Consider the following 273314-nt stretch of genomic DNA (forward strand, 5'->3'; position numbering starts at 1 on the left):
GAGCCACGTGACAAAGTATAGATTTATAGAAATGGGCTAAATATAAGAGTAAGAGCTAGACAATGGTAGGCCTGAGCTAATGGCCAAGCAGTTTAAATAATATAAGTGTCTGTATGTTTATTTTACAAGTGGGTTGTTGGACTAATAGGGCTTGGCAGGGGCTGGAGAGAAGCTCTCCAACTACACAGGAGGCCTGAGTACAGTGGAATGCACCTGTAATCCCAGCACTCAGGAGGCTGGGGCAGGAGGATTCCATGAGTTCAAGGTTAACTTGGGCTATGAAGTGAGTTCTAGGACAACCTGGGCTCCATGAGGTGCTGGCTGAAACACAAAACAACGGACCAGTGAAACAGTCCAGCCTGACAACATGAGTTTAACTCTCGAAGCCACACGGAAGGGGAGATGAGAGTACAAGTTGTACTTTGTCTACCATATGTGAACACACACACACACACTCACTCACACTCACACACACTCACTCACACACATACACACTCACACACACTCACTCACACATACACACTCACACACACTCTCACACACACTCACACACACTCACATACACACTCACTCACACTCACACACTCACTCACACACTCACACTCACTCACACACATACACACTCACACTCACACATACACACTCACACACTCTCTCACTCTCACACACACTCACACTTACACACACACTCACTCACACACTAACCAACTAACTAAATAAGAGTCTAGCAGATAAAGGCTTACAGCCAAGCCTAAAAACATGAGTTTAGTCCCCAGGACCCGCATTGTGAAAAGCAAGATCAGACTCCCATACTTAGTCCTCTGAACTCCACATGTGCACTGTGGTATGCAGATGTTTACATACATACATACATACATACATACATACATACATACATTACACAATAAATCAATGGATATAAGTAATTTTTAAAATTAAATAATGTGAACTCACAGAGACTGTGGCAGCATGCACAGAGCCCTCACAGGCCTGCACCAGATGGGGTTCTAGAGCTGAAAGAAATGGATGCATGTCCCGAAACTAGCTCCAGTTGATAGCCACTTGCAAATAAAAAATTTAGTTTTCTCCAACGGAGTCACACAAAAACCCAACCTCATCTTTGGAGGTTCTTCATCTCTTTTGTTTGCTTGTTTGTTTGTTGGTTTGTTTGTTTGTTTGTTTGTTTGGTTGGTTTTTCTTTTTTTTTCCCCCCAGTATCAGAGCTTTATTAGGAGGGGGAGGGGCAAACAAAAGAACCAGGCCTGGGGAAAAGCTTGGGCAGAGAGCAGAGAGGGGAAGATGGTGGGGGGAAGAGAGAACACAACAGAGAGAGGAGGTTGGTTGGTTTTTTGAGACAGGGTTTCTCTCTGTAGCTTTGGAGCCTGTCCTGGACCTCACTCAGTAGACCAGGCTGGCCTCGAACTCACAGAGACCATCTGGCTCTGCCTCCCGAGTGCTGGGATTAAAGGCATGCGCCACCACCGCCTGGCAGGTTCTTCATCTCATAATGTAAAATTGGGGCTTTTTTCTTACCTTATAATTCCTTTGCATATACATTACGGCTTCCAGTTTTGTGTTTTTATGGGACTTCTGTGTGTGCAAATGCCTGTGTCTATGTGTTTCTTGTGCTTTTTCTTTGGTTTGTTGTTTTGCCTATTCTGATTTGTTTGTTTTTATCTTTTGGGGGAGTGCTTGTGTGGAGGGTGTGTTTTTGTTTTGTTTCTATTTCTCAAGACAGGGGTTTTTTGTGTGTGTATGTGCGTAGTCCTGGCTGTCCTGGAACTCACTCTACAGACCAGGCTGATCTCAAACTCACAGAGACCCACCTGTCTCTGCCTCCCGAGGGCTGGGATTAAAGGCGTGTGCATGGCTGAGAGAGCGTTTTCTAACAGAAAGGTTTGAGGGAAGTGGAGGAGGGAAGGGAAAGGGGGAGGGGAACCACAATCAGAATATATTGTATGAAAAAATATATTTTTAATTACAAAACTAGAATAAAATAAATACTTGACTTAAAAATAAATAAATAACAGAACCAGGGAGGTGCTCAGTGGGTAAAAGCATATGCTGGGAAGCCCGATGACCTAAGTTTGATCCTTGGAACTCACAGGGTAGAGAGAGAACCATCTCCCCCAAATCGTCTTCTGACCTCCACATCTTTGCTCATACACACAGTAAGCAGATACATAAATAAGAAAACAAGTAAACAGACATTTTTAAATAGAAATAAATAAATGTGAAGATAACAAAAGAACCTTAAGCATGAATAACACCGGCCCCAGTCACCATTGTCCCTAATCGGACACCTCAACTGGGAGGAGGCCTGAGGTCAGGGTACACAAACCACAGTGACAGCCAGCTCTGTCCCCTTCCACCACTGCTCTGCTTGAACAGCCACTCAGGCCTCTCATTAGCTACTAATTGCTGCCTGTGCGGGCTCCCCCGGGGCCGTTGCTGGGATCCCACCTGTTGACAAGATGTAGCAGCCCCAGAAGGACAAAACCATGTGCTGATTATGCCCTAATGATGTGCTCATTGCCACAGCAGTTCTCTTCAACAAATAAAACTCACGGTTCCGCCTCCATCACTGAGTCTTACTTCACACTGGGCTCTAATGAGGTAGGTAGGGTTTCAGTAGGATGAAATACAAGGGCAGTCCAGGCTCAGAGTCACCAGCACCACTGCCAAATCTTCCTACAAAAGGTTACTTTATCTCTATATTGAGAGAGATGCCACTGAGCCCACAATACACATTTGTGGTGGGGAGCCCAGCACCCCAGTGGGGCCTTTCCCATGGGGAAGTTCCTACACTCTAAGTCATAAGGGACAGGATGAAACACCTTGGCCTTCCATCCACCCACAGAAGAGTGGTAACCCCACAACCATCAGGGACCTAGGCTGATTCACCCACAACTTACTGAGTGGTGAGGAGATCTCAGCTGGCCACTGTGACAAAATCCTGAAATAATCTTGAAGAAGAGGAAGAGGAGGGAGGAGAAGAAGATGAAGAAAAAAAGGAAAAGCCGGACTGATGAGGTGGCTCAGTGGTTAAAGGAGCTTGCTGCTCTCTCAGAGGACCAGAGTTCAGTTCCCAGCACCCACATTGGGCTCTTCACAACTACCTGTACTCCATCCAATTCCAGGGAATCAGAGTTGGTCTTCTGGCCTCCAAAGATGGACACACACACACACACACACACACACACACACACTTACTAAGAGGTAGAGAAAAAGAAAGGCTGGGGAGCCAGGAGGTGGTGGCGCACGCCTTTGATCCCTGCACTTGGGAGGCAGAGGCAGGCCACACCCCCTGACCTGCCCCAGATGCAGGGACCCTCCAGTCCAGCATGAGGCATGGGTGGGATGTTTTGTCCTCCACCTCTCCCACCAGTTTATTTGCCTAGCAGCTCTGGGGACCTAAACTCATTAGCCGGATGCCGCTCCTGACAGATGGGAGTGAGAACCTGCTTGAGAGGCTCCATGGGCACAGGCACCCTCCCACCCCTGCAGAGCCTCAGAGTGGTATCCTTCGGGCCTTGGAGACCACAGGCAAGTGCAGCTGGGGCGGGGGGGGGGTGGGGAGACACCCCACTTCTCCTTTCTGGATTTTGTAGCACAGAATCTTCAAACACAGCACGGAGGGACTGGGGAAGAAGACGTGGCGGAAATCAGACACACATGCCCCCGCCCATTCTTCGTGTCTCCCTCCTGGCGCCTCAAGTCCTTCTTCTACTTACTTTCTTATCATGAGGTGCAGTTTCATGTATTATAGCCCTGCCTGGCCTCAACCTTGCTAAGGAGCTGAGCATGGCCTTGAAATTCTGATCTCCCTGCCTCCACCTCCCAAGTGCTAAGATGACAGGTATGTGCCACCATGTCTGCTTTGGCAGTACTAGGGATTGTACCCAGGTTTTGTACCAGGTAGGCAAGCACTGCCAACAGAGCTATTATCTAACCCATTTTTTTTTTAAGACTAAGTCTTGCTGTTGTAGTTCAAGATGACCTCACAATCCTTTTTCCTCAGCCCCCAGAGTGCTAAGATCATCTGTGGGTGTATCACCCAGCCCTGCTGCCACCCCCAAGGTCCTTTTATACCCACATTACGGAGCCAGTCACACTGACTCTGGGCCAGCTCTGGGCTGTCTCCTACTTACCCTTGGGACTAGCTTGCTTTTCTGTAGCTGTGATAAAACACCGTGACCCAAAGCAACTTGGGAGCAAAGGGTTTATTGCATCTTACAGGTTAGAATCCGTCACCCAGGGAGTCCGAGCAAGAGCTCAGGGCAGAGGCCTGGAGGCAGAAACTGAAGCGGGGTCCACGGAAGAACGCTGCTGACTGGCTCTCTTTCCAAGGCTTGCTCAGCCTGTTCTCTTACACAACCCAGGACCACCTGCCCAGGGGTGGCACTGCCCACAGTTGGCTGTGCCTTCCCACATCCATCATTAATAAAGAAAATAACCCCACAGATATACCCACAAGCCAGTCTGATGGCGGCAACCCTTCAATGGCAAGCTCTCTTCCCAGGTAACTCTGGTTTGTGTCAAGTTGAGAAAAACCAGTCCACCATCTGTTCCCACAAGGTATGATGACATCAAACGTCTGGAGGTGATCTTTGACTACGTTAGACCCTAAGTCTAGTGACAGGAGTTTGTCAGGAGAAGTTCAGAGACATGTAGAGGTGATCGTGTGAAAACAAAGGCTGGAACTATGTGTTCACGAACTCAGCCCCCCCCCCCAACCCCTGGAAGTAGGAGAGGCAGGAAAATCTCTACCCCGCAGTCTGGGGAGGGTGGGGGAGCGCTGCACAGACCCAGATGTCAGACTTTCCATGTCTGGAGCTGGGAAAATAAACTTCCATTCTTCTAAGCACCCAGTTGTAGCCATCTGTCACAGCAGCCTCGGGGTACTAGCATGTGGCAGGTCCTTACACATGGTGAAACTGGCATCATCAAGGGAAGAGACAGGGCAATGGGCAAGCCTCAGTGTGTACCACATGGGCAACAGTAAGTGGCTGCTTCCCCCAACTGGGTGGTATGTTGGTACCTGTGGGCAACAGAGGTTCATGAGTACCCAGGGCAGCCTGGGGTGTCCAAGGGAAGGAATGGCACACTGGGGCACAGTGTCCCAGCAGCTGAAGCCCAGTTAGTTTCTTTCGGTGTCCCTGGCTGCCCCTGTGTCCTCTCTTCCCCTCCCTGACGTCTGTAAGCCCTACAGTTCCCAGAGTCTAGCTTGGGGACCTGCAGAGGGGAAGCACATGGTAAATACTAGCTAATGATATGATGAAACAATTTGCAAAATAGGAGCTCAGGGACCCAGAGGCTTGACATCTGCACAGAGCTAGTGCCCACAGGGAAATGAGTTAATGAAAGATGTCTGAGGGGATGAAGAGCGCCCCCCCCTGCAGTGTGTGTGTGTGTGTGTGTGTGTGTGTGTGTGTGTGTGTAAGAGAGAGAGAGAGAGAGAGAGAGAGAGAGAGAGAGAGAGAGAATCAGAAACCCTGGTCCTATTTTATGAACCAGAAACTAGCCACAAAGCTGAAGAGATCACTTGCCCAACATGCAGGAAGCTGAGTTCTGGTCCTCAGGTATTGAAATAAGCAAAACTCAACTTACTCTGTTGGTCTCTTGTAGGTGACAGTCATGTCACCGTGAGACTGAATGTCCTGGACTCAAGGCTACTCCAGAAGCTGGGGTCACTGAGCCTTTCGTCTCCACCATTTGGTTGGTTGTTTGTTTAAAAGTCTTACAGTGTAGTCCTAGCTAGCCTGTGTTCACTGCATAACACAAGCTGGTCTCAAGCTTTTAGCAACTGAGTGGATAAGATGGCTCAGCAGGTTGCCAGCTTGTCAACTAGAGCACATCTCCTGGAAGGCACAGAGTGGGAAGCAGAGAACCAGTGCTACAAAGTTGCCCTCTGACACCCAAGTGCTCACACTCCTCATAATGGCCAACACTTGTCTTGACACACATTCATGCTTGCTTGCACACATTCATAATACGTTTCCTAAGATTCATTTATTTTTATTTTAGATACATGAATATTTTGCCTGTATCTATGTATGTGAACCATGTGTACACCTAGTGTCCACAGAGGTCAGAAGAAGCCATTGGCTCCCCCAAGAACTGGAATTTCAGACAGTTGTGAGCTGCCATGTGGATGATGGGAACCCAGCCCAGGTCCTCTGCAAGAGCAGCCTATATTCCTAATTTTATTTCATTTGTTTGTTTGTTTGAGACAGAGCTTCTCTGTGTAGCTCTGGCTGTCCTGGAACTCAATCTGTAGACTAGACTGGCTTCGGACTCAGAGATCCACCTGCCTCTACCTTCTGAGTGCTGGGATTAAAGGTGTATGCCACCACCTCTTGACTCATAAATATTTTTTTAATTGAAGCAATCCTCCTGTCTCAACTTCCTGAGTGACAGGATTATAGGCATAAGACACTATACCTGGCTATAGCTCCACCTTGTCTTTAATAGGTTTATTAAGACACTCACATGCTGTACAATTGCCCCATCTAAAGGGTGCAAATCACTATGAGTGGTGGCATTCTCCTGTAACCCCAGTGTTCAGAAAGCTAAATAGGAGGATTAAGAGTTTGAAGCCAGGCTGGGCTACTCGGTGACAGTCTCTGTTTGGAGGAAGAGAAAACAAAGAAAAAATGTAGGATTTAATGGGTTTTAGTACATTTTTTTCCTTTGCAAAATTGCACTTATTTGTGCATGTTCATTTATGTGTGTGGGTGCATTTCTGCTATGTTGTATCTATGTGGTCAGGGTTGGGTCCTGGGGATTGAACTCAGGTTATCAGGCTGGCTAGCAAGTGCCTTTACTTACTGTCTGGCCAGTAAGCCCCAGGAATCTGTCTCTACCTTCTCAGTGTTGGGATTTCAGGGACATGCCACTGTGGCCAGTTTTTTTCGTTAGTGCTAGGGGTCAAACTCAGTTCCTCTTTGTTTGCACAGCAAGAACTTTATCAACTGTCATCTCCTCAGCCTGATTGCAACCCTCCTAACAGACATTTTGATATCACAAACATGCCTTTAATCCCAGCACTTAAGAGGCAGGGGCAGGCGAATCTCTGTGAGTCTGAGGCCACTTTGGTCTACAGAGTGGGCTCCAGGACAGCCAAGACTATTGCATAGAGAAATCCTATCTCAAAAACAAACAAACAAAACAAAAAACAAAAAACAAAAACAAAACAAAAAGACAACACAGTATTTCTAAAGACTTTTACCACCCTGGTCAGAAACCTTCTCTCCAACACCTGAGGTCAGCTTTCAGTCTATGGGTTTGCCTGTTCTGGACATTTTGTTGAGATGATGTCACACACGTGGTCTTTTGTAACTGGCTTCATCCACATCCACTAATTGTAATGTCTTCAGGACTCGACTCTTTCTATTGTCCCAGGCTGTATATCTGCGGTGGGCCTTGGATAATCACATGTTGTCAGCCTTCCACTCTGTTCTTATAGGTTTTGGGGCAAGGGGAAATTGCATCATTCTCCTTCCGGCATTAGAATTCTCCCCACACAAACAGAAACTGTTTTTTGGTCCTGGACCTGCCCAAGAACCTGCTTCTGCAAATGTTTTCCCACACTCCTGTCTTAAAATCTCAACAGCACTTGTCGATCTCATTTTTGGTAAGCCCATTCCAAAGCATTCCCGTGAACCAAAGTTAATTTTGTGTTCTACTGCAAATAATATGTTCTCCTGATGCAGGCACTGTATCTGGGTCCTTGCTTGGGTCCTGCACCAAGATAATGAGTAAGACCCGGATTTCCACCCCAGTGTGATTCGGGAGAGATTCCGACTTTAGCGTTCCATTCTTTGCATTCTTTGTCTACACTACCCCCATACACCACCACTGCCCAAGGGAGGCACGGAAAACGGACTGCAGTGGAACTCGGTCCTTTGAGTCCGCGGGGCTGAGCGTCCAAGGCCTCCAGCAGAGGGCGCGCACCCTTTCCAAAGCTTGCCCACGGGGAGAAATGAGCATGCGCCGGAATTTGCGTTTTCCGGCAGAGTGGCGGAACAGTCCTATCGTTTAGTGTCATTTTGCGACAACCCCATGCGACGCTCAGCGGCAGTGAGGCTGTCATGGCGTCGCCCTTCAGTGGGGTACTACAGCTGACCGACCTGGATGACTTCATCGGGCCGTCTCAGGTGGGCCGGCCAAGGGCAAGTCGCTCCGGAGGAGGGGCCGGGCCTGGCCATGCGCAGCGGGAAACCCCTCCTACCTGTGTCTTTTCCTGAGCAAGAGACCCGACCCGGGGCCCAGGGTCTCAGTCAGTCTGCTTCCCTTCTTACCAACACAGACAACTGAGGCCAGGGAGAGCTGGGCAGCCAGCTACTGGACCCCAAGATGTCCAGGAGGGATTTCCAGAAGCTATGGGAGTATTTAGGGGCGACAGGAAGACTTAATGTTACAAGAAAAGTGAGGGTCCCCAGTGTCACCTAACTGGTGATGCAGAGACATGATTGAGGCTGGACAGCCTCCACACACTTGTGAGACATCCGTTCCCACCTCCTCTCAGAGCCAATTTGTTCATCTCAATGGAAGAACCATGTTGAAGGGACAGGTGAGAAGCCCACTTGGGCCACTCACTAATGTGTTCTTGACCTTACCCTGAGGAAGATACAGGGGACTCCAGACAGCCACACCTGAAAACAGGAGCTGGTGCCCTTTCCTGGTATTCCTTTGTCCCCAGAGCTAGTAGTTCTGTGGTCAAGTCCCATGACCTATGGAAGAGAGGCTGAGCTGCCACATAGGCAGGATGAACTGGGCATCTTGCCTGACACTGGACATCCGGAAGGCCATCTCCTAGAAGGCCACCAAGGTTCTGGAGGCAGTAACAGGAGATGTCACGGGGAGGGGAGAGACATGAAGTTTCATCTGTGGCAGTGGGTTGGAGGTGACCTCCAAGATATTCCCAAGGAAAGCATTCCTGTCTGGCCATGGCTTCTTGACACACTGGCCTCTGGTGGTGTGCTGCTATCTGCACTTAGGAAGGACGGGCTTGTCAGGGTTTCGGCAGACTTTTGCTTGCATATAGAGTTAGCCTCAGTCTTCATGCTGATCTGGACCTAGAGAGTGAGTGACCTTGATGATATCCTCACCTTGTGCAGAAAAGGGTGGACAGCCAGAGCTCAGCATGGCTTCAGTGGCAAGGAGGTGGTGGAACTGGCCTCTGGAACTCACTCAGTACAGCAGCCAACCATCCCTGAGGCCCAGCATCCTCCAGAGTTACCTTCCCCTAATAGAGCCTGGTTTGGGGTCTCTTCCTGGTGTAGAATTGCATCAAGCCTGTGAAGGTGGATAAGAAGCCGGGAAGTGGAATAGCCAAGATCCACATCGAAGATGATGGGAGTTACCTCCAAGTGAACCCAGTAAGGAGCCAGAGGTCTCACCGTGTCCCTACTGGGGGCTGGGGACTGGTGGGGGTGGATATGAAACATACCTCCTCTGCCTCATCCATTCACAGATGTGGCCACCCTGAAACCCCCTGCATCTCTCCCTGGTCACAGTCACTGACCATGGGGAGCTGGGAGGGTGAGTAGGGATGCCCAGGTTGAGTGGACAGCCTGTTCTGTTTGGCATGGGGCCCTTTTGTGGAGATGGCAGATCCTCCCCACCTTCCCCTGCCCCTACCTCCAGTAGCATAAGATTTTCTGGTTTGGCCCCTTAAGCCCCTCCTTTTTTTTTTCTTTAATTGAAAATTAACCCTGACTAGCTGTCCTTTGTACTCTAAAGAGTCCCTTCAAAATCCCATGCACCACCACATAGAGACTTGATGCCCAGCCGTGGAACACTGAGTAGGGGAGGAACCTTGGAGGAACCTTGAGAATGAGTGTGAAGATCCCTGAGAACAGTGAAAAGCAGGATAAAGCTATGACAGCTTTCTGTCCACAACAGTAGCCCTGTGACACCATAGCACCAGCTAGACCCCAGCGCACCAGGAGGCCCTGGTTCTCAACAAAGGGTCTGTCCCATGGCTGGAGGGACATCACTACTGGGCTGTACTTTAAGGGCAAGTGGCCTCATCTTTACGGTGCTGCTGCAGCCCGGGTGTGTAGGCCTTGGGTCTCTTGCATGGATTAACCTCAGGTTGGGACATTGGTGTAAAGCACAGGTTCAGAGAACAGTTTGAGGGACTTCTAACCCTCTAGCCTTACTCCTCTGGTCAGTTGGGACCCCTGTAGCTCACCTGGCCCTAGCTCAGACCATTCCTGCATCTGTAGGAGGGGTGAAGGGCTCAGGCTGAGTTTATTCTACTGTGATGAAAAAGGAAAAGTAAATAAAAATGAAGAGTGGCTGGCAAATAAACCCCAATCAGTTCTCATGCTGGTTGTTATTGGTGTGAGTGGAAGTCAAAAGGCTACTTAGAGCTAGGTGGTGGTGGTGCTTGCCTTTAATCCCAGCACTCAGAAGAGGCAGGTAAGCAGATCTCTCAATTGGAAGCCAGCCTGGTCTATAGAACAAGTTCCAGAACAGCCAGGGCTACACAGAAAATCCCTGTCTCTAAGAACCAAAAAAAAAAAAAAAAAACCTGCTTGGAATGAATGTCCTGCCCATCCCCCACAAGACTTTCTGCTCCAGATTCTGCTCACCTGCAGGATGGAAGAACCCAGAAGCTGGAGAAGGCCAAGGTCTCCCTGAATGACTGCCTGGCATGCAGTGGCTGTGTTACTTCAGCAGAGACCGTGCTCATCACCCAGCAGAGTCATGAGGAGCTGCAGAAGGTTCTGAATGCCAATAAGGTGAGCAGTGGGGACCAACCTCAGCAGCCTACAGCGTACTTCATCAGGGGAAACTCAGCTGGTCCACCTGCCTGGCTTCCAGTGACTCCTGCATCTTTAGGTTTCCTCTGACACTAAGTGTTAGGGCTGGGGCTTTGGGTTGGGTTCTAAATGTCAGCATGGCTGACTGTGGTGCAGCTGATGGCAGCTCACTGCAGAGGCTGGCCTCTGACAATCTGTACAAAGCCTGCACAGCCAGAGACTCTTGCATTCCAGGTGGCAGCACCCGGTCAGCAGCGGCTGGTGGTCGTTTCTATCTCACCCCAGTCCAGAGCATCGCTGGCTGTCAGGTTCCAGCTGGGTTCCTCAGACACTGCCAAGAAATTAACTTCATTCTTTAAAAACCTAGGTAGGTGCAGAACCTTGGGTGAATGAGGGCGGCTGGTATCGGGACTCCTCCTACCCCCAGGGAACTTGTCACTCACCCTGAACTGAACGGTAGGGACACTCTCCCTGGTTTGACTTCAGCTTGAAGTTTCACTTTGGTGGCTGAGGTCAGGACCTCAGGGGAGAAGCCACCTGAGTCCTGACTTTGTACTTTCATTGACTGTCACCCGTTACCTGGGTGTTTTTACAGTTACTTGATTCTTTTGGATCCTGTTGTTAGTGTTTGGTTTTTGGAAACTAGGTCTCAGATGGTCTGGAACTGATCCCCCTACCTTCACCTAGCAAGCACTGGAATTACATGCCATGCCCCCTTTGGTCTGGGGGCTTTGGTTTTGTTCTTTGGTGTTTGGTTTTTGAGACAGGCTCTCACTTTGTAGCCCTGGCTTGCCTTGACTTCATTATGTAGTCCAGGCTGGCCTCAGACATACACTCCTCCTGCCTCAGTTTCCCTATTACTTGGATTACAGATCTGTGTTACTGTACCCAGCTTCGGTTACTGTTTGTTTTTTGGTTGGTTTTGTTTGTTTGTTTTACTTTTTTACATGTTTACGTATTTATTTTGGGAGTGTATGTGTGGCCACAGGGCCGTTTTCAGGACTTGGTTCTCTCCTTCCACTACTTGGTTACAGGCATTAAACTCTGGTTGTCAGGTTGATAGCAGGGACCTCTCCTTGCTCAGCCATCTTACTGACTCCATTACTGTTTCTCAGGCATGGTGTCACGTCTGTTGTGTTCTGCCTTGGGTCAGCTTTGGCTGACCTCTGTGCCAGGAGCCAGGGTGGAGGACGACATGGGTGTTTTGAGAGCCCCCTGCTAAACTGGGGTCCCAATACCAAGTGACCAGCAAGCCCATCCGGGGAAAGTGGCATGGGCATTCATGGTGCCACCTCCACAGAATGCTGCTCCTATCTGTTAGATGACCTGGCAGTTTATTGTCCACCATGACCAGGAGTCTTGCAGGGAACACCTATTGATAGGCAAGCACCCCATGCTTTTGTGTGACACGTGTGTATCATGAGGTCTGACCCTTGCTGTGGTATTAGAAGACATCCTCAGTCCCCTAGGTCCTAAGAAAAACCGGCATGGGAGCAGGTGGTTCTGAGAAGAGCACCCAGTCCCACATCACCCTAGGACAGTTCCCAGTCCTAGGGAGGATCGAAGAGTCAGGAGCGTAGTCTTCCACTGGGGTCCTGCAGGAGCCTCAGCTTCTGGCTTAGGGAAGGCAGGCAGACATCTACAACATCTCCCTGTGGCTGAGAGGATGCTGAGACATGTCTGCACAGCCCATGCAGGGGTGCAGCAGCATGGCCAACAGTGTAGCCCTCAGGGATGTAGTCATAAGGAGGAGGCTGTTGGATAAGGCAGAGATCTCTGTTCACACCACAGGTTGGACGGGAGGAGACCAAAGCATCTAGTGCCAAACCCTACTGGTGTAAAAGACTTAAACACATTCAGGATGGTGCCAAGGAGAGTCCATTCTTTAGGAATTCACTAGAAGGGCAATGGCGGGGCCACTGGACAGCTCTGGGGTCATCTACACAGCAGGTGCTATACCTGGAGCCCCCATAGAAATGGCATGCTATGGTAACACTGGGGCAGAACCCTGCTCATGGCCTGTGGTCCACAGTATTGCCCGACTCAGGACAGAGGTGTTCAGCTGCTAGTTTTTGCCATGGTTAAGGCTAAGGCACATGTTCATCTTCCATTGCCTCCCAGGGGTACACTTTGTCTTCGATACTGCCTTTGCAAGGAACTTTAGCCTTTTGGAAAGCCAGAAAGAGTTTGTGCAGCGATTCCGAGGGCAAGCCAACTCCAGAGAGGCCTTGCCCATGCTGGCTTCTGCCTGCCCAGGTATGTCCATAGCTGTATGGCTGTTGAATTGAAGTTAGTGTACTGACAGCTAGACAAGGGAAATGGGAATGATGGGGAAGGGTATCTTAGAGAAGCGTAGAAATGTCAGTACCTAGGAAGTGCCTAAGGCCCAGGACATCACCTGTAGTCACCAGTTCCCATTAGTGATCACCTAGGTGCCAGCCTTCCTCGTGACAGTGATGGCAGGAGGAATGTCTTAATGCCACAGTAATTTCGTCTATGATTCGGTCCACCCCCAGAATGTCATGTCACTGCCAAGAGGAGAACAGCTGTTTGTGAACCACCCCCAGGCCTGCCCTATGCACATCTCAGACCTGTTTGTTCCTTTTGGCTCAGGCTGGATCTGCTATGCTGAGAAGACACATGGCAACTTTATCCTCCCCTACATCAGCACAGCACGGTCCCCACAGCAGGTTATGGGCTCCTTGGTCAAGGACTTCTTTGCCCAGCAACAGGTAAGAGGACTGGGCATCCCCAGGTAACATAATGAGGAATGGTCAGCTGTGACACAGGACTAAGAGATGGCCTGCTGGCTGGCTGGCTGGCCACTGATCCCTTGCCTGTGACCATGGCACCTTCTAGAGGTATCTCGGTGACTGAAACCTAATGGTAGCTGCCAGTGGAATAAGCTTGGCCTCAGTATCAGTCTTGCTCAGCTGGTCTGTTACTACCTGGGCTGTCTTTTGTCGGGCATCAGGGGGCCCAGTTCTGAGATAAAGGCACTTCTCACATCTAGAGCTGGCTAGACTCCACGTTTAGGGAGCAGGATACCATGGGCTAGAAGCACACCCCACAGGCTGCTGGGTGAACAAATCAAATATTACCTGAGGTCATTTCTAGTGATTCCCCGGACCCAGACTGAAGTCAGCCACTGACAGAGGATGAGGAAGGGAGCTGGCTTCCGTCGTACCTGAAGCCACCAGCACTGACAGCAACCCTGTGCATTCCCTTGGCATGTGCATGGCCACACTTCCCTCGAGTCTATGTTGTTTCCACTGTGACCTGTTCTTTCTTTCAAAGGCAGTGAGAGCCTCTCTCCTCTGCTGCCACTGGCTGTTAGGGACAGAAGCAGGAGAGGAAATGTGACCCTGGTCATGTGACGGCCAGTGGGTGTGAATAACTGCACAAGTCATGCCTGGCAGTCATCTCTGCCTCACACTTCAGCCGGGCCACTTCTGAGCTTGGCTTAGATGGGACTGAAGCTTTCTATACTCTCTTTGTAGCATCTGACTCCAGACAAGATCTACCATGTGACAGTGATGCCCTGCTATGACAAAAAGCTAGAAGCGTCCAGACCTGACTTCTTCAACCAGGAGTACCAGACCCATGATGTGGACTGTGTCCTTACAACAGGTGCGGTCATTATGCATAACTCTACCCCTACTGTCTACAGAGCTCCCCTAGAGCCAAGCACTAGAGTTCAGGAGACAGCAGGGACGTCCCTCGGTGCTTCCCAGGATCCTGTGACCAATGGAGACCCAGTATCGAATCCTTGCTGGTTCAAAAATGAATCACCGGGGTGGTGGTGGTGGTGGCGGCGGCGGCGGCGGCGGCGGCGGCAGCGGCGGCGGCGGCGGCGCGCGCCTTTAATCCCAGCACTCGGGAGGCAGAGGCAGGCAGATCTTTGTGAGTTCAAGGCCAGCCTGGGCTACCAAGTGAGTTCCAGGAAAGGTGCAAAGCTACACAGAGAAACCCTGTCTCAAAGAAACAAAAACAAAAACAAAAAAAGCAAGAAGGTCTTAAAAAAAAAAGTGAGTCTTGAGGGCAGGCAATACCTCAAGTCTACTTCCTGTGGCTCATGTCTTCACCCCACTTCTAAGTGGAGTAGCCTGTCTCCCACTTAAGAAATAAACTGTCTGGGAGGCTAAACAACATGCCATGGACTGGCAGAGTAGCCCTGGCTCCCTTACAATGCTGCAGACAGGAGTGCCTTCCACTGGGCCTCCCACCACAAGCAGGAGTGAGTGTCCCTCTGGGGACACAGACATCTCAGCATTCTGAGGCCAACTGAGCATGTGCTGTGGTCCTCTGCAGGAGAAGTCTTTAGGCTGCTGGATGAAGAAGGAGTCTCACTCTCAGAACTGGAGCCTGTGCCCCTGGATGGCTTGTGAGTTGTTGGTGGGGACTGAGAACGTTTATTTGGGATCAGATGCTGCCTGTGGGGTGGGGCAGTGTCTTGTCCCCTCCTTTCTACCCAGGCTGCCTCTGGCCGACTCCAGACCTCCCCACAGCCTGGCTGGGGCCCAAGAGTGGCTGAGTTACAGTGTCAAAGCAGAGCCTGCTCTAGAAGCCATCTGAGCTTCCCAGGGCCACCATAAGAACAGTTCTTAAGGTCTGGCTACAAGAGACCTCAGCTGTATTGAGCCCCAGCCTCCTGCACTGACCTGCCCCTCTCCCAGAACCAGTAGTGCGTCTGCTGAGGAGCCCACCAGCCATCGGGGTGGAGGCTCAGGAGGCTACCTGGAGCATGTGTTCCGGCACGCAGCCCGAGAGCTCTTTGGAATCCATGTGGCTGAAGTTACCTACCAACCCATGAGGTTAGCAGGCACTGAAGTGAACTTGGGGGGAAGACCCCTGGAGCCCTTCGCACATGTGTGTCTCCTCCTATGAGCATGAGGTGTTGTGAGCAAGCAGGCCAGAGCACTCGCTCCTCAGCAGAGACCCTGAGCCAGAATTAGCAGGTGCCTGGCTTGGGTACAGCACCTGGGGGTGAGGTTACGGGGTGGGCCCATGGATGCAAGCTGTACCCCTTCTCCGTCATCCCTCCCCTGCCTGCAAGCAGCAAAGCCAGAAGGCTTCTGCACCTGGGCAGGGACAGGTTTGCATGGCAATGTGCAGTTTCACAAGCCCTCTACACTTTCAGGAACAAGGACTTCCAGGAGGTGACGCTAGAGAGGGAAGGTCAGGTGCTGTTGCGCTTTGCTGTGGCCTATGGCTTCCGCAACATCCAGAACCTTGTACAGAAGCTGAAACGAGGCCGCTGTCCCTACCATTACGTGGAAGTCATGGCCTGCCCTTCAGGTAGCTCCTCCTAGCACAGCAGCTTGCCACCAGTGGAAGGTGGAAGGGGTTGGACAGGAGGGGGACATGTCCCCTCTCCACACCCGGGACTTGGGGCTAACCCTGAATCCCACCATGCCCTGTGCTCTGCCACAGGCTGCTTGAATGGAGGGGGCCAGCTCAAGGCTCCAGATATGCAAGGCCGGGAGCTCCTCCAGCAAGTGGAAAGACTGTACAGCATGGTGAGGAACGAGGCACCCGAAGATGCACCTGGGGTCCAGGAACTGTACGAGCACTGGCTGCAAGGTGAGGGATCCGAGCAGGCCAGCCGCTTGCTGCACACGCAATACCATGCTGTGGAGAAGACCAACTCAGGCCTCAGCATCAGGTGGTAGGAGGCCTGGAGAGTCTGAGAGCCCCAGGGGCTAGCACCAAGACACCAAGGAAGACCATGTGGGTATCAGCAACAGAGAACACACCAGAGACCTTCAAAGTTCAAGGAGAGCTACAAGGATGAGTTGGATTCTGTGCTAAAGTGGGTCACTAGCTGCACATGTCCTTGGCAGTACATGACCTGCGTGCCTCTGGTTGGTAATGTCTCCTATGGCCTATGCACCTCCAGATTTCATATTGAGCTCTGCAGGGTGTGAGTACAGGCAGGATTGGGGTAGCCAAGGAGGCTAAAGGTCCAGTGAGGTTCCAGAATCTCTCCTACTGGCCCAGAGCCATGGGCATACTCCCTGCCCTGCCCTCTGGCTGTAGTAGCCTAAGTATGAGCCGTTTTGTTTCTGTGGCTAACCCCTAAAGCTACAATGTATAGGGCAGGTATCAAGCTGAACCTAGTGGGGCACCTGGTCCTCTAAAAACTGGCTGTTGTCTGGGCAGTCAGACAGCACCAAGCCTGTATGGCTGTGAGAACTCCATAGGTTGTCTCTCACCCAGCCTCACCACTAATAAACAGGTCTGCACCTCTGGAAGCATCTCCTGTGTCTGGCACCACACTGTGCCTTTTAAAGTTTTATTCACCCTTCTCAGTCCCCAGACATGTATGTCTCAGGGCCCACAACAGCTCCTCCAGGGAGTCCGCTTGTGTGGCCCCTGAGCAGCAGAGACAAGGAAAGCACCATTTGCTGGTTCTTTAAAGTGGGGTGGCAGGGCCTCAGAGGAATGTTCTGGAGGCCAGAGTTCCAGTCAGCTTGAGATCAGGAGAAGGGGTGTGGAGACAAGCAGCCTCCCCACATGGCTCATTTTTCCTGGGGTGTACTCAGAAGCCCCCACTGCAAGGCCAGGAGTGCCCGAACCTGGGGCTGCGGTGGCTCCAAAGCAAGCTGGAAGCGTGCTCGCTCCCTGCAGAGTACCTCCAGGACCTGGGCTGGTGCCACCTGGCCTGTGAACTCACGAACTGGATCCTCTCTGCAGGGAAGAGTATGCTGGGGAATTGTGGGGCTGGCCAGCTGCCTATGGGGGTGGGGCCAAGCAGAGCACTGCATAGAAGGAAGAGGGCCCTTAACAAATGCCCTTCCCTGATGCCAGGGACAGTCAGCTCAATAAATAGTCCCCAGATAACCTCCTAACTACCCAAATGACTGCCAAAGAGGCCCCAAGGATGCCAGCTAGTCCTGAGACTGCTCCACGGGGACACTCGAGCTGGCAGTGCACATGGCCTCATGAGGCTGCCCCATGCACTGGAATGGCTCAGGCCCCACCACAGGAAGAAGGCCCAGGATACAGCCATACTTACGTTACCCTCAGGAAAGGGTTGTACAAGAGCTCCTCACCCAGTGTCGAAGGCACAGTAGGTATATCGTCGTCATCCCTCTTCTGCAAAGAGCACAGGCCCCTGATTACAGCTGGGGTCCAGCAGCCACAGGGAGATTTAAGGTGGGTGACAGAAGGTCTGCAGCAGGGCAGACTCCAGACTTCCCCCAAACTTCAGGAAGACTACTCCTGCCTCCGCCCCTGTGGTGGAGCCAGAAAAGGATGTACCTGGGCCCAGGACAGCTTAGCTCGCACGTGGTCATTGCAGGGCTCCACTTTCTGCGCAAATTCAAGATTGTTCAGTGTATGCTCATGACCACAGAACACCTTCTGCAAGAAGAGGGAGCTCAGTGAACACACATTGCCCCAAGTCCAGGAAGGGACAGGCACTCATCCCTAACCTAGCATCCAACCCACCCTGGTCCACACCAGCTTTACCAAAGCAGGATAGGTACAGAAGTACAGGCTGTACCAGGAAGAAGTTCAGTACCAAGCATGTGGACCCCACAGAGGCTCTCTCACCGTCTGGGGTGGCAGGGTACCCAGGATCTTGGTCAAGCTCTGGTACATCTGCTGTGCAGTGTCCTCCAGATGCCAGCCACAGCCTGCCACTGACAGAGCATCCCCTAGGGAGGAAAGAGGGTCAGAAGGGGGTAGGGAGGGCACAGTGAAATTGCATAAGTGGATGAGTCCAGGCTGCAAGGTACCAGAGAAGAGAGCTGGTGGGTCCGGGCATTCATCCTCCCACAGGAAGTAGCTCATGTGGCCAGAGGTGTGGCCTGGCGTCAAGAGGCATCGTACATGGATGGCCCCAAACTGTGATGGTGAGGCATTGGACCTGTGAGGGCTGGAAGGCAAGCCCGGGCCAGGACTCTCCCCACCCCTTCTGGGTGCATGCTCACCCGAAGCTCCTCCCCATGTGCCAGCCTGCGGGTTAGCGCACAGATGCGCTCATCTGCTCCCATCACCGCCAGTCCCGGCTGCAGGTGCACCAGCTCCGCATTTCCACGTGTGTGGTCCCTGTGGAAGAACAAGGGCTTGGTCAACTCAGGGTGCTAGTGGAGGAGTCTGACTTAGGCCTTGGCACACACCCTCCTTACTCACCAGTGGTGATGGGTGGTCAGCACTGTGGTCAGAGACACCCCCTCGCGGCCTGCAATTTCCAGCAGCTGGAAAGAATGGAGTTGTAGTGCCGTGCCGTGGGCTACCCATCCCGTACTGGGGCACTAGGTTCAGGGCTTAGTTCTCCAGGCAGGCCCAGGACTCAGGGCAGCACGGGTTAGGGGAGATATCGGGCAGACAAAAGTACTGGGGCACCACAAACACCAAAGGTAGCTATAACTTCAGGGGAACCCAAAGATAATGCACCAACTGTGAAGTAAAAATATAGGGGGTCGGGTCTGCTCCAGACAGAGAGGTAGAGTCCCTTGATGGCATCCTTTGTCGGTCCTCACCCTCTTGGGCACAGCCACGTCCACAGCCACTGCCTCCCGTGTATGCTCCTCAATGATCAGGTACATGTAGTTGTCCTCAAGTACCGGGATGACTTTGACCTTCATGGTCACAGACCTCAGCCAGTCCTCACCTTCTCCAAAAGAGGCACCCCAGCCTAGTGAATCCCTCCTCCCGAGATGCGCGAGGCAGGTCAGACACACACACACTGGGGGTACAAAAAAAAAAGAGCTGCTCTGCTGCCCAGGAGCTTCTCAGAAGACCCACTTTAGCGCCAAGACCCAAGACTCAGGTGCCGACGGCCCTGCCCACCTCAGACCCCGCCCCTTTGCCCCAGCTTCACCTTCCCCCAAAAGCTACACAGCATTGCGGCTTCCTTCTAGCTCCGCCCCCTAGTTCCGGTAGGCCCGCCTTCCTCCACAGACCCCGCCTCCCCCCACAGACCCCGCCTCTCTCAGCTACAGGGAGACCCCCAAGGCCTGGGTTGACCTCATTTCCTGCTGTCCTTCTCACCCACACATGAGCCGCCAATCTAGCGTCCCTGCCAGAGCGTGGCCGCTGCCAACCACGCTCCCCTACTTCCCCCCGACGCGACCCTAGGTGCAGCTGAGATCTGACGGGAAACGCAGGAATTGCGCGTGCGCAAAAGGGAATCCACGCACGGAGAGGGCGCAGTGTAGTGAGCATGCTCCATCCCAGTATCAGGCAGGACATCTATCTCCTCAAGTTATCCTTCCTGGTGCCCAGGCTGAGCTAGCTCGCGAAGTTCACTGTCCCTGATTATGCCCGTTTCTCTCAGACGGAGGGTGGTAGGGTGTATCCAGCTTGTTCACCTCCTGGAGTAAGTTCAGCTGACACAGGAAGATATGCAAGAGTCTAGAGTTATGAATCCCTACAGGAGGGCAGGACATCCCATATAAAGACAAATAGTGCCCACAACTGCAGGTACAGGTTTAGCATTATCATGCCCTGCTGGATCCAGCTGACCTGAAATAAACGGGGTAGCTGACTGTATTTCCCAGATGACATTGGGCCCATGAAGGAGTGGAATGTGAAAGGAGCTGAGCACTCTCCCCCTCTTCGTAAGCACTGAACGGCCTTGCCCTTCCTTGTAGGCAGGATGGGTAATCTCTAAGGTCAACAGAGGCCTTGGCAACACTGGCAACACTCACAGCAATAGCCGGGAAGCAGGCCACCACCAAACAGGTCTGGGGCCAGAGTTCCTTTCCCTTATGGAGGGTGTGGCAGCCCCAGGCCCCAGGCCAGGGGCCCCACTTCAAGTCACAGAGAATGTAAGTCTTCCCAGGACACTGACGTTGCCTTGGGGTCCTTCCTTTCCTTCACAGACCAGAAGGGATGAAGTCCCTGGATGCCGTGTCTGTTCCTGCCCAGGGAAAGAGCTGACCTTGTTCAGGAGAGCTGAAATATCTCTATAAGAGCAGGGTCCACAGCCCAGGCTGGAGACCCACCTAAATGTGTGTGTGGTGGTGGTGGGGTGCCTTCCCAGGTTGTTCCAGGAACTGAGGACTGGTTGCCAAGAGTTTCTGGACACCCAGCCTGGGCTACCAGCCTGGAGACAGAGTATCAGACAGATGCAGAGCTGAGTGAGAAGCAGCGGCTGCAGGTGGCTGTGGGGCTGTGGGGTTCTGGTAGGAGCAGAAAGCCCATGAAGCCACTGGCAGCATCTCTCACCCTGGTTACCCACAGATTTCCAAGGAGCTAGTCGATCTTCAGATTGCAACCCATCACCTTCGTGAACAGCATGAAGCTGAAGTCTTCGAGCTGAAGAAGGAAGTGAGTTGCCAAGCAAGCTATGCGGGTCAGCCTGAGTGCATTCAGGAACAGAGTGCACACCCAGGACAAGCACCATAAAGAGGTTCAGGTGCCTGGGAGTAGACACACACTTTGTGTTTGTGGGCTTTTGCCTGGTCCCTGTATATGTGCCCCTGCACATGCCCAGGTGAATACCTACTTGCTCTGGGTGGTCCAGCAGATAGATATTCCTGCTCACCCTTGATGTTCACAGGTTCTTCGACTGGAAAGCCGGGTGCTAGAGCTAGAGCTGCATGGTGACTGCAAGGGACATAGAGTCCAACCAGCAGCCAATCCAGGGCACCACCAGGTACCACCACAAGAGGTCAGTGGAGAAGCCCAGGCCTGAACGTGTCACCTACCACAGACTCCAGGTTACCATGAGAGCTGGGCAGGGTACCACCACAGGGGCAGTGAAACAGGTGTCTGCTGCTCCATCCCCTCCCCTGCCCTCCCCTTGCTCCCCCTCTAACCATGAAGGTGCCGCCCAAGCAAGACAGACTCTCTGAGCCTGAGAGCATGAACTACGTGAGTGCACAGCCACCTGGCATAAAGGTGGCCCGCCTTGTTGGGGGCGGGGGATTCCAGAGTTTGATGTCCCTTGCACAGCCATCGGGAGGACAGCAGAAGCTGCAGGAAGAATTGAAATGGGTCCTGGAGCATCACAGAGTCAGGCAGCAGGCGCTGGAGACACGAGTGTGAGTCTCATCTCACCTAGAACCAGCAGAGCCCAGTGGCCAGACAGGTCCTCCTTCAGGGTGAGGGAGTACCTCATCGTGGTCTAGCTGAGTGTGTACGTGTTTCCAGGGCAGTCCTAGGCCAGCAGTTGCAGGGAGCCCGAGAGGAAGCCAGGACAGCTGGTCAGCGCCTGGCTGCCCAAGCCATGGTGAGTGTTTACCCACCCTATGAGCCTCCAGATGTCGCTGGAGGGAGTCCTACACACAGAATAAGAGCCCCTTGTACACTCCCAGGTGCTGTCTACCTGTCAGGGTCAGCTCCGGCAGGCTGAAGCTGAAAATGCTCAGCTGCAGTTGCAGCTGAAGAAGTTGAATGAGGAGTATGCTGTCCGGCTGCAGCGCTATGCCAAAGAGACAGTGGTGAGCACTTAGGTTCTGTGGCGGTCGGAAGTGGCCTCTGAGTCTTGAGTGCAAGCCTGGCCTGGATGTGCTGTACAGTTATGGGGAAACGTTGTGGTCCCAGGTCCCTGCACAGCCAGCTGGGGTAGGAGGTGAGGTTAGATCCAATCAAGTGCCACCCTACCCAACTCAAGCCCAGCTCCTCCAGCTTGACTGCCTAACCTAGTCCAAAGCCAGCCCCAACCCTAGCTCTGTCCTACCCAACCTCCTCCAGGAGACTGCCAACAGCACAGGTCGGGCAGCCCTTCAGACGTTCCTGGAGGCCACTCTGCAGGACATTCGGGCCGCACACCGAAGCCGGGAGCAACAACTGGCCCAAGCTGCCCGGACCTACCGCAAGCGCCTGGCAGATCTGAGCCGGGGGCAGGAGTTGCTGCTAACCACCTGCAGGTGGGCTCCACCCTGACCCAGACACTGGGGGTGGGGTGGCCCCACATGATCTACATTGTGGCTTAGCATGCTACAGGAGCAGTCTCAGGCGCAAATAGATCCCAACAGGGCACATGGTATTCCCAGGGCTACCTTTGCAACAGCCACGGACCTGGAGCCATTACCCATGCACTGGGCCACTGAACTCAGCCACCAAAGGGAGAATGAGGTAATGCTGGGGCCCAGGTGCCCTGTCCCTGCTGCCTGAAACTGCCTTGAAGCCCAGAGGCCTAGCACTCCCCCTAGGCCTCATCCTAAGCTCAGAGCCTTTGAGCAGTTGGCCTTGTTCAGTCAATCAAGGGAACCCACCATGTGCTTCTCCAGTACGGCAGACACAGGACACTGCTGCAGCACCCTGAGAAAGGACCTGGGGAAAGTTCCAAGGACAGCAGCTCACAGCCACTGTGAGTGCCCTCCTGTTGGTGTAGGGGAGGTCTAGGAGTCAGGCAGAAAGCTGCCCAGCCTTCGTCCATTCTGCCAACCCTTGCTGCTAGCTAGGATTCTCCTATCCCTGCTCTGGGCTATCTCAGTTTGTATGGGGGACACTGGTAATCATAGAAAAAGATGGGTGGCAGCTGCATTGTTTAGAATCTAATAGGTAACACTTGGGTTTGGTGGGAGCCGACAGTTGTGGGTGGCATGGCCAGCCCTAGCTTTGGGCCTCTCCACCTGCTGTATAGCAGGCAGGCACTGGAGACAGCATCTCCCAGGGTCTGGAGAACCTAACAGACAAACTCTGGGGGAGAAGACACCTAGTAGAGGGTTCTCCAGGCACAGATGCTCCAGAGCCCCGGGCAGTGCCATGCTGTCCTAAAACCACACAGCAGGCATTATGCCTGCCTGGAGACTCCTGCCCTCCTCTCCTCACAGGGCCCTGGATACTGCATCCTGGGCCCAAATCCAGAAGAAGCTGCAGGACTTCTCCCAGGACACCCAGGTAGTGGGCAAGGAATGGTGGGGACCCCTCCCTACGCCCTGCCGTGGCTCATGGCTCATGCCTCCACCAGGCAAAGCTGGAACGAGAGCGGGCACAGCTGATGGTCCGAGCCACCATGGCAGAGCAGCAGCTCTCTGAGCTACAGGAGTACGTGGACCAGCACTTGGGCAGGTAGGCCGGGTGTGACCCCAGGGCCCTAATCTAGGTGGAAGTGAAAGAACCCATGGCCAGAGAGGTGATTTGTCTGGTCATCCCAAACAGGTACAAGCAGGAAATCCAGAGACTGAGGAAGTTGGTGAATACAGGAGACCGCCAGGGAGTAGAAGCTATGCCTTCCACGAGGACCCAGCGCCCAAGGACCCGGAGTCACTAGCTAGCTAGTCTCCCAGAGACTACAAATCAAACCTCTTCACAGCCAGGATGGAACCTGCTGCACACCCCACCCCACAGAGTGATTCCTGGAACAAACCAGAGTCGGGATTGAAGCCACAGAGTCTTTATTGTATCTAGTCGGCCAGCCTGTCAAACAAGGGTCCCAGGAATGGAGGTAGAACTGGACTCTGGGACAGCCTTGGTGGATACCCCACAAGAAGACACAGCTGGCCCAGTACCATGGACATCATAGGCCCAGACTCTGTCCAGGCCCTCACCCACCACAGCTACAGGCTGCCAGGTGGGAAGGGGGAAACGTCCAGATACCACATGGGCCCCTGCAGGTAGCTCTCCTTGCAGCTTGTCCTCCAGCAGTGGAAGCTGTAAGGAGAGAACAGGAGGAAGGAGGGCACAGGAGCAGGTAAGGAAAAGCTGCCCATCCAGCTGGGCCCAGGACCTATTCCAGCCCTCAGAGCAGCCAGGAGCCAAGAGTGTGGCCCTGACCTCCTAGCAGGACAGCAGACCCAAGACCTACCACACTGGGGGCCAGGAACACAGACACATTGTGACAGTCTCTGAGGCTCACCTGTGGGAAATAAAGATAAAGGCTGGAAGGCATGGGGTCACTGATTTCTGGCCTCCAGCCCACCCAGGTATCAGTGTGGTAGCATTCAGAGCATGAAACCCGGGAGATAAAGGTATCAGGAACTGGGTTTGATCTTCAGTTCTGCATAAACTTGGTCTGATGGTACAGGCCTGTAATCCTAGCACTCAGGAGGTAGAGGCAGGAGTTCAATGTTATCCTAGGCTATATAGTTTATTTGAGATAGTCCTGGCCTAGAGATCTCGTCTCAAAAAAAAAAAAAAAAAAAAAAGATAAAATGAAGTTTGATAAGTTACCTTCCAGAGATCCTTTCGATGGTAGCAGACACTCCCAGAGCAACCAGCCCTCCAGGCATGCAGCCGTGCAAGTCCCACAAGCCACGGGTTCAGCTCATAACCCACAGCTGGACGGAGACCACATTGGTGGGCCGCCAGCACCTATGAGAGCCGAGAGTGTGGGACCTGGATGTAGGGAAGGGGCCACCACGGGAGGGGCAACGAATAGACACACAGGCCTTACGATCCTGCCATCACCAGAGCCTAGATCCACCATTTTTCCAGAGCGGCCTCGCAACAGCGACAGTACGTGCTCAACCTGGCGGGCACTTGCGCCAACGTAGGGCACCTGAATAAGGAATTTGGTGGGCTGAGGCCTTAGATATCCGCCACACCCAGTGCAGCCCCGCCCACCCTCCAGGCACACCTGTAGCCGCCCCCACCCCACCCCCGCGCCCCAGTAATTCAATCCCAGCTTCATTTATATAGCCATGGTCATGACGCTGGCCCAGGCCCTGCAACATATTAGTTCCACCTCTCCGTACATCAGGTTAGGTCCGCATCATAATTGGTCCCGCCCATTTTTAAGAAGCACCTACTGTAACCTCGATCCCACCCACTGATCCATGCCTCGCATCAGTTTTGGTCCCGCTCCTTCTAAGGAAGGCCCCACATCGCACCTGCAGCCTCAGAGGCACGCGGCGGAAGCCGGGTTGCAGAAGCAGCGCCCACACGGTGTAGGCGGCCAACCCCGAGCCTGCCGCCGCTTGCAATAGCTCCAGCAAGCCCGGCCGCCTCTCGCGCAGTGCAGTCAACACCTCGGCCGGGTCGTCGTCGTGATCCATGGTTGAGAGACACGCAGTCCAGGGTCTTCCTTCCCAAGGCCCCCAGGCGGGAGCTGGAGGCGGGGCCTGGCGCCTACCCCAGCGGTTGCAGCGACCGCATAAGTCTATAGAGGCTGCGATCGGACGCCGGAAGTGGAAGGGGCCTGTGAGGCCAGTCCGTCACTCATTCTTCCCCCCCTAGCCGGGCGTGGTCCCTCCTGTAGGTTCCGGGTGATGGTATCGAGTCTCAATGACCCAGGAGATAGGCGAGCCTTACAGGGTATGCACCTCGTAGGTCTACGGTCCAAGTTCTACAGCGGCTAGCCTCTGGGTCCACCCTGCAGACAACTATACGGAATCTCAGCTCTGGAGCCCCCTGAGGCCATACTGCTCCTGGCACGCAGTCCCAGGTTAAAGCCAGGGCCACTATAATTGGAAGTGATTCTCCTCATGCGTATTCTGCTGACCAAGACTTCCTGAAAGCCTCCCAAACACCCAGAAGCAACCACGGAGGACGTCCTTCCAGTCCCTCCGACAGCGACGACAACTAGGCGGAAAATAGAGGGTGTTCTGGGGTCGAAGGAGAGGGGCGGGCAGATACAAACAGATGTTGGCTCTTTTTTGAGTGTGGAGGGAGGGGGCCGGATGTGAGAGGCTGGGTGCTGGCAGCTGGCCCAGCCTAGGGTGAAAGACAGCTCAGGAGCCCGGAAGCTCTCCTTCCTTCGAAAATAAAGGGTTGAGTGACTCCTAGTAAGGCCCTGCATGTAAACAGACAGAGCCTTGAGTCAATCTGCTGGACCCCGAGCACCTACATTAAAGCTAAATGGCCATGAATGTCAAGTCCTCCTTGTCTGTGTCCAGTCCTGACCTGCTGCTCCTCAGCTATCTCTCGTAGAGCTGGTGCTGACTTCTAAATTGAGCATGCCCAAGACCACCACCCTGTCCCCCGGGTGCAGAGTGTTTTCCTCCAAAACAGTCTGAAGGACGGGTGTCCCAAGGCAGCAGAGTTTGTGTATTCTGTGGAAAGAGGCTCTACTCCACCCAGCTCAGAATCGAATTGTCACCAGCAGAACTGTAATGGGGCCCTCCCACACACTAAATTCTAGACAGGGTTGCTTGGGCACAGCTATTCTTATCTGCTGCTCCTGGCAGCATTCGCACGCCTAGAGCACCCAGGAAGCCCTGGCAACTTCACCTGACTGGCACCCACACAAAGCACTCTGATCCTCAGTTGCCAGGGCTCTACTTGGAGGTGTCTCTGGTCCACACAGGCTTTCCCAGGCTAGGTCCTGTGATTTCAGTCCACCTGCTCACACACACCATTCCCTTTGCTGTGTCTGCTGCCACTTTTAGGGCCTCATCACTTGTTTCCTAGTGCAAACATGAGGCCACTGGCCCAGTCTTCCCCACACCCAGGTGGAAAGGTGCCGGTCTAAGCCCTTAGCACTTCCTGGAGTTTGGGGAAATGACAGCAAGTAGCAGGGAGCCAGTCCAGAGGCAGAGGGTGGAAGAAAATGGTGTGACCTGCTCTTCAGGAGTGATCTCTTACCCTCATCACCCATCCCATTCCATAAGCAGGCAGTCTAAGTAAAAGGAGCATGCTCTCTGCCCACCCCTAGCATATGCACAGGTGTTATTTAAGTATCTGCCTATAGACATTCCAAGGTAGCCATTCCAGGGCCTATGTAGGGTGTGGCACAAGAAGGTACCTTCACTGGCACAGTCGGCGCAAGGAACCATATGTCTGGTCCCTCGCCCAGCCTGTTCCTTACCAAAGAATGAATAGTCAGTCCTCTGGGACTGATGATGGATGAAAGCCTTAAAGGGAGGGCACGCGAGGATAGAAAGCCATTTCTGGAACTCCACTCCCACTCCACTCAGCACTGGAGCTGATGGTTTCTCAGAAGCCATGAAGCAGAGGTGGCAGGAATCTGCTTGGCTGGGGCCTGAGAAACCTAGTGCATACCTCACTTAAGGGCCTTCAGGCTGTAGGCTTTGTCTGTCCAGGGTCTCACTAGCCCTTTACAAAATAAAGAGGCCCAGGAGGAAGGCAGGGATGGCAACAATGGGGCCAGTGGCGGGAAACAGTCCTTAGAGACCCCATTGTGCACTTCTCCCGCCGGAAACGAACCAGCAGGATCCTGCCGTGGAGACCCCACACCCTGCAGGCTCTTTGCCATGTCTGGATGCTCAGCACGTCGCAGGGACCTCCGGACAGAGGGGCCCATTCTTCCCCAAGGGCGGGACCAGGCCAAGGATGACTGTATGGCTCACAACGACCACGGAAGGGAATGGCACACTGCCAGACTACAGCACCCCTCCCTAACAGACCCCGTTCAGAGCTGGAAGTGATGTCTGTCTGCTTGCTCCCCAGGCCACCTAAAGAACCCCAATCAGCCCAAGTCTTGAGAATTGCAGCACTTCCTCTCTCAGCCAAGAGCACCTCGGGGGTAGAGGGAAATGGGCTCACGGGTCAGCTGGGTCAAGAGGACAGGCAGGCCAGGGAGGGTTAGGAGGGCAGCAGAGGGAGAGTAGGTAAAGTGAGGCAGGAGCAGAGCTGGGTGTGTCACAGAAGACCAAGTCTACAGTGGCTGGTGTGACCCAGGTCATTTAGTAGTCTATCTCCTCACTGCGGGTACCAGGATGCCACTGGAGCCACACCTTCCCCCCGCCCTCCTACCACCCTCCCCTGTACCCCATTCCCAGAGGAAGGTCTCTTAGTCCAGTGCCACCTCACATGGGTTGAGGTGGGCTGTAAGGGCAGCGGTATAGACACGGCTGAACTCTTGGAAGCGGGGAGCACACCCCAACCAGGCTTCACCAAATCGGCTCCAGCCCATGAAAAGGAAGGAGCCTGGGCCAGGACGCACACCACAGCGCAACAGGGTACGAATGGAGGCCTGGCCCTGGCCCTCCAAGCCCTCTTCCTGGAACAGTGGCAGTGTCTGGCGGATGACACGGGTGGCCACCACAGTGATGACTGATTCTTGTAGCTCCATGTCGTGGGCGACCCCATGGATGGTCCCACGGACCACTGTGAAGAGACACGGTGGACAGTGGTGGGCATGTGGGAATGTGGGGCAGACACCAAGATCTCCCACAACAGGAATACTCACCAAAGTCACTGGTGCATGCAGCCAGAAGGAGCTCAGCATCACTGCAGGGCCTGCAGGCACCTAGCATGCAAGGCAGGTGATCAGCCAGGCCTGCATTCCCTGAGCACAGGCCCACGGCTCCTCCCAGCAGGAAAAGGCCCCAGAGCTGGTGGTTAAACCCTTCTCCCAGCAACTGTACAGCCTGAAGACACCAGAAGTCACGGTGCACCCTGCAGGCACATGTCTATTGATGGACACCTCAGTCCCTCATACACATTCCTGCACACCCAATCTCGTAAACTCATGCCAACACCGAAGAACATTCTGTGACCTCTCAGAGCTGCCTCCCAGGCCCAGCTAGGGCGGCAGGACAGTGTACTCTGGTTCTGGGGTCCCCAGCTAGGGCTGACCGGTCAGAGACCCATCCCCTGCAGGGTCAGGCTGCAAGTTCCAGAAGAGCAAAGCACTGGGCCCGGTGCCCTGCAGGGAGGCAGGGCAGGCGTCTCCATGGTGACCAAGAGGCACACTGGACTTTTGTTGGCTGGGCTGGGGGAGGGGAGGGAGGTCACCACCAGGCCAGGGAGCCCTGGACAGCTTTGGCCATAGGCTTTGATTCTGCCCCAGCCCACCCCTTCCCCCAACCCTCCAGACACCAGAGGCCCAAGGCTGGCCTCTTCTGTATTTGCTCCCTCCTGCTCTTTCCCGAAAACGAACCCTGAGGAGGAGGAGGAGGGAAAGAAGGGAGCACTCCCAACCCACCTCCCTGACCTGGAAGCCACTATGCTCTCCAACAGACGGACCCTTCTGTGCAGTGAGGTGTCAAAGCCCGGTTAGAGAGTCACTTCCCGACACCAACCTCTTCAGTCAGTTTAGTCACTCACCATCCACACCAAGACCTTGGGCCTGGGGAGGCATTTCTGCACGCTGGTCCTCGTGCAGCTCAAAACGGAAGGCTGCAACTCGGCGGCTGATGTCGCGGTGTGGTGTGGCCTGCAGGAAAAGGGCCCGGCGCTCGCGGGGACCCCATCGAATGCAGCGTCCCCCAGCCAGGTCTGGGCCCTCGGCCAGTAGCAACTCTAGGTTGCCGCCCATCCGTTCAGCGAAGACCTGGGCACCAGCGAAGGGCCGCGCTGGGCGCAAACAGACGATGCTGGGCCGCGTGCCGGGATCGGGGTTGCCCAGGGTCAGGCGCAGCGCTCCGGCTGGGTACAGCCACTCGATAGCGCCCTCGGTACAATCCAGGGTCAGCTGCCCCACGCTGCCGGGCTCCTGAGTCAAGCCGCTGGGGACAGGACGGTGGTTCTCAGGCGGGGTGGCCCTTGTTCCCCTAGTCGACTCACCCCCTTTCCCGCATCTACCAACACCTGCGTCCACTCTGTGGAACAGGTCACTGAGGTCTGTGCATCCTCAGTCCCCAGTGGGAAGGAGACACCTAACACAAGATGAAAAACCCCTCCCTGTAGTCCCTCCTGGGGACCGTACCTGCCCCTCCAGCTGCAGCGGTCCTCGGAATAGCCGGCACGAGCAGATGCGGCCAGGAGGCCGCAGCACAGCGCGCAGAGAAGCGCGGCGACGGGCATGGCTCGGGGACGCGCCGGGGCCTCGGGCTGCTGCCCCGGGAGGGTCGGGGCTGCAGCGTGAGCAGCCCGCGGCGCGGCCGCCCGGCCCGGCGCGTCCCCACCACCGGCGACCCCCTCGGCGCAGCCCGGTCTGAGCTCCGGACTATGGGGGCGGGGCTTTTGCTCTCGGACCAATCGCCACAAGCCCCAGAACTTTCCGCCAATTGCAGAGCCCTCTTGGGGGCGGGGCGGGCTGAAGGCGGGAGCGCGGTCCTGGGTAGGTTTGGAGTGCATAGCGTTCCTGTCTCCCCATTTGGCGATCCCCAGTATCCTGGAAACTTGGGTGGGTGGGTGGGTGGGTGAGGGTCGCTGTCGACTGGAATCTGGAGGGAAGCTCACTTCACTTGGCCTTCAGTGGACCTCAGTAGACAGTCGGAAGCCGACATCTTAACACCGGGACCCTGCTGCTGGTACTCCAGGGAAGGGAGATTAGAACCTCTGTGTCCCTGCGTCCCATAACGGAGGGTACAGACGGTCCTGATTAGAGTAGGGCCTGGGTCACGAAGCTAAGCCAAGCCTTGGGTTTGGGGAAGAGGAAGAGCACTGGCTAACTCTGGAAGGAGCTGTGTGGCCAGGGTGGGCCTCCTTCTGCATCATGCTTTTTCAGACCCACCTGCACATTAAATGAATACCATGAAAAAAGGAGGCACTCTGGAGACCTGCCTGGTCTGGCCTCCACAGATTAGAAAAAACAAAGCCTGGAAGTACTTGCTGATGCCACAGTGCAGGCCCTGCAAAGTCAAGATCAACTGGAACAGAATCTCAAAGATAGCCCAGGAGGCCTGGGGATGGGCTAGGTTACACAGTGCCTGCCACTCAGGCATCAAGCCCTGGGTTTTATCTTCTAACTAATGTTAAACTGATTGTAGTGTATCGTGCCTGTGATCCCAGCAGTCAGGAACTGGAGGAAGGAGAGCAGGTGTTCAAGTCATCCTTGGCTACATAGTGAGTTCAAGGCCAGTTTGGTCTACATGAGACCCTCTTAAAAGAAAAAAACAAACAAACAAAAAACAAAACATGCTAGAGTCAATCTGAAATCCCCCAAAAGAGAAGAGCTTCTTCAGGCCTGAAGGAAGGTTAGAGGAGGCTGAAGTCAAAAGGAAGCCTTGGGAAGTCCCTGAGCATCTCTGCTCCAACCCCAGGACTCTTCCCGGTTCCTTTTGAAACCCTCCAGTTGTCCTGGGCCTGGACTCAGGGACAGATGAGAGCCAGTGGTCTCACTGGTGGGAGTAGTTGGTTCTACTGTCAGCCTGTGGAAGAGCTTGGGAACACTGATTACCCTGTCCTTGACTCCAAGGCCCTCTCAGACCAGTAGGAGGCCCAGGTGGCTCCTTGCCACAGACAAGGGGGTCAAAACAAGGAATTATAATAGTCAAAGGTGAAAGTGAGTAGAGCCTTCCTGATGGGTGGTGTGTCTGTACTGTAAGAAACACTCAGTGTGAATCTTTTCTGTCAAATATTATAAAAGTATGGTTATGGCAAGGAATTCAGATTTTTTTTTTTTATTTTTATTTTTTATTTATTTATTTTTTGGTCAGAGCTGAGGACCGAACCCAGGGTCTTGCGCTTGCTAGGCAAGCGCTCTACCACTGAGCTAAATCCCCAGCCCCTAGTCTTTTTTTTTTTTTTCAGACAGGATTTCTCTGTGTAGCTTTGTGCCTTTCCTGGAACTAGCTTTGTAGACCACGCTGGCCTCAAACTCAGAGATCTGCCTGCCTCTGCCTCCTGAGTGCTGGGATCAAAGGCATGAAGCACCACTGCCCGGCCTTAGATTTATTTCTAACAGGTTGAAGCCCAGATGATTCCATCTTAAGCCCTGATGTTAGTATGAATGTGCAGGCTTTGGTGCTGGCTCTGTTAGTCTTGGTCTTAGCTTTGTACCTGCCATGTCCACTCCTCTCTTTGGGAATGAGACAGTTCATTCTGTGCTGTTGTATATTGGAAGTACGTAACTAATGTTTTACCCTATTGGAGTTCACAGTTAAGAGTTTGTCTTAAGGGGTTGGGGATTTAGCTGAGTGGTAGAGTGCTTGCCTAGCAAGGGCAAGGCCCTGGGTTCGATCCTCAGCTCAAATAAATAAATAAATAAATAAAAGTTTGTCTTAAGCCTGGCAGTGATGGCACACACCTTTAATCCCAGCACTCAGGAGGCAGAGGTAGGAGGATCTCCAAGTTCGAAGCCAGCCTAGTCTACATAGTGAGTTCTATGACAGCCAGGGCTATGTAGAGAAACCTGTCTCAAACCAACAAACAAAATAAGTAATAAATAGCCAGGTATGGTGGCGCATGCCTTTAATCTCAGCACTTAGGAGGCAGAGACAGGAGGATCTCTGTGAGTTCGAGGCCAGCCTGGTCTACAGAGTGAGATCCAGGATAAATAAATAAATAAATAAATAAATAAATAAATAAATAAATAAATAAATAGAATGGGCTGGAGAGATGGCTCAGCAGCTGAGAACATGTTACTTTACTTGCAGAGGACCTGAGCTTGCTTGCAGTGGGTGTTCCCAGCCCCCACATTGAGACGGTTACAGCAGCATGTAACTCCAGCTTCAGGGGATTAGATGACTCTTGTGTCCACAGGCACATGCACTCACATGCGTGCACACATGGGCACGCACACACACATACAAGTAAAAAATAAATGAAATATAAATCAGAATAATATCATTTCAATTAAAAGACATCACACAGCCTGAGGAAAGCATAGCAGATGCCAAAGCATTTACAGAAGGACACAGGACACCTGGGTCCACCACGGATGTCCAGGGGTCAACCACAGATGTCCAGGGGTCAGTCACGGATGTCCAGGCCTAAGAGATTACAAGGGCACTTTGCTCATTCATTGGCAGTCTCCTCAGCCCAGACCTCTGAGGCAGACAGTAGTGTGCAGGCGCCCTCTAATGGTGATGTGGGGCATGAGCTGGCAGTTTCAGGGAGTGGGCTCCCCACCATGGCTTCCTCTGGGAGAAATGACTATAGTCCTAGCAATAAGAGGGACTCCAAGGGGTAACCTGGTCTGAAAGAAACTCTCATCTGACCTGCATCTGTATATGAGATTTGTCCTTCCCCATCTTCATCTTTAAACCACATAACAATGATTCTGTCACCGTGGGAGAAGAGCAGGACAGATGCCACTTCTCACAACTGTCAGGGAAAGGGACATTTGAATATCATTAGCTTACAGAACTCTGATGCCCATGGGCATAGATCCCAGAAAGCCTCAGGATCCATCATACCTGGTATCGGTGCTTATAGATAGATACCCAGAGGAAAACGAGCAAATGGATAAATGAGGACTTCCCAAATCTCAGATAACTCTTAGCTATTTATGCTCAGCTTGGGGGTTTCCTTGAGTGTCTCAAAATTTAGTGCCCTTACCTTAAGAAATGAGTCACTAGTCCCACACAAGTCAGAACAAAAACCACAAAAGGAACTCAAATCAAACAAAGGTGTGCTTCAAGAAGTTGGGAAAGGGTACGTGGAAGCTTGTGGCCTCCTGTAGAAGACTATAGAGACCAGGATGATTGCTCCAAACTGCTTGTTTGCTCAGCTTTAGCCAACAGCACACAGCATATCAAAACCTTTGACCCAAAGAGGGTTTTCTAGTTACTTTCTGTTGCTATGGTAAAACACTGACCAAAACAAACTTGGGGAGTAAAAAGTTTATTTGGCTTATCCTTCCATGTCTCAGTCCATTATTGAAGGAAGCCAGGGCAGGAACTGAACACAGGAAGCTGGAGACAGGAACTGAAGTAGAACTCATCGAGGAACACTGCTTATTGGCCTGCTCTCTCTGGCTTGCCCACCTACCCAAGAATAGCACCTCCCCCAGTGTGCTGGGTTTGCCTGTACCGATTAACAATGAAGAAAATGCCAATTCAAGCAGATCTCTAAATTTGAGGCCAGCCTGGTCTACAGAGTGAGTTCCAGGACAGGCAGGGATACACAGAGAAATCCTATCCGGAAAAACAAAAAAGCCTCTTTTTCTTTTATTGTTATTGTTACGTGTGTGTGTGTGTGTGTGTGTGTGTGTGTGTGTGTGTGTGTGTGTGTGTGTTTAAAGAGAGGTGCTCAGAGATGGGTAAATGCCTCAAAGACATGTCCACAGGCCAATCAACAGAGGAAATTCCTCAATTGAGGTTCTCTCTTCCTAAGTTGACAACCAAGATTAGCCATCACAGGGGTTGTCCATGCTGGAAACCATCTTAAGACCTGTTTTCTACCCTGCCTTCCTCAGGGCCTCCTTGTACTGCGCCTCATAGGACGCAGTGGGGGCAGCAGAGTCCTTAGCTGCTATTTCAAGTGTCACCACCTCCAGCCATGGCTGTCCCCTGTAACACAGGCCTTTGCAGGTTGAGGACACTGATGGTATATCCACAATGTGCTGGTCCCTGAGCAGAGCAGAGGATAGGCAGCCCCAACATTCAGCAGGAGAGTTGATTGCAGACATGCAGCTGACTCACAATGAGCAGGCCATCTAATGGGGCGATTTGGGGAAGAGATGCAAGTAAGGAGAGTTGATGGGGGTTAGAGAGGCAATGGCCCCAGGACCACGGAACTTCGAACAAAGACAGCCACAAAATACAAATAAATGGGAAAGAAGGCAGGATCAGCTCCCTAGACCTGATGAAGGCAGTGGATGCATTTAGGTTTCTCCCCGATCTTGTGAGACAACCTTAAAAGGAGGACACGTCTCCCACCTGTCCAAAGACTGCCCTCTTCACAGATCTCAGATTTCACTTGAAGCCAGGTGGGGACTAGATGTAGCTAAGCCTGTGACACCAGGACCCTTACAGCCAGGACTGAGCATGGGTGGGGCTGCTGGATGTGAACCAGGGAGACACTTCCTACAACTGATGGGCAGTGAATATCAGGGGACCCAGTAAAGTGCACCAGTGGTAGCCATCACCGTACCCAGCTGGACCTTGGCAGCTTCAGGGTGACTCAGCCATCAGCCCCTTGAACACAGAGACCTCATCCAGGACACAGTCATAGCTGCCAGTTCCCAAGCAGTGTCGGGCGCCCACCCATTCCCATGGGATCCGGCTGCACCCACCTTCAGCCCAGCACTTCAAGGGGTCAGGCATTAAGGTTTCTATCTCTGTGTCTTTTCATTTGCTGAGAAGCCCACCCTGCAACACCTTGCATCTTCTGAGGAGCCCAAAATGCAGCTGCTGATTGATTTGAAGCTGAGCTAAAAATAGCCACTGGCTCCAGCCAGGGCCAGGGGAAAATATCCCATTGCTAGGAGACGACCGTTGCCGGGAGACCGCCATCACTAGGCGACGCGTGCTGCCTGGGTGACAGCTGGGCCCTGAGTCATCCTCAGCCTTGACAGGGGGCGGGCCAGACCAGAGCAGAGGCCTTGGTGCCCTCACCCTGTCATCTGGGCAGTCAGAAGACACCTGTCCCTCCTGCTTCTCTCCAGTGCTCTTGAGCCTCTGACTCTGGGCAGGGGTGGGCTGGAGGAAAAGGAGGGCCCAGGGCTACAGTGGGGAAAAGAAGAAAAATGGGAAGGGGTGCAGGGTAAGTAAAGGAGGGGGAGGAAGGGAAAGAGGGTAGAGAGGAGTAGGGCACCAAGTACCCATCCAGCTCCAGGATGACTCACTTTGTCCTTGATGGTGTTGCTCACCAATACTGTGCTAAAATATTCAGGGCTTCCCTCCTTAGAGCCCAGTCACATTTCCCAGAAGGGGTTCAGTGAAGGGAACGACCTGGGGAAGATTTGACCCAGCCATGTGTCTCCCCAGCACCCTCTCCACACTAGAGCCTCACAGGACTCGCCTGAAGAGCTCCTGTGGTCAGGTTTAGGGCAGACATAGAGTCATCATTCTAGGCCAGGCAGTGATCCCCTGATGCTCCCTCAGCCCTCTGTCTGTCTCTGAGCCAAATGTGCCAGCAGCCCTAGGCCTCCAGAGTCCCCCATCACTGTAGAGCTGGACCCTAGCAGCCTGGACAGGAGACTGTCCTCTGTGCTCGACATCAAGGTAAGGGTGATGATGGTGGGAGTAGTTTTCGATGAGGGATGTCTCCAGAGAGGGGTGCTCCAAGTGAAAAGTGTTCCAGGTAATGAGTGCTCCCCTGCCAGTGCTCCAGTGAGAGGTGCTCCAGTTAAGTGTTTTTTAGTGCAAAGGTGATCCAGTTGAGGGTTTTCCAAATGAGGGATCCTCCAGGTGAGGAGGATGCTCCAGATGTGAGGGCTCCACATGAGGGTTGCTCCAGGTAATTGTATTTCAATTAAAAGGTGATCCAGTTGAGAGTGTTCCAAGTGAGGGGTCCTCCACGTGAGGGTGCTCCAGGTGAGGGTGCTCCACTTGAGGGGTGCTCCACTGAGAGACACTCCATGTATCATTAGGAACCAAGTTCATAGATCCTCCCACATCAGTCCCTTGAATAGCACCCTGATTGAACTGGTACCACTACATGCTACCTCATATTCTTCAAAGAGATGAAAAGTCACATGTTCAGCCAGTTAGACCTTGTTAGACATACTTCTCTCAGGATGTAAATTGTTCTCCAAAAGCAAGCAGGAATCCTTGATGGAAGGTGCTTCAAAAGCCAGTTTCCTTAGCCTCACAACCGTGTGTGTGTGTGTGTGTGTGTGTGTGTGTGTGTGTGTGTGTGTGTACCTCCCCTGTGCTCTGTTGGATGCCCAGGGAACCCCACCTTGGCCCTCTAGGGGTTCTGTCAACCAACAGCCCACTGTAACTGTACTATCAGAGAGCCAGTAGGCCCAGGCTGAGAAGGGAGGTTTTTTTGGTGTCATGGGCGGACATGGGAATGAAAGCTCCTAGGAAGAACAGCCAAGTCTGAGAGTCAAGGAGATTCATTCAGGGGTAGGGGACAAGAGGCTGCCCCAGGTGCAGTGCTAGGTGAGAGAGGTGCTGTAGATGAAGGATGTGGTAGACTACTGGCTGGTACAGAGCCTGAGGAACTAGGGTCTTACAGACCACAGTAGAGAAAGTAGCAGCCTAGGACAGCCCCCTGGGAACTCTGGGGAAAACAGGGACGGGGGAGGGGGGAAAGACCTGTAAGGAGGAAGCTGTTCATGTCATGAAGGAGAAAAGTAGGTATTTGATCTGGGGAGGATGGCAGAGGTTGAGGGATGTGAGGAGGCAAGAGACCCCCCCCCCCAATCAGTGCTCAATAATCTCCTAAGTGTCTTCTTTGCTGTCTTCTCAAAAACAGGGCCACTTTGCAGGACCCATTCCAGGGCCACTGTGTGCCTAGGCCTCCCTCATACTTTTCACACTTGGGTGTGTTCATCATAAGGCCCAAGCCAAGGCACATATCCCAACACAGCACCCTCTGCCCAAGGTCCTCTCCTCCCACATTGGCTACCTGTCCAAGGACAATAACTAGATGGGCGGGAGGGACACCCCCTGATGGCTCAACGTCTACACACACACACACACACACACACACACACACACACACACACAGGAAAAAAAGGAGAAAGTCAGGGGGTGGTGATGGGCTAGGGAGAAGCTCTGTGAGTAAAGTGCCTGTTTGTAACCCCAGCACTGAAGGGCAGACAGGGATCCTGAGGATCTACCAGTCTAATATAAATGATGAATACCAAGTTCAGTGAGAGATTCTGTCTCAAAAAAAGGGTAAGGGGCTGGGGAGATGGCTCAGCAGTCAAGGACACTGGCTGCTCTTCCAGAGGTCCTGAGTTCAATTCCCAGAACTCACATGGTGGCTCACATCTATGATGGGATCTGATTTCCTCTTCTATTGTGCAGACATACATACAGACAAAAGCACCCATATACAATCGGGCGTCAGTGGCGCACGCCTTTGATCCCAGCACTCAGGAGGCGGAGGCAGGCGGATCTCTGTGAGTTCGAGGCCAGCCAGGTCTACAAAGTGAGTTCCAGGACAGCCTCCAAAGCTACAGAGAAACCCTGTCTCGAAAGACCAAAAGAAAGAAAGAAAGAAAGAAAGCACCCATATACATAAAATACACAAATAAATTTTTGAAAAAAGAGGGTAAAAACTGGGCCATGGTGGTGCATGCCTTTAACCCCAGCACTCAGGAGTCAGAGGCAGGTGGATCTCTGTGAGTTTGAGGCCAGTTTGGTCTACAGAACAAGTTCCAGGACAGCCAGGGCAACACAGAGAAACCCTGTCTCAAAAAACAAAAAAACAAAACCAAACAAAAAACAAAGGTAAAAGAGTAGTAGAGGAGTCTAATATCAACACTTCTCACCTCCATGTGCACACACACACACACACACACACACACACACACAGTACCTAAGGAACACCTGAGGTTGTCCCCTGACCTCTATAGGTACCTGCACACACATGATTATACACAACACACACACACACACACACACACACACACACACAGTACCTAAGGAACACCTGAGGTTGTCCCCTGACCTCTATAGGTACCTGCACACACATGATTATACACAACACACACACACACACACACACACACACACACACACACACACACACACACTCCAGGATCCCGCTCACTTCTTCTCACAGTCCCACGAGGCCATGTTTCCCAACACCAGTTAGTTTCATTGGAGAACACTTCACCCTGAAGCTCCTCCCTTCCAAGACACTGGGGTCCCATTAGCCTGCTGGGAGGCCCGGCTATCCCGCGGCCCTTACAGGGTCCTCCATACAAACCACCTGCCCTGGGCTGCTACCATCTGACCTCCACTTCATTCCAGAGGGAACCTGTGGAACTCCTCAACCTTTCCTGTCCCCTGCCTCTCACTCCCCGGGGAGGGGACGGCTGAGATCGTTTGTGACATTCTCACAAGTAAACCCCTCCTCACTACCACTACACGGTCTGGTGTTTTCATTGACACTCGCTGTAGTCATTTGCTTGCAGGTTTCTGCAGGTGTGTGACTATGTCACCACCAAGGGGGATTCTTCAGCAGCAGGAACAGAAGGGATATGAGATCCTAGAGGCTTGCCCTCCGCCGTGCAGAAGGGGTGTGTGTGGAGGTGCGACTGTGCTGCTGTCTCCACGGGGCCTCCCTCTCCTCGCCCTCGCAGGTGGCAATCCAAGCAAGAGCACGTAGGGCCGGCTGCATCTGCGGAGAATCCGGAACCCTACTGCCAACCGCTCGCGCCAAGTACACCAGTTCTCTTCAGCGGGCAGGATTCTGGGCTGCCACCGCTTGGCGCAGATGGGCCACTCGGAGCTGCCCTTCGGCCGCGCGCGCTGCTTTCCCCTCGAACGTCCTCCCGGACGCGCGGCCTGCGGGGTTTGTTATTGTGCGAGCCCCGGGCCGCTGAGCGGGCGCTGGTGCCTGGCGCGTGCCCGTCGGTACGGCACCGGGAGCGCGCTGCTCGGAGCGGGGCGGGGCTCGGGATCCTCGACACCTCAGCCGGCCTCGAGAGCCGGGATTGGTCCGGACGCCGGGAGCGCGCGAGGGCGCGGCTCTTAGGGCCGGGCGGGGGGCACGCGCGGCGCCGGCGGCGGCCGCGGAGGAGCGCGGGGAGGAGCGCGGAGGAGGAGCGCAGGGAGGAGGGCAAGGGGAGGGAGGAGGCGCCCGCCGGGCTCCCTGCAAAGCGGCCTTATTTATCTGGGCACAGCTTCAGCCTCCCCGGTGGGAGGCTCAGGGCGGCAGATCCTCTCCCACCGGGGAGCTCCGCTCTGGGCTCTGCCGAGAGGGCCCTGGCGCGGAGCGCCGGGCGCGGGGCGCAGTCGGGCCCTGCTAGCCAGTCCAGCACCTCGGCCGCCTCCGCGTTTGGCGGCTCTGGTGCTGGGCTCCCCCATGACGCGAGGTCGCCCGACGGACAGCGTGGCATGAGCCAGAAGCCCTGGCCGAGGTAAGGTGTGTGCGCGCGCGGCCAGGCTGCGGGGAGGGGAGGGTCCAGGTCGGGCCACTGCCTCCGCGGAGGCTACAATGAGGAGGGGGCGGGGTGGGGACTTGGGACTGCGCCGCGGCCGCCGCCGCCTGAGCAGGGCTTACGTAATCGCAGCCCCTTCCCCATCTCACCCTCGGGCCGCAGGGCCAGCGGGTCGCTCCACAGCCCTTAGCCCCAGCAGCCGGCCTGATCGCACCCCGCTCGCCACTGGCAAGGCGGTCAGGCTGTGGGTCGGTACCGCGGAACCGCTTGAGAGGAAGCACGGTAGCTGCGAGGACGCGGAATTGCAGGCAGTCAGCCCCCACTCCTTCTGGCTTGGCTCTGGGCTCTCTCCACTCCAGCTCTATGAGCCTCGGGCGGACTGGAGGACGTGACAGGTGTTGATACAATTAAACGGGAGGAGCCATGTGGATATGTGGCCTACGGGCCCTGGACACCTTCTGGACATGAGCTGGTATAGAACTGCCACCCACAGGGAGGCAGAGGGAGTGGGCTGGCATGTCTTTGGTTCTAGAGAAGGCAATGGGCTTTGGCCAAGGTTGGAAGGCTTCAAAATGGGGAATGGGCACCCTGAGATTGCTGAACAGGGCTTCCATGTCCTTCTGGGATGTTAGGTCGGTGGGGGATCCTCCCCAGCATCATCCCAGGAGAGAAGGCTGCACTGTTGAGGCCTGGATCTGGCCTAGCAGCCCTCCTACTAGCCCCTCCCAGCCTGAGCCAGCAGCTGACCTCCCAGGAGCAGATGGCAGATACCACTTCACCTGCTCCCTCCTTGAGGCCTGCCTTCCACTGCCATCTTGTACCATGGCCCACCGACCAGGGTCTGTTCGGGCGTTCCTGGCGCCCTTTTGGACACAGGACCCGCTCTTCCAGCCCATCACTTTGAAGAAATGCTGGACAGAGCAGAAGGTGGGGGTTGGGAAGGGAGCCTGTATGATTAGGGGCTGCCTAGATGAGGTCAGAAGCCTGCCGGAGCCTGGCTGTCCCGCCTAGAAGTGGCCTGAGGGATGGGCTGGGAGCCATTAGGAGGAGAGAGGGGGAGATTCAAGGTTGAAAACATGGGTGGTACTGAGATACCCCAGGATCCAGCTGTCCCATTTCCTGCAGCCCTCACTACTTGACTCCCCAGCCCCCCTTTCTCTTGAGTCTTGGATACATATGCACTCACCCCTTCTCCCAAATACTCACTTCCTGACACCCGAATGGGTCCTGTCTCCCATTGTTGAGGTTAAAGCAAGTGCTTCTGGGTATAAGGGATCTAGACCCAGGAAGCCCTGAGAGATTGAGACAGAAACAGGGGAAGGGGCCTCTGGCTGGTGTCGTTCAACTCTCCTCACCTGTGGGAGTCACTGATGTACCTTCCAGGATTGGCACAGAAAAGGGTGGGGTGGTAGCAAGGCAAGGTCTGGCCAGTGAATGGCCCTGAGCTTTCCCTGCTAGTGGTCCAACGGCCAAACGGGCCGCAGAGAGTGAGCTGGGCTGCATTTGGCAGGTGTCTGAAGGAGCCTCAGGCCTACCTCTTGGAGGCCCCATATTCTCCAGAACAGGAGAGACCTGATAAGCAAAAGCCCAGCATCTATTCCCCAGTGCCTTGTGGCCATTTGCCCTTAGCTGGGTTGCAGAGCCTCAGTCTGCTGGAGCATCAACGTGGGTTCTTCTCAAGGCCTATGAACCTCCTGGGCCAAGGGTCTCCCCATCCCGAAATCCCTGGTATGTCCCCAGAGGCTGCTGCAGCAGGGGGTGGAAAGAGAACGCTGCTGTTGACACGTGCAAAGTAGCAGGGATGTGAACGTGCCTGAGTCAGAGCACTGTCACTGTGCCCCCGATCCAGCTACCTTGCTTGTCACCCCAGTCCCCGGGGCGACCACGACAGACTGAGCTTGATAGGAGTATTTTGGTTATTTTTTTCCAAGCATGAGGAGCTGATCAGGGCAGGTTCCATATAGGCCAGGAACCAGCATCCAAGGTGGCCTCCATCCTGACCTGGTGCTCCCAGAGATGACTGTGTCAGAGACAGAGAAGAGTCCCTGGACTGACAGCCATGAGAAGTGGGACATTGGTGGGCATGTGGTTTGCGATCTTTAGGACTTCAGGGTTATAGAAGAGATCCTGCTGGATGAGAACTGTGTGCAGAGGCCACTAGCCAGATCGCAGGAAGACATAGGACCTAGTGAGGCACAAGAAAGAGAAGCAAAATGCAACAGATGTGTTCCTGGTCTGAGGGGTTGGGACTCAGAAAGCCCTGGGGTCTTGGGACAAGTTGCATGCTTATGCGGCTTCAGGAAGATCCCTTTCTGAGCCTTGTTTTCCCTAGTGGTGCTCCAGACAGAAATGAGGCAGGAGGTGCTGAGAGTGCAGGGCCTTCTCCTCCTCCTCCTCCTCCTCCTCCTCCTCCTCCTCCTCCTCCTTCCTCCCATCATCTCAGTGGTTCCTGTTTCTTCTGGGTTCAGTCCAGATTTAGGGGGACAGACAGCCATATTCTTCAGCCATGAAACTCCAGAGGGGGGCTTAGCCAAAAATAGAGCTGCAAGAGCCCCCCTCCCCAGTATCTGCACCTCAAGCTCACAGGGACTGGGGGGCAGTTACTGACCCCAATCTAGTTCCTTCTCTAGAAATCCTGACCACTGTTGTACTTGGATCAAGTTCTTGAACTGCTCCTACCCCACTGACCAGCCACGCTACCGGGCCGGGGAAGAGACAGATGGCAATGACAGCCCCTGTGACACTGAAGGCACTTTTTCCAGAGTATGAGGGATCCTAGCTATGGAGGCAGGCGACTGAGACAGCCTACGGAACAAGCAGGGCCCCCATTTGGCCAGGCGATAGGGACAGGAGAAGAGAACTAAAGGGGCAGAGGCCCGACTGGGCAAGGAGTCAGTGCTGGAAGTTAGGCTGTGAAGCTACTTGGGTCTCGGGGCCCAGTGACTGGAAACGCAGAAAAGGCAAGTCCTGTGGCTCAGCACCAGGCTCTGTGGACTGTTAACCTGGAAACCACCAAGTTCTGGAGCTTCCCCAGAAGCCCTGCTATACCCACCATATTCCTTATGTCCACAGTGAGTCCTAGGGAGATGGAAGACCACAGTCAGCTCTCCCGTGGGGTGCCTTGATGACACTTGAGCTGATGAAGGCATGGCAGCTGAGGACATTGCCACTGTCTCCTCCTAGACTCAGGGACCTCACGCTCCTCTGCAGCCTCAAGCTGACCCAGAATTCCACTCCAAACTGAGCACTAGACATACTGGGCCTGAGACTGAGTGTTGTGAGGTTCAGCCATCATTCCAGAAGGCCTCTCCCCAATATTAGCTCCCAAGGTGCTCGCCCATGAAGGGAGAGGCAGCCTGAATGACCTAGTCTGTGATCGATTCCCTTCCTAGCAGGCAACTCCAAACAGGCTACAGGAGCCACCCTGTGTGGAGAGAGGAGTTGCAGCATCAGGAAGGGGCTGGAGCTGGACATGGTAGTGCATATCTGTAATCCAGCACGTGAGGTAGTAGCAGGATTTGCAGCAAATGCAAGGCCAGCCTCAGCTACATAATGAGATCCTGTTTCTACAACACCTGGGAGCAGACCCTAGGTCACCAGCTGGCTAGATAGCAAGGTCAAGCAGAGGGATCCTTGCTAGAACCCCTCAATAACCTCTTGCTTACCTAGAAGGTTCCAGTCTTCCACTGTGTGCTCAGCTTTCTCTGAAAGCCTCAGCCCTTCCTTGGGTCCAGGTGTAACTGTTTCCATTTTTGAACCACAGTACAGGGGGTTCCTGGGCTTGGTTAATCATGCCATAAGTGAGAGAATCCGTGAGAATTTCCCTAAGCACAAAGCTGGGGACCAGCAGGATTGCCTCTATGGAGATGTGGCTTCCATCAAGGGCAAGGGCCTGGATGGGGGATTTAGACAGAGTCTGGCCTGGTTTCACCTCCTTGACCTAAGCCTGGAAGGTAGGAAGGGGATCGTGTGCTTCTGCAAATGTGAGTTCAGAGCTGCAGCAAGGGGCAGGAAGGAGCCCCACAGATGCCCGGGGCATCCACGTGCATCTCCCCCCCACACACCCCCAGCAACTCAGGCACTCCACGTGCACACCCTCGGCTGGGAGCATTTTCAGCCTAAATCGGTACAGCTCTTGGATTATTTCTCCCCTGGCACCGCCTCCGCAGCCTCCTCCGGATCCTAGCCAAGCGGGCGGCTTCTCCCCCTGCCTCTTCCTGTGGAGCTGGGTTTGTCGGAGCCACGGATCATCCATCCCTCCTCCGCTCCTCTCTGTCTGTGGTGCAGTAAGCCCAGCTGACCCCAATGAGTGCGGGAGCTGTCCATGGTGCTGTTCTCGAGGCTTCGAGAGCGCTGGGTCTGCGCCTAGTGGCTGGGGCTAGATGGGCGGTCTAGGTTTAGACCGCGCGTCAGGGATGCGGCCGGTATTGTGGCTGCAGCTGTCCGTCTCCCTCTTCAGCAGTTCCTAGGAATGTGGGTGGTGCTGGACAAGAACTGGAGCAGTCAAGGAAGAACCTTATCCTTTCTCGTCATGGACGCTGCTGTACTGCAACAGGCCCCCTTCCCTATATTGCTCTCAGGGAACTGGAGTAACCACACTTCAGACTTCCCTTGTCATGGCACGTAACTATAGCTCCTCAGAGGCTCAGGTTTGTTGTATAAAGTCTGGGGTAACAATAGTGGCTACCCCCACACCGGGATGTCTGCTGTGAAACTGAAATATGGGATTGTCCTAGTGTGCATTTGGAGTGTTAGCTACCGCACTCCTGGCTTTTGTGTACCCGCTGATGCCTGTTCTTGAACACAAAAGAGCGTCCAAAGGCTGAAAACCTCCCTCAGGGAAAACTGGCCTACTACCCAGGTCCCAGAGACATATTGAGGAGGGGAGTAACAGGGAGAGAGTACTGAGGACCTGGGGTGGGCTGCCAATGACCATCCTTAGTCACGGAGGTAGGTTATTGGTCAAGAGGACCATGTTCTGGGGGAGACTCCAGCCCAGAGTATTTCCTCTCCCCAGAGGTGGGACACTGACAGGATACCTGTGCAGTATAGAAAGCCAGCAAAACAGAGGGAGGTCTCCATCCTGGTAGTTCTCACCCACTTTCTTTTGTGTCAAGCCAGATTGTAAAAATGAGTGGCCAGCTTCCTTGGCCCTGCAGCTCCAGAAGGGGGTCTCAACCTAAAAGGTAACATGAGGCCTTCTCTTCTGAGGGTTTGCATATTCCAGTGCCCACCCCTAGAAAGCTTCCTCACACACCCCTTGATATTGTGCAAGACTCCCTGGTGAGGCTATGACCCACTGAAATCAGATATGAGGGTATAACAGAGAACCAGGTGTGAGGGTATTATAGAGGACCTGGAAGAAACTTTTGCTGACTCCCCTGAGATTGTAGAGCAGGAAGTTAACAACTCACCTGTGGATCCATCTCAGTTCTGGGATCACTTATACTTACAGGAAGGGAGATCATGTCTTGCCCTTGGGTCAGCTCTGGTACTCAGAAAAAAACATCCAAGCCCTACTCTACCACAAACTATAAATCCCTCCCACAGGAGAGATTCTGTGATGTCACCTCCCAGATTTCATGTTGAGGAAATGGAACTACCAATGGCTAACCAAGACCACAGAAAGTAGGGAATGGGTGGTGGTAACACACTCCTTTAATCCTAACACTCGAGAGGCAGAGGCAGGTGGATCTCTGTGAGTTCAAGGCCAGCCTGGTCTACAGAGTGAGTTCCAGGACAAGCACCAAAGCCACACAGAGAAACCCTGTCTCAAAAAAAATAAAAAATAAAAAAAACCACAGTAGGGGCCATTTGGACTCCAGAGTGTTGCATTTGAATCTGCAAGTGAAAAAAAAAAAAAAAAAAAAACTACCTCTTTTCTGAATATTGGGCAGTGGTGGACATGGTGTTTTATATCTGGAATGCAGAGCAGATGGCCATGACATTATGAGAATCTCACTGCCCTTTTCCTCCATGCTGTCCATTCACAATGCCCTCTGCTAGCCAGTTGCAGCTCTGGGAATCTGAGGGGAGCTGATATGAGTAGTGATCCAGACTTGCTTTATGGGCAGGTGACCCTGGCCTTCCACATGACCTTCCTTCTACAGCTCTGGTCCAAACTTTAGCTCTATTACTTAACTACTAGCCATGACCTCAAACAGGCAGTTCACTTGGCCTTGGCCTCCACTTCCTTGTTTGTACAACAGCTATCACAGCACCATCCTCATTGGGTTGGGGGGAGGATTAAACAGCATGTGTCCAGCAGGGCTGGAGAGGTGGCTCAGTGGCTAAGAGTACTGGCTGCTTTTACAGAGGACATGGGGGCTTGTAACTCCAGTTCCAGGAGATCTGATGCCCTCTTCTGACTTCCACAGATGTCAGGCAGCCATGTGATACACATACGTACATGCAAACAAAATACTTATACACAGAAAATTTTATTTATTTTTAAAAAGCATGTGTACAGTTATCACTCTACTGGTACTATAGTCAACTATGGGAAGATGCCTGAGTGCCACAGCTTACTAGAGATGCATAGATTCTTGGGAGCTGGCCTGTGACTCTGAGGGCTGCTGGCAGCCCATGAAGGAGGAGTCAAAGACTGCTATAGAACTTTTCTTCAGTTTTCCTGATCCTGCTCAGCAGGGTACGCCCCAGTAGTGGGCATCAAGAGAGCAGAGGTGGAGGGAGGAATTAAGGACTCCATCTCGCCCTAACCTTGAATGGGGATCAAAGCATCAGAAAGCAGCTATGAGCAGTGCAGCCTGAGCCAGTGAATACAACGGAGGATGTGGACGTTTGGGCTATCTGTGAATATTGACCAGCCTGCCTCTTGTGCAGTCAGAGAAAGGCATGTGCTAGGATTCTTTCTGTTGAGTGGTCCTGGAAATGCTGTGGGAGAGGATGCTCAAAGATGAGAAAAGGGCTAGCTCTCTAGCTCCTCCAGAGACCAGCAGACTCATTTGTTCCTCCTATCTCATCCACAGAACGTGCAAGGAAAATGTCGAGCCCAGGTATCGATGGTGACCCCAAGCCTCCATGCTTGCCTCGAAATGGCCTGGTGAAGCTGCCTGGCCAGCCCAACGGCCTAGGTGCAGCTAGCATCACCAAGGGCACACCTGCTGCCAAGAACCGCCCTTGCCAGCCACCACCCCCACCCACCCTTCCACCTCCCAGCCTGGCTACACCACTGTCTCGGGTCGCTCTGGCCGGGGGGCCATGCCCCCCAGCCAGTGGACCAGCCTCAGGCCCAGTTCCTGGACCCCCAGTGGAGCGGCCACCACTGGCCACAGATGAGAAGATTCTTAATGGGCTCTTCTGGTATTTCTCAGCATGTGAGAAGTGCATACTAGCCCAGGTGTGCAAGGCTTGGCGGCGCGTGCTCTACCAGCCCAAGTTCTGGGCAGGCCTCACGCCTGTACTGCATGCTAAGGAGCTGTACAACGTGCTGCCTGGAGGCGAGAAGGAGTTTGTGAACCTGCAGGGCTTCGCCGCTAGAGGCTTTGAGGGCTTCTGCCTAGTTGGTGTCTCTGACTTAGACATCTGTGAGTTCATCGACAACTATGCTCTCTCTAAGAAGGGAGTCAAGGCCATGAGCCTCAAGCGCTCCACCATCACTGACGCTGGCCTAGAGGTGTGTCCCAAAATTGGCTAGGAGTGAACAGGGCTGGAGGGGCAGGCACAGGCAGTAGCAACCCTATGGACATGGGAGGTTGAGGGGCCAAAAGGATGCTCAGGTATAAGTAGGACAAAACGTAGCAAGGATGGCATTGTCAGGGCCCAATGCAAAGTGACAATGTGGTCTTGTTAAAAAATGATTAAGATTTCAGCCGGGTGGTGGTGGCGCATGCCTTTGATCCTAGCACGCAGGAGGCAGAGCCAGCTGGATCTCTGTGAGTTTGAAGCCAGCCTGATCTACAGAGTGAGATCCAGGACAGGCACCAAAACTACAGAGAAACCCTGTCTCAAAAAAACAAACAAACAAAGATTAAGATTTCAAGGTTGGAGCAGGAAAGTAATCTATTACATGTGGGTTTGTGCTTGCTAGTGAAGCCGGCCTTGGTGAGTGGGATGCCAGAGGGAATGGGAGGGAGAGAGGGGACAGCTGAGAGTCTCCTAGGAGCAAGGGTTGAAGGAGCATCTGGGCACTCTGCCCTGTTTTCCCCCCAGGACCTGGATTGTAATTTTAATATTCCAATCATCTGTTCCAAACACCGGCACAGGCCAACCAAGCCCTGGCTCATGGGTCCCTGTGCCCTGCCTCTCTTTTGGAATATTGGCAAAGCATAACAAGCAGTTTAAGTGCACTCCTTGGAGTTCAGCTTGATGCCTGCTTGCACAAGTGCACACCTGAGAGACCACTGCTTCCAGATTCCCAGAAGCTTCTTCCTCTCTGCATAGGCAACTCTCATCACCCCTGGCCAGATGGGCACCAGGTGTGAGTGGGGGAGCTGACTTAGTCTGGCCTCTGGTCTGTACCTGCCTGTAGGTGATGCTGGAGCAGATGCAGGGGGTGGTACGCTTGGAGCTGTCGGGCTGTAACGACTTCACTGAGGCTGGCCTGTGGTCCAGCCTCAGTGCACGCATCACCTCACTGAGCGTCAGCGACTGCATCAACGTGGCGGACGATGCCATTGCTGCCATCTCACAACTTCTCCCCAACCTGGCAGAGCTAAGCCTTCAGGCCTACCACGTGACTGACACTGCACTGGCCTACTTCACAGCACGCCAGGGCCACAGCACCCACACGCTGCGCCTGCTCTCTTGCTGGGAGATAACCAACCATGGGGTGGTCAATGTGGTGCACAGTCTGCCCAACCTCACCTCACTCAGCCTCTCAGGCTGCTCTAAGGTCACTGATGATGGAGTGGAGCTTGTAGCTGAGAATCTGCGAAAGTTGCGCAGCCTTGACCTCTCCTGGTGTCCTCGGATCACTGACATGGCACTAGAGTATGTGGCCTGTGACTTGCACCGCCTGGAGGAGCTCGTGCTGGACAGGTGCACATACCCTATACTCCAGGCTGGTACTGGCGGGATCTCCAGGAACTGGAAGCCTAGAGTGGGTGGTACCATTCCACGGGCTCCTGGGATGGGGAAAGCCTCGGAGAATAGAGTGCCCAAAGTCAGAGTAACTTTAGCATAGCCTGGAGGAAAAGCCATATTCCGAAAGGGGAAGTCACAGGGAGGGCAGGTATAGGCGGGACCAGGATAAGGCAGTGATGGGTGGGGCAGGGGCTTGCTGAAGGAACACTTCTGGAAAGGAGGGAGGGGCCTAGGTGGGGACGGAGTGAAGTGATTTAAAGGTGGGCAGTCCCCCCTCTGGTGCAACCACAGGTGTGTACGCATCACGGACACCGGCCTCAGCTATTTATCCACCATGTCGTCCCTCCGCAGCCTCTACCTGCGATGGTGCTGCCAGGTACCTCCATGCCCCCAGGGATTTGGAAATTGAAACGCGGTGGGTGGCATAGGGTGGAGGCTAGCACCATCCAAACAGTTCTTGAATTGCACTGGGCCCCATTCAGATCCCTCTACGCCCACCAACCAAACGAAACGGAATCTTCGGATCCCCTAAAGCCCTCATAGGTGCTTCCAAGCTCCGCTTCCATCTTCATTTTGAACTCTCACTTCCTGCCTCTCTAGGGGCTCCCAGGCAAGTGGAAATAGTTAACACAACCTCTTCCCATTTCCGCCCAGGTGCAGGACTTCGGGTTGAAGCACCTCTTAGCCATGAGGAGTTTGCGACTCTTGTCTCTAGCAGGTGAGAACCCCTGCATGCCTCGTGGGCAGTGCCGCCCACTCAGTCTGACTCCCATGAGGTCCCTTATGCAGAGAGAGTCACTTCAGGCTTTGGCAAATCGCGTCCCAGGTACCAGGTGAGAGGAAAGGCGAACTCTAGCCAGTCCCCGCTCATCCTGTGGTCCACGCCCTGATGTGGGTCCCGCCCACCTTGTCAGATTCTCACCCCTCCACGCCCAGTACAGGTCCCACCTCATTAAGCCTATTGAAGGACCCACCCCCAGCAGGCCGCTGACCTCTGCAGCCTTGCCCTCCTGCCCAGCCCAGTCCACCCCTGCCGGGCGGAGCTGAGCTGCTGAGCGGCTGCCCCGATGCCTCGCGCTTGCAGGCTGCCCGCTTCTGACCACCACGGGGCTATCCGGCCTCGTGCAGCTTCAAGAGCTGGAGGAGCTGGAGCTGACCAACTGCCCTGGAGCCACACCTGAGCTCTTCAAGTACTTCTCGCAGCACCTGCCGCGCTGCCTCGTCATTGAATAGCGCGGGCTTCCCCACCGGCCGCGGGAACCGGCCACGCCCTGGGCAGTAGCCCCTCTTCCATCCCTGCCGGAGCACCACTTCTCGGCCCTGCGCTGGAGGCGGGGCAAGCAGAGGGAAACCCCGCCCCGTGCCTCCCTTGCCCCTCTGCTCCGCTGCTCCATCCCCGCCTGGGGCAAGAGACAGAGGGGCCAGCCCCACGCACGCACGCACACTCGGGGACTTTGTGCATGCCCCTCGTGCCCGCACTGCACGCCCGCCCTCCACCATGCCACAGCCGCCGCCATCTCTCGCCCGCCTTCTGGGGGGTCTAGGTCCTTTGGGGGATGCTTTGAGTGCAGACGCCCTCACTGCCTTCCCCACCTCATTCTGCTCTCTGCCTCTCCCCGCTGTCCCCCATCCCGGGCAGGGCCCAAGGGGATGGAGGGATTGGTACCCCAGGACTCAGGGGCCTGGAAGAGCCCCCAGGGCCTCCCACATCTTCCACTGCACCGCGCCTGGAGCCCTCCAAGGGATATAAGGCGTCACAGGCCACTGCCAAAGCCATGGCCCCCTGAGGAGCCCAACTCCCCCATGCCCACCTGACCCAGTGGCTTCCCTTCTTCCTTGTTGCCATATGGGTCAGTTCTTGTCCTCTGTGCCCCCCATCCCCTTCTTTCCCCCTGGCCTACAGATCCTTGGGCCCTGGCCAGGCTGGGACAGCTTTAGGAGGATGCAGACCTTGAAATAATCAACATTAGCCTAACTGGTGCCCATCCACTCAAGTGCAAGGGTGGATGGGCACCTGACAGACCCCAATCTGGAGCCACCCACAAGACTGTCAGGCCTTGGGAGCAGCCGGCCCACTCCAGCCTCTACCCCAGCTGAGCTCAGGCCTCTCAGCACTGTGCTTCACCCTGGATAGGTCTCCTCAGGTGGAATCTGCAGAGGGCCTGGCCAAAGGTCAGGGTCAGCACTGACCAGTGATTCTGATCTTCCGGTGGCCAGCACACTCTTCCCACCCCAAGGAAGGACGACTTGTTTCTAGTCCTCCTTTACCTCTCCCAGCTTCCAAAACCTTTGCCTGTCCAAATGGGCTGTAACCATATTTTGTCAGATCCCAAGACATTTGGAAGTCCTAGGGGATCCTGGCATATGTGTGGCAGTGCTGCAGTGCTGAGAAAGGGACCGGGAACCCCTTCCCCCCCCAACCTTGAGCCCCAGGAGACACAGCACCCACAACCAATCTTGGGAAATCCCTATCTGGTTGGAAGAGAGTAGCTAATTCCCAGAGAGCCAGAAGGAAAGAGAGAGAGAGAGAGAGAGAGAGAGAGAGAGAGAGAGAGAGAGAGAGATGCTGTTGACAAAAAGAGTTCAACAGCCCAAAGAGTTCCCTGCCCCTGAAGTGTTGGCCAGGGAGGCTCCAGGCTGAAGTGGTCAGGAGCCAGATTCTTCAGCCCTTCTTCCCATAGCCCCCAACAGGGAGGGGGAAGCTGTCCATTTGCCCAAAGTATTAATGCAACTGAAGCTGTGATATTTCCAATGACTGTAGGAGGAAAATTTAAGGGGAGAGAGGAACACAAACAAAACCAACCAACCCCTAAAATCATTTTCTTATTGTACATAACGACCTCATTCTCCTGTATATGCGGAAGATATAACCTTATATTTGGTAAGTGTTTCTTGTGCTATTTTATCACGTGACCTGTTTATAAAAATATATATTAAAAAAGTTGTAAAAACAGGAGTCTGGGGTGTTTTTTGGTCACTAGACCAAGTTGTAATGGTTAAACCTGCTCTGGATGGCCCAGGTCGCTGGGTTCTCCTGCCTCTCTCAACTCATTGAAGTCACTCATTCCTTCCATAAACATGTAGAGGCTGAAGGCCCAGGGCTGGACTGGAACCTTAGTAACTGACCAACAAAAGTTTTCTTCTGCCCTCAATGCACAAAAGGGAACAATGAGGCTGATGTCAGTATGTCTATTCCTTTCAAAGGATCTGGGGTCTAGCCTACCACCCTTCAAGAAGAGCAGCAATGAGCCTTGTCCATTACACAGGGTCACTAAATGAGGGATTGGGATGTTCTAAAAGATTGCAGTGGTGCTGGAGAGGTGGGTCAGTGGTTAAGAGCATTTACTGTTCTTGCAGAAGACTGGAGTTCAGATCCCAGCACCCACATCAGATGGCTTTAAGCTTCCTGTAACTCTAGCTCTGGGGGATCTGATGCCCTCTGGCCTCCTATGGATCCGGTGCACATAAAAACTCACACACAGTCAGTACTCAGGAGGCAGAGGCAGGCAGATCTTTGGGAGTACGAGGCCAGCCTGATCTACAAAATGTGGCAGCATTGTGTTCCCCAAAATATTGTACACTCTAACAAACTTATCTGGAGTCAGAGACAGAACAGCCACAATATTAAACATAGAGGTTAGGCAGTGGTAGCACACACCTTTAATCCTAGCATTCCAGAGGCAGAGTTCTACCTGGGTTTCTGTGAGTTCAAGGCCACACTGGAAACAGCCAGGCATGGTAACACTCACCTTTAATCCCAAGAAGTGAGCCTTTAATCCCAGGGAGTGATGGCAAAAACAGAAAGATATATAAGGCGTGAAGACCAGAAACTAGAAGCATTTATCTGGTTAAGCTTTCAGGCTTTCGAGGAGTTCAGCTGAGATTCATTCTGGATGAGGACTGAGAGGCTTCCAGTCTGAGGAAACAGGATCAGCTGAGGAATTGGTGAGGTGAGGAAGCTGTGGCTTGTTCTGCTTCTCTGATCTTCCAGCATTCACCCCAATATCTGACATCAGGTTTGATTTTATTAATAAGACATTTTAAGATTCATGCTACAACAAAGTGAGTTCCAGGACGGACAGGGCTGTTACACGGAGAAAACCTGTCTCGAGGAGAAAAAAAACAAAACCTCATATAGGCACACATACACACAAAAAAATTAAATAGAGGAAAAATTAAATAAATAAAAGATCATAGTGTGCCAGAAGACTAAGACTACTGTGCCCACCCCAAGAGAAAGGGCAACTAAGACTAAACCTAGCCACTGACAGACCTGGCTGTCAGGCCCTGAAAGTACCAAAACTGAGGTAACAACACAAAATAGACATAAAACCCGCAATAGGTCGAGCTGGGCGGTGGTGGCCCACACCTGTAATCCCAGCACTCAGGAGGCAGAGGCAGGCGGATCTCTGTGAGTTTTGGTCTGCAGATTGAGTTCCCAGATGTTACAAAGAAAAACCCTGTCTCGAAACAAAACAAAGCAAAACAAAAAATCTGCAATAGACAAAGGAGGCCATATTAGTTTGGGGTAGGAGAGATGGTCTAAGCAGGTAGGCATTTGAGCCAAGTGCTGAAGGTTGGAAAGGAGACACATTCTGCAGGGGTAGAAGGCATAGATAGAAGGCACAGTTCCATAGCTTGTGAAACTGTGGAAGAGGAAGGAAAGTGATCAGTGGGAAGGAAGCTGGGATAGAAGCAAACTAAGAAAAGGGGAGCCAAGAAACGCACAGCTATGGGTGCACCAGGATGGTCAGGGCCAGGTGTCTGGGATTAGTCACAGTGCAGTAAAGACCTTGAGTAGAAAAGATACCAGGCTGCTTGTGCGGGGTTCAGAGCAGGAGATGATGGACCCAGGACCGCTGCGGAAGCGGCATCTGAGTTCCGTGGGGAAAGGATGTGTAGGGAGTAGGATAGGCAGAGTGGAGGCACTTAAGATCACCGGTAAAATAGCCCAGTTGGTAGAGAACTTGTTTTGTACACACACACACACACACACACACACACACACACACATTTTTGTACACACACACATTTTTGTACACACACACACATTTTTGTACACACACACACACACACACGCCCAGTTGGTAGAGAACTTGTTTTGTACACACACACACCCCTAAACGAACAAACAATATATCACCAAGGCAGAACCAGGGAGCCTGATGAACCCAATTCTAGTCCGTTCGCTTGGCCAAAAGGTGCGCACACATGGAACCTTTATGGTATGGGATAAGAGTTTGTGCCCACTTCCGGAGAGACAAGAATAAGAAAGGACCACTTCCGGTAATGGGCGGGAAATAGGTGAGTCTCTTCCGGTACGGTAGCTGAGGAACGCTGCTTTCGGTAAATGTCTGGAGTGCGACCGAGGCCGAAGTTTTCCCAGCACCTAGTTCTGGTCCCGCAGTTTCCGCTGCCCGGTGCAACCAGATACCTGTACTTAGTGCTTGTGGCCTCTCTTCTGCCTCCTAAGGTCTTTAAACTCAGTCCTCCGGACCCCTCCAGCTCCTCTACCCTTTCCTCTCGTTTGTTCGTTCCTCTTGGAAGCCCCGCAATCCTCCGAGGCAGGAGCCACTTTTCTCCACACTGGGATCGACCTACCAAGGGTCTAGTAGCATCCAGGATCTCACTGATGGAGGATTGACCACATAGGATCTGGGGAAGTCAGATACGGTGCTGACGAGCCTCAGGTTAGCTATGGAGCCTTTTGGAGAACTCCAATGAATTTGAACCTTCCTGTGATGGTGATTGATTGGTGGACCATCTCAGGCCAAAGGTTCGAGAGGACAAACAGAACGGTTAGGACACTATGGCTGACCAGGCCAGCACATTTCACTGACCTCTTGCCCCCGATCCCTGTGCCGCCATGGAAAAGATGTCCCGAGTTACCACAGCCCTGAGTGGCAGTGCACTGACAGGCCGTACCATGCACTGCCACCTGGATGCACCAGCTAATGCCATCAGTGTGTGCCGTGATGCAGCCCAGGTTGTTGTGGCAGGCAGAAGTATCTTCAAGATTTATGCCATTGAGGAGGAGCAGTTTGTAGAGAAGCTGAATCTGCGTGTGGGCCGGAAGCCATCGCTCAATTTGAGCTGTGCTGATGTGGTCTGGCACCAGATGGACGAGAATCTGCTGGCCACAGCAGCCACCAATGGTGTGGTGGTTACGTGGAACCTAGGTCGGCCATCCCGAAACAAGCAGGACCAGCTGTTCACAGAACACAAGCGCACAGTGAATAAAGTCTGTTTCCACCCCACGGAGGCCCATGTGCTGCTCAGTGGCTCTCAGGATGGCTTCATGAAGTGCTTTGACCTCCGCAGAAAGGACTCTGTCAGCACCTTCTCTGGTGAGGCCCACAGGTTGGGGTAGATGTGTGTTCCTGTAGCTGTTAGTCTTGCAAGCAGACTGAAATGTGCACTCCCAGAGGCTGAACAGCACTGGAAGAGTGGGTGGAGAGGGGGAAGGTTGGTCCCAGTGAAGGATGAGCCCAAGCACTGCTGGTGGGGGAGAGACAAGAGGTCAGACCGGTGGGAATTGAGAGTGAGCGTTGGGTGTAGGTGATGGGAATAGCTGGGAGCTGGAGACACAGCACCGTGAGTGGCTGAGTCTCTTCCCTTTTCCTCACCTGGTCAGCTTGCCTCATTGCAGCGAATCTACTAGTCTATCAAGGACTCAGCCCAGGGATGCAGAGTGAGGTGGGAAGCACACAAAGCTCCTTTCACAGCAGGCCTGGCTGGCTGGCTGCAGCCCTGAACTTGCTCGCCCTGGGTCTTAATAAGACTAAGTGAAGCACAAGGAGCCTTGAGCCTTGGAGAATGTGTGGGTTAAGACGGATCTTGAGCTGTCTGTGGCGGGGGAGACTAGATGCTGCACCTGCAGACTCCTGATATTGTAGTCTGCTAAGGTAGATATGGTCTCTGAGCTCTTCGGTTCTTTGGGGCTAACTAGGCAGCTGGCAGAGGTATTGAGCAGAGAGTGAGGTAACCTCCTCTTCCATTCATATGGTCTCACGAGCCTTGGCCCTAGGGAAGTGTAGACAGCCAGCTGGGTTGGGCTCCTATACCCTCAGTGCTCACAGAATCCAAGGAATTGAGGTGTGGGAGTTTGTGTAGAAACTACCTGGCATGCTCTCTCTGACTAGGCTTCAGAGATCCACCCTAGGCAGATTCTGATGGTGTTTCCTCAGTCCTCTGTGCTTCCTAGCTTGGCCAAGGCTGGTGAATGACACCATTCCAGCCACTTCAAGGGCTCCCCAGTCCCCCGAGAGCCAGTCCTCTCTCTCACGTCTCTACTGATGCATGCCCACAGGCCAATCTGAGAGTGTACGGGATGTGCAGTTCAGTATCCGAGACTACTTTACCTTTGCCTCCACCTTTGAGAATGGCAACGTCCAGCTCTGGGACATCCGCCGACCTGATCGATGTGAAAGGATGTTCACAGCCCACAATGGGCCTGTCTTCTGCTGTGACTGGCATCCAGAGGACAGGTGTGGTGTAGGGGTGAGGGGGGCATTAAGGCTGGAGGAACAAGACACATTGGGGTGTGGCAGGGTCTCCTTTCCCCTAGGAGAGGTCACTGAGAGCTTAAGTGGAAACCTTCTCCACAGGGGCTGGCTGGCCACAGGTGGACGAGACAAGATGGTGAAGGTCTGGGACATGACAACACATCGTGCCAAGGAGATGCACTGTGTGCAGACCATCGCCTCGGTGGCCCGAGTTAAGTGGCGGCCTGAGTGCCGCCATCACCTGGCCACTTGTTCCATGATGGTAGACCACAACATTTATGTGTGGGATGTACGCCGGCCCTTTGTGCCAGCTGCTATGTTTGAAGAGCACCGTGATGTCACAACAGGCATTGCCTGGCGCCACCCACATGACCCCTCTTTCCTACTCTCTGGCTCCAAGGACAGCACCTTATGCCAGCACCTGTTTCGTGATGCCAGCCAGCCTGTTGAGCGTGCCAACCCGGAGGGCCTCTGTTATGGCCTCTTTGGGGACCTGGCCTTTGCTGCTAAGGAGAGCCTGGTGGCTGCTGAATCTGGGCGCAAACCCTATACTGGTGACCGGCGCCATCCCATCTTCTTCAAGCGCAAGTTAGATCCTGCTGAACCGTTTTCTGGCCTGGCTTCCAGTGCACTCAGTGTCTTTGAGACAGAGTCTGGTGGAGGCAGCATGAGCTGGTTTGTGGATACAGCTGAGCGTTATGCTCTGGCTGGTCGGCCACTAGCTGAGCTCTGTGATCACAATGCAAAAGTGGCTCGGGAGCTTGGCCGCAACCAGGTATGTGGGCTCGGGGTCCAGGGCCATGAGTTGGGTCAGAGACTGCTGCTGCAGTGGGGTACCATACCCACAACCACCCACTGCTCTGGGCAGTCGCTTTACCTTTGGCAAAGTATTTGACAGTGTAAAGATCATGTGGGCCAGAGTAGCCCAGACCCTGGCTCAACCTCAGGGGTGGAGGCCTAGGGAGTCAAATGCCCAAAGCCCCTTCTTCTGCTCACTTTTTTTTTTTTTTTTTTTTCCGTATGTGGAGTAGAGGATTGAACCCAGGGCCTTGCGCTTGCTAGGCAAGCGCTCTACCACTGAGCTAAATCCCCAACCCTTTGCTCACTCTTGGTGGTGGAGCTGCCTTCTGCATGCCATCTCTCTTCTCCCCTTGCTAACCCCAGCGCCAGGTGCTTCACAGTTGTGTTACTAGAGGGTGGAGACAGTGCTTTTTCTATGTGCCACAATTCCCTTAGTGGGGGTGGTTCAGGACATGGATTGGTACATGATTCTGCCCAGGAGATGGGGGCCAGCCTGGGTGCTAGGTGCCCAGGACCCATAAGTGGTTGATGCCTATCCCTAGGTGGCACAGACATGGACCATGCTACGGATTATCTACTGTAGCCCTGGCCTGGTGTCCTCTGCCAATCTCAACCACAGTGTCGGCAAAGGCAGCTCCTGTGGCCTACCACTCATGAACAGGTAGATCCTTGGCCACTTCCTGCCCTCCCCCAACACCCCCCCCGGTGTATTGCTGGGGCCCAGCCACCCACAAACCTTCCCTACCTCTAGCTTCAATCTGAAGGATATGGGCCCAGGGCTGGGCAGTGAGACACGACTAGATCGCAGCAAAGGGGACACACGGAGTGATACAGCTCTGCTTGATTCTTCAGCTACACTCCTCACCAACGAGGGTAGGCAGGGATGTTGATGGGAACAGGGCTGGGGATCCACGCCCTGAATGACCTCCCTTCCCTGCTGGGCAGATAACGAGGAAACTGAGGGGAGTGATGTGCCTGCTGACTACTTGCTGGGTGATGTAGAAGGAGAGGAGGATGAGTTGTACCCACTGGACACCGAACACGTGCACCGTGAGTGGGGCTGGGTGAGGTAGAGTTGGTACAGAGAGTCACCCCCAAAGCATGGCTCTGTGAGTGGGAGCTGAGTGCAGTGGGAAGCCTAGGCTCAGGTCCATCTTTCCTCACCCCTGCCTCTCAGCCGAGGAGCAGGAATACGTGCTGCCACAGGAGGCCTTCCCACTGCGTCATGAGATTGTGGATACACCATCCGGGCCTGAACATCTGCAGGACAAAGCTGACTCTCCACACGTAAGCGGCAATGAGGCAGACACAGCTTCGTTGGCACCAGTGGATTCCTCCTCTTCCCTCCTTTCTGTCTCTCATGCTCTCTATGATAGCCGCCTGCCCCCTGACTTCTTCAGTGTATTGGTACGGGACATGTTGCACTTCTACGCTGAGCAGGGCGATGTGCAGATGGCTGTATCTGTTCTCATTGTGCTGGGTGAGAGAGTGCGCAAGGACATCGACGAGCAGACCCAGGTGTGTGATGGGTCAGGGATGCTGTCCCTGGACTAGCTACTTGTCCCCTCATCTGAGCCGGTTCCTTCTCTGCTCAGTTTGCCTGGAAGCACTAACCTGAGCCTGTCTCCTTCCCCCAGGAGCACTGGTACACATCCTACATCGATCTGCTGCAGCGCTTCTGCCTCTGGAATGTGTCCAATGAGGTGGTGAAGCTCAGCACCAGCAGGGCAGTTAGCTGCCTCAACCAAGCCTCCACCACTCTACACGTCAACTGTAGTCACTGCAAGCGGCCCATGAGCAGCCGTGGCTGGGTCTGCGACAGGTGCAGTGACAGGACTGGGGGGCTTGGGAGGGAGGCAGCGCAGAACCCCCCAACTGAACAATCCCTCCCATTCCCAGGTGCCACCGCTGTGCCAGCATGTGTGCTGTCTGCCATCATGTGGTTAAAGGACTGTTCGTGTGGTGTCAGGGCTGCAGTCATGGTGGCCATCTTCAGCACATCATGAAATGGCTGGAAGGTAGCTCCCACTGCCCTGCAGGCTGCGGCCATCTCTGTGAATACTCCTGACCTGGCGGCCTTCCCTGAGGCTGAGGCAGCTTCCTCTGCTCGACCCTGAGGTCCACCTGACTAGGCTCACAGCCGCTTACCCATCCCATGTATCAGGATGGAAGGCGGCTGCAACCTGTTAACCCAATAAAAAGCAGGAGCTGCTGTTAAGCCAGTTGTCACTTTGATTGCGCCGCAGGCGGGAACTTCCGGTAGGAGCGCTGTAGCCATGGTAACCCGCAATAGCCAATGGCTGCTTAACACAATGCACACTCCGCCTTGAGGAAATGATTGAAGGGGGATGGTGTGTGTGTGTATGAAGGAGGCTTCCTGGGCCCGGCTGGCTGCTGCTTGCCGGCTGCTGCTTGCCGGCGGCTCCGGCGGTCGGGGCGGTAGGCCAATGGCTCGTGGTTACGCAAGTGTCGACGGAATTCCCAGCGTGCTGCGCGCCTACATCGGCATGTTCATGGCGGCGGCTAGATGGCCAGTGCCGCTTTTGGTCTTTGTACTATGGAAGATGGTGGCTGTGGTCCTGCCTGGCTCTGGCGAAGGGGGATGGTGAGCAGCAGAGAATGCACTGGATGGAGCCACAACTTAGAGCCCTGGCAGGTCGCGCTAACCTGTTGTCCCCGCAGGCAGCGAAGCTGGCTGGGGACTGTAGCAGCAGTGATGGAGGAAGAGCGCTGCAGTGTGGAACGCCGAGCACACCTCACATACAACGAATTCATGCAGCAGTATGTGTCCCTGCCCCCAGTTTCAGCATTAGTCTGGGCATACCCCTAAGCATGATCTTCTGGCTGCGGAGGTCATACCTTCACTGCCTGGTGTACAGGAAGGCCCCTGCAGGGTTCAACTCACTGCCCTTCCTCCCCTAGATATGCCTTCCTCAAGCCGGTCATATTACAGGGACTCACGGACAATTCGGTGAGTATCTGTACCCATGTGGGCAACTAATCCTGATTGACCAGTTGCTCAGTTCTTTTATCCTCCAATCCTAGAGGTTCAGGGCCCTGTGCTCTCGGGAAAACCTGCTGGCCTCGTTTGGGGACAATGTTGTTCGCCTAAGTACAGCCAACACCTACTCCTACCAGAAAGGTGAGCTATCACACCCTTCAAGGCCTGCCTGCTTGCCAGGATCCCAAAGGCAGGCCTGACCAGTCCCTGACTGCCCCTCCTCGTAGTGGACCTGCCCTTCCAGGAATATGTGGAGCAGCTGCTGCACCCCCAGGATCCCACATCACTAGGCAATGGTGAGCCAGACCTGGACAGCTCTGGGGATGGGACACCCAGCAGTGTACTGCTGCCAGTACTCTTGCCCCTCACCTTCTCTGCTGGCAGACACCCTGTACTTTTTTGGAGACAACAACTTTACTGAGTGGGCATCACTATTCCAGCATTATTCTCCACCTCCGTTTCGTCTACTGGGAACCACCCTTGCTTACAGCTTTGGAATTGCAGGTGGGTGCTTCTTCAAAACACATTCGGGGAAGCCCATACATACTTTGTTCATCATTCACAACTGACCCCACAGGAGCTGGATCGGGGGTACCCTTCCACTGGCATGGCCCTGGTTTCTCAGAGGTGATTTATGGTCGGAAGGTCAGTACAAAGCTACAAGGGTAGGAGCTGAAGTTTGGAGTTTGTAGTCCACAGCACACAAGAGTAACTTTACACTCCTTCCTCCAGCGCTGGTTCCTCTACCCTCCTGAGAAGACACCAGAGTTCCACCCGAACAAGACCACATTGGCCTGGCTACAGGAAATATACCCATCCCTAGCCCCTTCAGCTCGGCCCCTGGAATGTACCATCCAGGCTGGTGAAGTCAGTGGCTGGTAGGTGGGGGTTGGGCCGACCCAAAAAGCTCCAAGCAATCTCTCTGCTCTCTTCTCCCAGGTGCTGTATTTCCCTGACCGGTGGTGGCATGCCACATTCAATCTGGACACTAGTGTCTTCATCTCTACCTTTCTTGGCTAGCCAAACAGGCAACTGGCAAGCCCATTGCACCAGCACATGCCAATGTAGTGCTCACAGACTTTATTACAGGACAGTGGCGGCGGCAGCAGCAACCTCAGCCCACCCTTACCCGCTTTCCAACCCAGAAGGGGGACAGGGGAGGCTCATGGCCCAGCAAGGGGTATGCCGAGTAGGGGAGCAGTTCAGAACCCATCAGCAGGACTGATGGGGGCAGGCCCAGGGACACAAACTATATACAGGGACTGGAGCTTCTGTCTCCAGACCCTCCTGGGCCAGGGTGCCAGGCAGGACATAGGGCCTTAGTAGTCCTCTACCCAGCCGTTCTCCGAGATGAATGCATCAATGACTTCCTTCATGGCCAAGTTGGGTATGAGCTGTTCCTGGGTCAGAGGGCTCCGGGTCACAGGGTCAAAGTGGCCCACACGCTGCAACAACAGAGTCAGAGTGTTCAACCACCTAAGTATATCTCTGATCCTAGTCCTGAGGCCCATGGACCCTTACCTGCAGGTGCTCCTCAATGTCCTTACGGTCATAAGTGATACCACTGGGTGTGATGCAGGGCTCCCGCATCAGCTCAAAGCTGATCTTGCCACACAAGTAGTCTGGGATATCTCGCTTCTATAGCACAATGGGAAAAATGTCTGCAACTGAAAGGGTCACCTCAGCAGCACCTGCCCATGGGCTTCAAAGAATACTCACCTTTCTTTTCTCATCCACCTGAGAGAAGAGCTCATCCATGTCTGCCATGTATTTATCCTGTAGAGTTGAGTGCCATGTGTGGGCAACTCATATCCTCCTCCACACAGACACACACACCTTATGTCCACCAGGGCACTCATGTCATGCATGGGCCAACAGATCCACCATAGGCTGGGGCACTTTTCATGCCACACACAAAAACACACACACAACGACCCACATGTGGACTAGGGGCACCCTCACGTGCTTGGCCTCAATGCAGGCCTGCTGGGCCCGGACGTGGCCATCATCCTCATCACCCTCGTGGTTCCTCTGACACTCTTCCAGTTCCCTGAGAGTTAACCAGAAGCTAGTCAATGATGGTCCTGACCAGAAAATGCCAGAGCCTTCCCAAATTTCAGGCCTCTTGCCTCCTGGGCTTCCCGTGTTCCAGTGTTCTTTCAATAAACTCTTGTGCTGGTGACTCAGTGTCAACCCGAAGAAGTAGCATGGGGGGGGGGGGCGACTCACCTCTCTCGCTCAGCAGCAATGAGCCTAGTGAGATAAGAGTGCAGCTCACTCTCCTGGTGAATGCGCCGTTCCTCGATACTGTTCCAACGCTTCTTCTTAGCAATGCGAAGGGCACTAGGGATATCATCCCCAAAGTTGAGCCGCTGCTCCTTGGCCAAACTATAGGCTGGGGGAGTGGACACTTTAAGTTACACTTGTCAACAATGCTGGCCCCAAGGTGCCCACAACCTGGCATCTTGTTAGCCCACCTCGCTGCAGATTGGCAATGGCCTCATCGTAACTCTCCATCTCTAGCTGGCACTGCCCCAGGAAGAAGTGCGCCTTCACAGACTGCCCATCCAGCTCCAGGGCTCTCCGGCAATCAGCAAGTGCCTGTTCAGGCTGCTGCATCTTCAGATAGCACAGGGCCCGGTTGGTGTAGTACACTGCCACAAGTGGGTTCCGGGTCTAGGGACCAAAGCCAGACAACATAAAGACTGTGGGCTCATCTGGATCCTTCTATCCCGGGACGCTGACAGCCACCAACGATCCGGGTAATGTTCCAGTTCTGGAGCCCATGACTGAGATCGAGAAACTGGAGGTTTCCGGGTTGCCAGAGCTCTGGATTCTGGCTGTGTTCTTTTAACTATAACTGCTTTTGTGAACATTACCCAGAACCTCTCTCCCTGTTCTGGACTTGGGCCCCTCAAGGGGCAAGGGTTCCTGGTGTCATCCTAAGCCTGTCTCAAGCATCCCGCTCGCCAGTTCCTAAACAACCATGCCTGGGCTCGGGAACAGTAATCCTGGAGCCAGGGGAACAAGCTAGCTACCGAGTCCTGGCTGCCAGAAAATCGTCCCAGAATCACAGAACTGGGAGGCACATCGGGCCCCGCCCCCGCCCCCGCCCCCCGCACTCACGATGGCGCGGCCGTAGCAGGCCGCCGCCTCCTGGTACTTGCGGCCCACGAAGAGCCGGTTCCCCTGCTCCTTGAGCTCCTGCGCACTCGGGCTCTTATCGGGGCTGCCACCGCCAGTGCCCAGCCGCGCGCCGCCCTCCTTTTCCTCCTTGCCCTTCATGGCGCCGCGCGGCACGGCTTGGGCTCCACGCCCGGCCACCTAGCTCTCGCAGCCCGCGCAGCGATCAGCTCCGCCCGGTCGGCGATCCGCCACCGGAACTTCCGGCGTGGGGCGGGGCTGGCATGAGGACACGTGAGCAAAGGCGGAGCCTCGCGGCTGCTGAGCCACTTCACGATGCTACGGCCGCGCTCTCTACGGGCCCCGCCCCGCAGTAGCCAGGACCTATCCTCGCTATTCAGACCAAGGCTCCGCCCCCTCCGCGTTCAGGCCCCGCCCTCCGGCCCACTGCTGGGAAACGTGGCAGCGGCCCTTGAAAAGTGGTCCTCCGAGGAGCGGTCACTGGACCGCTGTCGTTGCGCGCCATGCGGGCGCACGCGGGAGCCTGGGAGCGTCTGGACCGCTGGTAGGACCGCGGAATTGAGGGAAGGAAAGGGAGGGAGGCCGGCGGGTCAGACCGTCCTCGCGGGGCTTCCCTGGGAATCGGGAGGAGCTGCCTGCGGCCATTAATGGCTGAGAAGCCAGCACGTGACACGTTGACACCAAAGGACCTGCAGTGGCTGCTGTAGAGGAAACTGCGGATGCGCGGCTGGACACTCCCTTTCTTGCTGTCATGGGGAGGAGCTTCTTCAAGGGCGGAGCCAGCAGGTTTCCCTGGAGAGCGCTTGCACCTAGGGCCCGTTGATCCCATGGTCTGTAGAAGAGCGGCTCCTAGCCCCTGCTGCTGCAGCCATTGTCCACTGGCTCCCCCACCCGACCCGACCCCACCCCCGCAGTTGGAGGAGCCGAACTTGGCTTTCTGCTGATCTGTGCGCTGCATGGTCTCTGTCACTGCCTCGGAGTGAGTAGGGAGCACCTTTGCCTAAGTTGGGCGGGGACTCTAGGAGGTTTAGCTCCAAGAAGCTATCCCCAGAACCTCCCTGTCACTCTTTGCAGTGGTCCTGGCGGCAGGAGCTTCGGAGGTGGCAGCTTTCATATACGAAGGGGCGGTGGCTACAGTGCCTCGCTAGCCCTGCCGTACACAGTTAAACACTACTTGCTGTTTCTGACCCAGTTGCAAGAGCGCACTGCATTCCTGAGCCAAGGTGCGCCAAATGCTGGGGCCCGGGAGGTCATGCAAGACCCCATCAGGATCAGGCGACTAGTAACTCTGGACCCCAGGACCCTTGCAGTCCTCACCAGCGACTGCCATAAAGGACTGTAGGCCTGCCAAGTGAGCTTGGCTCTGGTGAGGGCTTATCTTTGGAAGGGAGAGAACAGGAGACTGGAGACCCTCGGAGCACAATAAATGATCGCTGAACTTGGCCTGACCCAGAAGTCCAGTCTCTTATCACGGGCCCCACCTCCTATATGGATTCTGGCCCTGGCCTGGAGAAGTAAAGCCACCACCTCAAGCCAGGTGCAGAGCTTCCAGAGAAAAGGGAGGACAGACCATCCTGGAGGGGAGATGTCCCATACAGTGTAGGTGAGGGGGCAGACAAGTCTGCAGAGCCCCAGGACAGCTACCTAGTGCTGTGTAAAATATTTATTCATTCTCCAAAAAGGCTCAGACTGCAAGTCCTGGGGATCGGTGGGGAAGAAGGGGTTCTCCTCTAGGGCCACATTCAAGGACCTCCACCCAGCCCCAGCCTAGTAGTACCCCTCCCCCAGAAAGGCCTGGGAGGGGCAGCAAGGGCTTCGGTAAGACTTGGCCTCAACCTGGTGGACCACAGGGCCCGCCTGCCCCTGTGGGGAAAAGCAGGTCCATTCATAAGGGCAGACATGCAGGCCCACCTGGTGGTTGACCCACTGCAGGCCAGGCTCTAGCCATATGGCCCTAAGGAGCAGGTCAAGGTGGAGGGGGGATATCGGCACCCAGCAGGTCATAGGCAAAGACGTTCCAGAAGATGGCGAAAAGCAGGAAGGTGCCATAGGCAAGTAGCACCACCCACCAGCCGCACTGGTCCCTCAGGCGCTCCTCATAGCTTCGAAGGATGGTAAGGCCCATGCTTACACCTACCACTGCACCAGCCAGGTGTGCCATAAAGCTGGGCTGTGGGCCTGAGGCAGGCAGTGGTGGGGAGAAGCGCAGCCACACAGCCCGGCCCACTTCGGAACTCACTGCAGAGGGAGCAACAGGTGGGAGAGGCCCTGTCTGCAGGTAGAGGGCCTCCCAGCGCCCCGCCTGCCCCATTACTCACTGCACACCAGAGCCAGCACCATCCTCAGCAGCTTGTATGGACACCGCATCCCAGCCCAGTTCTGGTGGGGGCAGGCAGACAGGCTGTGAAGCACATCCAGTGGGCCCCTTCCCACCTCCCCAGAAGGGCAGTCCCATTACCATGACAACATTGGCCAGGTGTGCTGAGCACAGGGCATAGACCCCTCCAGAGCCCCCTACAAGAGGGGCACGCATGTCTGTGATAGAGACAGTCAGGGAGCCTGTGGGCAAAGAGAGGTGAAGGCACAGCTGGCCCTCAGCTCACCAGGTGAGGTAGGCAGGGGACCCACTCACCAATGTGCCTGTCTCACCTGCCAGCACACCTGCCAGGTACAGCAGGCTGATGCGAAGTACACCGTGTACCATCTCCAGAGGCACCCCAATCATGAGCTGCAAGAGGGCGTTGAACCCTAGCTGCTCCAGCCTGGACACAAAGGAGCATTGGGGGGAGTGATCAGAGGTGTGCCTTGCCAACCCCCAGAGCACATCAGGCAGCGCGAGCCCCCGTGGGAGTTAAGCCTTCAGAGTCAATGGGCAGGTGCTGGGAGGTGAGGGGACAGGACTCTGGAACCCCAAGGCTCACTTACCCAACATGCATGAACATGTAGGTGAGGAAGCGCCAGGCGCGAGCGCGGTGTCCTGGGTGGTACACTAGAGGGCTCTTCATGTATTCAGGGTGGTAGGTCTGGAGCACCCACTTGTTGAGACGTGCCCCGTAGCACAGGAACACGATGATCTGGGGACACTAGTGTTAGGGCTGGTCAAGACTAGGGACTCAGGAGGCCCCGGGGCAGCATGTGGGCAGGCCCACCTGGGCAAGGGTGACAGAGGCCATGAACACAGGGGGTGGGCAGCTGCGGTGCCGGTAGAAATACCAGCGACGATCCACCTCACAGGGCAGGATTTCGTAGGCCACATATCGCACAAACCGCTTGTAGACACCCAGGCCTGGCTCATCTAGCAGTCCATCCCGAGGCAGCGCCCGCTGTCCATTAGCAATGGCCCTCTTGAAGCTGCTGGAACGCTTGCTGCTGATCTGAAGGGAAGAGGTCTTACTGTGGGTGACAGTACTGTTCCTATGGAACCCTGCCCTCATTGGCTCCATAGCTGCTAATAGTTTAAAGCCCTATTCCACACTGCCCAGGTCCGTAAGCCCTACCCAGTAAGCTGCCTGCCCACCCAGCTTTGGCCAGAGTTCTGTGCTTGACCAGGCCTGAGGCCCTCCCCTGCTGCCCACACACCATGGCACTGACCAGGTCCACCAGCTCCTGGTAGCAGACCTGGCCCCGTTCGTTGCTCTGAGCCAGAGCCACCAACATGTCCAACTTGGTGGGGTCCAGGGGCAGCTCATGGCTGTGTACCAGGCCAGCGAAGGTGTCCGCACCGATGAAGCCTGTATTCTCAGGATCCAGCTGCTGTGGTGGGGGAGTAGAGGGTAGGCCAACCCCCAGCCACAGGGCTGAGCCAGGCTGGCCAGGAAGGCTGGACTTTGGTGGCAGTCAGTGCCTGTTTGCTAGAACCAGCTTGTTCCAGGCCATGGCAGGGTAAGGTGCCTGGCTTGGCTGCTCTATCACCTCATATTCACCTACCAGTTCTAGAAGGGGGAGGACTAGGGGTGGATCTAGGTCCAAGGACCACCACCCTCCCTCCCCAGCTTTCCGTGGAAACCCAGTGAAGCCAGACCTTTCCTGGGGTCGTGAGTCTCAGGCCAAGGTCGTGCAGAGAGGGGAGGCTTCGGAGGTGGCTGCCTGGTAGGGCCTTCTGTGAGCATGGTCCCTCCCCCCAGAGCCCCTCACCGGCTGGAAGGGCGCCAAGGCAGTGCCAGCTCCCACCCACCACGCACCTGCTCCTGGATGAGCTGCAGCAGCGAGCTCCTGTCCATAGAGCCGGGACGAGGGCTGGGGTCGGCCGAGGCCGGGAGGGGCTGCTCTGCGGACCGCTCCGCTCCGCCCCGGCCGGCCCGCTCCGCCTGCTCTGCTTTGCGAGCACCAAGCTCAGACGGCGTCACCGAGATGCCAGCCCTGCGCGCACACGGGCAGAGCACGCGCGTACCCCGCACGCGCACGCGCCGCCCCTACGCGACGCACATCCTGGGTAGAACCGTCCCCCACCAAACAGCTCGACCCAGAACCACCGCCTGCGCACAGCTCTTGCACTACGTGCTGCAGAAGCTTCTCCCAGGAGGCCGTAGCTGGGAACCTGCGGCACCTAATATCCCTCTTATGCAGCCTTTCTGGTTCCTGTATTTGGCATGTTTAGCACCTTCTCTAGGAAGCTTTCCCTGACTAAAAAATAGGTCTGTGACCCATCCCCGGAATGTTAAGGTCCATTTGCTCCCCATCACAGACTTTTTCCTGAGCTGGGAGCTGCTTGCAGTAGACAATCTCATGATTATTTGCGGTGTCCCAGCAAGGAAGCCCTAGGTCCTGCAAAGCAAGCCCAGACACCAGGTGGTAGGGTACTGCTCAGACCAAGACTCACACCCTTCCCCCTATTTGTGGCTAAGGCTTAAGCTCTAACCAAATACTCCTGCACTGGATTTGAGACAGCAGGGCTCCCAGTGCAAAGGCCCAAAGTCAGACACAGGTGTAACCAGGCAGACCCATAGCCTTCTGAAGGAAGGTAGGACCGCAGCTTAGATAGAGAGGGCATTTGTTCCTGAGGACAGAGAAGGTGACAGACCTGGGAGATGTGTAACCATGGCAACCCCTCCAAGTGTCACTCAAAAAAAAAAAAAAAAAAAAGGAAAGGAATCTGCTGCTGCAGAGATGCAATGGCAATTCCTCTATAGGGGATACAGCTGCTACAAAAAGCATCCTGGCTGCGGTGGTGGCGCATGCCTTTAATCCCAGCACTCGGGAGGCAAAGCCTGGTGGATCTCTGAGTTCGAGGCCAGCCTGGGCTACCAAGTGAGTTCCAGGAAAGGTGTAAAGCTACACAGAGAAACCGTCTGGGGGAAAAACAAAAACAAAAAAAACCCCATCCTGTCCATATGCTTAGTGGGACAGAAGGCCAGTAGGTTGGGACACTGGCAGACAGAAGAAGCCTCCTCTTTCAAGGATCCCCATTAGGCAGACATTTGGGGGCAGGGAGTACTTACCTGCCCCAACTCAAATGACACACCACTTATCTGGGTATGTGGATTCCTGTCTCAAGTGCTCTTGCTGGTAGGCTATTTTGAAGGATCAACTCTGAGCCCCACTGTCCTCAGCCCCCTCAGCTGGGATCTATGCTCTATCCCTTACTTGTAAGTCAGGCTACACATAAAGCCTAGGTTCTCATCATAGCCAGGCAGGCTAACTGGGCTGAAGTTTGCAGTATGCGGTACTAAGGAACCACCACCACAGAAGCTACATTCCCAGGGAAGAAATAGGCACCAGCATTGGACCTGTCACACATTCGCCAATCCACTGGTGGAGGCTGACTTTCCTAGACAGCAGGCCTCAACTGGATCTTCCACAGCCATTTGCCACTCTGACTGGTAGGAGACCTCAGAATAGGGACCCAGCTGCTGGGCGGCAGTGGCACACGCCTTTAATCCCAGCATTTAGGATTAAACTGTGAGTTCAAGGCCAGCCTGGTCTACAGAGCTAGTCCAGGACAGGCAACAAATTACACAGAGAAACCCTGTCTCAAAAAACCAAAAAAATAAAAAATAAAAAATAGGAACCCAGGAACAGAGGGAGACAGGAGGGTCAGGTGATATTTCTAATCTACACACAGAAGTTTAGACTGATTGAAGCTGGGCAGTGGTGGCGCCCGCCTTTAATCCCAGCACTCGGGAGGCAGAGGCAGGTGGATCTCTGTGAGTTCGAGGCCAGCCTGGTCTACAGAGCGAGATCCAGGAAAGTCGCAAAGCTACACAGAGAAACCCTGTCTCAAAAAACAAACAAAAACCTCTACTTGCTGGGGTTGGGGATTTAGCTCAGTGGTAGAGCACTTGCCTAGCAAGAGCAAGGCCTTGGGTTCGATCCTCAGCTCTGGGGAAAAAAAAAAAAAAAAGACCGACTGAAGAAAAGCCATCTTTATGGGGCTGGAGATGGCTTAGCGGTTAAGAGCACTTGCTGCTCCTGCAGAGGACCTGGATTTGTTCCCAACATCCACGTGGAGGTTTACAATCATCAGTTAACTCCAGTTTCAGGGAATCTGACACTCTCATCTGGCCTTCATGGGAGCCAGGCACACACACAGTGCACTTATATACATGCAAAACAAACATAAAAAATAAGCATTTTTTTTTAAAAGAAAGAAAAAGCCGTCTTGAGAGACCAATATCCAAGAGATGGAAAAGACAAATGAAGTTTAATCAGGGAACCCAATTCCACTTGCTTAGCAGCGGGTAAAGATAGGTGGGAACTCTGTGACTATCAGGTCCCTCTCCGATTTGACCACCACCTCTTGTCCCCCCACATGCCTACTGGCCATTCAGAACCAGGAAGCACCCTGAGAACTCCTGGTCCTGGTCCCTGGCTTCTGTACCCACAGCCCAGCCCCTAACACACAATACTCCACCCAAGGCTAAGGCCTTAAACCTGCCACCTGGACCCTCAGTCCCAGCAGGACAGGGCAAAACACAGCCCTGTTATGGAACAAGAGGTTTTTGAAGCCAAGGATTTAGACAAAGTCCCTGAGCAAAGTCCCACATCAATCCCGGGGACCCTGTAACCACACAGCCATTACTGAAAGCCCATATTCCTCTGCCGTGTGGGCATCCACAAGGCACCACAGTGTGCAGTGCCTTGGTCACGAGAGGCTCCTGGGTCCTTCATCATCGGCTCTTCACTAGGACCCTGTACAGTGAGAAGCTAAGGACAGCTGCCACCGCAGTCCCCACAGCCACCAGCATTCCTCGGAGCCAAAAGGAGGTGGGGTGCAGCTCTGTGTGCACCAAGTGTCTGTGGAGAGAGGAATGTGCAAAGCATGTGCTGAAAGCTCACTGCTGAAAACCCGTGTCACAAGCAGTAAGAGGCCAGGCCAAAGGAGGACACCACCACGGCTCTCTGAGCCACAGGCGCCACCCTGCAGCTCTGACACCTTTGTACCCAGATGACAGACTAAGCCCCGGGATAGCCACCCCACACTGAGGCTGTGTTAGGTATACCCACGGGAAGGTGGCCATGGTAGCAAGTTGGGTAAAGACAGCTGTGCTGGGCTGTGCTGGTCCCAAGCAGGAGAATGAGGTGGGGGCAGGCAGCCGGTGCCTACGGCAGAATTCAGCTGGTGACAGGCCTGGTGAGGCAACACCTTCAGGGAGATCAGCTTTGGAGGAGATAAAGAGGCAGGGGGTCTGCCCGTCCATGTAATGGCGCTGCCAGGAAAAACACATGTGAGAGCTAAAGCTTGCTGGCCTATCTAGCCAGCCTATGGCTGGGATCCCCTTACAGGATCCCAGGTCAGGACTTGCCTTGTATATGGTAGCACAGTGTACAAAGGTCTTGGGGTCACTGCTATCAAACATTAAGCAGGCGACATCACAGGTAGTGTCCAGAGAGGTGTCCAGCAGGCTATCAGCACTCACTTCACACAGCTGGGACAAACAATAGCCTTAGCGACCTCCCCAAGGCTCGGCTCCCCAAGGGCCACCCTGGGACAGCTCTATTAGGAGAAGAATGGGGAACATGGAGTGTTGCAGGTCTACCCTCCAAGACAGGTGGCACAGTCGCTCACTCACAATCAGGTACTTCTCCTGTCCGCTGACCCGCACTGTATTGATGGTGTGCATCGGGGGGTCCTCCAGGAGTTCCCTGTCTTCCTGTGTGGACAACAGGAAAGAAGCCTTGTTTTGCTGGCTCCAGAGTGGAACTCATGGCACCTCTTCTGCCCCTTGCGTTCCCAGGTAGAGGTTGGGGTTACCACAATTCTCACCCGTAGGCTGTGGCCAAGGAAGGCTTGTAAGAAGGCCGACTTGCCCACTCCTCGGGCTCCCAACACCTTACACATAAGAACATTGCGCTGTGTCTGCCCTTTCTCCTGGTCTAGCCTCTTCTCACGCGTAACTGTAAAAAGCTCATGTGAGGGGGTTGGCTATTGAGGAGGTGCCGGTCCCAGGGACCAAAAAAGTAGTTACCCACCTGTGATAGCCTGTGCTTGGGAGTCCTGCTCACAGAGGGTGGGGTAGCCCAGGTAGCCAAGGTGTGCAAGGCAGTGCTGGACATCTAGGTAGGTCACCAGGCTGGGGGTAAAGGGAGGTACAGTGCTAAAGAGAGTAAGGCAAGGGTGGGTAGAGACAGACAGACAGACAGACAGACAGACTGTACTTACGTCCACTGGCAAAGATACCCATGCAAGGGCAGCCGGCCAGCCTGAGTGGGGACTGTGTGTGAGAGTTCAGGGCCCCAGGGAGCCACTGAGAACACACTGAAGAGATTCTGGAGCTCCGTGGGTGAGAGGGCACCATCATGGTCCTACAGGCAGAGGGGCTATGGTGACATGTGTTTGCGGTGTGTCGAGGGGCAGGTGAGGTAGCGGTGCTCACCTGGTCATGCTTCTCAAATACCCGCTGCACAAACTGGTAGCCACGGTGGTTAAGCTCTGTACTGCAGCCCGGGGGTACATGGAGGCTGTGGGGATGCCAGAGGCAGTCTAGTACACTTCAACTGTCACAATGCAGGACCTGCCTGGGCAGTCAGGCACTCCCAACAGAACCCTCTGGTCACATGGGTGGGGCTAGGCAAGGGGAGTGGCTCTAAATGTGTGTTGAGAGACCAAGTGAGTCCCCAGGTCACAAGATCAAGGCAGATTCAGTAGGAAGCCAGTGTTGAGGGCCTCCCCCCAGTCCCAGACAGTGAGCAGGACCCACCCCAAGAGTATAAGTCCCACTGCCCACCCGCTTGCAACTCACGGTGGGCAGAGGTAGTCTGGCGTCAGCTCCAGTGAGTCACTGTAACCAAAGCGCCGTAGGATGGTCCACGTGGTTTCATGCCGGCCACGCTGGATGAAGAGTGTGTTCAGGAAGAGGAAACCTGTGAAAGGGTAGAGGGCTAGCTCTCAGCCCAGCCACTCCCCACACATAAGGGCATAAGATGATGTCTGCCTCACCTTCTAGGGTCAGCCGGTTGTCCTGTACACCACCTGCCACATTCTTGTATACTACCCTCTTCACATCATCTAGGGCCTGTGGGGCCAGGGGATGGCCAAAGCAGGACTTCTACCTCCAGTAAGAAAGTGCTTCAGATCAGTCAGCTGCCCCCCTCCCCCACCATGATTACTCTTGTATGAGGGCAGCTAGGGTCTTGGGGCAGGACCACACCTGGAAGGCATTGAGCTCCTCATCACTGAGCGCATGGTCTAGGTCCTGGTCTGAGAGTCTGAAGATGCGTGTGAGAGCCTGGGCGCACGCAGGTCTTAGCTGTGGGGATACAACACCAAGTGGCCCTTTCCCTGTTCACCCCGCCAGTGCCCCCATGCATTTGCTCTCCTTATTCAACACCCCACACAGACCCTGGGGTCAGTCTTGGGGAAGTAAGTGTGTGGCCCTCACCCACTGCTCACCTGTTTGGCCTCAGGGTCGTAAAGGGGGGCCGTGGGGTGTAGAACAGCCTTCTGGGCATAGTAGAACAGTTCTGAGATATTCCTCAAGTGCTTGGCTGAGCACTGGACAAGGGTGAGGACAGAATCAAGGAGGGATCCAAGTCGGATAGAGGGAGCTGCTGCAGGGTCTTCACAGCCCTCCTCAAACCCCGCCTACCTCTACACAGGTCTCTATCTCAGGAAACTGGCTCATGATGGGTAGCACAGCCTCCATGGTACTTCCTGGTCGCAGGTCTGACTTGTTGCCTACCAGGATGATGGGCAACCTGGGAGAGAGGCCATGATCACCAGGGATGGGGAGCAGGTGGGGTCTAATCCCCCTAGCTGAGGCCCTGCTGGTCACCTGGGCCCCGTTGCAGTCCTGCCATTCACCAAGGGGATCCACTTGGTTCGGATCTGAAAGACAAAGTCCAAGTGTGAGGAAAGAATGCACCCATGCTCACAGTCCACGCTCCCCTACCTGGGGCTAAACAAGCTTTAGGAGTGGAGGAGAGTTGGAAGCCAACTGTGGTCCTGTGGATGAAGCTGGTGGGAGACAGCGGATGACAGCTAGGGACTTGTCTGATCCTAACAGCTGCAATCTCCCCATGCAGGCTGGGGTCCCTTGCTCAGAGGTATGGGGCATCCTGAAAAGCTCAATAGAGAAGAGGCTGGGAATGAGGACTGAGGATCAAGAGCCACTATGTACTGCCCAGGTCAACTGCCAACTAAGCCAGGCACTAGCAGCAGGGGCCGAGAGTGGACAAGGAGACCCCCTCTTGCTCACCTTCTCAATGGTGGCTTCCTCAGACACATCGTACACCATACACACTACATTTGCCTAAGGGAAAGCAAGACACAGGGTGACTAGAGGCTGCCTGCTAACTATAAACTGCATGGGTCACTCTAGCATGGCCCAGGTGCTCACAGCAGGATGGGCTGGGGCTCTGAAGACTGGGAAGCCCACCTTTACCAAACAAACCTCTTCCTGCCAGCACTCCCTAAGAGACGTGAGACACAAGCACCATGGCTCAGTAAACACATCCTTGCCCTAAGTGCTTATGACAGACCCACCACAGGTACAGTCTTGACCACAATCTCATTTTCTAGCTCAGTACAAGCAGCAAGGATGCTGTGGACAAAAGCAAGGAGACACAAAGGCTGAAGGACTGCACTCGAGAACATGGTAACTCTGGCAATGGCTAACTCCTAATTAAGATGGCACCCACCACAGTCTGGGGAACCAGAGCAGTAAACTGGAGTACAGAGCCATGGTACTAGGGAAGGAGAATATAGTGTTTAAGGAGAAGTCGTGAAGGACACATGTATCTGCTCCCCTTAGACCCTGGGAAGGAGCAAAGGAGGGAGATCCCTTCCCTCCCTAAGCACTAACAGAGGCACTACATCAGTCCTGGTTTCCAGAATGCTGTGATCCGGGAATGCCAACAACGTTCAGTCCTGAAGGTCACAGCCGAATTATCAGAGTCAAGCACAGCCTGTCACCTTAATCCAGCTCCACAGAAGAGGAAGCCGATTAAGACTAGGTGGCAGCAAGTTGGGACCAATAAATCGGGCTCGGTACCCACGGGCCCTCAAGATGCACCGCACCTTGTGGATCTCCTCCTGAAGTTCCTCTTCTGTCTGCTCCGCTTCTAGAGGGAAAGAGAACCCGATGCAGAGAGGCTGTTGGGCTCAGTGCAGATCGGCTAAAAGCCCAATACACACCGGCTGGGGGGCAGCACTTGGAAATACCTGAGTAATCCACGATGTGGGTGGGCACCTTCTCCGGGGTGACATCGGCGGGGATGGTTATCTCCTCCGCGCGGGCAGGGACCTGCAACAGGTGGGTTGGAATTGACTGCGGAGTCCAGCCGCCCAGAGCCTCGCATCCGCCCCCAGTGTCCAATCCAGCTGGCGCACCTCCTCAGGAAACTCCTCGCCGACCAGCGACAGGATCAGAGAAGTCTTCCCGACCTGGGCTGCGCACGTAGAGGAACAGTAGTCAGGAGCACCGTCGAGGTCACGCCGACCCTCCCCGTCTGCCCGCGGCGCCAGCGCTTACCTTCGCCTAGCAGCAGGATACGCACGTCGCGCCGCATGGCTACCGCCCACAGCAGCACCCCAAGCCCACCCCCACCCCCCCAGCCCAAAAGGGACCAAACTAGACCCAACCCTAACCCCAACCCTCTCCTTCACCCCGCTCAAGGCCCCACACTTCCTGTCTTCAATCCCGCCCTCATCCAAACTTCCGGTCCCGCCCGCGCAACGCAGGCTGAGCTACGCGTCGGCGCCGCCACACGGGTGCTCCTAACACTGCAGATGGTGCAGCCAGTTTTCTTGGACCCTGTAAGTTTCTCCAGTAGACAGGCCAGTGGTGAGCAAGGCTGGACAAAGGGCACGCTTGGGGTAGGGGCAAAGGCTGAGCTCAGAACAGAAGTGATGCAAAGATGCAATTTATGAGGCAATAATAAAACAATGTATCGATATAACAAATGCCAGCTTTTATTTATTTAAACTGTACAAAATAAAAACAATAAAACAACCTTATGTGAAAAACCTTCCCAGTATATTAAGTCTTGTGTGTGTGTGTGTGTGTGTGTGGCGGGGAGTGATTCTGGGGATCGAATCCATGTCTTCACACATTCTAAGACATTGCCTTCTTAATCTGTTCAGGTCACCCACATTCAAGATATGTAGTTCTGGAGCCTGTCCCAGACATCCTGGCTCAGCATACAGCAATTCACAGCCTGGCTTTTCTGCTTATGTTCCTAGCAATAGTTCAGGGGCTGGTGACTTTCCACACCAGGATCTCATTATGAGCAGCTGTGAAGAGCAGTTTGCCAGACGGGGTGAACCTACACAGGTGTACTGAGTCATCATGGCCTTCAAAGTCCTGGGCAGTCCCTGACACGCAGTCTAGGAGCCTCAGCATGCATTCTGTGGGTAGATGACAAGGTGAGGGCCAGGCAGCATCCAGAGGGATGCCCAATCCTCTCGTGCCCCCGGCCTGACTCAATGCTGGCACCAGGGAATCTTGCTGAGTGGAGTCAAGGCCATGATCAATCTCCATATCCCCAAACCTGCTATGGCTGAAGCCATCAAATCTGCCCTATTTGCCCGAGTGCAGGTGCTGCACTTGCACCTTGCCTTTGAAATTAGGCCCTCTTTGGGTCTATGACTCCACACTCTTCATAGAGAGGGAGCCCCAAAGCACAGAGGTGAAGAGTGGGTGAGCCAGTTTGCCATCCCCCAAAACAGCACAAGTGTGTCTACCAGCACTCACCAGCAAAGCCAACCACCATGAGCTGGGCCCCTGGGGACAGGCTCAAGGACATGGCAAAGAAGGGCAGCGGCATCTTCTGCACTACCTGTAGGAAGACAGCAGGCAGCGTGACATTGGGCACTCGTGCTAGGGACGCCGCCCAGGCTCCATGACCTTATGACCCTGCGATGAACAGCCCTGGATGCCCACCTACGATGCAGCATCTCTCAGGAGTGCACAGACCTGCTTTTGGCGGAGGCTATAGAAGAGCACCTCTTCATGTGTACCAAGGCCCACGCACACCAGTATCGCCCTATCCCAAGGGCAGAAGGCAGCAAGAGATGGGGGCAGGAGGCCTAGAGCCTGTGAGAAATAGTGTGTTGTGTTGAGCGTGCAGGCCCCAATCCCCCCCCACATGCCCCTGGAATGCTTACCTCTGAGGTGGCAGGTGCAGGGAAGCTCAACCACTCCAGGAGCTCACAGCGGTCCCGGAGCCAGTCAGAGGCCCAGATGCTGACCCGCTGGTCCCCGCTTGCAGCGAGCCACAGTTCTCCACCCTCTACCCCTAGGTCTTCATACTGGGAGAAATGAGGGATGTGAGAACCTGCCCACAGCCCACAGCACCCCAGACCTCTTCCCAGCATTACCTCTTTGCCTGTGCTCTGGATAGCAGAGATTGGAGCACCCCGGTGGTCACTGAGTACTCGGAAGGTCATTCCTGTACAGGGGCGGCTTACAGCCACAAGCCCATCCTTGTCTCCAGATAGGATGGTCTGACCTGTGCCAGATGGAGACTATGTTGCCACGCTGTGAGCCTAGCCCATGCCCTGAAGTGTGATGTGGGCTAGATGCAGTTGGCACATCACTCTGGTGCCATCTCCTTACCATCAGTGGAGAAGGCAATGGCTGTCAGAGCAGTCCGGTGAGGGTGCATCTTGAGCTCCATGGCAGTACGAGAGATGCTGAAGACTCGAAGTGTGCCATCACTATAGCCTGCCACCACCTGCTGCTGCTCTGGGCGTTCACAGGATGGGGGTGTCCACGCAAGGCAGAGGCAGCTCTAGTGTCCCACGGTGGGGAAAATCAGCATTTCCCCAGGGAGGAGACAAAGGCACCCGCTTCACCCACGGGAGCATAGCACATGACCTGGGCTCTGCTTTGAGCACACACTAATCCCCCACAACTCCCCACCTACCTGGTTCAGCACTTGGAACTGGATTACCAGCTCCATGCTGGCCAAAGACCACACCCTCACGCTCCCATCCTCGCCACAAGTGGCACAGTGAGACTCGCTGGGACTGAAGACCACCTCGTTTACCTGTGGGACCAGTATGACTGAGGAGATGACCAGCTGGGTCTTTCCTACCCTGGTCTCCAGGACCAGGCTGCCCATATAGGAACATCTGTCTTCTGCCCAAGTCTACTTGGCCCAACGACCTCCACGTGAAGGTGTATGTTATTCCCCTAGACTTGGGGATGACCCCGTGAGTAGGTGGGACTTGGAAACCCACGGGAAACACTGAGAGAGCCTAAAACATATATGATGTGACCACGTGTCTCCAGCAGGCACGTCTCCAGTGCTCGCAACATGAGTGGCTTTATGGCTTTTTGTTTTCTTCAGGCTGTTGAATGTCTTGATAGAGAAAACAGATATGTATCTTGTGGGCACCACTGGGAATCAGGATCTTTGGAGGAAGGTGGCACAGATGCCAGGAAGCAATGAAATTCAGTGTAAACTGATATGTGACTTGTGGAGAAAATTCAGGGCTAGGGGTTGCTCAGGGTCCTGGGTCCCATCTCCAGCTCCATTCAGCTGACCCAGCAGTGGGCTCATGAGGTTCATCTCATGGCCTGGAACTCCTATCAACCCTTAGTGCTGGAAAGCAGTCAGGACTGCCAACACAGTTCAAGGGCTCAAGACCCAAACTCCTGTGGGAGGGAGAACATGCTGGGTATTGGAACAACAGGAGACTGGCATAGGAAAGACAGGAGCATGACACACAGCCTGGACGAACCTGGAGAGCGGATGGACAGTGGAGGGAGCCCGACACAGGCCACATGCAGGGTCTGTCACGTGACTGTCAGGCATGAAGAAATCCAGATACTCCCATCATCTGACTGGCCTGGCCCTAGATCTGACCACACCTGAAACACCCAGATCAGTTCCAACTGCATCTGAGCAGATCCAACCAGAATGTGCTGGAGCCTCCAGCCACCTGGAGTCCACAGTAGGACCCTGATGATGTCAACAGAGGAGCCTACAGCAAGTGCTCAGCAGGTGATGTGAGGTCTTTAACAAGTTACAAGAAAGGAAAGTAAAATAGAGAAACACTGCAGAGCCAGTCAGGCCCCTAACAATCGATCCAATGCCTGGACTCAAGAGGGCCCGCTTGAGTCTCCCTAAGTATTACTATGAGCTGAAGACAGGATGATTCAAGCAGAAAAGGAGGGTAGTAATGGGCTTGCTGCCCTAGCCTGCCCTGTCTGGGGGGAAAATCCTGTCTTCCTTAACAGCCCAGCAAGCTCACCTTGCTCCTGTGGCCACTGATGAGGCGGGTGCTAGTGCCCTCTGTCCAGCTGATGTACCAGAGTGTGCCAGCTGTGGTGCCCACTACACCCATGTCCATGCCACTGTCAAAGCTGGCACTCACAACAGCCCCATCCAGGGTCAGCTCACGCTCCATTAAAACAGAATTGGATCTAAAGAATAGAGGAAAGGAACCTTGAGGCTGGAGACACGAGCCAGCTGAGTACGCCAGGTGATTGGGAGAACTAGCAGCCAGTGGTGCTATGTTCTCATGGGTAAAGGAACCAAGACCCTACAGAGCCCAGGCGCTTCAAGCCCATCTCCTTGGTCTGCAGCCTGCAAGGCCCCTGCTAGGCCGGAGTGGATTCTCAGGGAGGGACCCAGCTGATGACAGATACTTAGGACAGCCTTCACTTGAGAGCTTTGCTACAGAGGAGTGCTGGCTTGCAGGATCCATCAAGAACTTGAGACTTTGCAGCCAAAACTCAAGAGAAGGTACAGGACAGAGGCCCATGGCAGCTCACCTGGCACTTGAGCCCTTGCGCCTCAGTTCTGGCACAACCCCCACAGCCCAAAGGCGCAGCCTTCTTGTGTTACTGCCACTGACCAGTCTCGAACCCGAGCACAGCAGCACTCCTAGAAGATGGGATGGGTATGAGATGCCTACCCCCCAGGTTGCACCAGCTCGTACAGCTGGAGGGCCAGAGAGGTTGTTGGGCACCCACCAATCTCGCCTTCATCAGCCTCCCAGGCCAGGAAGCAGCGGCCAGTGCCAGTGTCCCAGACACAGACCTGGCCAGAGCTGGAGCCACAGTAGAGCAGGGGGCTGGCCCCACAGCAGAGTGAGGTCAACTCGGATGTCCCCAGTTCCTCGGGGACTGGTTCTCGGTGTACCTGTCAGAGCACAAGCGTGTCCTGAGGCAACCAGACTCCATCCTGTAAAGTTGCCCATGAAACAACTCAGGGCTGGAGAGATGGCTCAGCAGTTTAGAGCACTGGCTGCTCTTCCAGAGGACCTGGGTTCAATTCCCAGCAAACACATGGCAGTTCACAACTGTCTGTAGTTCCAGTTCCAAGGGATCTGACACCCTCACACAGACATACATACAGGCAAAACACCAATGCACATAAAATAAAATTAAAAAAAAAAAGAAAGACCTCAGCCAACAGCCTGGTACCTGGAAGCTGGTGTCTGTCCCATGGTGCTGCAGGAGCCAGAAGGTAATGGCACTTGTGCCCACAGAGATGAGCTCATTGGCATCCCAGGGGTTGAAGGCCACACCATGCGCAGGCTCTGGGAGGCGAGTAGATGACAGGAGTTCATAGGTGGCCATGCTCCACAAGGCAAGGGTGAGGTCAGCATAGTCCCCTGAGGACACAAGACAGGGACGTCAGGCATGGTCCAGCCATTAGCTCCTCAGAAGCCTGCCTTTTCTCTGCCTACCCGAGCCCACCTACCCAGTGTCACAAGGAACTCATCATCTGGTGAGAAGGCCAGAGCTTGTACAGCTGTGTCATGGTGGGAAAGGATGTGCCGACACAGGCCCTTGGGGACATCCCAAATTCGGATCTGACAGCGGGCAGCTGTGTTGCCACAGCAGGAGGCAGAGGCCAAGACCTGAAGGCAGGAAGGTGAGTGGTCAGTGGAGGAAGGCAGCTGCGTATGCCTGCCCTTGCTGAATGGAGGAGAGGCTGGGACAGTGTCCTTCCTGCTGAGCTAGAACCAAGCTCTGTTGTACTGTGCCCATGGACATGGGCAGGGTATGCACCTGGCCATCCTGGTTGAGTGCCAGGGTAGAGATCTCCTGGGGATGGCCAAGCCAGTGCTGCTGGGTGCCAGAATGCAGGTCCTCGACCACCACCAGTCGGCCACACGTGTAGGCAAAGAAGCCTGCAGGCAAGGAAAACGCCCATGTCCCTGTCACTGCTGGCAGTCAGACCTCATGGAGCCTGAGCACAAACAACTAGGGCATGTGCCAGTGCCCTGCACTCCAGAAGCTTCAACTGACATCCAGCGTTCATTTGCTCTGGAGGACCGGCCCGAGAGGATGACTGGGTATGGTGGTAGCCTTACCTGTATTGGGCCTCCAGACCATGTTGGCCCGCCCGTTCCCATTGTAGCCCACAACGGCCTTCAGTCGCAGCTGCTCCCTGCCAACGGGAGGGAGGGAGACACTCTACAAGGAAGCAGACCCGGAAAGCTGGCCATCAGCACAGCTGGCCCCAAAACTACACGGGTAAGCTGACTGGAGATACACAGGTAAGGGATCCAGGGTATAACAGGGAGACAGGTGGGACACATGGAGCCACAGGAACCAGCAACTTGATGATCCTGGAGTGTGGAGGGGCCCGGGAGGGGAAGCACCGTGAGACAGAGGTGGGACCAGCAGAGCACCAGTAGGTTGAGGATATATGCTACAGGGTGGAGGATGTGTGGGTGCAGGATGGAGTGAAAGCTACCCCTCTGGGAATAAGACCCAAGAGACCCCAGGGAAGGCTGAGGGCCCACATTCACCAGAGAGGAGTACTCTCAGAAACCCTAGTGGCAGTATGGTGTGCTGCCAACCTTGACCCGTGTAGAGGCCTTATATCGAGCAGTGAAGTGCTTGTAGGAGTCCGGGCGGGTTGGGAGCCCAGCCTTTACTCTCCGAAGGCTCCATTCACCTGAGAGGAGAAGGAGGAGGCCATAGGAAGCTGAACAGCCCACTACCATCTGAGACCCCTCCCCAGACACAAAGCCTCCCAACCCTGCTAGTCTGAGAGCTGTGTTCCTGTGTATGCAGGATCCCCAGAGTCCTGGAGGTGACCTCAATTCATCTTTCAGGAAAGATTAGCACAAGCCCCAAACTGCCCTGACAGAGGCCTCTCCCTGCCTGGGGCCACCTGCTTACCTGTCTGGCTGCAGTGATAAGGAACTGCAGCTGGTGCCCAAGAGCCCTTGGCAGCCTCCCGAGGACCATCCCCAGCTCCACTGGCCTCCCTCTCTACGAGCACAGGTGGGGTCGGCCCCTGGCCTTGAAGGAATGCCTCAGAAACATGGTTTTCCTCACAGGGTCCTTCCTCATCCGATGTGGAGAAAGTGCCTAGGTTAGAGCCAACAAGAAGAGGGAAACACGGGGCTGGAGAGATGGCTCAGAGGTTAAGAGCACTAGCTGCTCTTCTAGAGGTCCTGAGTTCAATTCCCAGCAACCACATGGTGGCTCACAACCATCTGTAATGAGATCTGGCGCCCTCTTCTATAGATAATAAATAAATGGAAGGAGGAGGAAGAAGGAAGAAGAAGAAGGAAACAGAGCCAGATATGGTGGCACATGACAAGCAGATCTCAGTGAGTTCGAGGCCAGCCTGGTCTACAGAGCTATATAGTGAGACCATGTCTTGAAAGAAAAGAAGGAAACAGCTACCGGGCCTGACATCACTCCAGAATCAGCACCAAGGTGCACACTGAACCCATATACACCCAGCCCTGCCCAGGGCCCAACCATTACCAGCGCTGCCTTCAAAGGGCCTGTCATGGACACTCAATGGGGATGGGGATGCCGGAGATGGAATGGGCACTTGCTGCCGAGGGAGTCCACTGGCCCCAGAAGCCAGGTCCTCCAGCTGTCCTACGCTGGAGCCTAAAGATAGAAAGACCGTATCAGGGCTGGGCATATCGGATCTGTCTGTTAGGGAGGCAGTCTCTGTGGTGATGACAGATACATCAGGCATGGGAGAGGATGCCCAACCCAGTGTCAGCTCCACACCAACTAACACTGGGTCACTCACCGGCCTCATGGACTGGAGGGACCCCAGGTTCACTTGGGTCACTGAGAAGAAGAGAAGATGTCAGGGGCCAGCCAGCAGAAGGCCCACGCAGACATGGCGAAGGGTAGACACTTGCCTCTCAGGGGCAGCCAGGACATCCCAGAGGAAGATGGCATCCCCCACGCTGAGGACCTGCTGCTGATCAGGGGTGAAGGCTACAACATGTACAGGCTCAGAGTGGCCAATGTATACCTGGGGACAGCAAGAATCATATCCCTGTGGGCCCGGAGCATGCCTAGGATCCTGTGCTCCCAGGATCTAGGTATCCCCGTGTAGGATTTGGCCTCAGCAGACAGAGGGTTCTACACATCACCTCCCATCCTTCCAGTCCCTGCCTTCCCTCGCTTGGTCCTCCAGGGGGCTCCTCAGCCTCTTGCTGCTTACAGCACACATACCTGGCAGCCGGAGTTCCCCTGTGCTGGATAATCCCATACTGTAATGGTCCGGCCAGTGGCTGCCAGCAGCAAACTCGAATCCTCACTAAGAGCCAGAGAGGAGCAGGCTCTGGAGCGGACACTGGAAAACTAGAATAAAGTTCTCTCAAAGACGCCCCTTTGTGGTGGTGCAGTGGGCCCTGGGGGCCAGGCTTCAGGAAGAGAGAAGGATCAGCAGGCCGGCTGCCCGTAGTCCCATGACTCACCTTCCGGATAGTGTGTCCCGACACAGCATCCAGTACCACAATTTTGTTAGAGGATGTGGACACCAGCAGATGGCCTGAGTCCCCAGGGCTGAAGCACACAGCCACAGCCCAGTCCAGGTGGTTGCTGGCCAGGTTGAGGGTGCTGACATCAACGTGTAGTAGCTGGGGGGCAAGAGACCACTAGTCTCCAACTCCAGGTTTAGTTGGCACCACCCAACTTGGGAGGGAAGTGGCTTCAGGAGCACCTACCTGGGTACCCAGACATAGCCCCACATGGGAAGCTGACCTTTTGGAGCATGATGAGTCCAGGACCCCTTAGTATCATAGATAGGCCTGCAGCTACTTCTGAGCAACGGCAGCCTCTCACCTACTCCTGGACCACTTCATACTCCATCTAGCCAGGTAGAACCCCTGACCTAGGTGGTCCCACACTCACCTCGTCCAAGGAGGCTGACTCCATGACTGTCACCATGCACTTAGAGGGGCCCACAAAGGCCAGCCGGCAGCTGTCTCCACTGACTGCCAGAATATTGGGGTTGGGGCGGCCATCCTGATATACCATGTTGGCTGCAGCAGCACAGAGCAGTGGGTCAGCAGGTGTGATGGGAGACATTTAATCCCATCTCCCCTGCAGCATACACTGGCCCTCTACAGCTTCCACAAAACATGCACTTGAGTTCACCAGTCCTCACAAGCCATGATCAGGCAGGCATAAGTCAAGGAGGATCATCAAAGGCACAGATGCCCTTTTAACGGGTTTCTCCTAACCACTTTCCTGGTGCCCAAGCTACCCACCTTCTACAGCGGAGTAGGCACAGACCCTTACTGACCCTTGGCTTGTGAAGAGGGTTCAGAGACCCCTCCTTGGTGGGAGGCACATGGCATAACATAGGCCCTGAGTGTGGAAGCAATGCCCTGCTCTGGTTAGATATTTTTGTAAACTTGAAACAACAAAATCATCTGGGAAGAGGGAATGTCAACTGAGAACATTCCTCTGTCAGACTTGCCCATAAGCAAGTCTGTGGGGACATTTTCTGTTTTTCTTGTTCTCTCCCTCTTTGTTTTTTTGTTTTTTTGTTTTTTTTTTTGGTTTTTCAAGGCAGGGTTTCTCTGTGTAGCAGCCCCGGCTGTCTGTAGACCAGGCTGGCCTCGAACTCACAGAGATTTGCCTGCCTCTGCCTCCCGAGTGCTGGGATTAAAGGCATGTGCCTCCACTGCCCGGCAGAGCGTTTTCTTGATTAATGACTGACATAGGAGGGCCCAGCCCATCTTGACAGTGCCACTTTTGGGCAGGTGATCCTGGGTTGTGTGAGAAAGCAGGCTGAGCAAGCCACAGGCAGCAAGCTAGTGAGCAGTTCTCCTTCATGGCATTTGCTTCAGTTCCTGCCTTCCCTGGAGGCAGTATGAGCTCCAAGATGAGTAAACCCTCTTCCTCAAGTTGCTCATGGCCGTGGTCTTTACCACAGCAATGGGAAGCTACCTAAGGCAGGTTTCCGCAGTGCCTTGGAGCCAGTGTGAGTGGCTAGGAGCCTGACCTGCCACACGTAGGACGCAGCATCGGGAGACGGCACAGCTGTACTGGACCAGGGAGCCCTGAGAACAGGAGCTGAACAGGAATCTGCCGTCAGGGGTGATGACCAGGCTGGTGATGGCCCCTCGGTGACGCCTGCACCACACACGGGACACTCACTGACCTTGGTCCTGGGAGCTAAGGTGGGGCTCATGGGGCACTGGCTTTCCTGCAAAGGGTCTTCCCCACTTGGGTCCCACACTCACTGCTAGTGTGTAAGCCCGGGTCCCCTGGGGGCACTCACGTGTGTTCTACCAGTGCTCCAGAGTCCTCCAGGCTGAAGGAGCGTACAGCCCCACTGCTGAAGCCACAGAAGAAGTTTGGCAATGTGGGGTGGAAGGCGACAGCACAAGGGGTTTCACCAGAGGAGAAGTCATACAGCTGGAGGGGGCCACCAGGAAGGGTGGGAGGGGCCAAGAGACAAGAGTAGCCTATGTGATTTTAACACCAAGTTTCAGAGACTGGGCTGGAAGGACCAAGTTCCCTGTGGGTCCCCTGCCCATAGCCTTTCAGTGTGGCATCTGGATCCATCCCCTGACTGCCTTTTGCCACTCCCCACCTGTTGGAGGGTAGCTAGATCCCAGATGCGAACAGTGTGGTCAAGGGACACAGTGGCCATCTGTCCCCGGTTCTGTTCTGTAGAAAGCGCCAGCACTGGGGCCATGTGGGAGCGTGCCAGCACAGTATACTCCCGGGAGGGGACGTCCAGGAAGCCCAGATGGCCTGAAGTAGTGGTGGACAGCACACGCAGGCCATCGGGACTGAAGGAGACTGAACTCACAGGGCCATCGTGTTCTGTGGGAAGGATGGGTCAGCAGCCTCTGGGACCCAGCAAGTTCCAGAACTAGCTCCAAGAAAGCCACAAGATGTGAGCACTGAGGTCCCCAAGACACAGACCACATGTTCTGTTGCTGCCAAGGTCACCAGGGTTTTCTGCCCACTAGCCACTGCCCCCAAAGCCCCTGAGAAACCAGTCTGCAGCCAGCACTGTATCGACAGGCAGGCAGGCTCAGGACAGCCCCCGACCTCATAACTCACTGTTCAGACCAAGAATAGTGTTACCAAAACCAGAGCCAGAGGATCCCAATCTCCCCTGTGGCAGGGCCAGCCCTCCCCAAGCTAGGATAGACAGACATCTGCAGTCTCACCGGCCTCTAGGAGCACCGAGGAAAAGTCCAGGGGCCAGAGTCGCAGGTAGCCATCCTCAGAGCCCACAGCACATGTGGCAGTAGAGACGCTGAGGCTGCTGATGGCAATGCCGGACCCTGGGAAGGGCAGGCATCAGCACCTCAATGTGACGTCACTTCCCCCAGGGACAGGTGCCCACCTACCTGAGCTGAAGTTCTGCTTCTCAGTGAGCGGAACAGCAGGGGGCTGTGTGGGCAGCAAGCGGCGGATGTGCAGCACAGCCATGTGCTGGTGGTCAATCTCCAAAATGTGGCCGCTATGGCTACACACAAAGCTGCCCAAGGAAGGTAACAGGTGAGGTAGGGTACTCAAGGTACAGGGTGGGCTGTAACCCTGTGGGCAGGGACTCACAGTATGCTGGCCGAGGGTGCCCGGTGGCCATCCGGGGTCTGTGCAAAGGCAAGGTCAGTGAGTTCCAGAGCACAGTACTCTCCTAGGTCCACAGCACAGGAGCGCAGGGCACCACCCCGCAGTCGCCACAGCCGCACACTGCCCCTACCACATGACGCCATCCTATAGGCATGGAGGAGTAAGCAAAGTGGAGCAGAGGGGCTCAAGGCCCAATAAACCCTGTCCCAGTACCTTATAGCCTGGCCACATCACCTGGTTTCATCAAAAAAGGCAATCCGGAAGTTCTGAATATCAAAATCAGTATGCACTCTTGCAAGAACCACTACCTCGCCACCAAGGCCCACCTGGTCTGTGCCCCAGGCCACCACCACCTGCAACAAACCCACAATGAGCTCCAGGTGCAGACATCAAGCTCTGTGAGATCTTTGCCTGGCTCTGCCCTGAACTGAAAGGCCTAGTTGAGGCCCCAGGCCCTAAACAGCCAGAGGCTTTCCCCTGACACAGAAATTTGTCCCTGGATGTCAAGTCGGCAGAGTGCAGCTGAAGCTATCTAAAGATATACGCAAAACCTGACTGAGGCTGGGTATATTTCAGTGGCAAGGCAATTAATTGTCTAACGTGTGAAGCCCTGGATTGGATTCCCAGCATTCAGGGAAAAAAAGCCAGAGGCAGTCCATACTAAAACACTGGGTCACTTCAGAGCAGCTAAATGCCACAACTCTGACAACACTAAACATTTAAATACAGATTTGGAGTATGTAGCCCTAGCTGGCCTGGAGCTCACTATGTAGACCAGACTAGCCAAGACACATGCCCACCTGCCTCTGCCTCCCCAAGGCTAGGGCTTTAAACCCAGCACTCAGAGGCAGAGAGAAGTAAGAGGATCCCTGTGAGTTCGAGGCCAGCCAGGTCTACAGCACAAGTTCCAGGACAGCCAGGGCTGTTACAGAGAAACCCAGTCTCAAACAAAACAAAAGGAATGTGTCACCCCACCCAGACCATCTTGATTCTCTCTTTCTCTCTCTTTTTTTTTAAAAGATTTATTTATTACATATACAGTGTTCTGCCTGTGTGTATGCCTGCAGGCCAGAAGAGGGCGCCAGATCTCATTACAGATGGTTCTGAGCCACCATGTGGTTGCTGGAAATTGAACTCAGGACCTCTGGAAGAATAGTCAGTGCTCTTAACCTCTGAGCCATCTCTCCAGCCCGATTCTCTCTTTTTTAAAAAAGATTTTATTTTTATTTTATGTATATTAGTGTTTGTCTGTGCAGTGCCCATAGAGGCCAGAAGAAGGCATTGGATCCCCTGGGACTAGGGATCCAGACAATTGTGAGCCTCCATGTTGATATTTGGAAATAAACCCAGGGGGCTCTGGAAAAACAGCCAGTGTTCTTAACCAGAGTCATCGCTCCAGCCCCATACATACCACTTTAATAAACAGACACAAACATAAACAAAAGCTTTAGAAAGCAGAGGCTGGGTGGAGCTCACTATCCAAGCGGCAGGGCCCCACCTCCTGTACTAGTTTTGCTGACACATTACCGTCCTCCCGTGCTTGTCCTTGCCCACACCGCAGAGGAGCGCACCACTGCCAGAGAAGCTGTAGATGTGGAAGATGAAGTCAGCAGCCTCTGAGCACCTCCCACTCCCACTCCCACCGCCCTGTCCCAAGGCTGCCGCACCTGAGGGAGCAGATGGTGTGCAGTGGGCTTCGGAAGAGGGACAGGCATCCCCCAGTCTGGAAGTCCCAGAGACGCACCATGCTGGGAGGCTGCACTTGGGCTGAGGCAAGCAGTGTATCATTCCCATCAAGTGCCAGTGCAGAGACCTGGGGAAGCATAATGAAGCAGAAGGGTATATGGCCGGTAGGTTCACTCTCCCCACCCAGGCCCAAGAGTCATGTACCTTGTCTGTGTGGCCAAGGAAAAATCTCTGCTGTCTAGTATCAATGTGTAGGACGATGATGACTGCATGGCAAGGGTAAACAACAGACACGCCATCTTTGGTCCACAGGGCCTAGTACATGAGGGCCAGAACCAAATCACCCACAGAAACCCAGCCCAGTCACTCTTGGCTGCTTAGAAGGGGAAGCTGGCACATGAGCGCATGCAAATACACACACACACACACACACACACACACACACACACACACACACACACCAAATCTTTATGGGGCTGGAGACTCAGCCATATAAAGCACTTGTTGCTTTTACAGAGGGCCAGGTTCAGTTCCTAGCACCCACATCACAGCTCACAACTAACTGCATAACTCCAGTTCCTGGGTATCCAATGCCCTCTTCCCAGCACTCGTAGGAGATATATATATATGTATATGTATATATATATATATGTGCATATATATATATATACATACATACATACATATGCAGGCCAAACATTCATACACATAAAATAATCTTTAAAAAAAAATTTTTAAGATGTAACCCAGGCTGGAGAGATAGCTCAGCCGTTAAGAGCACTTGACTGCTTTTCCAGAGGTCCTGAGTTCAATTCCCACCAACCACATGGTGGCTCACAACCATCTGTAATGGGATCAGAACCTTCTTCTAGTGTGCATGAAGACAGAGCACTCACACACAAAATACATAAATAAATAAATCTTAAAAAAAAAAAAAAAAAAAAAGCCGGGCGGTGGTGGCGCACGCCTGTAATCCCAGCACTTGGGAGGCAGAGGCAGGTGGATCTCTGTGAGTTCAAGGCCAGCCTGGGCTACAGAGCTAGTCCAGGACAGGCTCCAAAGCTACAGAGAAACCGTCTCGAAAAAGCAAAATTTTTTTAAATAAATTAATTAATTTAAAAAAAAATGTAACCCAGAGCTATTGGGTCTTTGGGAGCCCTTTAATCCAGCCATGACCTGTCAGATCTTTCCAAATGAATGGGGGACACCATGACCTGACCCCCATTCGCCCACACATTAATGAGTAGATGTGGGCAGGGCAGGGCTTCTTAAGGACCATAGAGAATAAAAAGCCCAAGACAGGAGTAGCAATCTGTCCTTTCCAAAAACTCCTTCATGCCACCCAATGAGAACAGGCCTGGCAATGACCTCAGAACCTCACCCACTGGGTGCTGTGACCCCCAAAACCGATGACTCCTTTGAGCCTCAGGACTGGGTCTGGGAGGAAGAGCTGAAATAGAAAATGCAAAATAAGATTCGAGGAACTCACTCCATACCCTGCCAATGGCAGCACCTATCTCACTAAAGCCCAAATGCCTTCCGATGGGCACTCACCTTACAGGAGCCGAGGTCCTCAAGGGCCATGGGCACCCTAGACGATTTGTCAGCAAGTACATGTTTACCACTGACCACTGTGTGTGCATCAGTGGCCTCGTCCCAGGCTGAAGGACGTTGGCCAGGGATGCTGGAAGCACGTACACTGGAGACCTCTGGATGCTTGTAGGTCAGGCTGACCTCTGGAAGAAGTCTGGGTGCCGAGGGGACCTGGCAGGGCTGTAGCAGAACACGTGCCATCAGCACCCTAGGGCCACCACTCCCTAGCCCTTCCCAAGTGCACTCACCAATATGGGACTAGAGATCTGGGCCACAGGGGACCCACTGCTCAGCAAAGGTTTGCCAAAGACCACTGGATGAGGCGGGCGCCGTGACACATGCCCTAAGACAGAGCAAAGAGTCAGAGTGGTCTGCAAGAGGCCAGCAAAGGTGCAGGGTGGAAGGGGTGGCCCCCCTCAGCCCTTCTACAGACACTACACCACAAACAACACAGCATCATTCTACCCCAGACCCTGCAGCTCCCCTCCCAACTGGAAAGCTTGAGGATCAGCTGCCACTATGCACAGACCTTAAATGTGGTTCTGGAAGCTCAGATGACCATCAGCTAGGTACCTCCAGGCTGCCCCAGGCACACAACAGCTATAGTCTCCACACTACTGAAGCCGTCTCAGGATCCCCCGATCCTGTCCACACCAAGCCCTACTCACCATGTACCTACCTGCCTCTGGAGGGGGGCAGCTCCTCTCAACCTGCTCATGAGGTGCTTTTGAGCTATCACTTGGAAACCTCATGGGTGGCAAACAGAGGCAGAGCAAAATCAGTATGTGGGGGCTGAAGGTTCCCTGGCCACTCACCACCAGAGGTTCAGAAATGCTCACCGAACATGGATGTAAAGGTCATGCCAGCTCTCCCCTTTTGGCACTGGGAAGGCCATTTCTCGAGGCACGGGGTTGACAGGCAACTTTGCACGCCGGGCCTCAGTGACAGTGACAGCTGAAATGATCAGGGCTGTTCTAGATCAAGGGGAGTTTGTCCTATCCTTTCTCGTCCAGGCAAGATGCAATACCAGGCATCTGCCAGTGTAAGCTGGGCCACCAGCCCACCCCAACACTTCTTCTAGAACTGAGGCCATTGGTGCATGGCTCTCATCTGCTGGAAGAGGGTTCCAGCCTTCTAATTAGGATGGAGCATGAAGTGTGGGCCTTACCAGGGTCAAAGCACAGATCACTGGTGTAGAGGTTTCTGACTAATAGGCTGGCACACAGCCTGATGCTCTTGAGGTGGCCGTAGTGCCGGTTCAGATAGAACATCAAAATGTCATGCAGGTCCAGCTGCAGGCAGGTCCAGCGGACATCACGAGGAGCTACACCTGCCAGGTCTGCATGACAGGTGCAACGTTAGTACCTCTCTGTTTTGTGTCCCCATTCCCATAGTTGCAACCCTCTCAGCTCCAGACCCCAGCCGTCCTCAAGGCCACACACAAGCCCAGCTGGGCCTGTATCATCCCATTCTAGGCTTTCAACCTGCTGTCCCTGAACCAGGTGTCACCACCTCTTCTGGACGTCTTAGTCTCGAAGACAAAGGGGAACTGAAGCCATGTGGCAGAGGACTTGAACTCCTTAAAGAGGTTGGAGAAAGACACACGGATGACCTGGCCGTCCTGTGAGGCAGAGGGAGGCCATTAGATGGAGATTACGGGGGAATAAACAGCAGCAAAAACACACAGCCCTCCTTCCAATCTGAGCACCTCAGTGGACACGTCCAGGTGGATGACAAAGTGCTTGGTAGGCAGGGGCCGGAAAAGTACATACAGGTACCGCCCAGTCAGCCCCAGGGACTGGGTACTGGTTCTAGGAAGCTGAATGTAGTTGCTGGAGGAAACAGACCCACGGATGCGGTACACGGCGCTCTTCAGGACCTTGTCCTAGAAAGAGATGGGAGCTGCACACAGCGCAAAGCTGGAGGATACTCAGAGTGCCCACCCGAAAGATTTTTCAGGAGCAGGAAAGCCCCCAGCCAGTACCGTCACCACGGCCACATCTCCCTCTTTGCTGGACCGTTTCCACTCATCCACCCTGAAGTGTCGGAATACGTTGAGGAAGGGGTGCTGCCAAGCTGCAGGAGAAGGGACGCCTCCTGAGCTCCGGTCTTGGGCAGCGCGCCGCGACCTTTCGCCTCCGCCAGCGGGACGGGCTTCCGCGCGAGGGATAGGGAGTGACGCAGGGGGGACCTCCAACCCGGGGCTCCCAGAACGCGAGACCAGACCGCAGCGCGCCGGGCGCGCACCGCCACCTCCGGCCATGGCGCTACAGCTCGCGCTTCCCGCCTCAGCTGACGCTGCCCTACGCAAGACACGCATTACGACGCCTAGCAACAGCCGCCTGGCAACATTGCGTCACTTCCGCCAAGGCAACGCTCCGGGCTCCTGTAGCTGCGTGGCACCCGGTTGCCTAGCAGCCTCACCCCACCTTCCCCCCCACACACACCCGCCTCTTGAGTGTTCCCAGGCCTCTCTGGGCTCGCCCTGGCCACTCCCATCGCTTCCTCCTTGGGCCTCTGCGGCTGCGCCTAGCCCCCCACCCAGGCCACCTGTTTTATTGTTATTGTTGGTTTTGAGGTTTTGTTTTGGTTTTTTTTGTTGTTGTTGTTTTTCGAGACAGGGTTTCTCTGTGTAGCTTTGCGCCTTTCCTGGAACTCGCTTTGGAGACCAGACTGGCGTCGAACTCACAAAGATCCACCTGCCTCTACCTCCCGAGTGCTGCTGGGATTAAAGGCGTGTGTCACCACTGCCCGGCTTGTTGTTTTTAAGGGTTTATTTATTATGTATACAGCGTTCTCTCTGCATGTATCCCTGCCTACCAGAAGAGGGCACCAGATCTCATTATAGATGGTTGCGAGTCAAGTATTTGTCCGGAACTGAACTCAGGACCTCTCTTAACCTCTGAGCCATCTCTCCAGCCCGGTCAGCTGTTTTAAATTGAGGTGATCGCCAACCCTCTCTGAGGCCTACATGTTTGAGGGACTGAACCTTTTTTCTGTATATGAGCAGGAGAGGTTATGCTGAGGCCTGTCCGTATCCACAGTCCACCCAGGCTGGGTCTCATGGATGTTTTCTAACCCTGTGGAGGCACCTGATCAGCACCCAGTTACTCTGGGTCTCTCTGCTTCAGGAAAACAAGTTACCAATGCTCACTGGGGCTAGGATCCCAAATAACCACCTTCAGCACAAGGTCACCACATACCCAAAGACCCTTGAGACCTATTTCCCAATATCCCACAACCAGGCCTCCCGACGCACTTAAGGGTTGCTCCTATGTCAGGGACCTGGCTAGGGAGCCACTTCAAGTGGTTAGGGTTCATCTTACAATAAAGTGCTTTTTTTTTCTCTTCAGAATCCCTGTCCACCCAGTGATTTCCTACCAGCCTAGCCATTGTAAAGTTAGGCTGGGTCAGCCAGACTTCCTGAGGCCCCACTCAGGGGATGCTTTTTTTTCAGATGCTGGCCAGAGCCTAAATATGTTTTTACAACTCTTAACTAATACATTGGATTCCTTGATCTTTTTCAACCTTTTTGAGACAGAATCTATGTAGACCAGGCTGGTTTTGAACTCAGTGTCAGCCTCTGGAATTCAGGGATTAAAGGCCTGGGCCACCACTCCCTGCAGATGCCTACAGCCAGGTGGCTGACCTCCTTATCTGCCTTTTCCACAACAGCCAGGCCTTTGTTCTTCCTTCTCCTCCTTCCTTCCAGGCAATTCAGAGGTTTACAGCCTGCCTGCCCTGGGCTTTTCCTTAAGGCTAATAAATTCTCAAACCCCTATTTGAGTCTGTTCTCTGTCCTTGAGCTGCTGTTAGTGACCATTCTTTATTTTTATTTTTTAAAGACAGGGTCTATGTAGCCCTGCTTGTCTTAGAGCTCACTTTGTGGGACCAGGCTGGCTTCAAACTCACAGAGAGCCTCCTGCCTGGCCTCTTAAATTCTTTTTTTTCCCCCTAAAGATTTATTTATTATGTATACAGAAGAGGGTGCCAGATCTCATTACAGATGGTTGTGAGCCACCATGTTGGTGCTGGGAATTGAACTCAGGACTCAGGACCTCGGGAAGAGCAGTCAGTGCTCTTAACCTCTGAGCCATCTTTCCAGCCCCTTAATTATTTTTTTTTTAATTATTTTTTAATTTTATTTTTGTGGTTTTTCAAGACAGGGTTTCTCTATAGCTTTGGAGGCAGCCCTGGAACTCACTTTGTAGACCAGGCTGGCCTCGAACTCAGAGATCCACCTGCCTCTGCCTCCCGAGTGCTGGGATTACAGGCGTGAGCCACCACGGCCTGGCTCCCTTAAATTCTTATATTAATGAAACTAAGAATCCCAAGCGGGGGACCTTGGTTTCCCAAGAATCACCAAGATTTCTGGTAGCACTCCTTTCCTGCCTTTTAATTCTTTAATTGTCAGAGAAAATAAACTCATCCCTACACCTCTAGCCAGGAGCACCTGCCTCTTGGGGGTCTGACTTTGGTGTTTGTCAATTGCCAAGAAGAGGAACTAGGGACAGATGGGACAGCTTGGGTCTACATACTTCCAAAGTAGGCTGGTCAAGGGCCCCATCACCCTGGTTAAGCCCAACATGACCATGACGGGGCATGCCTTTAATCCCAGCACTCTGTGAGTTCCAGGCCAGTCAGTTATCTCAAAAACAAAAACAAAGAAGAGCTGGACAAAGCTGTAACTCCTGCTACTTACTCCCAAGAGTAAAGAGATGTGGTTAAAAAGGGATGTTGCAACCCAGCCTATAATCCCAGCTACTGCAGAGGCAGGAGGATCAAAAGGCTGGTAGCACATGTCTTTATTACCAGCATTAGGAGGCAGAGGAAGATGGGTCTTCGAGTGTTCACAGCCAAGTTCAGATCAGCCAGGATTACATACTGAGACCCCATTTCAAAAAAAGAAGAGGAAGAGGTAGTAATCGTAAACAGAAGGCTGGGGATGTAGGTCAGTAGTAGGACATACACCTCTCGTGCAGGAAGCCCTGAATTCAACTCTGAGTTTTATAAGGGGTGGGGAAGGCTGAGGCTGAGAACAAGAGAACTGGGCACATGGGCCCAACACATCCCCCTGGGCTCCCCAGTCATTGACACTCTAAAGGGCAGTTTCTCAACTTTATTATTAGCCTGGGCTCTTCCCTGTCAGCCCCAGGGGCTGGTCCCTGGGCACAATGAGCAGGACTGAGGTTAGACAGGCTTGGCCTCTGGCTCTGGCAGCTTGGGACAGCCAAGCCAATGGCACAACAGATGCAAAAGTCCAAACATTGGCACACTTCAGGTGTGGCCGGTACCCAGCCAGGCCACAAGGTGGACGGGCGCACCATGGTCCTCTTCGGGCAAAGGGTCCACTATGGCAGCATTCCTTCCTGGACAGGCGTTAGGAACAGTTGGTGATTCTAGCCAGGAACTGTTGTGCCCACCACTCATCCAGGTCAATGGGTACAAAGTCTGTGGGCAGAATAAATGTTAGGCAGTGACGCTGCTTTCCAAGCTGGCCAGTACCTCTGCCCTCCAGCTGACCACAGCTCCTAGAACCTGGACTCCAAGCACAGCACTCAATGGAAAATGTGCAAGTCTGACCCAAGACTTCCCTCCCCAACCCCCTAGGCTAAACCTGGTGGAGAGGTCAAGGTGAGAGAACTATCTGGGGGCACAGGGCATGGGGAAAGGCTCACTCTGCAGCCGGGGATCTGGAGAGCTCTCCACGTACTGCACAGGACGAGGGCCACTCTCATTGGCAGGGCCGCCATCCAGCTGTCGCTCTACCTGCTGCCAGGCTGTGGGGGAAGGACAGTTAGAATGGACCCAGCCCCTGGTATCCCTCCCACCCCAGAACCTGGTGGCCACCTTGGACTCCAGCCTAGCTCAAGGAATGGACATGACCAGGCAGAAAGCTAAAGAAAAGGCCAGCCCTTGGGCTGTTAGAGTCAGGCTGTAGTGGGGAAGAACAGGACAGAGCCAGGTCCACACTACTGGGATTCTTTTTTTTAAGATTTATTTATTACGTATACAGAAGAGGGCGCCAGATCTCATTACAGATGGTTGTGAGCCATCATGTGGGTGCTGGGAACTGAACTCAGGACCTCTGGAAGAGCAGTCGGTGCTCTTAACCTCTGAGCCATCTCTCCAGCCCCACTACTGGGATTCTATGGCCTGAGCCACAACCCCGGTCCCTTACTACCTTCGGACACAAATCGGACGTTCTCCTCGTGGGCCAATGTGTAGGTCTCTTGGGTTCCCTCGAGGGATGGGGATGTGGTGAGGGGCCGGCGGCCGTTCACTCGATTGAACACAAGCCTTGGCCCCGGACTGTGGGAGGGTAGGAAAGACATACAGTTAGCACAGCCAGGTCCAGGAGCTACTATGAAGGGTTCAAGAGCAGCCTCAGTACATACCCACTGCACCTGCACAGGCACAGACCCAAACTAGACCCTTCCTTAACCAGAGAGCAGCTACCCTTAGCTGCGTGAACAAGGCCTCTCTGCTGCAGATCCTGAGCCTTCTTCAGCTCAGCTCAGACCTGTAGCTTTAGGCCCAGGGAAGGTTGAGTGTAAATCAGAAAGAGCCCCAGCTCTCTTTGCAGACCTTTGGCAGGGTACCACGGAGTACTCCACTACACTCCTAACTCCCAGTCAGGCAGGCTTCCAGGAGCCTGGTTTCAACCTCTGCCATCCCCACCCACCAGACACAGACACCCTCTCCTTCTAGAGATGTACCCACAGACCCAGTCACCTCAATGACATCCCCACTGTTGGCAAACAAACCAAACAAGGTTTGAACCAACATTTGCCCTTCCATTCCTGGCTGTTCCAGGCCCAAGTGAGATGAGCACAGAATGCTGGGGAGGGAAGTCTCTGGGTGGGAAGAGTACGACCTTAAGCCCAGCCCACTCCTCAAGGCAAGAAAGGGGCAACTTGAGTGAGATGTCCCCCCATAGCCCTGTGCTGCATTCTATACTCAGGGTGAGGGGCTGCTGAGGCCCTCCCAGCCAAGCAGGCCCAGGGCAGGGCAGGAATGTGCCATCCCAGTTGGCTGGCTGGTGGCAACTGGCCAAGCCCTGTGCTCATGAAGCCTGGGGTGGGGCCATGGAGGGAATGGGGCCGCACCTACAGTAGGAGGTGGGAGCCGGAGTCCTGGGCTGCACCTGCCACTCGGCCAGGCACTCGTGGTCCCGGCAGGCCTGCTCGCCTTCCTGGGCTCAGGTGGCCCCCGCCGCTCTGGGTTCCTCCTCAGGTGAGAGGGGCACTAAAATAAAGAGGAGGGTCTTGAGGGGCACAGGGTCCTGCCAGCCCTGGGCTGGCAGGGTCTGCTGGCTACAGAAATCTTAGATGTGCAGATGGGGACCACAGGGAGGCAGGACTCCTCCCAGACCCATAGGGTACCTGAGGTTTTGGTGCAACCAGAGGGCATGAAGGCACTCTTAGTGGAAATCCCCCCTTGTCTGCAACCACCTACTTCCCCAAAGGGCTCCAACTCCACGAAAGCATGAGGGCTGGACTTGATTCTTTTTACACGGATGTTTTTGTTTTGTTGGAGCAGGGTCTAGACTCCCAGAAATCGCCCTAAGTACCAGGATGTAGATAGGTGTGCACTACCACGCCTACCTGTGGCTTAGCTTGATTCTTAAAGAAGGAAATCCCAGCCAGGGGCTGTGAATAGTAATAGATCAAGGTGGTGGCCCTGGAGCTTCAATGGGGCCCCAGAGGGCAAGGACTACAAACCCAAAGCTAAGCCCCGCCCCACCCTGCTCGGAGGCCATAGTTATGTAAGACAAGGCTCTGTAGGGGAAAGGGCACCAGTCCCAGAGTGCACCTGTAACCACTCCTGGGGACACTGACTGCAGTGGCAGGCCATAGTGCCCACAGACCTCTCACGTACTCTCCTACCTCCTCAAGGTGACTGGTCACACAATGAAAGGGATGGACTTAAGACCAGCACTGTTCTGACCCCAGTGCTCATAACTGTGACTCAGCCCCATTCTCTTCTGCCTAGTGGTCCCTGAATGTTCTTCCATCCGCTTCTGAGGGGGAGGGGAGGGATCACAGGATCTCATCTTGAGTCTCCCCCACCTGTCTCTAGCCAGGAGAAAGAGTATGTCTGAGGCGCCCCTGGCCATCATCACAGGCAACACCCATACTCAACCATTTAGTGGGTTGAAAGATTTGAGATTTTGCCACAAGCTAGCAGGAGGGTGGCTAGTGCCTCCCATGTTCCCTCCTCCTAGAGCTAGTCAGAGAGAGATGGTAACTGAGGAAAGGCTCCAAGAAAGACAAGGCAGGGAAGGCAGTGGATGGACATAGGCGATTCTGAAGGATGCCCTTGAGAAGACACAGGGTTAGATGTGGATTTATTTGTGAAAGTCCTATAGGAGCTGGAAATTACTAGTCCAGGGACCAGGGTGGGGCAACTAACTATCCAGTAACCCCAGAGGAAGTAGGGGGGACACCTTGCCCTACTCCTCAGTTCCCAGAAGTACTTAGAGTCAATGTCCCTCAGGCTTCAGGCGCTCTAACTGGCGGCTGATGGGTGACTTCAGGCCTCCACACCAGTTTGCTTCCTGTTCAGAGTAAACAGCCAGTGTTGGTGTCCCTTGCCACTTAAGAGTTGTGCAGAATGTCACTGCCTTGTCCTCCTCCTGGATACCACTCCCAATATTGCCACAAACCTGTCCTTGCTGTCTCCCCAACAATAAAGACTTAAAAGGTGGTTTCCCAGGTTCTCCAGCTCCATGCTCCTTGTCTGGGTGACTGCTCTGTGGTTACAGACCTGAACCACAGAGCCTTCCCAGAGACAGGGCAAGGAGGACATACACTGATATCATCGGGAAGCCCCCTAGGCCCTGCTCATCCCATCCCCAGGACAGACCTTTGCATGAGAACTTAACATCCAGAATGGAGCAGAGTTGCCAACATGCCTCTCTAGCAGGAAGCCCTCAACTCTGCCAGAACATCAAACAGTCCACACAGGTGTCTCCCACCTATGATGGCATCTGAAGCCCAGTAGCTGAGAGAGAAGAGGGGTGGACTCAGTCACACCGACTCTCCAGATGATGCTAGTCTTGGCCTCCAAAAGATTATCCTCAACTTGTGCTCCCTGTGAGAGCCTAGGGCCCTTAGCTGGTCACATGCCACCTATACCAGAGTCTTGAGCCCAAAAGCCTACATGCCTGCAAAGATCAGGAGCAAAGTCTACCGGCAAAGGAAACAGTAAATTGAACCAAAGAAATATAAGGTTCGGCCTTGAGGGAGTGGGATCACATCCAGGTCACAGTAGCTGAAATCCAAAGTAGCCTGGGATGAGCTTCCCTGCGGCCTTAGGCACCCTGCTGGTTAGGAAAATCAGGAAACTGTTGGGTCTGACAGGCTCTGGCACCTGCTGGGGAGGAGGGCTGCAGTGCCCCAGGGTGTCAGTGAAGGCCAGGGACCTGATAAGGCCAGAGGGGAACACGTGCGTTTTTTTTTCTGCAAGGACAGGGCCTAAAGACCTTGAGGGCCAGAGCCTTGGGCAACTTTCCCCAACTTTGACCTCAACCGCTTCCCAAGGGGTCCAAGTTGGCGGCCCAAGGTCGCCAGGTCCCTCGGTCTTAGGTACCTGCAGTCCTTGACATGCAGGAGCTGTCGGAAGCTCGCAAGGCCCCACGTGGCCACCAGGGTCCACGCAAGGCAGCTGGGCCCAGGAGTAGCCAGCCAGCGAAGCGCGCGAGCCGCCTGCACCCCGCCCCCTGCCCGCCAGGACGCGTGGTCCCCATCAACCTTCTCCAAGGTCACCCTCGTGCCGGGCGGCCCCGCTCACCTTGGCAGGGGCCAGGGTCCCTGAGGCTGCGCCGAGGACTGCTCGCGCGCGGGTAGCCCGGTCGGCGGCGCGGGCTGCCGGCATTTCAGGAGCTCGCCGAGCCTGCTCTCTACTTGCTGCTGTGTGGGACCTGCGGGCCGGGCGGAGGGCGCGTCAGCCGCCGCGGGCCAGCGGTCAGGACGTCCCGCCTGCCCGCCCGCCCTGCGCACCTGTGCGGCGCTGCGCAACCAGCTTGCTGGGCCCCTTGGTGATGGTGTACATGGTGCGCCGTACCGCCTGCCCCTGGCAGCGGCTGGATCACGCACCCTCCACCAGCTTCACTCTGCGGTCCTTGGGGCACGGCCCCTTTAAGGACGGAGGGCAAACGGGAGGGGCGGAGCGACCCACACACGCCCCCTGCCCTTAAAGGAACCGTGCCCACTAGGTAGCTTTTCCAACCCTTTAGAAAATTGGCCAAGACAGTAGACTTGAGCCAGGGTCGGGGTGCACTCACCAACGAGTAAGCCAGACTGTGAGCCATCTCGACTGGAGTGCTGGAGTGTGTGTGTGTGTGTGTGTGTGTGTGTGTCTGTCTGTCTGTCTGTCTGAGATTTCTGGAGAGGGAGGCTCTTCTAGTTGGGGAGGAGCTTCTATGTGCTGGGGTAGTTCTATGAGCTAGACACCCTGTGCAAACCTTGAAATCAGTATTCCAGCCATTTGAGGCCCCTCAGCCAAGTGCTTGGACAAGCCTGGATGGATGGGAATCACCACTGTCTTGGGTCTGCTTAGAATGAGTGGTCTAAAGAGAAAGAGGTGTGTTTAAGTAGATATGAAGTTCTGTGACTTTGCCCAGTGGACTTAACATCAAGGTTGCCCTGCGGGGAGCCTAAAGGCCCGGGAATGGAGGAAGACTAGGAGGGATAGAACTCGGGGCGTCCAACCCTCTCCTCAAGGTTATGTCCTGAGCCTTGCTGAAGGTGGCCCCCTTTTCCAGCTACTAGGGAAGCTGAAAACCAGGTCCCCATCAGGTCTGTGGGGAGAGCCATAGGGTTTCCCAGGATACCCCGATGGAAGGAAGAACCGCAGCATGGGTGGAAGCAGCCTGACCCCCTAATTGTCCTTAATGACCCACAAGAAAGGAACGCTGAGCTGACAGCTGTAGAGCGAGGCTTGAAATGTACCCCCAAGACAGTGCCACTGCCCTCTGGCCTGAAGATCCCTATTGCCACGTTTGAAAAGGGTCAGTCTGCTGGAACCAGGGACTGGGGGGGGGGGTGGGAGGGGAGGGCCCACTCAAGCAAGAAACACAGTGGGGAAGGGGTGAGGGTGGGTAACTGATCCATCTCAATCCCAGTGTACCCCAAAACACCTATGTAGTTTGAGAGTGGAACTCCTGGGGACTTCTAGCCAAGATGGCCAAGCTGCCATCCTTCTTCCAGCCCCAGGCGACTCTCACCTAAGCCAGAGCAGGGCTGGAGAACAAGGCCTCCTCCCCTGCTCCAGCTCTGCGAAGCTGCAGTTGAGTGTGTGACATGTACTAGGGAGGCTTGCAAAATGTCTACTCAGCTGAGATAGGACACCAACGACAGACCAAAGAAAGAATTCCAGCCAAGTCTAGTTGGTGAATCAGTGATTGAGGTCACTTATTGGAGCATGTATGAGCAGGACTCTCTCACAGCTGTATCTCCGAAAAGACTCTTGAAGTGTAGGTGATAGCTCATAAAAGCTGCGTCACCGACCTTGTTCCCCAAGCCTCCTCTCTCCCAGCAGTTGGCTCCAGCTTATATAGCCTTGGGGAGGGCACATATGCATGTGAGGCTTTCCTGAGCTTCACAAGATTCGAATTTCCTTCATTCAGGAGGGAATGTTTCAATCCCCAGGAAATAATTATATACCAGGCCTGTGGCTGCAAAGGCTGAGTGGGCATATGGGAAGAGGTTGCCAACTCCCTGTACCACCCTCACCCCCACCCCCACCAACCTCAAGCCCTGCCCAGGGAGTCAAGGCCTGGGCATGTATGGAAAGAAAGGGTCACTTCCTGGCTAAATATGTCCATTCCCACTTCCACAATGCCTGACCCGCCCCTGCTAGTAACCAAAGAGCCAGTCCCTCCAAGGCCAGTGGAGCCTGAATCTGGTGGCCTTGAGCATGCTGCTCTTAATCACTCACACTTGGTAGGGAGGCAGGATAGGACACTGGGGCCTCATGCTGGTTTTTGCAGGTTCCCCTGGAATGACAGCCATACTGAGGGCAGGAGCAAGAAGGATCAGTTAGACCAGAATGAAGCACAGTAAGGGAGGTACAAGGCCCTGGTGTGGGGAGTTTGCATACCGTACACTGACAGCAGCTCTCTGGAGACAGATTCTCTACCAAGAAATTCGCAACCCCTACTAGCTACTACGGAAAGCCTAAAGCCCAGCTTCAAATGATCTCATCAGTGGACAAACTCAGTCTTTGCTTAAATAATTGTTGGCCAGAACTAGAGGGCATGACATCTAGGCAATAGCTGCATCAGAAGTCCAAGGTTGGGTGCAGAAGCCTTAGAAGGGCTCTCAGGTGGATGGGTGTGTTCTGAGGCTAGGCCAAGGCAGGTGAGGCCGAGGTGAGGAAATCCAGTGGTTCCTATGGAGCAGGAAGCTGAGGAGGTGGAAAGACACGCTAGACGGGCAGATAGCCTGTTGGGGATTGGTCTCACCAGTAAAGTCTTTCTAGATGCACTAGACCACCCACTGCTGCCTGAGGACGGAGCCTTGGTGGGGTACCAGTTGTGAAAGTTGATGTCTGACAGTTATGGAAGATCACAGCTAGAGCCATAAGTGAGATGGAACTGGATGGATCCTCTATCCCCCGACTATGCCCTTTTCAGAGAAAGACATGGGGATCTGGACACAGAGGAGTAGGTATGAAATGAAGCAGAGACCCGAGTCACAGTCAAGTAGCCAAAACTGATGGTATTGATAATGATCCAAAACCTTTATTCTGGACGTCTGACCCCCAGAACTGTAACAAAATGAGTTTGTTTTCAACTCCCAGGCGTTGGGTTAATTTGTTACAGTAACCACAGAGGGCAACAGCCAGGCCTTGTGGAGAAGTCTCAAGGACAATGGACTCTCCATGGGATAGAAGAGTATAACTATAAACAGATGGGACTGGGCCAAGCAAAGAAGCTGAGTCCTGCTCTGGGCAGGGTGTGGTGAGACAAAAGGAGAATGTAGTGGAATTGGACACTCATGTATCAAGTGTTGCCCAAGCCCTGCCTCTAAGCCATACTCCAAGACAACAAGGAATAAGTAGAAGTGGGCCCAGAGAAGGGAGCCAGGACAAAGGCCAAGGCTAGGAGAATATGGAAGGACCAGCGTATTTTATGTTCCTAACACAACACAAAATCCAAGACCTGATGCTCTCAAGGGCCCTGATAATTTGATAATAAAGATAAACACATTTGGAAAAGCCAAAATTAGCTCCAGGAGCTGGCACTTCTGATCTTTGGTTTTGTTTTGTTTTGTTTTTTTTCCGAGACAGGGTTCCTCTGTGTAACTTTGGAGCATGTCCTGGATCTCACTCTGTAGCCCAAGCTTGCTCTGAACTCACAGAGATCCACCTGCCCCTGCCTCCTAAGTGGTGGGATTAAAGATGTGCGCCACCACTAACGGGCTTGACCTTCTGATCTTAACAGGAATCTCTTTTGATCTTAACAGGAATCCAGCCTCAACTATTCTGTTCCACATGGCTACCCAAGGAGAGTCCATCTTACAGGGTCCAGACTATGGTCAGTGCTGAGCACTCAGGCGTTCCAGGACATAGGTGCCCACACAGGCCAACAGCAAGCAAAGCCTCCTGGTCCCATCTGATGACGTCTGTGCCAAGTACTGACTTCAGTACTTAAGGAAAGTGTTGGCTCATCCAACATCCAGCCCAGAGCAGCGACTCCTGCAGGAGGTATTAACCAGAGGCCAAGAACCCTTAAACATTTTGATGGGCACCATTCTTTAAATCAGCTTCACTGGGGGATGAGAAGCAAGAAAATCAATCTTAAGCTTGTCCCTGTCCATTTCCCAACCCAGCCCTCCCCCTACCAGTGACTAGAGAATCCCATTTGAAGTTTAAATAGCTCCATAGCTATCAGGGGGCCCTCTTCCTGGGGTTCCCCTTGAGACAGGGAGTCCAGAACAATGTTGCCCTTTGAAGGAGAGAAAGAGCCATCCTCAACTTCTCCTGAATTTGGACATTTGGAAGACACTCACACCACACCACACCCCCGAATAATCCCATGAGGAATCTGTGGAAAGGTAGGCCAGGGAAGCAGAGGCTGGAGCAGTGAAAGGGAGAGCCTGCTGCAGATCCAGTCAGGGTCACCTCCATTGCCAGACATTTATTCACCTGAATTGTATTCACCTGCAAGGGGCTGCTCAGAGTGGGTGAGGGGCTGAGCTTCAGGACTTCTTTGGACTGCCAGCTCCCAAATAACGACATGGAGACTTTTTATTAATTATGAAAGCTTGGCCTTAGCTTAGGCATGTTCCCAACTAGCTCTTAAAACTTAAATTAACCTGTTTATTTTCATCTACATTCTGCCATGTGGCTTGTTACCTCTCCTGAGTACTGTACATCTGACTTCCTCCATGTCTGGCTAGTGAATCTCCAACCTCAAATTCTTTCCCAGAGTTCCTATCTCTGCCTGGAAGTCTATCCTCTCCTGCCTAGCTATTGGCCATTCAGCTCTTTTTTTTTTTTTTAAACCAATCAGAAGGTGTCTTAGGCAGATGAAATAAAACAGAGACAGTATACAAAAAAGTTATCCCAATTATTCCCCCATTTAGTTTAATACAAGGCTCTTTTTCTAACATCAATGAACTATATACAATAAGAACAATTATCTGCTGGGTGGTGGCGGCGGCCCCAAAACAAAACAAAAAAAACCAAACCAATTATCTGCCGGGCGGTGGTGGCATACACCTTTAATCCCAGCACTCAGGAGGCAGAAGAAGGTAGATCCCTGTGAGTTTGAGGCCAGCCTGGTCTGCAAAAGTGAATTCCAGGACAGCTAGAGCTGCTACACAGAGAAAACCTGTCTCAAAATACCAAAGAAAGAAAGGAAGGAAGGAAGGAAGGAAGGAAGGAAGGAAGGAAGAAAGGCGCATGCCTTTAAACCCAGCACTCGGGAGGCAGAAGCAGGTGATCTCTGTGAGTTTGAGGCCAGCCTGGTCTACAGAGCTAGTTCCAGGAAAGGCGCAAAACTACACAGAGAAACCCTGTCTCGAAAAACAAAACAACAACAAAAAACAAACAAACAAACAAACTTTGGATTGGGGATTTAGCTCAGTGGTAGAGCACTTGCCTAGCAAGCACAAGGCCTGGGGTTCGATCCTCAATCCTCAGCTAAAAAAAAAAAAAGAAAGAAAGAAAGAAAAATTATTAAGTAAAAATTATATTCACAATGTCCAGTCCATTTGTATTTGGCAACTTGGGAGAAAGTACTCTATTATTTATCCTATCTTGGTGAGTCCAAAGTTTTGTACCTAAATCATTTTCTATCATAACATAAACTAACCTAAAAGTATCTTTTTAGACCTTAAAATACTTTTTTTTTTTTTTTTTTTTTTGAGCTGAGGATAGAACCTAGGGCCTTACGCTTGCTAGGCAAGTGCTCTACCACCGAGCTAAATCCCCAACCCTTAAAATGCTTTTTAAATAAGCAACTCAAGTTTTTTTTTTTAAAGGTTTCTTTATTTATAATGTATGAGTGCTCTATCTTCATGTACACCTTTATACCAGAAGAGGCCAGATCTCATTACAGATGGTTGTGAGCCACCATGTGGTTGCTGGGAATTGAACTTAGGACCTTTAGAAGGGCAGCCAGTGCTCTTAACCTCTGAGCCATTTCTCCAGCCCCATGCAGTCACTTTCTTTTGTGTCCTGCTTGTCCAATTTGGACAGAACACTGTTTGCAAACAGAGGCAAGGGCAGTTTCTTGCCCATGACTAGCTTTGCCACACTAAAGCAAACTCCATACTTAGGTTCTTCAATGCCCATCATCGTCTTTGAAGCAGATTAGTGCTGCCAGGAGCAAACGTGTTTCACTGTCATGAAAAGGCTTATGTCATTAAAACATTTTAAATGTCATGTTCTGTAGATCTCGGAAGTGTTGGAAGACTACCTATCTAAAATACAACTCTGTTTAACCTTGAAAACATACCTAACATGACTACAAATTTGATTGTTATAGGTAACTAACTACTAACCTGCATTTCTTAATTATCCTAAATAGTTTATAATAGTAGCTTTCAAGGACTAGAACTTTACATTACATCTTACATGAATTGCATAGGTATACCTTAAACAAGAGTAGACGCATATATACAGTATGTTATAACAAAAATAATATTAAATTTGTACAAAAATCCACACCAATGTGTTGTGGAATATTAGTTTAAGATGTGTTGCACTCTTTTATATTACATTTGTTTAACTCTGTAAAGCTATGTTACTTTGCCTGCCTAAAACACCTGATTGGATGCCAGGCATGGTGACACATGCCTTTAATCCCAGCACTCGGGAGGCAGAGACAGGTGGATCTCTGTGAATGCAAGGTCTACAAAGGGAGTTCCAGGACAGCCTCCAAAGCTACAGAGAAACCCTGTCTCGAAAAAAAACCAATAAATAAATAAATAAAAAAAATAAAGTTAATAATAAGTTGCAGAATTGTGTAGTATGTCCATAATATGATGTTGTACTATGCAAAAATCTGTTCTATTTTACTACAGACATATGCTGGAGCATTGTCAGTCTTAATTTGTAAAGGTATTCCTAATATAAACGTAACTTTTTTTTTTCTCGAGACAGGGTTTCTCTGTGTAGCTTTAGAACCTGTCCTAGAACTCATTCTGCAGACAAGGCTGGCCTTGAACTCAGAGACTTGCCTGCCTCTGCCTTCTGAGTGCTGGGATTAAAGGCATGCTCCACCACCACCCAGCAACAGGACTTCTTATAAATGTGTAATTACAGATGCTGACCTGAAATGGTAGACTTGAATTTGATATCAGGGCTTGCAAGAGGCTCCCTTGAGTGTTTCCAGACAAGGGATTATCTTGTTTTTTCCTTGTTGATCTGCATTCATTAGTCCAATGCCTTTGCCACATTTTCTGCATATTCCAGAAGTCCTTCTTTTTGGATTATCTCTAGAAGAAACATTGTTTCTAGGAACCCCTTGCCTACAGTCCCTTTTGAAAGGGCCTTGCTTGCCACAGCCAAGACATTTGACAATTTGGCTTTTCTTAAAACGTTAGAGATTATTTCTCCTATTAAAGTTGCATGATAACTATGAGATCCAATATCAGCAATCTCTCTCTCTCTGTGTTTCTGTCTCTCTCTAGTACTTTTTTGTTTATTTGTTTGTTTTTGTTTTTTCAAGACAGGGTTTCTCTGTGTAGCTTTGCACCTTTCCTGGAACTCACTTGGTAGCCCAGGCTGGCCTTAAACTCACAGAGATCCACCTGCCTCTGCCTCCCAAGTGCTGGGATTACAGGCGTGAGCCACCACCGCCAAAGGTTCTTTCTTTCTTTCTTTCTTTCTTTCTTTCTTTCTTTCTTTCTTTCTTTCTTTCTTTCTCTTTCTTTCTAGTTCTTTTTTTTGTTTATTTTTTGTTTGTTTGTTTGTTTTTGTTTTTTCAAGACAGGGTTTCTCTGTGTAGCTTTGCGCCTCCGCCTGCCTCTGCCTCCCAAGTGCTGGGATTAAAGGCGTCACCACCACTACCCGGCTCTTTTTAGTTTTTTTGAGACAGGGTTTCACTGTGTAACTTTGGAGCCTGTCCTGGAACTCGCCCCCCCCACCGCCGGGGGCCTCAGCAATATTTCTAAGCCATTCTATTGGTGCTGATCCTGCCTTCAAAGGCCTAATTATCCCTTTGCATTCTGAATTAGCTTTTTTTGTTGTTTGTTTGTTTTTCGAGACAGGGTTTCTCTGTGTAGTTTTGTGCCTTTCCTGGAACTTACTTGGTAGCCCAGGCTGGCCTCGAACTCACAGAGATCCGACCTGGCTCTGCCTCTCGAGTGCTTGGATTACAGGCGTGAGCCACCACTGCCCAGCGTGAATTAGCATTTTCAAAAGCCAATGATTCAATTAATATTTGTCCGACTTCTGGATCTGATACTATTTTATTTAAAACTGAGGTCAACCTTGCAAAAAAAAAATCGGTGAAGGCTAATTTGGACCTTGTATAATTTTAGTAAATGACTTCAGACCTCTTACCCGATTGTTCAACCTTGTCTACACTCACACCCCTGGCCACTCCAGCTGACTGGACACACTTTTGGACAGACACCTCAACAGCAAACCCAAGCAGGAGCCATGCTCAACCCTAAGCAGTATGATGTAGTACAGGGCAAGAGTAGCCAATGTAAGCCTTGAGCTAGCCACTGACAACCTGCCGTGGACGCCTGGGGCGTTTTCTAAAATCCAGCCCTGAGACATGAATAACCCCACAACCCGGGCCAACGCCAGGTGACCACCAGCAAAGTACCCTGATCTGCACACTCGTCGCCTTGAATGTCATCTCACTGTCAGTGACTACCTCCTGCTATCTATCCGTGGACCCCGAGCTGGAGCCAGTCGTTTGAGCATCCCACAAAGCCACAGCTGTCCCAGATGTCCTGCGTCTAAGGCCCGGAAGCTCCACTCGCTTGCTACCCACTACGACCACGCCCTCAAGGCCTGGCCGGTCGGATGTCCGGACCTGATCGCTGCCCCATAGCTTCCAAGTGCTTGCGACTGCTATGGTTTCCACGGCGCAAAACTAAATCCGTGCTGTCTATAAAGCTCTCGTCCTCCACGTTTTCTCCTTTTCAATGGCCGCCAGCAACACTTTGGGATCCAGTGGATTATCTTGTCTTGCGAACTCTTGTCAACCAAGAACTGGAGCGCAAAAGACGCATGCGCATTGCTGTTGCATTGGCCAGTGTACGTACGTCACCATTCGTATATCCTGTGGACTCCCTGTTCGCTCAACAGCGCCGCTGGTGTAGTGGTATCATGCAAGATTCCCATTCTTGCGACCCGGGTTCGATTCCCGGGCGGCGCAGTTGCGTTTTGTTTTCCTGTTCATTTCTGATAGGCCTTGTAATCTGAACTCCCTTCATAAAAAGGCGTGGCGCAAACGCAACAAACAAACTTTCAATGTGACAAACACGCTGGAAACACTGGCCCTGAGCAGGTCCTGCAGTTTAGGGACTCCAGTAAACCACAGCCTCTACTGGAGATTTGATACCTTGATACCTACAGCCAAGCCCACCCGCCGGATGGTCTCCCGCCGGTGTGGACCCTTTAAGGAGTTGAGCGGCCTCCTAACAGTTTCCCTGCATCAGGCGGCCAAGTCGGTACGACCACAACTCCCGTAGTGCCCCGCGCAAGAGCTGGACTACACCTCCCGTCGTGCCCCGCGCGCATTGCTAGTTGGGCTGGCAGCACCGCTGCGATGATGGTGGCTGCAGCTGCTGAGCGAAACAAGGAGCCCATCCTGTGCGTGCTCCGCCAGTATGTGGATCCTGCCCAGCGCGGCGTTCGTGTGCTCGAGGTGGCCTCGGGCTCCGGCCAGCACGCCGCGCACTTTGCGCAGGCCTTCCCGCACGCCGAGTGGCAGCCGTCGGACGTGGACCAGCGATGCCTGGACAGGTGCGGCGGAGCGGTGCCTCCCACTTGCCGCGCCTTGGGACTAGGCGGCCGGCGGGGCTGGCGGACGGGAAGAGAGGGCGGGACCAGGTCTGGGTGCTAGACTGAGGAAGTGGACGCGACCGGCTGCAGGGTCAACAAAGCTACCTGCTGGCCGCTCCTTAGGATTTAGCCCCTGAGCCACTGAGGGGCATGGTTGACCCTAGCCCACGCGCTGCTCTCCACAGCATTGCCGCCACCACTCAAGCCCAAGGGTTGTCCAATGTGAAGGCCCCGCTGTACCTGGATGTGACCTGGGAGTGGGAGCAATGGGGCGGGATTCCGCAGCGATCGCTGGACCTGTTGCTCTGCATCAATATGATCCACATCAGCCCCCTGAACTGCACTGAGGTGAGGACCACTGTGGGGTCCAGCTTTCATGTTGCAGGGAGGGAGGCCTGAGTCTTGAGTGCCCAGCCCGGCTTACCCTGCCTCCTCTCTTCAGGGGCTTTTCAAAGCAGCCGGACAGTTGCTTAAAACCAAGGCTGTGCTGATCACCTATGGGGTGAGTGACCCTACCTTAAGAGGTCCCTAGCACCCTTAGGTGTTTCCCAGTCTCTAGTTGCCCTGAGGCTGGGCCCTTGCCCTTTTCCTCCTTGGGAGCAGAAAGGGGGTGTTCTTTGCATACTCTGGATCCCAGCAAATCAGTCCCATGGGAACGACTGACCTTGGGTCTATGGACTGTGTCTCCTTGTTCCGACAGCCCTTTGCAGTCAATGGGAAGATCTTTCCCCAGAGCAACGTGGACTTTGACCTGACCCTCAGATGCAGGTCAGACCTGGGTGGGAGGGGGCTTGGCTCAGAGGGTAGCTGGGCTGGATGATACCTTCAATTCTTCAAGTGACCTTTACCTCCCTCCCTGACTGCAGGAACCCAGAGTGGGGTCTTCGTGACACAGCCCTCCTGGAGGAACTAGGCCAGGCCAGTGGCTTGGTCCTGGAGAGGATGGTAGGCAGGGTAATGTGGGGGTGGGTAATCTCCCTGTGACTAAGGGCCACTCCAGCAAAGTATTTTTCCAGGTGGACATGCCAGCCAACAACAAGTGCCTGATTTTCCGGAAAGAATAACTTATTTCCTACCTCCCATGTGCCTGCATCTCTGTCAAAGGTTCTGTCATGGCACAAGCCCCTCCCTCACTGAGTCACTCCTTGGGATAAATCAACCCCTTCTTGTCCGGTGGCCACAGTGCTGCAGAGAACCTAGGTCCAGTGGGCCTTGAAATAAAGCAGTTCTAGCCCACTGTGGGACATCTATAACACACAGCTTGCTGGGAATACCTGGGGGAGGGCAAAAGGGGCTTGGTCTGAGGGAAGATTGGGGCTTGGAGGTGGCTGAAGCAGGATTGAGCTGGCTTCCTCCTATGTCCCTGGAGAGAAACTTGTAGGTCTGTAGGAGGCCCCCCCAAGAGTGACTTGGTGCTAGTTGATAACCCTCAAGCAGAAACTGGAGCTCCATTTCCTGACAGGCCTCCAACTAAACAGACAGACAGTGGTGATGGGGGGCTGCAGCTAGAAGAGACCCAGAGGCTGTGAATCCCACAGGTACAGACATTTATTCAGCAGGAAGGCAGGCAAGAATGGGGATTATGGATAAAGCTAGTCTTGGAAGCGGTTGAGGAGTTCACAAGCCTTCTTCTCAAGCAGCTCTGCAATCTTCTTGACTCGCTTCTCGCTGGCAGCACGGACATAGCTGTTGGCATCCAACATGGCCACACCTTCCCGAACCTCACCCATGATGACCAGAGGCCCATCGCCAGCTGTCACATTGGGGCACGGGCAGGCCCAGTCCATGCCACTCAAGGTCACCTCCAGGTATTTGGTGCCCAAGAACTTGAGGCCCATCTTGTCGTCTTTGAGCACATCATCTAAGGCCACACGAGCAATGCCACCTGCAGCCTCTGGCTCCTCCAGGACCTCTGTGAGTCGACCCACAATGGCAAAGTCACTCCGGCACAAGCTCAGAGCCAGCTTGCTCTTGAGGCGGCAGGCACGACATGGTGGTGTGCGTGGTACAGGGCAAGCGTCCTCACAGCTCTCCCGGCTCTCAAAGTTATTGCCATTGCCTTCACAGCCACTGTAGACAAAGGGGTAGCACTGCTGTAGCAGTGGGCTGTAGGCCCAGCGTGGCTCCCAGCCCTGGCAGGGCCCCTGGACTGCAGGGAGCGTACAGGCATCCCCAGGGCCACGGGTGCAGGCCTGTTGGCATGCCTCATAGGTCTCGAAGCCCCGGGCAGCTCCATCACATTTGAGGGCTGGGAAGGTCATGCAGCTGCCTCGCTGTGGGTCAAATCGCCAAAGGACATGATGAGGGGTGGGGGGCCCAACACAGGCCTGCGTGTCAGGCTGGCACTCAGCCAGGGCCAGGACACCTGGGTCCCTGTCCTGAGTATTTGCCCGCTGCAAAACAGAGAGGGGGAAGTCAGCCCGCAGCAGGCCAGCAGCATTACGTGCAGTGCAGGTATACAGGCCTGCATCCTCCAGCTGGGCATTGTAGAGCACTAGCTGCCCAATACTGGTGACAACCACGTTGCCATACATCTGGTCAGGGCGCATGATCAGGTTCTCCCGCTGATGGCTCTGCTTCTCCCAGGTCACAGCAGGTGGTGGACGGCCACTAACATCGCAGTGGAGGCTGGCTGTTCCCCCGACGTGTACTGCCTGTGGTGAGGGGCTGTTGTACAGGGCAGGTGGCATGGGGACAGCCCCAGGGGTTGGTCGAGCAGTAGTCTCAGGGGGTCCTGGGCTGCTGAGTGGCCAACTGAGAATGTGCTTGCAGGGTACAACATGCAGGTGGAGACCCCGCAGGCAGGCCTCTGCATCCATATAGCAGCGGTTGTAATAGGTGAGGCCATCAGAAGCACAAGTGAAGCTGGGTTCTTTCTCACAGCGGTCACGGCAGCGGCAAACTGGCTGTCCATCCCAGATGTCACAGTCAGAACCTTGTTGTGGGCATTGGAAGCCTTCACAGGAGGCTGCTGTCTCAGGGACAGCTGGGCCACCCCCCGGGAAGCGGGCCGCCACGCAGCTCTGCAGCCCACACACATTGGTGCAGCACTTCTCAGATGCCGCACAGTCCTGAGGGACAGAGACAGTTTAGTGGAGCCCTGACCCCTTCCCAGCCTTGCCCTACCCTGCTCTCTACCCAAGAAGTGGCCGCCTCTCCTAAAGCCTGCTTCTCTATGGAAAATGGTGGCGGTACTTTGTGAACAGTACGAGCCGCAAGGCCATGTGTCACCTTATTCAACCCCACTGAATCCTCAGCACCCCCAAGCAGGCCTCATTAGCACCCCCAGCTGTGCGGATGGAGCAGTGTGCTAGCAGCTGCTCTGCCATCAGAGGGCGCACCACTTAGGGAGTTCTTTGTCCCCTTCCCAGCCTGGGATATGAGGAAAGGACCACGGGCAGGGCAGGGCAGGGCAGGGCAGGGCAGGGCAGAGTGGTACTATTTGCAGGGGTAGGTCAGAGGCCTGGGTCCACATGACTCAAGAAAGCAAGTTGTGCTTAGGCAGGCTAGAGACAGTATTGGTGAGGATGAGTCAGTCTAGGAATTGGAGATCTTATTCTTCAGACAGGTGAGGGCAAAATGGTGGGGGTATCCTTTGAACCCTGTGTACGGGTCATGGCCCCAAATCCAGGGAAATGAGTATGGAGGGCCCTGGAGAAAGCAGACTGCTAGGGTTGGGGTCTACTCCACCCACTGAGGAAAGAGCTGGAGTGGGGCCCAGGACCCCATGAGATGCTAGTGCTCACCTGGTCCCTGGTGCACTCACGCTCACAGGTGCTCTGGGCGTCCACCCACAGGTGGGGGCTGAGCTGGTTGGGGCACATGCCAGGGTGGCTTCCAGGCTCTGGCAGCAGGTTGGTCTCCGAGGTCAGATGGATGAGCACGAAGACAAAGAGCAGAGGCAGGAAAGGCTGTGGGGCAGGCATGGGGACCACAGGGCCAGGGGGTGGGTGTGTGTGGCCACCAGCCACTTGTGGAGCCAGGACTCCCCACAGGCATCCACCTGATAGGGTCCTGGGCCTAGGATTGCTACCCCGGCCTCAACGGACCCTCTTCTGTGACTCTTTGGCCCAACCTCCCCCCCAAAGGCTAGAGCACACAGCTGATGATCCTTTCTGGCAATATGAATAGGTATTCTGGGGTCTCTCAGAACCTGTCCACAAAGTACTGGCTGGCCCTCTCCCAACCACTGTGGGTGGCTCACAGGCTCTGGTCAGCCTAGGACTGGGAATGGAAGAGGAGGAAGGGCTGGGGAGGGGCCAGAGGCCCTGAAGCTCAGAGCAACTGACCACTAGGGTCACCAAGGGGCGGAGAAGGGCTGGTTAAACCAGGGAGGGGATGCTGTAATCCGAGCCCCTCCCTCTAGGAGCTGAAGCCCAGCAGGGATCAAAGTCTCCTTAAAGACCCTCCCACCCTCTACCCAGGGAGGAGGGGCAGGGCTGGTAGATTTCAGCTTTTGCCCTCAGCCCTCCAGTCTCCAGCCCTAGCTGACTAGCCTGGGTTTTCTCCAAAGGCGGCCAAGGATGGCACCTGTCACAGGATATTAAGGCACATCTTCGGATGGCAAGTGGTAGAGGTTCTGTCCCCTTCCAGGACCCTTCAAGTGTCACACTTACCAGCAGGTCTTGGCGTAGAATAAGAAACCTGCTAGGGTGCCTGGCATGGTGGTGCATACCTGTAATCTCAGCAGTGAGGGGATGGTGGCAGGAGAGTTCAGACTGAGGCCAGCCCAGAGCTACACAGTAAATTCCAGGTCAGCCTGGCTACATAAGGAGACACTGTCTCAAAAAAAAACAAAAACAAGCCCTGTCAGGCTTTGGCCAGCTCACCAGTGGAGGGCACAGCTCAGCAGGATTTACCCTCCCAGACACACCTGTTTCTCTAAAACAGGATTCCTGGCTCCATAGCCAGGGTGCTATGCCACTCAGTGCCTTCAGATGGGCAAGGCAGGTATAAAATAAAATGACTATCTTGTCTGAGTGGAAACAGACAATCCGTGCACACGGGCCAAAGAGAGTCTCATGGCAGTGGTACATAGTATAAACAAGGGCACAGAGAAGCCACCAAACTGACTACACGTAAGACTGGATATGTGATTGTCTCAAGGGATGGCCAAGCGCATCCTTCAAAGAGAAAACATCCTAGATGTTGATTAGGGATCTAAGTACATTCAAACCTTGCCCCAACAACCCACCATGAGGGCCAGCATCCATTCTTTAACTGGACTAGCGGCTCCACCACTGTGGGGGAGGGCAGGGAGATCAAAGCTGGTGGCAAGACAAAGGGCCTGCCTGGAATCTGCCTTTCCAAACCCTTTCTGTGGCTCCAGAGGTCCCCAGGGAGTGGTTTTCTCAGAGACAGGAAGGAAAAAGTCTGTGTGACCCTTTGTCTGACCTCTTGACCCAGGAGGCAGGGTAATAAGAGTCTGGTCTAGCCAGGAGATCAAGAGATGGCTACAAGGCGCCACTGTCTGCTGTCTTACAAAAGAGCTGTGGGTGAGCCGATTCCTGGTAATGAGGGAGGGGGCAGGGATGCTCCTAAGGAAAAGTGCAGGTGGTACCTAAGCCAGAGGCCATGTTTAGAATGACCTTTACTGCCCCACTCAGCTCTGCCTTCCAGTGTATCAGACATAACCCTAGCTGAGCAGGGCCCTGCACAGCCCAGTAACCTGCTAGATGCTTTCCTTCGAAAGGCACCAACTCCAGGTCCCATTTACAGATGCTCTTGAAGCTGTGTTAACTATGTGAGATGGTCTGCTGTGGGCTATAAGCAAAGGCTCTGTGAATAGTCAGGCTGCCTGATGCTGGCCTGGCCAAGATTAGACCCCAGGAAACAGTGTGGCTTGTAACCAGGCCAGGCTACTCTGTCACTGGGAATGTGAACCCAGTGGATGGATGGCTGCAGGTCACCAAGGTCAGCTGCAGGGGACAGTTAACAAAGCCTGGGATCATTCTGGCAGGCACAAAGCAGTGCTGACTCCTGTGGCAGAGCACACTTCCAGACAGCCCTCACCACCCCCAACAAACCACAGCCCCATGAAGCCAGACTGATGTTCACAAAGAAAGACATGAGCTCACTGCTGAAGTCCATTTACTGTACAAAGAATAAGAACAAAGAACCCAGGAATGGTGGAACCCACAGCAGCAAGGGTAGTGTTGATGGTGTGCACGCAGGCCAATCCAGGTCCTCCTCAAAGTCTATACCATTCTATTCACGACTCCAGAGAAAAGGTCTCTATCAATAGCACAGGACTGGTGGGGAAAGGTGATGCTTGATTGTATCCAGCCTCTGGGTGAGGTCCCAGGAGCGGCTGCTTATCAGGCAGTTCCCACAACCATAGCCCTGGCCCTACAGGCATTAACCCAATCTCCCAGAACAGCAGGCTGGCGCTGTCTCTACCAATGCCCTAGTAACACCCGTGGCAAGATGGTCTTGGGAAATGTGCACTAAGAAGGTCCCCAGTAAGGGGTCATGGCTCCTGCTATGGCCAGGGCCCTGAGGGCAGGAGGTAGAGTGAAGCACCAGCGTGCCTGAGGGCTGTGTCACCAGGCAAGGACAGGGAAGCAGTCACACAGGACATCCACTGGGGACAACATCCCCACAGGGGAGAAGGCTGACTAGAGCAGACTGGGGTAGGAGGAACATTGTGGAGGAACAGTCCATGGCTTCAGAAGTTGCTCTAGCAGGTGGGTCCCTAAGGAGGGGCTTGATGTCCACCCCTATGGTTGAGGCAGCTGTTCCAGAGATGTCACTAAGAAACAGGCTAAAGATTCCAGTGACATGAACTTATAGGCAGAAGGGCCACAACAGGCAAGCAGCAAGCAACATAGTCAAAGCTGATGAGTACAAGCTGACACTGAGGTCCTAGGCCCTGTGCCCAAAGCCCAGATACCACTGGAGGCCATCAAGCACTTAAGTCTCTAGGGAGCTCTGCCTCAACCTGGAGATACTGAGTGTAAACATCACCCAAAGTGCCAGGGCACATTGAGGAGGGATACCAGGGGGCTCCCAGGTGCAACCAACTTCTCGTAGGAGCAGAAACCTTGCCCATGTCCAGCATACTGACCACCTTTGTCAGAAACGGAAGCTGGAGCCAAGACTGCTACCAGGAGCATCTGGAGTACACCTTGGCCCCATCTGTTTCCCACTGGCCTCTGAGCAATGTCAATACCCAGGAAGGATGCTTATAAATCCAATGATCATCTGGCTTCAACGCTGAACCCTCCATCACTGCTTCATCCCCCCTTCCCTGACATCCTGAGCTTCCCCAATGGCTGATGTGGCTATGAGGGGCATCCAGGCTTCCCTGACAGCCCTTTACAAATGTACAAAACAGGTAAAATGTTCTCCATATAAATAAAGGGGAGCCAGGCTCACTCCTAGCCTGGAGTCCAGGATCAGTTCAGACCTGGTCCCTGTAGCACCAGCAGCCCTGCTGCCTGGTCTGTGGAGCATGTTCTCTCCTGCACGCTCCTCCCCTCCACTAGCTCAGATGTGGAGGAAAGCCTGGAGAGAGGGTTGTGTAGCCAAGTCTTCCTGCATGCAGCAGGGCCCAGTGCCTGGCCAGGAGTGCTGCAGCGTAGGCCGAGTCTGAGCAAGCGGAGCCCATGGGTCCCGCTAGGAGATCTTGCAGTTACTCCGAGAGCAGTTCTGAGGCGGGCTCTGGGGGGGACGGGTGGACTTGGATCTCTTAAGGCTGTTGCCCTTGCTGCCACTGCCCCCGGCCCCACTTGCCAGGGAGTAGGAGCGGCCGTGCATCATGACAGCGTTCATGCCGTTGGCCATGGAAAAGGACTTGAGGTGGCTCTTGATGGTGACAGGTAGTGGGAGCTTGTCAATGAGGTGCACAGGGGTACAGGACACAATGGCGCGGCAGCAGAGGTCCTGCAGGCTGAAAACTGAGGGGAGGGGAAGACAGTGAGGGAACAGATAGGTAATGAGGTTTTGTGAGGAGAGGTGTTGAGGGGTTCATGATCCTCAGACTACCTGTAAAGCCTGGCTGAGTCTCAAAACTCCTGGTGCCCGCACCAGCTCAGGGCTCCTGGAATGCCCCACTATCTGTCCACTGGTTGGCTCCTGTCTCCTGCCTTCGTAAAGCAGAAAACACTACAAAGTGCTGCTGTCCAGCTGCTCTATGAGACTGGGGTGGGTGAGGAGGCAGACTAACTCTGGAACGCAGCCCTTGAGATAGCTCTGGTTGGAGGTTAACTCAGTCTTGCCTGGCTGTATTTGGCAGAAGTCTTTTTGCCCAAGAGAGGGATTTAATTACCCTGTTCTCCTCTGTGACTTCATCTTAGGGTGACATTGTAACCATCTTTGTACCTAGTAGTGAGCCCTACTAGAAAGCACCCTGAAAATAAGGCCGTCACTAGGACTTCTGGTCAAGTGCTTGGCATAAGCACTGCTGAGCTGCACAGACGACCAGCAGTGAAGGTGACTGTGCAGAGTTCTGCTCTCAGAGCATGGCAAGAGAAGAGGTCACTTGCTCTAGGTCTGGGCAGGCAGCCCATAAATCTCTTAGGAGACAACCCATAAATCTACTATGGATGCCTACAGCTCCACCATCAGCCTCCCATGACTCCACTAGCTAGCATCCTATCAGAACTAAGTCTCAGTCCTACCTCGATTGGGCCTCCAGATCTTCTCCATGCCATGCCGCATAAGCACGATACGAGAGAGCTCAGTGAAGGACTCAATGACGTTGAAGTTGCACAGGGGGCTGACTTCAAAGAAGGTCATGCAGTTCTTCTCTGCGTAGGCTCTGGCCTGCTCCGTTGGGACTTGCCGCTTGAAGGCCAGGTGTAGCCGGTTCCCAACCAGGATCCGGGGAACACCAGGTGCATGCTTAGGAGGGGTTCAGAACTTAGCAGAAGCACAATGACATGCCACCCCCACCCCTTGGCCATATGCAGGGCTCCTAGTGTCTGCATTCTGCAATGAAGCAAGTCCAGGAAGGTGTGGATGGAACCAAGTAGATGGCGGAGTCCAGTTGTTTATTGCTGAACAACACTCCCAGGCATGCCCCAATCACAGCTTGGTCCTACAGTCTCTCCTGGAGAGGTACAAACCCACACCTACCTCATCGATCTCCTTGATCCACCGGTCAATGCCATCAAAGGACCAACGGTTGGTGATGTCATACACCAGGAGGATTCCCTGTGAGATGGATGGATGGAGATTATCCACAGGTGTGTGTGTGTGTGTGTGTAGGTGTGTGTGTGTGTGTGTGTGTGTGTGTGTGTGTGTATGCCTAGAAATATGGCCCGGAAGACTTTACAGATCATTAGCATGGCCACAATCTACAGGTGGGAAATGTACTTGCCACCCAACAGGAGAGTAGCAGGAGGGGACCTTCTGTGAGTTAAATAGACCCAGCTCACATATGCCATCCTGTCCACCCCCTGAGAACATGGCTGGGGCAGAACTGACTATTTAACAATTTTTTAAATCCAGGCCAGTCACAGGCATTACTCTGAAATCACTCAAAAGCCACACAGGCTAAGCCCCCACACACAGATCTAAGGCTTTGGTTAGGGGAGGGGTGTAAAGAGCCACAGAACTCACTAGAGGGCCAAGCATTCTGGAAGTCAGTCCATCAGCGAACTCTGCTCTAGGGGCACCTGGGGCTGAATGGAGGCAGCTCTGAGTTTTTCAACTCCAAACTTGTACAGCAGAATGTCAGTCACTCAAGGAGCAGTAGTCAGTGAGAGCTGCCCTAGTCAGGCTAAGCAGGATTTGCTACAGGGCCTTTCCTGCCACATCCCTTAGAGACCAATTACTGGGAGCTCAGCTCTAGGCTGTCTCCATCTGCCTCAAATATCCCAGCGGGGCCACCATCATGGACTCTCCAGCAGGGGCGATATTGAGCACACTGCCCACCACAAAGGGTTAACACAGTGCCAATGTGCCTCTCATCCTATGAGTTGACTTTGAGAGTTCAGCAATCAGAGTCCACCCACTGAGTCACCCACTCCTCTCCCCACAGGTTCTCATACATGGAGGACAGAGAAGGGCAAAGATTGGAGGAGGGAATCAGAATTGCCATTTCTCAAACACTCAGGCTAGCCCCAAGTCCTATTGAGACAAAGGTACCCTTACCCAGAGGTAGGGAACAGGCCTAGCTCAAACAGGGAAGCAGCTGGGGAGGAACTTCTCTAGCCTGGAGGGGCCCCATCCCTACCTTGAGGTCAGGTACCACTGAGAGAAGCCAAACTGGAACTGTCAGACCTCAAGGAGCCAGGTCAGTGGGTGAAAAATATTAATATCTATAATAACTACACATGGCAGAGATTAAGGTCCACATTTATAATCCCATCACTCAGGAGACTGAGGCAGGGGCATTGCTGCAAACTGGAAGCCACTCTGTTAGTAGTCTAGATAGCTAGGTCTAGGCCAGCCAGAGCTACATACCAAGACCCTAACTCAAAAACTATGATGGTCTACAGTGGGCGGTGGTGGTGCACTTTAATCCCAGCACTCTCTGAGTTCAAGGCCACACTGGTCTGCAGCAGAGTTCCAGGACAGCCTGGTGCTTGTGTGTGTTCTCTCCTTTTCTCTCAAAAAAAAAAAAAAAAGTTTAAGAGCTATTCATTGTTTCTTTTTTAAAACAATGGGGGAGAGAGTGGTGGCTCGTGCATGTCACTCCAGCAGCTGAAAGGCTGGAGAAGGAGGGTCCCTGCAGAGTTTGAGGCCCACCTGGGCTATGTAGTATGAGATCCTGTCTCTAGGGCCGGGCGGTGGTGGCGCACGCCTGTAATCCCAGCACTTGGGAGGCAGAGCCAAGTGGATCTCTGTGAGTTCGAGGCCAGCCTGGGCTACCAAATTCCAGGAAAGGCTCAAAGCTACACAGAGAAACCCTGTCTCGAAAAACTAAAAAAGAAAAAAAAAAAAAGAGATCCTGTCTCAAAAATCAGGGAGAGGAGTTGTGGAGATGGCTCAGTGCCTAAGAGCACTGACTATTCTCCCAAAGGACCCCAATTTGATTCCCAGAACCTACACAGCTGTTCAGAACCATCTGTAACTCCACTCCCAGGGGACCTGAGGTCCTCTTCTAACCTCCATTGCTACCAGGCCTACAAGTGGTGCACAGTCATACATGCAAGCAAAACATCCATACACATAAAACACATTAAAAAAAGAGGGAAGTGGGCTGGAGAGATGGCTCAGAGGTTAAGAGCACTGACTGCTCTTCCAAAAGTCCTGAGTTCAATTCCCAGCAACCACATGGTGGCTCGCAACCATCTATAATGAGATCTGGTGCCCTCTTCTGTATACATATTAAATAAATAAATAAATAAATAAATAATTTTTTTGAGAGTGTGCCTCAACACCTGGCTTTAAAAAAAGGGGGGGGGGGGAAGAGAAGTGAAGAAGGGCCTGTTGAATTCATCTTCATCCTTGGCCTAATGTCCCTCACTTTCCTTTTCTCTGAAAGTATCTGGACTTCAGACTATGCTTCTTCCCTCAGGGTCTGGCCCTTTGTTCCCTGGCTGTCTAGAGGTAGGGTCTGAGCCTGGGGATTATCTGGATCTTCCAGAAGTTTGAGGTGCACATCCCAATGGGACTGAACTTCCATGCACTCCCCTCATATAGCAGTAAAGCAGTTCTGTTTACACAGGTCTCAACTACTTCCCCTCTGGTTTCAGAATGGTTAAAAAAAATCTGAAAGCATGTAGGGAACCCCAGAGAACAGGGAATAGTAGCCACAGCATCCATGGGACTGCACATGCATGGTGTTCTTCTGCAGCCAAGACAAGATCCCCACAGCTTATTTCCTGTCCAGAGAATTGGCTGCAGCCCATCTTTAACATTTCCAATCTGTGGAGTTCTAGCTTTGATATAGCCCAGGTCACCTCCACATCCACTCACACACTTTAGGGGCTATACAACTCTGTGAGGGAGGTATCAGGGGGACACCTTTGGTCCAGATGGCTAAGCTGCATCTCAACAGCTTGGAGAGGCCACTGTAGTGGCTGTGCTAAGCCCAGGGCACATCTTGAGGCACCATGAGAACATCAAGGGCTCAAACAAGGACACTAGACAGGTACAATAGAGACTCAGTTGCCTCCCACACAGGTAGTCTGGAAATGGAGGCTCCAAAGCTGAGCATCCTTCCTATACAGAGGGAAAGATGGGCTTTTGGGGACCTGATGTCTGGACATCAAAATACTTAGGAAAAATGGGCTGAGGATGCAGCTCAGTAGTGGAACCCCACCTATCATGCACAAGGCCCAGATCTCAATCCCTGGTGCTGGAGAAAACAAAACATGTCAAAGGGAGTAAAGAACTTAGTGAACTAGCAGAACAGTGATCCAGGCTCAGAGACAATCAGGAGAGGCACCTACCAGACAACACAGCGGTGAGGTCTTACCTGCGCACCCCTGGAGTAGGACCTGAAGATGGTGCAGAACCTGCCCTGGCCCGACGTATCCCTGAAACACACAGGGAGGGTAGCAGCATGCACAAGCAGTCCCAGTATGAGAGGCTCAATCCTGGCATCTTTTCTTACTTTTTTTCCTTTTTGTCTTTTGAGATAGAGTCTCACTGTGTAGTTTTGACTGGAATTTGCTACACAGAACAGGCTGGCCTTGAACGCACAAAGGTCTCTGCTTGCCTCTGCCTCCTGAGTACTGACTGGGACTAAAGGCAAGTGTACATCTAGTTCCTTCTTAATTCTTGTTTGTTTTGTTCTTCAAGACAGGATTTTTTCTGTGCAACAGCCCTAACTGTCCTGGAAATCCCTTTTTAGACCAGGCTGGCCTTGAACTCAGAGATCTGCCTGCCTCTGCCTCCTGAGTGCTGGGATTACAGGCGTGCACCACCACATGACCTTAATTTTTAATTTTATGTATATGAGTGACACATTCCCACAAGAGGCCTGAAGTGGGTGTCAGATCCACTAGAATTGAAATTACAGACAGTTGTGAGCTGCCACATGGGTGCTGGGACCCAAACCTGGGTCCTTAAAAAGAGCAGCAGCAAGTGCTTTTCTTAACCTCTGAGCATCTCTCCAGGCCCATGGAAACAAGTTTTTAATGGGTAAAATTAGAGGAGGCATAAAATTAGTGAGACAGTGGTGGCACACACCTTTAATCCCAGCACTCAGGAGGCAAAGCAGGTGGATCTCTGTGAGTTTGAGGCCAGCCTGGTCTACAGAGTGAGTTTCAGGACAGCCAGGACTGTTTCACAGAGAAACTCTGTCTCGAAAAACAAAACAAAACAAAACAAAAACCAGAAAAAATTTGGAGGAGGCTTTAAAATAAAACATCCTGGGCTTTTTGTTTTGTTCATCATGGAGTCAATTTAAATGGTTATTATAGATAAGGCACGTCTTCACTTGGCTTCCTCATTAGATCGCCAACTCACCAGAGTTCCAGCTTGACACGCCGTCCGTCCAGTAGGATGGTGGTAGTCTTATAGTCAATTCCTGTGAGGAAGCAGAGGGTTGAGAGTGTCCATCAGCAACTGGCTTCAACTGAGGTCCTCCTGCCCAAGTCTGTGTTGTGAAGCAGAAAAAAAATACTTCCTCAAACCCCATAATGACCTCTGGGGAAGCAGGAACAGGAGGAGGGTGCTCCCTGCTCCCAGCTACGGCTTTTTCAGGCCCTACCTAGCTCACTTTGTATGGCAGCCATGGGCAAGGCAGAGGGATTTCCTCCCAGAATGCCTGGAGGGAGTCCACTCCCACTGTGACACGTCCTTCCAATAGATTTCGGTTGAGCTCTCCAAGAATGATGGATGTCCTTCCTAATTCCTGGATTTATCACAGTTCTCAGGTACTGCTGTTATCACCAAGAGGAAGGTACTTACATATTTAGGTTGTGTTTGTTTGTTTTTTGAGACAGGGTAGCACTGGCCATCCTGAACTTGCTCTGTAGACCAGGCTGGCCTTGAACGCAAGAGATCCGCCTGCCTCTGCCTCTTGAGTGCTGGGATTAAAGGTGTGTGCCATCACCGCCTGACTACTTACTCAGGTTTTTAGAGACAGGGTCTTAAGATGTAGCCCAGGCTGGCCTTAAGCTCATGAAGTCTACTGCCTAAGCACCTGAGGAGTACAGATGAGTACCACCACACAGAACCAAAATAATTTTTAAAAAGCTGTTCCCCTACAGAGCTCTCCAGAGAACTTATGCTTACTTTATCTTTATGAGTTTGCTTTGTGTTTTCACATTTTTGTTTGGTTGGGTTTTTTGTTTGTTTGTTTTTTGTTTTGGTTTGGTTTGGTTTTTCGAGACAGGGTTTCTCTGTGTAGCTTTGCGCCTTTCCTTTCCTGGATCTCGTTCTGTAGACCAGGCTGGCCTCGAACTCACAGAGATCCACCTGCCTCTGTCTCCCAAGTGCTGGGATTAAAGGCATGCGCCACCACCATCTGGCTATGTTTTCACATTTTTATGAAGAAAAAAGTCAGCCCAACAGATGTTGGTGGCAACAGGCAGCAGTGGATACTTAATTTATATGAAATACTGGAGCCTTATCAGTTCTACCGGTGGTGATCAAGCCTTTTTTAGGGGGTTGGGAGTGGGGAATGGGCCTTACTATGTAGCATAGGTTGGCCCTGAACAATGACTCTGCTCTCTCATCTCGTTTAAATCTTTTTTTTTTAAAGAGTTTATTTATTTATTTATTAAGTATACAGTATTCTGCCTGCATATATGCCTGCATGCCAGAAGAGGGCACCAGATCTCATTACAGATGGTTGTGAGCCACCACCATGTGGTTGCTGGGAATTGAACTCAGGACCTCTGGAAGATCAGTCAGTACTCTTAACCTCTGAGCCATCTCTCCAGCCCTCCAGTTTAAATCTTAAAGACATCAGTTCCTTATTTTTCATATATAATACTTGCAAGCCATGTATGGTGATACACATCTGTAATTCTACCACTTGGGAGGTAGATGCAGGATCTAGAACTCAAAGTCACCTTTCTCTGCACAGTAAACTCAAGGCTGCCTAATCTACCGAAAACCCTGTCTAAAACCTAACAAATTAACTTTGTTCCAGGAGGAGTTGGAAATGGCATTTTAAAATGCATAGGTACCACTCTCACAGAATGTGGTGTACATGAACTATGCAGTTCTGCACATCCAGTCCACATCCTGGTGAGTGTACACTGATATCCATGTGCCTGTGCCCCTGTGTATCTCTATGTCTACCTTACAATACAGCATCCTCTTCAGGCATCAGTAGCTCCTTCTGAGCCATCTTCTGCCTGGCCAACTAGTAACTGCATCCAAACTTGGTTCTCATGCATTAAAGGACACTACAACAGAGTGAAGAATTGCAACATACAGAAGGAAATATTTGCAAGTTATAAATCTTATTAAGACAGAGTTCTATAATAAAACACAACTCAACTCAAAAATAGACGAAGCCTTATTTCCACAAAAGACAGACAGCAATGGTCAATAAGCACAAGAAATTGTGTGACATTATTGGCAGCCATCAGGAAATGAAATCAGAACCCTATGCTAACCACTGTATAGTGGATTAGACAGCTAACTCAAAACAGATAGTGAGGTATAGAGAAACGGGGACCTTTCTATTCTGCCAGGTGGGGGTGCTAATAAAATAATGATTGCACAAACGTACAAATATGTGGTGCTACTGAGCAGTGTACTTGATAAGCGTGGTTAAGACATGATTTTTTGAGACAGGTTTCTCTACGAAGTCTAGCTGGCTTGGAACTTGTTATGTAGCTGGTTTGAATTTGCAGCAATCCTCCTGCCTCTGACTCCTCTACTTCCATGATATAAAGGAGGGTATTGCATGCACACCGGCAGGACTGACAGCTGGACCAGGTCACAGTGTTCCTGTTCCCTTTCCCCACTTTCCCTGGGCTTCTCTGCTAGAAGGTCAATGCTGGGCAATGCTAGAAGCTCATGGGGACACTGTTGCAGTCATTTTTATTTACTTATTTATTTATTTAATTTTTTTTTTTCAAGACAGGGTTTCTCTGTGTAGCCCTGGCTGTCCTGGAACTCACCAGGCTAGCCTTGAACTCAAAGAGATCTGCCTGCCTCTGCCAAGGCGTGTGCTACCACTACCCATCATGATTTTTAATTTATTTAATTTAATTTATTTGTTTGTTTGTTTTGAGGCAGAGTCTCACTCACTCTACCTCTAGCTGGCCTAGAGCTCACAACGTGGACTAGTCTGTCCCTGAATTCAAGACATCTTTCATAAGATCTGTCTGCCTCTGCTTCCCAAGTGCTGGGATTAAAGGTGTGCACACTTTGTACTGATTTTTGGTTGGCCTCTTTGAGAGCCGTAAGCAGGGCCTGTAGCATAGCCTTGACTGATCTGGACTCCTCAATCCTATCCCAGGAAAGCAACTGCCTGACTACTAAAATACCCCTAGATGGCGCTGTGGCGCTAGGCCTACCAGGAGTGCAGCAGCTGCAACAAGAGTGGCTACCTGGGAAGAGCCTACAGAGAGACCATCTTCACCAACCAACAGACCTGTCATAAGGCAACATAAAGACTTATGCTGATGGGCCCGTCACTATTCTCAGCTGACTGTGTGACACTGAGAGGCTCCCCTAGGCAGCACACCTGCCTTTCAGAATGAAACACATTTGCATCATTCTAGCAGGAGACCTTGAGGAGCCCCAGCACCAGGAGGGCCTAGAATATTCTAACATGGAGATGGCTTGCAACTCTGGGAACCAAGTCAAGAATCTCAAGAGAGGAGCTGATCTGGGGGGTTGGGGAGGAGGGGGAGGGCACAGTCATCAGCTAGCCAGTGAACTAGCCTCTTCCCCATCAGGCTTTAGAAGTTCAGCAGCTTTTTAAATGATGGAGCCCAGGGTGGAACAGAGCAGTAAAACATGTGATTTGCATAGGTCCACAAAGCCCTGGGCTCAATTCCTAGCACCCAAAGTAAAAGACTGGGAATTTTAATCAATCAATGAGTTGGGCATGGTGGCAGACACCTTTCATCCCAGTATTTTGGAGGCAGAGGCAGGCAGATCTCCGAGTTCGTGGCCAGTCTGGTTTTTACAGTTCCAGAACAACCAGGACTACGTAGACAGATCCTGCACCAAAAGAACAAAATAAAAATAAATTAATAGCCAGGCTGTGGTGGTGCATGTCTTTAATGCCAGCACTCAGGAAGCAGAGGCAGGCGGATCTCTGTGAGTTTGAGGCCAGCCTGGTCTACAGAGCCAGTTCTAGGACAGCCGAGGCTACACAGAGAAACCCTGTCTCAAAATGAAAAGAAAAAAAAAAAGGAAGAAAGAAAAAGAAAAAGAAAAGGAGCAGTCTAGCTATGCGGTACTGCATAATACCAATGCACCCACGGAGCTAGACTTTCCAGTCTCCTGCCAGGAAGTGTGCCTGCTGCCTGGCAGACCTGTGGCTTGAGGAGGTCCCAGGGGTCAGTGGCAGGTGGTTTTGCATCAGTACCCTCTGGCAGTTCCTTTTTTTTTTTTTTTTTTTTTTGCAAAGTCAGGAAAGTGAAAGCTGCTCTCCTTACCCTGGAAAGCATCTTTCCCTAGACTTCTAGTCTTCTAGCCTGGCTGAGCTACAACCCAAGGCTACACAAGAAATCAGCATCCCCCGAGCTTCCTCCAGATTCTGGGCCATTCTCCCTAGCAAGAACTGGGAGGTTGTTTTGTTTGTTTGTTTTCTTTTTTTCTGGAGCAGAGGATCGAACTCAGGGCCAAACCTCTACCACTGAGCTAAATCCTCAACCCCAAGAACTGGGAGATTTTAATGTCTTAGTTCCCAGTTCAGTGAGGAGGACCTCCCGACTCCCAGTGCTCATTATACAGCTCTGAAGGGGCTCTACACTAAGCCACCATAGAGAGTATAGTCCATAGCAGTGGATGCTTGGGGGTCTAGTGACAGTTCACATTAAAGTGTTGTGCCAAGATTACCAGGGAAGGAGCCCTTGGCTTGGAAGGGTTCTAAAAGGAGCAATTATCCAAGGCTTGCGGGTAAGTAGGTCCTAAGAAGGAGGGGGTGCAGGGGTGGAGGAGTATGGTGGAAGAGGCAGAGCAGTGACCTGGAATGGGGCCTGAACCAGGCACAAGAGAGACAGGAGGCATGTGGGGCACAGAATGACAGAGCCACCAGCAAGCCAAAGTTTGAACATCACTGTAAGGGGATTGGTGGGTGTCAGGGACGCCTGTCTACGCTGACACTCTTTTAGCACCGTTCACTTCCCTCTTCTCTTTAAAAATAGTTGTTTTTTTTTAATCAGCTAAGACAACACAGCTTAATTCAAGACACACGAGCCCCCAGGAGGACCAGCTGCCCCCTCAGGCCCCAGAACTTCTATGCTAAGGCTTCTCTAAGCAAAGAGATCTGTTGACCCTGCCACTGCCCACTGAAAGCCTCATCTAACAGTTTGCCTCTATCCTCATAGTCCTCTTGCTCATCTGAACCCAGCAAAGTGCTGCCCCTTGGCAGACTTGAACACAATTTAAAAAAATATGGCATTGGTGTTTTGTCTGCATGTATATCTGTGTGAGGGTGACAGATCCCTTAGAACTGGAGTTACAGACAGGTGTGAGCTGCCATGTGGGTGCTGAGAATTGAACCTAGTCCCCTGGAAGAGCAGCCAGTACTCTTAACCATTAAGCCATCTTGCCAGCCCCTGAACATAATTTTAAATGAGATATACCAAACAGAGAAACTGAGGCAAGGAGGTTATAACACTTGTTCCACTCATGAGAATAAAACCACTGGCCAGGGTCCTGGCTCTGTCTACCATATAATCAGGGCCTTTGTTCAAATTTATATGAAGCTAAATATCACAAAGCTACCCTTGACCTGCAAACTCCTACCCTAGTGTCCTGCAACTCCAACCTTTCCCTTTCACTTCTCTCAGAGCGTCTTCTCTGCTTGGGGATTGCGTGGCCTCTATCCCTGGTGCTGCTGGGTGCTTCTATCTGTCTGCCTTGCTCCACATGCTCAGATCCTGTCCTTCCTGACCTGTGCTGGCCAGACTGCCTGCCAGGATAACTGTCCAGGTTTCTCATCTTCTCCCATCAGTCTCACCTTTATATTCTACTTTCTGGGAGATTACCTTAATTTTATTTTCCAGTCCTTTTTACGATATCCATTGATGTGTAATTTCTAGAAGCTCTTTGGGCTCTGGATATCCCACCCACCAGGCAGGAACCTGGTCTTTGTTCTCAGAGGTGTGGTAAATGTCTGGAGCCTTCTGGTGTTCCCAGGGTCCTTTTCTCTATACTTGACGAGCTTGTTTGTCCCTCTGCTCCCTACAAAAGCCTCTGAGAAGCTGCAGAAGTGGCAGAAGACTCTAGGACTCTGGCTTGAGAACTCAAGGGCCTGTGGAGCTGCTGCTGTACTATGGGTGTCTCTGAAACTCCTCTGGAACTGACAGTTGTGCAGTGAAGATCAGACGCTTGCATTGGGATCCTGTCTGCCAGTGCTGGAGCCAGGGGGTGCCAAGTTCCCCCCTTTAGAACAGACTTGGGCTAAGAGGACTCTGTTATTAGCTCCTTGCTTCTCTCCACCCTCATGCACCCAGTGGTGTCTGGTGTCCATGGCTCTATTCTCTAAGAGAATAAGCCTCCTGTGTCTCCTGGTAGAGTGGGACTTTGACATGCCAGCCTCTAGGCACCTGCTCTGAGTTAGCGGAATCCTTGTGACCACCCCCTCACTCAGCCATGGCTGCATAGTCTGTCTCCTAAACCAACAGCCCTGCATCTTAAATATTTACGTTTCAAGTTTTTCATTTATTAATTTTGGGTATATGAGGAGTGAGGGCATGAGCACGCCACAGCACTCCTATGGAGGTCAGAGGACAACTTGGGGGAGTCAGTTCTCTCCTTCTACCACGTGGGTTTTTGTTTGTTTTTTCTTTTTTTCTGAGACAGGGTTTCTCTGTGTAGCCTAGATTGTCCTGGAACTCACTGTAGACCAGGCTGGCCTTGAATTTACAGAGATCCACCTGCCTCTGCCTCCTGAGTGCTGGGATTAAAGATGTGTGCCACCACTGCCCAGCTTACCATGGGTCCTAAAGATCAAATTCAGGTTGTCAGGCTTGCCTGAGCCATCTGGCTGGTCCTAGGTTTATGTGTTTTTCAAGACACTTTACTCAGTGGGCAATTCTCAAGAAAATGGCAGTTCACTTAGCAGGGTTCTACAAATTCCTACCCCATGCCAGACATTCATTGTTTTCAGGTGCTGAAGAGGCTTAAGCCATCACTGCTGACAGGTTCATGTACTCAAGTATTGACTGGAGGCAGGGGAATGGGCTCAGTGGGCACAAGTGACTGCCGCAGCGTGCCACCCCCGCCTGGCTCTTTAAGAAGTGCTGTGCAGATATGTGTCTGGGCACAGTTAAGTGAGTGCACAACATCCGACTTGGGTTTTGTTTCTTTTCAACACAATCACTGAGATTCTACAACGCAACGTCTGGGAGCAGCCCCAGGCCTGGTGGAACTGCAGGCCATGTCTGTAGATTACAGCCTGAAGCGGAGGTCCTGAGACCCCAATCCCAACCCTCCACTGCTGCTCTATGTCTAGTCCTTCAGGATGACAGGATAAAGGGCAGCAGGGAGGGGAAGCACATGTCAGCTCTAGACCTGGAGATAAGAAAACTGTTTCAAGAGGCCAGCCAGACAGAACATCAGAATTACCTGGTTGCTTACTCAGTTGTTCCTCAAAGGGATACTTCATATATGGATTCAGACAAGGGCAGTAGAGAGGAAGTGATCAAAAAAAGTCACTAGTCAGGCACAGTGATGTATGCCTATAATCCCAGTATCAGGTAAAGGACAACTCAGGGAGTTCTAAGCCAGCCTGGGCTACAAAGTGAAAACCTATCTCCCAAACAAAACAATGATGGCTCATTCATTAAGAGCACTGGTTGCTCTTCCAGAGGACCAGTGTTCAATTCCCAGCATCCACATGACAGCTCATAGACATCTGTAAATCCAATATCAGGGGCCCAACATCCTCTTATGGCCTCTACAGCTACTGCACACACATAGTCACAGACAGACATGCAGGCAGGACATCTACACACATAAAATATTTTAAAAAGTTAAAGTAGTCGCTAAAGTATCAAAGTATTTCTGTAATGGGCCAATCTTAAACAATGGTTTGCAGGGTTGACCACGTTACCACATTCTTGCTCTTGGAGACCACCCCCCCAGGAACTGTAAGACACTGAAGAGTCACAGCAGAAAGCGAGGCGGTGTGAGCTGTTCCCGATGACAGAGGAGGAAGGCTGCTGCTGGCCGTGGGATGGCCATCTGAGTAGTCGCTACACCATCACATGGCCAGTCTGTCAAGAATGACCTCCAGCGAGCAGCCACTTTGCTGCAGGGCAGGGATCACCTGACAGATCCAGAGCCCTCTTTCAGCACCCCACTACGGCAAGGAGTTGTGTGTGAACTGGATTCCGCCCCAGGAAATCACAAAATGCTCTGGAGAGGAACAACATGCATGAAAGAGGAAACTAGAACTCTGCTGCCTGCGTGGTTCTGACTGGGTCACAGCTGCTTCTGGTTATGGGACTCCTGAGACTAGGTTTCCTTTTCACTGGCACAGGGACTGGCCAGGGGAAGACCCACATTACTATGCACACCTGGCCAGCAGGCGCCAACCTGAGAATCCAATCAAGGGTGTGAGGTGGGCTAGTTTCCCACACATTTGGGCCAGATTCAGTGCAGTCATCTGAACTGAGCTTATCAGTGTAAGGTCCCCTCAGACAACACAAATGTGTGGTTTTTTTCTGTCACAGGGTGTGTGTGTGTGTATATATATATTCAAAATTTTAAGTTGTGAAAAAATCACCCAATACTGTAATATCTCACTTTTCAGATTATGAAATTCAAATCCTTACAGAGAAATGGTAACACTAAATTTGTAATTACCTGCTTTCTAACTTGGCTAAAAGCCCCAAGACTTCAAAAACTCATGACAAAAAAAAAACAAACAAAAGTTATTAACAAAAAACTAGATTAAGAATAAAATAGAGAGGCTGGAGAGGTTAAGAGAGCTTTCTGTTTCCCAAAGGACAGTTCACATTTCTGGCACCTCTGTCAGGCAGTGCACAACCTCGTAAAACTCCAACTCCGGGGGATCTGACACCCCTCTTCTGGCCTCCATGGGTACCTGTACTCAAGTATACATATCCAGAAACACACACAAACACACACACACACACACACACACACACACAGAGAGAGAGAGAGAGAGAGAGAGAGAGAGAGAGAGAGAAAAATAAAAATAAATCTTAAAATAGAAGAAAAATCAGAAAATGCTCGAGTGTCTGTCATTTGCCCCATTTCAATGCAGCAGCATCTGAAACTAGACCGCCCAGCTAGTACTCAGGGAGTGCTGCTCTCTTTCCCAATAGGCTCCCCTATTGTGTGGCCTGCACTTTCCTGGAGGGGGCTGGAAGCCTCCATATGCAGGTATGGGACAGAGCCCTTGTCCTCACTGTGAGGCAAGTGCCCATACCAGCTGCTGGTTTCCTGTGGGGAGTACCCAGAATCCAATTCTAGGAGGTGCAGCCCACTCCGCTCCATCTAAGTGCAGTGCAGCTTACATAACTCCAGAACCATTTCCAAAGCAATAGAAACACCACTGAAGGCAGCTGATAATTCCTGGTGTTACTCTTAGGGAAGGAAAAAGGCTCTGACTATGTGTCCAGAGGTGGACAAAAGATCAAAGATGAATGCGGGGGTGGGTGGGGGGTGTCTCCTAGAAACAGAAAAGGCTTTTTATGTAACTGGTAGGCATGAAGAGTGTGGCAGCATTTTGTACTAGCAATCCAGGCTAGCAAAGGGCCCTCTGGAGACTCGGACCACAGGGTCCTTCTACAGAGGCTGGCAATCAGGAGCAGCTTAAGGCAAGGCTATAATATATGCCTTTGTCAAGGGTTTAAGAGGAAAGGGAGTCTACAAATAGTGCTGCTCCCAACAGGCAGTCTTGGCATGGTCCACAGTCTGCCTACTGGGATTCACACTACTGGACAGTAAGTGGGACCTGAGACTTGCCTCCAAAAGATAGAATGAGGCCAATGAGTGAGTACCCCTTGCATTATGTGAGACTGGATTCTGACTTGCTGGCTTAGGAAAGCCACCTATGGAGGTTTGAATGAGATGTCCCCCATAGTCTTCAGCACCTGAATATTTGGTCCCTAGTTGGTGGCACTGTTTGGGGAGGTTTAGGAGATGTGATCTTGTTGGAGGAGGTATGTCCCTGAATATGAGCTTTGAGAATTTAAAGACTTGTGCAGTTTCAAATCTGCTTCCTGCTTCCTGCTTGAGGTTTAAAATGCAAGCTTTCAGCTGGGCCGTGGTGGTGCCACGCCTTTAATCACAGCACTCGGGAGGCAGAGGCAGGTGGATCTCTGTGAGTTCGAGGCCAGCCTGGTCTACAGAGCGAGATCCAGGACAGGTGCAAAGCTACACTGAGAAACCCTGTCTCGAAAAAACAAAAATGCAAGCTCTCAGTTGCTGCTCCAGCTGCCATGCCTGCATGCTGCCATGCATCCCTCACTGTGGCGATGGACTCTTAGCCCTTTGGAACCATAAGCCTAAATAAACCCTTCCTTCTATAAGTTGCCTTGATCATGGTGTTTTATCACAACAGTCAAAAAATAATTAATATACCACCTTAAGAAAATGCCCACATGGCCAGGATCCAAGGGTAGCAAATACTCCCAAGAAGCTGATCTTGGAAGGGATCATTCTCTAGTCAAGGATCAAATGAGACCTAGTTTGCTTAACACCTTGCTTGATTCAGCCTGTGAGAGGCTCTGGGACACCATGAGCACCACCCCAGCTGTGCCCAGATTCCTGACCTGTAGAAACTTTGTGTTAATAAGGGGGGCATAACAACAACAACAAAAAAAAAAGTAAGGGGACATAACATAACAAAAGTTGGGCACAGCAACACTGCAACAGAATATCTAAAACACATCTGCCCTGACCTAACCAATGGACCTGCAAAAGTATTCAGAGACAGAAAGAACAGTCTAAGACGGCCTGCCTGAGAACCCTGTGAAGCAGTCTTTTGAGAGACAATGAGTGTGGCATTCCAGCAGCTGGTCTCAGCATGGTTTGTTACACCTGTACTAGAGCTCCCAAAGCAGGCACAGGCTCCTGTGCTCTCACAACCTACAGTCTACAACAGTACCACAAGGCCAGGCAATGTGGGGACAATCCCACTTCTGCCCCATATGTGGACAGACGCAAGTTTTCTTACATCTCTGCACACACTTTTCTTGAGTTTTTATAGATGGTAGTTTATTCTGTTGTAAACCTGAGTTTGTAAAATTATTGTGTGTTTTCTTTTTATCCAATGCCATAAAGATTTTTTTCCACTTAAGCAAATTTTGCTAGAAATAGTGGCTCATGCTTGTGACACCAGCACTTATGAGCCTGAGGCAGCAGGACAGTAAGTTTGAAGCCAGCCTGGGTTACATGAGAACCTACATATCTCACACACACACACACACACACACACACACACACACACACACACACACGCAAATTCCTTACGGGAGTAAGGAAGAACTTTCTGAAATATGTGGTCAGAGTAATAGTTCCCGTGTACATATGCACCCTAACTCCTAGGTTCTTCACAGTACAAAAAGGACACAAGAGCTGGGATGAAGGTATAGCTGGGTGGTGGCGGCACACGCCTTTAATCCCAGCACTTGGGAGGCAGAGGCAGGTGGATCTCTGTGATTTTGAGGCCAGTCTGGTCTACCGAGTGAGTTCTGGGACATTCAGGACTGTTACACAGAGAAACCCTGTCTGGGGGGGTGGGAGGAAGGAAGGAAGGAAAGAAGGAAGGAAGGAAGGAAGGAAGGAAGGAAGGAAGGAAGGAGGGAAGGAAGGAATGGAAGGAAGGAAGGAAGGAAGGAAGGAAGGAAGGAAGGAAGGACTATTTAGAAGTCTTTTCTATAACTGTCTGCAATCAGAAAGACACAAACTTTAGTCTTCCAACCATGAAGAACCCGACTCTGCTAACAATCCAGTGAACAAGGAAATGAAACCTCCTCCAGAGCTTACTCACCAATGGTAGCTGCCAACACCTTGTTTTGTTTTGTTTTGTTTTCCAAGACAGGGTTTTCTGTGTCCTCAAACTCACAGAGATCTGCCTGCCTCTGTCTCCTGAGTGCTGGCATTAAAGGCTTGAAGGGCTGCTCATTTGTTGTTTTTGTTGTTGTACTGTTAGGGATTAAGCCCCAGGCTTCCCACATGTTCAATAAATACTTTCCCACCAAGGTACACTCAGTCCCCTGCCAGCACACTGATTTCAGCCAGGGAAGAGCCTGTTAGACCTCCAGCTCTGTAGATGATGTTCAGCGGTAAAAGAGCTACCGCTGGATAAAAGTTACAAATGGTGTCGACCTCCCGATTGTGCTTCATACTCAGACTGGATACAAACTAAGGGTCACAGACTCAGGCACTGGCTAAATAACAAGATGTCTCCACAGGATAGCCACTGTTCTCTGGTTGCTGCACAGAAGTGGGCACCAACCCCGTTAGCAAGGCTGAAATGCAAGCAGGCTGCAGAGGAATTAGCCTCCAGGCAAGGCAAGTACTTTGGGAACTATTTAGTAGTCTTTTAGGCTGATAAACACATGAATGACCTGTAACCCAGCACTTCTCTAACAGAAACGCACACATATGTTCACTAAAGCCACGTGTGAATTCAATTTTTATTTCTTTATTTATTTTAATTATTTATTTATTATGTATACAGCATGTATGACTGCAGGCCAGAAGAGGGCACCAGATCTCATTACAGATGGTTGTGAGCCACCATGTGGTTGCTGGGAATTGAACTTAGGACCTCCAGAAGAGCAGCCAGTGCTCTTAACCTCTGAGCCATCTCTCCAGCCCCCTCCCTTTTTAAAAATTATTTATTTATATTTTTATTTTTTAAAGTTAAGCATTTGTATATGGTATGTGCACACAAGTGTTAGTGCACTTAGAAGCCAGAGGCATTGGCTCCCCCTGGACCTGGAGTTATAGGAGGTTGTGAGCCACCTAGGGTACTCTGAAGAGCAGTATACACGTTTAACAGCCCACTTATGAACATTTGTGAAGGAGCACTTCTTAGAAGAATGAAGCTATAAAATGTGGGAACTATCCAAACACTTGTCTACAGAAGAGATGGGGTTGACCAGTACTCACACACGGGATACCACACAGTAGAAGAAAGCAGAGGCAGGCAGATCTATGAGTTTAAGGCTAGCCTTGTTTACAAAGCAAGTTTCAGGAAAGTTAGGGCTATATAGAGAAATCTTGCATCAAACAAAACAAAACAAAAACCCCACAACTTTTAAAAAACCCAGTTAACGGGGTTGGGGATTTAGCTCAGTGGTAGAGCGCTTGCCTAGCAAGCGCCAAGCCCTGGGTTCAGTTCTCAGCTCTGGCAAAAAACACAACAACAACAAAAACCCAAATAACATCTGCATGTGTTCAGTACAAATGCATTTTTTTCTTTTTCCTTCCTTCCTCCCTCTCTCCCTTGCTCCCTCTGTCTTTCTTTTTTCTTTCTTCTTTTCTTTTTTGAGATAAGGTTTCTCTGTGTAGTCCTGGCTGTCCTGGAACTCACCCTGTAGACCAGGCTGGCCTTGAACCCAAGAGATTTGCTTGCCTCTGCCTCCTGAGTGCTGGGACCACAGGTGTGTGCCACCATCATTTTGAATACTCTGTTTGCGGTTAAAGCCATGGATATGGAACTCACAGATGTAGTGGGCTGATTGTGACTATATTACTGTATAGATGTAAAGTGAAATGAAGTGAGTGTGTTTCATGAAACATAAAAAGCAGTTAACGATGACTCCATGAGTTTTGGTGTTACAATGGTCATGTGTTGAGTGTTTTGTGTTTCACTGAGATTTCCATGCTGAGTGTGCTTGCTCTTCGTAGACAGGAGAAATCTGGTTTGATGTGGGTTCTGGAACAGTAAAAGCTTTGACAACTCCCCTGGCATTCCGTCCGCTGTCTGGCACTGGCATTTCAGTACAGAAGACACTTTTGTGCCTATTAGCATCTTCCTCCTGTCCTGTAATTCTGCAGGCATTGGTTTGCCCTTGACAGCAGATACATATGTCCCTGTTTCTGAGGGACATCTGTTAGGAGCAGCATGTGCAGAGTGGCACATTTCCACAGCATGGCAGGTTCCTCCATCGATAGTTAGACTTTTTTTTTTTTTTTTTTTTGAGCTGAGGATCAAACCCAGGGCCTTGTGCTTGCTAGGCAAGTGCTCTACCACTGAGCTAAATCCCCAACCCGATAGTTAGACTTTGTATGCTAACAACTCAGATACCAGGCTCTCCCTCTGTTTCCACTCTGCATTCTGGCCCAGCTTGGCAGGCAATTCAGCCTTCTCATTTGAAAGGAGACCTACTAATCTAAAGGCAGATCAATATCCTGATGGGCTTCTCTTATTATTATTATTATTTTGTTTTTTTTTTTTTTTTTTTGAGACAAGGTTTATCTGGTGACAGCCCTGGCTGTCCTGGAACCTGCTCTGTAGACCAGGTTGACTTTGAACACAGAGATCCACCTGCCTCTGCTTCCTGAGTTCTTGGATTAAAGGCGTGCACCACCATGTCTGGCTAGGGTTTTAATTTTTTTAGTTCTTTCTCCTCCCTGCTCCCCTTCCTTTCCTCCCCTTCTCCCTCTTTTTTCCTTTTTTCTTTTTTTCTGTTTGTTTGAGATAGAGTCTCACTGTGTATCCCCGCTGGCCTGAAACTCACCATGTAGGTAGCTTCAAACTCACAGAATTCCATTGACCTCTGTTTCCTGATTGCTGAGATTAAGGGCATACCTATCAGGCCCAGCTCTTTTTTGTTTGTCTTGTTTTTCAAGACAGGGTTTTTCTGTAGCTTTGGAGACTGTTCTGGAACTCACTCTGTAGCCCAGGCTGGCCTTGAACTCACAGAGATCCACCTGCCTCTGCCCTGCAAATGCTGGAACTAAAGGTGTGTACCCTCATGCCTGGCTTCTTTCTTTGTTTTTGAGACAGGGTCTCTCTATGTAGCCCTGGCTATGCTGGAACTTTCTATATAAAACCTGGCCTAAAACTCACAAAGCTCTGCTTGCCTCTGCCTCCTGAAAGCTGGGATTTAAGAGCATGGGCCAGTACTCTGGGCTGTGTCATTTTATATAAGGGATTTGGGAATTTATGGATCTGGACATCTGAGAGGCTTCTGACATTAATCTCCTATGGACAACCATAGATGACTACATTTTTCCCCACTTAACAAGGTATCCAAGATATTCCTGTTTCAATAAAATTCATTAAATGCTCCTCTAAATAAGAACATTTGTCAGGTGGTGGTGGTGGCATACATCTATAATCCTAGCACTGAGGAGACAAAGGTGGCAGATTTCTGTGAGTTCGAGGCCAGCCTGGTCTACAAAGAGAGTTCCAGGATGTTACATAGAGAAACTTGTCTGGAAATCAAAACAAAACAAACAAAAGAATACCCAAGGGTTGTATAGTTCACCCTATGAACATAAGCATATCATGTTTCCATTGAGGCATTCAGGTCATTTGTTTTCCACTTTTACTTAAAAACAAAAGTCTTGGTTCCCTCTGCTGTAAGTAGTGTTTCCGAAGGCCAGAGTCCTAATTACTTGGCCAAAGAGAAGGATTTCTGGGATATGCAGATACAAGGCTGCTCCTTTAGAAGGAGTACACCCACACACCTTGAGCTCTGTGAGTCACCAGCTGTAGCCTCTGAGCCTTATAGGTAAGCACACCCTTCAGCTGAGTTTAGGGCTAAAGCTCTTTCTTGTACAGTGGCCCTGGACAGCTGACCTGGAACAGGAAATATTTCCAGTGACCAGACTGTCCCAGCAAAGGAAGCTGCTGTTGGGGCCAGCACAGGTCTGAGACATACCAGAGTGTACATACACTCTGATCTGGCTCCTGACTCCCAGGACCTTTTCACTGCATGTGGGAGCCTTTGTACGAAAGCTATGAACTTACTGGGAACTACGGATGGGGCAGGATGCACAGTGCTCTTCCTATAAGGTGGCCTTCCAGAATTGCATAAACTCTGACAAGTGAATGCACTTGAAAGCAAGGCCATGAAGGGAATGTCCTGGCATGTCCACAGTATCTCTGTGGGAAAGGCAAAGGCTGGAAGGAATATTCTTGGCTCTTTTCACATGACCAAAGATGATAAGACCTAACACTAGGTACCTTCCCTCACGGTACTTGTATTTGTTTAAGCTAACTGTAAATGTCACTTCATGTTTTGCTTGTTTTAATAATAAAAATGAGAAGTGCACTGTTTGCACTACCCTTAAGCTCAAGAGCCTAGAGTCCACTGGTCCCCGTGCAGGTCTTCAGAACATATCTTTTGATTCTTGACATGTAGCCTCACTGGCTACAAGGTGGTTCGACAACTAAGTTCTAAACACTTTTGCTACTGAGAAGATTTACTTTTGCCTACTTGTAGCTAATTTGAGGCCTTTAATAAAAAGTCTAGACAGATAAATTTTTCCATGTTAAATCATAAAGAGTAACTTCCAAAGTGAGCAGTTTTCTTTTACTTATTTGTTTGTTAGTTAAAGATAAGGCCTTATTTTGTAACCCTGGCTAGCCTGATACTCACTATACAGACCAGAAACCAGGCTAGCTTCAAAATGCCTCAGTGCTGGTATTAAAGGCATGTGCCAGCTGATTGTGATAGTGTGTGCCTTTAATCTCAGCACTTGGGAGGCAGAAGTAGGTGGATCTGAGCGCTCCAGGTTAGTTCCGGACACACAGTGAAGACTCTGTCTCAAAATAAAGCAAAGCAAACATCAACAAAATCCCAAATACAACTGTCATGATGTCTCCAGGTAAAGAGCACTGGCTGCTCTTCCAAATGGCTGGGTTTGATTGCCAGCACCCATACAGGGCAGTTCACAATCATCTGTAACTCTAGTTCTAGGGGATCTAACACCCTCTTCTGGTCTCCAAGGCACTGAATAAATGTGGTGCACAGACATACATGTAGACAAAATAGTCATATACATGAAATAAAATAAAGGTTGCCGAGCGATGGTGGCGCACGCCTTTAATCTCAGCACTCGGAAGGCAGAGCCAGGTGGATCTCTGTGAGTTCAAAGCCAGCCTGGTCTCCAAAGCGAGTTCTAGGACAGGCACCAAAACTACACAGAGAAACCCTGTCTCAAAAAACAAAAAAAAACAAAAACAAACAAAAAAAAAGGTTAAAATTTTTTTCTTTTGGCAAGTATGGTAGTATCGAAGACAAAGCAGGACATACCCCCACCAGGGAGCTATGGCCCCATCGACTACAAGCAGAAACTGGCTCACCAGTGACTGTCCAGCTACAGCATGTTCGCTGTGAGCATTGGGGCTCTTTGGCTACTGGAGAATAATGAAGTGGAACCATGAGAGCAGGCACCTACAGATGGAGGATTTGGAGGCCCAGACTGTCCTCATGCCGCTCTTCCAGGCAGAAATGGACCGGAGGATCCTGCAGATTCTTTGGGAGAACCTGGAAGAGGAGGCTGTCATCATGCAAAATGTGCCCACCGCAGGTGGGTGAGTCTGTCCCACCAGGCGCTGGCAGCCACCCCTCCCTGGACACTTGTATGGGCTGTGCTCCAAGGAGGAGTTGGATAAGGCCAACTTCTGCTTCACCTGGTATACATAGGGCCCGAGCCCACACCCACAATAAAGAATAGTCAAATAAACGCCAAAATAAATAGATAAATAAATAAAATAAATATTTTTTTTTCCTTTTAAAGGCATGCACTGTCAGGCATAGTGGTGTAGGCCTTTAGTCCCAGCACTAGGAAGGCAGAGGCAGGCAGGTCTTAGTGAGTTCAAGGCCAACCTGGTCTACTTAATAAGTTCCAGAACAGCCAAAGCTACATAGTGAGACCCTGTCTTAAAAAAAAAAATTAAAAAAAAAAGGCACATGCTACACATAGTGAATATATACACATATCATTTTATAAAATATGGATATGGAAAGGAACATCAGATTTTGTGTTAGGCCTAGTAACACATCCCTGTAATCCCAGCAAAAGGAGGCAGAGGCAGAAAGACTACGATTTCAAGACCAATTTAGGCTATAGTGAATCTAAGGCCAGCCTGGGCTCCATAGCAAGATCCTGCCTCAAAAACAACAAACAAAGTTGGGTTTTTGTTGTTTATGTGTGTATGGGTACTGGCACACAAAAGTCAGAAGAACTGGATGCCCAGGAGCTAGAGTAACACGCAGTTGTTAGCTGCCTAATGTGAGTGCTGAGAACAGAACTTGGGTCCTTTTCTAGGGATGTACACTCCTAACTACTGAGCCATCTCTCCAGTCTCGTGGTTCTATGAGTTTTAAATGCCAAACAACTCTACATATGTGGGAGCTGCTATCTCTGTTTCTCACGTGACCAGTAAGCAAATATTTATTAAACAATGAGAATATTTTTTTCAAGATGGGGTTTCTCTGTGTAGCTTTGGAACCTGTCCTGGAACTTGCTCTGTAGCCCAGGCTGGCCTCGAACTCACAGAGATCTGCCTGGCTCTGCCTCCTGATGCTGGATTAAAGGCGTGCATCACCACTGCGAGGCTGAGACAATGAGAATTTTAGAGAAAGGGAAAAGCTTCAACTCCGACAATAGGAAAAGTGCCCTGTAGAGAGAGCTAAGTGTGGAGGAGAGCAGGCCCTGAGCCAGGAGCTCCCCAAGGGCCCCTTCCCACATAGCCTCCAGGTCTATAAATGCTGCAGACTTCTGACTGGAGTTATAGCCCTTCTGTTCACATAGGAAACACCCCCAGTATTACTCACTTATCCATGATGAACTGTGTTTAACTACCTGTGCAATAAACTTAGGCACCAAAGTCCTTCCAAACGGTTTAATAGGACAATTTCTTAAACTCGAGATTAGATTTCACTTGCCATTCTTATGCTTTGTACATCCTACATTTGCTGTTATGAACAGTAGTGTCTTCTAAGTATTCCCTGCTTAATAAGATTCATCTAAAAAAGTAGCATAAGAAGTTAACTGTAGTTAGACATACTCATAACTCCAGTACTTGGGATGTGGAAACAAGAGGATCAAGAGTTCAAGGCCAAGTTGGGCATGGTGCCATCTGTCTTTAATCCCAGCACTCGGGAGACAGAGGCAGACGGATCTCTGTGAATTTAAGGCCAGTCTGGTCTACAAACATAGTTCCAGGATAGCCAGGGCTGTTACACAGAGAAAAGTAGTCTTGAAAAACAACAAAAACAAGCGTTCAAGGCCATTCTTACTTATACTTGGAGCTTTGAGGCCAGCCTGGGTTACATGAAACCCTGTAAAAGGCACAATGCCTGTCCCCATGAAAGAAGAGCCAGGCTCTCTGGAGAAACGGCTAGTTCCAGGCTAAGACGGGCCAGCATGGACTTAAACCTTCAACTACACCAAAAGCAGAGGATGCTCAGGTACTTAAGACACAGCCCAGAACTGCCAAAGAGGCCCCATAAGCAGGGCGCTGTGTGAACACCACCAGGAAGACAGTAGTGAGGGAGGAGGCAGGCAGCAACAGAAGGCCATCACTTCACCACTGAGAAGGTAAAGGAATATCACTAGTATCCACTGATACAATTCCTACAGGCTAGGAATCAGCGGGTACAAGAGACCTCAAAGAATTCAGAATGGACCACCATTCAGTATCTTCCATCTGTCAGGGTCCTATTCTACCTGTTCCCAGAGTTTATGGGCCCTGACAAGTGGTATGGCAGATCTCAACCTGAAAGAGGCTACAGGGACATAAGGACTCATAGCCTAGGCAAGACTGCTGATTCACACTCCTTGAGCAAAGTGGTGGCATGGGATAGGGCAGAGCAAGTAGCCTGGGCAGTATCTAGCTTCCTTGGTCACAGTCCACTTCTGAAGGAGAGATTTTCTGAACCTAAAGAACAGAGTCTTGGCCACCCTGGTAAGTGTCACTGTACCTGCAATCTGTTCACACAGGTTTATTTGTTTTGTTTTATTTTGTTTTTTGAGACAGGGTTTCAATGTGTAGCCCTGGCTGCTCTGGAATTCATTCTGTAGACCAGGCTGGCCTCTAACTCACAGAGATCTGCCCGACTCTGCCTCTTGAGTGCTGGGATTAAAGGTGTGCACCAGTACTACCTGGCCTCACACAGGTTTAAAGTGTCTTGATCCTGATGCATTTACTCTATTAACTACCCTCCATCTAGGTGTTGTGCAGATCTAAAAGGCTAACAGACAATAATACTCTTGTCTAAGGACAATGGAAAAATGTCCACAAGCACCAAGTAACCCACAACAGTATGCACAGCTGGCAGGAACCAGCTCCACTCAGCAATAGCATCCAACCTAACATGATCCCACACACCCACACCCGAGCAGAAGCAACAGCCTGGCCTCTGGGCACACAAACACATGGTTATCACATAGTTTAGCTCTTCCTCCAAGGCTGGCATTAAGTCACTAGCCCAGAACTTCCTGCATTTGGCTGTCAACTCTGAAATAGTTCACAAACTATGAGGTTATCTGTTCCATGCCAGTACTCAGTTCTATCCTCTGCCCTTTTTCAGATGCTGGGATGGCTATCCCTCTCAAGACAGAGATGTCCTTCATCAAGGTTAGTTCAGGGCATGTGTCCTCTTAGAAAGACTTAAGTTTGTACAGTTTGGCTTCAGGACTACCTCCACTGGAGGCCAGGACTCTTCTGCTTCTCCTGTCATCGGAAACACAGGATCAACTCTGGTGAGCCACAGCCCTTTCTGCAGCTCATAACCCCCCTGGCACTGCACTGATGGCATATATTGGTTCTAAGATCCCTCCAGAAACCACAGTTCACCTCTCCTTTCTCATTGCCCTCTGGGGGTCTGGCCACTTGGAGTACTTCCCATTTTGATGTGTCTGAGTGTTTTGCGTGCATGCATGTATGTGCACCACCTGCATACTTGGTGTCCTCAGAGCTCAGAAGAGGGACTCAGATCCCCTGGAACCAAAGTTACAGATGGCTGAAGCGCCATGTGGGAGCTGGAAGTCAAACTAGGATTCTCTGCAAGAACAAGTGTTCTTAACTGCTAAGCCATCTCTCCAGCCTGCACCACCCCTCATTTTTAAATGTCTGGCAGAATGTGGTATTCAGCTACAAATCATCTAGTGTGCCTCACTGGCTTCCTGCTCGGGCCCTCCCTTCTGTACTATTCCCAACCTCCCTACTTTCTCAAGGACAAATGTCCACAGATAAACGCTGCATTTGATATTCTAACTACAGCAAAAGAGCCACATACTGATGGACATGAGAGTCACCTGTCATTACATCAAGCTGGCTGATGACTAGGACACCTCCTCTACAGCACCCCCCCCCCTTTTCGTTTTTTTTTTCGAGACAGGGTTTCTCCATGTAGTTTTGGAGCCTGTCCTGGAACTCACTCTGTAGACCAGGCTAGCCTCGAACTCACAAAGATCCACCTGCCTCTGCCTTCTGATTAAAGGTGTGCACCACCACCGCCCGGCTCCTCTACCCCTTATGGTCAAAATCTGAGCTTATCTTATTCATTTACCATCATGCTACAAGGACTCATAAGGCCTAGTTTTCCAACTATCTCCTGCCATAGAGTCCTCCGGACACAGGTCTTGCCCCAGCCAGCCCCTCTCCCTGTGGATGCTCTGCTTCCCACCACCTTCTCACTGCTGGTCCCCAACACCTGCTTTATAGGCTGGTGGTCAGTCAGTGTGGCCAACCACCTTCCCTTCCTTGTCATCTTTAGCTTTCTCTCAATCAGCATGCTAAATGCTGAAGACCATTCCCTGCATTCTTAGATAATAGTGATGATAATGCTCTGGCCAATGCACAGCTCCACAGCTTCCTGTTCAATGTGTCCTAGTTTTAGGCTGAGTGAGGACAGCTGTGCAGGGATCAAGCAATTTCATACCTTTCCAGTTCCAATCTTCAAAAAGAAAAGGAGGCAAAAGGACCTGCCAAGGGCTAGTTCCTTCCCTTCATGTCCTTCCCGCCCACTTCTTAACTCCCTGATACCGTTTCCTTCCTGAAATGCCGTTAAATTTAGATGACCTCCAAGCCACAAACAATCACACTGACGGAAAAGATGACATTATATATGAAACCTAACAATCTCAAGTGTGAGCACACAATACTACCAGAGAGCGATGGGTCTTGCTGTCTACCTGCCATTTGAGCATTTGCTGTGTTTTTGCCCCTGTTTATGACGATGCTAACGACCAACAAAAACAACCAAATATTCTAGTAAGGTGTGGTAATCTTAGTACTCAGGAGGCAGAAGGCAAGGCCTTCAAGTTCAGGCCAGCCAGGGCTACATAGTGAGACCCTGTCTCAAAAACAACAAAAATTCAATAAAAGCAAACTCTCTAATCTGCTCTGCCTTGTACCTTGAATTCCTGGCCTACAGCCGGGTGCATTGTAAGATAACCACAACGGTGGCACATCTTTAATCCCAGCACTAGGGAGGCAGAGCCAGGTAGATCTCTGTGAATTCGAGGCCAGCCTGGGCTACAGAGCGAGATCCAGGACAGGCACCAAAACTACACAGAGAAACCCTGTCTCAAAAAACCAAAACCAAAACAAAAAGGTAAAATATCCACAAATACATGACTGAACAAATGAACACAATGATAAGGTGGAGGTGGAGGTACCAGCACTGTGAGAAAAAGGGACCTAGTTGTAGCAAAGAAACAGAAGGTAACCAAGCCCCCAGGAGGTAACCTAGGTGCCCAGGGCAGTGAGAAGGTCTAGGCTAGCCTCAAGCATGGTGGAGGACAGTATGCTTCTGTAGGAATGGAGCAGGCAAGTGGCCACTTGCAGGGCCTGTGACAAATCAGAATGGCCTGTCAAGAAGGACGATGTGCCTTCCCAGATGACAGCTGGGTCAGGTAAGACCTGGGACAGGTCTTCCAAGGTGTGGATCCCAAATAAAGTGGGCAGAAGCAGTGGCTGTCTGGCAACCTCAGGCATAAGGAAGGTAAGGAGAGGCAAGCCACTAAGTGCCCCCCGCTCCACTGTTTGAGGTCTGCCTGTCATTGTCCCTGTCAGTAAAGGCTAGAACCCAGGACCACACCACCCAGGAAACAGCTGTGCTCCTTAGAGCCTCATCTGTAAGATGGGAATGAATCCTGGTACTGGCGAAGATTAAATGATGACTACAGACACGCTTAGCAGCAGGCCTGGCACAAACCACACACCAGAGGCATTAACTATTACACCAGTGATCATTCCTTCCTATTACTCCTGGGGCCACCAATCTGCCAGAAAATCTGGCATCTAACATAGGAAAGGCAGACAACCCCCCACACACAATAAGTTACCCCAGAGTATCTACAATAGAATCTAGACCAAAGTGTCCGGTCTTGAACAGAGACGAGAAAGGACTGTGAGTTACCATGGTGATCATGAGGACCAGCACCAAGTAACAGTCAGTATAAGGAAGCTGTACACAGGTTGTTCACTGACTCAGAAATACACGTGCAGATCAGGCACAGTGGAACTGGAATTCTAGCACTAGGGAGGCTAAGGCAGGCAGCAAATATAAGTCCAGCTTGAGGTACATAAGCAAGACTCTGTCTAAAAAAGATGACTAAAAAAGAAAGAAAGGTATGCGCAAGCCTCATGCTAGCACTGGAGAGAAAGCATGGATGAGACATATGGAGTATATGATGTAAAGGCAGGTCCAAAAACAGAAAATACAGAAGAGTGTTCGAAATTTCCCTGTGAGGGGAGCTGGAATGTTGGCTCAGCAGTTAAGAGTACCTGTTGCTCTTGAGGAGGACCTGGGTTTAATTCCCAGTATTCATATGGTGACTCACAACTATCTGTAACTACAGTCCCAAGATATTCGATGTCATCTTTTGGCTTCCATAGGCACCAGGCATACACATGGCACACAGGCATACATTCAGGCAAAACACTCATGTGGTGCCTGCTGCTTAAGCCTGACCTGAGTTGTTCAATCTTCAGATCCCACATAAAGGTGGGAGAGTGGAGAGAGAAACAGTCCCAAAAGCTGTCTTTTTTTTTTTTCTTATTTTATTTATTTACCTATTTATTTTGGTATATTTGAGACAAGGTCTCACTATACAGCTCTGGCTGTCCTGAACTCACTATGTAGACCAGGCTGGCCTTGAACTCACAGAGATCCACTTGCTTCTGCCTCCCGAGTGCTGGGATTAAAGGCATGTGCCATCATGTCTGGTCAACAGCCGTCTGTTGACCTCCATGTGAGTGCCATAGGATGTACACATACACACATATAATAATAATAAAATAAAACATTTAAAAATTCCCCTTGAACCTGTGACTTAGAGAAATGGACTTCAACCCAAATGAGAATAAACATGGAGCTAGGATTAGCATAAATGTTATTGGCCTGTGGGTCACCGATGTGACGTCATAGCCCTGACTCTATCTAGCAGGGACCTCACAGCATGTTGTGACACGGGTACATATTATCCTCACTCTTTCAGGGTGCATGCATCGTCTGATTCCACAGACATCTCCATAACCATCAAATTCATTCATGGCAACACCCAATGCCAGTTTGTCCTGTACCTTGCCTCCCTCCCTATTCCCTGGGCTCAAATGACAATGGCATCACTCTGCAGCTTCTTTCTATAAACACTAACTCCCAAAGGGACAGAGAAATGAAATAACACCCATGGATTCATTAATGAATGTGGATCTTTCAGGCCATGAACATATAAGCCACAATGGATTTCCTGAAGGACCTAACACTCAGGCATCTTTGTAGGAGCTAGAGCAAGATGTAATTGTCTTAACTGAGGATGTTCAAGCCCATAACAATAAGGTCAAATAAGGTCAGTCTTGTGTGCTGTAGCAATGTTTCCTGGATTCAAGGATGACTACTCAGTTGTCTGACTTGAGGCCAACACGGACTTGAGGCCAATCATTCCAGGGCCACACATTAGAACCAGAAGTAAATAGCCATTCATTGTATGTTTGTAAGCAGAAGCTGCTCACAGAACACCCCCCATCCCACCTCACAAACCCCCTACCCTCGCTGCTCTTCATGTCTTCTCCCATAACTGAGAATCCACAATTGCCTTTGCTCTGGAGTGTGATTCCCCTGTGGATGCCAGGTGGACGCTCTCTGCAGAATGCCCTGGTCCATCTAAGAAAGAAGAGACTGTTCTAGAGTCCCTGCTGCATCTTCAAAGCCCTAGTGTTTCCAGCTCCACAGAGATCCTAACCACAAGTATCCACATCACCAGACCTGGGGGCTCCTGCAGATGCTAGGCATATGGTCACAGTATCATAATGTCACTGTTGCAGGTGCCAGTGCTAATTAGAAAAAAAAAAAAAAAGCTGTTTTGATGACTCACATGTTTGTGAAGTCAGAGAGAGAGAGCAATGTTCACACCTGAGGAACAAGCTAGACGAGATGTTAAGACAGGTAACCCAGCTGTGAGCAAGAAGGCACTCAGGGCCAATATGGAGCAGCAGGCCCCTTCCCAGGTGAGGACCACCCTGCTGCTAATCAGAGGAACCCTGAACCTTGAAAAAAAAATTAAGATTAAAATGTACATACTGAAGGGTGGTTTTTTTTTTTAATATTTTTTATACTTATTTTTATTATATGTGCACTGGTGTCTTGCCTGCAAGTATGTCTGTGTAAGGGTGTCAGATCTTGGGAGTCACAGACAGTTGTGAGCAGTATGTGGTTGCTGGGAACTGAACCTGGGTCCTCTGGAAGAGCAGCCAGTTCTCTCAACCACTGAGCCACCTCTCCAGCCCCAATACTGTAAATTTTGTTTTGTTTTGTTTTTCAAGACAGGGTTTCTCTGTGTAGCTTCAATGGTCTTGGAACTCACTCTGTAGACCAGGCTGGCCTCAAACTCACAGAGATCCGCCTGCCTCTGCCTCCCAAGTGCTGGAATTAAAGACGTGAGCTGCCACTGCCTGGCCTGAAGATCTTTAATAATGATGAGGAAAATGAAACATTCACCTATCGTCTAAGAGAAGCAGAAGCCCAGTTCTTTCAACAGCAAACACATTGTGCTCAATCTCCAGAACCAACTACTTTATCTCTCCCAAATGCCTCTTCTATGAGGAGGGCCCAGGTATTCTCAGATCCACCAACTTCAGTGAAGAATGCTCGCTGGGTCAGGGACCCAATGCTCCGCCCACAAAGACCTGGTATTTGTGCTGTATGCATTTTAACCTGACACAAGAAATATACTGCTACAGCTGAGGCACTCTTCCCTCTCTGCTCCAGACTGCAGGAGCCACACAAGGACCTGCGGGTGTGCCCTGGTCTTACAGCTTGTGCAGTGTAAAAGCATTTGGTGAACGGTACCCTGTGACGAGCATGTCACAGGAAATAAGGCAATATACAGTTGACGGAGGAGATGAGGAAAGAGGGTCCGACTGGAAGCTTCGTGTACATGTGGTTGAAACTGTTGGAGCTCGTCAGATGGGGGCAGGGGGCCACAAGCTGACTCTCCAAAGCACAAGTGAACACTAAGCACTTCCGAAGCTAAGCCTATCCCTTCCCACACTTCACTGCTGGAAAAGCAACTCCAAAGTCTATCTGAGCAGGACTATCACACCCTGGGACATCCAGTCAAATGGCAGTCAGGGTGGCCTGGCTGGTGCAGGGGTCCCCTCACATGCCCCAGAAAAGAAAACCATGGATCTTCCTTTCCTGCACTTAATGATGTCTGCTGTAGACTGAGGATGAGAGCAGGCGCTTGGGAAGGAGCTACAGAGAAGATCCAACACGGGTACTCAGAAGGAAAGGTCCTCCACTTAAGTTCTGGTGGTCAGCACCCTTGACAAGTCCTAAGAGTGAGAGATGTCTTGCTCACACGCTCAGCTGTTATTTACAAAACCGCCAGTGCTCGGAACAGTAAGACAGGACTAACGAGACCCCAGAGAACGAGGTAAAGAGGCAGAGAAAAGGGACAGAGGAAGGAAAAATGAATCCAGTGAGAGTAGAAAGGCCCATTGGACATTAATTCCTCCGGAGTCAGCAGCCCCAGTAGCCTGTGATCCAGTCCCACCTACTGTTAACTACAATTTTACTTTAAATACCCAAATTAAGAGACAAGCTCAGGCAAGTACCAGTGATGCAATCTACTTTGTGTATTTTTTGTGTGTACCCGGAAGTTAACAAGAATCACATCGCGGCTAGTGTCTTTTCTCCCTGCACAGGGTGCGGTATCCGCGAGCGTTTGCTCAGGGACAGTGCGGGGAGGACCCGGCCCATCGTGCGGTGTCTGCCGCACGGTCCATTCCAGGCCCCAAGGGGCTCCAAAGACCTGCCGCTGAGACTTACTGGCCGGTCGCCGCCACCCTGGCCCGCGCCCGCTCGCCGACAGCTCTCCAGGGCAGGACTGGAGGGTACCGCAGCGACACGCGCAGAGGACGCCCGCGCCCGCGCCAGGCCGCTCCCGCCCCGCGCGCCCACCGCCAAACCCGGCCTACCGTTGCTGTAGGCGTATGGGGACTCAGCTGCGCCGTCCTGAAGGCTCTCCAGGATCTCGCCCTTGCCCACGTCGCTGTCGCCCACCAGCAGGAACTTGAGCAGGTAATCGTAGCTCTTCACTGGGCTGCCCTGGGTGCCCATCCTCCCGCCCGCCGCACCGCGGCCCACGGCGCCACCGCCAGACCTGCGGGCGAAGGCTGGTGAGCGGTCGTGCGGTCTCCACGCTAATGCTCCCGCCCGCAGGCCAACGCCCCCAGTGCACCCACCCAGCTGCCTCCAGCTTCACCTCAACCTCCTAGCCGCCGCCGCCGCCGCCCGCCGATTCCCGCACAGCACCGCGTAGCCCCGCAGCCCCGCCCCCGGATGCGCAGCCGCCATTGGCCACCCTCCGCCGGCCCTCCCCGGGCCATTGGCCTGGCAGCCTGGCCGTCACGGTCGCCCCGCCCCCACGTCTCCCCACACACACACACAGTGCCGCCGAGCCCTCGGTCGCCCCGCCCTGCCCACTCGCCACTACTATTGGTCTCCTGCCACCCTCTTTCCCACCACTGTTGGTCTATACCCTTGTCCGTCAACGCAGTCCCGTCCCCGCTGTTTCGTACACAGTGTTGCGGAGGCTGGCTATTCCCCGCCTCCTCACTGAGACCATTGGTTACTTCCCCTGATTTTCCTGATTCATTGGTCGCCCTTGCACGTCCATCCGAACTACTGCCCTACTACTTCCTGCAGACTGCCTCAGAGCTATAGCAGCCGGGTTCACGGACCCTGCAACCGTCTGGCCTCCCGCCCCCTCCTTGTCACTATTGGCTACTGCTCCTAGGGCATTTGTGCCATCTCCCATCGATCATAACCTTCTAGGCCCACCCCTTTCCTAATTCTCGCCAATCAAGAGTCAAACATTGCACAAGTCTGCCCCTCCCCCTTCGTGGACAAGCTGCGGATCGCGACAGCTCCTGCCAAAGGCGACATGGCTGAGTCCGGGAGGGCCAGGCTATCTATCAAGCGGCGGTGGCTTCTCTCACAGAGACCCAGAAGGGAAGAAACGCGACTTGGATGTACCGTCTCGGGCTCGCTTTCCCCGGGGGCAGGGCGGGGGCAGCCAATTAGTGCTCTTCGCGGCAGGGGGCGAGGCTCTCTCCCAGGTTGACTATTCTGGGAGGCGGGACTTCCTCCTGCCTGTGGAATGGGCGGAGCCGCGGCCGAGAGCTTAGGCCCACGGGTGACTGTTGAAGTCCTCTTCTGAGCTGCACTTGCAGGGGCTCTTGTGGGGACATCTTTCTCAGTGGGGATCCTGGAGGCGTGAATCAGCGACGGACAGCGCTGGCCCAGCTGACTCCAGGGTGGGCAACCCTTTCGGCCAGCAGACTAGAGGGCCATGGACAGCGTTCTTCATGAGTGCATTCACAAGCCATTTAATCAATTGCAAGAAATTCAGAAAGTAAACACAGGTTGGGGCCAACGCACTTGCAATATAGGCCTGAAGATATGAGTTCGCTCTCCTGTGGCCTTCCATCTGTAATTCCCCCAACCCCCACCCCGGCTCCTATTGTAAGAAAGGAAGTAAAAACAAAATATTTGTCCAGAAGTTCCAGAGCTAGCTGGCCTGGAATAAGCAGCAAGCGGTGAACAGGAGAAACCCTGTCTTAAGGTGGAAGACCTGAACTGACTTCTGAAAGTTGTCCTATGACCTCCACACAACATAGGCACGTGAGCGCGTGGCGCACACACACACACACACACACACACACACACACACACACACACACAGTACCTTGGAACAGTTTTTACCTGTCTGTGGAGACTTCCTGAACATACAATCAGATAATAGATAAATTGAGGTGCTGGATGAAGAGCTGACTCAACAGGTTCAGAGCACTTGTTTCTGTTTCGTTCCCAACACCAGCACCAACATGATGGCTTACAACTGTCTGTACTTCATGTTTCAGGGGAATCTACACCTTCTGACCTCCACCGGTACCAGGCACACATGTGCTCATAGACATACACAAAAGACAAAGCACCTTTCTGTACCTACTGGGCCAGCAGCCAGCTTCCAAATCATGACACAGAGACTTATTAGTTTTAAATTTCTGGCTAGCTCTTTTTAACATAAATTAACCTGTTTCTCTTTATCTACCCTTGCCTCGGGGCTTATTACTTTCTTACATCTATATACTTCACTTTTGCTGCTTCTCTTACATCTGTATACCTCACTTTTGCTGCTTCTCTTACATCTATATACCTCACTTTTGCTGCTTCTCTTACATCTGTATACCTCACTTTTGCTGCTTCTCTTACATCTGTATACCTCACTTTTGCTGCTTCTCTTACATCTGTATACCTCACTTCTGCTTCTTCTCTTGTTCTTCTTTCTCCTTCTCTTGTTCTTCTTTCTTCTTCTCTTGAGCCTAGATTTCTCCTATTTACTGCCCTGTCTATCCCTCTTCTGCCTAGCTATTGGCCTTTCAACTCTTTATTAGACCAATCAGGTGCCTTAGGCAGGCAAGGTGAAACAAATGCAACACATCTTTACATAAAATGCAGCATAAGCCAGGTGGTGGCAGTGGCGGCGGTGGTGGGGCCTTTAATCCCAGCACTCAGGAGGCAGAGCCAGGTGGATCTCTGTGAGTTCCAGGAAAGGCGCAAAGCTACACAGAGAAACTCTGTTTCAAAAAACCAAAAAAAAAAAAATAATAATAATAATAATAAACTGCGTGTGATGGCACAAGCTTATAATCCCAGCTGCTTGGGAAGCTGAGACAGGAAGCCAGAAGAGAGGTTGCCATCAAAGCTGACTCAGATGCAGCCCCTGGAACTTGGCTGCTGTGTCTTCATGTAATGACTGAATGGTCAACATTTTCTGAAGCACAGTCTGTACAGGGAAAGCAAGGACTCTACCACAATGACCAGGTGCCCAGGGAGTACTGAGCATGCCCATAGCTGACATCTCCCCTGGCTGCCAGTAAGGCAAGGAACAAGACCAGGCAAGAAGCCCCAGCCCAGCAGGTTGAATGTCACATACCTATAGTCCTAGTACTCAGGAAGATGAAGCAGGACGATGGCCATGAGTTCAAGATCAGCTTGGGCCACAAAACAAAACCCTGGCTTTAAAGGAAGGTGCTGGAGAGATATTAAAAATGGTCGCTGTACTTGTGCAGGTCTGGAGTTTGGTTCCCAATACCACATCCCACAGCTCACAACCACCTACAATTCCATTGTCAGGGGATCCAATGCCTGCTTGTGCCCATCTTGGGCACCCACACTCACATCCACATAAACAGACACAAATGTATAATTAGAAATAAACCTTTCTAGATCCTCATGCCAACAATGGCCAATGCTGGGTGAAGCAGAGTTGCCTTGTCTGGCGGCCACAGAAGAGCAGGTCCAGTTTACAGCAGATGCTGAGCTGTGATGGGATAAGCGTGTGGAAAGGGACATCTACTAGACTCCCACACTGAAAACTGTCTCTTTAGCTGTGTGAGCACTGCCGTTGATTGTCAGTGGACAATCCTTCAAGAGAATGGCAAAAGATACAAAGGACTTGACATTAAGCAGACTAAATGATCAGTGGATGGAGAGCTGTCAATCTAACATCAGTTAGCATCGGGCACATACCAAGTCTGTTGATGCTAAAAAGTAACATGTTCAAAAAGTGAAACTGGAATCCAGTAATTCCAGGCAATGTCTCACCAGCTATTTAATAAATGTGAGGTCTCCAAACAATAATTAGATCTTGTTAAAACACATACACACACATGCCAGCCAGTACACTTGGGAGGCTGAAGCAGGAGGATTGTCTCAGGTTCAAGCCTGGCCTATAGAGGCCCTGTCTCAAACATACACAAACCAACATAGAAAGGGGTCTTTCCTCTTTTTCCCATAAGGGATTGCTAGTCCTAGGCCTTGCCTCCAGCAGCAGGTACCCTTCATTCAAGGCAGCCGCACACTGAGTGACTATCTCCCTCCAAAGTTGAGGACATGTGGCCTTTATGAGCATCTTGACCCTGTGGACACTGCCACTTGGCTTGCCACAGTATTCAGGAAAGCATCTGTGAGGGGCAGTGCCGGGGAAATACTAATGGAGTTCTCCTCACTCACTTCAGGGATAGGCTTTCCTGCTATTCTCTTGGTCAGGGTATGTAGGGTGGACGCTCCTGGGTCCATGAGTGCAGAACCACACTGAGGCCTTCCAGCAAAACTTCTCAGCTCACTTTTAATTTCCAAAGGATCCCAGAAGTTATTACCTGCATCTTTTTTTCATGCTATACTTTTTTACCCAAGAGTGGCCATTTGCTGGACACAGTAGATTAGTAAGAAGCGTCACACCCATCCACAGGTCAACAGCAACCCAAAAAGTCCTGACCTTCAGCTGATGAGGAGTTGAGGATGGAGTCCCTAGAGAGCCAGAACCTGCTTGTCAGGGAGATCCTCTCTGGTAGGGGCCACTGTGCCCAGACTTGAGCCTAGTCTATATTCTGATGGCTCTCACCCCTGAACTGGCAGTAATGTCTGTGAGAACCTTTCTCCTGAGGTGTAAGCCTTGGTGCTGAGTCTATCTGAAAGGGATGGGAGGGAGGCCAGAGACTATAAATCACAGACAGCCTGTGGCAGGTGAATTCAGGTGTTGACTTGACTGCATTAAAGAATACTGAGAGAACTGGTCACACTTTATCTTGAGGCTCTCTGTGAGAATATTTCCAGAAACAGAGATGGGCCTTTGAGTGAACTGAGTCAGCATGGTGGCTCACACCTTTTTTCACAATTTGTGAGGTGGGACTCATGGGTGGTAAGAATTAGATTGAAGTCCTGAGGGTGGCTCCCATGGTGGCATTAGTGGCTTTAGGAGAACTGAGCTAGCACACTTGTTTTGTTCTTACCCTGTGATGCCTGGTACCATGTTGTTTTGACAAAAAGACCCACAACCAGATGCTATGTTCTCAGATTCACAGCCTCCAGACAAGCCAAATGAACCTCTGTCTATAAAACATCTGGTCTCTTGTATTTTGTTATAATTAGAGAGCAGACTAAGACAAACTTGGGTAGGACCCTAAGTCTTCAGAGAGCTCAATCACACAAGAAGACAGGCCCTGGGCCCTGCAATCCTGTGTCCAGGAAGTTCAGAGGTACGCACAAAAATTTCAGTTTGGGGGCTGGAAACAAAACTCAGTTGACAGTTTGTCTAGCATGCATGAAGCTCTGGGTTTGATTCTTAGCACTGCCTAAACTGTGTGTTTCAAACTGTGATCTCAACACTCAGAAGTAAAGGTAGGCAGATCAGCAGCTCAAGGTCATCCTTAGCAACATAGCCAGCTTCAGCCTGAGATACATGAAACCCTGTTTCAAAAAAGAAAGACATTTCAATGACTCAGAAGTCCTGGCCTTAGCCCGGCAGCAAGGAGAGGCCCCACAGGCCTCTCCTAGTAGACAGATGCAGACACCTAAACTGACATTGCAGCTAGTGGAGAAAGAATGAGGAGGGCAGGCCATTGCTGTGTCCCAAGTGTCTGGAGACAAGCTTCTAGTTACAAAGGAAAGCAGCTTGTGACTGGAACCCTGACAGCTCCTGGGAAAGCCACCAGTCTGGCAGCACTAGGCACCTGTCTTCCAAGGTAATGTCAACACCGACAACAGTCCTTGTTGTTCCACGTGTACTAGCTATGTCTGAGAATCTGCAGAAAAATCTCCATGGACACAGCTTTCTGCAAGAGGCAACTCTTGTAGCTCCAATGCCAGTGTTCCTCTGCCAGCTCTGGTGCCAGGTCCTGCCTGGCTCCCAGAAGGGCAGACAGCCCAGTACTCTGCTGCACAGAAAGGCAGCTGCCAGGCAAATCTCATGACAGGGCTGCACAAGGGCCAGCTGGGCTGAGATCAGCACCTTCTCCTGATGGGAGTCCAGGAGTTTAGGGGTGAGAACAGGCAGGTAAAGGATGTGTGAGGGCGGCCTGGCAGAGTGGGGAAGGAATGCATGCACAGGAAGCAGTAACCTGTGTACAGATGCACCCCAAAGGGTTACCAAGAAGCCCAGATCCAAGGCCTCTGCATTTGGACCAAGAGAAAGCTGTGTGTGTGTTTGGGGAAGGGGGGTGATGGCTACCTAAAGTGTAACCTCATCCAGTACTGTAAATGAGAGCCACTTGCAGCAAGCTCTGGATGGGCACTTGATCACACAGGGCGGGCCCTTTGGCACTTCCCAGCCGGCCTCTACTGATCGTTTGTGGAGCCCCAGGCTAGGAAGAAACTGAGGGCTTCCTCTCCATAACCGGAACAACAGGCCTGGAGGCACGTGAAGACTGCAGGTGGTAAGAGTCAGTTCAAGCTGGTCAGTGTTGGCCCATGCCTTCAATCCCAGCACTTGGGAGGCAGAGGCAGGCAGATCTTTGAGTTTGAGGCCAGCCTGGTCTACACAGCAAGTTCTGGGACAGCCAAGGCTACACAGAAAAACCCTGTGAGTCCAGGTCAGTACTCTGCCTTGCATGGAATCCACATACTCAGAGCCCAGAGCACACACACACACACCAAAGCACCCTCCTTCTCCACCAGACTATATGCCTGCCCCTGGAACCAGAGTGAAGCTATGGCCAGAAGCCCTGAAGCACTAGGTCTGTTCACCTGTCTAAGATGTCTTCAAGAGCTTAGGGCTGCAGAGCCACCCAGCAGAGCCACTGTGGAAGCCTCAGGCAGGAAATGATGGCAGTCACCATGGAGTAACACAATGCTCCACCTAGCCCACACACCTAGAACCTGACCAGACTTGAATCACACCCAAGCTAGTACTCCAAATTCATGAGGTTTTATTGTCACCACAGGGTCAGGATTCATCTTCACCAACACCCACCTGTGGCCTATAGCAAAGGGAAGCAGGCACAGATGAACCAATGTGGATAGTCCTGAGTGCCCCTAAGAGACAGGCAGGGCTGGCTGCCCATTCCTGTCCACAGCAGATGCTTCTAGACCATCAGGCAATGAGGCTTCCTGTCTACTTGGGACTAGCTCACATGGGACCCTACTAAGTGGCAGGGAACCCTGGCCACTCCAGTTCCCCCAGGTCATTCAGACTGAGCCACGGAAGTACCTGTCCAGACGAGAGCTGTCTGCTCCTATAAGGGGTCAATGAGAGAAGAAAGAATATTGTGCCGAAGGGCCTATTCCCATGTGAGGCACTACGCAAGAGCAAGGCAGTCAGGTAGGCAGGTATCCAATCAGAGTGACTTCAGGCAAAGGGCACCCAGTGGTCTATTGGCAGCAACTTCACAAAGCGATCTCCAGGGAGCAACAACAAGCAGACCCGTGAAGTACAGGGCTCAGTTCGCTAGGGCAGTAATCAGCAGCTGCCTCAACTCCCCAGATGGAAATGTTCTGCCGAGGCTCCTGGAGTGCACCAGGTACCCAGGAATGCTCCCACCCACTAAAGCAGCCCAGGACACCTGCCAGCATATCCCAGAGTCTGAGCACTCAAAGGAATCAGGCAGGCTCAGTGCACCAACCACAATAAACCAGGTGGGTCCCCACAGGTGGTGCTAGAGCAGGTGGTTCTCAACCTGTGGGTTGCGACGCCTTTAGGAGTTGAACGACCTTAGGCAACAGGGGTCGCCTAAGACCACAGGAAAACACAGATAGTTACATTACAATTCAGAACAGTAGCAAAATTACAGTTATGAAGTAGCAACAAAATAATTTTATGGCTGGAGGTCACCACAACATGAGGAACTGTATTAAAGGGTCACAGCATTAGGAAGGTTGAGAACCACTGTGCTAGAGAGATGGAGTGCAGGACTGAAGCTGACCAGGCCTGAAAGCCAGAGTAGTAACTCAAAGGTAAGACCTGCCTGCATTCAGCACACAGAGTGTCTGGTTTGCCCACGTGGGACCTGAGATAAACCCATGGTCACTGCTATCCCGGCAGAGAGGAAGTGTGATGGCTGTGTAGTAGCTATGGGTAGGCTGTGTCCAGCTCCTCAGTCCCGTTTGTCCTCTCTCTGCCGCCAGGGGTAGATGAGCTCTCCGAAGAACAGCTTTCGGCACAGGGAACCCCAGGAGTGCTTGGGATGGCAGCCACAGCTAGGCAGGCGGTAGGTGTGCACCACATAGCTATAGGGCAGGGGATTTATCTGTAAGGACAGGGTAATTATTAGTAGGGCGGGTGGTCATGGGTGCTTCAGCTGTGTCTACAGAGGAAGGTCTTCAGGGCTGGCACCCTGGGCCTGACTGGCCCTCTGGGGAATCTTTGGCTAGGCAATTGCAGGACAAGGCCAGCTAGGCCCTGACAAACTTTTGCCTGTGGGATAGCCAAGCTGATCCTCAGAGAAGCAGGCCACACAGCACTTTGATCCCCTAAGGAAGGGATGGTGCCAGGGGGAGCTCAATGTCCCTTTGGGTTAGTAATGCCCTACCCTAGGGTCTACTCTGCTTCTGGGAGTCTCCTGGGAGGGTGACCATGCAGATGCTTCAGCATCTGAAAGACACCACACTTGGACTCAGCCCAAGGTACACTTCAATACCTGGCTGGTCACCCCAAAACTTGTTCTGTTCCCTCCCACTGGGACCAAGAATCCAAGACTTAAAACAGTGAAAGAGCCAGGGGTTCAAGTCCAACAGGAAATGAGTGCTTGTTCTGACCTTTGCTAAGTCATTTCTGCTTCATCACAAACTTGAGTATGATGGGGCCCAGGGCAGATCGTGGACCAGGACGAGGGGACCCCACCCACAGGCCAGACTAGGTATCAGCTATGTAGACCACAATAGGTGCCCCAACCCTGATGGGAAGCCCTAGACACGGTGAGTTTTGATTCTCAGATGTCTGGGAACCCTTAGCTCTACTGGGCCCTTCTACCTGTATCCGACCCCTGGCTGAAGTAACACCAAGGTATCACCCCAGCTCACCCCAGCTGTCCCACAACACAGCAGGACATGGTGGGAGGGGTCCCAGGTCTGAGCAGCAGTAAAGGGCAGAGGGAGGTCTTACCTGCATCAGGAGGCGGAGGGGCCTGCCTGCTTCCTGTTCCAGAACTCTGAACTTCACACCAGCTATAAGGAAAGCAGGGCAGGTACTTAGGAAGGAAGAAGGCTATCTCTACCCGCAGTCAGCCTCCCTGGTTGCACTGTGAGTTAGCAGAGGCTGTTGCAGATGGCAATTTCTAACAACAGAGCCCATCTGGGTGGCAGCAGGTCTACCTAGACACACATGGTTCTCTCCCCCTCCACCTTTCCCATCTGTCTCTTTGTGGGGTGGCAGATGCCCTATTAATGGTTCAGTGTCTTATGACTTCTATGTCTGGCTGGTTTAGGGTGCTACCCACAGCACCCCTGGCCTGTAGTTTGGGCTCTAAGTCTAGGAAATGGCCAGGAAGAAAGTTATTAAAAAGAGCAGGAAATAGCCAGGCAGTGGTGGCACACTCCTTTAATCCCAACACTCAGGAGGCAAAGGCAGGCAGATCTCTGAGTTCGATTCAAGGTCTATGGAGTGAGTTCTAGAACAGCCAGGGTTACACAGTAAAACCCTGTCTCAAAAAAATAAAAATAAAAAACAAAAACAGGGTTGGGGATTTAGTTCAGTGGTAGAGCGCTTGCCTAGTAAGCGTAAGGCCCTGGGTTCGATCCTCAGCTCAAAAAAAAAAAGCAGAAAATGAAGCTTCCTTGAAGTGAGGTAAGAAGGGACAGAACCACGGCCTGCTAAGCAAAGTTAAATTGCCCTGCCTAAGCTATTGGCTCCAGGCTAGGGAGGAAGAGGCCCTGCATCCATCCCAGGCTGTGTCTGGGCCTACTGTGGCCACCTGTCTTTGTGTCTGAGGTGAAGTAGAGGCAGAGGGTATGTGTACAACATTGCAAATGAGTCTCTGGCCTGGGCCTCCTGAAGTTAATGCAGAAATTAGCTCAACAAATGATTTTTAGTCATTCAGCAGCAAGGAGATGCCGGCAGGCAGACCTAGATATTGGTTCAAAGTCAAGGAATCTGCCCATCCTATCAAATGGCTGAGCTGACTGGAAGAGTCAAATGGGCGTACTGGTCACCTTAGAAGTTACCTGAATGATTTTTAACACTGGCTATACCAGGTAATCCTAGGGTCCCTGCTGTGTCCAAAGCCCCAGAGACACATGGGTCGACCACAACAACCTCATGCCTAAAGGAGATGATTTCCCTCAGGGACTCTGGGATCAGAATGCAGCGATTCAGCTTGAGTGATAGGTGGTGATTACAGGCAGCACAGGGTGATCCTGTTAGTCTAGCAGCCCTCATTCTGGCCTGCTTCCAAGGGCGAGGGTCACCAAAAACGCAGACAGATAGGGTATAAACACATGGAGATAGACTTCTCTGAGCTTTGCCCTGCACAGACCCTGCAGCAAGCCTCACGTATTACAGGAAGAATGAGGCCTGGGGTCTTTATGTCTCTGAACTTTACTCTCGGGACACAGAGCAGACAGCGTGTTCCCAGGGCCAAGTCTGTCTTCACTGCTCTGCTCACCCATGCCACACACACCAATTCTTTCAGGCAGGGACACATGAGGTCAGCACAGGTGCTTTTGTAAGGCCTGTGGGCATGTTGTACCACCTACCAGAAGCCAGCCACCCAGCATTCAGCACTTACCGGCCAGCCGGTATGGTCGGCAGAGTCGAAGGCCAAGGGAGTATAGAGGTAGGGAGTTGATGAGATCCACAAGTAGATGAATTAGGCCTTGCACAGTGATCACCAGGAGCCGGAGCTGTAGCAAAGGTGACATTCAGGGCCACTGATTGGGGCTGAAGCCACACATAAGACAGGCCTAGGACAGCAGCCCAAGAGACTCTTGAGCTACACTCACAAAGGGTGACCAGAGGCTCAAGAACCCTGGAGTAAAACCAGAGTCCACCCTAAAGAGACTAAAGGGCTGGCAGCAGGGCAGCTGGCACTCCTTCCTGTCAGAGACTGGGCATCCACACTTCCAACACTTACAGGTCACACCTGGAGGGCCTGAGCCACCTGGGTATCACTTATCTCACACTGTCCACCCTGGTGCTTACTAGAGGTGGATTCCTCTATGATCCCATCCACCCACTATGGGTCCTGACATCCTTGTAGCCAGCCCTCTCCAGGGCAGGACCCCAAACTTCTTTAAGGCCAGCACATAGTTCCCAGAGAGTTCAGAACAGCCATGCTGGTGTGACCTGAAGAGGTAGATGGCCTGTCCCCCGTGTGACTGGCTCTGGCAGTGACCAGTCCAAGTTCTGTAGGCCCCAGGGAAAGAGGTACTAGGCTCACCAGGGTGAATACAAGGTAGTAGAGAGCAGTGGTAGGCAGCAAGAAGACCAGGATGGTGAAGAGCAAGGTCCCGATGAACAGCTGTGGGGAACAAGGACCAACACACTTGGTTTCACAAGACCCAGACCAGGGGAGGCCACTCCATCACTGGCCATACACACCCATCCTTAAACTGCAGTTGGGGTTTTTGGCCTCCTGAGCAGCACGTTCCCTTTACCATGAGGGGGTATGTCCACATACCCTGTGAACCTGGTGGCTTGTGGGGAAAGAGCCAGCAGGGTACACAGACAAATATGAGGTTAGGAAAAAGTTTGTATCGGGTCTGGGTAAGCAATGGAATAAGCCAAAGCAGGCCCTATGCCCACTGGGGAAAGTGTGTGGGTCTGCTGGCACCTCCCCTAGGCCAACTGTTGGAGGATGGCCGCAGTAGGCTGGTCACTGGTAGTGTCCAAGTAGCTGCCCTGACCAGGTCAGCAGGCTCAAAGCTGTAGGTACCTGGTCAAGGTCATAGGAACAGGAATCCACCCGCTGGCGCAGAACATTCCACTTCTTCCCCCGGAACAGACGCCACAGAGAGGAGAGGCCATAGATCTTCAGGCAGTACAGCCTGTAGGACACAGGCTCATGAGGGCCAGCTGGGGGCCTGTGCCACATCTCACCCATTTGCTCAGACCCTGTTGTGGGCGCATGGCTTAGAAAACCACACTTGAACATATACATACCTGGCACCGTAGACATAGAAGCAGTAGATGTGGAAGGTAAGGAGGGCAATGATGTCCGAAAGGATGGACAGGGCAACAGTCAGTCCTAGGCAGGCTGAGAGGCCCACATGCCACAAGATGTGCTCAATAAAGGGGGACAGAAGGTGGATATAGCCTGCAGGAGGGAGTTCAGCCGTGAGCAGTGCCCAACAAGGCACAGGGAGCCCCAGTTCCTAAGAATGGATACCTAACACTTCAGGACACAAGTGAGCACAGACCCAGCCATGGCCCAACACAGTTGGCTTCATACAAATGGGAGGCCAGAAAATGGAGGCAGAGGGCCTGGCTAGCGTTCCCTGTTCTCCTCAAACAGCCCTGCTGGGCTGCCCAACCCTGCCCACCAGGCACTCACTGATCCACAGATGGATGTGGTACAGGAAAAAGCGGCCTAGCACCTGATCCAGTGCCCGATTCATCTTGAGCCCAGCAGGAGCACCCATCAACCACTGCAGCAGATGTTGGAGCTCCTCAGCCACGTGCTGTAGAGACATGGGGCAGGGACAGGGTGACATGGTCACACTGACCTAAGTGGGTGAGTTGGTCGAGGACTGTCCTTATGGGCTCCCACCACAGCCAGGCTATCTAGGCAGGGCAAAGGCACCCTACGCTTCCTTCCAAGGTTCAGAATAGTTGTCCTTTTTTTGAGGGGGGTGGGCGCTGTCTTACTATGTAGCCCTGGCTGTCCTGGAACTCACTATATGGATCAGGCTGGCCTCAAACTTGGAGATCCGCCAGCCTCTACCTCCCAAGTACTGGGGTTAAAAGAATGAACCACCACTCCTGGCAAATGATTGTCTTCTAGCATTGCACCGAGGCAGCATTTCCCAAATTTGTCTGGTCACTGGACCCCTGACCCCTGGTCACAGATATTTCTAAGATCCTGGTCTGAGGTATCTTCCAACAGGCTGGTGTCCATAAACCAATTCCTTGGGCATGTGTCCCCAAGGGGCATCTGCCTCAACCTGGAACTTCCTTCACGTTCACTATCTTACCACTTTAAGCCTGGAGCCTTGGGGCCCTAAGCCCAGGACACCTGGGGATGGCTGAGGCTGCATTGACCCTGGCTCAATTCAAACCACGCAGGGAAGCTTGAGAATACTGAAGCCCTCGGTCAAGGCCTCTCCTTGCCACTTGCTAGCAGAGGTTAAGGGCACCCAACAATGGACAGGCATCCTGGGCGACTGAGAAGGTGTGAGGCCTATCAGGGACTCAGGAAGCAGGTGAAAAGACAGACTTAATTGAGTACCACAAACAGCAGCACAGATACTTCAACAGTGAGCAGGAAAACTGGTCCTGGCTGCAGGATGGATGCTAGTTAGTCACTGAGCACAGATGAAAAGGAAGGGGCTAAGGGATACTCTTCTTTGTCACCAAGGTGAAGAAGCCACAGAGTAGCTCCTGTATCCCTATGTGCTCTTCTCAAAGCCTCTTGTAACCCTGTGCAAGAGTCTTAGGACCACCAGGGAAGAGAACAAAACCTTCTTTATACATAGGGCTTATTTAATATTTAAAGGATAAAAGCCTGGCAGCGGAAAAAGACTCCATTTTTTAATTAAATATTTATGGTTTGGTTTTTTGTGGGTTTTTTTTTGCAATTTTGCAAAAAGGATTCAGACAGAGCTGGCCAAGAAAGAGAATATAGAAACAGCCTAACCCCTTCCACCCCAACCCTAGCTTCTCTTTCCCACTGGGATGACCTCCATATATCTCATAATTCAGGAAGCTGAGAGGAGCCTACTGCTGCCTCTAGATTCCTGGCAAGGCAGCAAACAGACCTAGCATCCATCTGCACTGATGGAGCAGAGACTGTGCTCACGGGGAGACCCTCAAGGCTTCCACAGGAGAGACAGGGCTTTGGCTCTACTGAAGATAGACATCTGAAAAGCTCTGAGGCTAGGTGGAAATGAGGAGACGGAGGAGTCCAGAAGAACAGGAAGGGACTAGCATGGATGTGCTACACATGATGGTGCTGCACATGATGCAGGGGAACCCTGGGAGAAGTCAGGGTAAGAGCAATCTGGGAGTAGTGTCTGGCCAGCCCAACAACAGCCCAGAGCACTGGAGTGTCTTAAGGCTGGCTTTCATCTGGAAGATCAGCCCAGCACAGAAAAGGGACCCACAAAAGCCTCAACCACAGTGGCCCCCAGACACTGCCACCTTCAAGAAGGGGCAACAGGCACTTGGCCAATGCTGCTCTGAGAGACACAGGTACCAAGAGCACCTAGGGAATGTCTCAGGCTAGGGCCAAGGGCTGTGTCTCTCGGGTGAGGACAGAGAAGAGCTGCTCCTGCCAGCTGAAGGACTGCCCAGGAGGATTCCCCACCCTCAGGAAACTGGGCATCACCCAAATCTACTCACATCAGCCACGGGGACCAGGGCATTGGCCAGCTGTCCAATCCGGTTGTTGCTGTGGAGCCAGGACAGAAGCAGCAGGCCAAGGGCCACATCCAGTAGCACAGACACCAGCATGTTGGCCTTCCTGGAAGAAATGTCAGGGAAAGCAGCTGAGAGACAGTCAGATACAGCCTGGCTGGAGGCACAATGCAGAGCAGGGGTGGAGAAGGGGATGGCCCATGCCGCCCTTCCTTGTAAAGGAGACCATACCTCATGAGCTGCATGGGACTCTGGGCTTTCTCGGTGCTAAAGATAAGCGAGAGGTGTCTGAGGCGGTGCTGGAGCTGCTCACAAGTGGAGAGCTTGCTTCTGATGAAAGGAAGTGGCCACAGCTTCCACAGCCTGGGGAGAACAGAAGGGCTGAGACTAACAGCTCCAGCCTTTAGTTCCTTAGTTTTCCAGCCAAGGTCCCTCACTCTAGAAAGAAAGGGCCAGATCTACTCAGCCTGAGCCCTTTGGTGCCACTCCAAAACTCAGCAAGGCCCAGGCAAGTGTGAAGGCCAACATGGCCAAGCAAGGATGCCTAAGTGTGAAATGCACAGCACCCTCCTGAGACCCCCTCCCTCACTGTGGTGACTGTTACTACAGAGAAGGACCTCACAGAGCCTCAGGCATACTTGAGCTCATCAGCCAATACAAAGATGAGTCTCAAAATGCCTGGAAAGTGTGCCAGGAGTGGTGGCACATGCTTTAATACCAGTACTCAGGAGGCAGACAGATCTCCGAGTTCAAGGCCAACTTGATCAGAACTACCCAGTCTCAAAAACAAAACATAAAAAAAAAAAAAAAAATTTAAAAACCCAATTGGGAAGTGGTGGTGCATGTCTTTAATGCCAGCACTCAGGAGGCAGAGACAGGCAGATCTCTGTGAGTTTGAGGACCTCACACATCTTGGTCTGCAGAACAAGTTTCAGGGTTACACAGAGAAACCCTGTTTCGAAAAGCAAACAAACAAAAAAAGGCCCAAAAATGGGGATTAGGTCACCTCCCACCCACCAGGACTTACCCTGCCTATTGGATGGTAACCCAGATCAGCAGGTTCTGCTGGGCTGGCTCCCTAGTAAGACTGAATTCCTTACACAGGAGGTATGGAGATGTTCCCACAGATGCTCACATAGTGAGAAGTGCGTGACAGCAACCGGCTGCACTCGTGAGCCGGAACACAGTTGAGGAGCATAGAGAACAGTAGCAGCAGGAGCTATATTCACATTTAGAATACTGCTGGAGGCAGGAGGGACCCAAAGGCTCCTGGGACATGCAGAGCTGTGTGTAACCTGGGGGAGGGGAGGGGGAGAGCAGGCCTCTCTTCTACAATGCAGCTTTGAGTCAGTTCTAAGAACTGTACACAACAGAGCCTTCCCTTTCAAATAGCTAACCGTAGTGACCTCCCACTGGCCACATGAACTCGACTCCAGGACGGTCCTTCATGGCCCAGGCTCACAACACCCTTGAGGCTGTTTGAGAAGGGTACAAAGTCATGAAAGGCAGAGGAGCCTGACTCAGGCTTGCCTGTACACCAGTACTCATAAGGGAAGTGGCAAGGTCAACCAGACACCAGTCTGTAGATGTAAAGGGAGGGAGGGAGAGCTGAGGGAGAAATACAGCTGTTCCTTATGGGCAGCAGCACCAAGAAAAAACATCATCTTAGTCCAAAGATAGCTCAGCTGGTAGACTGCTTGCCCAGTACCGTGGTGGTGCATGCCTTTAATCCCAGCACTATGGTGGAAGAGGGAGGTGGATCTGTGAGTCCAAAGTCAGGCTGGTTGGTCTACAGAGTGAGTTCCAGGATAGCCAAAACTACATAGTGACACACTGTCCCAAAAAATTAAAGGTAAAGGTTATCTATGGCTACATAGCAAGTTTGTGCCCAGCTTGAGATATATAAAAACTGTATTATTTCAAAAAGAGAGACAGAGTTGAGAAGTTAAGAGAGAACATTTGTGAAACCCCCAGGCTCTCATTCACAAGCTAAACTATGGCGCTACCCAGCATTCCCAGGACTTGGGGACTTTTCCAAATCTCTCACCAGGCCAGCAACCCATGATTCTAGAGAGCCTAGGTGGGGACCACCACCCCAGGCAACTGACTGGCCTAGAGAGGAAATGCATCGGCAGCTGAAGCCTGGGGGGGGGGGGCAGAGAAGCAGGGGGGTGGGCAGCTCTGTGTCCTCATAGGCCAAACAACTCCAGGCAAGGCAGATGCCTTTAATCCATGCACTCCCAGAGGCAGAGAAAGGCAGAGAAAGGCAGAGTTTGAGGCTAGCCTGGTCTACATAATAATATCTCAAAATAATAGTGAGATGAGCCGAAGAGACGGTGCAGTGGTTCAGAACGCTTGTCACTCTTACATAAAATGCAGGCTTAATCCCCGCACCCACATGGTGGCTCAGAGTCATCTGTGACTCCAGTTCCAGGGGATCTGAACCCTCTTCTGACTAGGGACACACATGATACACATATATAAATGCAGGTAAACATTCATACATACAATTTTTTAAAGGTCCAATAACTCAGTTCATCAGATTTCTTTTTTAGGCACTTTAAGCATCTGTGGTGCATCTGTGAAGCATCTGCACCTGAACAGACAGGCCTCACACAATCATAGGCTCCAGATAAAAAATACTGGACTCAGGATTGGATATTTAGCTCAGTGGTAAAGTGCTTGCCTAGCAAGCACAAGGCCCTGGGTTCAGTCCTCAGCTCTGAAAAAGAAAGAAGAAAAAAGAAAAAGAAAAAGAAAAAAAAAAAAAAAATACTGGTCCCAGAAGGGACACAACAGCCTCTACTAGGCCATCCTTTGAGATGCAAAGGTAAGATGAGAAGTGGGCTCCAGAACAACACACACATCAGGAAGGACTCTCTGGCTGTCAATGTCCCTACACATGGAAGGGAGAGCCTCGGGGTCTCAAGGGACCAAGTTCTTGCTCTACCCTTCCTGTCTGATGCACCTACCGGCAAGCACTAGCAGCTGAGAGCAGAGACAGCAGAGAGGTCAGCAGCAAGCAAACAGGCCCCGAGGCCCGCTTTGCCAACTCCACAAGGATGCTGGCCTCCACGCCCTCTGACTGCCAGTGGCTTAGGCGTACCGGGACCTCATCAAACTGGTCATTTCGGAAGAGCACCTCACTGCGTGCCACAGTGTCAAAGATGTCAGCTAGGCCTCCAGTGCTGGTTGTGGTCTCTCCACCCTGGCAGCCAGGCAGTACTGCTGGGGGATGCAGCCAGGAGAGCAGCAACTTGCGCTGATCATAGAAGATGAGCATGACCTGGTCTTCAGTGGGTGTGCTCAGAGTGTTAGACATCTGATGGTAAGTGGCCTTGCAGCTCCAGAACCTGGTACCCCTTTCCCGGCATAGCTGCAACCAGGGATCATGGGAGAAGATGGCACCCAGGCCCTCTAGGAAGTGCCCCAGGCTCTCCTCAGGTCCCTGCTGACGGTGGCACCAGGTGCCTAGCACAGTCACTTGTACTTGGCTGGCCTTCTGCACCTGGGCCAGGAGCTCCTTGACTTGGATGGGGATGAAGGGGAAGTGGACCACAGCCAGGATCACAGCACTACTCTGCTCCGGGACCCACCGGCCCACTAGCAGGCCACTGTCTGCTGAGGCACAGCATGTGGGGAAGAAGGCCTTGAGCACCATGCCGGGGACCCTGGAAGAGAGAAGAAAAGGTTGGTTTAGAGCGGCTGCCACTCTCTGGCTGCTAGATGCTGTGCCACGCTTACGGACCCTTCACCTGGCCACAGGTTGGGAAAGCACAGTTCCGGACTGGGTGGCAGAGACATCTCACAGGGACTGAACTCTTCCAAGCACCGCCCCAGGAAGAGCACTATATGTTGGATGGCAGACTAGTGCTTCCTTAGGCTCTGAAACAAGCAGCCTGAAGCAGGGCCAAGTGAGGTGCCCACACAGATGCCGTTGATAAGAGCAGGGGGCTGAGTCTAAGGTCTTTAAGGACCTAATGAGAAAAGCTTCCTTATGAGTTTCCTATGTAAAAGCACACAGTATGAGCATGTACACAAATCCTAACTTGAACAACCCAGAAGGCAGCTGTGTGATGCATACCTGTAATTCCAGCAATGGAGAGGTGGAGGCAGGAGCTCCAGGAGTTCAAGGCCAGCCTTCAAAAGAAAGAGGAGGAGAAGAAAAAGAAGAAAGGATGGCTCTTTGACTACAGTTTCAGTACTCAGAAGGCTGAAGCAGAAGATCACTGTGAGCTCAAGTCGAGCCAGGCCTACACATAAATTCCAGAGGAGCCTGGAATACAAATAAGTCCTCGTCTCAAATAGCAACAAACAGGATTTACTTAAGAATTAAGATAAAATTTTTAAACCTGGGGCTGGAGAGATGGCTCAGAGGTTAAGAGTACTTGTTGCTTTTGCAGAGGACCTGGGTTCATAATTTCAGTTCTAGCAGATGCAAGGGCACTAGGCACACATATGGTGCACATACATACATGCACGCAAAACCTCATATGCATAAAGTAAATAAATCTAAAAAATTATTAAATTTGTTTTTGAGGGCCAGGGATGTTTTTTTCTTTCTTTCATATAATTTATTTTTATTTTATATTTATTGATGTCTTGCCTACATGTATGTCTGTGTAAAGGTGTCAGAAACCCCTGGAGTTACAGACATTTGTGAGCTGCGATGTGTGTGCTGGGAATTAAACCCAGGTCCTCTGGAAAAGCAGCCAGTACTCTTAACCAATACGCCATCTCTCCAGCTCAGGATGGTTTTCTTTTTCTTTTCTTTTTTTTTTTTTGGTTTTTCAAGACAGGGTTTCAGGACGGTTTTTAATGGTAGAGTGCTTACCTAGCATAGCCAGCGTTTTGAGTTTGATCTGATACCACCAAAAACCAAACAAAATAAAAGCAAACAAAACAAACTTGTTCGGGGGCTCAGGAAAACCAAATGCACACATAGAGGACTGGTTTAGAGCTGAGCCTTGGGCCTAGGACTCAGAAGGAATCTCTCCTGTAGCAGGGAACATGTCCTCCTGCCACTGGGTTCAGACAACAGCCCAGGCCTGCCTGGGCTACACAGGGTTAGTGTAGTGAGACTATCTTAAAAGGGAAACAGGGGCTGAGGATGTAGCTCAGTGGTAGACCTGTCTCTACTCAGCCTTCTACCTACCTAAGGCCTATCTGGGTAGTGTTCATCTTCCTCTGGAATCCTGTCAGACACCCCAAGATGGGACTCCCAGCGGGGCAGTATTCCTCTCCATGGGAGAATGCTAACACATGTTCTCCGAGGGAAACATCAGCCCTCCTGGCCTCTCGGGATCTTGATGTGGCCTTTGAGCATCAAGAACCACCACAGCAGCTACAAATCCTTTATTCTGTGGACCGTACACCTTTCCTTCCACAGAAGGGAGCTATTTGGGGATTGTGGGTTTCCTCACAGGCATCCTTGCTGAACTGACTCAAGTGTGGTTAGCAGAGTTTGGGTACTACATGTGCTTTTTTTTTTTTTTTTTTTTTTTAAGTTACTACCCCATCTTACCCATATGAAGGACACAGCAACCCTGAGCAAAGACTCCCAATTTTGGATCCTTTCCTGAGGAAGACACAGATCTTGTGATGAACTCCAGCTACCCGGTTTAGGGCTCACACAAAACTCTTGGGACACATGGGGTAGTTGTCCTGCAGACAAATGCCCAGGGCTTGAGGGACCCAGATGCAGCTGCTCCCCTTCCTGCATGTAAGCCAGCCCAGAGAAGACCTTGCATGAACAACTTAGAAAAGCTTTTTGTTTTCGTATTACTAAGGATTTGTAAGACGAGGGCCTCCTATGAGCGATAAGCACAGCCCAAAGCGGAGAGTTCAAAAGGTACCTTTGAGTTGAGCTGTAGGACTTCAAAATTCTGATGCTGATTAAAAGAACAACCCAAGCCTGAAAAAGCTCTCTTTCCAACAGCCATTCCCAGGTGGGTCAAGTATGGAAGATGCAGTAAGCCCAGTGTCAAGAACCAATTTCTCTTGTCCCTTTGGGAACCGTGTCCAGGGGGCCATGACATGGGGCAGTAATGAACTGTAAAATGTACTAGAGCAAGACGGGGTGTGTGTGTGTGTGTGTGTGTGTGTGTGTGTCCCATACCTTTAATTTTAGCACTCAGGAGGCAGATGCAGGCAGATCTCTGAGTTCGAGGCCAGCCTGGTCTACATAGTGAGTTTCAGGACAGCCAAGACTACACAGAGAAACCCTGTCTCTAAAGCCAACCGCCCCCCCAAAAAAAAGAAACAGAAAAAGGGGGAAAGGGTTCTAGAGTGATTTTGCCTGTAAGAGCCCCAGTGGACCACTGTCACAGGAGACCATTCAGCACAGCCCAAGCTTTTCTGCAACAACCTGTAACAACACATCAGCTCAGTGAAAAACCATCGGACTCTCCTGGGGAACACTTCACAGGAACTAAGGGAAAATGCTCTCAATAGTGTGGGAAGGGAAATGTTCTTGTTCTAATTATAAACAGATGCTGGGGCGGGGAGTAGTTTTGAGTCTGTTCACAAAGAGTAAATTCAATGTGCTGTACATATAATTTGTGCACATCTTTTTGTAGAGCATGCTTCACTTACAGTTTACCTTAAAAGTAAAGCAAAATAAAAAGCATCTCGGGTCAAAGGAAAGATGGTAGGCAGAGGTTGGTGTTCTGATCCATGGGGTACTGAAAGAACTCAAGTAGTTATGGGGCAAATTCCCACCCTCACTTCCAACTCAGTCTCTGGAACTACTGAAGAGTAAAGGAGTGTGCTTCCAGCCCCAGAAAAAGATGAAAGAGCAGCCAATCGATAAGAAAGAAGGTGAGAGGCCGGAGAGAGAAGGCAGAAACCTGGGCAGTGCGAACGTCTTTAAAGGCGCTGATTAAAAGAACAGCCCACACCTGGAAAATCTGCCTCTGCTAGGAAGGAGACAGTTCCCTCCCCGACAGCCCATTCCCAGATGGGTTTAATAAAAGAGGCCTCAGGAAGTCTCTTCATAGAACTCCAAAGCAGACTTCAGCAGAAGTAGAACTACTGCTTACTTCCCCTGCATGGACAAGTTTGAAGGATGGCCCAGTTAAGAGGGGCCAGGGACACATCATAGCTGAAACTCTCCTTTGTGAATCTTTGCGAGGGTTCAGATTTACTCCACGTTCAAAACAACAAAAAACCACTTTTCTGGCTGGAGATATAACTCAGTTGGTAGGGTGCTTGCCTAGCCTGCAGGAGACCCTGGACTCAGTCCCCAGAACCTCATAAACCGGTAGTAGTGCATGTCTATAATCGAGAAGTGGAGGCAGGAGGATCAAAAATTCAAGGTCATCCTTTGATACACTGGGACTGTGAGGCCAATCTTGACTTTAGGAGAACCTGTCCAGAAATACTTTCTTGCTTCTCTAAATGCTTTCCTTTTTCATTTCAAAAGGAGGGAGTAAATCTGTTTCCGATCTTTACTGGGGCCAAGGACAAGTGTAAGCCTCTCCAACGGTGCTCCAGGAATCTTCCACCTAGTGCCCTCCTGGAGGGGAGGAGGGGCCGCTTGGCGCCCTCAAGCTCCGGATTGCAGGCCAGACTCACACGGACGCCGCCGAGTCTGGAAGTCAACCGCGGAGTGGCTGCCGCTCCCTCCTCTCCGGCCTCCGGATTTCCCATCTCAGAGTATTAGGAGACAGGCACTGAGGACCAAAAGGCCTGTACTGCCTCGGGATTTCCTCCTCCTCTCCCGGTCCCGCCGCCCCCTAGTGCTCACCGGCTGCTTCCCTTGGCCGCGTCCCCGAGCGGTAGGGAAGGGACTGGGTTGGGCACCGCGGGGCCCGGGAGGACGTCGGTGCTCGCGGCCCCCAGGCCCGCCGCGGGACATCAGCCCCATTTCCGCCGGCTCCGCGCGTTGCCGCGCGACGGTCCGTCCCCAAACGTGCCCCGGCTGTCCACCAACTAAGCCCGAGAGTTCCGCGCTCGCGCGGCTCCAGGCATCAAACCTACACCCGCCTCAAATGTCCTGAAAGACCGGGTGAAACCAGCCTTTAGGGACCCAGGTCGCTTTATTCTCACCTTCATGCCCTGCCTAGGCTCCTAAGCCCCGGGCCCTCCCATCTCTCTGCATTGCAGGTAGGGTGCACGCCGACATATTTAGGCCACTTAGTCTGTGAGCAATATCCCTAGAAACGCAGCAACTAATGTTTATTGAGCATTTACTTACACGCAAAGATCTTACATTGTTCATTAATCCCCCACAACATAATGATCAAGGCATATTGGGATAACCTGGAGGGGCGACAAGTGTGGTGTTATAAACCACAGCTCTCGATGTCCAGATGACAGGCTGACTATGCCATCCCACACCTTGAAGCAGCAGACTGAAAACCGGATACTCACTGAGTATACACACCACACACACACACACACACACGGCCCTCCCCTTGCAGATTTCATTTGTAACATGGGAGGAAAGGCCAACATTTTCCTGTCTTGAATGGAAGAGTATGAAAGGAGTGTGCCCCCCAGAACCCTCCCAGTACCTGACCCAAGAGCTCAAGAGTAGTTTGGACACAGATTGTAGGAGAAACTAAAGACACCTTTCAAAATGGGATATGTACAAGAGAGGACCTTGAGACCCAACCGTTGCCATGAGTTCCTTCCTGAACACTTCCAGGATTTGTCCCTCTAATTTGTCTACACCTTACCTCTGTTAGGCCCAGAGTTGCTGCTGGAGGCTCAAGAATGGGGATGTCTCTGAGGCTCGGGGCGGGGGCACTAAGAGACCACACCCTTGCCCCAAGCTGCCCAGCCCTGCTAGCCACACCCTCCCTCCCTGCCTGCCTGCCTCTGATTAGGATGTTAGGGTTGGGGCATCTGGCAGGAGATGTTGCCTGGTTATGCACTGGCAGATGGGCTCAGCACCCAGGATCTGTGGCTTCAAGTGTTGCCTCCTGAGACCCAAGCTAGTACAGCTAGGGACTGGGTGGCCCTTGGGGTTTGGGGGCATGAAGAACCAGGGGGATATGGAGATGGCCTAGTTTAGAGCCTCATGGAGAGATGGTGATTCATGGCTGCCGAGTAAACAGGAGTACTTACTGAGAGGAAATCAGAAGGCCAGTTAAGGCCAGGTGTCAAAGCAGGCTCAGCATCCCCCTAGGAGCCCACCAAACTTCCAGGATAGTACAAAGGACTCAGGGCTGGCCAGTCATAGCAAGAGGCTATTCTCCCTAGGCCATCTCTCCAAGATACTGGTACACCTTGATGCAGTTGTCCCCTGCATCTGCCACCACCAGTTGGCCCTGGGGAGCACAGGCCATACCCAAGGGCCTCTCCAGTCCCTCCAACTGCAAGCAGATGGGTGGCCCAATCCGGGGAAAGAGGGTTACCTGGTGCTTCTGCTCATCAGCCACAAGAATGCTACCCTCTGAGTCAGAGCACACACCTGCTGGATGGCCAAAGCTATGCCCAGTCAAGGTTCCCAGGGAGCCCAGATGCTGGTGGGCACTGCCAAACAGCTGCACATCCCCAAACTCTTCACTCACAGCAAGGCCCCCATCAGGCCCTGGACCTACCCAACAGGGGCCCTCCAGACCTAGCATAGAGGCTGGAGCCAGAGTTTCCCAAGTTGGTCCCAACATGAAGCTGTGCACAGTTCCAGGCAAGTAGTCTGTCACCAGGAAGTGGCCAAAGGCATCCACAGCCAACCCTCGGGGGGACAAGAATGTGCCTACAGTCACCCAGCGGCCCTGGGGTTCCCGGGAAGTGTACTGAAGAGCAGACACGGCCCCATGGATGAGGTCACTAACCACCACAAGCCCGGAAGCTGTCACAGCCACATCCTCTGGAACAAAAGCTCCGGTTCTAGGCATGTAGCAGGATAGTTGACAAATGGAACGTCCCTCCAGATCCAGTACATGGACACAGGATGCAGCGCCAGCCGTCAAGAAGAGCAGACCATCTGGGGAGCAGTGCAGGCCTCGGGGCCCCCCTGCAGCCCCTGCTGGCACCAGGATTTGCCCCAGAAGCCGGGGCTGCCAGGAGCAACTGGCCTCTCTTTGTTGGTCCAGCCTGAGATCAAGCAGGGCCTGGGATGTAGGTGGCTGGAGATAGGGGTGGCCCAGGAGGTCAAGGAGTCAGGACAGATTGGAGGCCAAGGGCAGCCAGTCAGTCAGTCTCAGCTTCTCTGATGTGCTGATGGGTGCTGTGCCCTCCTATCATACCGGTGAAGAACTGTGGGGAGGTGGGAGGTGGAGGGTAAGGGCTGAGCTGTATTCACGCTCAGTTCCTCCTACTTCTGAGTGCTCACCTGGTCCCCAAGCCCAGCAGCCAGCCACACAGGTGTCAAGGTGTCTGCAACAGTGATCAGAGAGAAACTACCCGCTCCAGAAGGTCAAAGGTTTTCTCTAAGGCTCAAATCACAGAAATAGCTGTGTCCTAGCTTGGGAGGGAGGGTGAGGGGAGACAGTAAGCAGCATTTCTCAAACTCACCAGCCCTGGGACTCCTCCTTCATAGGGATGGCCTAAGCTCCAGTTAGCGTCCCTGTCTCCCACCACCACCACCACCACCACCACCACCACCACCACCACCACCACACACAGCCCCTGTATTTGACCAGAGAGACAGCCAAACCCTAGCCCCCTCAGGGCTCACCACCTGCCCCTTCCACAGAGACCAGGATATCCCTTACCCAGGGCCAGGCTGCTGCTCTGGCCTCAGGACTTTATTTAAGCTTCTGTTGTTGGAGACAGCCCAGGTTGTGTGTGTACGAGTCAGGGTAGAGTGGGGGAGGAGCCACCAGACAAGTCCCCTGCAGGGACAAGTTGAGCAAGGAGGCAGGGAGGGGCTGTTTGGACTGAGTCCCTGGCCTCCAGGCCTGTACCCTCCTGCTTGGGTCTTCCTGTGGGCCTCACCCTTACCATGGACACTTCCTACTGCCCCTTCATAGCTGAGTGTCTCTCCAGAAGGTACCCACAGGCCTCTTCAACTATAGGCCACCCCTCTAGGCAGGACATTTGCATCAGGACCAAACCTTGGTCACCATCTTGCCACCTTCACCAGGAGGTCAAGCTAGCTCTGTCTCTGTTCCTGTGAAGCTGACGATGTTGCCTCCCAGGATCAGAAACGGGGATGCAGTAGGCTCATGGGGGTGCTGAGAGGAAGTTGCCTCAGATCTAGGACTAGGACACTCCTTGGACGTCTGGCTCTGCCCCCAGTAGTTCCCCCAGGAAGTCTCCAGGTCAACGGCGTCCAGCTAGCATTTGTCAGCCTTGGCCTGCAGCTGCACAGCACACCCGGCCGGGCCAGCCAGAACTCTAGCCCCAGTACCACCTGTCATGCCTCACAGTGGGGTGGCTACCTGATGCTATCACCAGGTAGATGGTTAATGGAGCAGCGGAAGGTCCTGTTTGGACTGGCCCCAGCCTGGCCAGTCCAGCCCCAGTGAGAACAGTGCCTCCTCTGAGGGCGGCTTGTACTTCAGGGCATTCCTGAGTGGGCATGGAAGCTATAGCCCAGCTCCCCAGGGAGAAAAGTAATTTGCTATGGCTGGGGGGCCCCAGAAGCCCTCCCTGGCTGTCTCCCACCCTGACCTGTGGAAAGCCAAGCAGGGCTGTACTGGGAGGGAAGCAGTGAGCTGTGAAGGCCACCGATGCCTATCATGGCTGCAGGGGCTGGCGGGGGGGCCAGGAAGGCCACACGGGGTGAGCAGCCCAGAGCCATAGAAGGCAGGAGGCTTTGGCCACCACAGGCAAAGCTGGCATTGGGCTGCTTGGATGGATTCTGGCCCAAGGACGAGCAGGGTCCTTGCCCATCCCCAGTGAGCTGAAATAGGCCAGGTCATCCTGGCATGTCTGCCTCTCTGCCACCCTTCCTTGAGTCCCCTAATCGAGTGTGTGTACCCAGCCCACCCCTTGGCTCCAGAGTCTTTGGAAGAACCAAGTCCAGAATAAGGACTTTGAGGCCAAAGGTGACCCCCAGCATGGTGTCCAAGACATTGCTCACTGGGATGCTCAGGCCAGGGACGTTTCCTTGAGGTGCTTTATGCAGGGTCAGGAAAGGAAAGAAGCCCAAGCAGGGTGTTTGAAGGTGGATTCAATTTTAATGTCCACAACTCTGCTCAATAAATAAATCATGACCTTGTCATGTTCATGTGACCCCAGAGATAAACCTCTACCATGAGCTAGCGGGGGTGGGGTGGGGGGGGGGGGGGGTTGGGGGGGTTGGGGTATCTGTCCATCTGTCCAGAATACATGCACACCGACACTGGACAGGCCCAGACAATGGGGCCCAGGTCAGGGAGATGAGCCCACACATTAAGGTGGCTGTGGACAGACCTCAGCACCTGGGAGGATCTGCAAGCTAGGGGTATCTTTAGGCGTCTGGGAGCTGCCAGCCCCAAGCCGGTTACCCCAGCCACCACCGGGAATTACATGGTCCTCAGGGGCCTGGAGCGGGAGGACAGGAGGTGGGACACTGGAGTCAGCCTCACACTTGGTGGTGTGGCTAGAGAAAGGCTCAAGGACAGGGCCCAGTATGCTGGAGGGCTCAGATGCTCCCCTTGCCAGCACGGGTCTTGGATCAGGCAGCCCCCAGGACTCTGGAGGTGCCTTCGTTCCCTTGGCAGGCACCCGCTTCACTGAGAGGTCCAGGGGTGTGTCCAGAGGCCGAGCTGCCCGGGCCAGGGCCTGATGAATGTTGACGAGCTCGCGGCGAATCTTGCCGAGCTGCTCCCGTAGAGGTCTAGGGGCTAGATCCCCAGCCGGCGCCAGCTGCCCCAAGCACCGCTCTACCCTGACGTACTCGCCAAAGGCCTGGCTCAGGTCCTCTCCCACTGGGCCCGGACTTCCTAGCGCTTGGCCTTGTGACTGCTGCAGAAGGTGGACCTCAGGGCCTGGGGCCTCAGGGTTACCTGGCTCCTTGTCCTCAGGCCAGAATATCAGGGAGGTGCCTGTTGGCAGGCTGAGAAGCAGAAGCCAGTCAGAAGGCTATCCTGGCCCCTAAAGTCCCCCCGACACACACTAACCCCAGCCTATTTCTTCTGCTCAGTGTCACCCATACCCCAGGGGAAAGAAGAGGATCCAGTCTAGAACTGGACATCCAGAAGAAAAGAGAGCAAAAGGACTCTTGGGTATCAGGTCCCTCTGTGGTCCGGAGTCTCTAATCCTAGTGAGTAAGGTAAAGATGGCCTTGTTTCCCACTCAGCCCACCCCTGACACCCCCACCCCAAGACCCAAAGCTCCTGATACCCACCTGCTCTGACAGCCAAATTTTGCCAGGTTCGAGGGGGCCTTTGGGAGCTCAGGCATGCTGCCCGGGAGCAGCCTCTTCTGCTGGTTGCTCTGAGCCACCCGCTCCGGCTCTCCTTCATGCCCTGGGTCTCTGGATGAGCCATGAGGCCAAGGTGCCCCCAGCCCTGGCATGGGCACCTTCAGCAGCCCAGGAGCAGCCAGAGTCCCGGGAGGCCCCTTGAGGGGCACAGAGGGCTTGGCAGGGGCAGCCCTGGCTGCTGACTGTCCTAGGCTGTGCTCTAGTAGCAGTGGGTAGTACAGGCGGGGGGCCAGGCCTGGGCGCTCAGGTGTCTGTGGGGCTGGGAAAGCTGCAGGAGGCAGCAAGGGGCTTGTTGAGGCCAGGAAGGGCATGTGGGCTGCAGCCGCCGCCAGTGAGGGCCCCAGATAGGAGAAGAGGCCTGGGCCTAGAGGGTAGTTGACACCCAGTAAAGACAGGTGGAGGCTCTGGGCTTCAGGGAACTCTCCCTGGACAGGTGGTGGGTAGCAGGGGACACTACTCTCAGAACCTGCTGAAGCCACAGCCCCAAGAGCCTCGCTCATCACACCACCACCACTCAGCCTTGGCTTCCATGACTCTGTCAAGAGACTACTGGGGCCTGGCCCCTTCCGGATGGCTCTAGCCAGAGCTGGCAGTGACCCTGGGGACTCTTCTGGTCCAGGTTTGGGGCCCCTGCCACAACGACGCTGGGAAAGGCTGTCCGTGACAATGAGATCCGGCACAGTAGGCTGACTACCAGGGTCTGAGAAGTCTGTGGAGCCACTGGGGGTGGGCACCCGAGGCCTGGGTGAGGGAGGCGCACGGCGGCATGCCCAGTCGGGAGAGTCTAACAGTAGAGAGAGGGAGTCTTTGCAGAGGCTGTACTTCATGTGGTTATAGAGATGTGACTTCTCCAGGCAGGTGAAGGGACACTGGAAACACTTATAGTTATAGGGTTTGCCCCAGGGCCGCGGTATGTAGTGTGGCTTCTTGGGTTTCCTTGACCGTGCCCTTGTCCCAGTGCCCACTCGGCATGAACCTGCCTCGCGAGACATGGCAGCCTGCTAGCAGGCAAGCCTGAGGATCATGGCCACCTGCAGATAGGAGAGACAAGGACCCAATTAACACCAGGCCTTCTCACTGTCTGTCCATCTTCACTAGGGGTCCCTTCATCAGAACTCAAGAAGCCCCCATTTGCCTTGCCTCAAGATCTCCATTCTTTTGGGAGGGGTGTGGTAGCACTCGCCTGTAATCCCATAATTTGGGAAGCTGAGGCAAAGGGATTTCTGTGAGTTCCAGGCCATCCTGAGCTACAGATTCTGTCAAAAAAAAAAAAAAAAAAGGAAAGAAAGGAAGGAAGGAAGGAAGGAAGAGAGAAAGAAAGACAGAGAGAGAAAAGAAGAAAAGAAAGAGAAAGAGAAAAAGGAAGTTTGTAATATAAGGATGGTCTAAGGAGGACCTAGAAATTGTGCCAAGAAAATATTCATTGTTTTTCTGAATTTAAGCTTAACTGGGTGTCTTGTATTTTATTTAGCAAGTGACCCTGTACAAATCCCCACTTCTGGGGCCAAGTTGGCCCCACAGGCCAGTTGCTGGGATAACTGGTCCCCATTCAGTCTCTGTTCTTTGCATCAGGCAGGTACCCACTGAGCATTTGGTAAGAGAATGAAAGCAGCCGGGTGTGACCAGAACCACCAGTCTGATGGCCCTCTAGAGACACTTTTGTGGTTGAGCCACCTGCCCCTGCCAGAAACGGAAGCAAAGACCAAGATTAGAAGCCACCAGAAACTTTGAGATCTGACTAACACTATACATGCAAATGTGTGTGTGAGAGAGTGTATGTTATGTATATATGTCTGAGCCAGCTAACAGAGTGTCAAGTGGACACTGGAGGTCCCTCAGGGGGGTCAGCCACACATGAGGTCCCCCAACCCAGGCTGGGGGGAGTGGATGTCACAGCATGGCCTCATGGCACAGCCACCTGCTCAGCCCAGCTCCATCTGGGTGGCTTCAGGCAGGTCAGTGACTGAGCCTGCAGTGACCGCACTCAGCCAAGACCCTCGGCTCCTCACGCCCCGCACACTGGCTCAGAAGCTTCTCTTCTCTCCATCTGGGCCACCACCTGGGTTGTCCACTATCCCAGCGCTTGTGCATGGTGCGTGTGCACATAGGCTTTGGGTGTGTGCATACAAGCGTGCAAGATTCCCAAGGAATCTTTGCTCTATGCCTGGAGGAACAACTCCTGCTTGGCTGAGCTAACCAGGCACAGGGTGTGCCACCAAGGGTACACACATCCATAGCACTTCCCACTCGGAATGGATATGGCTGTTCACAAGGGTATACCCCACATTACAGACTATGCTGGAAGACACATGCAGACATGGCTGTGGCTCACACTTGGTCAAAGAATCATCATAGATGCAGACACACATGAGCCTCATGATTTGAATAGCAGGGTTGGAAGGGGAAGGCAGTTGCTGAACTCAGCTTTCTTACATACTTTGCCCATGGTAGATATTCACCTTTATTCTCACCAAAGATCAGGCTGGCACTTCTTAGTTGGGCAGCTAGAAGGGTGAAAAGCACTGCATATCAAAAGGCTTGGGACCATACAGGGGGGTCCACATGGCCAGGCTGGGCTCTGGAGATGGGGCAAACCCAGGCTGAGGGAGATTCTTAGGTTGGGAGGTGGATGCCGGCTCAGGAAAGAGTCAGGGGCTCCCTGAAGGGTTGCAGACCCAGCCTGGACTTGGCAGCCTCTTCTCCTGCCTGCATCTTCCCCCCACCCCCCGCCCCGCGCCCCGCAAGATGTGATGACAGATAGGCATGTGTGCTCAGGCAACAGAGGCGTCTGTGCGGCGGCCATCGATCACCCAGCCCTGGGAGCCACACAGCTGTGCTGATTGGTGCTACCGCTCAACCCACCTCCCAGCCCGGACTCCGGGGTCTTCCTGGGGCCTTGGACCCAGGGGTTGGGGCTCCTCCTGTATTCCCTCCAGACTAGGCACCGAGGTGCTGACCTCTCCAAGACCCAGAGGATGCTGGGCACTGGTCCACTACAGTGCACGTCCCTACACCACACATACACAAAGGCACACTCATCCTGCCGCCACCCAGTCCCAGCCCCAACTTATGACCTGGCATGTGCTCCCAGACACCCTGGCTGCGTGCCTGATCAGGAGAACTAATAGCTGGAGGGGCCCCAGCCCACCCATTCGTTAAGCCTCTTGGGATTCAGTGCCCTACAGGGATGGGCACAGGAGCTGAGGTGGACAACTGGGACCCTATGACCTTCCTTTTGCCTCCCAGCTGCAGCCACCGCCCTGATGATCCCTCAAGGTGCTGGGATCACAAGCAGCCCGTTCTACGCATTCAGTCCGGAGCCTGAGCCCCAACTTCATTGGAAGTGCCGCCCGTCTGCCTTACCGCGTCTGCCGACCCGAGTCTATGTGCGCCAGACCCCGTGGAGGGGCAAACTTCCCACTTGCGGACACTACAGGGTAACTGAGGTCCAGAGCTGGAAGCGGTAGCGAATCCGTGATGCCTCCGCCGCCGCCTTCCGCGTCCCCCGACGCCGTCTCGCAGGCGCCCACCAAAGTTGGCAGCGAAGCGCGTGCGCCACTGCGCGAGCTCCCAAACGCAGCGACCTCCGACCAGGCTGGGCAAGGGAGGCGGGACAGCCTCAGTCGCAGACGGCTCCTACCTCCTTGCACGCCGCCCGGTACACTCAGTGGACGCGCTGGGACCGCTCCTAAAGGGAATGAGGCAGGACGCTTGGAGTGGCGCGCAGGTGCGGGCCGAGTGAGGGGCTCCTGGCACCGTCCCCGCCCCCGACGCCTGCAGGCTGCCGCGGGGGTGCACAGAGGCAGCCAAGTCTCCCGGGTCCCCGCAGCGGCAAGAGGGGGCGTCAGCACACATTCGTCAGGGCTCTGGCCCCTGACAGCCGCCTGTCCACCCAAACCAGGGCCTGGGGGCTGAACCCTAGAATAGGGGGCCTCCAGAGCGGACCAGGAGGGGCCGAACCCAGAGCTCAGGCGGTGGAACCTATGTGTCCTTGCCAGCTTCCCCTGGGCAAGCCAGAGCGCCTGTGTAGTTCCTTTACTCCAAACACGAGGCGTCTCCCACGCCCCTTGCTCTGCCTGCTAATGGTCACTATGCACTAACATCCCCCCACCCCTGGATTCATCATGCCACTCCCAGCCCTCACTCTCCACTTCCTAGGAGGTTCCTCCCTGCTTCAGGACACATCCAGTGCCTGTGCCCACTGTCTGAAGGACCTCATCCCCTCTGGTGGCTTTTCCTGGAAGGACTGTAGGTGACAAAGGACCCAGGAGGGTTTGGAATGCCCAACACACTATAAATGCTGGAACTTCCTTCCCTTTAATGTCTTCGTGGCCAGAGCTGCTCCTGGGTTGTCAAAACTTAACATCTGGGGTCACACTTCCTAGCCAGGTCCCAGGGAAATTTGCCTAACTGGTGAGTTCCAGAGGTGCATGTGGGCAGTGGGCATGGCGTGGACAGGGACGGATAATCTCTCTCTTTCTCTGTATCTCTCTCTCTCTCTCCCCCCTCTCTCTCTCCATCTCTCTCTCTCTCTCTCTCTCTCTCTCTCTCTCTCTCTCTCTGTGTGTCTGTCTGTCTGTCTGCCTCTGTGTCTCTCTGCCCTCCTCTTTCTCTGGAGTCTTCCTATGACTCTCCCTCTCTCTCTCTCTCTCTCTCTCTCTCTCTCTCTCTCTCTCTCTCTGTGTCTGTCTGTCTGTCTGCCTCTGTGTCTCTCTGCCCTCCTCTTTCTCTGGAGTCTTCCTATGAGTGGGGAGGACACCTTAGCCCAGAGGTGTGCTGCATGACATTACAAGCATGAAAGGGTATTTGCTACCCCAGGCCTATGCTGCGGAGGCCCAGAGGTCAAGAGACTCTTGGGAACCCAGGACCCAGCTACTGGCTCCTGAGATCTCTTCAGTTCAGATCTTTTGGAAGAAGGGAAATCTCTCTAGTCACTTTGGGTCACTACATGGGGGTGGAGGGCACTGAAGGTTCAGTACTTCTGGTCCCATGAACCTGGACTTGGTTCCCATGTCTATGTGGCAGACATAATGGCCAGGACCCAGCTGTTGGCCCAAGTTCAAGGGTTACTGGTCAAGGAGCAGGGTCTGCATAGTCTAGTTTCCTTCTGTCTCCATGCCACCTTCCTGGAAAGCAGCCCATCCCCAACAGTGGGACATCCAGAGCTAGAAGTGGTGCTATGGATCATACAGCATTCTCCTTTTTGCCTGCCTGGCCCAGCTAACCAGCTGACCATGCAGGTAGCCTGGGGCTGGGAGACAGCTTTGGCGGCCATTGTGCCAGTAGTCCTGGGGCCAGAAGTCCAGCTTCTCGTGGGCACTAACTAGAGACGGTGGCAGACTCAAGTCACTCTGAGACAAGGAGAGTGGGGATACTAGGCATGAGCCCCTTATTCTCAAGAACAGCTCTGTACTCTCTAGCCATGCCCTGTCTGGGAATTGTGGAACAGCCTCTGTCTGGTAACACCAGGGGCAGGCTGGAGGGTGCTGTCACTGTCTAGGGAAGGCCTGGCTTCAGCATGCAGGGAGCAAAGCCTGGTGCATCTCAGTGAACCTGTAGTCTGCAGGAGAAATCCAGAGACATGCCATGTACCATCTCAGGTATGAGGTTGATAGCCCTAGGCCAGCTCTATGGAGGCACAGAGAAGGGAGATGGATAGAATATGCTGATGTCCAGAATGGGAAAAGCAGGAGGGAACCTGAGGGGCCCATATGCCCAGTAGTACCACCTTAAATGAGCCTTTTCAGAAATTTGGGTGAGAGGGGAGGGGAAAACGACATCTAAAAATGACCCTAAGGGTTTCCATCACCTGGACATATTTCTGTGTTTCTTAGAAGGGAAACAGGCCCTGGACTTGCTTATGGAGGTCTGGAGAGCATGGTGTGCCTGACAGCCCCCAACTTTCTGCCCAAGGGGCTCTCAGGCACATCCAGGCTCTCATGATTTCCCCTTCCTCTCCTGCCTTGGATCATGCCTCTTCTGGGGCTTTCCATTCATCCCTCTAGGAATGGGGGACCATGAGCTCTAGGAGATGGCCCCATTCCTGATGGTGGCTGAGACCCCATAGCTTTGTGTTTGGGCTTGTCACCCTGAGCCTGAGTCCCTGTCCACACTCCCCCTGAGCAGCAGCTCTTTCTTCTCTGGAGTAGAGAGCCTCCAGTCTCAGCGTCAGGCCCTAATAGGGTCCTTCACCAGGACAGGAGCCTGGTGGTCTTTCCTGGTGTAGGTCTTTCCTTTACCCTCAGCTGGAGGCTTATTTCAGCCAATAACCTTCTCTTCTTGATCTGCCCATGGCTGACTGCCTGTCACCTCCATTAGCATTGGCCCTGTGTGTGCTGGGGGCTTGTGAGCCCGGTGAAGTTCCTGGACTCTGCACTGTCTCATTCCCTCAGGGTTGCAGCCCTCACCAAGGCAGTGAGAGGCTGCCTGGTACTCCACAGTGGGCAGAGGGGCAGAAGCTAGAGCCGAACAGGGTCTAAAGCCCCCACACAGAGGGACTCCATGGAGTGAAGCCCTGGAGTGCCACAGAGTATACTTGGCCGTGGCTCATTTTGCACCTTATGAGCACAGGACACACAGCAGCATCTAGAGTCCACGTGAAATCTCTGGTCCAGAGAGGAAGAGACACCCTTGGAGGTTCACCTTCTTTGCACATTCAAAGTGTCCTTGGGGACTGTAAGCTAGTGGGGGAGCAGACTGAGGGCTTGACTGCAGAGATAGGATCGTGCCTGAAGCTCTGTACCAGCTGGAGGGTGCAGGTCTTGATGGCCCCGGGGAGCCACAGTGGATACACATTATAGGAAAGGAGGTAACAGGACCTGGTGGCTGCACAGGGAAAACCTAGGCTCAGGAGATCAGGACACTGGTGGAACCCATAGTGGTGGTGTGCAGGAGTCTGAGGGATGACCTTCTTGGGATCTGAGTGGCCCATTCCTGGACATGCTGGGTTATCCATCAACTTGGGGCAGGAAAGGGCTGCTACTATATGCTGGGCAACTGGATGGATGAGACTCCAGTGATCCCTGGAGGATCTGAGCCAGGTGCTGTTTATGTGTGGGTAGTGGTAGTATTTGTAAAATCCCTTTCATGGGAACATTCCAGCTGGACAGGGGCCTCTTCCTTTAGAGGCAGCAGCCGGCCTGTCCAGGTGGGTGGGACAAGCTCAGGCTGCCCAAGCCCCCACCCCGTCTCTGAGCCTGGCACTGGTTGAGCAGTGCCTGGGGCCGACAGCAGCCATATGTTGGGAAGTGGAGCTGTGTGCGTTGCTCTGCGGCCCCCGGGGCCAGCCTTCCTGGGCCTGTCACAGATGATTTTCCTTGCCTGAATGGCAGGAGGATGGCGGGTGGGGCAGTGGGGGCCTGTGAGCTGGCCCTATCTCCAGGCCCCTCCACTGCCCTCAACACCAGGGATTGTCACTCTTGGAGTAGTCCAAAGGCTGGGCCTCAGCTTTGAGGCTCCTAGAATTTCACTGAACAAACCCTGTGCTGGGCACCCCTTTTAGCTCAAAGTTGGGGTTCAGAAGATTCCTGGTTGGTCACCAGGGAGGGACCTCCTGCTTGGTTGTGGGTGGTGGCCAGAGGTCCACACCAGGCTGCTGTGTGCCCCGGGCAGGTGGAAGAAGGCCGGGAGCTGCAGCCCTGTCAGCCCAGCGCCCAGAGCTGTGCACAGGGAGGCAGGGAGGCCATGGCTAATTTGTACACTAAGTGCTTCTGACAGGGATGCCTCACAAGTGAGAACATGCCACTGCCTGCCCTGGGAAGGCCATAATGGCTAGCAATAAAGACGGTGGACCCAGGAGAAAGATCCATGGGGACACAGGACCAATAGGGACCAGGAATTTGGGGAAGCCAGGAACATGCTGATGGCTATCGGGAAGTTAGGACTTAGGAGGAATATGGAAAGCTGTGAGAAGCGAGGATGAGATGGACAGGGGGCAGAGCCCTTGACAACTCTCATGTCCACTTTCCGTTACGAGTCCTGTTGCTGCTCATGGGCTTTGTGACCTGCTGCTCACGACAATCCACCGCAGTCTAGCCTAGCATGTTGATGCTATGATGTCAGGTCTACTGCTTTCACTGGTCTGCCCATCCCCCTCCTCCAGGCCTCGCACCCTAACCAGAATCAAGCCTTCAGCAGCCTTTTGAGGAGCCCTAGCCCCCTCCCAATACTAACCAGAGCTTTGCTTATGTATACGACTTCCCTCTGAATGCCCCTTTATTCCCCTCCCCCATACGCTGGAGTCCATGAAGAAGGTGTTTGCTGGGACCAACCAGAGTGGGTGAGCATGCAGCAGCTGGACCTCCATCTTGCCCTGACACCAGAGTCCTGTCTTGAGTCTTTCTGGGGCTGGAGCGGCAGAGGCCAGTGTGGTGGGTGCCAGGTGGAGTAGGGAAGAAGAAAGAGGAACTGATCTTTAGCTGGCAAAGGCGCCCAGAGCGGGCTCCTGCCACAAGTATGCACAGGTGCAAGTCTTGCTCCTCCACTGTAGGAGAAGGTCCAGCCTGGTGCGCAGCCGCATCAGGGCAGGGAAGGCGCTGTGGGCGGTGAGGTGAGATGTGTTGTGGCAGCTGCCCCGCTGCCCGAGGCCCGCCTGGAGCGAACACTGCTGGTGGCTTTAATTGCTTTCACATTCGATGGGCTGGCCTGTGACAGGCCTCTTACGCGGTGCTCTCCGGCCGTGAACCCCCAGCCCCCGCTTGCCCAGGGGCATCCTCTAGCTCCTGAAGGGGCCTGGGCTGCTGGCCAGAGATGGGCTTAGCGTCACCTGTGATAGGAGATGGGCCCAGTCTGCACCAAGCTGGGAGGGGCCACAGCACAGCAGCCAAGAAGAGAGCAGCAGCTACGGTCCCACTCACCCTCTGGCTCCATCTGCTCCCTCTTGGTGACGGATGGATTCAGACAGCCTTCATCCCCCCCAGTGCAGGAAGGGGGAAAATACTTGCACACATGTTGTAGTGCCCACCATGTTGGTCCTACCTGGTTGTGGGCTAAGACCCTAGGGTCTGTCTCCAGCCCGTCTCACCTGGGTACTCACTACTTCTTGAGGGTCTGGCTGGCTCACAGCTCATTTGACCTCAGGCAGAAGCACAAACTGTCACCCCACAGTTCCCGGTACTCTTCTGTACCCAGGAGACCCCCACACTGGCCTTTGGAATAGCCTGTTTCTGTGTGTGTGTGTGTGTGTGTCACAAAAGACTGAAAGCTCCCTTACAAAACAAAACGCTTTTATTTGGTCCTTGGAGCCTGAGTGGAAACGGCCTATGGAGTCATCGAACAAGGAAGGGACTGATAGCTGATAAAATAGTCTCTGTGTTCGAAGAGCTGGTCCTATTTACAGGGTTAAAAATATTCACAGCTCAGAGTAAAAGGAGGCCCAGAGGGGAAGGGAATGTTTCTCTAGGTATAAAAACCCTCGCAAGCCCCATGGAGGCAAGGATAGTGGGTGTGTGAGCTGCCCACTACCTAAGGGGCTGCAGGACAGTGGCAGCCAGGTGGGGGGCCCAGGAAATGACTCAGGCGTCCGTGTGGCAGATAAGGGCTCTGATCTTGATAAGCAGCTAGGGGAATGCTGGGCAGGTGGGCAGCTTGGCTCCCTCATCTAGCGAAGGGAGTAATCAGTCACACCTTACGTGTGCCTGTAATGGGACTGGGGTGGGATGTCCTTCTTTGTGGACAGACTGAGGCCATGGGACAGTGCCGATTGTGGCCAGGGAAGCTAAGGACAAAGCGCTTCTCCAGACAGCCGGGCTGGATCTGGCATCCGACCTGCCACCCCATCATGGCTTCGATCCTGGCAGGTGCTCCAGGAATTGCATAGTGTTGCAGGAGGGGCAGCTGTCCCCAAGCCCTGGCTGATGGCCATCAGGCATCTGCTTCCTGCAATGCGCTGCTCATACGCCAGGGCTATCAGGACCCTGCTCATTAGGCGAGGAGCTGGGCTTGGGAACAAACCAAGGGGGAAGCGGCAGATCGGAGCCCCCACAAAAGGTTACCCAGGTTCTCAAGGCAGGATCATGGCCTCTGAGCCCCCAGATTTGGTTCTGTGAACACATATCTGGGATGCCTCTCTATAGCAAATGACCCCATATTCACAGGCAAGGGCAGCCCCATTTGGGCCTTGGCCACCTGAAGCTGTCCCCAGGGCTCAGGATAGAAGAACTGGAATGAAGCCCACCCGGCTAGAGGTATTCTCTGCATGGCAGCTGGGAGGCCTGGTGGGGGACTGAGGGTACTTGGGGTAGAGGAGGAGGGGAGGGAGGCCCAGGGGAGGCTGTACCCTGTAGCCGGTAGCTCCCTGGGCAGGGTCCTGAGATTCTGGTTCAAGCATCCTCCATTGGGGGTCTCCCTCATAAAGTGCATGTAGGGGAGGGCAGGTGGGTGGATCTGCACATAGCTCCTGCCCTAGGGAACTGTAGTCATAGTGGCCGGGGTCCATGTAGACCAGCCACATCAGGTGTGAGTGGGGGGCTGTGGGTACCCCTAGAGGCTGTCCAGTCGCTGAGGAAGGCCTGGGCTGCCTTGCGATGTGCCAGGCGGTGGGTGATGGAGAATCCAGCATTGCCTTCCAGCTGGGACAAGATCACCAGAACCTGCCTGCAGGACAGGGCTAATGAGAACCAGTGGGAGACCAGGGCCTAGGGTAGGGGGAAAAATAGCAGGTACCCACCTGTGCAGGGGTGGGACACTGTCCTGGGTACGCAGGCTGCCACGTGTGGATACCACATTGAAGCTGTCGGTGCAATCACATTGCACGTGCAGGTAGGACTTGGGGTGCCGGTTCTCCACTACCACGATGAGCCCCGCCCAGCCATGAGTCAGGTAGTAGCAGGTCATGCCCTCTCGGCCCTGGGCACAGGCACAGGGTGGGTGGGCCAGGGCTGGTGGTTGCCCACCCGCTGCCCTCCCCCATCAGGACCCCACCCACCTCATGCCGCTCGCCCCGGCTCTCAGTGAGCAGGATGATGGCATCGGCCAGTGTGGTTGGCTGCGCCTCCACCGGCTCCACCATGACCAGCCTGGAGCTGTACACTGCGAGTACGTGGCCGGGTGGCTCGGGGGCACCTCGGGGGACCCCTGCTGAGGGGCTGGAGGCTGTGGGGGGTGTGGATAAGGGAGCCAGCAGCTTTCCCGTGGGTGGGCTTTGGGGCTCAGAGGGTAGGAAGGTGGGTATGGGCCTCATTTGGTTGGGGCCCTTACCCTGGGCAGGGGGCCCTGGTGGAGCAGGGTTCCAGTGGTTGAAGGCACAGCACACCACAGCATACTCGCCAGGCTCCAGCATGACATCACAGTTCACAAACTTCTTAACAGCACGTTTGCTGTGGGCCAAGAGGCGGCCCAGGCTCAGGCGGCCACCAGTGCCAAAAGTGGCCCGGAACACCAGGATGCACAGATCCAGGAGGTGACTGTCTACTGAATCCGAGCGCCTGGGGGCCAGAGATAATAGGCTGGGTGCTCATGTGGCCATAGCCATGAGCTTTTAACTTGGTATAGTGCTCAACCTGTTGCCTACCTGCTGCCCTCCTGGAAAAGGGCAAACTCCAGAGAGGCACGCTCCAGCACTGTGAGTGCCGTCACACCCACTGGTCCACTGGCAGTGCTTGGGAAACTTCCCTGAACTCGTGCCTCCTGCCAATCTGAGTGTACCTTGCAGATGTCCACAGAGTCAAAGTACCTAACAGTGAGGAAAAAGGGTGACTGAGCAGAGTGCAGCCCAATGCTCCAGCTCTGGGATGCAGTGCTCACACTATGGGCCTTTGTTGCTCCGTTTTCAGCATGCATGGCAGACTCCCTGCTTCACTGCTCTTGGTTGTCTCCTAGCACTCCCTCCCTGCCCTGGGAGCCCCTGGCATCTCTCCAGTAAAGGACTGATAGGCAGGAAGCCCTTCTCTAGGAGGCAGCCCTGCTATGGTCCCCAGCTGGTGATGCTACCGCAATCAAAAGGAATTGACCTCATCAGCAGGTGAAGCCACGGATGAGTTCAAAGCTGAATGAACAGGCTATCAAGAGGTAGTACCTGGTTGGAGGAAGTAGGACACTGGAGGCCTGGTCTTTGAAGGGCATACCTAGCCTCTTCCTGTCTGTCTCTGCTTCTTGGAGGCAATGAGGTAAGCACCTTTGCTCTGCCATACCCTTCTGCCTTACCAGATCGATTGCAATGGAATCAGCTGATCATGTGCTGAAATCTTTGAAGCCATGAGCAAATTAAGTTTTGCTTTTGTTTTTGAGATGGGGTCTCATATAGCCTAGACTGGCCTGGAACTCATTATGTACTTCAGGAATTTGGGATCCTCCTGCCTCAGCTCCTGGAGCATTGGGATTACAGATATGCATACTATCATACCTATTGACTCCTGCTTTTAAACTGTTCCTCTCCAGTATATGTCACAGCGATAGTGAACTGACTGTTTCTTGAACACCATGGGGGTGCAGAATCACACACCTAAGCCCTGTTTCATATAGACCTAAATTCCATGGCCAGACCAAGAGCTGCCTTTAAGAGGTCTGCAGGAGCTGGGACATGGACAAGTTGCTTATCTAGACCAGCTCCCTGAAGATCTGGCCATGGGACAGGTGAGGGCATCCAGGTACCTGATAAAGTCACTATACTCCATCCAGAAAACACCCTCGCTGCTGCCATGTGGCATGAGTTCAGCTCGCAGGTGCCCTGGCCAGTGTGGCCACTCATCCGACCAGCTGCCATTCCAGGAGAAACGGCCCCATGGGTTCCGGAGTCGCAGGAGCCTGTAGATCACAGGACTGAGAACCAAGACTATGTGCCTTGTGTTCACGCACTTGTTCACCCTCAGCCAGTTGGACCCTTACCTAGAGCCCTGAACATCACGAACATCCAAGATGGAGTAGGCATGGCGGGGACGCAGACCTAGGCTCTCATAAGCAGCATCATCTACCTTCATGTTACCTCCTCCACAGGAGGCACCCATGAGGAACCTGTGTGGGTAAAGTGACGTTGGCTGATGGAATGGATAGGTAGCAGGGGAGATGGACCTTCTTGAATGTGGGGTATAGTCTGGGACCCACGTGACATATGCTTTCATGAAGTACTGGCCCACTATGGATGAGCTCAGAATGCCTGGGCTAGAACAAGCTGGTTTCTGAAGGCTTAGGCCTGAAATGGTTCAGCTGGAGGCAGGGATTTTGACATCCACTACCAGGCCCAGGGCTTCTGTAGGTCTCTGGGTCTAGACTCTTCTAGACCTTGGAAAAGGGAGTCAAGATTCCCAGTGCTGGCCATGGTGTGGCACATCTCAGAACACCTCCTCCCACTCCTCAGGGCTCCTCTGTGGACTCTTGACTTCCCTAAGTGGGAAGTAATGAGATCAGGGCTCTTCCCAATGTGGCTACCTAGAATGGAGTACCAGTTAGACTTCTTGGCTATGGCTAGCTGCACTAGAGCACCATGTTAGCTGCAGGCAGTCTGAGGGCACTGCTCCCCACCTCTCCCACCACTCTGCCTCTTTTCTCCTCGCAATGCCACAGACCATGGCAGTGACTGTCTCTTACCCAGCCTCCTTAGAACTCAGCATTTTGGCCCAGATGAGGTCAGTGTCAACAGGTTCCTCTCGGGGGTTAGTGGAGCTGACCTGCAACGCCAGGCTCTCACAGGGGGCACCGGTGAGTGTGGCCAGGCCTTCAATGGCACGCCCTGCCTGGAGGGCAAAGTAGGAGCCGTGCAGCTTGGCCAGCGCTTTCTCAATGAGAGCCACCCACAGCTGCTTCCGCTGTGCCTGGGGGAGGGATCAGAGTCATAGGCTGCCTGGTTTCCTGACCCTGCCTCCCACCTTGTTGTCCCACCTGTGAGAAGAGCAGAAAGCCAGCTTCATCGCAGGGCAGCATGTCATCCACCAGCACTGTTGTCCATGTACCATCCTTGCACAGCCGCACCTGGTAGGCACCCTCTGTGCATAGGCTACGTGTGACCATCACCCTTTCCACGAGGTCGGGACGTTCAGCCAGTACTGCCAACGCACTCAGGAACCTGGATGGAGCCAGACAACTTCACAACATGCCCAGAACTGGACCAGTAGCCACCATCCTCCCCTGAGCCTGTCTGTCCCTGGCAGGAACCTGGAGCCTCACCAGCAGTTCCCCAGCAGCCCCTGTAGGATGTCAGAGGGCCTCAGGGTGTGGAAGACTGACCACGGAGTGCCGTGGTCCCTGAAGACAGAGCAGTTGATTTCGTGGGGCCGCAGCCACTGTCTCACTCGCTGCTGGACGCTGTCGCCCACTGGGAAGCCGACAGATGCAGGCCCGGGGGGGAAGCTGTCATCCACAAAGTTCACACTATTCTGCAGGGACCATGGCCGGACACTCAGGCTGGGCAGGGCAGCCTCAGGCCCAGAATGATTACACTCTACCTTTTGGGGGAAAGACCCCACCCTCCCAAGAGAGCTTTAGAAGGTTGGGGTGGGGCTCTTGCACATTATACCAAACTTGGTGCTAGGCAACTCTGAATGGATGATCCTGAGTGGTCATGGGGGACACATGGCCTCCCTGCCCATGACACTGCAGGTCAGTGGCAAGAAGGCCACAGTTCCAGCTGCTCTTTCAGCTGACACAAGGGTGAGGCCACCCAGGGTTCAGGCTCTGCAGCTCATACAGAACACCAGGTATCCCAGCCTTGAGCTTTACCAGGGCATGCTGCCCTGTGTAGGACAGTCTCACTGTATCCCCTTCCTCCTCTGTGGGCTTCCACATGGGAGGTCTGGGATCCTCCTAGGCATGTGAGCTGAGGGAGTGTGACATGAATAGTGGAGGTAAATGTTGGTTACCTTGGGCCAAGCTAGCTCTCAGCCTCAGAAAAGAGGCTACTTACCTCTCTGCAGAAAGCCACTATGTTCTCCCAGAGTGCCTTGGCCTCGCCCTCGTCTGTCTGCCTCCGCTTTTCCACATGCATGCTCTCCCTGCGCCTCAGGGGTGTAGTCCCCCGGCACTGGGTCACTAGAAGCTGTGGTGTATGGCAGGCTGCACAGTGCTTGGCCCGAGGTGTGTTGATCAGGGTGCAGGCAGGGCAGGCCCACTGGCCCAGGCGATCAGGCAAGAGACGGGCAGCCTTATGTGCTGAGGGAGCTCGTCCACAGCAGCCAACACAGGGGCCAGGCTTGTCGGCACCACAGTCGGGGCAGTGGGTAGGGGGTTCACTGTGCTCCTGGAAACCATGCAGCTTGGAGCCACCACACACTGAACACCTGGAGGCTGTTGTGGGGTTCCTAAGTGTGCACCTGGCACATGACCAGGTGGTGAAGTCTGGGCTGGAGGGGCTGGCAGGTGTGTAGCGGACAGTGTCTCCAGCCAGGTCAATGACATCGCTGCACGACTCACAGCGGGCAGGGCTGCTCTCTGGGGCCTCCTCCTCCAATACACTCAGTCGCTTGCCTGACAGCAACTCCTTGCCTGATAGCAGCTCAGCGAGGCGGGAGGCCCCAGCTGCAGCTCTTCCAGGGCCCTGGGAGGGCCCTTTGGAGCCTGTGGAGGTCGAGGACTGAGCAGCCTCAGGCACAGGTGGCTGAAGCTGAGGGGGGACCTCCCGGCGGCTTCTGGGCACAGGGTTGTTCTGTAGGGTGGGTGAGAAGGGGCTGAAGGGTGGTACCCTAGGGGGCTCCTGGTCAGTGGAGGTGGGACCCTGGCTGGTAGAAGGAGAATCAGCCTCAGCACCTTCCCCAGGGAGGATAGGCTGGGATGGAGCAGGAACAACATGGAAGCCAGTAGGGGCCACAACCTCGGGAACCACCAGGGCCTCTGGGGGGATGCGAGGCAATGACAGTTTCCGGGGTCCCCCACAGGCAGAACAAGAGCTGGCCACTGGTGTGTTATGCAGTGTACAGCGCTGGCACGCCCAGCCACTGCCAGGCTCTGCCCCTTTGCCTTCGTCCTCCTGCTCCTTTTCTTCTTCTTCCTCCGCGTGCCCTCTGGCTGGCTCCATGGCCACTAGCCCTGCTGTCCGCACAGGGCCTGCTTCCTCCTTGCAGTTGCCCTTTGGTTCCACCAGTACGGTGGGTGGCTTGGGCAGGGCCCCATTGATAATGGGCAGCAGAGGGGCTCCAGGAACAGGCTCTGGGGTAAAGCCACATACTTCACAAGCCTCTTTGCCTAAAAAGTTCCGAAATGTACAGCGTGCACAGGGCCATTTCTGCTCCTCTACGCTGAGCCGCAGGATCTGGTCAAGATCTGGCTTGTGCCTGGGGGCCTCACAGATGGAGCACTGGCGTTGGCCGGCAGGGTTCAGGAAGGTGCAGCGCGCACAGGACCACTCCCCAACTGTGGCCATAGACCCAGGAGAATGTGTGTGGCTGCAAGGGAAGAACCTGATTAGTGAGGCTCCTTTGAGGCCTACGGTCACAATGTTCCATGGGCAACAGGACAACACTTTTCCATGGAGGGTGACTGGGACTGGGAGATGCCTGCCTGGCTGCAGAGCCAGCAACGTGGAAAGTGTGGCTAACTTGGGGTCAGCAATGTTCTGTTCTAGAACATGTTCAGGAGGGATAGAGGTGGGGTGGTCTTCAGTCAAGAACAATTTAAGCCTTTGCCCAGTGTGCATCCTCAGCTTTGTAGCCCCACCCATCCATAGGTGCCATGGGAGAACCCTTGAGTCCCACCCAGTTCAGGGAAGAATCAGAGCCTGGACCTGGGCATTCAGGCCTGTTTCTTATGGGCTTGGCACACTCCACCCCACTAGGCTTGTAGCAGGGTGGCAGTGAGTACTGGAAGGCTGTATGGATCCTTCTTGGAAAGGCCACCTGAGCACAGTGAGGATATAAAACAGACACAGGGTGAGCCTGGACGGAGGTTGAGGTTATGAGGCTTGCATCTTGCATTATCCCCACTACTTGACATTCTTCTGGGCTTTGGGACAAATGCATAGAGTACATGGAGTGCAGTCTCTGTGCTTGTGTGGAGGCAGGTTTCCTGTGCTCCTGGCCTGACTGCCTGCTCCCAGGACGGTTCCCTCAGGTGGATGGAAAGGGTGCTGGGCTCCATGACAGGGTTGAGCTGCAAATACACCTTCACAATACCCATCGTTTGAACTGACCACAGCTGCTCTGCCTCTAGGAAAATCAATTGCTTTTACAGCGGAGCACGAAGCTTATGCTTCTAACCTTTGGTTCAAGAAAAAGGAAAACATTATTCTTCAGAAAAAAAAAAATTCTTCCCTCTAAAATATGACTTGCCTAGGGACCCAGAGTTGGTTCTGATTCTACCTTCCTGTGTAGGCTGGGTAGCCCTAGGAAGGACAGGTAGAGAGATGCTTAGGCTCAGCTCAGAGCCTGGAGATCACCAGACCTCGCTCCTGAACTCCTTTACCTGGTGAGGGCTCATGGTTAAGGACAGAACACAGTGTGTGCCAGCAGAGGATGCCCCTTGACACCCTCTCCTATGAGAGCACTACTGTCTCCACCTGCACATCTACTTCATAGCACAAGCAGGATGGGTATCCCAGAGGGTCCTAGTGGGCCACAGTGAGTCTGATAGGTCACTTCCCAGGAATCTCCTGAGGGAAGTCAATCCTCACGAAATGTCCTAGGGGACTCTCGGGGCATTCTCTGATTCAGCCCTAGGCCACTGACCATCCAGGCTGAGGAAGGTTGTGATGGTTAATTAATGTTTACTGTCAACTCAACTGGATTTGGAATCACACAGAAGACACATTTGGCGGTGTCTTTGAGGGTATTTCTAGAGAGGTTTAACCAAAGACAGAGGACCCACTCTGTAGCCCAGGCAGGCCTCAAAAATAGGACTTCCCTACTTCTTCTGAGTGCTGGGATTAACACCATGTCCCACCACGCCTAGCCCAGAAAACTCACTCTGAATGTGAGCACCACCATCCCATAGACTGGAATCTTAGATTAAATAAGAAGGGGGGAGGAGGGCCATTAAATCTGATGACCTGAGTTTGACATCTGGAGACCCTCATGGTGAAAGGAAAGAACCAACTCTCATAAAGTGTCTTCTGGCCTCCACATGTGAGCCATGGCATGCATACACACACACACACACACACACACACACACACACACACACACACACACACACACTATAAATTAGTATTTAAAAGAGAAAAAAAGGAGGAAGCATGAGCTTCTTTACTGCAGACAACACAACCAGCTGCCTCATGCTCCCATGGCCATGCCTTCCTTGACTAATAGACTATATACCTCTATGGTTTGAATGAAAATGGCCTCATAGGCTTACATATTTGAATACCCAGTCAGATTTTCTGCACGGCCTTGAGAAGGCACAGTGCTGTGAAGGTAAACTCCAAGATGCAATGAACACCCACGATACTGGAAATGCCAGGACATAGGATGTCTGCTGAGGAGAGCTGCAGGAACAGAGTGGAGCTGGCTTGAGAGGCAGGCTGTGTGTGTGTGTGTGTGTGTGTGTGCGCTGTGGATGGCAGAAGGCTGTTAGAGTCTAGATAATGTCACAATAAGCTACAGGTGCAGGACAGAGTTTGGCATTTGACCCCGTTTTACTCTGCTATGCCCCATTTCCTCTCTTTTGCATTGAGGCTGACTTGAATGTTGGCATGAGCCGGGTGTGGTAGCTCATGCCTATAATCCCGGCACTCAGAAGGCAGAGGCAGGCAGGTCCCTCTGGTCCCTCTGAGATTTCCCTGACTTCCCCCGGCAAACCTCCTCCCTTCACAATGGAATATGGACCACAGAAACATGAGCTAAAGAGTCCTTCTTCCCTCACGGTGCGTCTGTCAGGTGCTCTGTCCTAGCAAGAAGAAAAATGACTAGGGAGAAGTCCTGGTGCTCACTCAGCTCAGGGAACAGCTGGGGTGGCAGGGTCTGGCTTTGGCCCAGCTGAACCTAAAGCCTGGCCACTGACTGGGATGAGAGGTAGGTAGGGGAACCACATGGGAAACTCTTAGCCAAATCAGAAGACTCCATTTGTAGTATAGGACAGCTCCAAAGAAAACAAAGTCTAAAGATCAAACTTGTTCCTGAGAAATAGGACAAACTGGCCAGAGGCCAAGCTGTGGGTCTTCTGTAACCAGAAAAATCTGTCAAGACCAAGGAGTCTTAGGACAACTCTGGTCAGCTGTGTGCTATGAACCTCATAGGATCCCTATCCTTCAGCATCCTTGGTTCACTTGGTTAATGCCCACAGTCCATGGCCAGTCCTATACTGCAAGGCCTGGGAAGGGACCCAGGGCTAAAGACCTGAAGTCTATAGGCAAGTCTATCACCAAAGTCTGCAGCAAAAACCTGTGTAGAGCTGAAGACCCAATAAAATCTGTATACAGACTTTGGCAAAACCCCTGAGGAACTCTCCACACAAAGGCTAGAGTGTTGCTAGGTGGCAGAGTGCTTGCCTAGCATGTATGAGATACTGGGCTTGACTCCTAGATCCAGAAGTAAAAAGAAATTTAAAAGGGTTTTTGTACTTGATTTTCAAGAAATCTCAACACAAACACTCCTAAATCACAGCACATGAGCTCACAGAAGTAATTCCAACTCTTCAAGACAGGCTCACAACAGAGAGCAAACTGAGTCAACTGCCAGAAGTCTACTCAAAACACTGGCTTTGTTCTCAGCTTCCTGGGCATCTCCACACTCAGACCTCATGCACAGGGAGGTGACAGGCTCCAAAGCTGCAACAGTCTACCTGAGGAACCAGGGAGTGAGCACCCAGAGGACCTGAAAGTTGCTGCATCCTGCTGTGGTCATGGCAGGAGTCTTTCCCCAATAAAACTACCAACCTGAGGAAGCACTGGGAAGCTACTCATTAGCCACCAAAAGATGGATGCCCCTGACCAACAGAGCAGCTCCAAGCCTTACCCTTGCCAGGTTCTTAGCCCTAATTCGTGCTCAGGGTAGACTGTCCTGAGGGCCTGTATAAGGTGAGAGTAGTGTCTACTCTCCTAGGCTGACTATAGTCTGGCCTGCTCGGTTTTTCTGGATGGGTGTGTCCTCCTTGTCTCTGTCCCTGGGCAGCCAATGCCTGAATCAACTGTCTACTGATTAACCAGCCAGGTGAGGCTAGACATAGCAGGGTTCCTGTAATGGGCTCTCAAGTGGGTGGAGGAGGGAGAAGGTGCACCTTGACCTGGGCTCAGCTAGTGTGAGCTGCCTTTTTATCCACACAATGGGGGTTACCCAAAAGGAGAACAGTAGCTATGCTGGAGGCGGTAGTCCTGAGAGGTGAGGGGCTGCGATGGCTGCTAATTTCTGCCCCATGCTTCTCCCCGCCCACCTAGCACCCTGTAAGAGCTGGGGAAAGGCTGCTGTTTCCCAGGCTGTGTTACTTCTGTGTGAGTGCACACATGTGGGGAAGGAGTCCCGAAGGGTGGTCACAGAATAGTGTCACCTCCTGCCTTCCTGCCATTCGTCTAGGCCTGCAGCCCTCTGATGTCCATCCTCTCTCTCGTTTGGATATGTATGAACTCTTCCAGATCATTAACACTGTTGATTTCTGACTCAACCTGGATGCCCGTGGGAACTAGTACTACTGGGGACACCTATTTAGGAGGGCCTGGCAGGAAGATGGAGCACTATGGAGTGAAGACACATCTTCAAGTCTTGGGTCTCGCTCCTCTTTTTTTTTTTTTTTTTTTTCCAAGACAGGGTTTCTCCGTGTAGCTTTGGAGCCTGTCCTGGAACTCACTCTATAGACCAGGCTGGCCTCGAACTCACAGAGATCCACCTGCCTCTGCCTCCTGAGTGCTGGGATTATAGGCGTGCACCAACTCTGCCTGGCCGTTCTCTTAATCCTACCTCCTTGTTTTATCTCAGATGAACTTGTCCAGCCAAACAATTCTAGATGTCTTTAATTTTTTTTCCCCCTCACATAGCCCAAGCTGTACTTGAACTCCCAATCCTCTTGTTTCCACCTCTAGAGTGCTGGAATTATAGGATTGCACTATCATGCCTGGCCACAGTTCTGGATTTAAAAACCTTGTGATTGGTTTGGGGATTCAGCTCAGTGGTAGAGCGCTTGCCTAGCAAGCACAAGGCCCTGGGTTCAATCCTCAGCTCAAAAAACAAAACAAAACAAACAAACAAACAAAACACCCTTGTGATTTATTTATTTATTTTGAGCCAGGTTCTCTCTTTGAAGCCCTAGCTGTCCTAGAACTCACTATGTAGACCAGGCTGGCTTCAAACTCACAGAGATCCACCTGCCTCAAAAATCTTGTGCTTTAAACACACACACACACACACACACACACACACACACACACACACACACACACATTTAATTTCATGCATATTTGTGCCTGAGAGTATGTATATGTACCATGGACATGCTGGAACCCCGAGAGGTCAGAAGAGGCACTGGATCCCTAGAAACAGAGTTTCAGATGGCTATGAGCCACAGTGGGAGCTGAGCCCAGGTCCTCTGGAAGAGTGGTAAGTGCTTCAACCATTGTGCCAACTCTACAGCCTCTTGAATCTTGTGCTTTTACTTTTGTCTTTTGAGAAAGGGTCTCCTCACTCAGTAGCCCTGGCTGGCCTGGAACTCACTATGTGGCCCAGGCTGCCTTAACTGCTCAGCAATCTTACTTTGCCTCTTGCCTCAGCTTGCCAAATTCTGCAGCTATGGGTGTGATACACAATGCTGAGCAACCCCCCATGCCCCCCTAAAAAACCTCACTTAAAAATTAAACAATAATGAACCTTGCACTTTCATTTACACACTTGAACTTAGTAAAAGTGTGTAAATGTAAAAGTAGGAGAGCCATCCACCCATGTGACATGTACATGGTGACATTCTCTGCTGGAGCACTGCTTACTGACACAAGACTGAGAAAACAAGTCTAACATATAGCCTCAGCACACGAAGCCACAGTGTGGGCCTAGCAATTCTACTCTTAACATTTTTTCCTCAGGAGACACATACATACATATACACACACATATATGAAAACATGAGATGTTCAACACCATCAGCCATCAGAAAAATGCAAATTCAATCAAGTAAAGCTCCACTGCACACCCTGCAGGGTGGTTAGAGTCAAAGACAGATGATAGGAAGCATTATCAAAGTCAGGGGCACCAGAACCCTGCCAACACTGTTAGTGGGAATGTAAGTGGGCCAACCCTCAGACAGCAGTGTTTCTCAGAATGTTGTATAAACTTACCCCAAACACAGCAGCTCCAGATCAGGGATATACCCAAAACAATTAAACAGATGCCCACATAAAACCTTTAGCATGAATGTTTATAAGCAGCCTTATAAAAGCTAAGTGGAAATAACATACTATTCATGAGCAGACAAGCCAAGGGTAGCTTATTCTTACAACAGAATACCACTGAAGCATGTAAAGGAAGGAGGTCCATGCTGCAATGTGGATGAACCTTAAGGACAGTATGCTGAGTGAAAGAAGCAGCCAGTCAGACACCCAGGTCACATGTAAAATCTTTAGAAAAGGTAAACCTACAAACAGGAAGCAGTTCAGTGGCTACCTGGGGCAAGTGCAGGGATGGAGTGACTGCACACAGGATCTCTTTTAGGTGCAAACTAACTTATAAGGATGTTGGGACAAAGCTATGAATTGGTTGAAAAAGACCTGAACATACATTAATAACAGGTGAATTTGATGGTGTGTGAAGTTTTATGTCAACTTGATACAAGCTGGAGTCATTTTGGAAGAGGGATCCTCAATTGAGAAAATACCCCCACTATTTGGCCTGTGGGCAAACCTGTGGTACATTTTCATGATTGATGGTAGATGTAGGAAGGCCCAACTTAATGTGGGCAGTGCCACCCTTGGACTGGTGGTCCTGGATGCTATAAGGCAAGCTGAGCAAGCCAAGAGGAGCAACCCAGCAAGCAGCTCTTCTCTATGGCTTCTGCACCAGTTCCTGCCTCCAGGTTTCTGCTCTGAGTTCCTTCAGAGGTGGACTGTGCTGTGAACTGTAAGCTGAAATAAACTCTTCTCTCCCCAGTTGATTTTGGCCAATGGTGTTTTATCACAGCAGTAGAAAAACTGAGACAGTGTATAAGTCACATTCCAATAAAATGGCTTAAAGGAGTTACAACTTGTATCGGTGGAATTGCCTGGAGCATCTTGCAATACTAAGGGGAAGCGGGCACTGTCATGTCTTCATGCACATGAGAAACAGTGCAGTACCCCCACTTGCTTCAAGGTCCCTCCATAGTTCTGTTTGTCCTGTCTCTCTAGATCTTGAGTTCCCAGTGCCTGAGTATCCCAGTGAATAGAGTGACTCAGATAGATACATTCAGACTCAGTGCCTCCTTCCAGCAGCTCCAAAAGGTCACTTGTCTGCCATCTCAGAGCTTAGTGTTAAAGGCACCTCAGAAGGCAGTCTCTTGTCTGTGTTCTATGCCCAGCTAACTTCCTATGCCCGGCAGATGGGTAAGTGAGCTGATTTGTAGAAGTCACAGCCATGCATTTCTCTGAGTAAAGAAAAGATCAGTGTTACCTGGGTTCTCTAGAACAGATCTACTAGGTCTGCATCTTCTCTGAGGTAGAGTCCTAGATATTTAGGGGGTGCCAGAAACTCTTCCAAAAGGAATTAATGACATGACATGCATGCTGTGGAAAAGACTTGCAGATAAAGGCAGGCCCCTGTGGTTCCTCACAGCCAGATGGCATCCCTAGAGGCAGCCATACTGGAGCATAGATATGTACCATAGGCTGGGAAGGGAAGCAGTGTTCAATTCTGACAACCCTGTGAAGCAAGCCAGCACTCTTAACACATCCTAGCTAGCTACAAGGTCTGAAGTCATCAGCCCCCTAGGAAGGGGGTCTCCAGACAGCCTTCACAAGAATTCAGCAGGCCCTGGGCAAGCACTGTTCAACAGTGGGCCATAGTAGAACCTCAGGCAAAGGAAAGTCCCAGACCTGCCAGCCAGGAGCAGCAATAACCCCAGATCAGATGAGTTCCTGCACCTTTAGGGGAAATGAGCTGCCAGAGAGCACTGATAAACAAAAAGCCCTGTTCTGAGCAAGCATCTGTGCCAAACAGGGACACATTGAAAGAGCAGTCTCCTGCTTAAGACCCCTCAGGGTTGCCCCTCCCCACCTTCTTACCTTCGGGCCCGGGGACGTGGGTGCTGTCTGGTGACCAGAGCACTTCCCCAGACAGTCTCCCCAGGGCCGCTCCTACACCAGCCAGCTGCTGCTGGGGGTCCTGGGTAGGGTGGCCCCCCAGGGAAGCCGTGGTCTGACTCCGTCTCGGCAGCCAGGGAGGAGGCAGAGCTCCCCATGGCCCCCCTGACAGTGGCCACGTAGAGAGCAGGGCCTGGTCACCTCTGGCCGGTGGCACGCGAACGGAAGCATGGAGAGAGGAGAGTGCCCACACCGGAGAAAGGGCAGCCGGCTGGTCAGTGAGACAACAACAACAATGAACAGAATAAAAAGAGAAAAGAAACAGTGTGATTCACACAGATGAAACTCTAGGCCCTGAGTGAGTTTCCCAGCATGCCAAGTGGCCTGGAGTACACAGGGGAAAGTGAGGTTCAGGGACCTAGGCATGACTTTAAAGTACTCAGCACTGTAGGGCACATCCCACAGACAAGCCCCACAAGAGAATAGGCCACAGGCCAAAGGCCAGCACCAAATGGAGCTGCAGTTCCCTGACTTGTGGTGTATTAAGGTTTCAGGTTATCATCCTAATCTGAAAAAACCCATCGTCCCCTCAAACTTGTCTCTAGTCTTCAGAGGGCTTTATTTCCCAGTTAGGAGGACAGTTTGCTTTATTACAGAAGAAACTGTTAGGGAGACGTTTAGCCCACAGGGAAGGAAATAGCGAAGGAGCAGAGGACAGAGCAGGATGGTACTTGATGATCTAAGAGGTCAGGACCAAACTGTGCCCTTAGAAGAGCAGCAGCTGACTGTGTAAGCACACACCTACCAGACAAATGCCAGGGACCCTAAGAAACTGTCCATGCATGAGCTAGAGAGCAGATGCTTGTGCTGCAGGGAGAGCCATTTTACACCTGCTGGCCAAGGGTGGTGTGTGTGTGTGTGTGTGTGTGTGTGTGTGTGTGTGTGTGTGTGAGAGAGAGAGAGAGAGAGAGAGAGAGAGAGAGAGAGAGAGAGAGAGAGAGAGAGATAGATAGATCTTTGGGACAGGGAGGACTTGGCAATTGGGGAGATCAACACACATGAGAAACTGGATGTGTGGGGGTCCCTCTTTGGGCTCTAGGTTAAGGTGTGTAGCTCTGCTACCCTCTGACTGGGTAGAGCACAAACTCGTCCTGGTTTTGGCAGTTCCTACCCCTGGGTTTCCTATCACTCACTGACAGCACATTCTCTGGCTTCTGAGTACGCCTCTATAACACTGGCTCTGGTATTGGGGTGTAGGTGAGGGGAGACTGATATAAGGAGCTGAGAGACAACCTACAAAGTACTGCAGATTCAAGAGACAGCCCCACATGACAGGTAACAGCCTGTGTAGTGCCTTTGAGAGTCAGCACTTGACATCTGAGAGGACCAACAGAATCAAGCCCAAACCCTCTCCAACACACCCAGGCATGGGGCCAGTTAGTCCTGCAACCTTTCACCAAGAGGTTTCAATCAGAACTAGCTGATTCTCCCATGAAGCAATGTTTCCCAACTACCTTCTGAGTTAGCATGTGAGAGGCTGCTTTTGTCAAGGGACTGGCCCCACTGGCTTGGTGACTGACTGTGTGAGACTTGAAAGCTTTTAATTCATACTTTGGAATGGTTAGAGAACAAAGCAAGCCAGGTGGTGATGGCACATGCCTTTAATCCCAGCATGTGGGAGGCAGAGGCAGGTGAGTCTCTGTGAGTTCAAGGCCAGCCTGGTCTACAGAGTTAGTTTTAAACCAGAAAAAAGAAGAAAAGAAAAGGAAAGGAAGAAAACAAAGGAAAAGGGTAGGAGAAACAAAACTTACGTGAACTAAAACTAAAATGTCACACACACACACACACACACACACACATCCTTTTTCTGGAGGTAGGGTCTCACTATGTAGCCTAGGTTGGGTTTAAACTCAGGCTCCTCCTGCCTCTGCCTCCCAAGTGCTGTGATCATAAGTGTTAGCTACCATGTCGGCTTGAAATTCACATTTCAGTGTCTACAAATGGGTTTGCTAAACAAGGTTGTGCTCATTTATTTACATGCTGTCTGTGGCTTCTCTCAGAGCTCATAAAGCACAAGATGCCACGAGTCCTCCCCAACTGTTCCTTTAGGGAGGGCTGGCCGGTCCAGACCAGACAGTACAGTACAGTACTGGTTCAGGCTTTCTGCAACCCACACAAAGGAAGCACAAGGAACTAAGAGAGGGCTGGAGATCTGGCCAGAACACACAGTGGAAGAATTTCCACATATGTCTTCTGACCTCCACATATGATAATAGTAATACAAAGCTCAAAAAAGAACAGACAGAGCTGGGCATGTGCATGTCTGTACCCAGCACTAGGGAGGCTAAAGCAGGCAGATCGGATCTCTAGGCCAGTCTGGGCACACACTGAGACCCATCTCAGAGATGGACAAACAGGGGCTTTAGATATGGCTCAATGGCTAAGAACACTTGTTGAGATTGCAGAGGACCTAGGTTGGATTCCCAGCACCCACATGATGCTTCCCAACCATCTGTAACTCCAGTTCCAAGGGATTTGACATGCTCTTCTGACATCATTGGGTACCAGGCACACATTCACATATGCAGGTAAAACATTCATACACATAAAATAAAACAAATGAAATCTTATAAAACCCCACAAAAAGGGGTTGGGGATTTAGCTCAGTGGTAGAGCGCTTGCCTAGCAAGTGCAAGGCCCTGGGTTCGATCCTCAGCTCCACCAAAAAAAAAAAAAAAAAAAAAAAAAAAAAAAAAAAAAAAAAAGAAGAAGAAGAAGAAAACCCCACAAAATAACAAAGATCAGGTGAAAAGACTTTAGCATACTTTGTTTAATCTAACATAGCTAGAATGTTGTTTGTCCTGTCAGTATGAAATTTATCACAAATGATGTTACTGAGTTACTAAATATCCTTTTTTAAAAAAGATTTATCTGTTTATTATGTATACAGCATGTATGACTGCAGGCCAGAAGAGGGCACCAGATCTTGTTACACATGGTTTGAGCCACCATGTGGTTGCTGGGAATTGAACTCAGGACCTCTGGAAGAGCAGCCAGTGCTCTTAACCTCTGAACCATCTCTCCAGCCCCTAAATATCCCTTTTCTAATCAAGGTGTCTCTTGGGACTCCCCAGCCCTCTCAGGGCGCTACTAAGTAATCTTAGCTAACTTCACACTCTTATTGCCTTTGATTATTTTCTTTCTTTCTTTCTTTCTTTCTTTCTCTCTCTCTCTCTCTCTCTCTTTCTTTCTTTCTCTCTCTCTCTCTCTTTCTCCCTTTCTCTCTTTCTTTTTAAAGATTTATTTATTATGTATACAGAAGAGGGCACCAGATCTCATTACAGATGGTTGTGAGCCACCATGTGGTTGCTGGGAATTGAACTCAGGACCTCTGGAAGAGCAGTCAGTGCTCTTAACCTCTGAGCCATCTCTCCAGCCCGCCTTTGATTATTTTCACAGAGAGTCTTACAATGTAGCCTATACTGGCAGCAAACTCCCGATTCTCCTGCCTCAGCTTCCTGAGCACTACAATTACAGGCATGACCATGGCACTTGGCCCTAATCAAGCAAGATCTTTAGTCTGTTTTCTAGCTCAGTATAGACATGTCACTTCATGGGACTCAGTAGCCTTATGTGCTGGTGGCTTTGTATGGGGCATCAGTTAACTAATGGTGACAGGATTCTGTTCAGGGGCCCAGCAACACATACTCCATCAGTATACCTGCCTCCTGTGCTTGTGTCCGTGCCAGAACAACTCCCCCAAACTGACAAGCCCTGTGAGAAATGTACCCCAGCATTTCTAGTGCTCCTCTCTTATTCAAACCCTGAGCAGGGAGGGAAGGAAGAGTGCTGGAAGCTGAGCTCAGCAGAGATGCCCATGGGGCAGAAACCGCTTACAATAGGGTCTTGAGGTGATCTAATGCTAACACTGGGCCTTGCCATGTTCACCGTGAAAGCAGGCACTAATACTCATAGGCTGTCTGTCTGACTCCAGGAGGATTACCTGTTCCTCCAGAAAACACTAGAGTCCTGCATGGGCTTGAGTGCTGTCTGCCTCACAGTTCCTATAATCCCTACCTACCCCTCTTGTCATCCTGTCCAGAGCCTATCCTCCTCCTGCCTCAGTGTTTGCTCACTGGGGATGCCTTCCTTGAGCACAGTATCTCTTGGGAGCATGGAGACAGCACATTCTTCTTTTGCTAAGTGTGCAGAACAAAGAAAGGTAGGCAGAAGAGCAATCAATGCTCTCAGGAGCTCTCCATGCTACTGTTAGGGAAGAGTCAGTCCCTTGGTATGCCGAGGAACACTTATCTTGATGAAGGCCCACTGAAAGATGCTGTCATAGTCTTAGTACTCCCCTCCCCCCCCCCCCAACACACACACCAGGGAGCAGTTGGCTACCAGTTCTTTGTTGACCTAGGTGGCCCTCTAACCTCAAGAAGCTGGCATTAGTGTGTCTCTGCTTGTTTTGAGACAGGGTCTCATGTATCCCAGGCTAGCCTAAACCATCATGTAGCCAAGGATGTTCTTCCACCCTGATCCTCCTGCCACTGTCTCCCAAGTGTAGGATTATAAGCATGTGTCACCACACCCAACTGTACACGTGTGCCTCTTGAAACCCACCTTCCTTCTGCTGGCCTTTCAGGCACAACCGTAGGCCCCAGCACCTTCTTAGCCTTGGTGGTTGGTAACTCCACATGTGTGGTAGGCAGCTGTGTAAAAGGTTCTACAGGCCTTCCTTCTGGGTTCTGACAACTGTACTCAGAGACCACTGGAAGGGTAGAAAGGAAATCCAGCAGCAGTCCTAGTTAGAGAGAGCTGGCTGTTTCTCTGGCTTGGCCAACACTCTATAGAAGTAATTATCACACCCACGCCACTTTGCCAAGGACACTGGGACCTTCTTTGAATGAAGGACGCTGGCCCCTCCCAGGTCTCCTCCATCTAGGCCAGAGCACTCCAGTATAATTAGCATGTAGTAACAGGCAGGGACACTGAAGAATGCCAACACAGGTGGATCCAGTCTTTGTTCACATTCTGATTGCCTAGGCTGTACTGCAAAGAGAACAGGAAGGAGAGGGCTTCATAAGAACATAGCACCGCCCCCACACTGGGTGGCAGACCTGAGCCACCCCAAAGGCTGTCCTCTCATACGGGGCTTGTTGGTGGACAAAACCCACTCCCTAGTCCTGAAAGCACTTCCTTGCTCCTTCTTTGGCTCCAGTTTGTATGATTAGCCAACACCCTTTAACCGCCACTGCAAGTCAGGCTTTTAGGTTAGACCCAGCAAACAGTGATTCTCAGAGATCCCTACCACTGACACTGTCTCACTGCTACATGACTTAAGTGTAACCACATCAGCCTCCAACAAGAGGCAGTAGGGGCAGGGGTACTAAGGACCACAAGACTTGAGAAATAGGTTCACCCATCCTCTCAGCCCTGGGGCTTATTTATGCCTTTCCCACTCCAAGACCTACTAGCCAGTTCCTCCCTCATTTGCATTTGGGAATTGTTCTACTTTTAAATGGGACAGTGGCCTAGATCTGGCCTCAAAGAAGCAAGGGAGTGGGGATGCCACTGCTCTGAAAGACAAAGTATTAATTATCAAGATGTATTAGCATGTCCCCAGCCTTGGTGTAAGATGATGGTCTCTGCATATGCTGAGGGCAGCTGGAGAATAGCCCTCCAGGACAAGCATGAGAAGACAGGATGACATGGACTCTGCAGAGAGCCACACAAGGGTGTACTCTCAGTCAGGAGGCTAAGTCCTCTCTGCTGTCCCCAGCTTCACCTTCAGCTCTAAGGGCCCTCTGAGAGAAGTTGTTGGTCATGACAGCCCATCTGGAAGTAGGTCACGGATGCTCAGGGCTGAAGGCTGGGTGGGGACTAATCATGGTTCTCACAAGCCATGAAACCTAAGGGCTGCAAACCCATGTGAGGGTCCCCTGGTATATCCTGTCTTTTTGTCCTACACACCACAGCCAAGTCAGTACTTCCTGCCCAGAGCTTCCACGGATTTGTGGGATGCCTCATTCCCAGAAGGACAATCTGGGGATATCAACCAAGTCAAGGCCAGGAAAACCTACTGTACCTTGTGTTTCTAGAGCTCTTGGTATAGGAAGTACAATGTTTCCCTATATCCCCATTTGGGAGTACCCTCAGCACAGTGCCCAACCCCAGGGAACAAGAGTAGAATGGGGTTTCCACACACACTGATAGAGAAGCTATCACACAAGTCCTTCCTCTTGAAAAGCTTACAAAGGGCCATCCTCTGCCATTGTAACTTCAGTAACCCCATACCTTCCTCTCTTGAGATAGTGGATGGTAAGAGAAAGCAGCAGTCCTAGCCTCACCTGGCACCAATAGCTACCCACCATACCTTAGTGCTGTACCCACCAGGGAAGGACGCAGCCAGTCCAGATGTGAAGCCAAGAACAAGCCACTGTTGAGATGAACTCTGTCCAACAGACAGCTGATATCAAGGCCAGCCCTAAGGAAATGACCTGGGAACAGGAAGTGAATTCTCCCTCCAAGAGACAAGGCTAGGATCTACCCAAGAGGAGGACTCAACTCTGTGAGAACTGGCTGAACAGCATTCCCTGAAGATAGGTGGAGTGCCTCCAAAGAAATGGACCCCCCTCAGCTCTTTAAGCCTCTTTTTGGCCAAGATACCCTATAGTGCAATAACTCCATGTGAGTGCCATTGGCAGGCCATAGTGGAGACATCTCAGGTGGTATATCCAGGAGAGTATGAGGCCCAAGTGACAGGACCAAACCCCACTAGCACAACTTTTCCAAAAACAGTTTCTGCAAAGCCAGAGAACCCAGCTGGCAGAGCAGGGCAGCAAGGCAGAGAGAGGGCTGGTCACCGGGGAGCACTGGCCTAGAGAAAGGGGCTCTTCCCTCCCACCTAAGCACTTCAACTCTGCTGCTCCATCCACCAAACCAACCAACAAGCCACAGCACTTGATAACTAGCTCCTCTGAGGTCACACAGATGACAAGCTGCCAATGCGCCTACACTGGTGTTGCTGCCTTGGGAAAGGGCCTCTGAAGAGGCTACCACTGCAGTATTCACCAAGACAGCATGCTCCTCAGGGTTTGGACTCTGGCCCAGGAATGCCAAATGCAGGCTTTGGGATTATCTGCATCTTGACTGGCCATGTGGCTCAAGCTCTGCCCTCTTCTATAGTGCTACAGCTAGAGTCTCTTGGAGAACTTCATCACTGCCCCACCTAAGCATATGCCACACAGGGACTCTTTAAAAAGCTGTGTCTGTTCAACAGCCAGAAACCACAGGGGACAACATGGTTTGCTGGCTCTTCACTGCCATTGTCACAGGAACCGACCTGTCCCACGGCAAACAAGCCTGTGGCTAATTCTACATTGTAGGACAACAGAAGGGGTTATTCAAGATCTTGTCTTGATGTTCCTCAAGTTGGCTCTGCCCTTGGGCAGAGTTCATCTCCAGGGCTAATGTTCAGTAGTAGTTGGCAAGGAAGCCTAGGCTGTCCAGGTACTGCCAGGGAACTGCGCCCAGGTTGGGGCAGGGCTCAGGGGAACAGCAGAGTGTCACCAAGATTCCCTGGACTCAGGTCCTGGCACTGCTCAGCCATTCCAATTGCCAATGGGTAGCCACTGTTCAAGCTGCAAAGCTCTGCTTTTTTCAGCTCCTGCTTGCTATGGCAGATGCTGTCATGCCAGGCAGATACTCCTAGGTCCTCATCCTGCACTTCCTTTCTGGGCCACTGCAATCTCCTATACTCTCTTAGCCACTGCCTTCTCATCTGAACAACACTGGAGACAGTGGCCATCACCCGCCATCTACACACAAGAGGAAGGGTGCAAGCTGAACTGCTAAAGAGAACCAGATAGTCTACTGAAAATGAAAAACTCCACCTAAGGGCCAAGTGTAGGATAAAAGCTTTAGGAAGAAGAGTGCTGTCCTACACCCTCACTCCTAAATGGGAGATGAAGCCAGAACATGTTACAAAGTAGTTCTCAACCTTGAGTTCTAGATTTTTTTGTTTTCCATTTTTGCTCTCTGGTGACCAGCCCTCTGCCTTGCTGCCCTGCTCTGCCAGCTGGGTTCTCTGGCTTTGCAGAAGTACTTCCTGTTCTCCAGCTCACATGCAGAAGTAAAAAATTGAGGCTGAAGTGAGATGTAGTTGTGCACACCTTTATCCCAGCACTTGGGAAGGAGGCAGAGGCAGGTGAATCTCTGAGTTCAAGGTCAGCCTGGTCTATAGAGTGAGTCCAGAACAGCCAGGGCTACACAGAGAAATCCTGCCCTGGCAAACACATGCACACAAATGCTCACACAAATTCAAGGCTGGGCCTCAGAACAGCAGTGGGGCCTCCAGCTGTAGACCCACTCTGAACAAATAAGACACACTAATCCTGCTGGGGTGAACTATAGCAGTTCTTGAGGCTGGGATTCTGCATTTGGCCTCTGAGGCAAGGATAGTCTGAGGCATCTACATGCTGGCCCTGATGCCTCTTGGACAGGGAAATGGTTACTGAACATCCTTTTGTGTCTCTGGAGTTGCACATTATCTTCATTAGACCTGTCCCAGAAATTATGGTTTTCAAAATGGTATTGCCAGGAAAACAAAAGATTTCAGTTTTAGCTCACAAGTTCAATGTTGTTTAACGTGAAATACAATTTTAAGAGAAAAGATAGAAGGTAGCCTGGTGTCCTTGCCATGGACAAAACAAAAATCATGGGCACTCAAGCTCACTGCTGGATTAGGACCGAGGAGGCCATAGCACATCTCTCAGCACTTCCTTTCCCACTAAGCTCTGGCCTTTCCACATCTGCAGAAGACAGGGGCTCCAGAAAGCTGTAGAACTCACTGATTTTTTCATCAAATGGTGTATGGTCAGCAAGATCAAGAAAGGGACAGAAAGCCATTTTTTTTTTTTTTTTTTTTTTTTTTAAGGAGCTAAGGATTGAACCCAGGGCCTTGTGTTTGCTAGGCAAGCGCTCTACCACTGAGTTAAATCCCCAACCTCCCAAAGAGCAACTTTTTAAGAACCATGGAGGAGGGTATGGGAGCACCCTCTACAGCAAGGAGTACTCTGCTGCCTTCCTATCCTGACTATTAGCAGCAGGCATGGCTGCACCTTGACATTTTCAAACCCGAAGCTCTCTCCAGCTTAGCAACTAGGGAAGTGGGGAAGGCAGTATCAGGGAAGCTGAGACATGGGATATGCAGCAGAAGAGCCATGACTATGCATTTGTCAGTACAAGAGAATTGAGGCCAACATAAGTATTCCACTTGGTCTCTTAACATGGAGACTTGAGCAAGCCTGCCCCGTGCCTGTGAATCCTTACAGAGGGGAAGCTACATTACTGGTTTCCCACATGGAGCTAGTGTAGAAGACTACAAAAGAATAGTCAGGGTATCCAGCATCTTATGATGACTTACCCTAGGGTCCCACACTATCATTCCTGTATCTCCACACTGTGGTAGAGTATTTCTGTCCTCTTATAATTCCACCCCTGAAAACTGTAGGTCCAGCCTGGGAAGCAACATGCTGCCCACATCAAGATGCTCTTTGGTCCACTGGTCACAAGTTTTCCACACAGCCATGCTATGATCCACAAAGTGACAATCGTGTGGCTAAGCTAGTTTCCCAGCACAGCCTCAACCCACAGCTTCCTCTGCCTCCTTTCAGTGGCACTTATGCAAGGGTCATAGGCTGGTAAGTTCACTCTAAGACTGAGAAACAAGATGAGGCCAGGGGCTTGTTTCCACAGAGATCACAGGCTGCCCTTTTGGATCACAAGATCTCTTCAACTTTAGAAGTCAATTGACCCAACGCTACCAATGGCCAGCAGCCAACTGAGGATGCTCATTGGCTACCTGCTCAGTGTAGAGCTGGACTGAATTGGGTACCAGGACCTGCCAAGAAATAACACACATGACTTGAGTAGGGGAGACTCAGGAAGCTGGGTTGTCCCCAGTAGAGCCCTGGGGATAAGCCAGAAGGATATCAGAGGTATAGAGGTCAAATGGCTCCAGATAGCCAAGACATACTGCCAATATGGAAAGGCCAAATGGCAGAGACTGCATCCAGCCTGAGGAATCAGGAGACTAGTTAGAGCTTCTGGAACCAGGAGCACATGCATTTCAGAATGCTCTTTGCTTGTCAGGTGACATAGCCAGTATAAAGTGGGGACCAGAGGACAGGGTAGTCAAGAGATGCACAGTCAGGAAAAAGAACAATCCCCACCCCTGGGAAGGGGAGGGGTAGAGACAGGAAGTCCCCTTTTCTAGGCTCGAGCACAGAGCCTTAAGACCATAGCTGTGTTTCTCACATTCAGCCTCCCAGGCCAGGCAGTGTGCAAACCAGGACAAAATAATGTGACAAGTCATCAGTGATCCTGGATTTCTGTATATGTGTTTTCCAAAGAGCTCAACAGCTTTTTCATTGATCACTTTTTTTCTAATCCTTTTTTTTTCCCATTTAATTTTTCCCTCTCAGCAACTGTCTAGTACAGTGAGGGGCAGTTGACATTAAAGACCACAGGACTGGACAAAGGACCACTCTACCTTTCTCGGGCTCTTAACTGATCAGCTCATCAACAGCATATATAGTGAAGGTTTTTAGGCCACCAAAAAGGCTCTTCTTCTCTCAAATGCCACCAATGTGGAAGCAGACTGTGATTTGGAGATTTAGAACTCCACCTATCCCTCCCCTGACAACTGCTGTCCTACAGCCTCAGTTTCCTCATCTGTAAAATGGGGCTGACCTGTTTTGCCTCGAGGCCTGGATAATGTACAGAAGGGGCCAGGAAGGCTTGGGAGTAGGCAAAACCTGGTAGTCAGAACTAGGGCAAAGCCTAGATCCAAGAACGGAGAGCAAAGTAACCCATTTCTCCTGGAGGACAAGCTGAGGCTCTACACAGATGGGCAACCACTCCTCTTGCTCTAAGACACCATGGCCAGCAGAGGATCAGCTACCTGGTGGAAACAAGGTTGCTGCTGTTCAGCTGGACACAATTGTGCTCTACTCCAGAACTGTGGTCCTGAGGGCATCCTGACAGCTAGACTCTGGAGAACCTCGGAGGCGAGCTCCACGTCGTGACTTCCAGTTCTCCAGCCTGGGACCGGAGGAGCAAAACTCACAGTTCCTTACTGAGTGGCGGTTCTTCCTGATGCATTTTTATTGCTCAACTGCAGGGCCAACCCCCAAACACCACGAAGGTTCTTTCTCAGGTTCTGGGCCTGGGTGTTTAGATTCCTGAAGCTCAGGAAGGGATCTTGTTATAGAGCCTAGGTGTTTCACGGTTCTGTTACCAGTGTCTAGTAACAAACTACAGGCACTCCCTCCAGGGAGCCTGAGAGCCAGCGCACAAGGGCCATCTGGCCACACAACGGGGTTCCCTGATCAGACCGAGGAGGAGGCCCCTTTTCAGACAACAAAAAGAAAATCCCGCAACTGTCAAGGGACAAACTCTGTAACTTTCCCGGCCTACTGACGGGCCCACAGAAGCAGGAGGAAGTGTGGGATGGGAGGGCACACAGGACGCCCTACGCGCCACTCTCGCTGCCGCCCCAGGGAGCTGCAGGTTTCTGCAGACGGTGCCCCCACTACGTACACCTTCGGAGAGTGTGGGCAAGAGGGCACTCAAGGACAGGCAGGCACTGAGGGTCGCCCGCGGCTGGGGTTCCGGGGCTGGCCTGGGGTGACCCACACGACCAACCCCCCCACCTCCCCGAACCTCAGCTTGCCACAAGCCAGGCTGCTGCTCCCAAGGAAACACGGAATATCCGGGCTGGTGGCCCGAGGCCGAGCTCTAAGAGTCCTAGGCCGGCTGGCCCGCCGCCTACCGTGGAACTCACCTTAGCGAGCCAGCGGCGCCTCCTCAGCGCTCGCGGTCGGTCGGGCTAGGCGGGCGCGGCCCTGGTGCCGGCCCTCGGTCGGTTGACCCACAACTTCTACCTGAGGGCACTGAGGCCCCCTTCGCGCCAGCCGCGATGTTCCGCCGGCTTAGCGCGTTTTCGGCCCCAAAGCGCCAGTCTCGGCCCGGCAACCTTACGCCGCCTCCGTAGAGCCCGCCGTCCCGCCCGGCCCACCCGGTACGCCTTACGCCTCCTCCGTAGCGTGGCGCCCAGCCGGGGCCCGCGGCTACGGCGCGTCAGGGGCGCACGCGGCACTGGGAATCGCGCCGGGACTACGATTCCCACAGGGCAGAGCGACGTCGTTCAAGGCACGCCGGGAGTTGTAGTCCACGGACCGCCCTAGTCTTGTCCTCTTCCCCTGGTATGTCGCTCTCACAACGCGGGAGGAGCCGCGCAGTCCGCCGACTCAGGTGCTACCCTCATGCCAGCGTAATGAGGTGCGTTGGATCCGGGGACATAATGGACTACAGCTCCCAGGATGCTCTGCGAGGGACTTCTGGGCAAGGCTCTGTTGGGCATCCTCGTCGCCTGAGTCTCCCTGCGCCAGGGGCGATGTCAGTAGTCTGGATCACGATTGTACTAGGTCTGAGGAGGTTGTCTGCGGCGCTGCGTCAGTCTGTCTGCATGGACTGCTTGCTCTCTACCTCTACCAATCCCTTCACCGACTTCTGTCCTAGTGGTCTGTAGTAGCAATCGTTCTGGACCTACTCGGGTCCGAGGCCTGTGCTTACTCAATTGTGCCAGATAGGCGCTTCACTTTTCCTAGAGAAACACTGGCACCTAATTGAGACATCTTCCCAGGTCCTCTGAGTGATGTTTACAAGAGCCCCCAAGCTATTTCCCTTTTGGAGCCCTATGGCTACCAGAAGTAACGGAATTACTCCTAGCCATTTGTCCTCTGCAACCCGGAAGATGCACTAAGAATCAGGCTGCACGTAGCAAAGGGACACTAAAAAGAAGCCCCTGGGATGCCCTGCACTTTAGATGTTGTATGCGAGATTCGGTGACATTTGCCCCAGGACCCAGAAAACCTGAGCCTGGCTCAGTAGGGCCGACAGGTACTTAATCATGTTTCTGGGAAATCACTCATGCTCCAGAAGCCAGCAAGGCAAAGACAGGCCATTGAACTCAAGATGCTGTGTGGGGACATCTATGTCCAAATGTGGAAGACACCACATTTTGGCAACACCGGAGCATAATCTGGCATCTGAGCACTCCAAGAAAAGCAGCTGGGGTTGAGCCCATGGACACAGTGGTTGAGGTTACTGCTAACTCAGCAATGAGCAGTCACTTCCATGGTGAGTTGGGCACTATGGAGACAAGGAGGAACTAGAAACAAGGCCTAGCATCATGGGGAAGATAGACCATTCATTCAGAAGACTGACCAGACGGACGTCATCAGTAGGTGAGGCTCGTGGTTGAGTCAGAGGAATGGCCAAGAAGGATCGAGGACAGGACCTTGCAGCATCTCTGATCACTATGGATCATCTCGGGTTGTTGGCTGAGCCCTGATCTATACTAGTGTAGTGTAGGTTGTTTAGAACCCTGCTGAGCCGTTAGACAAGAGGACAGACAGCTTGTAGAGGTCAAGAAGGGCAGAGAAGTCTCTGCAGGGACGGAAGCCATAGATCTAACAGCCCCGAGCCTTGAGCAGATGGGATGGCATACTGTTCTGGGCCTTGACATGGCAATAAAGAAAAAAGACCTAGTTTGGGTATAGGTGCATAGTCTTACTCAGGAGGTTGAGACAGGAGGGTCACAAATTCAGAGTTGGCCTGGGCTAGAAAGTAAGTTCAAGGCCAGCATGCTCAATAGGCTTTGTTTCAAAAAGTGGAGGGTTGAGACATGATGATGCCTTTAATCACAACACTTGCACTAAAGCAGAGGCAGGCAGATTTCTCTAAGTTTGAAGCCAGCCAGGGCTAAAAAGTGAGATTTTGTCATAGGGTGGTAGGCTGTGGAACAAACCTATTATTTCCAACACTTGGGAGGTGGAGATAGGAAGATCAGGGCCATTCTCAGTTTACATAGTGAGTTTGAGGACAACCCCAGTCACATAAGACCCTGTCTCAATAAAAAAACAAAAATGTATACTTACAAAGGTGCATGCTGCAGATATAGTTCAGTAAGAGTGCTAGCATGTATGAAACCCTAGATCGAGTGAGGAACTCAGCAGCTATTACAGAGTCAAAGATCTCCAATGGATGAACACTTGTGCCAGTCTGGTCTAAAACTTAGGTTTAACTTTCTCTGACTTCCATGAGTGACACAGGACATAAGCCAGAACACCAACCTCATAGTAAATATAAATGGAGGTTCCTGGCTAATATTCCGTGCTGTGCTCTGGGTTTCTTCTGGGTTCCAAACTGTCAGGATGTCCAGGGCAGATATGTCTAGGCAGCTGACATGGGTTCTAACCAGAAGTAAAGCTCCTTCCTAGGTTCACCAAAAGTGAGTGTTCTTCAGGGTAGTCAGGGAGGCCAGGTCAATTTAAATTTGCAGAGGCCAAGCTTCATTTATGCTGTTTTTTTTGTTTTGAGACAGTTTCTCTGTGTAATCAATAGCCCTAGCTAGCTGTCCTGGAATTTGCTCTGTAGACCAGGCTGGGCTCAAACTCAGAGATCTGCCCGCCTCTGCCTCCAAGGTGCTGGGATTGAAAGCAATGTCATTGTGCCTGGCTGTTTATGCTGTTTTTAACTGATTGGATAAAACTGACCAACACTGGGAAGATAATAGCAACATCTGGAGACAGATGTTCCTTGGAAAGAGAGTTCTACTTGCTGCAGGCTCAAGAGTTGGCAAGCCCCAGCGACCACTCCCTCCATACCCCCACCATGAGAGGTGTAGTGAGGAGCCTGCTGGGGGTTATTAACTTCTGAAATTATCCTCTACACAGTAGGCCCCCTACAAGAAATTCTTGGGCAGCTCTTTCTAGAATGTTTCTAACAACACATTTCAACCATGTGATCCTCTTCTACCATATCCCAAATGGGGAACTGTCTTTCTGGGGTTCAGTGCTCTCAGATCTCCCACTGGAGGTTGACTAGGCCATGCTTAACTGGAAATCAAGCTGAGGAGCCACCAGACTCTGGTGTGGTCCTCCTTGTTTCTGGCTTCTCCTAGGAACAGATGGGCCTTGCTGGTGTCAATCAAATGCTCATGGTTAGAACCTGAGTGTGAGGGCAACAGGTGTGTGGTTTGCTGCTCTGATGGCACCTTTTAGTACTTCCATAGTGGTGTCATTGACTACTGTGCCACCCCAAGACTTCAGAAGTTCTTCAGCCCTTCAGACTGATTTCTGAGGCACACTTGCCCTCTGGCTTTTGCCTATTCTCTTCCCTGCTTTGGAGTTCTGTGCTGGCCCCTCCTGGGGATGTTCCTCCTCACACTCTCTATGGCTCTGAATATTTCATCCCTGACCATACTACACTGCGACCCCTCTCAGACATAGGATGTGTAGCCCAGGAGTAAGTGTACTGTGCCCGAGATTTATGATAATCACACCTATACTTCCCCCTCTGCCCATCTGCTAATCTCAACTGAAGCTTACTATGCCTTCCTGCCCCGAGTTGTATTCAGGGCACAAGTCCTACCAGTTAATGGGCTGTTGGAAGTCATTGGGACCTTGCTTTTAAAAATGACTCTCAGTACAGTTACTCACTTTAAGATCCAGACTCTGCCCAAGAAATAGCCCATCCTAGAGGAGCAATCCTGGGGCCTTGGTGGGGGGGGGGGGGGGGGGGGGGGGGCAGGCAACCTGATCAAGGCAGAAAACCAAGAGTCTTCCATGATTTGTACTTAAATGACCAATGTCACCTCCCTAGAAACCTGAGGGAAACAAAGGCCAGGCCCATAACCACCCAGCCCACCACCCCTGTGGAGAAAGGAGCCGGCCTCTGTGTGCAGTAACAGCTTTAATCTGTCGTGGTTGACACATGGGACAGGATCCTGCTGGCCTCCCATCCTTCCATGCCCTGGAGGAAGAGCTACTTCTCAGGGAGCTGAAGCAGATGCTGTCTGTGAGCAAGTTGGTGATTGGTGTGTTTCTCAGTGTCTCCTGGAGACCTGTGTTTACAGTGAGCACTGCAGGGCAGACAGCAGAGACAGGCCAAGCCCTTGCACAGGACTTGGACCTGGGTACAGAAAGGCAGGGCTCCAGTACTGATATATTATACATATATATATATATATATATATATATATTTCATATGTATACACAGATAGTTTTCTCTCTGGAAAGTATTAAAAAATTGATCAACCTTCAATCTATAAAAAATACCTACTCTACATGATAGAAAAATCTCTCCTCCAAGTTTACACTGATTTACACACAAGGCTTTCCCCAAAATGTACAATACGAGGCAACATCTTAAACTGTAGTGTAGAAGGGGAGGCGGGGGGGGGGTGGGGGGGGGGGGGAGGCAGTGAAGGGATGCAGGGCAGCATGTGTGGGCACAAGCATATATACATTCACACTTGTGTGCACACTCATGCATGTGCACGCGCACGCGCGCGCACACACACACACACTCACACACACACACACACTCACACACACTCACACAGCCTATGGTGTGGTCTCACATGGTGTGCCCAGACTCCTGGCTAGTGCTCAGGCTCAGGCCCATGGATGCTGCACTCTGTGAGTGGTGCAGGGGCAAGCAGCAAGTCTTCCTCTGCCTCTGGGTCTGTGTAGAGCCTTGTCCACCTACCCACCAGCAGAATGACTCCTGGGGGACACCCAGGGATTTAAAGTCAAAAGCAGAGAAGGAAACTTGGTTCCGGAGGCCTAGACTATTGTCTGGGAAATGTGGACTTCTCCCAAGGCAGCAAAGCCAGCCTGAGGAGGGCGTGGGTCCAGGAGCCAGGGTAGGCCACACCTGAGGAGAAGCAGCACCTGCACCTGGGGTGTTCACCAGTCCAGGACGTGAGTTCCAGTCAGCATGAGCTAGCTGCCCTAGCCCCCACAAGAGGACCAGAGCTGACGAGTTACTGTAGTGAGGATCTGGTCAAAGGATGGCTGTGGGGCTTGGAGGCCCTGGGTCCAAAGGTGAATGGAAGCCCATCTGGTGGGAGAAGGCCTGAGCAGCACAAGGAGAATTGGTGGCCTGTGGCTCCAGACCAGACCCCACATCTGCCATCTCTGCCTGCCTGTCTTTCCAGAATAGCATGTCTGTGTCCCGCCTGTGGGTCCTCAGCTTGCATACCATGTGGGAATGGCCAAGCCTGGGTGGCACCATGTCAACATGAGTGAGAGGCAGCAACTGAGGTGAGGATTCATTTTCTCCCTATCTTCCTAACAGGCTGCATAGCAGGAAGAGGGGTGTGCCAGAGAGTCATCGAGGGGCCCGTCCCAGCCTGAGAGACTATCCCCACATATCTGCATTCTGCTGAGCAGACATGGGTGCTGTTGGCTAGGCCAGCTTGTGGTGGGAGGTCCTGGCTTCGTGACATTCAGGGAGCCCAGCCTCACTCCTGTCTGCTGTGGACTTGCCTTTCTTCCTTCTTACCGCTTTCCGCAACCCTCATCTTTAGTCTCCCAGTCCAGCTGCACGAGAGCCCCTACACTCTAGGCTTGGTAAGCGGTAGGACCTGCTGGTCTTGGCTTGGCCACTCGGGGGCGCTGTGCAGTCTATAACCAGCCCAAACAGGGCCAAAATGTCCTACTTGACCTCTAGGATGGATGGGTTGGTCTCCAAGATGGCCACAATAATCCTGTCAATGTAGTCCTGCAGGCGGAAATTGATCTCCTCCTGCTTCTGGATTGCTTCCATGAGCTGCAGAATAGCAAAGGGTCAGTGCAGGGAGAGGAAGGGCCCTGTGCAGAATAAACAGACCTCGGGGTAGACAAACGAGCTACCTCATCTCGGGAGACGGAGCTGATCTCTGCAGCCAGTGATTCAGAGAAGGACGTGGAGAAGAGGCTCTTGGCACCCTGGATGCTGAGGGTGATGATCTGCCCATTCAGTTCATCATTTTGCTCCTTCAGGTTGCGGTTGTCCTAGGGGACATGGCAGTGTCACACTGAGCTATATGACCCTTGCTGGGAAAAGGACCTGCCAGGAAGGACCCCAGCTTGGTGTCCCCTCTCCTGCCAGCCTCCCAGGAGCCTCTGTGAGGGTAGGTGGAAAGGCAGAACACACCTGTTTGAGCCTGCGGACCTCTTGCTCCAGCTCGCTCTCGCGTGCACGGCTGTTATACTCCTGCAGGCCCAGGCTGCTGCTGCGGCCCCGGCGCTGCTCCACCTCAAGTCTGAGGAGCTGCAGGTGTTCTAGCTGCTTGCGGAGGTCCTCGATCAGCTGTGGGACAACCACAAGGCGGGCTTCTGCTAGCTGGCCTGACCACCCTCTCCTGGGAGGGTGTTGACCTGTGTTCCAAGAGGCTGCTGCACACCAGTGCCCAGAGAGTCAGGAAACAAAAGGGTTTCCTGGCCTCCACCAGGGGGCAGGCGACAGCAGACAAGACGGGAACATGGGGAGGGACAAATGGCCCTGCTCACCTCCTGAGTTGCTTCCTTGTCTCTCTGGAATTGGTGCCTCTCGTGGCTCAGCCTGTCCCCCATTTTCCTCTTATTCTCTTGTTCTTCACTGAGCCGCTGTGTCAACTCTTCAATCTCATCCAGCATCTTCTGCTTCTCCTGCAAAAAGAGACCCCAGTGTAGACAGGCGGTGGCACCACTTTCCCAGTATATGCAGCCTAACTCAATGGCCTGTGCTCTAGACCATTGATCTCCTAGTCCAGTGACAGACACTGTCAGTCCATGGCAGAACCATGTCTGTGCTTTCCTGCTACCCCGTCAAAGCCGCCCTGCCTTGGGGCCAGAGGACCTTCATATGGCCAAGATCTAGCCCAGTATCTGTGGGGTGCTCCCACTCAGCTCCTCTTCTGGTTTATAGGAGTCAGAGCCTAGGTAGGCTGGACATATACTGGTTTCAGACCTTTCCAGAAGCACTCTGTGAGGGTGTCTGGAGGGGTGGCCTCTCAGTTAAAGACCGGAAGAGAAGTTAACAGTAGCACTGTCTCTGCCTGTTGATGTGCAAGACCATCTTCTTGTCAACTCAGACATGAGCAGATAGCGTAGGTCTGTGGGAGAGTGGAAAGGCTGGGTGGCGCCAAATGTCTAACAGCACCTCTGTCACGTTTGAGCACAGCTGGGCCCAGTGCTGCCAACCCCCCCATTCCCAGCCTTCTGTTCGGAAAGCCATGACCACATGCCCTGGTTCAATTCTGATATATCTAGCAGAGGGTAGAGGACAGCATTTATTCTAGGCAGGGCTTTCCCCACAAGTGCCAGGCCAGCAGCTCACCTCCTCCAGGCGCTCGATGTTGGCCTTCAGACAAGGTGTGCAGGACCGCAGCTCGCTGTTCTCCTCATCCAGCTGCTGCAACCTGGACACAAGAACAGGCTAGGACCTGCTTCCCCTCAAATGTACCTCCATGGGACAAGGCAGACCAGCTCTAGAGGAATACTCACTCACTGGGAGCTGTTGCGTGACCCATGATAATCCCAAATACCATGGCCAGTCCTTACTTCACCCCCCAGCTTCTTCTTGTCTGTTTTTGTCTTTTGAGATAGAACATTACAAAGCCCATGTTGGCCTCAAACCTTCAAGTATACCCTGAATTCCTGATCCTCCAGCTTCTATTTCTTTTTTGTTTGTTTATTTGTTTGTTTGTTTTGAGACAGGGTTTCTCTGTGTAGCTTTGTGCCTTTCCTGGAACTCACTTGGTAGCCTAGGCTGGCCTCGAACTCACAGAGATCCGCCTGGCTCTGCCTCCCGAGTGCTGGGATTAAAGGCGTGCGCCACCACCGCCCAGCCAGCTTCTATTTCTTAAATGTTGGGAGTCCAGGTATGTGCTACCTTGTACCGGCCACGACAGCCTTAAAGCACTTTGGGTTTAAGAGGTTTAGGTTTGTAGGGGGTGACAGGAGGGAGGATGGGGGCGTCCGTGGCGATATGTGAAATTAAGTTAATTATAAAATAAAAATATTTAAAAAAAAAAAAGAAATTTAGGTTTGTAGAAAAGCTGTAGACAGTGTAGTCTGTTTTGGTTTTCCTCTGTATTTTTCTTTTTTTTTTTTCTTTTGAGCTGAGGATCGAACCCAGGGCCTTGCGCTTGCTAGGCAAGCGCTCTACCACTGAGCTACCCATCTCTGAATTTTTCTTATTCATCACTGTGGCACATCACAACCTATACTCAGCTGGGTTGCACTATTAATCAATGTACACATTCCACCAGCCCTAGGATATCCACATAATCCTTCTGTCTTTTATATTCCCTGGTCTGTGTGTCTCCCAGACTGGAATACTGTGGTAGTCTTGGACATATATTCTGAAAAATGTGCCTCAGACTAGTTTTGGGTGTTTAGACTTGGGGAGATGTGCTTAGGGGAAATTCTTCCATAGTGAGGTCCTTGTCACACTTCCCTGACACCCACCACCATCACGGGTCACTTGGTTATGCTGTATCTGCTAGGTATATCTCTGCTGGTCCCTTAGTTTATACCCCAAGAGAGGGACCCGACACAAGCTCCTGGAGGGTGTATGCAGACACTATTTGGTATTCCTCTGGGAGCAAGACTCCTGTCTTCTATCTCTAGGCTGACTCTGAGGCTGAGGACTCCTGCCCATATCAATTACATCCTGGCTATCCTCCCATGGGATTGCCACCACTACCATTCATAGCTCTGGTCACTGGAAACTCTTTCATCGGACCCCAGTGTCCCTTTGGCACAGTTCCATCAGTGTGTGAGTGTGTATGGATATTTCCGCTATCAGTTTCTCCTGGAGTGTGACTGGTAATGTAACAAACACCCAGGTGTCAGTGGCAAGCGAACACAAAAGCAATTCTGCCAAATTCCCTGAAAATAAAAGTTGATATTTTGGGGGTGGGTAGGGAGATGAGGTCTCTGTTTCCCAGGATGGCCTTATGTTTAACTGAACCTGAATTTAATGCCCCAGACCCACACGGTAGGAAAGACCCAGTTCCTCCAAGATGTCCTCTTGACTTTTCACACTTGTACATGCACACACACACAAACACACAATAAATCAATGTAACTGAAAACTTAGACAAGAAGCTTTAAGCATCTTCCATTTGCGTATGCCTTTGTGTATTATTAAGCTCCTCCCTCCACCTCCCAGGAGGAGGTCCCTGCTGCCTGCTCCCTCCACCTCCCAGGAGGAGGTTCCTGCTGCCTGCTCCCTCCACCTCCCAGGAGGAGGTTCCTGCTGCCTGCTCCCTCCACCTCCCAGGAGGAGGTCCCTGCTGCCTGCTCCCTCCACCTCCCCGGAGGAGCTTTGCTCACCTGGCCTGCAGGTTCTCCATCTCAATGCTCTTCTCCCGCTCCATCTTACACAGGAGCTCTTTCTGCTTCCTGGTCTCTTCCAGGACCCTCTCTTGGGCTCTGAGCTCCTGCTCCTTCAGCTGCTCTTCCAGGGCATTGGCTCTAAGGGCAAACGGGAGGAGACGTGCGTGTCTTTAAGGTTTACGAAGTATGTTCTGAGGCACTGTGCACTGATGATCAGGTAGCAGCTGTCCCAGGGAGGCCACAGCAGTCTGTAGAAAGCAACTGTGATAGCAAGTCCACAGTGCTGAGCAAGAGCAGATGTCAGTGGCAGCACAGTTAGGCGGTGTGATACTTGAGGGCTAGACCAGCTACTTGGTACACGTGGACCTAAAGGCTGTGGTGGAGTTGCACCTAGGGAGGACCCCTCTGCACTCGTCCCCTCCGGCTCAGCTAAAGAAGAGCTCTGTTTAGACTTGCGGCTCTGGCCTCTTCCCCAGCTTCCTGCAGAAGACAGGGATGGTCGGGGTAGTCCCTGAGAGAAAGGATGCCAGCCCCACCCAGGGCTGTGAAGACCCTAGTGGTCTCCGGAGCTCCTCTTGGTGTATGAGAATGAAGACCAGTGAGGAGCGCCAGACAGCACGGGGGGGGGGGGGAGCCCACGTCTGGTGCTATGAGGAAGCAAGAGTGGCACGCTCTGGGAGGACAGGCTAAAAACCAACTCTTAAAGCCAGGTGTGGAGGGGCACACCTTTAACCCCAGCAGAGGAAAGTGGGTGTGGAGGGGCACACCTTTAACCCCAGCAGAGGAAAGTGGGTGTGGAGGGGCACACCTTTAACCCCAGCAGAGGAAAGTGGATCCCTGAGTCCAAGCCAGCCTCGTTTACAGAGCAAGTTCCAGGACAGCCAGGGATACACAGAGAAACCCTGACTCAAAACAACAACAACAGAAAAACAACTCTTAGAAATGAATGTCAGGAGGGTGTGGCTCAGAAATAGAGTGCCTGCTCAGCATAAACAAGACCTCGGGTTGACTCCAGTGAGGACAGAGTGATATACTGATGATGAAAATGAAGAAAATTAAAGTTCAAGTGTGTCTACTATGACCAAAAGAAGTTAAGGCTGATGAGAAAAGAGGCTACAGACAGAGACTGGCAAGATGGCCTGGCAGGTAAAGGTGCTTGCCATTAAGCCTAACTACCGGAGTTTGAGCCCCCAAATCCATACACACTTCTCAGAGTTAAAGACTGAGGATCAGTGCTCAGCACAGAACCCTTCTGAGAGCCACATGGAGACATCCGGGGAATGGGAAGAGCAGCACAGGCTCCACCCTGGGAAGGCCAGCCACACGCGGAGCACATCTCCAAGGGTGCCCGATCCCCTTGCCTCCACCTCCGAAGTGCTGGAATTACTGGCCTACCATCCCAGACTTGGCTCCTTTTAGTTTCTTTTTTCTTTTCTTTTCTTTTTTTAAAAAGATGTATTTATTATGTATACAATGTTCTGTCTGCATGTGTGCCTACAGGCCAGAAGGGGGCGCCAGATCTCATTACAGATGGTTGTGAGCCACCATGTGGTTGCTGGGAATTGAACTCAGGACCTCTGGAGAACAGCCAGTGCTCTTAATCTCTGAGCCATCTCTCCAGCCCTTTTTTTGTGAGCTAAGGACTGAACCCAGGGCCTTGCACTTGCTAGGCAAGCACTCTACCACTGGGCTAAATCCCCAACCTTAGTTTCTTTTTTTAAAGATTTATTTTTAGTTTATGTGCACATGTGTTTTGCTTGCATATATGTAAGTGTGCCACATGTGAGCCTTGTGCCCATGAGGCAAGATATGCTGGAGCTGGAGCTGTAGACAGTTGTGAGCTGCTGTGCAGACGCTGTAAACTGAACTCAAGTCCTCCACAAGAGGAGTAAACTCCGAGTCTCCAACTCCTTGATTTCCTTTCATTTCTTCTTCCACCCTCTCGTTTTATTTGAAGCAGGGCATCACTCTGTGGCCCAGGTTGGCTTCAATCTTAATATATTCCTGTGTCTTCTATTGCTCTATGCAGACAGCAATGGTGCCTCATTTCTCCTTGCCTATGTGAGGAGACCACGCAACTTGCCTTCCTGTTCAGTTTATTCTCTAGCTAAGCCACTTGAAATGGCTGAGGTCTGCAGAGGCCATGCCCCTGCACAGGATCTCCGTTACCTGTTCCTCCAGGACAGCGCTCTACCCTCAGCCCCATAACCCCTACCTGCTGTCCTCTGAGTCCCTGGACAACCATGTAAGCCACACTGACTTCATTTCCTCATGTGTTACTGAAGGATGAAGGAGGGGAGCAAGGGCCTCAAAACAGGACCAATACCAAGTGTTGGACCGTGTTCCCCAGGGTAGCTTCTCAGAATAGTCATCAGAGGCTCCCATACTATGAACTGGCTGCAGATGGACCATGGGTCAGCTCCATGAAGAGTACCAAGTGCTTTAGAAAACTGACCTATAGCTGTTAATCCCAGCACTCAGGAGGTAGAGGCAGGTGAAGAATATTCAAGGCCAACCTGGTCTACAGAGTGAGTTCCAGGAAAGGCAGGACTACACAGAGAAACCCTGTCTTGAAAAAACCAAACCAAACCAAACCAAAACAAAACGCAAAAACAGAAAACTGCCCTATAAAGGCTCTGGGTGCAGTGATAGCCTCCCACTTTGTGGATCTGTTTTGAACTTATACAGCACATGCTCCACTACTGAGCCACTCTCCACATGGATTTATTTATTGTTTAATTTTTTGAAAGATTTATTTTATTTTTATGTGGGTGTTTTGCCTGCAGTTATGTCTGTGCACCACATGTGTGCAGTGTATACAGAGGCCAGAAGAGGTGTTGGATCCCTTGGAACTGGATTTCCAGACAGTTGTGAGCTGCCATGTGGGTGCTGAGACTCAAACTTGGATCCTCTTAGCTGCTGAGCCATCTCTCCAACACGTGTGTGCGTGTGTGCGTGTGTGCGTGTGTGTGTGTGTGTGTGTGTGTGTGTGTGTGTGTGTGTGCGTGTGCGCGCGCGCAAGTGCACATGCATGTTTCTGTTGTATATGCATGTGGACACAGAGGACAACTTTGGGTGTCATCCTCAGGAACACTGCCCACTTCCTTTGATGCTCACTGAGTAGTCTACACTGGCTGGCCAGCAAGCCCCAAGGATCCTCCTGTTTCTACCTCCCCAATGCGGGGATTACAAGTGTGTGCCCTTAAGCCTAGCATTTACATGGGATTTGGGGATAAAACCCAGGTCCCCATGTTTGCCATGGCAAGCACTTTACTGACTGAGCTATCTCCCTAGTACCATTGCATATAGCTTAGGTTGGTCTTGGACACACTATATAGCCAAAAATAACCTTGAACTCACGATCCTCTTACACTTCCCAAGTGTTTGGATTGTGCCTGTGCATCTCAATGCCCAGCTCTCCACTCTAAGCTGCATTTCCCCAACTGCTCCTGGTGGACAGAACTCTCTTGCTTCCATGCAGGCAAGTAGTACCCTCACTCACTTTTCTGGGGCCCTACTGTCTATATACTATAGCAGATATCTGCCAAGGTAGAGTGTTCAGGCCAGAGCCTCAGATCAACCTGCCACAGTCCTCTGGCTGTGCCTGGCACTCACCCAGCTCCAGAATGGATGGATGGTACCAGGTAAGGACTAGTTCTCTGCAGGATCCTGCTCACAGGGTGAGAGTGATGCTGTGATGGCCATGGCTACACTCACCTGTGCACCAGCTGGAGGTTCTCTTGCCTCAACCTGCCGTGCTGCTCGCCAGCAGCTGCACTATCCTTCTCCAGCTCTGACACCCGTCTCTCCAGGAAGACAACCTAGGCAAAGAGAGGAATGCTTGAGGAACAAGTAGAAAGAGGCAGAAGCTGTGCCCCCAAGGGTTATGGGACAGCTGGATTCCCATAACCACCTGCTAAGTGGGAGGCAGGCTCATCCTTAGAGACTATCTCATAAACCACAGTAGTGCAGCTGCCAGAGGGTCACAGCCGACTCAACAGAACAAGGCAAGTGTCACTGGGAAATCTGAGTCCTACAGGGTACCAAGAGTGCCTTCTGACTTGTGCACGGGACCATGAGGCTCACCCAGACACATATTCCCATGTGAGACTCCACTGCCCAGCTAAAACACACGGAAGCAGCCCAGATGTCTGGGGACCGGAGGGACAGAAAGGGCCATGTCTCCGTCTTTTCCTCCTTCAGGGGTAAGGTACTATGAAGAAGAATGCAGACAAACAGAGGAAGGGTTCAGCCTCAGAACACAACGTAATACCCTGAAGATGTGAAGATGCCGAGGAGGGGAAATAGCAAAGGTGAGGCTGGGACAGTGAGGGATGAAGCATGGCAGAGAAGAGGCCTGGCAGGAACAGGAGGAGCCAAGGCAGGGTCAAGGGCATGCTAAGACAAAGCAGGCATGGGAGAACGCAAGGCAGAGTACAGAGATCATGTGGCTAGGGAAACCTAAGTGGAAATCCTGTGCGTACAGTGTGAGGAAAAGCAGATGGACAGGGAAATGAGGTGTGGACAGAGGAAGTGAAGGCACCTGGGGATGGGGTGAGGTGAGGTGCAGAGGAAGGTGAGGCCGGGCACAGATGCCTGGCAGGCATAGGAGGAACCAGGAAGGGTTCTGCTGCCCCCCTTACTAGCCTCAGACTGGCCCTTAGCAAAGGGCATGGCCACAGTGAGGCTCCAGGCCAGGCTGTGGCAATGTAAAAATGCAAGCCCACGGCAGAGTTCTCTCCCTGTTTAAATGAGAATGGCCTCAGAGGGCTCACGTATTTGAACAGCTGGAGTGACGGCCATTCTTGTTTGTCAGCTGACTACATCTGAAATGGACTAAAACCCAAGCTGCTGAGTACGTAGACCTGTGAATCCCAGCCTAGGAGGGTGTCAGCGGTTAAAGTCAGGGCTTTAACTGTGAAAGACTGAGATCCTGTAACTTGGGGTGCCAATGTGTGGGAGGACTGCTGTGGATATCGCTCTGGATAAATAAAATGCTGTTTGGCCAGTGGCCAGGCAGGAAGTATAGGTGGGACAAGAGAGAAGAGAACTCTGGGAAGTGGAAGGCTGGGTGAAGAGACACTGCCAGCCGCTGCCATGACAAGCAACATGTAAAGACACGGGTAAGCCACAAGCCACGTGGCAAAGTTTAACAGATTATTATTCTATTAATAGATTAATAGAAATGGGTTAATTTAAGATAGAAGAAGTAGATAACAAGAAGCCTGCCACAGCCATACAGTTTGTAAACAATGTAAATTTCTGTGTTACTTGGTTGGTTCTGAGCATCTATGGGCCTGGCGGGTGAGAGAAATTTGTCCTGACTGTGGGCCAGACAGGAAAACTCTACCTACAGAGGACCCTATTGGAGCTGAGAACTTTGAACCCCCAGGTTCTGAAGACTTTATCTCACCCGAGGAAGTATTCTCCCTACCCTCAGCAGAAGATGTATTCCCACCCCAACACCCTGAAATATTGCCTATTCTGCCTTTGACTAAGGAAATTAATCCTTCATTGTCTGATACCCCAGCAGTGACTTTGTCTGAAGGAGATGCCAGGCAAGACAATACTGATGTCCCTCATGGCCGACCAACAGTTGCCTCTGGACCTGTAACCAGAATTAAGGCTAAGCAGGCTCCTAGAGAGGAGATAGAAAGTGTAGTCCACGAGGAGGTGCACTACACTACTAAAGAGCTTAATGAGTTTGCTAATTCATTCAAGCAGAAGTCTGGGGAATATGTGTGGAAATGGCTTTTATTTGTTTTTGTATTTTCAGGACAAGATTTCTCTGTACAGCTGTGGCTGTCCAAAACTAGTTCTGTAGAGCAGGCTGGCCTCAAACTCACAGAGATCTGCAGGCCTCTGCCTCCTGAGTGCTGGGATTAAAGGTGTGCGCCATTACTGCCTGGCAAGGGAATGGATTTTAATGGTGGAAGGAACATAAAACTAGATCAGGTTGACTTCATTGATATGGGCCAACTGAGTGAAGATTCTAGATGTAATATGGAAGCTCACACAGTTTTAAAAAGTGTCAAAAGTTTGAGTGGTTGGCTGAAGCATTTGTCAAAAGACAGACTACTGAAAAGGAGCTGGAGATGCCTGATATCCCTTGGCTTAGTGCTGATGAAGGGATTTTCAGGCTCAAGGAGATGGAAATACTAGAGTGGGTATGCCATGTAAAACCTAATTCTCCACAACGGGGAGGCCCAGAAGTCATGGCCTTCATTAACGGTCTAAGATGCAAAATGGTGAGAGGGTCCCATCATATCTGAAGGTTTTGTTGCCATCCTTGTGCCAGACCTTAGCTTGGAAGAATTAGATACAGTGAGTTTAACTGGGCCCGGAAGTGGCAGGGCCAGGTGGCAGCATTGACTTGCCAAAGGCAAGGTGATCTAGTTATTGTAATGGTCAGCACAAAGGAACTTTTATGGTGGCATGACTCACATATGGACCTTTGGTGCTGGCTAATCAGTCCTGGTATTTCCAGGCATGAAGTAGATAAGAAGCCTACTGCATTTCTGTTTGATCTGAATAAGCAGAAACATTTTCAAATGAAAGGAAGTCTGCATTGGACCATGGCAAAGGGAATCTCAGCCTGTGAACCAGTTTCCAGACTGGAGCCAGTTTGCAGATCCAGAACCTCTTGAATGAAGGGATGGCCAGGTTCCCCTGAGGAAGGAACTTGACAAATACCTAAGAGTTTCACTGTTAGCCTTTCTCCAGGCCTTCCCAGAGGGGCCTACGGCCTTTTACAAGGGCAACTGTATACTGGGGGAAAGTAACAGACTTTCTGGGGTCTGTTGGATACTGGTTGAGTTGATGCTGATTCCAGGAGACCCCCAAGAAACACTGTGGCCCTCCAGTTAAAGGAGGGGCTTATGGTGGTCAGGTGATTAATGGAGTCTGACTCACACAGGTGCAGGGGGGCCCTGAACTTATCCTGTGGTTATTATCATGTGATCCAGCAAACCCTGATTCCCTTAACAGGCTAAGAAATGAAGAGATGTGTTAGGAGGGGTGACTGATTCAGATTACCAAGGGGAAATTGAATTCTTCCCCACAGTGGAGGTCACAAAGATTATGTGTGGAGTGTAGGCGATTCTTTAGGGTGACTGTTTCTTGGTGTTACCATGTCCTGTGATTAAAGTCAATGGGAAACTACAACAGCCTAAACCAGGCAGGATGACAAAGGGCACAGACCCTCCAGAAATGAAGGTATAGGTCACTCCTCCAGGAAAAGAGCCAAGTCCTGCTGACGCTGCTTACTGAGGGTGGAAGAAATACAGAATGGGCAGTTGGGGAAGATAGTTATAGATACCAGCTAAGGGTACATGACCAGTTATAGAAACAAGGACTATAATTAACACTAGTGTTTCCATCCTCCCCCCCCCTCGCAGAGCTGAGAACCGAACCCAGGGCCTTGAGCTTGCTAGGCAAGCGCTCTACCACTGAGCTAAATCTCCAACCCCCCTATTTTGTTAAGAATGTAGTTATACAGGTATTTATGCTTTCTTTCTCCAATTTCTTTAGCATGAAATATAACATCAGCTGGGCAGTGGTGACACACGCCTTTAATCTCAGCACTCAGGAGGCAGGCGGATCTCTGAGTTCAAGGCCAGCCTGGTCTACAGAGTGAGTTCTAGGACAGCCAAGACTGTCACACAGAGAAACCCTGTCTTGGGTGGGAGAGGAAAGGATGTCTCTCAAGAGATACTGCAACCTATTTGAGACTGTATGTGGGATAGTTATATCATGTTAGGTGTAATTATGAAATTGTTTAACCTGGAAATTAAGCATAACATGAGGAAATATGATTATATGTTACAAGGGAGAACTGGTGACGACCATTCTTGGTTGTCAACTTGATCACTGCCCGGCTAGGGATTTTTTCTTAATTAAATTATCTGAAGTAGGAAGACCCAAATTTAATGTGGGCCACACCTTCTGCTGGCAGCTTTTATAGGTCATGGAAGAAGGGAGCTTGTTCTTTGCCTGCTCATTCCCAATCTCTCCGGCAAGTCCATTCTTTCACTGGCATTGGAGCCCACTTTTTTGGGATTCTGGTATATATCAAAGACCAGATGAGACACCCAGATTTGTGGATTGAGCAACTACTGGACTTTTAGACCTTCCATTAGTAGATGGCCATTGCTGGACTAGCTGGACCACAGACCGTAACCATTCTTTTTTTTAAAAAGATTTATTTATTTATGTATTTTATGTATGTGAGTGCTCTATTTGCATGTATGCCTGCAAGAAAGAAGAGGCCATTCAATCCCACTATAGATGTTGTGTGCCTCCATGTGGTTGCTGGAAATTGAACTCAGGTCTTCTGGAAGATCACCCCATGCTTAACCACTGAGTCATTTCTCCAGCCCCTGTCTGTAAACTATTCTAATGAGAGAGAGAGAGAGAGAGAGAGAGAGAGAGAGAGAGAGAGAGAGAGAAATATTATTCTATAAGTTCTGTTTCCTTGTAGACCCCTCATGGCTATGTTTTACAATGTGAGCTCTCAGCTGCTACTCCAGTGCCATGCCTGCCTGCCTGCCTGCCTGCCTGCCTGGCACCATGCTTTATGCCATGATGGTGATGGACTACTATCCCTCTGGAACTGTAAACTCCAAGTAAACTCCAAATAAACTCTTTCTTCTACAAGTTGCCTTGGTCATGGTGTTATATCACAGTAATAGTGTCAGGTCTAAAAGAAACTCAGGCAAATAGCTAACTGTAGTTCCTACTAACATATATATATATATGAAACACCTTTAATCCTAGCACTCAGAAGGCAGAGGCAGGCAGATGTTTGTGAGTTTGAGGCCAGCCTACAGAGTGAGTTCCAGAACAGCCAGGAACTCTGTCTGGAAAAAGAAAGAGAGAGAGGGAGAACCTTGAGACTCAGAGAGACTTTGAACTTTTAAATTGTGTTAACGCTGTAAAAGATGATGGGACATCTGAAGATGGACTGAATGCATTTTCATTATGATATGGCCACAAAACTATGGGGCTAAGGAGTGAAATGAGGTGGTCTGAATGAGAATGGCCCCATAGGCTTGTATATTTGAATGCCTGGTCCCCAGTTAGTGGAACTGTTTGGGAAGGATTGGGAGGTGTGGTCTTGTTGAAGGAGGTGTGTCACTGGGGGCAGACTATGAGTTTTCAAAAGTCCTACCCATTTCTGGTTAGCTCACTCTGCCTCATGGTTGTTTCTCAAGATGTGAGCTCTCAGTTACTGCTCCAGTATCATGGCAGCCTGCCTGCTGCCATGCTCCCAGCCATGATGGTCATGGACTTTATCATTTGAAACTGTAAGCCCCAAGTAAACTGTCTCTGCACCTCCTTCATGGTGCTCCCCTGAAATGACTCACATGAAGGAACCTGGCACAATCTGGCACAATAACTAATAGCAATGTGCTGAGATAGCCTCACAACCTGAGTTCCAACCCTGGAACCCACATGTCTGAAGGAGAGAACTACCTATGACTGCCACACATGTAACCACACACATATACAACAATAAATAAATATAATAAAATAATTATGGCTCTTGTTTGGTTCTACCCCTTGTTGGCTTGCTCTGCCCAAATGCTATGAAATGCCCTTCTTTTATGACACAGGCATTTGAAGGAACCAAGGCTGAAATAAGGATTTAAATAGCCAGATGACACTACTACCATTTCCTCAAGTGCCAAGAAGAGAGCCAGTGTTCCCAAGCACCACCCACCACCTCACAGAGCACACGGACAGGCCGGAGCCCTCCTGCAGCATTCTGATGATACTGCCCATCACCTCTTCCCAGCTCTCAGCACAGATGACCTACCTTGTCAGCAATATCCTCCTCTGGACATTCCACAGGCTCTGGGGGAGGGTCCTCCAGGGCCTCCATGGTCAGAGTCCCCGATTGGTGCAGATACCTACAGAAAAGAGCCAACAGCAGAGGGAAGAATGGAAAAACCCACACAATAAGCTATTTAAACAAGAGTACTTCCAAGTCCCTCTGAAAGGCAGACACTAGCATCACAGAGCACATGCCCTCCCCAACTCTGGGGGGCAGTGTTCTCCTGATCAAAGCACCAAGAAGGGGTGTTCCTGGGCCAATCATTCAGCATTACCAAGGGGCCGGGGACAAGCAGATTGCGCTCTGGAGCCTGAGTCTTCCTAGAACTCTTTGGAGCCTATCAGCTCAACCTTTCCCCTGCCAGCTGAGGGGACAACAGGGTACTTTGGACCAGGGTACAATAAAACACATCATTCCTCACCATGATTATGAAATAATCTCAAATCCACCAGAGGCCCATCAAATATTAATTTAGGATCTTCACTCCTGTATAGTATACATACATGTGTGTGATTTTTTTCTTTTGAGATGAGGTCTTTCCTTCTTTTTTCGTTTTGTTTGTTTGTTTGTTTGTTTGTTTTTTGAGACAGGATTTCTCTATGTAACCACCCTAGCTGTTCTGGAACTCACTTTGTAGCCCAGGCTGGCCTCGAACTCACAGAGATCCCCACCTGCCTCTGCCCCCTGAGTGCTGGGATTAAAGGCATGCCCCACCACCGCACAGCCGAGATAAGGTATTTCTTGCTATGTAACACAGACTGTCCTCAAACTTGAAACCTTCTTGCTTTAGTTTCCTGATTGCTGTGGGCCACTGTGCCCAGCTCTAAATACATTTTATTTTTGTTCTGAGACACGTCTTGCTGTGTTGGTTGACTAGTCTGGAATTTGCCAGGTAGACCAGGCAGGCCTCAAATTCAGAGATTTATTCATTTATTTATTAACCTGCCTCTGCTGGGATTAAAGGTATGCACCACCACATCCAGCTTCTACCTACAATCTTGATGCTTGGTTTCCAGTGTGCCCTCTGTGGTAAGGAAAGTTAAGGGTCCTGAGGTCACTCCGGTCATACCTCGAGTCACATGTGGAGCTTAGTACAGATAGATGAACTAGGGAAGAACCCAGGTGCAGTCCTCTGGGGCCCCAGTGTCAGGTCAAGACCCAGACACCAGCCCTGCAGTCTCATGGAACCCCAAGGACCCCTCACCGTGCTCTTGGCAGGGGCCACTCCTCAGCTGCAGATGCGTGGGCAGGTGTTCAGCCAATGGACACTTGCTTGTGGTTCAGACCCACTTGCTTAACTGTGGTTGGTCTAATTCAGCAGCAGCGGTTCACACACTTTTCAGGGCACTTGTACAGAAGTGGCAGCAAGGCTGTGTGTTGCATTTGTCCCACACTAGGGGTCAGGTTCTAAACCTAATGGCCTGGTGCTCAGATCTGTGTGACCTTGAGAAAGCATTCAAACTCACTGAGCCTTCTCTTATGAAATGGGGAACAATCTGCAGGCAAGTAAGGGGTGTCAGTGAGTTTTCAACAAGGGTAGTTTATAGACAGCTTTGGTAAGGATTCCACAGACTGAGGATTCAGCTGTGGCCACTTTATCAGTGAATGAAGCTGTTTCCTTTCTCACTGACTGAGCTTGTACATTTCCTTCTTTTTTCCCCCCATCATGAATATTTTAGGGAGAAAAGGAAGCAAGCTCCTTTACCCTGGGACCATAAGCCCACACACAATGAAAGAGCCATTTTCTTCTAGACCTGCTCTGGTGTTTCCTCAGATTCTCAAAAGGGTGCTGACCAGTCAGTCCTTGCTCTTAAACAGGACCTTGACCTCAATTTTGTGCCACTCCCCGGAAAGGAAACTGCCCACCCTAGACCCTAGAGGCCACCCTGGTCAGGGGCCAAGGCCTGGGCCTATCTCAGGATAAGGGAACATGCTGTCCTAAGCACCCATCATGTGGCCTCCTAGTGAAGCCGAGGTTGTCCAGCATGGGGAGTGTGGCTTATTTAATTCCCACCAAGAAGGGCTCTTCCTTTAACTCCACCCAGGAGTCCCCAGGAGAAGGGGCTGTAGCCAGCAAGAGGAACATGAGTTCTGAGATGCCCCAGACCCATATTTTGCCCAAGGGGTGAAAATAATGTCGCTGCTGTGAATCCCACTGGGCCAACTCTGTGCCAGGTGCTTCAGGGGTAAGGCCACTTCCACTTCCATAAACAGGGACAGGGAGGGAACAGCTTCATGAACACAGCCAGGTCACAGAGTCACAGAGAGACACTGCAAAATACCCATCTTAACCACAATGCATAAAGGGTTGGACATTCTGCAACATGAATTACAGGATAGCCATTCTGTGTTTCCTGAAAATTCTAGGGACACAGTTAAAGGCACAATGGTAGCGGACTAAAATCTGCATGTATGCTTTGACACTCTTCAGGTACACTACAGAATGTACTTCTGACTCATAAATTAACTATGAACGTGAAATCTGAGTGTTGGTGCAACAAAAACATTTGACAAGGAAAATCCTCAGAGATTATTTCAAAGGATCAAATGTCACTCACTGCTCAGCCTTCTCAAGCCATGAGATCTTCTGGTGCTTTGGACAGATTTTCTCTAGACACAAAGCCTAGCAGCTGCCCTGGCCCTGTCAAGATATTAGCAAGGGAGGCCTAGCTTGCTTCAGACGGTTCCTCCAGCCACTGCTGACTCGGAAAGACGTGAGCAGGGCACCCAGGATATTCCTTGTGGAACTGGAACTAAGTACAGCTGGATGGCTATGACATTACTATGAGCTCCGTGCCCTTCTGGAAGAGTAACAGCAGAGAAGGTCAAGTGCAGACAGATACTGCCTGTTTCCCGCAGGCCCCAAGCTGCCAGGAGGCCACTGCTCCAGACTGTGGGGATGTAAAGGCACAGCAAAACAATTCTACTAGAGATGCTAATAGATGCTTCTAGGTGAGTGGGTTCACCTTTACTTCGTCCTCAGAGTCAATAAGAGTGGGCTTGCAACAAGACTCATGAAATTTGTGTTTTTCTTTTCTTTTTAAAAAGGTTTTGGGAACTGAACCCAAGGCCTGTGCATATTAGGCATGCACCCTATATTCTTAGAACTTTTTAAAAATTTTGAGATACAGTCTATGTTGAATCTTCTGCCTTAGTCTCCCAAGTAGTTGTGAATGTAGGCCTGCAACAGCAGAACCAGCCAAAAGTCTCTTTAGAAGCAAAGAAAACATCTTAAAACCTTCCGCAGAGAGAAAAGCCATACAGAAACAAAGAAGTTAGATTTAGGAGCAACTCCAGTACCAAAGGCTGTGTGACCACTGACTCCAGAAAAATTTAAGGGAAATTCACAACCTTGACCCAAAGGATACCCTCAAGGTGTCCAAGGTCTCGAATTTTACCCTGTTCCCTCCCTTCTCAGGAAGCCCACAGGAAGATATGCAAAACAGAAAGGGGAAGACTGGAGCAGGCTGGGGTAGGGACTGGAGGACTCAATCTCTGAAAGAGTTCATAGGGTGTGGGGGCACATGCAAAGACCCTAGCTATGAAGCCAGGAGATACCTGTACAAAACAGGGGGGATGCTTGCCCATGGCCCCAAGAGAGGGCTGGGCAGTGAAGACAGGCTAGAGACTCAGAAGACAACAGAGATGGGCGGTGGTGGTACACTCCTTTAGTCCCAGCACTCGGGAGGCACAGCCAGAGGATCTCTGTGAGTTCGAGGCCAGCCTGGACTACGGAGTGAGATCCAGGACAGGCTCCAAAACTACACAGAGAAACCCTGTCTTGGAAAAAAAAAGAAGCAGCCGACAACGGAGGAGCATAAAGGCGACTACTAATGCAGCAGCAGGTCTTAGGGAGGAAATACAGTACTACTACCTAGCCTGGCCATACAGATGGAGGGTGTCAGCATCTTAGATCTGAACACTGACTTCAGGGAAGACTGTCCCAGAGCCAATCGGAGGGCAGAAGCACACCTCACCTTTTATAGCAGGAAGCTGACAGCGGCCTAACTCCAAAAACAAAAGCTGGCCTTTAAGACTCTAACAAGGCTAGACAGTAGTGGTGTACATCTTTAATCTCAGCACTGGGGAGGCAGAGGCAAGCGAATCTCTGAGTGCGAGGCCAGCCTGGTCTACAGAGTAAGTTCCACGACAGCCAGGGCTATGCAGAGAAACCCTGTCTTGAAAAGCAAAACAAAACAAAAAACAAAAGCCCAAACCAATCCCCACCCCCTGCAAAAAAAAAAAAAAAAACACAACAAAAACCCCAAGACCCTAGCTAGACCTATTCCCTCACCCTCTCTTCTCTCACGTGAGCCACTGGGCTGTTAAGAGCCAGTTCTAAGAGACTGACTCCTAGAGCAGACACAGGGTGACTGCAGCTCACTCCAGCCCTTACAAGGAGAATGTAAGGGCAGAGGGAACACAGAAGCTGCTATCAGCTCCAGGTCCAGGTCTAAACCCACAGCCCTACAATTTCCTTCCACAACCTCTCCCCTCAAATGCTTTCTACCCCAAACCATGAAAAGTAACTTGAAAGTTTGAATTAATAAAAGAAAAACCTGGACAAGAATACCTTCTAAAATGTTCTTTTCAGAAACTAAGACTACCAGGACATTTCCTAAGATTTTCAGCAAGTGATCGAGGCTCTGCCTACCTTGCCACCTTCCTGCTGGAGAGCCGCTTGGCTGGGCTGTGCAAAAACGAAACAAACAGGAAAATAGTGTCAGGGAGCAGACAGAAGGACAAAAGGAAACAGGAAACTTGGGCTGGGAGATAGCAGGGCACAGGCATGCAGCCCCTTGCCCCAGACAAGCCACATGCACAGAACACCCTCTGCACGGCAGAGAACATGCATGGCACCTTTTGTAAAATCTTCACCAAGTCTCATCATTCCGTCCCTAAGACCTCAAAAGAAACCAAGCAGGCCACAGTACCCAGTCAAGCCCAGTGCCTAAACCCACCAGCTGATGGCAGCTGGGTCCACACCATTGGCTACTGTCATGTCTCCAAGTGCTTCTGAAGCCATTAGCCCAGCTGACTGGCTATCACATAGGCCCTCCTATGATAGCAGGGCCTGTAATGGCTTTTGCTTGGGTCCTGACACTTCACACTCCAAATATCTGTAGGATGGGGATTTAGAAACCCTTCCTTGAGCCACCCACAGCAGTAACACAGACCACTGACTGCAGCAAGAGCAGGCCAACATGCCTCTTCTGGCTCTGGGGCCAATCAGAGCATGGCCTCCCTTCTTACCCTGTGGCCCCAAGGAAGATATAACTGTGTTCAGGCACAGAACCACCTGTCTTAGCTCACAGCAGACCCGCCATACTCCTTTTTCTCTTTCAAGGGCAGGCAGGCAATCTGCTGGGAGAAGCATCCCTGTATCACTTCAGCTGGGTTCAAAACCATCCTTTGGGTGACTCTGGGAAGTCCATTGCATTTTCATTTGTGATGCTACATTCTGCCAATAGAGGGCACTGGAGAGAAGGTGCTGATAGCATAGCACTGTCTCGCCGCACTGTTTCCACAGGGTTGTGGGCTGCTGAGGTGCACGGATCTTCTCCTGGGTGGATAGTGGGATTTGGATCCCTTGCATCACATTTGCTATTTGTGACTCCTCAGATCTCTTGTCATACACTGGTAGCGCCTCCTGTTCCTGCCCTCACAGCTTTGTCTCTCTGCAGCTACTGTATGGCTCCCTCTCCTGGCTGGACTCTTGGCTAGCACTGTACATTTTAGTACAAATCTGCTTTTATCTTCCGATCATGGACACTAAGGAGTGCAAGGGCACAGTAAGAACAGACTGCTCCACCAGGACTTATCCCAGGTGCATGAACTGGCTTTTTGGAGCCCATTCCCTGTGGTGGGATACCTTGCTCAGCCTTGATACAATGGGGAGGGGCTAGGCTCGCCTTCAACTTGGTATGCCAGACTCTGTTGACTACCATGGGAGGCCTTACCCACTCTGAGGAGTGGATGGGGGCAGAGTGGGAGGGAGGTGAGGAGGCGGGAGAAGGGGATGGAGGGGGAACTGGGGTTGGTATGTAAAATGAAAAAAAATTTAATAAATAAATATATTTTAAAGAAGAAGAAGAAGAAGAAGAAGAAGAAGAAGAAGAAGAAGAAGAAGAAGAAGAAGAAGAAGGGATTTCTCTGTCTACCTATCAGCCTCAGACCGGGAAATCTTGCAACAGTTTACAAATTTGAAGATATACTTCTGAGTAAATCAGACTGCTCAGTTTCTATAAAATGCATTATTTTTACAGATACTCCCAGGTACCCAAAGAACACAACAACTACAGGAATGCTGTGTTGCCCACTGGGCAAACACCTGCAACATAATGTAAACCCTATTGCTATATAGTGAGTTCATGAAACTTATCCTGAGGGAATCCATGCAGGCCAGGAGGCAGAGTTTAGCTCTCTCACGAGCAGAGCTTTTTAGGGTGAGAGATCCCACCCAGTCATGCTGAGCCACATATGGTCTGACCTCGGCCCGACAAGGCCTAACTGGTAGGGTATCACATCTTTTTTTTTTTTTTTTTTTAATTTTAAAGATTTATTTATTTATTTTACTATGTACAGAAGAGAGCGCCAGATCTCATTACAGATGGTTGTGAGCCACCATGTGGGTGCTGAGAGTGGAACTCAGGACCTTTGGAAGAGCAGTCGGTGCTCTTAACCTCTGAGCCATCTCTCCAGGATATTGCATCTCAGAGGCACATTTTTAACATGGGAAAAATCTTCAGTGATTGAGACAACATACATGTCTTCTTTAACATACCTGTAACTCACCCCTACTCATCAGTAGGGAGGCAGCTCACCAGCAGAAATATCGTAGCTGGCACCTTCCCCAGCACTGAACACATGGCAGGTGAAAACCTATGTCCTCTACAATGGAAGCCAACAAGGTTTCTGGAATCACCAGAGACCACATTGTTTCCCAAGTCTTACAGAGACAGGCCCTCAAAGAATACTTCTGGTTTCTAGCATTGTGATCAGGACCCTACAGGGTTCCCTCTGATCTTTCCTAACTGGCCAAGATCCTATCTCACTGGGTGTTGGCTAAAGGCCTCTAGCTTTGTGATGCTACACAGAACACAAGAAAAAAAGATAACATGTCAAGGGCACCAGGACTGGAGCTGGAACAGGACAGAGGGTAGATCTAGCCTGGTTAAAGCCCTGCCATGGCAGGGCAGACAAGACACAGCCTCTAACAGACCTCCAAGCATGCTGTACTACCAGGATGTTCTTCCTTTCCGCCACAACACTTCTGCCCAACTAGAACCTGTTCGGTCATCTGATGCCTCTGCTTAGCAGGGGATGCCATCCACAGCTTCACATACAGCCCATCTCTTCTCTGGACCCTTCTTCAAGCTCCCAGCCAAGGACTCATCCCTCTTCACACTGAGCCACTGGGAGGTCAGGGCATGTTGATACGAACCAAGAACCCAAAGGTGTTTCCTATGTGTTTGTGGAGCAGGAAAGAGAACTCACTGGAATGCTGGTTCTGCTGGGACTGCTCACAGAGACGCAGGGGGCAAAGGGTGAAGACAAGTGATACACAGGTGAGGGAGAACAGGACAGCAGGCAGAGGATCAGCAGGCACAGCATAAGAGCAAAGCAGCAATGCCTAGTTCTCTGCATCTGAATGTATCGCCACCCTACAGAACCGAAGGCCTCAGAGCACAGGTGATGATGTCTAACCCAGCAGTCCAGAAAGCTACTTACAAATTGGTTTTAAAATCCCATCTTTAAATTCCCCAGCTATGTCTCCACGACTCAGTTGAAGAAAAGTTTCACGTTAGCTTGTGTCCCCTACAGGGGACAGCAGCCCACAAGGCTGCCACATGCATGAAGGAGAAGGGACCCAGGCGGCAAGCTAGATCAGGCATGCAGGGACAGGGTCCGCAGGAAGAGTCCCATTGTCCGAGTGCCTTGCTAGACTAGGTGACCAGAGCAGGAGCACCTTGGGCAACACCCAGTAGTGGGGAGCACTGCAGTGGGAGTCTCCCTGGGAGCACGGAGCAAGACCAGGGTCTCCATGTTACCTATTCATCTCAAGGTCAGTCAGGCGGGCAGAAAGGTCTTCGAGGCGGTTGATCTGTCTGTGGCACTGGCTACAGTGAAACTCAAAGACCTCATCAGTGAGGACGCTGCGCAGCTTTGAGGCAAGAGGGTTGGAGCTAGAAAGACAGAGGCCAGTCAGGAGAGAGGAGGCCCTGTTGGGTTGTCTTTGCCAGGCCTGAGGTGGAGGAGGGAGGGAAAGGCAGTGGACAGAAGCACAGGAAGAGGAGGAATGGTCCAGGGTACTGCCTGTGCTCTGGGGACTACCAGAAGCCCTTCCTCGCATCACCTGAGGAGCCTGGAACATCCACTACCTGGAGCAGCCAGGGCTGCCACACATTCCCCCTGCCAGGCAGTGAGAGCCTGAACCCCAAACTCCCTTTATCAGGAAGGTAAATACAGACAACAGCTTTCTCCCCCGTGGAAATCACATGACTGTGACAGCAGAATGTGTCTCCAGGGGGAGTTTATTTGTTGGGGTTTTGTTGTTGTTATTTTGAGATAGTCTTGCTGTCTGAAGAACCCAAAAAAAGCAGATTTATGCTTTTGAGGTCCGTGTTAAAAACTCAGGATTCTGTCTAGCCTTCTGGGGATGCTAGCTAGACTCCTGTGACTCTAATTCAACAAGCTCTTGGTACACTCGTGGACCAGGACATATCTGTTCCTGGGCACCGAGGTCAGGGAAGCAGCCTCATGCCTGGGGAAGGACCCACAGGTTGTGGAAAACTAGTCTGCAAGTTCAATTTAAAGAAGAGCAGAGGCCGGGCGGTGGCGGCGCACGCCTTTAATCCCAGCACTCGGGAGACAGAGGCAGGTGGATCTCTGTGAGTTCGAGGCCAGCCTGGTCTACAGAGTGAGATCCAGGACAGGCACTAAAACTACACAGAGAAACTCTGTCTCAAAAAAAACCAAAAAAGAAGGGTAAAAAAGAATACTTAAAATGTAGCATGAAAATGACACCTTAGACTGGAAACAGCAGATGGGAGACGGGGTAAACTGCACAAACAGGAGAGTGCCACAGCGCTACAGACACAGATACAGAAATGCCCAATTCCGGAACAAGCCCACTCCCTCCAACTCAAAGCCTCTAGAACTCTCCCTAGGAGGGCTGTGCAGCCAGGATGCACTCAGAGAGCCCATTCACAGCCAGCGCTGTTTTGAGGTGGCATATTAGCTTACAGAAAGCCCTCTAGCACTGGTTCCACAGGTCTGTGCTGCCATGATAACCAGGCTGAAGTGGACAAAATCAGGAACCCGGAAGCACAAGGGAGATGGGGTCGGTGTGGAGGCGCTGCCCAGCCAGGCCTGGGCCCCACTGAGAGCTGGTGGTTTCCTCAGACTGAATGCTCAGGAGGGGCTACTCAGGTCTGCAGTCAAAACCAGCCAGTTGTGCACACAAGTCAACCTCCTGAGGCAACTTAGGGAAAGCAAGTGTCTTGTCTACCAGATGTTGTAGTTCGGTTAACTCAGAGCTAGAACTTTTCAGAAGATTTGGAGGAATATCATGGCAGAGCCTGGCTCATGACTCTCCAGTCCCCCTCAAAGCCAGCCGGCAGCCGTGTGCAGTGGCTTAGCAGATGCTTCAAGGTCTGCAGTATACTGCAGTAGACAAGAGGGGCGCAGCTAGCCTCCCCTCTGGGACAGACTCCTCCGTGTGGTGTTTAACTGCACAGCAGCAGATAAGGCGAGTTTCCCCTGACCAGCACAGGACCCCACAGAGAGAAGGAGCAGACCGTGCATAGTGCGAGGTGTCACCTGGGGGTGAGAAAAGCAGGGTCTCCGCAGTCCAGCTCCCCATTACAGAGGGTCTCCGGGGACAGCTCTGCCTCACTGCCCTCACCATAATCTTCAAAATGTTCCTCACTGCCAATCACCATGACGACGGCCTGGCTGTGGGAGCGGGTTCTACAAAAGACAGACAGAAGCAATCTGAGTCACGGCCCTAGGCACCTGATGGGATGTACACTATTTGATAAGACACAAGCCTGAGTCACATCACCCGAGGAGCCACACTGCAAAAACAGAACAGAACCAGAAACAGGTGAAATCGATTTTCAGGAACTGTGCTACTTAATTCATTTACTAACAGATATGAAATTGCATCACTCCAAAGAGGCTGTTCTTCTGGGATACGGGAGACAGTAAAGTGACAGACCATGCTAAGGGCACTCAGAAGGGTCAGGAGGGCCTATGCTCTTTGGCTGACCACAGTGCTCCAACAGGGTTGCAACTTCCAGTTTGACAACGATGAAACTCACACACATGGCCAGTTTGACACCTATGAAATTCACATACATGGCCAGTGTTAATAGCTGGAGACCTCATCAGTGACACGGTAGGATCAGCTGAGCGGTGGTGGTCCTCACATTTAATCCCAGAACTTGGTAGGCAGAGGCCAGTGGATCTCTGAGTTCGAGGCCAGCCTGGTCTACAGAGCTAGTTCCAGGACAGCCAGGGACACACAGAGAAACCCTGTCTCGGAAAAAAGAAAAAAGAAAAAAGAAAGAAAGAAACAGTATACTATTATACTGAAGTGTTTTCTTGTCAGTTTCGTTGTTTTGTTTTGCTTTGAGACAGGGTCTCACTATGTAGCCCTTGGCTGGCCTGCAACTCACTGTGTAACCAACCCAGGCTGGCCTCAAACTCACGGACCTACCTGTCTCTGCATCTTGAGTGCTGCCATTAAAAGTGTGCGATACCACACCTGTCAATTTTTAAGTTTTTAGTGATATATTTATTTATTATTTATTACATCCATATGTGGCCAATGCAGGGTATCACAAAGATATGTGAGTATTATGTCCTCCAGCCCTGGCTTCAAGATTGGGCTAGTGTTGGCACACACCTTAATCCCAGCATTTGGGAGGCAGAGGCAGGAGGGATCTCTGTGAGTCCAAAGTCAGCCCAATCTTCATGACAGACAGAGCCACATAGTGAGACCCTGTTTTAAAAAATGATTTTGCAAGTGGGTTCAAGTCCAGCCTGATCTACACAGTGAGTTCTAGGACAGCCAGGGATACACAGAGAAACCCTGTCTCAAAAAAAAAAGAAACAAAAAAAAACCCAATAATAATTTTTTAAATGTGCTAATGGGTTGAAGACACAGCTCAGTTGTTAAGAGTGCTTCTGAGGATGAGCATTAGCTTCCGGGGCTGGGAAGATGCTCAGAATACTGACTGCGATTTCAGAAGGCCCACATGGTAGTTCTCAATTGTCTTTAACTCCAGTTCCACGGGGTCCTACGTCTCTGGCCTTTGCAGGCACCTGCACTCACATGCACGTTCTGCCACACAAACACAATTCTTTTTGTTGTTGTTGGTCCCCCCCCACCCCCCACAGGGTTTCTCTGTGTAGCTTTGCGCCTTTCCTGGAACTCACTTGGTAGCCCAGGCTGGCCTCGAACTCACAGAGATCCACCTGCCTCTGTTTGGGACTAAAGGTGTGCATCACTACCGCTCGGCTATAGGAGACCCTATTTTAAAAAAGAACAGTGCTTACAAACCTCAAAAGACTGAGTTAAGGTTTATTTCTCACAATTTCTCTGTCTCTACAGACAGACCCTGTAGGACATTAAATCCAGGAGTATCCTAGCAGGAGAAGCATAGGGACGTCAGCTGGATGGACAGGTGCAGCTCCACAGAGACAGGAGGAGGCTACATATGGCCCTGACTGTTCCTACCATTGTAGGCAGCAGTTTAGGGAATCCATACGACACACAGACACACACACACAGACACAGACACACACACACATACACACAGACACACAGACACACACACACACACACACACACACACACACACACACACACACACACACACACACACACACACACACACACACACGGCATGGGTACAGACCTGCTTGGGAGCAGCAGCAATGCACCATGGTCAGACTCCTCCATCGTGTCTAGGCACTCTGAGGGTACAGCTGAACCACCAGCACTGTCGGCGTCCCCTTCAGGCTGAAGCTCGGGGTGCACCAGGGTGCTGGTGTCCTCATCTGTAAAGGTCTCACACTCACTGTAGGTACCCTCAGACCCCATGTATGCGCTGTCTGTCACCTCATTGGCCTAGGAGAGAGAACCAACAATTAGCCTGGACAGCTACGGAGGCCAGATTGACAGAGAACATAGCACCACCAAAAATAACAACCATATCCCTAAGCACTGAAGTTAGCTTATAAATCAGGACTCAGTATATGTGTGTGTGACACACACACACACACACACACACACACACACACACACACACACATTTGTTGCAGACTACACATAGGGCCTCTGGGATGCCCTATGTGATCTGCCATTTAACTGCACCCCCAGCCCCTTATTTTTAAAATGAAAAAGAAAAGACAGAAATATGCACAGAGGTGCACATGGTGGAGCCCACCTGTATTCCTGGCACATAAAAGGCAAGGCAGGAAGACCATGAGTTCAAGGCCAGCCTGGGTTAATAGAAAAACGTTGTCTCAAAAAGATGAAAGTGGAGTCGTTTTCAAATCAGTTGAATAATAAAACATCTAGAAGATACAACGCATCTCAGAATTACAAATATCCCCAATAGAACCACTTGGTTTGCGGTTTCAGCATGGATATTACTTACAGTAAGGAAGTATGACAGTATAAGACTTTTAAAATGAAGACATCCCCGCCGGCAGGGCGGCTCAGTGGGTAAAGGCACAAGCCACCAAGCCCCTTGATCTGAGTTCAATCCCCAAGACACACATGGTAGACGAGAACTGACTCCCTAAAATTGTCCCTCGACCTCCACACACATATTGTAGCACCTCCCCCACATAAAAAATCAGCAACAATAAAAATATCTAAAAATCAAATTAAGATATCATCATCAACAGCTATTTTTGCATGTCTAGGCTTCTGCTGGTTTTTTGTTTTTGGGTGTTTTTCCTTCTTTGGTTTTGGGTTTTTTGTTTGTTTGTTTGTTTGTTTTTGTTTTTTTGAGCTGAGGATCCAACCCAGGGCCTTGTGCTTGCTAGGCAAGCACACTACCACTGAGCTAAATCCTCAACCCTGGTTTTGTTTTTTAAAGACAGGGTTTCTCTGTGCAGCTCTGGCTGTCCTGGAACTTGCTCTGTTGATCAGGCTGGCCTCAAACTCAGAAATCCACCTGCCTCTGCTTCACCAGTGCTGGGATTAAAGGCGTGGGCTACCATGCCCGGACAGGATACTGCTTTGAAATGTGAAGTCAAGGTGTAACTTCTAATGTGTCAATCATCTAGCCAACTGTTATAGTTCAGTGTCTCTTCCCCAATCCGACCTGTTTTCCCCTGTGGACAGAATACAGCATGTGGCTTAACCTAGGGCACACAGTCAGAATTTAAATAATACCAATGAACTGAAAACCAAAGAAGGATAAAGGAGGGCACTTCCTACTTAAAAGTTCAATTTTAATTACAATGAAGCTTCAAGTTAGCGTAAGTCTCTGACATTTCATATTCAGAAGATCCTGAGGTTAACAATTTGTAAATAGGATTTCTGAAACTTGCAGTTCTAGCAGGAAAAAGATGCACTTTGTCCCTCAGGTCTGGTGTTCAAAGGAGTGTAAGGAGCCTGCAATCCTCCCAGGAAGACCTGAGCCTCTAGGCTGAGGAGAAGCCAGCTCTAATCTTGTTAGCTCCACTAACAGCACGTGACCTGAGCTTCAACCACAAAGGGAGAGCTGTAAGTACTCATCTTAAGGTTCCAGTGGATGACAAGGGTGGGCACTTCTTAGAGCAAGAAAGGAAACGATAGCCGGGCAGTGGTGGCACACGCCTGTAATCCCAGCCCTTGGGAGGCAGAGGCAGGTGGATCTCTGTGAGTTCGAGGCCAGCCTGGTCTACAGAGCTAGTCCAGGACAGGCTCCAGAGCTACACAGAGAAACCCTGTCTCGAAAAACCAAAAAAAAGGGAAAAGAAACCAGACCACACAGTCATGCTTCCAAAGGGTACAACATTCATCAAAACTAAAACTAAATAAGTACTTTGTAGAAAGCAGCACGTGAAAATCTAAAACCAAAGCCAGACAATGGTGGTACACACATTTAATTCCAGCACTCAGGAGACAGAAACAGGCAGTTCTCAATGAGTTCAAGGCCAGCACGGTCTACATAGTAAGCTCCAGGATGCTGAGGTGATATAGTGAGACCCTGTCTTTAAAAAAGCCTAAATGAGAAAGTGACCTTTACAGTCCACTTCTGTTTCACCGGTGCACCTAAGCAGCTCTCTCTGGAATGAGGCAGGCCAGGACTCCGTCCTGCAGAAGCCTGTTCAGACAGGCTAGCACAACAGGCAGGCACAGGCAACTGTCCAAGGCCTGGCCTACAGGAGATGGTGGACAAACAGGACACCATCCTGTATAGACTCCTGATGGTCCATGAGGGGAGGCTGATAGTCACTTACGCAGGCACTAAGAAAACACAGTAGATTTCTGAGTAGAATGAAAACCAAGACTAGGCATGGCTCATTAGCAGTAAGCAAAACTGAAAGAATGTTGTACCTGGAACAGAAGTATGGCCCCACAAGAGACTCTGCTCAGCACCAAGCTGTGGGAGAAAGGGAGCAGCGAGACCCATGAGCTGGACATCTAGGCCCCAACACTAACCTGGCAGGACCTTCCAAGACCTCAGAGTAGGTTGGTGCTTACTTATAATAGAAAGTGATCAAGCTGGGTGGTGGTGGCACACACCTTTAATCCCAGCACTCAGGAGGAAGAGGCAGGCGGATCTCTGTGAGTTCGTGGCCAGCCTGGTCTCCAAAACCAGTTCCAGGAAAGGCACAAAGCTACACAGAGAAACCCTGTCTCGAGAAAACCAAAAAAATAAAAATAAAATAAAATAAAAAATAAAAATATCCAGGATAGGCTCCAAAAGCTACACAAAGAAACCCTGTCTCAAAAAACTAAAAATAAAACAAAAATAAAATTATCCCCAGGCGTTGTGGCACGCACCTTTAATCCCAGCACTTGGGAGGCAGAGACAGAAGAATCTCTGAGTCTGAAGGCAGCCTGCTTGCTCTGTAGAGTTCGACCTTGTCTCAAAACAAAACAAGAAACAGATGACTCATCCAGTAAAGGCACTTGCCCTCAGGCCTGATGACTGGAGTTGGATCCCCAGGACCCAAATGGTGACCTCTACACCTGCACCGTAGAATGTGTGACCCCCCCTATTAATGTAGTAATTTGTTTCTTAAAGCCAACCCACACACACTCACTGCACCCACTGCTCCTCCCCTGGCCATGGGCACCCAGATTTTCCAGCACTGCTCTGACACTGGGAATGAGTGTAACACGTTCTCAGTGCAGTTAGCACATTTCTCCCTGGGATGGAAAGGGTCTGACGGGTGGAGCCTACTCATTACATGGAGTTCTCGAGATGCTGAGGGTGGTGTCTCTGGGAGCACAGGCCAGGCGTGGCACCTTCCTTGGAGTTTAGGCAGAGTGTTAGGACAGAATCAACTCTACCCCCACGAGAGCAAAGAAACAAATGTCTACATCTCCATCTGTACCACAACCTGGAGGGAGGCTGTAGGACACAACCTCAACTCATTCCTAAAGGATCCGTCCCTTATGCAGCCCTGTGGAGTAACTGCAGAGCCCCAGTCACAGAGAGGGGGACATGGTTGCTTGTGTAAACTTCACAGTAAACAAATGAGGTCAAGAGGACCCATCCTTCAGCACTGCAAAAAGTACCCAGGGTCCTCTACGGGATGTGGGACACGAACATGAAGCCCCCAGATTGCTAATAGTCTACTAGATGCAAGTTAGCCACAAAGAAAGAAGACCCGGACTCTGAGGTACTGGGAGGACGAGCACTCAGCTCAGACCCTGCCCCCTGCCAGCTCCTGAAACTTGGGTCTTCTGGCAAAGGGCCCTGCACAGGTGCTGATGAGCTAAATAGCAAATCTGTTTTCCCAAGGCCCTTCAAGACAGGCACCAAAACCCCCACTTTGGAACACAGTACTACTGCACAGTTCATGACACAATGCAAACATAGCCTCACCCATTGGGCTCCATGTACCAGCCAGTTAGACTATAGCTTTGCCCGGAAGACAACACTCTATAGTACCAACTTCTAAATTTTTACCTACTACCAAAGTAAAGACGAATTCACTTTAAAACCAACATGCCTTAAAAAACTTCCCAATGTGTCGTTACATTCAGTAGGTACCCGATCATCTAAGGCATCAAGAGACACATGAGACCCTTAGTTCAGGCTATCAGTTATGGCTAACACTGCCTGGCAGCTCCACAGTCCAGGCTATGGTTCCTCCCTCCACAGAAACAGAATTCAGGCACAATCCAGGCACAGCACTCTCGGGTCTCTTCTTACCCTCAGATAATGGCCAAGTACCTTCACAGGCCTGTCTCTGGGCCCAGGTTCCGGGAAGGGTGTGTTGCTGGAGATGACCTCCTGATAGCGTGTCCCTGCTTACCTAGTCACTGACTTCTCTTCACTGGCTGTCACCTTCCTGTTTGCTAGCCATGCAAAATCCATGTGCCCACCTGGAGGCACATCCCTACCTCAGAGAAAGTTTAACCTGCTCCCGGACACGCTCTGTTAAGCTGCTGCCGGCCAGGTGGGGAGGAGCAAAGTCCGGGAAGGTCCTTGCTGGCCTTAACAAACAGGCAGGGAACAAAGCGCAGCAGTCTGGGTGGACACTTTAACCTTCCTGATAACGGCTTGTACAAAAGACACATTCTCATCAGAAAAGTGGTCTCCCCAGCTCCCAGCAGTGGGGAGGAGGGAGGCACACAGAAAGCACAGCCAGGACAATTCTGGGACACCCTTATCACCTGGTCCTGCTTGTTCTCCGGGTGACTTCCTCACCGCTCCTCCAGAAACCCTGATAAGTGGTCTCTAACCACTGTGGCGTGGTCTGTCCTCCCTCGGCATGTTCAGATACTTGGACAATGAGCTTTCTTTTCATGATTATCCCTGTAAACATCACCAGCAACTCAGCTCTCTAATTCTTGCTGGCCTCACTTAATATTCTCCTGTTACAAGCTAAGCCCAAGGGGTGCCCAGGAAAGTGGTAGTAGGGGCCCCAGCAGGGAGTGCTCATGAGTGAGCACCTGCCTCAGACTCTTGCTGGCATGTGCTCACACTCACCTTGTTCCGCCAGAATCACAGGTCTACCAAGAACTACTCACAGCAATTCGGTAAAAGGTAATTGTCTCTAAGTACCAAATAGGGCATCTGGATTTGATACATAGATTCTCCACTTTAAAAAGAAGCTAGGATTCAGTGCTTAGGAGGCAGAGGCAGGTGGATCTCGGTGAGTTCAAGGCCCATTTGGTCTACATAGCAAGTTCTAAGATAGCCAGGGCTATGCAGAAAAACCCTGTCTCAGAAAAATTAACAAACCAATAAAAAGATGTTTGACATTTCTTTTAGTTCTTTTTTTGTTTGTTTGTATGTTTGTTTTTTGAAACAGGGTCTCACTATGTAGTTCTGGCTATCCTGGAACTTACAGTGTAGACAAGGCTGGCTCAGAGATCTGTCCTTCTCTGCCTCCTGAGTGCTGGAATTAAAGGAGTGAGCCACCACATCTGACAACATTTTTTTATAGTCCAGGCTGGCCTTGAACTCACGATGTCACCAAAGATTACCTGAATTTCTGATCCTCCTGTTTCCACCTCCCAAGCATGGATTGCAGCCTGCACTACCGTGCCTAGCTGTTTTGTTTTAAAGAACAAACTCTCTGTAAGTTCACAGCAATATCTAGTTCTGAAAACTGCACCTGCAAACCTGAAAAGCAAGACATGGAAGAAACATGGGCACAACTGAGAAGAGCAGGCCTGAGAGTGTAGCTCAGAGACACCCAGGAAAGGCAGAAACACAACTCTGCAAAACCCAGGGGCAGCCAGGGGCACGTGGGGCAGCCAGAGCACAGGGGACTGGCTGAGCGGGAACGATGGTCTGGGATGCTGTCACAGAGACGTGACTTCATGTGCACACTGCAAATGTTGGTCAACCATGAAGCGCCAGCTGTGGCCCGCCTGTGCCAGTGTGCTTGTAACCGGAACACTGTGGCAGACATCACACGGAAACCCTCTGCAGTTTTTTAAAAGTAAACAGAAACGTAGAAATGTTTCTTCCATCGAAAACAGAAATTAGAGTGCTAAGAGAGAAGGCTCAGTGGTTACGTGCTTACTGCTCTTCCAACACAACACAAGTTTGGTTTTCAGCACCCAGAATGCGTGGCTTACAAATGCCTCTAACTCCAGCTCCAGGTGACCCAATGCCTCTGGCCTCCAAAGGCGCCTGCACTCATGCGCGCGCGCGCACGCGCACGCGCACACACACACACACACACACACACACACACACACGCACTTAAAATAAGTCTTTAAAAGAGAAATTAGGATTAAAAACTCAGGCCAGGCCAGGCGGTGGTGGTGCACGCCTTTAATCCCAGCACTAGGAAGGCAGAGCCAGGTGGATCTCTGTGAGTTCGAAGCCAGCCTGGGCTACAGAGTGAGTTCCAGGAAAGGCGCCAAAGCTACATACACAGAGAAACCCTGTCTCCAAAAACCAAAAACCAAGCCAAAACAAACAAACAACAAAAACAAAAACAAAACAAAACAAAACAAAAAACCCACCAAACCTCGAGTAGCCCTCAAAAGGAATCCACTTAGACATTACAGGGTCTAGCCCCTCATGTGACAAAGGAGCAAAGGTTCTGAGAACTTGCTATAAAGAACCTTCAACCTCACCAGCCTACAGGACTTAGAAGGGTGAAATGTTGCAGCTATCAACACACCACAGGCTGAGGTAGAGCTCCACATTTTCAAGATTGGTCTTACTCATTGCCAAGCCAGCTTGGAACTCCTGAGCCCAAGGACCTTGTCTCTCAGCCACCCTGAACACAAGGACAACAGCTCCGTGTGTGTTTTGTAAAGAAAACCCTGTAGATTGGCCAGATGACCTGACTCAGCTCTCTCCAGTCTGCTGGGCAGTTACAGTGGTCTGCCTTCCTTGGCTGTCACTTTGTCCCCAGCTAGGTGACAAGGAGCCCAGGGTTTGAAGAGACACTCACACAGCACATCCTAGTTCCCCAGGAGTTGACAGTAAGGGATACAGGGCAGGAGGGAGGTTAGTCAATGTTCCCAAACACAGACAGTTATGTTTAAGTTCACAGGGGAAACCTTCAACACCTTGTGCTCTGCCTCTGCCTGGAAGCAGGGGACAGCAAGGACACCACCGAGCCTAACTGCCCACAAACCTCTACTCCACAACAGGCCCAAGAGATGACTTTTGAACATGCAGATACCGAACCCAACTGGGCCAGTGGGAAAAGTCTGTGGTTTCTGCCACAGCCAAGTCCCCCACAACTCCCCCTTCTCCCCCTCCCCCGTGCGTCCCCATGTGCACAGGGCACAGCACTCGGTGAGAGCAGCTGAGGATGCTCAGGGAGCAGAAGCCGCAGTACAGAGGAAGAAGAAAGGGAGCCATGGTCAGGAAAGTACTTGCCTCGTAGGTGACAAAATCGTCAAACTCATCGGCACAGGCAGGGGGCTCTTCATCTTGGACAGGCTCCACACCGTAAAGCTGGCCATCAGGATCTGTGGAGAGAAGAGCCGGCCTCAGCAGGCCATCCAGTGCTGCCCAGAAGGGTCCACGGTGGAGGTACAGTATGTGTCTAGGACTCCTAAGGAAGAACACTTCTAAGGCTGAGCTGCCGTGACCAGGGGGGAGGGGAAACACTGTGATTAACAGAGTGAGTGTACCTTAAGTGGAGGACTCTGGGGAGGAAGCAGAGGGGGGGCATGAGACCTCATCCCTGTGGAGACAACAGTGCTCGCTAGGGGGCTAGGAAGTTGGTGTGTACATACATAATTTTTTTTTTCCAGAACCAAACAAGCATGCAGAGATGACCAGCCACACTAGTGGAAACCCACGAACTGTGGACTAAATGCTATGGAACCCCCATAGGACTGGACTAGGCCCTTTGGATACGAGATACTGTTTAGCTTGAACTGTTTGGGGGGCCCCCAGGCAGGGGGATGGAGATCCATCCCTGATGCATGGGTGGGCTTTTTGGAGCCCAGTGCCTAGGGTGGGACACCTTGCACAGCCTTGGTGCAGGGGAGAGGGGCTTGGACCTGCCTCAGCTGAGGGTGCCAGGCTCTGCTGACTCCCCATGGGAGACCTTGACTTGGAGAATATGGGGAAGGGGGTGCATTGGGGGGAAGGATGGGAGGTGGGGAGAGAAAGAGGGGGATCTGTGGTTGGTATGTAAAGCGAATAGAAAATCTCTTAATAATAACCCCCCCCCCAAAAAAAAGAAGCAAGCAACATTGAAAGGAAAAGTGCGAGAAGTCAAGTTCTGCAAACATATACAGCCTTGAAAAGGGGCTCCATACAAACCCGCAACGTCACCAACATCTTGGCTGGTGAGACACTGAGCAACGCAGTGCCAAGGTGTGTCACACTCAACAGTTCCGTTTTCCTCTGTTGTAGCTTGTGTATGTGTGTGTATACATACATACATACATAAATACATGTATATAAAAGTGGGTTTGGACTAGCCAGAAAGTCCAGTGGACAAGGGTGCTTGCCATCAAGCTGACAAGCTGAGTTTGATCCCTGGAACCCACATCGTCAAAACACAAAACCGAGTCCCAAATGTTCTCTGACTTCCAGACGCACGCCACAATATGTATGTGCCCACACATGCATGCATGCTCATACCTAATAAATAGTATAGTGAAGATATTTCAAAATATGAGGTTGGGTTTAAATTTTTCTTTACTTTTGAAACAGAGTTTCTGCGTGTAGCCCTGGATGCCCTGGAACTCACTCTGTAGACCAAGCAGGTTGGCCTCGAACTCACAGAGATCCATCTACATACTTCTACCTCCTGAGTGCTGGAATTAACACCGTGCCCAGACCTATTTTTATTATTTATGTGTATATCATGTGTGTGTGGGTACCCATAGAGGCCAGAAGATGGGATTAGATTTCCCTAAAGACAGAGTTATAGGCAGTTGGGAACCACCTGCAATGGGTGCTGGAACTGAGCTTGGTCCTTCTAGAAGAACAGCAAGTGCTCTTAACTGCTGAGCCACCTCTCCAGCACCCATGAGCTGTTGCTGTTGTGGTTTCTTTCCAAGGCACACAGTCTTGCTACATAGCTCTGGCTGGCCTAGAATTTGCTATGTAGACCAGGCTGGCTTTGAACTCAGAGATCTGATTGCCTCCACACCCAGAATACTTTGATAGAAGGTGTGTGCTCCAGAAAGTAGTTTTTACTTATTTATTTATTTTATTTTTATTTTCATTTATTTATTTATTTGTTTATTTAATTATTTATTTTGGTTTTTCGAGACAGGGTTTCTCTGTATAGCTTTGCGCCTTTTTCCTGGAACTCACTTGGTATCCCAGGCTGGCCTCGAACTCACAGAGATCCACCTGGCTCTGCCTCCCGAGTTCTGGGATTAAAGGCGTGCGCCCACCACCACCCGGCTTATTTCTTTTTTCTTTCTTTCTTTCTTTCTTTCTTTCTTTTTTTTTTTTTTTTTTGAGCTGAGGATGAACCCAGGGCTCTGCAGTTGCTAGGCAAGCACTCTACCACTGAGCTAAATCCCCAACCCCTTATTTTTAAATAAGGTAAATTATAAAAAAGATTTCTTTTTTATGATTTTAAATGTATGATGTTTGCCTGCATATATGTATGTGAACACCATATGCATCCCTGGTGGAGGCGAGAGGAGGGCATCAGATCCTCTGGAACTGGCATTATAGGTGGCTATAAGCTTCCATGTAAGTGCTGGAAATAGAACCCAGGTCCTCTGCAAGAGCAGCTAGTCTCTTAGCTGTTAAGTCATCTCTCCAGCACTGAAGAAAGTAAATTTTAAAGGAGCACCAACTTCCTAACTCAACATCAGAGACATTTTCTAAACCCTTCAATTCCAAAACACCTGTGTCTCCCTCTGTGGAATGAGGCGCCAACATCCATGGTCCCAAAGATGCTCAGGGGCACCATGTACGACAAGGGACACAGAAGGACACCTGTACCAATGTCCCATCACCATGTAATTTCTTACATGGGGTACACTGACTTACAGGTACATTAGTCCCAGTACTCGGGAGGCAGAGGCAGGCAGCTCTCTGAGTTCAAGGCCAGCCTGGTGTAAAGGGTGAGCTCCAGGGCAGCCAGGGATACACAGAGAAACTGTCTTTTTAAAAACAAAAACAAAAAAACTACACACACACACACACACACACACACACACACACACGCGCGCGCGCGCGCGCGCGCGCGCGCACACACACACATCTTTAACACAGAGCAGCTTATGTTATGTCAGCACTTGTTTAAAAAGTTCAACCAGGCTGGGAGATAGCAAAGTGGGCACAGGTGCTTGCTGTGCTGTGCAGGCAGCATGGGGACCCGAGTTTAAATTTCCAGAATCCATACAAAACTGGGTATGGGCGGGGCGGAGGTGGCACACGCCTTTAATCCCAGCACCTGGGAGGCAGAGGCAGGCGGATCTTGTGAGTTCAAGGTCAGCCTGGTCTACAGAGTGAGTTCCAGGACGGGCGTAAAGCTACACAGAGAAATCTTGTCTCGTAACAAACCAAAAGGAAACAAAACAAAACAAAACACAAAAAGCTGGGTATGGGCTGGACGGCAGTGGTGCACGCCTTTAATCCCAGCACTCGGGAGGCAGAGGCAGGTGGATCTCAGAGTTGGAGGCCAGACTGGTCTACACAGTGAGATCCAGGACAGGCTCCAAAACTACACAGAGAAATCCTTTCTTGAAAAATCAAAACAAAACAAAAACCTGGGTATGGTATCACACATCTGCAACCTCTGTTCTGGAAATGGTAGGATGGGGGAATGGAGAAAGGAGAGACCTACAAAGCTTATGGGTGCACAGCAGCAGACCAGCAAGGATCTTGTCTCAAACAAGGTAGAAGGTGAGGACCGACCCCTAAGGTTGTCCTCTGGCTTCCACACACCCACCCACACAAACGTAAACACTCACACAAAATTTTTTAAAAATAAGTCAGGTGAGATGGCACACACCTTTAATCCCAGCACTTGGAAGGCAGAGGCAGGAGGATCTCTGATTTCAAGGCCAGCCGGGTCTACAGAGTGAGTTCCAAAGACAGCCAAGACTACACACAGAGAAACCATGTCTTGAAAAAAAACAAAACAAAACACAAACAAACAAATAGAAAATAGGGGGGAAAAGCTCAGCCCCCCTTTTTTTTGTTTCTGAGGCAAGGTCTTATGAAACCCATGCTGGTTTTAAGTCAGCCATGTAGCCCCCTGTGTCCATACTCAAGTACTAGATTACAAGTATGAACCACAACCAGATAGTCATATCTCAATGGTCAAGTGGAACAGCAACTTCCCCCAGACGATCCTGAAAGAAACACTTTGGAATGATCAGCAATGGCTTCCTCTAAATGGACCACAAAAGACCAGAGAAGCCTCATGCTTTGATCTAGAGACCAAGGAAGAAAAATACAACCATAAAACCCCAACAGGTTCTGAGACTTGAACACTAACTGAGGACAGGACCCATGGGAGAAGCCACAGTGATTGTCCAAGGGCAGTGCTCTTAACCACTAAGCCATCTTTCCAGCCCACCTCCCCACCCCCCCCCCCACCTTTTTTTTTTTTTTTCTCCAAGACAGAGTTTCTTTGTGTAGCTCTGGCTGTCCTGAAATTAGCTCTGTAGACCAGGCTGGCCTCGAACTCAGAGATCCACTTGCCTCTGACTCCCGAGTCCTGGGATTAAAGGTGTGCACCACCACTGTCCAGCCCAGCCCCTCATTTTCACTTTAAGACAGGGTCTCACGAAGTTGTTCAGGCAGGCTTTAACCTGAGATCCTCCTGCCCTAGTCTCCTTATGTAGAAATGTTTGTTTTGAGACAGGGTGTCACTATGTGGTTCTGGCTGTCTTAGAACTTGTTATATAGACCAGACTTCCTCCTCCTCCTCTTTTTTTTTTTTTTAAATTTATTTATTTATTTTTTTAATTTTATAACAAGGTTTCTCTGTGTAGCCTTAACTGTCATGGAACTCACTCTGTAGACCAGGCTGGCCTTGAACTCACAGAGATCTGCCTGTATGTGCCTCTTAAGTGCTGGGATTAAAGTCGTGCACCACTGCAGCTAGCAGTTAAGTGGAAAATTTTAATGTGCATTTATCTCGTCCTTCCAGAGCTACGGATGTATGAGCCAGAGCCGTGGCCTATTTGTAACAGTTCCCTGTCCCACTCTATTCCTGGAATTGTGCTTGTGGCAGTGACAGCAGGCGTCTTGCGCTTCCCTGCAAACTGGGTCAATATATTGTGTGTTTACTATGCTGCTCCTCGATGTAGATGGAATGAGGCTGACAGGCAATCCGGCTGACCATAGCTACACTGGTGCATTACAGTCTGACCTGAAGGGAGCTTCACTGGAAATGCAGTTCAAGGAGCAGAACTTCCCTTCTTCCAAATGCTATGAAACAATTCAAAATCACCTCTGGCTTCATTGTTTATTCTATTCTCACTGTGTCTTCCTAACCAGATGTAAATGAAGCCCCAAAATTACCAAGGCAGAAAAGTAAAGCCTCTGCTCTAATCAGCTGGTGCACTGGGTAGTTTCCCCAATGTCCTGGCATGGTGGCTGAGGCAGGGGCTTATCCACTGAGCACTCTCCATGGCCTAGGCTAGGGTAGAATCATAAAGTTTGCTGTCACAGAAAAGGACAAGTCCTCCCACCACACCATGGGACGGCTGGTATCTCCATTGCTCAGTCCTCTACCTCCTGACCCCAGTTCCCCTACAGCCCCAAACACACACCCCTGCCCCTGTCTGGTGTCACCCCGATTCCCTCCCATTTTCCTAGTCTCCCACCTTATCATCTGTCTCCTATTAGAAAGCCAGCACCAGAGGCAAAGGACTCTCTGTCTCCAGAGCAGCTAGCACAGGTCTGCCTCACTTATCTTCATCTCTGCAGCTCTCCCAGTTCATCTCCTTGAGGACCAGCAGGAAGGGCCAGACCACCCTCCAGGTCCGGGGTCCACTCTGCACAAGCTCAACCCAGTACGGTATCAGGTTGAGGCTCTGGAGCATTAAACTATTTCTAACAACTAGCTGGGAAATTTAAAGTCCTAATTAAATCAAAGTCAAAATATTAATGAAAAAGAATGCAAAAATGATGAAATTAAAAATGAACCCCAGTGGTGGCATACACCTTTAATCCCAGCACTGGGAGGCAGAGGCAGGCGGATCTCTGTGAGTTCGAGGCCAGCCTAGGCTACCAAGTGAGCTCCAGCAAAAGGCGCAAAGATACACAGGGAAACCCTGCCTTGAAAAACAAAACAAAACAAAACAAAAAAAAGAATCCCCAAAACGGGGTGGTGGTGACATATGCCTTTAATCTAAGCAGGGGGAGAGGTGCTCACAGAGGCAGGCAGATCTCTGAACTCGAGGCCAGCCTGGTCTACAGAGCAAGTTCTAAGACAGCCAAGGCTAAATCTTGTCTCAAAACAAACAAACAAACAGCCCAGTCCTGAGTGCTGGGATTACACATACTTATTCCCTGCTTCAGAGACTGTATTACTTACCTATAATTGTACTATATATCTATCTGCTACAACTCTACAAAGTAATGTTTTCAGAGGTGGATGTGCCACACTTGTCTGTCATTCCACCTCTTGGAGGCTAACGTAGGATTGCCGTGAGTTCACGGCCACTATGGGCTACACAGTGAATGACCAAGCTAGCCAAGGCTGCAGAGTAAGACCCTGTCACAAACGAACAGCCCAGGTGGGAGGGGGAAGCTCACCTGTAGCTCGAGCACTTGGCAGATAGAGACAGAAGGATCAAAAGTATATCCTTGGCTACATAGCAGGTCTGAGGCCAATTTGGGCTATGTGAATTGTCAAAACCCACCAGCTGGGCTGGAGAGATAGCTCAGAGGTTAAGAGCACTGACTGCTCTTCCAGAGGTCCCAAGTTCAAGTCCCAGCAACCACATGGTGGCTCACAACCATCTGTAATGAGATCTGGTGCCCTCTTCTGTGTACATAATAAATAAATAAATCTGAAAACAAAAAAAATGGGGAATGATGGTGCACACATTTAATTCTAGCACTCAGGAAGCAGAGGAGGTGAATCTCTCTGAATTCAAGGCCAGACTGCGCCGCATAGCAAGTTTCAGGCCAGCCAGGGCTACAAATGTAAGACCCTGTCTCAAATAACCAACAGTGGAAAGGAAACCAAGCCAACAAGAAAACAGAACCCCAGGAAAATGACAGGACAGCACCAGGGTGGACAGGGCTTGGGTTTAACAGCTGGGATCTAGCAAAGACAGGCCGGGAAAGGGCTCCTCACAGAAGGCAGGAGAAGAAAGTGGGCTGTGAAGAGGCAGAAAAAGCTAGCGGCTTCACTGAGACCAGCTTGCCCCTTCTCCGGCAGAGGCCAAGAAGCACCTCCTAGGTCCCCTGTGAAAAGGACACAGGGCACCCTAGTGGCTATAATCAGCCTAGGAAAGGAAAGGGACACGGTAAGTTCAGGGTAGAATTGGGGTGACAAGACATTCTCAGACAACTGTTTGCTGTCACCAGAGATGTAAAAACATCTACATGTTCCTTCGGTCACTAAACCAGAAGAGAACCATGGTCACCAGTCAGCAAGGCCTCCTACAGGGAGAAGCTGGCTCTGGAGAGCATGGAAGGCCAGAGAGGAAGGGCGAGACCTTCCAAGTCAAGATAAAAGGACACCCCACAACAGAGAGCTTACCACTGCACATTAACTGAGGTCCAGCAGAACATACTAACCAGCAGCCATGGAGGAATCATCTTACACTGACAGCTCTTGCTATATAGATTCTTCCCACCTACCCACAGCCCCAGCCGCTCTTCCTCCAGCCTCAAGAGGTTTGTGCAGTCACCTCCTCAAATCTGAGCAAACCAGTGACCTCTCCCTGATTCACCCCGACAGGGCGCTAAGAACACAAACAGCAGACCTCCTCCCACCTGTGCAGACCGGTCTAGGAATACTGGTTAGATGGTACAAAGTAAACTTCACAGCCTGACAAGTGGTTCTACTCTGTATCTATATTGAAATGGACAGTCATGACAAAGAATTGCCCATTTCTCACAGGACATCCAGTGTGATAGCTGTTAATTGTTTCGTGTGAACTTACCACACGTGTCCACAGCTAGATGATCCATGTGAAAGGCTGGTGGTGACAAGCAGCCTGACCATGCTTGCTGCTACGACTGCTGTCTCACTTCCCACCACATTCCCAGATACTTTCCATGAGTTTTAGGGTACTGGGGGTGGGGTGGGGGTCTGAAGCAGTCACACACTGTAACCCACTATGAAGAACTGAGTGCACAGATCACTATGTAGCTAGCCTCAAGCTCTTGACAATCTTCCTGCCTCAGCTTCCCAAATACTCAGATTATAGGCAGCTGTTACCAGTCCTAGTTTAATGTCAAGATTTTAACAAACATTTAAAAATCAACATTTAAGCCGGGCGGTGGTGGCTCACGCCTTTAATCCCAGCACTCAGGAGGCAGAGCCAGGCAGATCTTTGTGAGTTCAAGGCCAGCCTGGTCTACAGAGCGAGATCCAGGAAAGGCGCAAAGTTACACAGAGAAACCCTGTCTCGAAGAAAAAAAAAAAAATTAAACATTAAAAAAAATAATAATAACTGATGGGGCTGGAGAGATGGCTCAAAGGTTAAGAGCATTGACTGCTCTTCCAGAGATCCTGAGTCAATTCTCAGAAACCACGCAGTGGCTCACAACTATAATGAGATCCGATGCTCTCTTCTGGTGTGCAGGGATCCATGCAGACACAACACTGTATACATAATAAATAAATAAATCTTTTTTTTCCACATAAGAGCTGTTTATTAATATAGGATAGGAAGAGACAGACGTGAAAGGCCACATGGTCAAGAGAAAAGGAAGAGAAGAGAAGAGAAGAGCTAAATAAATAAATCTTAAAAAATAAAAAAAAAACTGATTGGTAGAGAAATCATGAAGGGGCTCCAGGGGTTCTGATGCCCTCTTCTGGCCACATGGGTACCTGAACTCACAGGCACATACCAACATTCATATACACATAAATACATATAACTAAAAAAAAAAAACTTAAAAAAAAAAAAAAAAAGAAGTAGCTGGGCGGTGGTGGCACATGCCTCTAACCTCAGCACTTGGGAGGCAGAGGCAGGCGGATCTCTGGGAGTTTGAGGCCAGCCTGGTCTACAGAGCGAGTTCTAGGAAAGGCTCCAAAGCTACGCAGAGAAACTTTGTCTTGAAAGAAAAGGAAAGGAAAGAAAAGGAAAGGAAAGGAAGGAAGGAAGGAAGGAAGGAAGGAAATCTAACTACTTGCAATCGCTCACTTATAGGTCAGGTTAACACAAAGGGCTCAGTCTGCCAATGCTCAGTCTTGGGGACTGTGTATTATCCTGGCTGTTTGCTACCTCATTCCTAGGTGAATTTACCTCCCTCCCTCCCTCCCTCCCTCCCTCCCTCCCTCCCTCCTTCCCTCCCTCCCAAGGACCCTGTGCTCAGCTCTGCTCACTTACTTGCCCACCTCTCCCCAAGTCCTATCCACTAGGAAAATCACTAGACTGTCACTATGGCCCTCCTTCCTGTCTATTCACACAGGCTGGCTCGCTGCTGACCTGGATCAGGCATCCCTTCCCTGGTAACCATGATTTCCTTTCTCTCTCCTGCTCCTCCCTGCAGAGGGCTGGCCTACATGGTAGTCTCAGCTCCTGCCTACTGCCTAGACAACAGTGGGAACATGCATTGGTCTCACTTTGAGGCTCACAATATTATCCCTAGGGACTGGTTCCATAATGGACTGGTGTGTGAGAAACAGTCAAAGAGCAACACAGGTGATAAAACACAGCAGCTTCTCTAGACCCACTGGAGGACCCAGTCCTAAGTGACACTGTCAGTAATAATTTGGGGTGGTAACAGACAAGACAGCTGCTGAGACCCGAGGCCCAAGGGCATCCTCAGACCTGATCTCACCCGGTGACTATGGACCCTTGATGTGCAAGAAGGCAAAAAGCCTGCATCTAATATACCCCAGCACCATCGACCACATACCTTCTGGCAGGTGATAGAGAAATGAAAAACTCTTTTTTCCCCCGAGACAGGGTTTTTCTATGTAGCCTTGGCTATCCTGGACTCTCTCTGTAGATCAAGCTGGCCTCAAACTCAGAGATCAGCCTGTTTCTGCCATCCAAGTGCTGGGATTAAAGGTGTGCGCTACTACCGCCCGGCTAAAAAGGTCTTTTCAGAGTTGCAGAATTTGAGTCAAAAGGACAATAGATGGGCTAGTTGGTGGTGGGTGTAAATGGCGTGTCCACTGTGAAGACACTATATATATACCCAGCACGTACCCAGAGCCCAGGCACAGGACACAAAGATAGGGAACATGCGTCTACACAAAAGCTCGTACAGACATCCTTCCAAACCTTACTCAAACATCCCAAAAGTTAGATAAGCGATGCCTCATCACAGTAGGCCGCCATTCCACATCAGGAAACAGCCGTGGCCACATCAAACCACAGGTGGGTCCAAGAGGCATGCTGGGGGAAGAGTCAGATATATGCAGGACGCGTTTACATGAGAACTGAAGAATTAATGTTCAGGAACAGAAAACAGTATAGGGTTGACAAAAAGGCAGGAGGAATGGAGAGATGGCTCAGTGGTTAAAAGCACTGGCTGCTGTCCCAGAGGACCCAGGTTCCATTCCCAGCACCCACACGGTGGCTCACAACTGTCTATAGCTCTAGTTCAAGGGGACTGGCATCCTCACACATACATACATGCAGGCAAAACACCAATGCACAGGCCGGGCAGTGGTGGCACATGCCTTTAATCCCAGCACTGGGGAAGAAGAGCCAGGCAGATCTCTGTGAGTTTGAGGCTAAGCCTGGACTACAGAGTTGAGTTCCCAGAAAGGCACAAAGCTACAGAGAAACCCTGTCTCAAAAAAAAAAGGGGGGGGGGCTTGTCGTGACAGTCTTATCAGAGATTTGAGAATCAAGCTCAGGAATCTGTGGCAACATACACAACTACACTTAAGATTCGCACATTTCACAGTAGGAGCATTTTTGCTTTAAAACAAAAGCCTCTGAACAAATGCTGCCCTCTAGATGATGATCAGGATGCACAGAGCATTCGTGGGAAGTGCACAATACGATGAGTTGAATGCATCCCACTGAAAAGATGGACTATGGGCAATGGGTGGGGGAATAAATGGGGCACACACCGAGCACGCAGCAAGCCCTTCTCAGTATGGCATGGGTGGGAATATACAAGAACTATACTTTTTTCAGCTTTGTTTGTTAATTTTCCTCATGAGACACTGGGGAAGGAAAGTAGCTCTCCACATCGTAAATTGGCAGCTAAGAGCCGTTCAACCACAGAGGGCAGGATTTCAAGAAGCAACAGGGGAGAGGAGAGTATCTTCAACACCAAATGCTTTGGGAGTCCAAGAAGTGATGGCCTAAGGCGGGTTATGGTGCACACCTTTAATCCCGGCACTTGGGAAGCAGAGGCAGGAGGATCCCTGTGGGTTCAGACCAGCCCACATAGAGCTACACAGTGGCTGGGAAGAACGGACAGTTACAGAACCCTGAGGAGAAAGGTAGCGGAGCACAGCAAGGGGCTAACAGACCTACCTCCATTTCTGATGGCCATAATCCCTTGGTGAAAGTCTTCAAAACTGATCACACCAAGCCCACTCGGGTCCAGGTATTGAGTTAAGTCCTTCACCTGCAATGGGCAAATGAAAATGTGTTACCCACAGGCTCCACAGTTGGCAGGGGACAGCGGGCACTGACCCCTCTTACCATCTACAAAGCAGCAGCTTGCTCACACCGTTCAGAGCTCAAGAGCCCCTGATACTTGCGAGCAAGGAAGCAGAGGCAGCCAATGCTAGTGCTCCAGCCACTGGGGAGAGAGCCAACCTGGAGGAATCTGCCAGTAGCCCTGAGCATTCTTAACCTTGGGAACAACATCCTGAGCTCCCCTGCTGGGAAAATCAGGAGTTTGAAGTTTTAGGAACTGTTCTAGCATGTTCTTAGTGAGATGGGTTCCTCAGCAGTGGAAAGTAACCGAGGCAGACAGACCCCTGACATCATCACTCTCTCAAAGGCAGAAAGAGAACCCACACATGCAATGGTCGCAGCCTTTTCCAAAGAAGCCATAATTATATTGTCAAGGATAAGTTGAATCTCATCAAAATGTAAAACTTTGGCAAGCAGGATGGGTTGGCTGGCAGCACTCCAGAGGCAGTGGTAGAGGACTTTCTAAAATCCACGGCAGCCTGGGTTACACAATGAGTTGGGCTACAGAGAAGACCCAACTCAAAGAAGGGGGGAAAGCTGCTTCGAATACCACATTAATAACACCAAAAGACATGGCAAAGTCTAGGTGAAAGTACTTGCAAACATGTATAAAGACTTGAATCTAGACTACACAAATGAATCCTGGTTGAAAAGGAAAACATAGTGAGACCTCTACAGACAGAGGTGGAGGATGAGTGAGTCCTTGGTAAAAATGTTTGCCGTGCAGGCATGAGGACAGAGGTCCATCCCTAGCACCCAGCCCCCACATACAAAGTAAGGTGTAGCCGCACCCCTGTAGCCCCGAGGCTGTGGAAGCAGAAACAGGAGGCCCCGGGGGCTCACTCGCCAGTCTCGCCAAGTTGATGAGCTCCAGGTTCAGGACCCTGTCTCATAAACTTAGGGTGGCAGAGCCGGGGAGATGGCTCCACAGGCAGGAATGCTTGCTAAGTAGCACGAGGACCTGAATTTAATCCCTAGCATCCATGCAAAAGCTGAACATGATCCACACACCTGTAACCCCAGTGCCAGGGGTGAGCAGAGGCAGGAGGCTCACTGGCTGCCAGCCTGACTCTAGACTCAGGGACAGACTCTGTCTCATGGAAGAAGAGGTGACGAGTATAGAGCAGGACAGGACATCGGGGACCTCAAGTCCTCCTCTGGCCTCCACATGCATGCATGTGCATATACAACATACACACAGGCATCACATACATATTAAAAAAAAACAGAAAGAGAGAAAGAGGGAGAGTTGGGGTGGAGGGAGTGAGGAAGAGAGAGAGTGAGGATGATAACCAAGACAACCTCTGGCCTCCATACACGTGCACATGAAACCACATACACACATACACATGCACACATGCACACACACACACAAAAAAAAAATTTAGGTGTACTAACATACACCCATCGTCCCAGCTCTTGGGAAGCTGAAGCAGGATAACTACTTGAGTCCAGGAGTTCTAAGTTAGGCTGGACAACACAGTGAAACCCTGTCTTGAAAACACATACACAATTGGGCGTACACACACATAAAAAGCCAGTCAATATTCTGAGTCACACAGAGGATGAGAACTAAAAACGCAGGGAGATGTTGCCCTCTAAAATGAGCACAACTGGCAGAAGTGCAGGGTGGAGGAGGGGCTGACGGCAGGAGGCTTTTGCTGGACACGGAAGTGTAAAAAACCCGAAACTACAACAACAGCCGCACCATCTTACTGACTTCCTAGAAACCCTGAACTGCACGTATCACGGAGGCAATTCTGTGGTATACAAATCATATCCCAAAGTTCTTAAACACAATAAAGGAACTAAAAAGGAACCAAGAGAAAAAGACAAATATGCCAGCAAGATGGTTCAGTAGGTAAAAATGCTTATCACCAAGCCTGATGGCCCAAGTCTGATCTCCACGGTACATAGGCAGAACTCACTCCCTCAAGTTGTTCTGACCTACACACACACACACACACACACACACACACACACACACACACACACAGAAACGCATGCACAGACACAATGTACAACAAGATGTTTTTTAATTTTAGGATAAATCTTGAAGCAAGGCACACAAGATCCAACAGAAGCCCCAAAGAAGAAAATTAAAGCAAAGAAACAGACAGATACTGAAAACACTCAAGGAAAACTCCCTAGGATTAAAAAAACACTAATACAGCACTCGGGAGGCAGAGGCAGGCAGATCCCTGAGTGCTAAGCCAGCCTGGTCCACAGAGCAAGTTCCAGGACAGTCAGGGCTACACAGAGAAACCCTGACTCAAGAAACCAAACAAAAGACAATTAGGGCTGGAGAGATGGATCCGTGGATACAGGAGCACACTCTTATAGGATTCCGGGATCCAGCCTCACCCCATGGCTCACAACCACCTGTAACACCAGCTCCATGGGATCTGTCACCTTCTGTCCTCTGAGGGCACCCACCCACATACATGTGGCACATACACACAAATGTAAATACACAGTCTTTATTTCATTTCTTTTCTTTTCTTTTTTTTTTTTTTTGAAACAGGGTTTCTCTGATCCCTGACTGTCCTGGAACTTTCTCTGAAGACCAGGCTGGCCTTGAACTCTCAGAGATTCCCCCAATCACTGCCTCCTGAATGCTGGGACTAAAAGTGTGTGCCACCATAGCCCAGGCAAATACATAATCTTAAAAAATAAAATCATTTTTGAATTAATTAGGCATTGAAAGCACAATACTAAGTACCTATAAACATCAAAGATCTACTCCAAGACTTAGTCTGTGAAATTTTTGGACTTCAAAGGAAAAAAAAAATCATTTAAACAGCTACACAAAAATCAAATCAGTGCCTTCCTAAAGGAGAAAGCTAGATTATCACTAAGCTTTGGAAAAGCATGTCAAGTAATAGACATTTGAATTCCACTATTCCAAGTGCTGCTAAAAGCTGGAATCCTTTAAGAAAGAACTGAAAGATGGGCTGGGTGTGGTGACACACTGAGGCACAGGCAGGTGGATCTCTGTGAGTTCAAGGCCAGCCTGGTCTATAGAGTGAGTTCCAGGGCAGTTAAGGCTACATAGAAACCTTGTTATTAAAAAAAAAAAAAAAAAAAAAAGAGGAGGAGGAGAAGGAGGAGGAGGAGGAAGAAGAAAAAAGAACTCAAAGATGATTAAAATTGACTGCAGATGCTAGGCAAGCATCATGTACCACAGACTGGGTGATCTACAGGAACAGAAGAAGCCTATCTCTCCTACACTAGGCTGGAGCCCCAAGATGGAGGTGCCAGCATGAAGTACCTTGTGAGAGCTGTGTCTCCACAGGGCAGAGCTGCAAGGGGCAGCTCTGCTCCCTTCCACAAGTGCTCTGTCAGGATTCACCTCCTGAAGAGCTCACTTCTCAGCACCATGGAAGGCATTCAGATCACAGCACAGTCCTGAATTTGAATTGTAGTGTCACTATGAATTCAGAATATATTAAAAAAAAAAAAAAAAAAAGCTGGGTGAGGCCTGTAACCCCAGCTATTCCAGAGGCAGAGGCCAGAAGATCACCAAGGCAGAATTAATTAATTAAAATATAGCCTGGGAGTGTGGCTTAGTGGTAGAGTACTTTCCCAGCATATTCAAGGCCCTGAGTCCAATCCCCAGTATCAGAAGATAGATAGATAGATATAGATAGATAGATAGATAGATAGGTAGGTAGGTAGGTAGGTAGATAGATAGATAGATAGATAGATAGATAAAACAGAGTTAGTTTAAAAAAAGAAAAAGATCAAAAGTAGAACCAGGGCTGGAGAGATGGCTCAGAGGTTAAGAGCACTGGCTGCTCTTCCAGAGGTCCTGAGTTCAGTTCCCAGCAACCACATGGTGACTCACAACCATCTGTAATGAAATCTGGTGCCCTCTTCTGGCCTGCAGGCATACATTCAGGCAGAACACTGTATACATAATAAATAACTAAATCTTTAAAAAAAAAAAAAAAGTGGACCCAACCGTGGTCATGGGGAGAGAAAGGCTGAAACCTTGGAGGACTAGGGGTTCAAAGTTCTACAGCGCAAGTCCAAGGCCAGTTTGGGTTATATGACTGTTTCAAAAGAAAAAATGCAAAGGAAGGGAAGGGAAAGGGCTGTGGCTAACTTTGTAGCTATGACCATGGTTTGGAATTCCTTCAAGGGCACTGTGTGAGAGAAAGCTACGAGATAGAGCATTAGGAGGCCAGCTGAGTGTGGAGCCCAGCCACACGACTGAGAACAGAGCAGCTCTCCAAGACCATGGTTGCACATCAACAGGACTCGGGAGTCTGTCAAGAGGCCTCCTTCCAGAACCCTCCGAAACAAGAGTTCAGACAAGAACAACAAGTGCAACAAACATCAGGTATGCTTCAGTCCACAGGCAAAACAGAGCAAGAGACGAGCCAACCAGTTCACTGTGTGAAAACCAGCAGAACAGAAGGAGCCGCAGCCTGTCTGCCCTGAGCCTGCCCTGAGCGTGCAGTACAACACTGAGCAGCAGGTGGTGCTGGCCCAGCCCTTCTGACACGAGTGACAGCCCTAACAGCACCACCTCCTGTCCCTAACCAAGTAGCCAAGAGCTAGTACTCAGAACCAGACACTATAGTCAAGCAACAGGAAACAGACCAAAGGAGCACTTGTCTACATCCTAGGGAGGCAAATTCAGCCCGTGAGAAGTTTGACAGACAGAAAATCAACTGATTTCAACAAGACAAACAGAGACACGTGGTACTTTCACGATATGGACCCAAACAAGCACAGTTGAAAACCACAGAGAAGACCTGGGGAGCTGGCTCAGTGGGGAGAGGAGAGAGGGCTGGTTATGTAAACACGAGAACCTGAGTTTGCTCTCCCACACCCAGACTGTAAAAATGCAGAGCACAACAGCATGCACCTATAATTCCAGCACGAGAATCAGAGACAAGAAGAACCTGGGGATTGCTGGCCAGCCAGTCTAGCTGAATCAGCAAGCTTAGGTGGCGTGCCATTGAGAAAGACACCCAATGTTAACCTGGGGCCCCGACTCAAACACACAACCTAAAGGAGGCTAGAAATTTGAGTCCTCACTGAATCTGGATGACATGGAGCTGCTGTCAATTGTTATGAATTGGGCAATTTTAGAGCACTGCTGTCTACATATACTTACTGATATATCTGGAGATACTTCAAAATCCAGGAGCTGAAGTTGTACCTTAATTGGTAGAATATTTGCCTAGCATTCTGGAAGTCCTGGGTTTGTTTCATGCCCAGCCAGGTGTGGTGGTGCACACCTTTAACGGCATCACTTGGGAGGTGGAGGCAGGAGGATCAGGAGGAATACAAGGTCATCCAGGGCTACATAGTGAGTTAAGGCCAGTATGGGATATATGAAACCTTGTATCTCAAAATTAAATAAATATATATTATTTAATACTTATATTTAAAAATATATTTTCTATTCAATGTCTATATTTATTTAATACATTAGATATTATTTATCTAACATTGAATATTAACCTAATATTTAGAATAGATTAGTTATGTATTATATTAAATAAATACATAATATTAAATATTAGATTGCATATATTGGGGTAAGTACAGACACAACTGAATTTGCATGACCGAGTTTCGAAGATACCCATCAATCCAAAGCCCAGACAGTTCCAGAACCTCCTCTGTTGGGTGGCTGGTACACAGGGCAAAGCAGTGAGCCACAGAGTATCTCACAGAAGCCCTGCCCAGGAGAGGGCACTGCAGAAGCTGTTGGGGAGGCAGGGCCAAGCCTGAGAGGACAGGGCAATGGCCCCACACATGGCACTTTGGACAAGCACCAAGCATCATCTTTGCTCCTCCTCACACCGCCCTCTTCATGGCTGTATCTAGAGGACCTTAGGTGAGCCAAAGAAGAACAGAAATGTGAGCAGGATGCTGGTGGAGCACGCCTTTAATCCCAGCACTCGGGAGGCAGAGGCAACTGGGTCTCTGAGTTCGAGGCCAGCCTGGTCTACAGAGTGAGATCTAGGATAGCCAGGGCAATGCAAAGAAACTGTGTCCAAAAAAAAAGGGGGGGTGGGGATGTCAAGTCACTAGACAGAGAGCTGGAAAAAGAGGGGCAAGAACGGAGCTCACCTGCCCATAGGGACACAAGATGAAGGAACAGGACAACAAAGCCAGAAGCAAGGATGGTCAGAGCTCACAACCAAGGGCGGTGCAAGGACTGGTTTAAGTGTAGATGGAAGGGACGGCCAGCAGGGGCAGCGGCAGGACTCTGAAGAGCGGGCATGTGGAAAAAGAAGACAGACAGTAGCAGACAGCAGCCACAAGCAGGACATCAAATAGTGTTCAGTAGTCCATCACATGCCCCAGACCCAAAAGGCAGAGCACTATCTCTAGAATCTAGACTTACGGGCACCAGAGAAGAGAACCCTGGAGAAATCAGGCCATCATGTCTAGCTCAGCCACAATGCCACATGCAATTTCAAGTAAGACTCAAAATTGAATGACTAGGCAATAGTGCAAGTGTGTGTGTGTGTGTGTGTGTGTGTGTCTGTCTGTCTGTCTGTCTGTCTGTCTGTATGAATGAGTACCGAGAGAAGAGTTACAGACTGCCATAAGCCATGATGTGAGTGCTGGGAATTGAACCTGGGTCTTCTGGAAGAGCAGACAGTGCTCTTAATTGCTGAGCCATCTCTCTAGTTCCCAAAGCTGATTTCTTGGATACAAATGAACAGAGGAATCAAATGCCTCCCTTCTTACTTGACAGAAGCCTTGATTCCTAAGCACAGAAGCCTGCTGCTTCCTGAAGGGCTATCTAATCCAGAACCACACTGGCCACTCTGTCCTTGAGAAATCCAAGAATATCAACAGCAAAGCTAACAGAATACCAAGTACTCTGGTGTTCATTCTAAAACCCTAGCCAAACACTTTAAAGCAAATATTAACTAGGAGCAGGCCCTCTTATATATTACTATGTTAGAATGCCCAAGAAGGAATGGACTATACTCTTCTTTATGGCTTTTGGATGTTTTACTTTATTATTCATCTACTATTTTTTTTAATTATTTACTTTGAACAGAGTTGCTCTACTATGTAGACCAAGCTGGCCTCAAACCTGCAGAGATCCTCCCTAGGATCGATAGGCTCAGGACAGTCGGGGACACATAGAGAGACACTGTGTCTCAGGGAGAAAAAATAGAAGCCCTGAGGCTGCCTGAGTAGCTACAACCCTGAGCAGCAGGTGGTGCTGGCCCGCCCTTCTGACACGAGTTGACAGCCCTAACAGCACCACCTCCTGTCCCTAACGCAAGTAGCCAAGAGCTAGTACTCAGAACCAGACACTATAGTAAAGCAACAGGAAACAGACCAAGGAGCACTTGTCTACATCCTAGGGAGGCAAATTCAGCCGTGAGAAGTTTGACAGACAGAAATCAAAGTCTGATCTCCACGGTACATAGGCAGAACTCACTCCCTCAAGTTGTTCTGACCTACACACACACACACACACACACACACACACACACAGAAACGCATGCACAGACACAATGTACAACAAGATGTTTTTTAATTTTAGGATAAATCTTGAAGCAAGGCACACAAGATCCAACAGAAGCCCCAAAGAAGAAAATTAAAGCAAAGAAACAGACAGATACTGAAAACACTCAAGGAAAACTCCCTAGGATTAAAAAAACACTAATACAGCACTCGGGAGGCAGAGGCAGGCAGATCCCTGAGTGCTAAGCCAGCCTGGTCCACAGAGCAAGTTCCAGGACAGTCAGGGCTACACAGAGAAACCCTGACTCAAGAAACCAAACAAAAGACAATTAGGGCTGGAGAGATGGATCCGTGGATACAGGAGCACACTCTTATAGGATTCCGGGATCCAGCCTCACCCCATGGCTCACAACCACCTGTAACACCAGCTCCATGGGATCTGTCACCTTCTGTCCTCTGAGGGCACCCACCCACATACATGTGGCACATACACACAAATGTAAATACACAGTCTTTATTTCATTTCTTTTTCTTTCTTTTTTTTTTTTGAAACAGGGTTTCTCTGATCCCTGACTGTCCTGGAACTTTCTCTGAAGACCAGGCTGGCCTTGAACTCTCAGAGATTCCCCCAATCACTGCCTCCTGAATGCTGGGACTAAAAGTGTGTGCCACCATAGCCCAGGCAAATACATAATCTTAAAAAATAAAATCATTTTTGAATTAATTAGGCATTGAAAGCACAATACTAAGTACCTATAAACATCAAAGATCTACTCCAAGACTTAGTCTGTGAAATTTTTGGACTTCAAAGGAAAAAAAAATCATTTAAACAGCTACACAAAATCAAATCAGTGCCTTCCTAAAGGAGAAAGCTAGATTATCACTAGCTTTGGAAAAGCATGTCAAGTAATAGACATTTGAATTCCACTATTCCAAGTGCTGCTAAAGCTGGAATCCTTTAAGAAAGAACTGAAAGATGGGCTGGGTGTGGTGACACACTGAGGCACAGGCAGGTGGATCTCTGTGAGTTCAAGGCCAGCCTGGTCTATAGAGTGAGTTCCAGGGCAGTTAAGGCTACATAGAAACCTTGTTATTAAAAAAAAAAAAAAAAAAAAAAAAAAAAAAAAGAGGAGGAGGAGAAGGAGGAGGAGGAGGAAGAAGAAAAAAGAACTCAAAGATGATTAAAATTGACTGCAGATGCTAGGCAAGCATCATGTACCACAGACTGGGTGATCTAGAGGAACAGAAGAAGCCTATCTCTCCTACACTAGGCTGGAGCCCCAAGATGAAGGTGCCAGCATGAAGAACCTTGTGAGAGCTGTGTCTCCACAGGGCAGAGCTGCAAGGGGCAGCTCTGCTCCCTTCCACAAGTGCTCTGTCAGGATTCACCTCCTGAAGAGCTCACTTCTCAGCACCATGGAAGGCATTCAGATCACAGCACAGTCCTGAATTTGAATTGTAGTGTCACTATGAATTCAGAATATATTAAAAAAAAAAAAAAAAAAAAAGCTGGGTGAGGCCTGTAACCCCAGCTATTCCAGAGGCAGAGGCCAGAAGATCACCAAGGCAGAATTAATTAATTAAAATATAGCCTGGGAGTGTGGCTTAGTGGTAGAGTACTTTCCCAGCATATTCAAGGCCCTGAGTCCAATCCCCAGTATCAGAAGATAGATAGATAGATATAGATAGATAGATAGATAGGTAGGTAGGTAGATAGATAGATAGATAGATAGATAGATAGATAGATAAAACAGAGTTAGTTTAAAAAAAGAAAAAGATCAAAAGTAGAACCAGGGCTGGAGAGATGGCTCAGAGGTTAAGAGCACTGGCTGCTCTTCCAGAGGTCCTGAGTTCAGTTCCCAGCAACCACATGGTGACTCACAACCATCTGTAATGAAATCTGGTGCCCTCTTCTGGCCTGCAGGCATACATTCAGGCAGAACACTGTATACATAATAAATAACTAAATCTTTAAAAAAAAAAAAAGTGGACCCAACCGTGGTCATGGGGAGAGAAAGGCTGAAACCTTGGAGGACTAGGGGTTCAAAGTTCTACAGCGCAAGTCCAAGGCCAGTTTGGGTTATATGACTGTTTCAAAAGAAA

General features: G+C 51.5%; 21 protein-coding genes, 1 non-coding gene and 1 pseudogene across 46 annotated transcripts in view; 8 read left to right on the top strand and 15 right to left on the bottom strand.

The window, feature by feature from the left end:
- Window positions 1-8066: 8066 nt before the first annotated feature.
- Ciao3 (cytosolic iron-sulfur assembly component 3) lies at window positions 8067-17042 on the top strand. Of its 2 annotated transcripts, none has more exons than XM_036197101.1 (11): window positions 8067-8159; window positions 9288-9383; window positions 10611-10754; window positions 11010-11142; window positions 12897-13031; window positions 13389-13507; window positions 14276-14405; window positions 15087-15159; window positions 15452-15589; window positions 15916-16073; window positions 16209-17042. In XM_036197101.1, exons 1-11 carry the CDS (start codon window positions 8094-8096, stop codon window positions 16445-16447), a joined length of 1431 nt encoding a protein of 476 aa, XP_036052994.1. In that variant the 5' UTR covers window positions 8067-8093; the 3' UTR covers window positions 16448-17042. The 2 variants fall into 2 exon arrangements, with proteins under 2 accessions (XP_036052994.1, XP_036052993.1); XM_036197100.1 differs by lacking the exon at window positions 8067-8159 and adding an exon at window positions 8196-8575.
- Window positions 17035-19879, bottom strand: Haghl (hydroxyacylglutathione hydrolase like). Of its 7 annotated transcripts, none has more exons than XM_036197108.1 (9): window positions 19776-19879; window positions 19265-19470; window positions 18915-18979; window positions 18713-18830; window positions 18518-18626; window positions 18333-18436; window positions 18039-18140; window positions 17794-17873; window positions 17035-17465 (listed from the first exon to the last, which is right to left on the bottom strand). In XM_036197108.1, the coding sequence occupies exons 2-9, from the start codon at window positions 19367-19369 to the stop codon at window positions 17297-17299; spliced, it is 852 nt and encodes a 283-aa protein (XP_036053001.1). In that variant the 5' UTR covers window positions 19370-19470; window positions 19776-19879; the 3' UTR covers window positions 17035-17296. The 7 variants fall into 7 exon arrangements, with proteins under 7 accessions (XP_036053001.1, XP_036052999.1, XP_036053000.1 ...); XM_036197106.1 differs by having other exon boundaries at window positions 17035-17536; XM_036197107.1 differs by having other exon boundaries at window positions 17831-17873; window positions 18333-18626.
- A 419-nt stretch (window positions 19880-20298) lies between these two features.
- On the top strand, window positions 20299-24568 carry Ccdc78 (coiled-coil domain containing 78). The gene is made up of 14 exons (XM_036194677.1): window positions 20299-20313; window positions 20378-20554; window positions 20770-20886; window positions 20970-21056; window positions 21289-21399; window positions 21684-21772; window positions 21882-21960; window positions 22046-22171; window positions 22425-22600; window positions 22727-22808; window positions 22964-23043; window positions 23510-23576; window positions 23647-23747; window positions 23838-24568. Exons 1-14 carry the CDS (start codon window positions 20299-20301, stop codon window positions 23947-23949), a joined length of 1419 nt encoding a protein of 472 aa, XP_036050570.1. The 3' UTR covers window positions 23950-24568.
- Antkmt (adenine nucleotide translocase lysine methyltransferase) lies at window positions 24051-25749 on the bottom strand. Of its 2 annotated transcripts, XM_036196738.1 has the most exons (5): window positions 25508-25749; window positions 25072-25176; window positions 24849-24989; window positions 24484-24534; window positions 24051-24329 (listed from the first exon to the last, which is right to left on the bottom strand). In XM_036196738.1, exons 1-5 carry the CDS (start codon window positions 25670-25672, stop codon window positions 24099-24101), a joined length of 693 nt encoding a protein of 230 aa, XP_036052631.1. In that variant the 5' UTR covers window positions 25673-25749; the 3' UTR covers window positions 24051-24098. The 2 variants fall into 2 exon arrangements, with proteins under 2 accessions (XP_036052631.1, XP_036052632.1); XM_036196739.1 differs by lacking the exon at window positions 24484-24534 and having other exon boundaries at window positions 25508-25682.
- Window positions 25750-28299: 2550 nt separating this feature from the next.
- On the bottom strand, window positions 28300-30474 carry Metrn (meteorin, glial cell differentiation regulator). The gene is made up of 4 exons (XM_036196737.1): window positions 30229-30474; window positions 29628-30028; window positions 28768-28827; window positions 28300-28685 (listed from the first exon to the last, which is right to left on the bottom strand). The coding sequence occupies exons 1-4, from the start codon at window positions 30324-30326 to the stop codon at window positions 28369-28371; spliced, it is 876 nt and encodes a 291-aa protein (XP_036052630.1). The 5' UTR covers window positions 30327-30474; the 3' UTR covers window positions 28300-28368.
- A 9376-nt stretch (window positions 30475-39850) lies between these two features.
- Fbxl16 (F-box and leucine rich repeat protein 16) lies at window positions 39851-52198 on the top strand. Its single transcript, XM_036195447.1, has 6 exons — window positions 39851-40176; window positions 47187-47833; window positions 48689-49197; window positions 49534-49618; window positions 49897-49960; window positions 50327-52198. The coding sequence occupies exons 2-6, from the start codon at window positions 47201-47203 to the stop codon at window positions 50473-50475; spliced, it is 1440 nt and encodes a 479-aa protein (XP_036051340.1). The 5' UTR covers window positions 39851-40176; window positions 47187-47200; the 3' UTR covers window positions 50476-52198.
- A 2343-nt stretch (window positions 52199-54541) lies between these two features.
- On the top strand, window positions 54542-59766 carry Wdr24 (WD repeat domain 24). The gene is made up of 9 exons (XM_036194721.1): window positions 54542-55589; window positions 56552-56729; window positions 56850-57522; window positions 58091-58209; window positions 58300-58421; window positions 58494-58598; window positions 58726-59066; window positions 59186-59370; window positions 59448-59766. Exons 1-9 carry the CDS (start codon window positions 55109-55111, stop codon window positions 59614-59616), a joined length of 2373 nt encoding a protein of 790 aa, XP_036050614.1. The 5' UTR covers window positions 54542-55108; the 3' UTR covers window positions 59617-59766.
- A 141-nt stretch (window positions 59767-59907) lies between these two features.
- Window positions 59908-62731, top strand: Jmjd8 (jumonji domain containing 8). Its single transcript, XM_036194725.1, has 9 exons — window positions 59908-60153; window positions 60231-60329; window positions 60471-60519; window positions 60594-60690; window positions 60777-60845; window positions 60934-61053; window positions 61127-61194; window positions 61282-61416; window positions 61489-62731. The coding sequence occupies exons 1-9, from the start codon at window positions 59912-59914 to the stop codon at window positions 61567-61569; spliced, it is 960 nt and encodes a 319-aa protein (XP_036050618.1). The 5' UTR covers window positions 59908-59911; the 3' UTR covers window positions 61570-62731.
- Stub1 (STIP1 homology and U-box containing protein 1) lies at window positions 61613-63933 on the bottom strand. The gene is made up of 7 exons (XM_036194727.1): window positions 63676-63933; window positions 63027-63225; window positions 62779-62944; window positions 62512-62599; window positions 62269-62325; window positions 62071-62187; window positions 61613-61994 (listed from the first exon to the last, which is right to left on the bottom strand). Exons 1-7 carry the CDS (start codon window positions 63832-63834, stop codon window positions 61869-61871), a joined length of 912 nt encoding a protein of 303 aa, XP_036050620.1. The 5' UTR covers window positions 63835-63933; the 3' UTR covers window positions 61613-61868.
- Window positions 63934-65338: 1405 nt separating this feature from the next.
- Rhbdl1 (rhomboid like 1) lies at window positions 65339-68089 on the bottom strand. Of its 3 annotated transcripts, none has more exons than XM_036194722.1 (8): window positions 67875-68089; window positions 67273-67446; window positions 66843-67067; window positions 66619-66767; window positions 66343-66455; window positions 66152-66252; window positions 66012-66072; window positions 65339-65931 (listed from the first exon to the last, which is right to left on the bottom strand). In XM_036194722.1, the coding sequence occupies exons 1-8, from the start codon at window positions 67911-67913 to the stop codon at window positions 65660-65662; spliced, it is 1134 nt and encodes a 377-aa protein (XP_036050615.1). In that variant the 5' UTR covers window positions 67914-68089; the 3' UTR covers window positions 65339-65659. The 3 variants fall into 3 exon arrangements, with proteins under 3 accessions (XP_036050615.1, XP_036050617.1, XP_036050616.1); XM_036194723.1 differs by having other exon boundaries at window positions 65342-65931; window positions 67285-67446; window positions 67875-68087; XM_036194724.1 differs by lacking the exon at window positions 67273-67446 and having other exon boundaries at window positions 67875-68088.
- A 2216-nt stretch (window positions 68090-70305) lies between these two features.
- Window positions 70306-75664, bottom strand: Rhot2 (ras homolog family member T2). The gene is made up of 19 exons (XM_036197790.1): window positions 75603-75664; window positions 75461-75519; window positions 75293-75374; window positions 75149-75192; window positions 74328-74381; window positions 73905-73957; window positions 73719-73827; window positions 73523-73624; window positions 73281-73379; window positions 73070-73178; window positions 72873-72993; window positions 72507-72591; window positions 72293-72435; window positions 72103-72203; window positions 71897-72027; window positions 71703-71783; window positions 71436-71558; window positions 71137-71339; window positions 70306-70926 (listed from the first exon to the last, which is right to left on the bottom strand). The coding sequence occupies exons 1-19, from the start codon at window positions 75637-75639 to the stop codon at window positions 70800-70802; spliced, it is 1863 nt and encodes a 620-aa protein (XP_036053683.1). The 5' UTR covers window positions 75640-75664; the 3' UTR covers window positions 70306-70799.
- Window positions 75665-76040: 376 nt separating this feature from the next.
- Wdr90 (WD repeat domain 90) lies at window positions 76041-92462 on the bottom strand. Its single transcript, XM_036197673.1, has 41 exons — window positions 92167-92462; window positions 91891-92067; window positions 91695-91803; window positions 91351-91521; window positions 91022-91136; window positions 90862-90929; window positions 90431-90525; window positions 90144-90362; window positions 89971-90039; window positions 88794-88904; window positions 88571-88716; window positions 88431-88488; window positions 87138-87256; window positions 86886-87047; window positions 86678-86808; window positions 86495-86611; window positions 85906-86141; window positions 85591-85727; window positions 85312-85442; window positions 84213-84343; window positions 83777-83938; window positions 83532-83660; window positions 83213-83328; window positions 83098-83138; window positions 82818-82949; window positions 82221-82412; window positions 81896-81993; window positions 81404-81506; window positions 81099-81220; window positions 80788-80947; window positions 80508-80698; window positions 80055-80223; window positions 79854-79965; window positions 79331-79502; window positions 77998-78120; window positions 77688-77862; window positions 77450-77580; window positions 77237-77380; window positions 77046-77165; window positions 76824-76908; window positions 76041-76477 (listed from the first exon to the last, which is right to left on the bottom strand). Exons 1-41 carry the CDS (start codon window positions 92443-92445, stop codon window positions 76320-76322), a joined length of 5616 nt encoding a protein of 1871 aa, XP_036053566.1. The 5' UTR covers window positions 92446-92462; the 3' UTR covers window positions 76041-76319.
- Window positions 92463-95286: 2824 nt separating this feature from the next.
- On the bottom strand, window positions 95287-100539 carry Mcrip2 (MAPK regulated corepressor interacting protein 2). Of its 6 annotated transcripts, XR_004945733.1 has the most exons (6): window positions 100187-100333; window positions 99978-100107; window positions 97292-97430; window positions 96367-96494; window positions 95861-95962; window positions 95287-95633 (listed from the first exon to the last, which is right to left on the bottom strand). XR_004945733.1 is itself a non-coding variant. In XM_036198327.1 (5 exons), exons 1-5 carry the CDS (start codon window positions 100236-100238, stop codon window positions 95563-95565), a joined length of 483 nt encoding a protein of 160 aa, XP_036054220.1. In that variant the 5' UTR covers window positions 100239-100333; the 3' UTR covers window positions 95287-95562. The 6 variants fall into 6 exon arrangements, 4 of the variants coding, with proteins under 4 accessions (XP_036054220.1, XP_036054224.1, XP_036054223.1 ...); XR_004945732.1 differs by having other exon boundaries at window positions 99978-100333; XM_036198327.1 differs by lacking the exon at window positions 97292-97430.
- Window positions 100540-108961: 8422 nt separating this feature from the next.
- Trnag-ccc lies at window positions 108962-109032 on the top strand. Its single transcript has one exon. It is a non-coding gene; the product is annotated as a tRNA-Gly (tRNA).
- A 364-nt stretch (window positions 109033-109396) lies between these two features.
- On the top strand, window positions 109397-110914 carry Mettl26 (methyltransferase like 26). Its single transcript, XM_036195963.1, has 6 exons — window positions 109397-109622; window positions 109847-110009; window positions 110104-110163; window positions 110362-110429; window positions 110528-110606; window positions 110678-110914. Exons 1-6 carry the CDS (start codon window positions 109426-109428, stop codon window positions 110723-110725), a joined length of 615 nt encoding a protein of 204 aa, XP_036051856.1. The 5' UTR covers window positions 109397-109425; the 3' UTR covers window positions 110726-110914.
- Window positions 110915-111198: 284 nt separating this feature from the next.
- Wfikkn1 (WAP, follistatin/kazal, immunoglobulin, kunitz and netrin domain containing 1) lies at window positions 111199-114433 on the bottom strand. The gene is made up of 2 exons (XM_036195964.1): window positions 113408-114433; window positions 111199-112732 (listed from the first exon to the last, which is right to left on the bottom strand). The coding sequence occupies exons 1-2, from the start codon at window positions 113585-113587 to the stop codon at window positions 111254-111256; spliced, it is 1659 nt and encodes a 552-aa protein (XP_036051857.1). The 5' UTR covers window positions 113588-114433; the 3' UTR covers window positions 111199-111253.
- A 1296-nt stretch (window positions 114434-115729) lies between these two features.
- Rab40c (RAB40C, member RAS oncogene family) lies at window positions 115730-150424 on the bottom strand. Of its 2 annotated transcripts, none has more exons than XM_036195960.1 (7): window positions 150366-150424; window positions 150079-150263; window positions 123027-123087; window positions 122032-122092; window positions 118740-118817; window positions 118283-118505; window positions 115730-117559 (listed from the first exon to the last, which is right to left on the bottom strand). In XM_036195960.1, the coding sequence occupies exons 2-7, from the start codon at window positions 150218-150220 to the stop codon at window positions 117279-117281; spliced, it is 846 nt and encodes a 281-aa protein (XP_036051853.1). In that variant the 5' UTR covers window positions 150221-150263; window positions 150366-150424; the 3' UTR covers window positions 115730-117278. The 2 variants fall into 2 exon arrangements, with proteins under 2 accessions (XP_036051853.1, XP_036051855.1); XM_036195962.1 differs by having other exon boundaries at window positions 150346-150401.
- On the top strand, window positions 139867-140290 carry LOC118589076 (annotated as a pseudogene).
- A 7363-nt stretch (window positions 150425-157787) lies between the features above and the next one.
- On the bottom strand, window positions 157788-172347 carry Pigq (phosphatidylinositol glycan anchor biosynthesis class Q). The gene is made up of 11 exons (XM_036198270.1): window positions 172198-172347; window positions 167423-168121; window positions 164682-164813; window positions 164436-164556; window positions 162430-162556; window positions 162039-162192; window positions 161812-161923; window positions 161317-161397; window positions 160666-160780; window positions 159045-159106; window positions 157788-158190 (listed from the first exon to the last, which is right to left on the bottom strand). Exons 2-11 carry the CDS (start codon window positions 168109-168111, stop codon window positions 158038-158040), a joined length of 1746 nt encoding a protein of 581 aa, XP_036054163.1. The 5' UTR covers window positions 168112-168121; window positions 172198-172347; the 3' UTR covers window positions 157788-158037.
- A 1306-nt stretch (window positions 172348-173653) lies between these two features.
- Nhlrc4 (NHL repeat containing 4) lies at window positions 173654-174064 on the bottom strand. Its single transcript, XM_036195432.1, has one exon. The coding sequence runs from the start codon at window positions 174062-174064 to the stop codon at window positions 173654-173656; it is 411 nt and encodes a 136-aa protein (XP_036051325.1).
- A 2556-nt stretch (window positions 174065-176620) lies between these two features.
- Prr35 (proline rich 35) lies at window positions 176621-181178 on the bottom strand. Its single transcript, XM_036196603.1, has 3 exons — window positions 181117-181178; window positions 177676-178784; window positions 176621-177384 (listed from the first exon to the last, which is right to left on the bottom strand). Exons 2-3 carry the CDS (start codon window positions 178743-178745, stop codon window positions 176739-176741), a joined length of 1716 nt encoding a protein of 571 aa, XP_036052496.1. The 5' UTR covers window positions 178746-178784; window positions 181117-181178; the 3' UTR covers window positions 176621-176738.
- A 5781-nt stretch (window positions 181179-186959) lies between these two features.
- On the bottom strand, window positions 186960-214286 carry Capn15 (calpain 15). Of its 8 annotated transcripts, none has more exons than XM_036195356.1 (13): window positions 213648-213974; window positions 201782-202070; window positions 192587-194060; window positions 191851-192059; window positions 191566-191749; window positions 191275-191498; window positions 190576-190701; window positions 190342-190494; window positions 189263-189424; window positions 188950-189176; window positions 188678-188844; window positions 188420-188598; window positions 186960-188346 (listed from the first exon to the last, which is right to left on the bottom strand). In XM_036195356.1, the coding sequence occupies exons 2-13, from the start codon at window positions 201955-201957 to the stop codon at window positions 188169-188171; spliced, it is 3459 nt and encodes a 1152-aa protein (XP_036051249.1). In that variant the 5' UTR covers window positions 201958-202070; window positions 213648-213974; the 3' UTR covers window positions 186960-188168. The 8 variants fall into 8 exon arrangements, 7 of the variants coding, with proteins under 7 accessions (XP_036051249.1, XP_036051246.1, XP_036051247.1 ...); XM_036195354.1 differs by adding an exon at window positions 206423-206851 and having other exon boundaries at window positions 186961-188346; window positions 188678-189176; XM_036195353.1 differs by having other exon boundaries at window positions 188678-189176; window positions 213648-214286.
- Window positions 214287-217602: 3316 nt separating this feature from the next.
- The window catches only part of Rab11fip3 (RAB11 family interacting protein 3), an 87972-nt gene continuing 32260 nt past the window's right edge, over window positions 217603-273314 (bottom strand). Inside the window, exons 2-15 of one of the 2 annotated variants that reach the window (XM_036195376.1) lie at window positions 263589-263682; window positions 252397-252488; window positions 244783-244994; window positions 242678-242827; window positions 240907-241041; window positions 237510-237545; window positions 232838-232931; window positions 226738-226841; window positions 223018-223158; window positions 221015-221096; window positions 220207-220344; window positions 219851-220006; window positions 219568-219708; window positions 217603-219484 (exon numbers count right to left, since the gene is read on the bottom strand). In XM_036195376.1, the coding sequence (XP_036051269.1) occupies window positions 219371-219484; window positions 219568-219708; window positions 219851-220006; window positions 220207-220344; window positions 221015-221096; window positions 223018-223158; window positions 226738-226841; window positions 232838-232931; window positions 237510-237545; window positions 240907-241041; window positions 242678-242827; window positions 244783-244994; window positions 252397-252488; window positions 263589-263682 (1689 nt within the window). In that variant the 3' untranslated portion in view covers window positions 217603-219370. The remainder of the gene's footprint in view (window positions 219485-219567; window positions 219709-219850; window positions 220007-220206; window positions 220345-221014; window positions 221097-223017; window positions 223159-226737; window positions 226842-232837; window positions 232932-237509; window positions 237546-240906; window positions 241042-242677; window positions 242828-244782; window positions 244995-252396; window positions 252489-263588; window positions 263683-273314) is intronic. The other variant, XM_036195377.1, reaches the window with a different exon arrangement.

This window comes from Onychomys torridus, chromosome 8, assembly GCF_903995425.1.
Source record: "Onychomys torridus chromosome 8, mOncTor1.1, whole genome shotgun sequence".
Lineage (NCBI taxonomy): Eukaryota > Metazoa > Chordata > Mammalia > Rodentia > Cricetidae > Onychomys > Onychomys torridus.

Bases quoted from the DNA above. Each gene is read 5' to 3' on its own strand.
- Ciao3 (XM_036197100.1), top strand. From the start codon at position 8,471: ATGATTGAGGCTGGACAGCCTCCACACACTTGTGAGACATCCGTTCCC. The intron at 8,576-9,287 runs GTGAGAAGCCCA...TTCCTGGTGTAG, and splicing joins GAACCATGTTGAAGGGACAG to AATTGCATCAAGCCTGTGAA. The intron at 14,406-15,086 runs GTGCGGTCATTA...GGTCCTCTGCAG, and splicing joins GGACTGTGTCCTTACAACAG to GAGAAGTCTTTAGGCTGCTG.
- Haghl (XM_036197103.1), bottom strand. From the start codon at position 19,369: ATGAAGGTCAAAGTCATCCCGGTACTTGAGGACAACTACATGTACCTG. The intron at 18,141-18,332 runs GTGAGAGAGCCT...CTCTTCTTGCAG, and splicing joins GTACCCTGCCACCCCAGACG to AAGGTGTTCTGTGGTCATGA. The intron at 17,874-18,038 runs GTACATCCTTTT...TGCTCTTTGCAG, and splicing joins CTAAGCTGTCCTGGGCCCAG to AAGAGGGATGACGACGATAT.
- Ccdc78 (XM_036194677.1), top strand. The intron at 20,887-20,969 runs GTGGCTGTGGGG...GGTTACCCACAG, and splicing joins GTGAGAAGCAGCGGCTGCAG to ATTTCCAAGGAGCTAGTCGA. The intron at 21,400-21,683 runs GTCAGTGGAGAA...TCCCTTGCACAG, and splicing joins ACCAGGTACCACCACAAGAG to CCATCGGGAGGACAGCAGAA.
- Antkmt (XM_036196738.1), bottom strand. From the start codon at position 25,672: ATGGATCACGACGACGACCCGGCCGAGGTGTTGACTGCACTGCGCGAG. The intron at 24,535-24,848 runs GTAACTTATCAA...TATTTCCCACAG, and splicing joins ATCGAAAGGATCTCTGGAAG to GTGAGCCTCAGAGACTGTCA. The intron at 24,330-24,483 runs GTAGGTCTTGGG...CTCTCCTTACAG, and splicing joins TGTTCCTGGCCCCCAGTGTG to CTTCCACTGCTGGAGGACAA.
- Metrn (XM_036196737.1), bottom strand. From the start codon at position 30,326: ATGCCCGTCGCCGCGCTTCTCTGCGCGCTGTGCTGCGGCCTCCTGGCC. The intron at 30,029-30,228 runs GTACGGTCCCCA...TCCTGTCCCCAG, and splicing joins CGCTGCAGCTGGAGGGGCAG to CGGCTTGACTCAGGAGCCCG. The intron at 28,686-28,767 runs GTGAGTATTCCT...GTCTCTTCACAG, and splicing joins TGCATGCACCAGTGACTTTG to TGGTCCGTGGGACCATCCAT.
- Fbxl16 (XM_036195447.1), top strand. From the start codon at position 47,201: ATGTCGAGCCCAGGTATCGATGGTGACCCCAAGCCTCCATGCTTGCCT. The intron at 49,619-49,896 runs GTACCTCCATGC...ATTTCCGCCCAG, and splicing joins ACCTGCGATGGTGCTGCCAG to GTGCAGGACTTCGGGTTGAA. The intron at 49,961-50,326 runs GTGAGAACCCCT...TCGCGCTTGCAG, and splicing joins GCGACTCTTGTCTCTAGCAG to GCTGCCCGCTTCTGACCACC.
- Wdr24 (XM_036194721.1), top strand. From the start codon at position 55,109: ATGGAAAAGATGTCCCGAGTTACCACAGCCCTGAGTGGCAGTGCACTG. The intron at 58,599-58,725 runs GTGAGTGGGGCT...CCTGCCTCTCAG, and splicing joins GGACACCGAACACGTGCACC to CCGAGGAGCAGGAATACGTG. The intron at 59,371-59,447 runs GTGCAGTGACAG...TCCCATTCCCAG, and splicing joins CGTGGCTGGGTCTGCGACAG to GTGCCACCGCTGTGCCAGCA.
- Jmjd8 (XM_036194725.1), top strand. From the start codon at position 59,912: ATGAAGGAGGCTTCCTGGGCCCGGCTGGCTGCTGCTTGCCGGCTGCTG. The intron at 60,520-60,593 runs GTGAGTATCTGT...CTCCAATCCTAG, and splicing joins AGGGACTCACGGACAATTCG to AGGTTCAGGGCCCTGTGCTC. The intron at 61,417-61,488 runs GTCAGTGGCTGG...CTCTTCTCCCAG, and splicing joins GTACCATCCAGGCTGGTGAA to GTGCTGTATTTCCCTGACCG.
- Stub1 (XM_036194727.1), bottom strand. From the start codon at position 63,834: ATGAAGGGCAAGGAGGAAAAGGAGGGCGGCGCGCGGCTGGGCACTGGC. The intron at 63,226-63,675 runs GTGAGTGCGGGG...TTTGGTCCCTAG, and splicing joins CCTGCTACGGCCGCGCCATC to ACCCGGAACCCACTTGTGGC. The intron at 61,995-62,070 runs GTAAGGGTCCAT...CTGTTGTTGCAG, and splicing joins ACATTGAGGAGCACCTGCAG to CGTGTGGGCCACTTTGACCC.
- Rhbdl1 (XM_036194722.1), bottom strand. From the start codon at position 67,913: ATGGACAGGAGCTCGCTGCTGCAGCTCATCCAGGAGCAG. The intron at 67,068-67,272 runs GTGTGTGGGCAG...TCTTCCCTTCAG, and splicing joins TGGACCTGGTCAGTGCCATG to ATCAGCAGCAAGCGTTCCAG. The intron at 66,456-66,618 runs GTAAGTGAGCCT...CTTTGTGTCCAG, and splicing joins TACATGTTCATGCATGTTGG to GCTGGAGCAGCTAGGGTTCA.
- Rhot2 (XM_036197790.1), bottom strand. From the start codon at position 75,639: ATGCGGCGCGACGTGCGTATCCTGCTGCTAGGCGAAG. The intron at 73,625-73,718 runs GTAGGCGGGGTT...ACCCTTGTCCAG, and splicing joins AGATAGAGACCTGTGTAGAG to TGCTCAGCCAAGCACTTGAG. The intron at 72,994-73,069 runs GTGAGGCAGACA...ACCCTTTCACAG, and splicing joins CAACCGGCTGACCCTAGAAG to GTTTCCTCTTCCTGAACACA.
- Wdr90 (XM_036197673.1), bottom strand. From the start codon at position 92,445: ATGGCCGGAGGTGGCGGTGCGCGCCCGGCGCGCTGCGGTCTGGTCTCG. The intron at 92,068-92,166 runs GTACTGGCTGGG...ATCTCTTTCTAG, and splicing joins GAGATGTGGCCGTGGTGACG to GACAAGGTCCTGAAGAGCGC. The intron at 86,809-86,885 runs GTGAGTCCCTGC...TTCCTTGGGCAG, and splicing joins GCACCCTCGGCCAGCATACT to CTTTGTGTGTAGCCATAGCG.
- Mcrip2 (XM_036198331.1), bottom strand. From the start codon at position 100,061: ATGCCGGCAGCCCGCGCCGCCGACCGGGCTACCCGCGCGCGAGCAGTC. The intron at 97,431-99,977 runs GTGAGCGGGGCC...TCTTTATTTTAG, and splicing joins GGACCCTGGCCCCTGCCAAG to TGCCCCTCTCACCTGAGGAG. The intron at 95,963-96,366 runs GTAGTAAGGGAC...CTTCCCCCACAG, and splicing joins CGTCCGATTTGTGTCCGAAG to CCTGGCAGCAGGTAGAGCGA.
- Mettl26 (XM_036195963.1), top strand. From the start codon at position 109,426: ATGATGGTGGCTGCAGCTGCTGAGCGAAACAAGGAGCCCATCCTGTGC. The intron at 110,430-110,527 runs GTCAGACCTGGG...CCCTGACTGCAG, and splicing joins GACCTGACCCTCAGATGCAG to GAACCCAGAGTGGGGTCTTC. The intron at 110,607-110,677 runs GTAGGCAGGGTA...GTATTTTTCCAG, and splicing joins GCTTGGTCCTGGAGAGGATG to GTGGACATGCCAGCCAACAA.
- Wfikkn1 (XM_036195964.1), bottom strand. From the start codon at position 113,587: ATGCCTGCCCCACAGCCTTTCCTGCCTCTGCTCTTTGTCTTCGTGCTC. The intron at 112,733-113,407 runs GTGAGCACTAGC...TCTGTCCCTCAG, and splicing joins GTGAGTGCACCAGGGACCAG to GACTGTGCGGCATCTGAGAA.
- Rab40c (XM_036195960.1), bottom strand. From the start codon at position 150,220: ATGGGCACCCAGGGCAGCCCAGTGAAGAGCTACGATTACCTGCTCAAG. The intron at 118,818-122,031 runs GTAAGACCTCAC...TCCATCTCACAG, and splicing joins CCTACTCCAGGGGTGCGCAG to GGAATCCTCCTGGTGTATGA. The intron at 118,506-118,739 runs GTAGGTGTGGGT...ACCCCTCCTAAG, and splicing joins GGATCAAGGAGATCGATGAG to CATGCACCTGGTGTTCCCCG.
- Pigq (XM_036198270.1), bottom strand. From the start codon at position 168,111: ATGGTGCTCAAGGCCTTCTTCCCCACATGCTGTGCCTCAGCAGACAGT. The intron at 164,814-167,422 runs GTAGGTGCATCA...TGTTCTCCCCAG, and splicing joins TCAGCTGCTAGTGCTTGCCG to GCTGTGGAAGCTGTGGCCAC. The intron at 161,398-161,811 runs GTACCTACAGCT...TGTTCCCCACAG, and splicing joins GTTCCTATGACCTTGACCAG to CTGTTCATCGGGACCTTGCT.
- Nhlrc4 (XM_036195432.1), bottom strand. From the start codon at position 174,064: ATGTTGGGACCAACTTGGGAAACTCTGGCTCCAGCCTCTATGCTAGGT.
- Prr35 (XM_036196603.1), bottom strand. From the start codon at position 178,745: ATGTCTCGCGAGGCAGGTTCATGCCGAGTGGGCACTGGGACAAGGGCA. The intron at 177,385-177,675 runs GTGGGTATCAGG...TCTGCTTCTCAG, and splicing joins AAATTTGGCTGTCAGAGCAG to CCTGCCAACAGGCACCTCCC.
- Capn15 (XM_036195353.1), bottom strand. From the start codon at position 201,957: ATGGGGAGCTCTGCCTCCTCCCTGGCTGCCGAGACGGAGTCAGACCAC. The intron at 191,750-191,850 runs GTGAGGCTCCAG...GGCTCCATCCAG, and splicing joins GGGCTGCTGGGGAACTGCTG to GTTCCTGAGTGCGTTGGCAG. The intron at 189,177-189,262 runs GTAGGCAACAGG...TCTGGCCCCCAG, and splicing joins CTTTTCCAGGAGGGCAGCAG to GCGCTCGGATTCAGTAGACA.